The sequence below is a fragment of the Pristiophorus japonicus genome, chromosome 13 (genome assembly GCF_044704955.1).
Source record: "Pristiophorus japonicus isolate sPriJap1 chromosome 13, sPriJap1.hap1, whole genome shotgun sequence".
NCBI classification, from domain to species: domain Eukaryota; kingdom Metazoa; phylum Chordata; class Chondrichthyes; family Pristiophoridae; genus Pristiophorus; species Pristiophorus japonicus.
The window spans coordinates 169,355,761-169,644,118 of NC_091989.1; the positions used below are offsets into that span (position 1 = coordinate 169,355,761).

At 45.0% G+C, this 288,358-nt stretch overlaps 1 protein-coding gene across 3 annotated transcripts; it reads left to right on the forward strand.

The window, feature by feature from the left end:
* Window positions 1–603: 603 nt before the first annotated feature.
* Window positions 604–179,413, forward strand: LOC139278967 (rifampicin phosphotransferase-like). Of its 3 annotated transcripts, none has more exons than XM_070898258.1 (36): window positions 604–750; window positions 32,077–32,211; window positions 36,812–36,936; window positions 40,912–40,980; window positions 48,341–48,454; window positions 57,313–57,428; window positions 64,467–64,522; window positions 68,397–68,449; window positions 71,458–71,585; window positions 72,602–72,758; window positions 72,850–73,036; window positions 78,750–78,856; window positions 79,233–79,271; window positions 81,050–81,245; window positions 89,014–89,149; window positions 92,107–92,183; window positions 104,017–104,134; window positions 104,900–105,000; window positions 105,809–105,880; window positions 117,790–117,896; window positions 121,925–121,997; window positions 125,518–125,613; window positions 132,700–132,774; window positions 135,813–135,905; window positions 145,689–145,817; window positions 147,366–147,450; window positions 149,044–149,132; window positions 155,996–156,058; window positions 159,927–160,025; window positions 162,544–162,701; window positions 162,935–163,070; window positions 171,239–171,330; window positions 172,818–172,945; window positions 175,379–175,558; window positions 177,940–178,014; window positions 178,523–179,413. In XM_070898258.1, exons 2-36 carry the CDS (start codon window positions 32,098–32,100, stop codon window positions 178,579–178,581), a joined length of 3,702 nt encoding a protein of 1,233 aa, XP_070754359.1. In that variant the 5' UTR covers window positions 604–750; window positions 32,077–32,097; the 3' UTR covers window positions 178,582–179,413. The 3 variants fall into 3 exon arrangements, with proteins under 3 accessions (XP_070754359.1, XP_070754357.1, XP_070754358.1); XM_070898256.1 differs by lacking the exon at window positions 604–750 and adding an exon at window positions 2,761–3,351; XM_070898257.1 differs by lacking the exon at window positions 604–750 and adding an exon at window positions 2,762–3,351 and having other exon boundaries at window positions 159,930–160,025.
* Window positions 179,414–288,358: the final 108,945 nt, after the last annotated feature.

Genomic DNA, 288,358 nt, shown 5'->3' on the forward strand with positions numbered 1-288,358 from the left:
CAAGAATTAGCAAGCGGACAGCTACTCACCTGGCTCTGGATTCTTTCGCCCGCCCACCAGCTCGGCCTCCACGGACTTGCCCTTGTGAGTGGTGCGGGGTGGTGATGGTGGGGACGGGCAAAAGAGTCCACAGACAGCGAACAAGAACGTGAATAAGCTCTTACTTTTTAAAAATGGTAGATAGAGCAAAACAAAGATTGGGGTTCTCACATGGGGAAAAGGCATAACTGAAATAAAGATGGACAATCTTCAAAAAAAGTTAAACATTTAAAAAAAAAACATTTCTTAAAAAGTTAGTTTTTCATTAAAATGGACAAATTTCACGCTGCACAAAACTAAAATTAGTTTTTCAGGCCCGTAACATTTGCTTAGCAGTCACTACGCTGTTAAAACCCTAGTCACAACTAATCCCTTTGAGTCTAACTCTTAGTGGCGATTTTAGCAACGTAATTACTGCGGAAGAGCCAACGTTTTTGTCAGTTTCCTTGATTTGATAGATTACAGATGGCCGCCTCTGTGTGGGGGCGGGGGCAGTCCACGGTGGAGCCTGTTTTGGAGTTGTGAATGACAGACCGCAACTTCAGGATCTCAGCAGGCGCCAAATCCCAAAGCCGCGGTCTGTATTCCAAGACGGAAAGACAGTGAACGCTGCCAGTTCGCCGTCACCCCGACTGAAATTCCAGGCCATTATTGTGGGTTTAAACCAGGAAACGAGTAAGAACCGAGGCACAGGCATCAGCATATTTCAAGGTATGGTAGTTACATTCCTTTTTTTAAAAAAAAAGAACATGCACCAGCTATCTTGGGACTCAGGTATTGAAATCACACTGCCCATTGTCACTAGATCATTCAGAACAAGCGCACACATACATATGCATAATGTACATTGGCCCAGATTTTGCGGTGGGTATCACGGCATGCTCTCAGCGTGTGCCGTCATACCGCCTTTAAAATCCAAAGCAAGTCGGGATTTCTGCGTTAAATCCAGAACTTGCATCCTGTCAATGTACGCGTTGGCAGGCCATCCGTTCTACCATTGAAAACCTCATTGCTGCCGCAGAGTTAGGCTATTTGCCCACCAGCTGCCCAGCGATTATGTACGGAAATTTTACAGCTCGTGGAAACAGGCACAGGAATTGTTTGTACAGTGTATGGGGATAGCCAAATTGAAAAAAAAATGCTTTGTTTTTAATTAAATGACATCCTGAAAACTGATGAGAAGCAATCCTAGTGTATTTTTTGTAAATAATGTTTATATTTCATAACCTTTTGCACAGTATTTGTTTAGACGTGGTAATTATGAGTAACGAATTGGATTGCCATGATAAAAATTAAATCTGTATGTAGTTTAAAGGCTGTAGTATTTGAAGTAATATTGTAATTTAAATAAAAAATAGAATTTGTTTACTGATCGGAGGACCAGGCCCACGTGATCCCAGGTACGTTTCCGCACAGGCCCTGCCCCTGGGATCCGTGGGCCATTAGGCTTCCCTCCGCCTCGCAGCGTCAGAGAGCAAGTTTACACAGGAGGGCCACCGTCAGAGAGATGCGTATTCTTTTTGACAGTCGGCGGTGTACTCTAGAGGTATGCCGCCATCTGCAATTTTTGACCCATTATATACACACACATATATATATATATATAAAAATAAAATATACATGCATATATACTGTGCATTATATACGTGTATATAATATACATGTTTACTGTTAACTGTTAACGTTAAGCGTGGCGGCCCTGACCTGCGAGAGACCATCAGCGGCAGGTCGGGGCCAGAAAAGGAGCGGTGAGCGGCGGCCATGGGCAGCGTGGCAGCCAAGGTACAGCGCGAGCTGGTGCAGGAGGGCGACGGCAGCGAAGAGGGACGTCATCAAGGTCCAGGTCGGTGATTGGGGCGCGGGCAGGTACAGCAGGAGCGGCGAGGTCGGGGCGAAGGAGCGGCGAGAGACTGTAGAGGGACATGATCGGGGCCCAGGAGAGGCGCGAGTTCGGGGCCACAAGAGCGAAGGGCCCAGGAGCAGCACGGGCCAGCCCACACTGCAATATGTGTGCGCACTAGGCCCGCGCAGCAGGGCAGATCTCCAGTCGTCTTGGTTAATCCTTGCCACTGGACCAAGGCCTGGCTCTGTCAAGCCCGTGTGGTGGCTGGTGTGCAACACGTTAAAAAAATCCACGCACAGGCATCTTCCACCCTACACTATGTAGTTCAGGACTTGGAATATTAGGTCCTTCATTGAAACACCTGTGAACTCATCCTTTTTTGCCGTGGAAGTAAGTCATCCTCATTTTAAGCGACTGCCTATGATGATGATGATACATGTTTATTTATAACTTACATAACGCTGTGGCTGCACTCTTGCCTATGGATCAGAAGGTTATGGGTTCAAGTCGCTCTTCAGGAACTTAAGCACAAAACTCTAGACTGACCTTCTAATCGAGTACTGTGGGAGTGTTGCACCATCAGAGCTGGTGTCTTTTGGATGAGATGTTAAACCGTCAGGTGGACGTAAAAGATCCCATGGCACTATTTTGAAAAAGAGCAGCAGAGTTATCCCTGGTGTCCTGACCAATATTTATCCCTCAATCAGCATTAAAAAAAAGATTATCTGGTCATTATCACTTTGCTGTTTGTGGAAGCTTTCCTACATGACATTACAACAATCTAAAGGGTACTTCATTGGCTGTAAAGTGCTTTTTGAGACGTCCGGTGGTCGTGAAAGGCGCTATATAAATGCAAGTCTTTCTTACATATTTATACATATACACGCACGCACAAACTCAGATGATATTTTCCCCTTTGTGATTTCTGTTTAAAAGGGGCGGGCCTCTGTAGCGAAGATTCTGTAGTTGACTGAGACAGTCCAAGTGTCGAAAGGGAAACTCCTGCGCTGCACCTGGTGATCGCTGCCCAGTTGAGCGGCTGCGGTACGACGTGTCGTTGCTAAAGTTGCACTTCGTGCCGGACTTTCCTGCAGGGAAGCAGCAGCGAGCAACTCGCCGCTATGATCTATCTGGTGTCGATCGTTGGAGCTTTCCTTTGCATCTATATTGTGAAAAACCTGCTGCAAGCAGACCCCGAGCCACTGAATGGGAGGTACGCCGTTCCAGGTACATTTTACCTGCTGAAAAAGTTGCTGGTTACCTGCTTTCTCCGATATCGCCTCTTCAGGGCGAAGTATGATACGAGCACCAAGAATGATCCGGACAGACTGAAGATGGGACTGGGTCGCAGGAAAGAGGGCCTTCAGACTGAACACAGTGAAGTTACAGGTGGCGGGGGACTGGGTAAAAGTTCCAGGTCTTCTGTAGAGGAAATGGAACGTATACAAAAGTTAATAAACAACACTCATGTAAGTTGCCAATTTTTATTCTGGAATATGTAACACGTTGTTTAAGCGCAATTATCTACTCACACGCATGCATTTAAAACCTCTTTCGCTTCGTAATTCTCTCTAATTATCTCTCTCTGTCTGCCTATTCATGTCCCAATCTCTGATATGTGGTGTGTGTGTCTGGCTTATCCCTCTCCTAATCTCTGGTGTGCGTGTCTCTCTAAAGGTCTTGTTTAATCTTCTCTGTCTCATTCCTGTGTGCGCTTGTCCTTTCTGTCTGTCAGTCTTTGTTTTTTTAAATTAATATGCACAACATTAATATTTCAAATAAAAAAAATACCAATGTGGGATAGGAGGGAACAAGCAATCTAAACTTGGGGTCAAGGAAGATGTGTCTGTATCATATAACATAAACTGTATAGACGATTTCAAGCACCGATTTAACAGCAATGTTATGCTGGCAACGATAAAAAATGTAAACAATGTAAGTGAGATAAACAGCTCTCTAAACAATGCTGATCTCCAATCTTGTTCGTCTTTGAAGCAGTCGCTATTTAAAAAATGCAGAGCAGTAAACCACATGGGCAGAAGCGTCAGGGTATGCTGGCAAGCATTAACTTTCAGAGCAAGCTGGGGAGCTGGGGATTGCTCAGTGATCATTTTCAGGGTTCACTGCACCCCCCCAATCTGGGGTCTATCGCAGGTTGTCTGCCCTTTGAATTGTGTTGCCTATGGGTAATGGAGGAGCAGGAAGGTCGGGGCGGAGGAGTGATGAGAGATCGTGGCAGAAGTGTGGCAAGTGATTCTGGTGGAGGTTCGGTGAATGTTTGATACGGAGGTGCAGTGAGAGATCATGGCGGAGATGCGGCGAATGTTTGTGGTAGAGGAGCGGCGCGAGATCGTGGCAGGGGAGCAGTGAGATCGTGGCGGAGGTGTGGCGAATGTTTTTGTGGCGAAGGTGCGGCGAGAGATTGTGGCGGAGAAGCGGTGAGGGATCGTGACGGAGGTGCAGCGAATTAGGGTACAGGGCCCAGAAGAGCCGAGGGCCCAGGGGCAGCATGAGCCAACCCACACTGTAATATGTGTGCAGCAGAACAGGTCTCCAGTCATCCTGGTTAATCCTTGCCACTGGATAAAGGCCTAGCTCTCAGTCACCACATGTTAAAAAAAATCCACGCACAGACATCTTCCACCCTTCAATTAGAGTTTAGGACTGGAATATCAGGTCCTTCATTGAAACATCTGTGAACTCATGGAAGCAAGCTATCCTCATTCGAGAGACCGCCTATGATGTCCTCTGGTGGCCTTGAATTTGTTGCTTGCTGTCTCGCAGTTGCTTGGGGCCAGGGCTGTAAGACATGTTTCATTGTCAATTTGACAGATGCCATGTTGAAAGGGCTGGGTGGAAAGTGAGTAGGGAGGAGTAAGTGTCGAGGCAGCAGTACTTCTACATCCCTGTGCATAGGCATCGACCGGGAATGGTGGGGAGCACTAGGAATCAGCTACTTTGATTCCAAATTTGAAGCTCCTCCTTCACTGGTAGAGCCCTTGACACGAGTGCCAGGTGGAATGTCATCTCACCAGAAGCTTAGCTTATTAGACAGCAGAATGACTACATTCCTGTCACACCTAAAAGACCATAACATGGTCACAGATTGCAATAAGGGCACAAAAAAAAATCGAAACAAATTTCAATGCAGCAAGAGTTGACGTCATCGCCGGTTGTGCGCCAGCCCAGGACCCTAGTTGCGGGGCACGGTGCTGCCGGGACAGTGTCCCCCCAAACCTCTGGGGCAATTTCCCAGGAGGTGGTAGCGTCCCCCACCTCCGAGCAAAAATGCCATTATGCCCTGTTAGCGCCTCCGGAGATGCTAACGGGATATAAATTTCATCGAGTCTGTTTCTATCTACTCTGCCCAATCCCTTCATAATCTTAAACACTATCAAATCAATCGTTAATATCAGAAAATGCTGGAAACACTCAGCAGGTCAGACACCCTTAATCTGCTCTGTGCTAATTTAAACAGCATCATTTTTTCTTCATATTTCTATTTCCCCATAACAGTGTATCTGCCCTACACCCTCTCTGTTGACTCATTCCATAGCATGGAGTCAAAAATTGTAGACCGTACTCCAATTGCTGTTTTACTAAGGTTTAATATTGATTCAAAATGACATCGCAATTTTTATATTTTACATCCCTTGCCATAAAACCCAATATTCCTCTTGCTATAAAACCCAATATCTCATTAGGTTTTTTTAGGGCCTTATCTACTGTTAATGTCTGGTGAACCTGAACACCCAAATCCCTCTGCTCTTCCAAATTATCCAGCCTCCCCAAAAGCATAATTACTTTAAATAAAATGAACCACCTCACATTTATGGACATTGGATTCTCTCTGCCACCATCTTATCAAAATCCCCTTGCAGCTTAGAATTATTTACTATGCCTTCTATTTTAGTATTATCTGCAAATTTGGACAGCACTTCCTCTAGCCTTATATCCAAATCATCAATGTACACCGTGAACAGAGTGGTCCCAGAATAGAACCCTTTGGGACACCACTACCTACTCCCATCCACCCTGAGGAACTGCCTTACCTTCTACTGTTTCCACCCATCTCACCAGTTCTTAATCCAATTTGTTACCTTCCCCGTCTCCATTCCCCTTAATCTTCCACAATAGTCTCTTATGTGGTACTTTGCCAACGACTTTCTGAAAGTTTTCATCTCCAGCAGATTTGCCAAGAATGATCTTCCTTTCTGAATTCTGCAATACCTGCTTCTAATTCCCGAATTATAATTATAATTCTTTTCTCTTCATCTAAATAGTTCAAAGTTAAGTTTCCAAAAATGTCCTTACCTCAGATGTTAAACTAACTGACCTGTAATTATGCAGATTAGCTTTGTCTAAGAGTATTTCATTGGCCGCTCTCCAATCCTCCATTCGATAGAATCCTAAAATATAGGAGTAGAATTTCAGTAGAGGTTTCTCAATCTCCCACCGTAACTTTGGAAGAAACCTTGGAGAAACAGTGTAAATTATGGTTTGTGTGTTTCTCCATGTCTCTGCTGATCTCGTGCTGAAGTTGCTTTCCATATTTTATTGTATTCTCTCTTTATTTTAATTATACCTATGGGCCCCATGGGCCCTCTTCTTCAACAGTTTATAACCTATTTATCCACAGCATTCTGAAACTTGGTATGCAACTTTGCTATCTCTTTTTAAAATATGTATCCCATTGTTGATCTATGGTTTTGTGCGCCAATTTTTCATCCATACCATTCAAATAATCTCCTCATCTTTCTAAAATCGGCTCTATTCCAATCTGTTGCCCTTATTTTGTAACCTTTTCATTTTCTGTTTGGACCTTAAAAGTTATCACGTGATCCTACTCACAAGCTACTCACTTACATTTAACTCAACTACCTTATCTACTTCATTACGCATAGATCTAGCATTGCCTTTTCCTTTGTACGTATATGAACATACTGCATGAGATAGGAGTTCTCCACACATGTTAAGAATCCTATTCCTTTTTTTCTGTTTTGGTCATAATCAAGGAATTGGTAATTAAAATCCCCATGAATAATAATGTTGTTGTTCAGATTGGACGAAGGTAGAAAGCTGTGTTCAGTGCTGAGACCACTGTTATTCATAATTTATGATTCTGACTTAGGAACAAGTACCTCAATATCAAAATTTCCAGACGATACCAAACTGGGGGGTGTGACTAACACTGAGGAAGAATGCAACATAATACAAGAAGACATTAGAAAACTTGCAGACTGGGAAATTAAATGGCAAATGAACTTTAGCATTGATAAATGTGACATGACGTGTTTTGGTAGGAAAAATAGAAACATCACCTACACTTTAAAAAATAAGAAACTGAATGGTGTGGAAGATCAAAGGGATTTAGGGATACAGGTGAACAAATCATTAAAAGCAGCATCGCAGGTAAGAAAAGCAATTAAAAATGCTAACAAAGCATTGTGATTTATTTCTAGGGGTATAGAATTCAAAAGTAGTGAAACTATGTTAAACTACTATAGGACCCTGGTCAGGCTGCACTTCGAGTACTGTGCACAGTTCTGGTCTCCATACTATAAAAATGACATAGAAGCACTGGAGAAAGTGCAAAAAGATGTTAATGATTTGTTCACCTGTATCCCTAAATCCCTTTGATCTTCTACACCATTCAGTTTCTTATTTTTTACCAGAACTGAGAGATTACAGCTATCGTGAAAGATTGAACAGGTTGGGGCTTCTTTCTTTAGAAAAGAGACGACTTAGAAGAGACCTGAGAAGAATGTTTCCATTTGTTGGAGAATCCAAAACTAGGGGCTATAAATACAAGATAGTTACTAAGAAATAAAGAGACATTTCTTTACTCAGAGTGGTTAGAATGTGAAACTTGTTACCACAGGAAGTGTTTGAGGCAAATAGCTCAGACACTTTCAAAAGGAAACTAGATGAGCACTTGGGAGGAAAGGGAATCGCTGAATATGCTAAAAGGCTGAGATGAGGCAGAGGGAATGGGAGGAGACTCCTGTGGAGTATAAATGTCAGGATAGTCTAGTTGGGCCGAATGGCCTGTTTCTGTGCTGTATAGTCTACATTATTCCTACGGATGTCCCTGATCGGTCGACAGATTTCCCCTTCTATTTCCCTCTCACAACTAGTAAAATCCCACTAATGTAACAATATAATTTTTTAATCTTTGATCCGTAGAAGATCGGCCATGATCTTATTGAATGGTGGAACAGGCTTGAGGGGCCGTGTGGCCTGCTCATGCTCCTATTTCTTATATTCTAATCCTCAAGCACTTTTCTCTGACCAACAGCCCTCTCCACAGCATGCATTCCCTCCATTCTTAGCTCTTCTGTCCCTCCTAAAACTATTACTGCCTGATATGTCTACATTCCACTCCTGTTACACTCACATTCTGTTGGTGTTATTAAATCCATTTCTTTCTGTAACATAATTGTTTCTAATTTTCCCCAGTTTATCTCCCACACTGAGCCTTACAATACATATACTTGATTGTTTTTCATTTCTATTTAAATGCTACTCCTTTTTCCATTATCTCAGCCATTTCTTTGTGTATAACTGATCAGTTTGATTTTTCTCCCCTAATCCCTTTATTTCTACTTTAATAAATTCTTTATTATTTGTGTATTTATCTCATCTATTTCCATTTGCTCTTGCTTTGATTTCCTCTCCCGCTTCCTTCCTAGTTTAAATAACTCTTCCCTTCCCTGTTTATCTGTGTTGATAACTATTAGCTCATTTCCTGTCCAGCTGCAGCCCATTCTTAGAGAATAGATTTCACCTTCCCCATAAAACAATGCTTCTTCCTGATACCACCCCTTTAACCATCTAATCATCTCCCTCATTTTCTTATCCTTCCTATTCGAGCACACGGACAGGGACGTAATCTGAAGATAACCTCCCTTGAAGGTCTGCTCCTAAGCCTACTTCTTTTGCAAACCTTTAGTTCTTTTCTTATAGCATTGAGTCCCATGTGGACCATGACGACTAGCTGCTTGCCCTCCCTTACAATAAAATATCTTCCAGTCATTTCAAAATGGCCCTTACACCTGGGTGTCAACAAAATGTCTGTGACTGTCACTCTGGACTACAAAAGGTGATGTCCGCCCCTCTAATTATCAAGCCTCCTATTTTAATGCTTTCCTAACTGAATCGCTGATCCAACCTTCCCCTTGAGAGCCATCTCATGTTTTTTGGTACTATTGTAATCCAAATAATGGTCTTGCCTAGTGTTCTCATCCTCCTCATGGGAAGCCAGTGCTTCAAACTTGTTAACGAGAATAACTTGCTCTGGGCTTTCCTGCTCTAGCCTATCCCTCCATGCTGTTCTGACCTGTGGATAGTCATCACTCCTTCCAGTACAACTCCCAGAACCTTATCTCTCAGCAGGCTTACTACCCTTTAGTACTCCTGTGGCAGAATCTTCTCTCCCTCCCTAATGTGTTGGATTGCCTCCAACTCCAAGTCAGGTTTTGAGGTCTTGATCTCAAACTATTTCCTGCAGATGTTTATCCAAGTTAACATCTGCTACTCAGAACGCATACATGCTGTAGAAACCACACACCACTGCCCCTTCCTGTGCTGGCATTCTTGCTTTTGATCATAAAGTAACCATTAAAATTATTTATGTTATCTACTCAAATTTTAATTGAACTATACGGCTCATTCTTTCCCCACTGCTTCAAGTTCCAACGCTAGCTAAACTCCTGTTTTGAAAATCTTGCTCTTAGTCTGTTCCTACCTAACTTCATTACCAGATCAGCCCATGGCTTGCTTTCTGCTCAAACTGGCATCTTCTCATTAGTACCTCTCTTTATACTGTACTCCAGTTTCAGCTGCTCAGTCAGCACATTTACACAGTCAACTAATTAACACCTATTAACTGCCAATTCAAATTTAAAGCCAATGTTTAGTTAAAGAGCGGAAAAACACAAGCAGTTCTGAACTACTTAACTCCACTCAATACTGAATTCCCATTTTTTTCACATTTCTGTTTGGAAGTAGCAGCATCAGCGCGGAAAGAAAAAGAAAGGCTTGCATTTATCTAGCACCTTTCACAACCACTGGATGCCCCAAAGCACTTTACAGCCAATAAAGTACTATTTTTGAAGTGTAGTCACTGTTGTAATGTGGGAAACACAGAAACCAATTTGCATACAGTAAGCTCCCCAAAAAAGCAATGTGATAACAACCAGATAATCTGCTTTAGTAATGTTGGTTGAAGGATAACTCCGCTGCTCTTCTTCAGAATATGTCCATCTGAGAAAGCAGACAAGGCCTTGGATAACATCTCTTCTGAAAGACAGCACCTGTGACAGTACAGCATTCCCTTGGTACTGCACTGGAATGTCAGTCTAGATTTTTGCACTCATGTCCTTGCGTGGGACTTGAACCCACAACCTTTGGACCATAGGTGAGGGTGCTACCCATCATAGGCGGTCCCTCGAATGAGGATGACTTGCTTCCACACCAAAAGAGATGAGTTCACAGATGTTTCAATGAAGGGCCCGATATTCCAGTCCTGAACTCCAGGGGTGGAAGATGCCTGTGTGTGGATTTTTTTAACGTGTGGTGACGGTTGCACATCAGCCACCACACAGGCTTGACAGAGCTAAGCCTTTATCCAGTGGCAAGAGTTTACCAGGACAACTGGAGACCTGCTCTGCTGCACGGACCTAGTGCGCACACATATCGCAGTGTGGGCTGGCCTGTGCTGCCCCTGGGCCCTCGGCTCTTTCTGGGCCCTGTACCCTCATTTGCCGCACCTCCGCCACGATCTCCCGCCGCTCCTCCGCCACAAACATTCACCGCACCTCCACCATGATCTCTCATCACTCCTCCGCCACGATCTCTCACCGCTCCTCTACCACAAAACATTCGCCGCCCCTCCGCCACGATCTCTCACCGCACCTCCTCACCAAACATTCACTGAACCTCCGCCACAATCACTCGCCGAATCTCAGCCACGATCTCTCATCGCTCCTCCGCCTCAATTATTCGATACACCTCCGCCACGATCTCTTGCTGGTCTTCTGCCCCGACCTTCCCGCTCCTCCGCTGTATCTGGGCCCTGCCGATGTTCCTGCCCACGCTCCAAATGGCGACCTGGGTTTTGATGACATCATCCAGCTGCCCTCCTTGAAGCCATCGCACACTTGTAGCAGCTCGCGCTGGGAGCTGCAGTGGTATGCTCTTTTATCCTCCCGACCTGCAGTGGTGCTACCCACTGAGCCACTGACTGACTGACAGAGGAGAAGATAAGGTTAATGAACAGTCATCGACCTGAAACGTTAACCTTCCCTTCCTCTCTCCACAGATGTCTTTTTGTTCAAACAATCCACAAGTCTGAACAGTTTCATCAACAGAAAAAACACATTTACACCTGCCCTTTTTAAGGTGCATAACTAATAAAGGAACTCAAATATAAAATGTGCTTTCAACTTTTAAAACTAAGTTGTAATATTATTGTTAGTGTTGATAAGATACTCCATTCCTGTTTATAATTTCAGACTTCCAGTTTCTTCAGTATTTCACTCCTTATTTGAAAGTACTATTTTTACTCCACTAAACTCATTCTATTATGACCTCACTTCGTGGTATTCTCTCCGCTCGAACATTGATGCTGAAAGGAAAAGAAAATTTGCACAAATCAAGGAAAGAGTCAATTTGATTTGGGTAGGGGCCTTTCTCACAGGATGCAGCGAGACAAATCCAACCCAGTCAATCACTGCACTTTCAGCCTTCTCCCAACCATCAACAAAGTGATGTAAGAAGTTGTCAACAGCACTCTGAAGCAGCACTTATTCAACAATACCCTGATCGCCGATGCTCAGCTTGGGGGCTGCCAGGATTACTTGGTTCCAGACCACATCACAGCCTTGGTCCAAAAATTGACACAAGGGCCGCGATTTCACCACACGCGGCGGGATCAATGTGGCCGGGGTGGGTGGCGTGTGGTAAGCCTGCTCCCAACTTGAGGCTGCTCTCTGTCCCGAATTTTCCAATGATTGGGCAAGTTAAACGCGCTCTGCGGGCTTCCCAGCGATTTAAGAGGAAGCCGGTCTGATGACGTCATTTGATGACGCATCATCAGCTGGTTTCTTCAAAGGGATCATGTCCACAATGCTTCTGACAGTTCTTCTGTTGGTGTTCTGCAACATGGAGGTGCTGCACACATTGACAAGCACTGCACAGAGATGGACGGCTACACCCAGGCTCTCTCATGACTCCCTTCATATGTTTATGGAGGGAGTCACAGCACATAGGGAGATCATCTTCCCTTCCCATGAGCGGAAGGGACCTCCTCAGGACACCAACACATCCTGGTTGCACATTGCACAGGAGGGCACAAGCAGGGATGTCGTCAGGAGGAATAGGCTTGCAGTGGCACAAACCTTTCAATAATCTCAGTAGATCACGAAATGTTATTGTAAAGCCACACTCAACCTCATCATGCTGTGCCACTCATCACATCCCCATTATTCTGCCTTCCCTACTCTACTCCTGCACATCCTTACTCATACCAACTTACCTTGCATCTCCACCCATCCATCTCTCTATCTACAATATCAGTTTCCCATTTCTCCAGCCACCCCTCATACTCACTACTTGCTGTACCTGCATACTAACGTTTTGTGTTTCATGCACAAGGACCCCCAGGTCCCTCTGCAGCACTTCGTAATTTTTCTCCATTTAAATTATAATTTGCTTTTCTATTTTTTCTGCCAAAGTGGATAACCTCACATTTTCCCACATTATACTTCATCTGCCAAATTTTTTCCCACTCACTTAGTCTGTCTATATCCCTTTGCAGATTTTTTGTGTCCTCCTCACAATTTGCTTTCCCATTCATCTTTGCATCATCAGCAAACTTGGCTACATTACAATCAGTCCCTTCATCCAAGTCATTAATATAGATTGTAAATAGTTGAGGCCCCAGCACCGATCCCTGCAGCACCCCACTAGTGACTGTTTGCCAACTGGAAAATGACCATTTATCTCAACTCTCTGTTTTCTGTTAGTTAGCCAATCCTCTATCATAGAAGCATAGAAACATAAAAAATAGGTGCAGGATTAGGCCATTCGGCCCTTCGCGCCTGCACCATCATTCAATAAGATCATGGCTGATCATTCACCTCAGTACCCCTTTCCTGCTTTCTCTCCATACCCCTTGATCCCTTTACCCATAAGGGCCATATCTAACTCCCTCTTGAATATATCTAACGAACTGGCATCAACAACTCCCTGCGGTAGAGAATTCCACAGGTTAACAACTCTCTGAGTGAAGAAGTTTCTCCTCATCTTGGTCGTAAATGGCTTAATCCTTATCCTTAGACTGTGACCCCTGGTTCTAGACTTCCCCAACATCGGGAACATTCTTCCTGCATCTAACCTGTCCAATCCCGTCAGAATTTTATATGTTTCTATGAGATCCCCTCTCATTCTTCTAAACTCCAGTGAATACTAATGCTAATATATTACCCCTAACCCTATCAACTTTTATCTTGTGCAGTAATCTTTTATGTGGCACCTTATCGAATGCCTTCTGGAAATCCAAATACACCATATCCACTGGTTCCCTCTTATCCACCCTGCTCGTTAAATCCGCAAAGAACTCCAACAAATTTGTCAAACATGATTTCCCTTTCATAACACCATAGTTGACTCTGCTTGATTGAATTTTGCTTTTCCAAATGTCCTGCTACTACTTCCTTCATAATGGACTCCAACATTTTCCCAACGACAGATGTTAGGCTAACTGGTCTATAGTTTCCTGCTTTTTGTCTGCCTCCTTTTTTAAATAGGGGTGTTACATTTTGCGGATTTCCAATCCACTGGGCTCACCCCAGAATCCAGGGAATTTTGGTAGATTACAAACACTGCATTCACTATCTCTGCTGCCACTTCTTTTAAGACCCTAGGATGCAAGCCATCAGGTCCAGGGGACTTGTCCGCCTTTAGTCTCATTATTTTACCAAATACTACTTCTTTAGTGATTGTGATTGTATTAAGTTCCTCCCTCCCTATAGCCCCCTGATTATCCACTATTGGGATGTTTCTTGTGTCTTCTACCGTGAAGACCGATACAAAATATTTGTTCAAAATCTCTGCCATTTCCCATTATTAATTCCCCAGTCTCATCCTCTAAGGGACCAACATTTACTTTAGCCACTCTTTTCCTTTTTATGTACCTGTAGAAACCCTTACTATCTGTTTTTATATTTCATGGTAGTTTACTTTCATAATTTACCTTTTCTTTCTTTATTTTTTTTTAGTCGTTCTTTGCTGGCTTTTAAATGTTTCCCAATCCTCTGGCCTTCCACTAGTCTTGGCCATTTTGTATGCCCTTGTTTTCAATTTGACACCCTCCCTTATTTCCTTAGTTAGCCACGGATGGTTATCCCTTCTCTTACAGTGTTTCCCTCTCATTGGGATATATTTTTGTTGCGAGTTATGAAATATCTCCTTAAATTTACGCCACACAAGAGCCAGGCAATGACCAGCTTCAGCAAGATAGAGTTTAACCACCTCCCCATGACATTCAATGGCATTGCCATTGCTTCTTCCCCTACCATCAACATGCTGGGGATTGTCATTGACCAGAAACTCAACTGGACCAGCCACATAAATACTGTGCTACAAGAACAGGTCGGAGGCTGGGTATTCTGTAGTGAATGGCTCACCTCCTGACTCCCCAAACCATCTCCACCACCTACAAGGCACAAATCAGGAGTGTGATGGAATACTCTCAAGGCAAATACTCAAGAAACTCAACACCATGCAGGATAAAGAAATCTTCTTGATTGTCAAGTCATCCACTAGCCTAACCAATCACCCCTTCAGCCAATGGGTACGGTGGCTGCAGTGTGTATGATCTACAGGATGCACTGCAGCAAGTCATCAAGCCTATACTACTGCACCTCCTAAACCCACTACTTCCTCCTTCTAGAAGGAGAATGGCAACAGATGCGTGGGGAAACCATGGACCAAAGATTGCAAGATAATTAGACTCTGACAACAAATATGGTTACTGTTGTGCATCTGTAAAGCATGCACTCCCATGTTCTGCCACCAGGGAGTGCATCCCCTGAAGTCCCAAGGGAACCCAGCATCCCTTGGGAGAACTCTATATAAGCCGGCCCATAAGGCCTGTTCCTCACTTTGGAGTGTCTTAATAAAGATGGAGGTCACTGTTGCTTCAACCTCCCTGTGTGCAGTCTCATCTGTGTTAGGAACAGTATTAAATTTTATTGTGTTCGACCAAGTCTTTGACACTTGCAATGTCTGTAATAATAGCCATACAGAGAATTACCCCACCTTTCCTCTGGTTAGAGACGTAACCTTTGTGGAACCTTTCATTCCTGTCTCTCTACAAATTAAAGATAGCAGGGCAAGTTGATATCGTGGTTAAAAGAACATATGGATTTTTTGGGTTTATAAATGGACGTGCTTATTTGTACTGCAAAAATAGCCAACATGCTCCACCCTTTTTTCTGATTGGTCCCCTTGGAAGATAAGCCACACCCTGAAGTTCCACAGGAATGTGTAACTGGAACCGCCATCCCAAGGTCTCACTGACTTGATCCACTTTGTCTTCCTAAAGCGACAGAGGACAGAGCTCCCCAGAAGACAGTAAGAGCCAGCTGAAGTGCATACCCCAGTCCAAGTACATCCCTCCCCCAGCCAAAGTGCCTTACCCCAGTCCAAGTGCATCCCTCCCCAGCCGAAGTGCCTTACCCCTGTCCAAGTGCATGCCTCCCCCAGCTGAAGTGCCTTACCCCAGTCCAAGTGCATGGCTCCTCCAGCCGAAGTGCCTTATCCCAGCACTAGTATATCCTCCCCTCCCCCTCCGCACCCCCGCCCCCCCACACCACCACCATAGATGAGACAGGCATTGTGTATGGATTGTTAGCAGAATTATTGGGTATGAAGTAAATACTGACAGTGTCATGATTTCTGGATAGCATTCACTCCAACAATGTCCCTTGTAGGGAGTTGGAAGAACGTGATCCGTCTTTCCCCCACCCGTGTCTCTCTCCCCCCACCTCTACCACCGTGTGTCTCTCTTCCCCCCCCAGCCACTTTCTCTCCCCCAGCCTCTCTCTCTCCCCCCAGCCTCTCTCTCTCCCTCAGCCTCTCTCTCTCTCCCCCCTAGCCACTCGCTCCCCCCCAACCTCTCTCTCACCCCAGCCTCTCTCTCACCCCCAGCCTCTCTCTCTCCAGCCCCCCCCCCCCCAGCCATTCTCTTCTCCCCAACCTCTCTCTCTCACTCCAGCCTCTCTCTTCCCCCCAACCCCCCAGCCTCGCTTTCTCTCTCTCCCCCGCAGCCTCTCTCCCCTAGCCTCTTTCTCGCAATCGGGCCCTCGCCTGCTGCTATTGGGCCCAGGACCGTCGCTATCGGGCCCACATTGGTCGCTCTCAGCCCAAGGCTGACCGGAGGGGGAGTAGAGAGTTGGAGCCTCAGGTCCTGCCTCTCGGCACCATGCACATGAAATGATTCGGGCTGGGAGGAGGGCGGAGCTTGACAGGGGCAGGGCTTGTCGCCTGTCCATCAAAAAAAGTGCAGTCCAAATAGTTACATCGTTTTTAAATAGGGGCATAGAATATAAAAGCAAAGAGATCATGCTAGAATTTTAGAAATCACTGGTTAGGCCTCAGCTGGAGTATTGTGGACAATTCTGGGTACCACACTTCGGGGAAAATGTAAAGGCCTTAGAAAGGGCACAGAGGAGTTTTACCAGGATGTTACCAGGAATGAGGGACTTCAGTTATGTGGAGAGGTTGGAAAAGTTAGGACTGTTCACATTAGAACAGAGAAGGTTAAGAGGTGACGTATTAAATGTTTTCAAGAGAGTGAGGGGTTTTGATAGAATAGATAGAGAAAGGTTGTTCCCTCTGGTGACTGGGTCAATAACTCAAGGTCATGGATTTAAAATCATTGCCAAAAGATCTAGAGGGGAGATGAGGGGAATTTTTTTCACTTGGAGAGTTGTCAAGATCTGGAACGCTCTACCTGAAAATGTGGTGAAAGCGGATTCCTCGGATACTGAAGCAATCTGTGCCCACATGCCGCAAGACCTGGACAACATTCAGGTTTGGGCTGATAAGTGGCAAGTAACATTCATACCACACAAGTGCCAGGCAATGACCATTTACAACAAGAGAGAGTCTAGCTACCTCTCCTTGACATTCAATGGGATTACCATCTCCAAATTGCCCACCATCAACATCCTGGGGATCACCATTGACGAGAAACATAACTGGACCAGCCACATAAATACTGTGGTAACAAGAGCAGGTCAGAGGCTGGGTATTCTGTGGCAAGTGACTCACCTCCTGACTCCCCATAGCCTTTCCATCATCTACAAGGCACAAGTCAGGAGTGTGCTGGAATAGTCTCCACTTGCCTGGATGAGTGCAGCTCCAATAACACACGAGAAGCTCGACACCATCCAGGACAAAGCAGCCCGATTGGCGGGGGTGTTGGACTATGTCCTGATAAGACGTATTATGAAAAAGACCACCAGAAATGAGGTAGTTCCTACAAAACTTCTAGATGCCAATGTATTTACCATCTAGGCATGTAACTAATGATAGAGAATGCTGGAAATCTCAGCGGATCAGGCAGTATCTGTGGAGAGAAAAACAGAGTTAACGTTTCGGACCGACGACCCTTCGTCAGAACTGTCGAATGTTTGAAAAGACCACATACTTAAGCACTGAAAGGGGTCGGGAAAGAAAGAACAAAAGAGAAGGTCTGTGATAGCATGGAATGCAGGAGAGATTAGAGAGACAAAAGGGATGAATTGAAATGGTAATGACTGAAGTTAGAAAAAGGTTAATCTGGATAGGTTGTGAATGGCCATTTTAGACAAAGAGATAAAAAAAGGGAGAAAGAAAAAAAACATAAGATGGGGGTGGCGGAGGGGAGGTGGGGGGTGAAAGGGAGCCAAAGATTGGCAACAGTTACGCTCTGAAATGGTTGAACTCGATGTTGAGTCCAGAAGGCTGTAAAGTGCCTAAACGAAAGATGAGATGCTGTTCCTTGAGCTTGCGTTGAGCTTCATTGGAACAGTGGATGAGTCCAAGGATGGAGATATCAGAGTGGGAGTGGTGCGGAGAATTAAAGTGACAGGTGACCGGAAGCTCAGGGTCACACTTACGGACTGAATGGAGGTGTTCAGCAAAGTGGCCACCCAATCTACACTTGGCCTCCCTAAAGTAGAGGAGACCACATCGTGAGCAGCGAATACAGGATACTAAAATACTCCTTCCAGGTGAAACAGCGATTTACTTGTACTTCTTTCAATTTAATATTCAGGTACCCTGGTGTCCTCCTTAATCAAAACAGCAAGGAACATCCACACCATCCTTTCAATCTAAAAATAAACAACTCTTTATACAGGTTAGAATTTAGTCAGATATCAACCACATTTATGAACTGAAAAGTGGAGGCATTTCCCTTGGGGATATGATTAAGAAGTTTGCAGATGACACAAACATAGGATGTGATGTTGATAATGAAGAAGAAAGCTGCGGACTGCAGGTAGATATCAATGTACTGGTCAGGTGGGCAGGACAGTGGTAAATGAAATTCAATCCGGACAAGTGTGAGTTAATGCATTTGGGGAGGTCTAACAAGGCAAGAGAATACACTTTAAATGGTATGACACTGAAAAGTGTAGAGGAACAAAGGCACCTTGGTGTGCAGGTCCACAGATCCCTGAAGGTAGCAGGCCAGGTAGATCAGGTGGTTAAAAAGGCATATATTTTTTTTTTGTATTCGTTGCCAATCTTTCCAATTCTTTGTCAGATCATCTTGTCAGATTACAAATGCCAGAGGTCACCTTGCACACATCAAGGATCACTCTGCGCCAATGCTCTTAGCCAAAAGGCCTAGAGCCACTGCACCGTTCCTGGAAGTACTGCAATACCAGATTCCAGCCATGGAGGTGGGTGTGTGCCCCCCACCCACCTCCGTGGAGGTGGATGGGTCAAGCCACCTCACCCACATATGGAATACTTGCCTTTATTAGTTGAGGCATGGAATACAAGAGCAAGGACGTTATGCTTGAACTGTATAAAACACTGGTTGGGTCACTGCTGGATTACTGCGTGCAGTTCTGGTCACCACATTACAGGAACGATGTGATTGCACTGGAAAGGGTGCAGAGGAGATTTACAAGACTGTTACCTGGACTGGAGAATTTTGGCTATGAGGAAAAATTGGAGATGTGTCCATTTTCTTTGGAACAGAGGAGGCTGAGGGGAGACTTGATTGAGGTGTATAACATTATGAGGGGCCTGGATACATGGATAGGAAGGACTTGTTACCTTTGGCAGAGGGGTCAACAACCAGAGGGCAATAATTTAAAGTAATAGGGGGGAGGTTTAGAGGAGATAGCAGGGAAATTTCTTCACCCAGAGTGTGGTGGGTGTCTTGAACTCACTGTCTGAAAGGGTGGTGGAGGCAGAAACCCTCACCACATTTTAAAAATACTTGGGTGTGCACTTAAAGTGCCGTAACCTACAGGGCTATGAATCAAGAGCTGGAAAGTGGGATTCGACTGGGTAGCTCTTGATCGGCCGGCGCGAACATGATGGGCCGAAATGGCCTCCTTCTGTGCTGTAAATTTCTATGATTCTATGATTCAATGGCTGGCACCCCTGAAAATGTTCAGTCGCTTTGGTTTGTTTTAACAAATTAGTCACTGAGGCAACAGATGTTTCACAGACCCTCTTACGTGACCTTTTATGGCTTTAAAATTCAAAAAACCTTCAGTTCTTTTAAACACAGTTCCTCTGATTACCATCAAATTCCAAGGTATTTTAAGATCTTGGGCTCACCAACTGCTTCCTTCAACATAGTTTTAACTTTTTATTTGTTCTGAGTGCACATCTTTCATGAACTAGTCCATAAATCATGCTTTACATAGAAACATAGAAACATAGAAAATAGGTGCAGGAGTAGGCCATTCGAACCTTCGAGCCTGCACCACCATTCAATAAATTCATGGCTGATCATTCACCTCAGTAACCCTTTCCTGCTTTCTCTCCATACCCCTTGATCCTTTTTGCCATATGTTAGCGTTAGTGTTTTCTTAGAAGAATCACTCAACACTCAGGGTCGGTTCCAATGCTGAAGCAGCTTTTATTACGCTCAGCGGGAAGGAAAAACTCAGGACCGTATCCAGGTTTCTCTTCACAGAACAAAGAGTTACATGTACCTTTATATGTTTCACAACAGTTACAAAACAGTTTACTGCAGCTACACAGCCCATCACGGCTGGACACAAGCCAATCACAATGATTATAGATTACATATAGGTTATTTTAACCCAATAGAATTCCCCTTATGTCTCAGGAACCATGTGTTCGTCTTTTGTCAGCTTGGGCTGATTGATATAGGTTCTCTCACTAGTTCTTTCTTCTTGGAGAAATAATTGGTATATAGCCTTGTTTACAGCAAATGGTTTCCCTCTTATCTTTCTTCCTGAAATAATTGGTTTCATGGCCTTGTTCACAGGAGATGGTTTCCTTCTTATCTCTGTCTTCCCAGGCATTCCTACAGTGGGCCTCACAGGGTTATTGCTCGGTCAGTGAACGTTCAACAGTTCACAGCTTGACTACCTGGTTTCCCATCATGCCTGGGCAGCCATTTTATGTGTGTGTCCATTTAAGCTTATGTGAGTTTTAAATATCCAGCAGGTGCCTAATGCCTAAGTCTATATATATTTCTACTCTCTACAACAATTCCCCCCTTTCGGTAAAGGGACTAGTCCTAGTCCCCTTTTAACCGACCGTACTGCCTTTATCTGATATTTGTGCACTGCCCGGTACTCCTTGCCTCAACGTGCTGGCCAGTCACGCGGTTTCAGGAGTCCCGGTTGCTTAGATCAAATTAACAAAGGCTAGCTCCTCCCGTCCTCTTATCAAACAGGCTTGTTTAATATCCAGGGAACGGTGATTGGTCCGTTTCCGCCGTTTGTGGCGCCTGCATACCTGGCAGGCCATCACGCCCCATGTTATTGAATTCGAATCCATGGGTGGATGTTCACATTTATTCCCCAGTCCCAGACCTTTCTCCACCAACTCTGACTTTGTAAGTCTACCTCGGTATCTTCTTTGATTTTAGTTTGTAGCTGGTGATAGAGTTTTACAGATTGACCCACTCTGAGCCTCAACTCCCGTAATACTTCGGTTAGATGTGGGATAGGGACCTGCTCTGGCTCGTCATAATCCTGCAAATGATCATGGAGCTGATCAGTTACTTCAATAACTTTGGACTTCCGGCGCCTAACCTGGGTGATATGCGATTGCCCGATCGCGACAGGTCGTAGTGGTGTAAAGCAAAAGTTTGGCTGCGGTATAGGGCACTGCAGGTCATTATACTGGTATGAACGCTCAGTAGTAGAGACGCAGTATCTTCCCCTCCCTCCGTAGCCTGCCCTTGCGAAGTGCATGTGTGCGGGCACTATTTCTAGTACACACCCGTTGGTTCGGTTAAACCCGCACTCGTCTAGTTCCCCTCGGCCCACCGGGTGAGGGCATACTGTGATTTCCCCCCTTTGCTTGCAATCTGCTAGGGAAATCCCAGTAAGTATGTTGTTTCGACGAACGGCAGAGGTGGTGGTTAGGTAGTAGCGTATGGAGACATTTTCCCGTATTACTCCGATATTCTCTAGTTGGTATAAGGGGAACGGCCCTGAGTCCGGCGTTGCTATGGGGATCAACAGGACTATCCCTATCCCGGTAGTCCTACCCATCTGGCAATCTGGAATTGCGGGGTATACTCGGGTCAGTCCCTTCAGAGTACAATTATCCAGTGTCCCCCTTTGGTTCGCCAACTGAGCCAAATGTGAACTGTCTATCCAATCGGGTACTTCCCCGCGTTGGATCTGGTCGAGGTTGTGGCGGATCTGTCCCACCATCCACAGACCATAAGCATGACAGAGTTGCCCCTGTCTTTGCTTTATTGTATCTTCTTGTTCTCTATCAATGAGGTGATTGATGGTTTTAGCGTGAGCTTCCAGGACTGAGATGCCATCCAACTGGATTTCGGCACCCTCCTTTCCTAGGTTGGCCTGGTCTTCCTGGTTTTGCTCCACCCTCTCCAATAACCCCTTCATCACCCCTTTTAAGCTGTTCTACCCTCTCATTTAGCCCTTGTATGTCTATCGAGTTCACTACGGAGGTTCCTGTATTGAAAACGGTAGCAACATCATTTACTATTTCCCTCTTCACCCTGGGTGCTAACCCCTGTCCCCGGAACTTACTGGCACCCATGGCATCGGCAGCCTGCTGCATTACGACTTTACTTAATACATTGTACATCTTCCTTGACTGTTCGGTACAATATTCCGGCATCTGGATGCCTGAAATATTGATCAGAACAGGCACAATTTCATGTTTAACATTATCATACAATAATTCCCCTTCGTTGTACATTGCAATCCCATTTTCTGGTCCCTTAGTAGTTATGGGACAAGGCAGTTCTTCGGGCAATGTAGTGATTCTTATGGGGCGCGGTGTCGGAGGGGGTGAGAAACATACATACAATTATATTGCAGCCGCCCCCGCCTCCTCGTAATACCCACACAGCCCCATTCCCTTCTTGCGGATGACTGATTGCTGGGATTGTCCCGGAGGCGCGCAAATTATGCCGAAAGTACATTCATCAGGCCCTTTGACATCCCTCCGTTTAATGCATCTGCTCCTTATACCCGTGGAGCACTGTACACATACTCTTATTCTTATTAGGATTCTTATTAAAATAAGTCCTGTCCTTGCTCCAGTCCTTGGCTGCTGGGATGCACATTCCGTCCGTTAAATTAAACAAGACTCCATAGTTCATATAGTTGTTTATTTCCAGCGTGCTCTGCTGTCCGTCGGTGTTGCCCAGGGTACGTGCCTGTCGCAGGGCTATCCATATTACGAGTAGCGCCGTTCGTATTCCCATTCCGGTAAGTATTATCTGTAATTTTAAACAGACGGCCTGGTCGTCACCAGGGGTTAAGTTTTTTTGCTCTACGAGTGTCCCTGTCACCCTGCAAAATCAGAAGCACAAGGTTATAATCGAACCATTTCGAGCTGAATCTGTAGGGCGTGCGCCTGTGTCTTTACCCACTTAAATATTACCCAAACTCCTATTATGACCAAGGCCAAAGCTATTCCTCCAAACATCGCTGTCTGCTTTACCGTTAGGTTGGATTTGTGGACTACACCTACCCACCGTGGGGTACATTGGCTCTATTGCCAGAGGTGATGGTGCTATGGCTGCGCACTGCACTATCCGTCTAGTCCCGTTATCTCTTCCAGCCTGTTTATCTTAGCTTTTAACTCTTCAATTTGTTTTATTGAATATCTATTTCTTTATTGTATCAGGCAAGTATTATTACATAAGCTAGTTCTGTTTTTATTTTTGTTTCCTCTGTTAGGTGAGTCTTTTTTTTTCTATTAAGAAATCCAAATTAATAATGTTCAGTATAAAACGGCTGTCAATGGAAAGGGTTAACTCCTTTCCAGGTTTGTAAGAAGACCTGATGTCATTACGTGACTTCACGTAATCATCTGAAAAAAAAAGTCTTTGTGCCTTCAAAACTGGCTTCGAAATTAGGAATCCGTTAAACAGCATAAATCATTAGAGTAAACTCCAATGTTTTCTTAACTTCTAATTCAAGTACTTGCCAAAGAATTTTTTTTTTTAATTGTTTTAAAACAAGACCACACATACAATAGCAATTTTGTTTACTGAAATTCAATTCTGTTTTTTTTTTATTTCTCTCTTTCTCCTCGTTATCTTCAAAACCCTCCTGCTTGTTTAGACTGTTCGGGACATTTTGGAAATCTTTTCAAACTGCATTGAAACTTTTTCATAATTTAAAATTCGAATCCATGTAGAGTGTTTTTTTACTTATTCCAATTTTTTTTTCTCTTCTAATTAAACCAATATCTTTTTCACAGCAAACATCAACTAGTATTTAGTAAGTTATGTCTTTTTCCATTTAGTCCGTTACATCTTTTTTTTTCCTTTCTTCAAATTAGGTTTTGTATTTTACACGGAGGGTTCGTAACTCCATAAAGTTGTTAATTTAAAATCATTTGTTTACTTTCAAAGTGGCGTCTTTATCTTTTTCTTTTTCTCCATAACTGGAATGAAGTCCATCTTTGAGAGTTTGAGTGCTTTTTCGTTATCTCAAAATGCTCCAGTTTCAAAGTCGTTACTAAAGCTTGCTGTTTTTTTTTAACATTTTCCAAAAGTTCCTTTTACACCTTCGCAGATAGCTCGCCACTTGCCCAGGAGTTTGACCTGATCAGATTTAATTTAATCTTTCTCTTTTTTTTAAATCCACCTCAGTATTTCCTGTGCCTTCTCTGAATATCTCAAAATCCCAATTCAAACGTTGTAATTTCAATCTTTATTTAAAACTTTTTTTTTTTTTAGAAGCTCTTTTTTTTTTTAAAGCATTCTTTATCTCATTCCGAGACTAAATTTATGTCTTTCAACCCAATCAATCATTGCATGTTTTCTTTCGGCAAGTAAGTGAGCATGTCAAATAAATATTTTGCTCAACAAACCTATTCTTTATTTGTTTATTTTCCTAGCTCCGTAACTTATCATCCGAATAAATCCACACCTGCGTTTCTAACTTAAATGTCTTAAAACTTCCCACATACAGGACAACATTACAAAGGGTTTAAAAAAAGACTTTCACTCTGTTTCTAAAATAAACAGACACTTGCATTCCTCTTCCAACCAGGCTTTCGGAACATGAAAACATAATAAATTCATTCTGCAGTCAAAAATCACACAGACACTTCTCACTCAACGATCAGACATTTACAACAGTCTCTCTTCTTGTTTTGGCCGGCTCTATTTTTGGATCCATGACCTTTCAGGGAATTTGTAGTTTTATCTAAATAATTCCTCACATAACTAATTCCTGAGGATTCCACCGTGCTTTAATCATTTTTTCAATTAGCTTCTTTTGTTTTTCCGCCAGGTGGCGGGTAAGCGACCCTTCTGGTCCCCACTCGAGTTTACTTGTTTTCATGGCCATTCCTGGGTAGGACTACTACCGTTAGGAATCTACTCTCAGAGGTCCGCTTTCTTTCTAGCGCGACTTGTAGTAAACTGTCTCTTGGCTACTGTCAGGTCACAAGTTCTGCTGTTGCACAAACTTATACAATTCTTAAAAACGCGTTTAAGCAATTCCCGCAGTGCTCTACATATCCTTAACGACTACCTACCACCGCTCAGCCCGTTGGTCCGACCCTGTTCACAGGTTTGGATTCCGTTAGCCGCTGTACACTGCTTGGTTCTATCCCGGGGTATTTCAAATTACACTACTGGGTCCGGAAGATGTCTCTCGGTATCACGATCCCACGGTCTAAGTGTGTTCCCTACGCCTACTTGGTTCCTGGCCGTCACGTGGGACAAAAGTCCTCTTAATTCAGGCTCAGGCTAGGCGTTTGAGATATTAGACCGTCTCCTCATGTCGATCAACCAGCTTCCACCTTCCGCACCCTTTATACTTAAAAATAGTTTTTTTATACTCACCCGGGTTTTTTCCAAGGGCGTCCAGCGACTCCGGGAAATCCCGTCGACTACGCCATTGTTAGCGTTAGTGTTTTCTTAGAAGAATCACTCAACACTCAGGGTCGGTTCCAATGCTGAAGCAGCTTTTATTACGCTCAGCGGGAAGGAAAAACTCAGGACCGTATCCAGGTTTCTCTTCACAGAACAAAGAGTTACATGTACCTTTATATGTTTCACAACAGTTACAAAACAGTTTACTACAGTTACACAGCCCATCACGGCTGGACACAAGCCAATCACAATGATTATAGATTACATATAGGTTATTTTAACCCAATAGAATTCCCCTTATGTCTCAGGAACCATGTGTTCGTCTTTTGTCAGCTTGGGCTGATTGATATAGGTTCTCTCACTAGTTCTTTCTTCTTGGAGAAATAATTGGTATATAGCCTTGTTTACAGCAAATGGTTTCCCTCTTATCTTTCTTCCTGAAATAATTGGTTTCATGGCCTTGTTCACAGGAGATGGTTTCCTTCTTATCTCTGTCTTCCCAGGCATTCCTACAGTGGGCCTCACAGGGTTATTGCTCGGTCAGTGAACGTTCAACAGTTCACAGCTTGACTACCTGGTTTCCCATCATGCCTGGGCAGCCATTTTATGTGTGTGTCCATTTAAGCTTATGTGAGTTTTAAATATCCAGCAGGTGCCTAATGCCTAAGTCTATATATATTTCTACTCTCTACAACACCATATCTAACTCCCTCTTGAATATATCCAACAAAATGGCATCAACAACTCTCTGCAGTAGAGAATTCCACAGGTTAACAACTCTGAGTGAAGAAGTTTCTCCTCATCTCGGTCCTAAATGGCTTACCCCTCATCCTTAGATTGTGTCCCCTGGTTCTGGACTTCCCTAACATCGGGAACATTCTTCCTGCATCTAACCTGTCCAGTCCCGTCAGAATTTTATATGTTTCTATGAGATCCCCTCTCATCCTTCTAAACTCCAGTGAATACAGGCCCAGTCGATCCAGTCTCTCCTCATATGTCAGTCCTGCCATCCCGGGATTCAGTCTGGTGAACCTTCGCTGCACTCCTTCAATAGCAAGAATGTCCTTCCTCAGATTAGGAGACCAAAACTGAACACAATATTCCAGGTGAGGCCTTATCAAGGCCCTGTACAACTGCAGTAAGACCTCACTGCTCCTATACTCAAATCCCCTAGCTATGAAGGCCAACATACCACTTGCCTTCTTCACTGCCTGCTGTACCTGCATGCCAACTTTCAATGACTGATGAACCATGGCATCCAGGTCTCGTTGCACCTCCCCTTTTCCAAATCTGCCGCCATTCAGATAATATTCTGCCTTCGTGTTTTTGCCACCAAACTGGATAACCTCACATTTATCCACATTATACTGCATCTGCCATGCATTTGCCCACTCACCTAACCTGCCCAAGTCACCCTGCAGCCTCTTAGCATCCTCCTCACAGCTCACACTGCCACCCAGCTTAGAGTTATCTGCAAACTTGGAGATATTACACTCAATTCCTTATTATCACTAACGATCATCTTGATCCCCCCACCTTGAAAGAACAATTACTTTCTCAGTCGTATCACTTTAAGCTGAGGCTTAAACAAAGCAAATACAGCATGTCTTTAAATTCTTCAAATGTAATGTGACACATAGAAGTAAGGGGTTAATTACTCCTTCACTGAGGAAAAAATAACCCTTGAGGTAGGAGGTGGAGTCAGCCACCACAAGAGCAATTTCAGCTGTGCTTCGAAGTCAAAAAAATTGTTGTGAAAATGTTCAAACTGTAACTTTGTAATTCTCCAAAGCTGCTTTCAGCTTTTTCCAAATAAATTCTCTGTGCATTTGAACAGTGGTATAATGTAAATAACAGTCAAAATAAATCCATACCACACGTCTTTACATCTTTAATCCAACCTGTAATATTTGCTGAGGCTTTTCAAATTCTTTCTCTTCCTAAATCTGTTCTTGTTTAACATATCTAATAAAGAAATTTCTGCCACAATGCTCTGCAGCCTTTATTTGCTGCAGAATTTAAGGTCCCTTTTAACTCTCAGTTTTGAGACAGTCCATTATTATCGAAACTTTAAACATTCCTAAACGAGCCACGGTTGCTTGTTGGTCAACAATCTTGGGCCTGAATTTGCAGTCGGCGGCAAGGCTAAAGAATACACCGCTGATGTTGCAAACAAAACTGCACCTCCGTCAGTGTCGGCTGTGGCTCAGTGGGTAGCACACTCGCCTCTGAGTCAGAATGTTGTGGGTTTAAGTCCCACTCCAGAAACTTGAGCAAAAAAAAAATCTAAGCTGACACTCCAGTGCAGTACTGAAGGAGTGCTGCACTGTCGGAGGTGCCGTCTTTCGAATGAGATGTTAAACCGAGGTCCCGTCTCCTCTCTCAGGAGGACGAAAAGGATCCCATGACACATTTCAAAGATAAGCAATGGAATTATCCGCGGTGTCCTGGCCAATATTTATCCCTTGATCAACATAACAAAAAAAACAGATTGTCTGGTCACTATCACATCTTGTGGGAGCTTGCTTGTGCGCAAATTGGCTGCCGCATTTCCCACATTACAACAGTGACTACACTCTAAAAGTACTTCATTGGTTGTAAAGCGCTTTGAGATGTCCGGTGGTCGTGAAAGGCGCTATATAAATCCAAGTCTTTTTTAACCTCGTGCGATCCTCCCATCGAGAACGTCCTTTCAAACGCTACAGAGTTCCGTGCAGGGTTGTCCCCTATGGAGTCCAGGAGCGCACCATTGTGCGTATGGGAACCTGGGATCACATGAGGCGGCGCTCCTTTCACTTCCTGATGCCTAGCCTATAAACTAGAGCCGAGCCCTTAAATGCGAAGTGACAAGGGGAGGGATTCACTCATATAGGATAAGAATGGAAATGAAACCACGAGATAACTGGAAGATTATTAATATTGAAGGCGGGCTCCTTTGTTAAGTATGCATAATTGCTTTATGGCTAAAATTTGCAACCACTCAGAATACTTCAGTCTGGAGGGTAACCTTAGCTTTGAGCCCTAACAGGCATCAATATCTTTCTTGTTTTCTCGTCATTCTTGTTTTTGTTTCTGTTTGTATTGGCATAAGACAAAATGGTAACCACCAAACTATACAAATCGTGTGTAACACAATATCTTCTTCGCTCCGAACATTAATTCTCTTTACGTTCCATCGATCAACCTGTATAGTGCAGTTATGGAATTCATCATCCAGGGGGAAATCACATTCTGACGATGAACTCCACAGCACATCACAGCCACATAGGCAGGCACCACTTATCCTGCAACAGCAATAGTTCTATGGGCTTTCCAGACTCCCTCTTTCCCTCTAACTAGTACCTTCGGATAGTTCACAAATTCCTTATGTACATCATCCTCCAGCAAGTCTAATGAGCCCACTTTAAATACTCTAGCAGTGTAACACCAGCAGGTAGCAATAGTATTGTCTCTCTCATAGGAACTTTGACGTGGCACACGCTTGGCCTTGGACTTCATTAAAGGAACGACTTCAGTTCTGCATTACCAATTCAAAAATGCTCAAGTAATGCCTGCTGTTTGATTCCACTCTAATCATCTTCTTTCACCCCACTCTAAGACCATCCTAGGTGGCCTCACCTTCTGGGCGTGCCTGGCTGGCAATGTCTGATAAGCAACACCAATGGATGAAGCTCCCCTCTGGCTTCTTGTACTCGGAGCATTTAGCCCTCGCAGCAGAAGGATAGCAGTCCATGCTGTGCAAAATGTTAATGTTTTTTTATTTTTTTTAAATTATTGTACAGGCTACACTTCCCTTCCTCAATCTCCAAAAATAGAAGCCAATTAAAAGGCAAAACCTTCTGCAGTTCTGGTTATTGAATGAAATATCACATATGTATTTGAGGAATATGAATAATTAAAACATTTCCATATTTCAATTCTTGCTGTGGCTTTAGCTCTCCCCACCCCACGAGCTTTCTTTGTTGAACAACTGTCTTTATAGGCACCTGGCATTCCTCATTTTTGTCCCGCCCAACCCCTTTCTGAAGTAAAGCCCTATGGGATAGATTTTAGGCTTTTATGATTTCGGGGCGATAATGGCGGCGGGGCGGGAATAGTTTGCGTCTTAGTTGTTAAGTTTGGGCATCTGGGCCCTGCGTCAGGGGGCGCAGCGCTTGGGAAGTGTGGTACACCTCTCTCGGCACTAGGATGGGAAACTCCCGAGCTAAACAGCCAGCCAGGGAGTGCTCCTAGAGAAGCCTGTGGGGGGTGAACCTAAAAAAAACCCCACAAAACATTGCCCGCGCCACTGCAACACAAATCGCACAAAAAACAATCACACTTACTTTTGGAGTCCGTTACCTTCATTTCCGCCGCTGGGATTGTTGGACTGCTCTGATTTCCGAGGCAATCATTGTGGGCGCACTTCCGAGCAGACAGACCGGGCAAGACTCAAAGTTTGCGCCGGTGTCGCAACCAGGGGCGTTGCACACCTGGCGCAGTTCTTCCCGGTGGTGCTGCTCAGCGCCACCGCAAAACCCGACCGGAGGATCGTGGCGGGGCGCTGGAGACCTCACCACCGCCTTTCACCCAGCTCCGGGGCGAAACCCGGAGCACAAAGGACAGGAAAATCCAGCCCTTTGACTGTTGCACTGATCGAAACCTCATGCCTTGTTGATACATATAAAATGCTGTGCATATTTTTAATATACCTTTTCAAATCCATTTATTCAGTCTACAATGTAGCTCATGTGCATCCCCTTATTCAGGTATATTTGTATATTAACCATGTGGTTTAACCTTCTATTAGCTGCTTTTGGGACCGGGCTTTTGATAAATGCTATGGGCCAGCTCATACATGCTGAGCTACAGGAATCCAAGCTGAAAGGACAAAATAAAAGCAGCTACTGCCAAATGTTCCTACTATGCCTTCAAGCATGAGCATCACAGCTTGAACACTCCTTAGCATTCATTGTAGCACATTACATCATCATCCCACTGATGTCCCTTATGGCTTACATCATTTGGCAAACATGTACTTTACTATTTCATTGTTATGTAAATACAGTAAGAAATATTTTCAAACCGCGTGCTTGGGGTGCAAAGACTTGCGTGACGGTAGTGAGTATCTGAAAATGAGGCGGAAAATATACCACGTACCACTTAACAATTTGCCTGATTTAGACTTAGTTACACCTGACATGGCATTATTTCATAAACTGGTAAATGTTTTAATTGTACATGTTTACACTTAGTTTAGGATCGCACTCACCACATATTTTGGTTTGAAACTCAGAATGTGGACCTTATGAAATACTGTCAACAGCAATTGGGAGTTGCTGATTTTCTCTCAGGGAGTGTTGACAGAATCATCGAACAGTACAGCACGAAGGAGGCCAGTCGGCCCATCGAGTCTGCGTTGGCTGATAAGCTCCTCCCTATGTCTTGTAATCTCCTAAACACAATATTACGTGCCATTTATATTACAGTGCCGTCTTTGGAGAATTATTGTAATGCAATAGCTCGCCTTGGAGGTGCAGAACGCCTCCTCACAAGATGTTCTGACTCATTTGCCTTTTAGAGGTGGAGTGCCGCTAGCAGCAAATGTGAAGGGTGTACGTCATCAGGGGCAGCCTTTAGGTTCTACCTGCAACTTTACTTCAATGTTTTCTTTTTATTCGTTCCTGGGATGTGGGCGTTGCTGGCATGGCCAACATTATTGCCCATCCCTAATGGCCCTTGAGAAGGTCAGGGGAGGTCAGCGACCAGAAGCACAAAGTTTTGATTCAGTGTCTCCAAATCTGTGTGCAGTATAAACCAAAGGATTTCTGAATATAAGAAGATAAGAAATAGCAGCAGGAGTAGGCCATTTGGTCCCCTCGAGCTTGCTGTGCCATTCAATAAGATTATGGTTGATCTGATCTTGGCCTCAACTCCATTTTGAATGCTGGGCTGCTGCCCTGGTGGTCCAGTGGAGCCCATCAGAGGCCTTGCAGAGTGCACAGTGGCCCTCCTCTTTAAGTGAAGGGGAGGGGGCGTTGAAGTGCGTCGACGTTACATAAGAACATAAGAAATAGGAGCAGGAGTAGGCCATTTGGCCCCTCGAGCCTGCTCCGCCATTTAATAAGATCATGGCTGATCTGATCTTGGCCTCAACTCCCCCGCCCGCTCCCCATAACCCTTTACTCCCTTATCGTTCAAAAATCTGTCCATTTCCACCTTAAATATATTCAATGACCCAGCCTCCACAGCTCTCTGGGGCAGAGAATTCAATAGATTTAAAACCTTCTGAGAGAAGAAATTCCTCCGTATCTCCGTTTTAAATGGACGGCCCCCATTGGGCAGTCAGGTCATTTTGTAGAACCATTTCTATCAGAACAGGCCAATCTATATCAAGCATGTTATTGTCTTTTATCAGAGATCCCATTAGAACACCATTTAAAAAAATATTACATATCTTACAATACTAAAATTTACAACATTGTCTGTATCTAAGCTGTTACACATTAGCATCTGAGAGCATTTCACTGTACGCAGGCTTTATTGTGTTTTGATGAGGTTCTTATTTTGTAGTATTAACAGGATAACTGATTAAATCCTATCTGCTTCATTTTTGCAGGCTATCGACTCAGTTTATTTTATGGGATTCACCGAGGTGGATAAAACCTTCTTTGTTGTTCGTGTTTGCCGGAAGCCAAATGGCTTGTGTGAAATGTGGGTGTTGCTTCGCGTTGAAGGAGTTGGATGTTTCGAGGTAAGTCATGATGGTTCTAGGACATGCGCAACTGTTGAAAAATATAGCTTGATATTTTTTCTAGAATGTTGTTCTCTCCACAACAACAGTTAAAACTGCTGTTTTTCTTGAAAAAAAGTTGTAATGTATTTGCTTCATGGGTTCTTTGCTTAAGAATTCATAGCAACACATTGCTATTAAGAACTAGTTGGTTTACTAACAAAACTTTAACAATTACATTACGTATTAATGGTTCATCAACTAGGCTCACATCTGCATACCTCATTGTGGATAACCTAGACCCAACTGACTGGTTTTATTGAATCTTGTGAACATCACGCGACTGGCTAAGCCACTCACAAAGCAACAGCTCTACAAATCTGTGAGCATACTCACAGGTGCATACATTACAAGAGTTAAATAAATATCTCATGAAGAACAGGGCTGCAGAAACTACATTGATGGCTCAATTGCTAAAACCAGCATGCAGTGGAGCTGCATAGACCAGAAGGTTCTAAGATCAAATTCAATCTGTATTGGTTTAGCTGATCTCTGCCAGAGTAGGCATTGCAAAGGTGTCAGTACTTGTGAGTTAGGCAGGAGGGGAAACAAAATCATTGCTGTTGATTGCAATGTGAGAACATTGGATGAGGACAAATTCAGGGTCAGACAATTTTTGTAAAAAAAAACCATCTAATGCACACCTTGAAGAGTTTGCAAAACTGTATGGTTCGGCCTATCTAAACATAATGTGGCAAACAATAGGGAGGCAGAGGAAAAACAAAGGAGTTTGCAATTTGTACTGAACTCTGGTGCTGGATGGTATTTTGCTCGAGAAGTTGAAAAGAAACTGTTATTGGTCACAGTGACCTTTTCAGTTTGAGAAAGTTTAAAAGCTGGAGTTTATACATTTGATACTTCTGACCAACAACCCATTAGCAACTTTCTGGCACATTAGATCTGTCACTGATTCCAGTGCAAGTGAAAGTGGGGGAGGATGCTCATCCAGCCTTTAACTGAGCTCTAAATTACGAAAATTAAGCAAGGAATTTCCTATTGTTTTCCCACTGGATATGACTCATGTCAATGTTTAGGATTAATTCAAGGTTTTAAGCATGGTCGGATTATATCCAGGAATTGTTATGATTGGACCCCTCACAATATTTATACACCAATTAGTTTCAGGCCCATGACAGAAAGCAACTGCAAAATCCACAACAACATTGGGTCTTGCCCAAACTTGCTTTCCTTCGCTTACTGCTTATATTCTAAACGTTTGCACTGGGTTTTAAAATGCAATTTTCTTGGGGTATTTGCAAACAGAAAGCATTTAATCTGATTTTTGTTGCTATTGTGATGTGACAGGAAAGGCCAGGTCAATGAAACAGGAGAAACTTGCTGGAAATGAAGAAACTCTGATAAGTTCTGGGGACATCAATCACAATACTGCATGGATGGTCGAGAATGCTCGGGCTCAGATCCAAATTAATGTTACTTTGCTGCCCTCCTTTTCTCACTACTTGCTGTCCCTCAACCTCACGCCTTACCAGAGTGCGTTGCCTCACAGTTTGACAACTAGTGGGAGGACAGAAGATTGGGAAGCTTTTAAAAGCCAGCAAAGAATGACTAAATAAATGATTAAGAAAGGGAAGACAGAATGTGAAAGTAAACTAGCACAAAATATAAAAACAGATAGCAAGAGTTTCTATTGGTATATAAAAAGAAAAAGAGTGATTAAAGTAAATGTTGGTCCCTTAGCGGACGAGACCGGGAAATTAATAATGGGGAACATGGAGATGGCAGAAACTCTGAACAAGTATTTTGTAACAGTCTTTATGGTAGAGGACACTAACAGTATTCCAACAGTGGATAGTCAAGGGGCTATAGTGTGGGAGGAACTTAACACAATCACAATCACCAAGGAGGTGGTACTCAGTAAGATAACGAGCAGATAAATCCCCTGGACATGATGGTTTGCATCCTAGGGTCTTAAGAGAAGTAGCGGCAGGGATTGTGGATGCATTGGTTGTAATTTACCAAAATTCCCTGGATTCTGGGGAGGTTCCAGCAGATTGGAAAACTGCAAATGTAATGTCCCTATTCAAAAAAGGAGGCAGACAAAAAGCAGGAAACTATCGACCAATTAACCTAACATCTGTGGTTGAGAAAATGTTGGAGTCCATTATTAAAGAAGCAGTAACAGGACATTTGGAAAAGCAAAATTTGGTCAGGCAGAGTCTGCATGGATTTGTGAAGGAGAAGTCATGTTTGACAAATTTTCTTGAATTCTTTGAGGATGTAACGAACAGGGTGGATAAAGGAGAACCAGCGGATGTAGTGTATTTGGACTTCCAGAAGGCATTTGACAAGGTGCCACACAAAAGGTTACTGCACAAGATAAAAGTTCACGGGGTTGGGGGAATATATTAGCATGGATAGAAGATTGGCTAACAAACAGAAAACAGAGAGTTGGGATAAATGGTTCATTCTCGTTGGCAATCAGCAACAAGTGGGGTGCCGCAGGGATCTGTACTGGGACTCCAACTATTTACAATCTGTATTAACGAATTAGAAAAGGGACTAAGTGTAACATAGCCAAGTTTGCTGACAATACAAATATGGGAGGAAAAGCAATGTGTGAGGAGGACATAAAAAAGTTGCAAAATGACATAGACAGATTAAGTGAGTGGGCAAAAATTTGGCAGATGGAGTATAATGTTGAAAAGTGTGAGGTCATGCACTTTGGCAGGAAAAAAATCAATGAGCAAGTTATTATTTAAATGGAGAAAGATTGCAAAGTGCTACAGTGCAGCGGAACCTTTTGCATGAAACACAGAAGGATAGTATGCAGGTACAGCAAGTGATCAGGAAGGCCAATGGAATCTTGGCTTTTATTGCAAAGGGGATGAGTATAAAAGCAGGGAAGTCTTGTTACAGCTGTACAGGGTATTGGTGAGGCCTGTGTGCACTTTTGGTTTCCATATTTACGAAGGGGTGTGCTTGCTTTGGAGGCAGTTCAGAGAAGGTTCACTAGGTTGACTTATGAGGAAAGATTGACTAGGTTAGGCCTCTACTCATTGAAATTCAGAAGAATGAGAGGTGATCTTATCGAAACGTATAAGATTATGAGGGGGCTTGACAAGGTGGATGCAGAGAGGATGTTTCCATTGGTGGGGGAGACTAGAACTAGAGGGCATGATCTTAGAATAAGGGGCTGCCCATTTAGAACCGAGATGAGGAGAAATTTCTTCTCTCAGAGGGTTGTGAATCTGAGGAATTCGCTGCGTCAGAGAGCTGTGGAAGCTGGGACATTGAATACATTTAAGACAGAATAGACAGTTTCTTAAATGCTAAGGGGTTATGGGGAGCGGGCAGGGAAGTGGAGCTGAGTCCATGATCAGATCAGCCATGATCTTATTGAAAGGCGGAGCAGATTCGAGGAGCTGTATGGCCTACTCCTGTTCCAATACTTATGTTCTTATGTTCTTATGTTAACCACCAGGCTAGACTGCTCCAATCTGCTTGTTTGCAGAAAATGAGGAGATTCTCAAAATTTTTTTTTAAAGTGTAGTCCATCTGAAGAAAGAAAGGTGAAGGGTGTCAGGAAGACATTGCACGTTCCTGTGTGTTTTCCATATGCGTTCAGAAATCCAGCTAAATAGACAACAGGGAGAAAAAAAATACAAACGTTTTGGAGTTTTCAAGGAGACATCAGATTAGTATGTGAAATTTGCTACCACAAAGAATAGTTGAGGCTACTAGCGTAGTTACATTTAAGGGAAAGCTAGTTAAACACTTGAGGGAGAAAAGAATAAAAAGCATATGCTGATGGGGTTAGATGAAGAGGTGTGGGAGGAGGCTCGTGTGGAGCATAAACATGAGCACAGACCTGTTGGGCCTGTTTCTGTGCTGTAAGTTTTACACAACATAAAGGTATATTGTGCAAAGATTTTGTCCTTGAAACACCTGTTTTCTAATTCACTCATGTAGTCATTTCTGGGTCATTCTTGTCAACTCTAGTAAGTGTGTTCATTGTTTACACTCCATAACTAAGGGTCAACTATCCAAGTGGAAGTGGAGGAATTGTTATAGGTAGCGGACAGAGGAAAGGCATCCCTCTTCCCCCAGGGGACAGGAAACTCTGAAGGCATCTTATGAGGAGGCAGTGGCAGGAGACTGCTCATGCCAACGATGCCCAGAGCGGTGCTACAAAGATTTGGATGCAATGCAGGAAAATATTCAATCGTTTGATTAGAGTTGTCAAGATATGAACACAGTTAAAATACTTTCTCAACACCGCTGCACCATGCACAGCCTCACTAATTGCAACACTCACAGCACTCCTCTCCCCCACTACTGTACGCTGTGCAGGGTCCACTATCTAAGGATCGTGGAGTTAATGGAAGGGTCGTTACTCACTCACCTAGCACCCCAGGAGTATGTCTTCTATATAAATGATGTCTAAATAACATAATGCACCTATACGTTTTATGTTTCATGGTATCCACTTTTATAAAGTGTGGACTACAACCATTTTGGAATGTAAGTGAACCACTTTCCTATGTACCAGCAGTTAGCTTAAGTATTCTCGTCAATATTCTGGCAAAACTGCTTCTTTCAGCATCCCATCCATCCTGATACAATCACGTCTGTGGACAATAAGAACTCCTGGAGTGGAGGTGGTCTAAAACTGGAATGTCTCGAACCACATCAGCGATGGCGGATTTTCTTTAGTGGACTTTTGAGGTCAGTAATAAAAATGTAACTGATGAAGACTTGGCATTTCATATCAGGGTGTGATATTACTTATATCATTAACGCAATTGCTCCTTCCTTCAACAGCAGTAAACAACGCCCCCTAACATCTAGTTCATTGCAATTGTGTATGGTGAAACATAGTTATCATGCTTGAGAAAGATACATACCCTATATTCTCAAATGATTACATTATTACAAAGTAGTGCTCCTGTTACAGAGCTTTGCGTGAGGAGAGTGCATGTCAAGAATTTAGGCACAGATAATCTAACCACAGGAGTTTTTATAGTGTCAGACCAAACACATCTTTTTCTGATTTCAATGGCAGGTACGCATTTAATAGCCTTTCAAATCCAACTTTTCCTGGCTTAGTTCACAAGTCTATTTTAATTTGTGTAAAATATTCCACCTGACTTGTCTTCTGACCCTTAATTCAACAACAACAACAACAATTTGTATTTATATAGTGCCTTTAACATAGTAAAACATCCCAGCAGTGTTATAAGATAAAAACAAAATTTCATACCAAGTCACGTAAGAAGAAATTACAGCAGATGACTAAAAGCTTGGTCAAAGAGGTAGGTTTTAAGGAGCGTCTTAAAGGAGGAAAGAGAGGTAGAGAGGCGGAACAGATTAGGGAGGGAGTTCTGCCTCTCTACCTCTCTTTAGGGAGGGAGATCCAAAACTTAGGGCCCAGGCAGCTGAAGGCATGACCACCGATGGTTGAGCCGTTATAATCAGGGATACTCAATTCCCTCATTTTTAATATTGAAACCATTCACTGTAGTGAGCAATTAATCTGGTTGAGCTTTCTGTCATTCTGTTTCACAAACAAATAGCTCAATTTAAAGTCTCCTCTCTTTCTTTTCAAAGTAAACAACCTCAACTCCTTAGTTCTTCCTACATATTAAAATTGCTCACACCCAGAATCATCTGGATTATTTGACATACTATCCTTTCAAATGATGTGATGTGGTATGATTAACACTACATATGGTATTCATGATTGCGCTGTATTATATAATGCAGTCATTGGAATAAATAAATGTGCTTCCAAAAGAAATGTTTGATTTCATTTGGGTGTGCCTATAAGACTCTTGGGGCTAGAAATTGACCAGACTTGCACCCATTTTTGCAGCGATATTTCACCTTTTTTGACGGTAAAAGGTACTCACCTAAATTGGCCAAAGATGCACGCTGGCGGTTTTGAAATACAGCTGAAAAGCGGACCGCCATTGTGCAACACCAAAAAAAATGCAACCACTTAAAATTGGCCATTCGGCGCACCCGTAGTTAAGAAGAAAAAAAACGCCTGAGCAAACCCTGCATTGCAGCACCTGAAACAGCAGTAAGTATGAAGACCTGCAAAAAAAGAAAGTTAACGTTTTAATTTTTTAATTCCTTTTCAGTGATTCGCTAGATAAAGGTCTTGCGAATGTTTTGTGAATTTTTATTTTTTGTTTTTTTGCAATTTTTTTTGCGTGTTTTCCCTCCTCCCAGGGTCTGTCTTTGTCGGGGCAATCGGCCTCCGGCTAAAGTTGGTGACGACTGCGATTTCCACCGCGAATCCTCGTGCAATGCTGATTTTTACTGTCGGGCACATTTTGTTGCCAATTTTACCCCTTTAAAAAATAGCAGGTTTTTAATGGTATTTTTGCCGAAAAATGCCGGGAAAAAAAATGCTGTCACCAAAAGACCAATTTCTAACCCATAGTGAGTTAAATTGGTTAACCCACAAAAACGGACGTGCGGATGGCGGTATGTGATTAACCCACACCCGTTCATTGCGTTACAGGCACCAGTAGGGGACCCAATATCGCGGGTGACTAGCGCTACTTAAAGGCAGCCTGCACCTCTTAAAGGGGAGGTACATTGAGGTTGCATACAGTGGTGCAGGTCCTTTGTGAACCGAATCCGCACTGTAATATAATGAAGAATGGTTGACCTGCGAGAGAATCAAGCATAGGAGCCTCCAAAAATGCATGCAATTGAACCAGCAGCCATAAGAAATAACCCAGCAACTAACCTGCAAGTTCTTTGTGATTTCTTTAAATAGTGCTGGTGAGGTGGCAGGGTTGGGGGTTGGGGGGCGAGGGGGGGTGGTGGTGGTCCTTCATTCAGTTTAACGTTGTGTTCACTTGTGCAAGGTTAAGACAGGGCATTGGCTGCAGTGTGTAGTTGGGAAATGGCATCGGTGGCTTCAAATCAGTGTTACCACACTGATTGGCGTCATCTCGCTGCTCCGCATGCTGCCAGAAGTCGATAGGTAAGCGCGCGCAAGCCCCTGTACCAAGATGGCGCTCTGTGCACTTCTGTCGGAATCTTGGACTCCATTCTCGAGCCTTAGTTGGCCACATATCGCCTATTAAAATGGCCCAATTTAGCTCCCATAATCTAAATCAGAAAATATGATTTCTTCAGAATGGGAATTGCAGTGTTTTTAAGATTAAACTCAAAAAGAATCCTGTCGGGTTAAAATGCTTGAGATTGGTATTCTTAAAGATTGTAAAGACTTCCAAAAAGAGTGCAGCCACATAGCTAACATACCAAGCTAATCTCACAGTCTGATAACCAATGTCATCGCCCCTCCCTATCTCTGTAACATAGAAACATAGAAACATAGAAAATAGGTGCAGGAGTAGGCCATTCGGCCCTTTGAGCCTGCACCGCCATTCAATGAGTTCATGGCTGAACATGCAACTTCAGTACCCCATTCCTGCTTTCTCGCCATACCCCTTGATCCCCCTAGTAGTAAGGACTACATCTAACTCCTTTTTGAATATATTTAGTGAATTGGCCTCAACAACTTTCTGTGGTAGAGAATTCCACAGGTTCACCACTCTCTGGGTGAAGAAGTTTCTCCTCATCTCGGTCCTAAATGGCTTACCCCTTATCCTTAGACTGTGACCCCTGGTTCTGGACTTCCCCAACATTGGGAACATTCGTCCTGCATCTAACCTGTCTAAACCCGTCAGAATTTTAAACGTTTCTATGAGGTCCCCTCTCATTCTTCTGAACTCCAGTGAATACAAGCCCAGTTGATCCACTCTTTCTTGATATGTCAGTCCCACCATCCTGGGAATCAGTCTGGTGAACCTTCGCTGAACTCCCTCAATAGCAAGAATGTCCTTCCTCAAGTTAGGAGACCAAAACTGTACACAATACTCCAGGTGTGGCCTCACCAAGGCCCTGTACAACTGTAGTAACACCTTACTGCCACTGTACTCAAATCCCCTCGCTATGAAGGCCAACATGCCATTTGCTTTCTTAACCGCCTGCTGTACCTGCATGCCAACCTTCAATGACTGATGTACCATGCCACCCAGGTCTCGTTTCACCTCCCCTTTTCCTAATCTGTCGCCATTCAGATAATAGTCTGTCTCTCTGTTTTTACCACCAAAGTGGATAACCTCACATTTATCCACGTTATACTTCATCTGCCATGCATTTGCCCACTCACCTAACCTATCCAAGTCACTCTGCAGCCTCATAGCATCCTCCTTGCAGCTTACACTGCCACCCAACTTAGTGTCATCCGCAAATTTTTTCTATTTCCAGTTTCTATTTCCAGAATTATGGTGTCTGAACAAGTAAGGTATTTACATAGAACATGAACAAACCCGGTATTTTAATATGTGGCACAAAGTGCATGCACTTTCATTGTGTAAATGGTGTACCTTTTTCTATATAAAAACCTGCACTGTTTTCTCAATTCGTAGCCAATGTACACCCATAGCAGATTAATTTTGTGTGTGTATGTATTAGAGTATGAGAGAGCAAACTTGAATGGTTTGCAATGAAGTGTCTCTGACATTGCAACTTTTTTCCTTCTTTTTAATCTTCATTTGTCCCTCACCAATTGTAGTCTCTCCACCAGAGATACTTGTGAAACAATTATAAATTGCAAGAACTCTGAAATTTGATTGCTATAATTCTACTTGCCTCATTTTATATTTTGTTCTATAGAAAGGGACCATACAGAGATAAATGGACTGAAGAGGAAGGGGAGCTTCTGCATGTCAAGCTTACTTTTATGTAAGTTGAGTAATTTTATGTAAGTTGAGTAATTTAAAAGAAAAGTAGGTTTCAAGAACCTGTTTGACATTTGTGAAATGACTTACAGATCATATAAAGCAGTCGATCATATAAGGAGCATAAAAGCAGGGAAGTCTTGCAACAGGATATTGGTGAGAATACTGCGTGCAGTTTTGGTTTCCATTTTTTCGAAAGGCTATACTTGCTTTGGAGGCAGTTCAGAGAAGGTTCACGAGGTTGATTCCAGAGATGAGGGGATTGACTTATGAGGAAAGGTTGAATAGGGTGGGCCTCTACTCATTGGAATTCAGAAGAATGAGAAGTGATCTTATCAAAACCTATAAGATTATGAAGGGGCTTGACAAGGTGAATGCAAAGAGGATGTTTCCACTGATGGGGGAGACTAGACTAGAGTGCATCATCTTAGAATAAGGGGTCGCCCATTTAAAACTGGGATGAGGAGAAATTTATTCTCTCAGAGGGTTGTAAATCTGTGGAATTCGCTGCCTCAGAGAGCTGTGGAAGCTGGGACATTGAATAAATTTAAGACAGAAATAGACAGTTTCTTAACCGATAAGGGGATAAAGGGTTATGGGGAGCGGGCAGGGAAGTAGAGCTGAGTCCATGATCCGATCAGCCATGATCTTATTGAATGGCGGAGCAGGCTCGAGGGGCTGTATGGCCTACTCCTGTTCCTATTTCTTATGTTCTTATTGTGATATCTTCACAGAGCACAAGCACACACAGCTTCCTCCATGGCAGGCAGCTCTCTCGGAAGCCTCCGGAATCTGCCTGGTTCTGTTTAATTATTAACTCTGCAGTTGCAGTACACAATACGTCCACATCCACAGTGTGGAGCTACAAACATTACAAGCGTACAGACGTTACACTTCTCCCTCCTTAATGAAGAAATTATTCTAACAAATATCATACATAACTTTCATGTTTATACATAACACAGGATATAAACTTTTTTTTCCATATTTACAAATTTAACTTTACCACTTGTTTTCTGTTTCGAAGAGGATACCTTCGCTCTCGAACAGAATCTTCCAAATACAGTGTCGAATCTAAACTCATTCGAGGCTCATCCTGAGGAATGTTTTCCTCCAAGGAATTTCCTTGATTTTCATTTGAACTCACTCTAACTTCAAGCTCTTTGTTTTCCTGACTCGGACTCAGACTTTCATTCTGATTCTCTCCTGGATTTGTTTCCAGTACATTGGATTTAGGATTTGGTACTTGTGTATCAAAACTATCTGATGAGTCAGAAATAATTGAATCATTCCCACCTTCAACTCCTTCCTTGTCTGCAGGTAAAATATGATCAATATGAACATACCTAACCTGTCCATTATCAAACATTTTTACCAAATATGTGCGAGGACCACATATCTTCACCACTCTTCCTGGTAACCACTTTAACCATTTATGGTGATGGTTCTTCACTCTCCTGATTTAATTTCATACTTCTCTCTTTTACTCTACCTCTATCACGATTCTCTTTCTGTCTTAATTGTGTCTCTTCTACAGACTGTGCCAAATTCGGGTTTAACAATGAGAATCTGGTTCATGGCTGTCGTTTGAGAAACAACTCTGCTGGTGTTCTACCAGTAGTTGTATGAGGAGTATTTCGACATGAAATCAAAAAATTGGCCAATTTGTGATCCAATGACAACTGTCATTTCCTTGGATTTGGATCTAACATTTGTTTTATGAGGGCACATTTTACAATTTGTACAGTGTGCTCTGCTGCACCATTCGAAGCAGGATGGTATGGTGGAACCTTGGTATGTTTCACACCATTTTTGCTCGTGAATTGTGCAAATTCTTCCGAACAAAATTGTGGTCCATTATCTGAAACAATTTCTTCAGGGAGGCCAAATGAAGAAAATAATTTTCGTAAAATGTCCAATGTTTTACTTGTTGTTATTTTCCACTTTGGAAACACCTCAACCCACTTCGAATGGCTATCAATCACAATGAACAATTGTTGTTCTTCTAACTCGGCAAAATCAATATGTAGCCTTTGCTACACCCTGGGAGGCCATTTCCATGGCTGCAATGGTACTGGTGGTGGTTGCTTGCTTACCGATTGACATGTCGTACACTGACTCATGATGTACTCTCTATCTTTATCAAGACCTGGCCACCATAAATAACTGCGTGCAAAACTCTTGGTCAAGCACATTCTCAGGTGCTGGTCATGAAGGTCTCCTAATAATTTTGACCTGAATTTATTTGGTATAACCATTCTTGCACCCCACATGATACAATCTTTATCGACTGATAATTCATTCCTACAAATGAAGAATGGATGACTATCTTTGTCTGTTACCTGGTTTGGCTATCCACTTGCAATATACTCATACACCTTTGACATCACTGGGTCATGTTTGGTTGCTCTACCAATCTCTTCAGCTGTGACTGGCAGTTCATCAATGTATGAAAAATAAAACACTTCTTCCCTATCGGGTGTAACTTGTGATGGGGAAGGCAATCTAGACATTGCATCAGCATTACTGTGATCAGCTGATCGTCTGTATTCAATATCATATGTATATGCTGACAAAATCAAAGCCCATCTCTGCATTCGGGCTGCAGCTAATGTTGGAACTGGGGACTTTGGATGGAGGATTGCTGTTCGGGGCTTATGGTCCGTAACGATGTTAAACTTACGACCATACAAATATTTGTGAAACTTCTTGACCCCTTCTTGACTTTCTACTCATAGCTTTGAATGCTGGACTCATAGCTTTGGAAGCTGGTTTACCCTTCAGTCGGCATGCCTTCGCAAGATGCCCAGTCTTCCTGCAGAAGAAACATTCTGCCTTCACGTATGGACAACTTTGATCAATGTGTTGTCCCAGGCACCTATAGCACGACTTTGATGCTCTGTTAGAATTTCCAGTTTCTGAGATTTTGGGCCCCCACCATCTTTTACTTTGAACCTGCAGGTGATTTACCTCGGTTGACTGACGACCGTAATCATTATTTAATTCTCGGGAATATTGTTTGGCAATGCCCATCGACCTCGCTGTCTGACAAGCAATCTCAAAAGTCAAGTCATCTGTCGTCAATAACTTCCTTCTGATCGCATAATTTTTCACCCCACAAAAAAAACGATCCAGTAATGCTCGGTTTTGAAAGTTTCCGAATTTACAGTGCATCGATAGCTTTTTTAATGCTATGATGTAATCACTGATACCTTCATCAGTCTTTTGATTCCAAATCCCAAAATGAAAGCTTTCAGCAATTTCTAACGGTTTGGGGTTATAGTGCTGCTCCAGCTTCATTAAATTCTCTTTCAGCGTTGTGCCCTTTGGCTCGTCAGGCGCAAGCAGATTTACAAGAGTTTCGTACAATGCCGGACCCGCCTCCGATAAGAAGATCGCTTTCTTACATTTCAATACAGTCTGGTTCTGGACTGCATTGCCTGGAACTTCGATGATGTTATTTGCAGTGAAATACATTTTTTGCCGATCCACATATGCTTTAAAACGTTCCTGGTCGTGCCTATATTCCCCCAAATATCCGATTACACCTGCCATTTTAATCTCTAGCTGTTCACACTGTGTGTTGTATTTTACATTGGATTTTGTAGCTTTTTTCAAAGACAGAAACTTCCAAAGTCTCTCTGTCGGCTGGCTGAATCCTTCCCCAACAAAATTTAAGCTTTAAATCATCTGAAAAATCCCATCTCATCACCAAGTTATGATATATTCACAGAGCACAGCACACACAGCTCCTAACATGGCAGGCAGCTCTCTCGGAAGCTTCCGGAATTTGCCTGGTTCTATTTAATTATTAACTCTGCAGTTGCAGTACACAATACATCCACATCCACAGTGTGGAGCTACAAACATTACAAGCTTACAGACATTACACTTATGTTCTTATGTTACATGCAGCACCTTCAATTCACAGGGCCTGAATATGATGAAAATACAAAGGGTCCCCTCCAATCTCAATGAGTTTATGCAGTGAGTAGCTGAGAAATCTTGATCCAGAAGGACCCAGATTTGATTCTTGACGTGTGCCGAGTGAATTAATCACAACCAGACCAGTAGTGTAAATGCTGCATCTGCCTTGGATTAGGGAGGGAAAGGCCAGCGTTCCTTCTTCTAATGGCTAACCAATAATTCTGAATGGAAATGCTTGCATGAGAAAGTTTGAGTAAGAGCAGTTGTGATGCCCCACCACCCTGCACAAAGACTGCCGACATTCACCAGCAACATACGACGATCTGTCTCTGGGAAGGAGGGTAGCTGCCCATGCAACCAATCCCCAGAAATGAACCAAGACTTCTTAGAGAGGCGAAAAGTTGACAAGAGAAAAACAAAGGGACAGACTTTGCTGTCGGAGACATACCTATGGAATACGCTGCCGCCAGCATCCAAATAAAATCCGAATTTACCTGATGGGGACTCTCCTTCACGGAATTGCTCTTTGATGCTGCATGCTTGACGGCAGCGTAATGGGCCTCGATCCTGGGGCGCAGTGTGTGCGGACGTGTACCTGGGATCACGTGCCCCAATCAGTGGAAGTGCCGAGTTTCCTCTTGACAGATATGTGGGGACCAGCAATAGGCTTATAGGAGAAAGAAAACTGGCACCTGACCTGCTAAGTATACTGACAGAACAGGCATGGTCAATGACAACAGCACAATACAGTGACTTTAAAAGCTTCAGGAGGCAAAATTGCCCCTTTTTTCAAGGCCCGTTAGCGGCTCCGGGGGGCGCTAACGGGGAAGCCCCAGATTTTTCGTCTGGCGGGGGAGGGGCACTACCGGCTCCTGGAAAATTGCCCGGGGGTTTGCAGAAGCGCTGCCATGGCAGCACACCAGTCCACCGCGTGACCAGTGGTGATGTAATTGCCATGTACGGGGAACACTCACTGCCCCATGGGGAAAAGTGCCTCGCCGGCTGCGAGGCTGGCTGACATCCGCTCTAGAGGCACTAGTTAAAGGGGAAGGCGCCAGCGCCCTGCGCCGCCATCTTTACTGATTTGCTGACTCTCAGGTCGGCACCAGTATGGCGGCTCTGGCGTGGTTCGGGCTGCCATTGTGCAGCCCGGCACTCGGTTTGGGTGCCAGACTGCAGGCCCAGTCCCACGCTGCCCTGGTCGTCCAGGGGAGACCATCAGAGACCTTGCAGAGTGCGCAGTGACCCTCCCCTTTAAACAAAGGCGAGGGGCGTTGAAGCGTGTCTGTGTTAGTGCTGCAGTCCTTGCCCCAGTTGTGCCCCGGGAACTGCCCCTAAAGCAAGTGGAGCGCGCGAGATTGCACTCCACTTCCTTTGAGGGGCGGTAAGCCCAATTTTTCTGCGGGACTTCAGCACCAGATGCAGAAATTCCCAGCTGGTTATCTCCCCCAATCAGAGTGTAAGAAATAAAATATAAATATATAGATCGGTTTAACACTTCGTTCTTTATTTGGGATTTGGTATCGGTTGAATTCACATTGCTCCACATGAAAACAACTGACTAAATGACAGCACCAAGCTTCAACATCAGGATTTCAATGAAACAAACTAATACAAAAAGGTCTTTGCAATTCTACGAAGCTCATGGCTAAATTATTTAAACAGAGCCCAGGTGCTTCTATCTCATGTAATATTCCAATTTCACTTTTATGTGTGCTAAATAAGCTAAATACATGCCGAATAATGCTTTGGATCTTTTGAGGTATTCAGCACCAACATTAGCGTCCTCGACCAGGCCAACATCCCCAGCATTGAAGCACTGACCACACTCGATGAGCTCTGCTGGGCAGGCCACATTGTTCGCATGCCAGACACGAGACTCCCAAAGCAAGCGCTCTACTCGGAACTCCTTCATGGCAAACGAGCCAAAGGTGGGCAGAGGAAAAGTTACAGGGACACCCTCAAAGCTTCCATGAAAAAGTGCAACATCTCACTGACACCTGGGAGTCCTTGGCCAAAAACCGCCCTAAGTGGAGGAAGTGCATCCGGGAGGGCGCTGAGCACCTCGAGTTTCATCGCCGAGAGCATGCAGAAATCAAGCGCAGGCAGCGGAAAGAGTGTGCGGCAAACCTGTCCCACCCAACCCTTTCCCTCAATAACTATCTGTCCCACCTGTGACAGGGACTGTGGTTCTTGCACTGGACTGTTCAGCCACCTAAGGACTCATTTTAAGAGTGGAAGCAAGTCTTCCTCGATTCCGAGGGACTGCCTATGATGATATCAGCCGTAAAATTTCCGTCCGTAATTGCTAGGCAGTTGGTGGGCAGTTAGCCCAACTCTGTGGCAGCAATTAGGATTTCCAAGGCTGAGTGGATGATCTGTTGAGTCGCAAGTTTGGGATTTAGCGCATACGCACGCACTTTTTGCATGGTTCATACCAAATAATGAAAACAGCTGTTGCAGACAAGCTGCCAATTCTTACGGCACATAAGGGGTTCTGGAACAATGCAAATCCATTCTAGCAGCCAAGAAAGGGAATGGCACTGATGTAAGGGTTCCTCCCCATCTGAATTGGGAATTGGTTTCATAAGGCAAGGAAAAAAAAACAAGCATTTAAAATCTGATACTCATAAATTATTTTGAAATATTGGCCCCAGGTTTCACAATAATCTTGATCCCAACCATTGCCTTTGAGGGCTACCCCTGAAGTCCCTCTGGAATTTTGCATGTGAAAAAGTCGGCAATTGAAATGTTCATATAGTGTTGGCTCGTGGTACTTGACCCTTCCTGAACACAACAAAACAATAAAGCTAAAGCTCAGTGTTATTTGTGTGAAGTGCCCTATAATGTTCTCATAATGTCCTACAAAAACCTCTGATTGGAATTAAAGCGCATTATCAAATATTTTATGTCTAATTTCCTCTCCCTGTTAAATTTAAGAAAGACTTGCATTTATCCCATATTTTAGAAATGCCAGCCATTTGGCATGTAGCAAGATCCCACAAACCCCCATAGCGGAATATCTAGTTTTTGGGTTGTTGACTGAGGAAGGAATGCTGGCCAGAACCAAGAGGACCTTCTGCTCTTCTCTGAGTAATGGCAGGGGATCTTTAGTGTCCATGTGAACTACTGGAACAGGCAGGTGGGACCTTGGTTTAAGGCCTGATCTGAATGATGGACATCCCCAAAAACACATCGTTCCCTCAGTACCAGACTGGAGTATCAGCATAGACTATGTGCTCAAGTCCTGGAGGGGGGCTTGAGCCCATAGCATCTCACTTAGAGGCAAGAGTGCTACAACTGAAACAAGCTATCGAAAGATGTGTGTACATTTACTTGTAGAACCTACAGAAGCCCATGAATCGTTGAAAGCAAACATTTAGTTCACCCTTATGTAATTGACCAAATTATTCTTTCCTTGTTTTTTCCCCCATTAGCTGGACAGCCTTTTCCACTGTGTTTGACTTTGACACCGATATTCACCCCAGTGCTATTGCTCAGGGCATTGCCAAGGAGAAGTGGAGTAAAAAATTATTTCAAGACCTTAAAAAGTGAGTAGAGCTGGTTTCACATTTAGGAACAAGTTTACATGCATAAATGAGCCCAGCTCCTTGTAAATTATACAAGAACCTGCGGCGATACGATAAAAGGCAAAGTACTAACCAGAATTTTTACCACTACTCCAGAGTGTACAATTAGATCTCGGAAAACGTTCAACTATCCAGCGGATGATTGAGAAAGGGAGCTTCACAAACGATATCTGTGGCCCATCACCCAGTGCTGTATAATATATAATCAGTGTTTGGAGACTGATTGAATGCTATCATTTTAAAACAATCACTGTCAGGCATCTTGAAACCTAGGGTTCTTGAAATGAATACTCATGCACAAAGTGTCCATACTAATAGTCTGGCTGGTCAAATGAAAAGAAAGATTTGTGCATTATTTGTGTCCTGTCACAAGATGTTGCTAATATGTTTCCTAATTTCTATATTCTCACTTTACAGGATGTGACTTCAAAGGGACTTTTTTCTCACCATTTGGAACCCTATTTGGTGTGGATGTCTAAATGAACCACTAGTTACAAGAGCCCTAGATCGAAAAACGCTTGGCAGTAATTGTTTGCAGTAAAGAACACTCAGTCTCTAAATACTTAGGGGCCGAAATTGTCCCCTTTTTTAAGGGCCGTCTTTGAGGCGGTAGCGGTCGGTAAGGTGTTTCCGGTTGGGGGCAGGTGGAGGGTGCGACACACCCACAATTGCCCCAGGGCCGTGGGCTGTGGAAATGGGTTTCCACGGCACCCCGACTTTCCACCCCGCCCGGCTACTAATAGCTTTGCGAGGCAGGAGGCTGCTAGTAGCCGGGCGGTGCAGCTGCCCTTAAAGGGTAGGGCGCATTGCCACGGCCGCCATTTTCTTTAATTGTTGGCCGATTCTGCAGTCGGCCGACAATGGCGACCGCGTGTTTGCCCAGGCCACCCCTCTTGGGTGCTGGGCTGTTGGCCTGGTCGAACCACTCCCTGGTGGCACAATGGAGGCCTCACTCGGTCTCGCAGCGTCCCTCCCTTAAGTGAAGGGGAGGGATGTTGTGACGTGTCAGCGCGACGCCGCATTGTGCTGATGTGATCAGCATCGCACTGACATTGTCAGCGCGGCGCTGAATGACACCACCAGCCTTCCACCCCGCTCCCGACTCTCTTCCGCCCCTCTGCTGCCCCCAACATTGCCCCATTCATTTTGTTGACATACGGGCCGAAGTTTCCTCCAATCTCTGCCCCATCCATACTGACGGTAATTCAAAACAGAAAATGGTGGAAATGCACAGCCTTTGTAACGAGAAAGGACGTGTTATTATTCCGGTTGTATATCCTTCATCAGATGCTGGCTGACCTGCTATATTTTTCTAGCATTTGCATTTTTTTTATGTATGTAACACTGATTGATAGCAGATGTAGTTTGTGAGGACCTCATTGCCAGACATAAAGTGCAGCAAAATATCAGCTTACTGAAATCTGTGAAGGAGCACTTCAACTAATAACCATCCCTCAAAAGTAGAAGTTTAAGAAAATAAATGCTGGAAGATGTAACACAGGATAAAATACCTCAGATCGTACTTTCCCCCCCAATACTGTAATAGTAAAACCAAAAGGTTCATTGACAGTGAAATAATACAAAAGCTTTGCAGTTAGTATGGATGACCATTTAAGTGGAGTTATTAGTTGACATGTCTAAACATTGCAGGAGATAAAGTTGATAGTTTGGCTTTATCTGAGTAGATTTCCTTCCTCACACGTGTAGTATTACTCTATTTTATTTACAATTTATATGAATTGTAGCTACTGAAAAGGATTTTAAATGGTTCAATAATATTTTCTGATTTTTATTACAGTAATTGTCAAACAATCCATCCCACAGTAAGCTGCTAATTAAATTACTACAGAAACATTCATATGCACTTAGCTGAAAAGGCTAGGTGAAATACTGAGGTGCAGGAAAAGCACATAGTTGTAAGGAGGAAAAGACGAGACAAACCAGGAAATAGCAGTGATTGAATGATACCAAACTTGAGTTTTAATGATAACTTATAGAAGGAAGGGAAGTCTGTGGGTCGTAAGTCTTTCCAGAGCCTTGAGGTGCTGGGAATGAATGAGCTAAGAGTAGAAGACAATACAAGGAGACTTGATTTCAATACCGTGAGTATAGCGGGAGGAGGAAGAGAGTGCAGGATGGTGTATTTGGGAGGAACAAGAGAGGAAAATTACAACAATTTGCATTTATATAGCGTCTTTAACGTAGTAAAATGTTCCAAGGTTAATCACAGGAGCGCTATCACCAAAATTTGACACCGAGCCTCATAAGGAGATATTAGATGATGGTCAAAGAGATAGGTTTTAAGGAGAGTCTAAAAGGAGGAGAGAGAGAGAGGTAGAGAGGCGGAGATTTAGGGAGGGAATTACAAAGCTTAGGGCCTAGGCAGCAGGAGGAGCATAGATATCTTGGAGGGTTGTAGGATTGGAGGAGTTTGCCGAGATAGGGAGCGGCGAGGTCATGGAGGGATTTGAAAATAAGGATGAGAATTTTAAAATCGAGGCATTGCCTGACCGGGAGCCGAAGTTGGTCAGCGAGCACAGGGGTGATGGAGGAACGGGACTTGGTGTGAGTTAGGAGAAGGGCAGCAGAGTTTTGGATGACCTTACATTTATGGAGGGTGGTAGATGGGAGGCCGGCCAGGAGAGCATTGAAATAGTCAAGTCTAGAGGTAACACAGGCTCGGATGAAGGTTTAGAGCAGCACTGATCATAGTGATGTCAACACGATGGAGAGACATGAGAAAGAATGTGATGGAGAGAGAAGCAGTTGCCTGTCAAACAATTAACTATTTCTTGTATGTTATCTTGGAGTGTGACACAAGTACGAGGGGCGCCTTCCCAGATATGGGAGCAGTATTTAAGTCCTGGACAGACATTAGTTTTATATGAGAGCATGCAGGAAAAGAATGTACTCAGTTTCAGTTTAAGATTTTCTATTGAGCTTTTTTCTTTTGTTTTCTCAGCATTGGGTATGAAAGAAATGTAACACCTTGTTGTGGACAACTGCTGACTGCAATTGTGCTAACTGTGCTTAAATTGATACTTTATATTTAAGCACAGTTCATGCTTTCACTCTGGCCGAGTGCCAGCACAGCTTATGTTGGCTGGAACAATGTTATTTAATCAGTTACTAGCAGTATCACAGGGATGCTATTATTCTGCAGTTAATTCTCCAAGTTGCTTCATTTCGAAGAAAGTTAACTGCCTTGCAGATGGTGTTGACCGCCTGATGATTTCTGTTCAACAACGACTTAGATTTATATATCGTCTTCTATATAATGAAACATCTCAAGGTGCTTTACATTGGTGGTCAGACTAGACTAGAAGAGGTGGCCAAAGCATGTGTGAAGAAGTAGGTCCTATTTGCATCATAGGATCCCGTCTTTTCCATTTTTGAGGCTCACGCCTGCCTGCGTTGAGTGTTGCACGGGCCTCCTAGAAGCCGGCACTTAAATTGGCAGCGGGCGTGAGCACAGTGCGAATTAGTGAGGTAACTAGTCTGCCACAACTTTAACCCCTCACACGCACCATTCTCATCGGGTGTGGGGGCGGGATTAAAATTGGAGCTATAGTCCTTTGTCAGTTGGTCATTTCTCATTCTATGTGCATATGTATCTAAGTATTCTTTCAGTGATTCGGTCCACCAGCATTCATCCCCGCTCCAAACTTCTTTCAAACGGAATCATTTTGAAGCTTCTGGATCCTGGACAGATGTTGGTTGTCTAATCTAGGCCATTTCTGCCACTAATCATCTTTGGTCATCTTCTGGCCGAAAGCACTTTGTTTGGCTTGCACACACATTGCAGTAGGTAGTACCATCGTTTCTTCTTACTTTTGTCACAGATTCGGACGTGACTCCAAATGATAATGAATATCTCATTTTTTAATATTCAAATCAAACAAGCGAAAGTATCAAAAATTAGAAGACAATTATAACAATGCAGAGATCAAAACACCATTCCGCTCCCGCAGCAACATTAGAAATGAAAACAACATGACCCCATCTGGGCAGTGGTTGGAATTAAGGTGGTGCTGTAGTCCTTCCTGACCGCTAGGCAGTCTTCTGATTGTTGGGCGTTCTTCTGACAGCTGATTCATCTTCACTGATACCTCTGCCCCGAGCTCAAAGGTGCTAGGTTTTTATGCCCCCCGCCCCCCTTCCCCTGGGCAGGAACCTCACATCATATGTGGGGTTGTAAAACAACCCCACCTGTGCGAGAACACCAGCGACAAGTTGGGGCCATAAAAGGAGCGGAAGTACGACGGCCAGGGAGCAGCGCAAGGTGGGGCAGGAGGGCGACGGCAGTGAAGAGTGACGTCATCAAGGTCCAGGTTGGTGATTGGAGCATGGGCAGATACAGCAGGAGCGGCGAGAGACGGTGGAGGGATGTGATTGGAGCCCAGGAGAGGCGTGAGTTCAGGGCCAGGGACCCAGGGGCAGCACGGGCCAGCCCACACTGCGATATGTGTACGCGCTAGGTCTGTGCAGCAGAGCTGGTCTCCAGTCGTCTTGGTTAATCCTTGCCACTGGACCAAGACCTCGTTCTGTCAAGCCCGTGTGGTGGCTGGTGTGCAACGGCCACCACACATTAAAAAAATCCATGCACAGGCATCTTCCACCCTTCAAGATGTAGTTCGGGACCTGGAATATTAGGTCCTTCATTGAAACACCTGTGAACTTTTTGGCGTGGAAGCATGTCATCCTCCATTCAAGGGACTGCCTGTGATGATGATGATGATAGGTTAATAACTTGCTTTTGAAAGAACTCAAGATGGTCAGCTTGTTTTAACATTACTCATCTACCCACATGACTATCAGTTTGTTTCTTCAAGGTGGCCCGTCTGACTGCACTTGTTTAGCTTCCTCGTCATTGGCCTGGTTTTATCGCTATCGTTGGATTATCGTTTGGCTTTTTGAGTGTCTTATTCGTCTTTTATACCTATAAGTGTTCTGCCTGACGGTGAGGGCAGGAAGCGCCAGTCGCGAGCAATGCTCCCTTTAAGCTGTGCGGCTGTGCCACGTTCTGGAGCTCCCGCGCAGCCGGCTCTCCGGCTTTTAAATGGGAAAAACCCCGGATGCTTGAAATTTGGAATGGGCCGCGCAGCCCCGCTGCACATCCAGAACAAAATCAAAGGGAACATTGGTCACGAGTCAAAGCTTAACAGTTTGAAATTCGGAAAAAGGAAGCCACACACTCATCACAAAACGCAGCACAGCCCGCAGAGCATGATGGTTAGCAGCATTAAGGAAATTATGTCAATTTACTCCTATTTCCAATATACACTTCCATTTGTTCTTCTGGTAATGATCCTGAATCTATACCCCCTTATTAAACAAGCCTTTCAATGTTTACCATATCAAAACCCTTCATCATTTTGAAAGCCTCTAAACTTGCCCCCTTCACTTTCTCTGCTGCTTGGGGGGGGGGCAAAATATTTTTTTTGAACTTTACTTCATAACTATAATCTTTCACTCTTGGTATACTTCTAGTACATTTTCATACTACCCTTTCCATGGCTCCAGTATCCTTCCTTTAATGGTTTAAGCAATGTCTTGTACAACAGTGACCACACTCCAAAAGTACTTCATTGGCTGTAAAGCGCTTTGAGACGTCCAGTGGTTGTGAAAGACGCGATATTAATGCAAGTCTTTCTTTCTTTACAAATCCAGCATCACTTCCCTACTTTTAAATTCACTGTTTCTATACAATAACTCTATCTTCATTAGACCTTTCTATGGTCTTTTTGACTACTTCTAAAGATCTTTGTATCTCCGTCCCTAGATTCTAGATGGTTAAAATAGCAGTTGGGCCCTGATGATGTCATTGGAGGCCAATCTACATATTTAAAGAAGAACCCAGATGGTTTCAGGCAGGTGTCTTTATCGCCTGCTCAGAAAAGCAGCTTAAAATCAAAGTCCGCAGGAGGAGAGCGAGACATTGGTGGGCGATTTGAACTGTCCAACTGCCCAGTTTCCGCTCAACGGGCAGGGTTAAATTTGCCCCTCCTGTCTTTTGTTTGAGACGTTAAACTGAGGCCTTGCCCACCTGTTGAGATGGACATAAAACATTCCATGGCACTATTGAAAGAAGCAAGCGGTCCTGGCCAACAAGCCCCTAAACCAATAAAAAGACGTGGCTCTGAAATTCTGTGGGGTTCCCACCGGTCACCAAATACCAAGCAGTACTCCCTATTTTCAATAGCAATGCGATTAGCTAAACATATTTTGCCAATTTATTTTTCATGCTGTCACCTGGAAGTACATTTTTGATTATGCAATGGAAAGGCATCAACACTAGCATACTAATTCAATTAGCTTTTTTTCTCTTTGGAGCCAAATCAATACAAGCTTTAGTCTTTCTATATTTATCCCCCTTCCTCCTCTAACCATACATAAACAAGCACACACATATACCTATAATATTTTCTTCACACATACACACATATTCTCTTCACACACACACACTTCCTCTGCATGCACCTACACATATATACTCTTTCTGCACACACACATGCGCACATACAGATATGTACTCTGATGCACACAAACACCCATATATACTCTCTGTATGCACACGCATGCATATACACATATGTACTTACTGGATGCACACAAACGCATACACATATATAGGGCCCAAGTTTCCACACGCGCCTAGAACGACGCAGTCCCGACCTGGACGCCCGTTTTTCGCGCCATAAAGTGCGCCTAAAAAAATCCTCGGTATTCTCCACCTCCCTGCAGGCCCTCTGGCCCTCGGCGCAGCCAGCACGGGCTGTGGGGGGGCGGAGCCAGGTCCCTGCGCTGAAAACAGTGCCGGGACCTCTGCACATGCACGCTATAGTGGGCACGCAAGTGCAGTAGCTCCAGGCGCCGAACTGTGTGGGAGGGGCCCGAAGCACGCAGCCCCTAGCCCTGGCCCAATGGCCTTACTGGGGCTGCGTGAATAAGGCTCCTCCCACAGCTAGCTCCTGCTCCCCGCCCCCCCCCCGACCAGACCCGACACCCGCTCCCCCCCCCCCGCCTCCGGACCAGACCCGACACCCACTCCCCGCGCCCCCCCTGCCTCCGGACCAGACCCGACACCCATTCCCCGCGCCCCCCCTGCCTCCGGACCAGACCCGACACCCGCGACCCCCCTCCCCCCCCGACTGGACCCGACCCGACCCGCGCTCCTGTTCCCGCTCCCTGCCCCCCCGACTGGACCCGACCCGACCCGCGCTCCTGTTCCCGCTCCCCGCCCCCCCGACTGGACCCGACCCGACCCGCGCTCCTGTTCCCGCTCCCCGCCCCCCCGACTGGACCCGACCCGACCCGACCCGCGCTCCTGTTCCCGCTCCCCGCCTCCTCGACCCGACCCGACACGCGCTCCTGTTCCCGCTCCCCGCCCCCTCCCGACTGGACCCAACCCGACCCGCGCTCCCGCCCCCCGACCCGACCCCCCACCCCCCCCACTGGACCCGACCCGACTCCCGCTCCCGGACTAGATACGACCTGACCTCCCCCCCTCCCTCCCTCTCTCTCCCTCTCTCTCTCTCTCTCTCTCTCTCTCCCTCCCCCCCTCTCCCCCCCTCCCTCCCTCTTCCTCCCTCTCTCTCCCCCCCATATCCCTCCCTCTCTCTCCCCCCCTCTTCTCCCCCCTCTCCCCCCCCTTCTCCCCCTCTCCCTCCCTCTCCCCCTCTCTCTCCCTCTCTCTCTCTCTCTCTCCCCCCCTCTCTCTCTCCCCCCCTCTCTCTCTCCCCCCCTCTCTCTCTCCCCCCTCTCTCTCCCTCTCTCTCCCTCCCCCCCTCTCTCTCCCCCACTCTCTCTCCCTCCCCCCGCCCCCCCCCCACCCCCCGACCCGAACCGAACCGAACCTCCCCGAACCGACCCAACCCAACGCCACCTACCTGTAAATCTGGTGCTGGGGATGGGCCCTGCCCGAAGTCTCGGGCCGGCCCGTTCAGCCTTCGGTCCCGAAAGGCCTGCCTGAAGCACTTTCACACAGGTAGGAAGATGGTTTATTTAACCTTTTCTTTGCTTATAAATGTTTATTCAGGTTGGATTTATTTGTATAATATTTGTATAAGTATAAATAAGGATTTATTATAGAATTTAATGACTTCCCTTCCCCCCCCCACCTCGTTCTGGACACCTAGTTTGTAACCTGCGCCTGATTTTTTAATGTGTAGAACAGGTTTTTTCAGTTCTACAAAAATCTTCACTTGCTCCATTCTACTTTAGTTTGGAGTACGTTTTCACTGTGAAAACTTTCAAATCAGGCGTCAGTGGCCGGACAAGCCCCCTTTTGAAGAAAAAACTCTGTTCCAAAGTAGAACTGTTCTACCTGACTAGAACTGCAGAAAAAAAAATGTGGAGAATTGCGATTTCTAAGATAGTCCGTTCTCCACCAGTTGCTTCTAAAAATCAGGCGCAAATCATGTGGAAACTTGGGCCCATAGTCTCTGTGCGCACACACGCATATGCACATATATACTCTCTGCACAGACACACACATACATGCACATACAGATATATCGTCTTTGCACGCACACATATATGCTTGCTATTCACGCACACAAATCGTAGATTTCTAGCAGTGTTTTTATTTTAGATTTCCAATATTCATGGTTTTCCTTTCTACTTCTACCATAACATGTTGCCTTGGAAACAGTACTGCAGAAGTTCACATGGAGCTTATAATAGTGCTTTAATCCAAATAAAACTGAGGGTGAAGCCCTGCTAATGAGATCAAGATCCTTCTAAACACTGAGATTAAGAATGGTACTTTTATTGTTGTTTATTTTACAATCCTCAGTTTCTTTTTCTATGTTTCTTAGGTACAATCAACATCAGACACATTATGAGCAGTGGGGTCAGTATGTTGGAGAAATTCAAATTGAGGGATATGAAAGAAGGGAGCTTCTTCTCCGTGGAGTAAGGGACCATTCTTATGGTAACAAAAGATTGTGTTTATTTTAACACTGTTGATGAACATGTACATTTTGGCCATCTTTGTATAATTCCCCACTTTTGTGTGTTATAGTCTCATTTTCAACCATCTTCACTGACAGGGTTTGTTATCAGCATAACAAGCATGTATCTCAATTTTAAAGCCATGTATTCTGGCATGGCTCTGTCTACATAGCACCACAAGTTTGATTTCCATTGAGCTGGCAGACTATTGCCAGTAAGTGGATTCAACATGTGTGTGTGGTTGAATGAAATGGTTTGAATACATTGGCAGCTCCGATTGTCTCTGAGATCACATGTCTACTTTGCCTGTGGGGGCCATTACATACGATACAAGATCAGCAGACACACACACCTGTGCATGTCGACTGATGCTTTGTGTTTTGGAGGAGACTGAAACACCATTCTTTGCAGGAAATTCTTTGCAGGGAGTGTCTCACACTGACTCAACATATAATAAAGGCATGCTTTCCAGATTAAAAATGCGCTTACAAATTCAGTTACCTGTAATGTCCCCCAGTGCTGCACACAGTTTACAGTGATGATGGGGGTGGGTGGTGGGGGTGGAGCGGGTTGAATGTTTCTTAAAGAAAACATATAAATATGATTTTTTCTGAAATTTACTGGTAAAGTTATAGTAAACTTAAATGCGCGTTAAATGTTTCAAGCAACATCATGCATGTTCATCTTCTGCTGTGTTTAATGCGAGTGTCATCCACTTTTCTACAGTGACTTCTAGATTGTTAAAGACCGAAATCTAATGAAGCAGTTATACTGCGCTCTGTGTGCCACTGTGAAGTGATCCTAGCTTCCGAGTGATGCAAAGTGTGCAGCGTAACTGTGGCCAAACTCGTGTGATCTGCACTTTTTCAGATGTGAAACCATCTCTCGGTGGTACAACACACTCCTGTCGGTTTAACTTGTATTTTGCGTGAAAAAACCCCCAAATTATCCTGCAGTATGAATCAAGCAAATTTATTAGTAGAAGAGGGGGCTTTTTCCACAATTTAAATTCCAAATAAAGGATAATTCAAAATTGCTTAATTTGAATTAAGACTGTAGTCTGAATTGCATGCTGCAAGTGGAACCAGTCTAAAGCAACCTTTATAATCAAAATCAAAAACAAAATACTGCAGATGCTAGAATCTGAAATAAAAACAGAAAATGCTGAGAATACTCAGGAGGTCTGGCAGCATCTGTGGAGAGAAACACAGAGCTAATGTTTCAGGTCGGTGACCCTTCATCAGAACTGCTGAGTATTTCCAGAATTTTCTGTTTTTAATCTAAAGTTGTGAAAGCTCCTCATGGGTATATGTAGGAGCAATGGTATGCCTTTGATGTTATTAAATAACCAACAGGATAATTACTCACTTCCAATATTCTGATAAAAGTATGTATGTACAGAGCTGTGTTTTTCCCTGATTAAGACTAATAGAAGAGTGGCTTTATAATTCAGTGCTGCCCACTCACCCTGTTCTCCAATGTTATCTGCGGCATATATAATTAAACAAAGTTGGATCTGGCCCTTTTTTCATTCTAGTAACTTATCTGATTAAAAGTCTGACATGTTTTGCTTCACATTTTGATGAGTCAAAGTCTGGCCTTTGATATAATCATCTGGGTTGTGAATCTGTGGAATTCTCTGCCCAAGGAAGCAGTTGAGGCTAGCTCATTGAATGTATTCAAGTTACAGATAGATAGATTTTTAACCAATAAGGGAATTAAGGGTTACGGAGAGCGGGCGGGTAAGTGGAGCTGAGTCCACGGCCAGATCAGCCATGATCTTGTTGAATGGCGGAGCAGGCTCGAGGGGCTAGATGGCCGACTCCTGTTCCTAATTCTTATGTTCTTATGTTCTAACAGCGCTTTTGTCATGTATCTCACACTACTGTATACAACTGCATCTTACCATGCTACACATGACTGTAACTAGATATGACCTGTAACCACAAGCATACTTTACCACCAGGGGTGCACTTGCAGGAGACACTGCATACCTGTTCCACTCAGGTATATAAAGGCAGGTCTCAGGCAAGTGTGGCACTCGAGAGCTGTGAAATAAAGGTGCAGGTCCAGAATGACCTTGACTTCAGCATGTGCCTCGTGTGAGTCTGTATTGCAGGGTCAGGACTTTACAGTGACAACGAGTTACGGGATCACAGAATCCACAGAATGGCTACCAACGGCTCAGATGAGAAATGCAATGCTGGAGACAATTGGGAGGACTTTATAGAAAGGCTCCAGCAAAGCTTTGTAACCAAAGACTGGTTGGGCGATGATAAGGCAGACAAGAGAAGAGCCCATCTCTTGACCAGCTGTGGCTCGAAAACATACGCCTTAATGAAGGACCTGCTGGCACCCGAGAAACCAGCAAGCCAGTCATTTGAGGAGTTGAGCACACTGGTGAGAGATGACCTGAAGCCAGCGAGCAGTCTACACATGGCCAGACATAGGTTCTACAACTACAGACGCTGTGTGGGCCAGAGCATACCCGATTTTGTGGCGGAACTTCGGAGGCTGGCTAGTTTATGTGAGTTCTCCGATGAACTAAGGAGAGAAGTACTGAGAGACTTTTCATTGAAGGAATAGGCCACGCAGGCATGTTCCGAAAGCTTATAGAGACCAAGAACTTGACCCTAGAGGCAGCAGCACTGGTCGCACAGACATTCTTGGCAGGAGAAGAAGAAACGAGGTTGATCTACACTGCGGGTACGACAACTAACAAAACATCGGAACAAGGGGTTCACAGCGTGAAACAAGCCGCTACCCCCACACACAGACAAAGGCAGGAGAGCAGGCCTTCAACAGCAGGCAGTGGCACCAGAAGCCATCAAGGGCCACATGAACGGCCGTTCACACCTCATCAACCCACAATGCGATCAATCAACGACAGACTGAGAGAAGCTCAAGAGAGATCAGCCAGACGCAGCTCATCCTTCGGAAACAATGGAAGCGGTCTGTGCTGGAGATGTAGGGGAAGGCATTCAACAAGGGGGTGTCAATTTCAGCATGCTGTTTGCAGAAACTGCAACTATACAGGGCATCTGGCTTGCATGTGCAGAAAAACAGCAGCTCTGCTGGTATACGAATCGGAAGGGTCGGAAAGTGGACCAGAAGACGGTGGGGACAGTGCCCGGGACACCGAGGTACAGCGGGTCAACATGATCAATGTCCACTGTTCTTACAACAAGACGCTTCCAATAATGATGAGGGTCCTACTCAACGGGATACCCGTCAACATGGAACTGGACACGGGAGCTAGTCAATCTCTCATGAGCGTCCAACAATTTGAACAGCTGTGGCCGCACAAAAGCAACAGATTAAAACTCACAAGGATCGACACCAAACTAAGGACCTATACCAAAGATGTCGTCCCAGTCCTTGGCAGCCCCACACACAAAGGGACGGTGAACCGACTCTCCCTGTGGATTGTCCCTGGAGATCTCCCAGCACTGTTGGGGAGAAGCTGGCTGGCACAACTAAATTGGAAATGGGATGATATTCACGCCATGTCATCAGAGGAATGGACCTCCTGCTCAACAGCTCTAAGTCGTTTTGAACATCTCTTTCAGCCAGGTGTGGGCACCTTCAAAGGGGCTAAAGTTAAAATCTACATCATACAGGATGCTAGACCGGTCCATCACTAAGCTAGAGCTGTGCCTTATGTGATGAGGGAAAAGATTGAACACGAACTGGACCGGCTTCTGCGGGAAGGCATTATCTCACCCGTGGAATTTAGCGACTGGGCAAGTCCCATCGTCCCAGTCATGAAGCCTGATGGATCCGTACGAATCTGTGGGGATTACAAGTCTACAATAAACAGAGTCTCCCTACAGGACCAAAACCCACTGCCCAGAGCAGAGGACCTATTTGCCACATTGGCTGGAGGAAAACTTTTCTCGAAACTAGATCTCACATCTGTGTATATGATGCAAGAACTGACTGAAGAATCTAAGCTACTCACCACCATCAACACACATCGAGGCCTTTTTATATACAAGCGATGCCCATTCGGCATCAGGTCGGCAGCTGCTATATTCCAGCGCAACATGGAGAGTCTGCTCAAGTCCGTCCGGGAGACGGTTGTGTTTCAAGATGACATACTCATCACGGGCAGGGACATCGACTCCCACCTCCGCAATTTGGAGGAAGTACAAAGTCAATTGGATCGGGTAGGTCTAAGAGTTAAGAAATCCAAGTGTCTGTTTCTCACGCCCGAGGTTGAATTTTTGGGCAGAAGGATTGCCGCTGATGGAATCCGCCCAACAGAATCCAAAACTGAAGCAATTCGTCTGGTACCCAGGCCCCGAAATGTCTCGGAACTGCGCGCCTTTCTCGGGCTACTCAATTACTTTGGGAACTTTATACAGAACTTGAGCACGCTGCTGGAGCCTCTCCACGTGCTACTCATAAAGGGGTGCGATTGGTTTTGGGGGACGCCCAAGAACACGCCTTCAATAAGGCACGCAACCTTCTATGTTCTAACAGTGTTTTCGCCTTTTTTGACCCAGGTAAAAAGCTAGTTCTTACATGTGATGCGTCAGCGTACGGGGTCGGGTGCATTTTACAGCATGTCAATGATGCGGGTAAATTACAACCCATTGCTTATGCCTCCAGGTCACTTTCGCGGGCAGAGCGCGGGTACGGCATGGTGGAGAAGGAGGCGCGTGTACGGTGTCAAAAAGATGTACCAATAACTTTTTGGGGCCAAGTTCGCATTAGAAACTGACCACAAACCCCTCACTTCCCTGCTATCTGAGTGCAAGGCAATAAACGCCAACGCCTCGGTGCGCATTCAGCGGTGGGCACTCATGCTGGCGTCTTACGACTACACAATAAGGCACAGACCAGGCACAGACAACTGTGCCAACGCGCTTAGCAGGCTACCCCTGGCGACCACTGAAGGGTCCGATGAACAGAACTGTGAGATGGTCATGGCAATCAATGCCTTGGAGTCCACAGGTTCACCCATGATGGCTCGCCAAATCAGAGCCTGGACGACCAGCGACCCCATGTTATCCTTCGTCAAAAGATGTATTTTAACTGGTGACTGGGCAGAGGCTCGCGATGCCTGCCCCGAGGAGATCAAACCTTTCCATAGGCGCATGCATGAACTATCACTACAGGCAAACTGCCTGATGTGGGACAGCCGAGTAGTTATGCCCTTGCGAGGCAGAGAGGCGTTTGTCCGGGAGCTCCACCGCGAGCACCCGGGGATCGTCCTTTTGAAGGCCATAGCCAGATCCCACGTCTGGTGGCCTGGCATTGATGTGGACTTGGAGCTCTGCGTCCGGCGGTGCACCATTTGTGCCCAACTCAGCAATGCCCCCAGTGAGGACCCCCTAAGCCCCTGGCCCACCAAACCATGGTCGCGGGTGCATGTAGACTATGTGGGCCCATTCATGGGCAAAATGTTCCTTGTAGTCGTCGATGCATTTTCAAAGTGGATCGAGTGCACCATTTTAAACTCGAGCACTACCTCCACCACTGTGGAGAGCCTTAGAACCATGTTTGCAAAGCACGGAATCCCTGACATATTGGTCCGCGATAATGGTCCGTGCTTCACCAGCGCAGAATTTCAAGATTTTATAGTTGACCACGGCATAAATCACGTTAAGACTGCACCGTTCAAGCCGGCCTCCAATGGCCAGGTGGAGCGAGCAGTGCAAATCGTTAAACAAGGCGTGCTAAAAATCCAAGGTCCCACGCTGCAGAATGAAATAGGGGACAAAGTGTTTGTGCTAAACTATGGCAGGGGTCCCAAATGACTTGCAGGGACAGTAACAGGCAAGGAAAGAAACAGGCTACTGGTTGTACAAATGGACAATGGCCAAACCTGCCGGAGGCATGTAGACCAAGTAAAAGTAGATTCACCAACAATACTGCAGAACTAGAGGCAGACTACAATATGGAACTCACACCACACCTGGTGGCAGACAGAGGGAACAACCTGAGGAAAGGGCAGCCCAGGCGAGATACTAGCAATCATACTGAACGAAACAGACAGCCCAGGCGAGATACCAGCAATCACACCAAAAGAAAAACAGGCACCAAGGCAAACAACTGAACCACAACTAAGACGTTCAACACGAGAGCGTAGACCACCTGAGAGACTGAATCTATAAAGACAATAAGACCTTGGGGGAGGGTGATGTCATGTATCTCACACTACTGTATATAACTGTATCTTACCATGCTATACATGACTGTAACTAGATATGACCTCTAACCACAAGCATACTTTACCACCGGGGGTGCACTTGCAGGAGACACTGCATACCTGTTCCACACAGGTATGCAAAGGCAGGTCTCAGGCAAGTGTGGCACTCGAGAGCTGTGAAATAAAGGTGCAGGTCCTGAGTGACCTTGACTTCAGCATGTGCCTCGTGTAAGTCTGTACTGCAGGGTCAGGACTTTACAGCTTTAAAAATGCAGAAGCTCGCAGAATGACTGCTCCAGTACTAGAAGGATTGAATTAACGAACCAGCCTAAGATTGAGCATTTTTGAATTTCAGGTGTGCAAGAAATATTCTTTCTCATGTAACTAAGGAGAAAGCTTTGCTTGAGGTATCACAGACTTTTGCAAACTCACAATTATCGGATTTTCTGCACTTGCGATATAAATGCACTACAATTTATGGACAGTAAAAGACCCTTTGATTCATCCAGCCTGTCCCATAGAATTGTGATGACTTATGCATCAACTCTCCACCAATGTTCCCTGTAATGTTTGGGGGCCGCCCGGGCTCTTTAACTGGCTGCATTCAGTTTTTCGCACATGCGCTGCGAAGGTTATTTCTATTGAAAAGGCAGGGAGCTTAGCGAGAATGTTGCTCCCCACCCTCCTATGTAATTTGCTGCGAGAGCCATAAAAACAGATTAAAAACCCAGATGCTACGGATACGCTCAGTAGAATATTCATGGGATTATTGCAGTGGAACCATAGTGCTTAAACATGATATGTAAATTGCAAGATTCTAAAATGAATTCTAATCCTGATAATGTTATTATCTATCCGTAGGTATCAGGAATTGGGCTCATATGCACCGCTATGTTCTGATTCTTGCACACTTTGAGGTAATGCGTCACAACTTTCTAATGGATCCTGATACAATTGGTTTAAAGTGTCAGTACTCATGTACTCTACTGTGGCACCTCAGATGCCATAAGATCTTCATGTTGGTTTTCATTGCCATAATTTACTTAACTAGGAGACATTTCTTCCATATAGTTTACCAATGTAATACTTAATTTCCATAGACAATCAGTTGAGCCTCATAGTCCAAAGAAATGTTCCATATTTATTACCAATGTGATTGGGATGTTCAATGTCAATCTGATAGAAAGACTTGTATTTATAAAGCGCCTTTCACGGGTGCAGTCACTGTTATAATGTAGAAAAAGCAGTAGCCAATTTTTGCAATTTTCGCACAGCAAGCTCCCACAAACAGCAAGGTGATAATGACCAGATAATCTGTTTTAGAGATGTCGATTGAGGGATAAGTATTGGCCTGCTCTTCGAAATACTGCCATGGGAACTTTTACGTCCACCTGTGTGATTTAATGTCTCATCTGAAAAACGATAGCTCCGATAGTTCAGAACTCCCACAGTACTGCACTGGAGTGTCGGTCAAGATATTTGTGCTCAGATCCCGAGAATGGGATTTGAATCCACAACCTTCTGACTCAGAGGTGAGAATGCTACCAAATGAGCCACAGCTGACACCGTTGATGGGTTATACATGTTAAATTAATTGATATTGTTTGATATTCTAAATTAATTTTAAGTGTACAAGATTCATTACTAGTAAAGAGGCCCCCAAAATGTCAAATTATTATCTTTAATGTTTGCCATTGTGATACTAAGATTGGTTCAGAAAGGAGGTACTAAACAGTCCATGTGAAACACGGGCTAGAAGTTCATCTACTTACTGTCACTCCATATGGCATGAAATAGTGAAAAAAATGGCGCCAACTGGCGGCAGATCCCACGGCAGCCGTCATTTTCCTCCCTCACTTTGCGCTGCCGGTAACTGGCAGTGCCCTAGAAATACAAATGGTGGCATGGTGACATTAATCCCTCTCCTCCTCTCTCCTCCCTCTCCTCCTCTCTCCTCCCTCTCCTCCCCTCTCCTCCCCTCTCCTCATTCTCCTCCTCTCTCCTCCCTCCTCTTCTTGGTTGGGCATGATGCATTTCTTGTGTGTGTGAAATGAGGAAGGCACAAGGGTGGAGTTGTGCTGACGGGAGGGCGGGAAAGCATGTGGTGCATGCCAGAAGGAGGATAACATATGAGGATATCAGCATCTTGTATCCTTTCAGCCTTGCCACTGGCCAGGGGCTCAGCCATGCCCCTGCCAAGAATGGCTTGCACCATCTCCTCCAAGGGGGTGAACTGAGGCTAGGAGTGTGAGAAGTGCCTTGTGATTGGTGCAGACTGTTAGTAGGTGAGTGATTGGGGGTGGGAGGAATGCGTTGAGCAATGTGCGAAGCTAGTGGTGCAGCTGATAGGAGACGGAATTTGAAGATGCACTCACTGACCTTGACCACTGGTCTGAGGTTATGAAGCTTCTTTGAGCACTGGGACCAGACGATGAGGGCAACACTGCAGGCAGTGACAGCATCGGTGATGTGGTTCCACATCATTCTTTCTGGAGAGCCCCCTGGCCTCTGTGGGTAGAGCACCTGTGTTGCAGTGTTGACCCCCGGCATAAAGCTGGAGTGCTGTGTGCAAGACTCTGGGTGCCCCTTCCCTGGCTTGCTGAGCCATTTGTGTTTGTGCTGAGACACTTTTCCCATTTTATGAGATTTGGAAGGGAATTCAGCTTTAAGAGCTGAATAGTCACATTTGGGACTTATTTTTAAAGTTACTAAAGGCAATAAGGGCCGAAAACTGCATTTTCTTCACTGCATTTTAATTTGTATTAGTACTGAGTGCAAAGCCCCTTTAATTCATAGCCCTTTTAGTTGCCCACAATTCATGCGAGCTCCACAGCCTCACTCCCAGAGGCTGTACGAAGCTCAAAAGTAACTTCAGGACAGGAACTTCGTCTCGGAGGTCTCCACTAACGCCACCAGGAGGGCGTTGCATGGAAGCTTAGAGCTGCGTCACCAATCTCCTGCCATCCCCAGACAAATTTATTGTCCTTAGCCTTTCGGCCATTTTCAGTGACCATTAACTCCAGCTGCCAATGACATTGGCAACCTTCGTGGTGAACACGAATTTCTAGTATGAAAATATTGACTGAAAGAGTATGTTGCTCACTTATTTTTAAAAAAGAAAATCAACAAGACACCAAAATACCTAGTTAATGTTACATCCCATATAATTCATGCTTTACAATTTTGCTTGGCAGCTGGGGCTCAGTGGGTAGCACACTTGCCTCTGAGTCAAAAGGTTGTGGGTTCAAGTCCCACTCCAGGGATTTGAGCACAAAAATCTAGGCTGACACTCCAGTGCAGTACTGAGGGAGGTGCTGTCTTTTGGATGAGACGTTAAACTGAGGCCCATCTGATCCCTCAGGTGGATGTAAAAGATCCCATGGCACTATTTCGAAGAAGAGCACGGGCGTTAACCCTGGTGTCCTGGCCAATATTTAGCCCTCAATCAACATAACAAAAACAGATTATCTGGTCATTATCACATTGCTATTTGTGGGAACTTGCTGTGCACAAATTGGCTGCCGCGTTTCCTACATTACAACAGTTACAAAGTAGTTCGTTGGCTGTAAAGCGCGTTGAGACTTCCGGTGGTCGTGAAAGGCGCTATATAAATGCAAGTCTTTCTTAGCTTGATTTGACAATTCCAAAATTGCAACAGTTTGAGAGCTTTGTTATCCAAATGGAATTTCATCATCGCTATGTGGGTGCACCCTTATAATTATCAGTCCCAGGCCTAATCAAATTGTCATTAATTTACGCTTCATGAAGTGCTTCTGCTGGAAGTATTTTTCCACAGGCTCCCAAAAGAATCCTTTTAATTTCAAGTCTTACTTGAGGCTTATTAATTTTGAACTTGTGGACAGTCTTAGTGAAATAGTTTCTCTCACTTTCTGCAAATCACTCATTACAGTTTAATTCTTGGAAGCATCTTTGTTGTTCTCTGTACCTTTTGCAATGGGTTGATTATCCTTTAGAAGGGAGGAATCCCAAAACTGCGTATGGTGGGAATAGATTTTCATCTTTATAATTCCCGGCACAGAATGTAATGTGTCATGAGTGCATATCAAGAATTCAGGTCAGAACTTGATTTGCAGGAATTACTATTCATTAAAATGAATCGATGGAAAGTAATAGATTCAAGAATTGGGTATATGCCCAAATTCTGAATATGCTCTCCTAACAGGAATACCGAAGAGGATAATTTACCACAGCATTTCAGATGTGTCTTATCCTTGTACCAGATTAGGATACTTGTAGTCAAATGACCTTGAGATCCGGACCCTTACATTAGTAATCTTCTTGATAACAACTGCACTTTGATTGGGATCTCTCAGTCAATGGTTGGTAATTACTCACACATTCACCTCACCATGGACACATTCTATGCTGCATCTTCCAAAGCCCCTCCTTTATTAATTAGAATCCATCTTCTTGTCCTTTTAATTAAAAAAAATAATCATTCTGGGGATATGGGCACCGCTGGCAATCCAGCATTTATTGCCCATCCCTAGTTACCATTGCCTTCTCAAATTCTGAGGCAATGTTGATAATTTCTTGGTCATATTGTAAGTTAGAATTCAGTATTAATGAATAAAACCAAATGATACATTCAGCATGTGTCCTGAAAGGTTTGGAAGTGTATTTTTTTTTAAGTTCGTGTTAATAACTATTACTGAAATAATGGGCTTAATTGAGTGGGTGGCATCTAGCCTAATGCATCTCGATTCTTGGGATTAATTAATGCTGCTTAGATAATAGGTCAATGCTTTACTGTCTTTTCATTTCCTGTAGAATGGATTGTCAGTGAATTTAATAGCGCTATCCATTTCTGCAACCACCACTAAGTAAGTAATGCGTCTAGTGCGGCTTGTATTGAAAACTTGTTTGCGAGATTTCAAACTTTTAGCCAGTTATCTGGAGGCGAGAGACTGTATCTATTTGATCCAAAGTGGATTTTAAAGTATTCACCATGCTCCTAATAATTTCATAAAACCATTTTGGCCCGGATTTTGCGGTCAGTGGCGAAGGAACGGCGTTCGTCGCTTATCTCGATTACAGCTGCCCACAGACTTTTTATGGGCTTTTGCATGGTAACTTAAGGTTACTAGAGATCCTTTCCAGTGTGGTGCCCTCAAAAGGGGATCTGTGGCATGTGAGCAGGACAACAGCATGGCTCTTCAACCAATTAGACTGAAGAACATTGAGCCACGCAGAGTCTAAACCAAGAAGTATAAATTAGAATATTTAATTCAATGCAAAATCATGTATAAAAAGCTAAACAAAGAAATTAAAAGAAATAGGAGATTAAGAAAGGGAGAGAGATAAAACATATAGAAAGAAAAAAGTTAAAACAATGTTTATTTTAATTTAAAAAAATCTCCAACAATAATTAATTTCTGAAGGAATGAGACTCCGCACTTGTAAAATGTTCAGTGCCGGAGAGGTTGTCTGGCAGTAATTAAAACATAGCACACCATTAAAAATTCATTTGCACCTGAATGCACCTACCCTAACTTTTTCTTCAGGGGATACTTCAGGAATATTTTAACCATTTTCATCTCGGAAATCAGATTGTTTAATTGTATCAAATGAGTATTTCTTGTTTCTGTAAAGATTGGAGTTTTAATGACATCGATACAGGCACAGCGTCGAAAATTTGGAGTTCCGGAATCCGTACTGTTCCAAAATCCAGAAACCCGGACGATCCATGATGGGGTCGTCTAGAATCCGGAAAATGTTCCGGAATCCGGACCCATGCCTCGGGCTGCTGGTGACCTCTCCCCCGCTGACCTCTCCCCTGCCTTGGCTGCCGCTGCCCTCGCCCCCACCCCCCGCCGCTGCCGCTTGTCCACCTGATCCCCCCTCCCCTCCGTTACCTACCTACTTGGCCCAGGCATTTCCGGACTCGGGTTGTCGGAAAGACGTTCTGAAGTCCGGAAATACACAAACCTGGACTCGGGCTTTTCCAGATTCGGTACGTAAGAAAGATATTCCGAAGTCCGAAAATACACAGAATCCGGAGTGGCCTCGGTCCCGAGGCTTCCGGATTTTCGACGCTGTACCTGTAATTATTATCAGCAAAATTTAATTTTTACTAACAGAACTAAGATGTAGTGAAATTGGTGGAATGAAGCTAATTAGGAATTCAATTCCAATCCTGTAATTTTAGTTGCAGGATCCCCTTTTGAAATTATGTAAAATCTAATTCTATTTCCTGATTGGAGGACTAGGCCCACGTGAACCCAGGTACGCTTCCGCACAGGCTGCGCCTCTGGGATCCATGGGCCATTATGCTGCTCTCCATCATGCAGCACCAGAGAGCAAGGTTGCGAAGGAGGGTCCCATCAGGCAGGTGCATAGTCTTTTTGCAGGTCCGCGACGTACTGCGGAGCTATGCTGCGAAACCGCAATTATTGGGCCATTGAAGATTTTGATAACTCAAACATGTTATGTCAATCCTGTGTGAGCTATTTTATTCACTCATAAAACAAACTGGTAATTCTACTGCAGGTTGAACCTCTCTTATCCAGAATTCCCTTATCTAGAACCACCCCTCGTCCAGAGCCATTCCGCGTCACCGGGTGGCGCATGCGCAGAACTCCGACATGAAAAAATTGAACAAATTGAAATCCTTCCTTGCTCCTGCAATCGCTGGCCTGACCCCGCGATCCACTGCTCCCCCCCCCCTCCACCCCATGATCTCTCTGTCGCACTCCCAGCCCCAAACCAGCTAGCCCCGATATCCCCTTGCTCAGTTCCTGTACCATCCAATTTAACGTGACCATCCCTCGTCCGGAGAAATCCCTTATTTAGAACTGGCCAGGTCCCAAGGGTTCCGGATAAGGGAGGTTCAACCTGTATTCTCATTGTAACTGCTTACAGTAAAGAGCTGCTGAACCCAGCCTTGCAGCATACTGAAAGGATTAAGCCACAGCAAGAAAAATATTTAAAAAATAATCAGCCTACAAGCTGAAACAGCATATTTTAATCTTTTTGAGATGTGTAAAGGCATAGAATATAAAATCAGAGAAGTCCTGCTACAACTGTATAGGGTATTGGCGAGGCCACACCTAGAGTTCTGCGTACAGTTTTGCTCTCCATATTTAAGGAAGGATATACTTGCATTAGAGGCTGTTCAGAGAAGGTTCACTAGGTTGATTCTGGAGATGAGGGGATTGACTTATGAAGATCGGTTGAGTAGGTTGGGCCTATACTCATTGGAGTTCAGAAGAATGAGAGGTGATCTTAGCAAAATATATAAGATAATGAGGGGGCTCGACAAGGTGGATGCAGGGAGGCTATTGCCACTCAGAGGAAACTAAAACTAGGGGAATTTCTTCTCTCAGAGGGTTGTAAATCGATGGAATTCTCTGCCCCAGAGAGCTGGGAAGGCTGGGTCATTGAATATATTTAAGGTGGAGATAGACAGATTTTTGAGAGAAAAGGGAATAAAGGATTATGGGGAGTGGGCAGGGAAGTGGAGCTGAGTCCATGATCAGATCAGCCATGATCTTATTAAATGGCGGAGCAGGCTCGAGGGGCCTAATGACCTACTCCTGCTCCTATTTCTTATGTTCTTATAGTTCAGAATTTTCAAACAAGTTATTCCAAGACCCCCATTCTCTTCCACCTGTTATCTGGAAGATACAGGGCACTTGTTTCAGAAAGCAAATACGTCAAAATTGAGTAATCAATGTGTTAATACAGTCATGAAATCCCCGTGTTTGTTCTTTAACAATACAGAAATATGTGTAAAAAATGTCTTCCGTTTGTATATTGCCTTTAATGTAGTAAAACATCAAAAGGGGCTTAAACCGGCTCAATTTACAAATATCTAACCATGTTCTTCCAGTATGACTGTAGGCTATGTGATGTTTCCAAATGGTTGGAAGGCTGGGATTGACTGGTCAGATGCCTCTTTAGCAGACATTGCTGATGACGGGGTCATTGCTGACCTGTACAGAGTCAGTTTTACAGCAGGTGAGATGAGAGAACATACCAGCTGATGAATTCACTTGTGCTTTTAAATAGTGGAAAAATACAACCCTTGAATGAAGTAACTGAATTTTGAAAAAAACAGTTAACAGAATATCATTTTTATGTTGTCCAAACAGCAAGCTATTAAGCATTTTTCAACTCATACGTCAATTTGATGGATTTTTATCGAACTTACCATTACCTTACTTTAAGCTTAAGTTCAATTTTATAAACTGCTGTGATAGGACTCACAACCTCGGGATTCCTAGTCCAAAGCCATAAACACGAGACGACCATGCTTATACACTACACAGCTATCACAGTTGTACTAGGTTAATACTAAATTTGTACTGGTAAAAATTAATTCTGTGAGAAGACTCTTCATGGATCAAGGAATTACATATCAGACTGACGCATTGTCTTAGTCAGGCGAGAGAAAACTTGAATGAACACGCATCATTTCATCATTTGGGAGGAGGTCGCAAAAAGCAAACACACGTTTGTGAAACAATGACAGTTAGATCCGAATCGCATCTACATATTGCAGATTTGGGCAGACACATAACTTTCTTGTAAAACCATTGCAGTGTCAATTTTGTTGACCTAAAGAAATACAAACAACAACAACAACTTGTATTTATATAGAGCCTTTAATGTTGTGAAACGTCTCCAGGCGTTTCACAGGAGTGTTACGAGATAAAAATTTGAAACCGAGCCGCATGAGTAGAAATTAGCGCAGTGACCAAAGGCACGGATGAGGGCTTCAGCAGCAGATGAGCTGAGGCAAGGGCGGAGACGGGCGATGTTATGGAGGTGGAAATAGACGGTTTTGTTATGCTGGGGATATGTGAGCTCATTGCAGGGTCAAATTATGACACCAAGGTTACAAACCACAGATTATGATTTTTATGGAATCCATTTGATACTACAATATATAAATATATATATATACTATTGGGTATTAGCGAATTATAACATTTTACAGTTTTTGTATAACACACCTTTTTTTCCTGCTATAGGAGGCCAGATGTTTCACCTACAAGTGTCAATTGATAAAAGTGCTTCCCCAGTGATGTATGGGGGACTAATTTGGGAAAGTAGAATCCACGAGTGTGTGGCCAACTATCGTTTGAATTTAACTGTTCGTGGCTGGGGCATAACTGAATTTCATTACAGGTAAGTTATTTGTGATAAGGTAATCAGTATAGTCACCAGATGTTTTTTAAAGCTGAGAAAATCATGGATTATTTTTTCTCCCTTTGGTTAGAAATGATGGCGGCCGACAGGACCAAGACTTCATACTAGCTGGAAAGTTCCAGGAACCTGTGGTGGCAGCGAGCTCCAAGTTGGTGTTGGCCTTCTCCGATGAGGCGTGCCAGTGTGCTGCAGCGGTGGGTGGTAAAGGAGCTCAACTGGCACAGCTAACGGAAATGCAGAAACGCTTCGGGAATCAGGTGGGTCAAAATAAAAATGTTTTGATGTACCTGGAATATTGCGAGGAGTTTTTTGTTGGTCGAGCAGAAACAATCGTTGGGAGCAAATACAAGAACAGCTGAAGCAGGGCTAAAAGGTCAGCGGCTGAGAAATTACCACACCCCCTACCACCTCATCTAAATAAGGCATCTGGTTAAACATGTTCATCACAGTGTTAGCTGTGACTTAGTGGGTAGCATACTCGCCTCTGAGTTAGAAAGTTGTGGATTCAAGTCACACTCCAACGACTTGAGCACATGAGTACTGAGGGAGTGCTGCATTGTCGGAGGTCCCGTCTTTCAGACGAGTTGTTAAACCGAGGTTCCCATCTGCTCTCTCCTATGGCACTATTTCAAAGAAGAGCAGGGGAGTTAGACCGGTGTCCTGGCCAACATTTATCCCTCAATCAACATAACAAAAAAAGATTATTTGGTCATCATACTGCTGTTTGTGGGAGCTTGCTGTGCGCAAATTGGCTGTTGCGTTTCCCACTTTATAACAGTAACGATGTTCAAAAATTACTTCATTGGCTCTAAAGCGCTTTGGGATGTCCGGTGGTTGTGAAAGGCACAATATAAATGCAAGTGTTCTTTTAAGGATTGGCTCAAATATTTCAAAAATCGTGGGAGATTAAACAGGCTCTAATTGCACTGCTATTTTGAATGATCCGCTTATGGGCAGGGATTTTGATTCTGTCTAGCAGACAATGCTAATAATGACGCACCTTTTAAGCACAATTTTTAAATGGAGATTAAAAGTGGAAGTTCTGCAAAATAATAATTGATGCGGAGGGTGTGGCCATGAGTCAGTGAACAATTGTATTATTTGTTGCAGACATCTTGTCAGAATAATGCAATCGGCTTTTTTCTGAGTCTGACTGTTCCGATCAGGAATTCACGGCACACTGCCTATGGGTTTCTGCCCATTACTTTAAAGTAAATGAAAGAAACTGGTCAGCGTACCTGCGCTTGCTCGATATGTTGAGCCACCACATTGCTGGCAAAGGTTCTCTTTTATATAGGTAGTGAGCAACTCGTATTGAGAATGCAACAAATATGATTTTCTTGATTTCATTTTGATTTGTGCTGTGCACTCTGGCCATCTGGAAACTGAATACAGATTGCTGCAATTCATTTTATTTTCTGAACTTCAACAGTCATCAGCTGATAATTTAATCAGAGCAGCCTATTTTGGAATTAAACTAGCAATCAGAAATGAAAGGATAATGTTCTAGCACATAGCTATTTATTTCTGTTATTTTATTACTTAACTCCTGCAGAGCGTTCCTTATACTGTTACTGTTAGCATGATGGTTCGCGCACGAGTAGAGAGGGTTTGATTTTGACTTGTGAGTTTGACTGCAAAAAGCTGGTTCTGTTGTGGCATCGAGTATTTGTGCAAACATGGACTTTCAGCCATTTACAGGGAAACTTGATTAATCACCAAAATGGAGGGACCCACCTGGTGGATAATGAAAACTGGTGGATAACTGAGAGGCTCCAAATTGCACTCTTGATTTGAATCTTGAATGCGCTGCCTCTCCACATGTGCCTGCTTCAGTCCTCTCCAGTAGAACTGCTCTGCTCCTTTTGGCCGCATTAGCTAATCTTCCAGCTCAATGCTTTGCCACTCATTTGTTTTGGGACTCCAAATCTCAGATGGACTACACATCTAGAGAATTAGATACATATGGGAAGTGCTATGCCGCCAGCTTTTCTCCCTGAAATCTTAATGTTTTATCCAAGATCTACAGATTGTGCCTATTGATACAATCTGTAGATGGAGTGGGGAGAGGGCCATGGTTAACATCGGCACAGTCACAAAATGTCCCGATGTTAACCATGGCCCTCTCCCCACTGACAGAAATGAGCACTAAAACCAGCATGCATTCACCTCCAGCTCTTTCATTGGCTATCGCTATTGTGCAGATCTCACTGTAGATATCGTAGCCCCTTCCCAACCCTTGCTCCAATGTCAGAGAGAGATAATGGGGGGGGGGGGGATCTGACTGTAGATACCGTAGCCCCTTGCTCCAATGTAGAAGGGAGATATGGAGGGATATCACTGTCGATATCCTCACCTGCCCCGCCACCCTCACTCTGATTTAGGAGATGACTAGTTGATATCAAAGATTGATTTGCCTATAAACTAAGCCCTACTTGAAATTGGTCATATTTTTGTACATTTTTCATGTTACTTTTTTTTCCATGCACATTTAAAAAAGAGAATCAAATAAATGTCTATTGGATAGCAGTACCAATAGGCACAATCTGTAGATCTTGGAAAAACATTAAGATTTCAGGGGGAAAGCTGGTGGCATAGCACTTCCCATATGTATCCATCTCGCTGCTATGTTACTTGGATATATTCCTCGTGCGTTTTTCCCCTGATAAAATTCAAGACTGCTTGACTCTCTAACAAACAGAGTCATCTTCAATTACGAAGGCCCATCATGATCACCAGATTGTAGCTTTATTATATCATTATTTTCACATTTGCATGTAATGTTTCAGAATCGATTAACTAGTATAAAAACTGGACCATATTATTCCACATAGTGCTGAGCCATTTCCACCCTCTCCTCCCTCAGTTTGTGCCCCAAAGGCAAACTGAGGCAAGTTGGTCAACTTTGGAATGCAGTGGAAAATCACCAAGCATTATTCACTTTATGGTACAGGACACTGCCGTAGTTAGGGCCCTTGGAATTGCTACTCCCATCATACTAAATTAGAATCCCCTATGTGTGATAGGCAGACTTGGATCTTTTTAAAAAATTTGTTTCTGGGATGTAGGCATCATTGGCAAGGTCAGCATTTATTGCCCACCACTAACTGCCCTCGAGAAGGTGGTGGTGAGCCGCCTTCTTAAACCGCTGCAGTCCGTGTGCTGAAGGTGCTCCCACAGTACTGTCAGGGATGGAGTTCCAGGAATTTGACTCAGCGATGATGAAGGAACTTGATATATTTCCAAATCAGGATGGTGTGTAACTTGGAGGGGAATGTTGTTCCCATGCTCCTGTTGTCCTTGTCCTTCGAGGTGGTAGAGGTCGTGGGTTTGAGAACTGCTGACAAAGAAGCCTTGGCTGTAGTGCACCTTGTGGGTGGTGCACACTGCAGCCACGGTGCGTTGGTGGTGGAGGAAGTGAATGTTGAAGGTCGTGGATGGGGTGCCAATCAAGCGGACTTCTGTGTCCTGGATGGTGTCAAGCTTCTTGAATGTTGTTGGAGCTGCACTCATCCAAGTATGTGGAGAGTATTCCATCACACTCCTAACTTGTGCCTTGTAGATGGTGGAAAGGCTTTGGGGAGTCAGGAGGTGAGACACTTGCTGCAGAATACCCAGCCTCTGACCTGCTCTTGTAGCCACAGTATTTATGTGGCTGCTCCAGATACGTTTCTGGTCAATGGTGACCCCCAGGATGTTGATGGTGGGGGATTTGGCGATAGTATTGATGTTGACTCAAGGGGCGGTGGTTAGACTCTTGCTTGTTGGAGATAGTCAATGCCTGGCACTTGTGCAGCGTGTATGTTAAATGCCACTTATCAGCCCAAGCCTGAAAGTCATCCAGGTCTTGCTGCATTTGGTCATGGACTGCTTCATTATCTGAGGAGTTGCGAATGGAACTATTTACAATCTATGTTAACGACTTGGAAGAGGGGACTGAGTGTAACGTAGCCAAGTTTGCTGATGATACAAAGTTGGGAGGAAGGGCAATGTGTGAGGAGGACATAAGAGGCTGCAGGAGGACATAGACACGCTAAGTGAGTGGGCAAGAATTTGGCAGATGGAGTATAATATTGGAAACTGTGAGGTCATGCACTTTGGCAGAAAAAAAATCAAAGAGCAAGTTATCATTTAAATGGAGAAAGATTGCAAAGTGCTGCAGTACAGCAGGACCTGGGGGTACTTGTGCATGAAACACAAAAGGATAGTATGCAGGTACAGCAAGTGATCAGGAAGGCCAATGGAATCTTGGCCTATATTGCAAAGGGGATGGAGTATAAAAGCAGCAAAGTCTTGTTACAGCTGTACAGGGTATTGGTGAGGCCACACCTGGAATACTGCGTGCAGTTTTGGTTTCCATATTTACGAAAGGATATACTTGCTGTGGAGGCAATTCAGAGAAGGTTCACTAGGTTGACCCCGGGGATGAGTGGGTTGACTTATGAGGAAAGGTTGAGTAGGTTGGGCCTCTATTCATTGGAATTCAGAAGAATGAGAGGTGTGTTATAGAAACGTATAAGATTATGAGGGGGCTTGACAAGGTGGATGCAAAGACGATGTTTCCACAGATGGGGGACACTAGAACTAGAGGGCATGATCTTAGAACCGAGATGAGGAGAAATTTCTTCTCTCAGAGGGTTGTAAATCTGTGGAATTCACTGCCTCAGAGAGCGGTGGAAGCTGGGACATTAAATAAATTTAAGACAGAAATAGACTGTTTCTTAAACGATAAGGGGATAAGGGGTTATGGGGAGCGAGCAGGGAAGTGGAGCTGAGTCCATGATCAGATCAGCCATGATTTTATTGAATGGTGGAGCAGGCTCGAGGGGCCTCATGGCCTACTCCTGCTTCTATTTCTTATGTTCTTATGAACTGAACATTGTGCACTCATCAGCGAATATCCCTACTTGTGATCTTTTAATGGAGGGAAGGTCATTGATGAAGCAGCTTAAGATGTTGGGCCTTGGGCACTGCTCTGAGGAACTCCTGCAGTAATGTTCTGGGGCTGAGATGGTTGACCTCTAACAAATACAACCATCTTACTTTGTGCTAGGTATGACTCCAGCCAATGGAGAGATTTCCCCCTGATTCCCATTGATTTCAATTTTACTATGGCTCCTTGATGCCACACTTGGTCAAATACTGCCTTGAAGTCAAGGGTAGTCACTTTCACCTCACTTCTGGCATTCAACTCTTTTGTCCATGTTTGGACCAAGGCTGTAATGAGATCTGGAGCCGAGTGGCCCTGCGGAACCCAAACTGAGTATCGGTGAGCAGGTTATTTGTGAGTAAGTGCCACTTGATAGCACTGTCGACGACACCTTCCATCACTTTGCTGATGATTAAGAGTAGACTGATGGGGCGGTAATTGGCCAGATTGGATTTGTCCTGCTTTTTGTGGATAGGACATACCTGGGCAATTTTCCAGAGTTGTAGCTGTTTTGGAACAGCTTGGCTAGAGACGCGGCTAGTTCTGGAGCACGAGTCTTCAGCACGACAGCCGGGATGTTTTCAGAGCCCATAGCCTTTGCTGTATCCAGTGCACTTTAACCGATTCTTGATATCACTTGGAGTGAATCGAATTGGCTGTAGACTGACTTCTGTGATGGTGGGGACCTCAGGAGGAGGCCAAGTTGAATCATCCACTCGGCAATTCTGGCTGAAGATAGTTGCAAACACTTCAGCCTTGTTTCTCCAAACATTCCTGCTGTTTTGGCCCCTGCCCTTTTGATATATCTGGCATGGCTAGATCTAGCTGAAAGACAGCCTGTATAACTATTCAGGTCTCAGAGGCATTCCAGCTCCTTCACCGTGCTTAGGCAAGAAAGAAAAAAGCAAATATATTCTTATATCTTCGAGTAATAGTGGCAAGTCATTTATCAGAATCAATTAATGCTGTAAGTGAGTTAAAGTGATAAATAATACAAGCTCATCAAGAATAAAATAATATCCTGTTTGCTTGTCTGCTAGTTTTCTGTACCTACAGGCCTCTGTGTCACTATCGCAGCCCTGGGACGCCAAATGAAAATGAACAACAGTCTCCAGCAAGCTGTGGCAGAGCTGAACGATGTGGCCTGGTATTGTCATTCTCTTCATTTAGACAATATAAACTGATTAAAACATTCCAACTTCAGTTTTAGTGTTAGATTGATGCGATTTCAGTTGCACTTTAAAAGTGACACTGCACTGAATTGAAGTTTACTCAACATGTTTGAACATAAGAACATTAGAATTAGGAGCAGGAGTAGGCCATTTGGCCCCTCGAGCCTGCGCCGCCATTTAATAAGATCATGGCTGATCTTCTACCTCAACTCCATTTGCCTGCACTATTCCCATATCCCTTGATTCCCTTAATATCCAAAAATCTATCGATCTCTGTCTTGAATTCTGGATACGTGCCAACTTCAATCGTTTTCTCCCTTTTTTAATTATGGAATTTCTGTATTTCAACAGCACACGGAAAATTGGAAACCTTCAGGAACTGTGCACGAGGTAAAATCAATCAAAAATACTTTCCTTTGACAGAATTTATTATATGCCAGAACATTTCCTGTGATATTGCTTTGGTGAGTTGGGGATTTTATAAGAACAGGGCTGCTATGTCAAATAGTACTAAAGGTGACACTGATTTATCAACATTGGGAGCAGTCCGAAGACTGCAAAAGACCGGCAAGGAGCCCAAGGCTTTGAGAGTACTGTGAAGGTCTCAGGCTCAGAGGTTTGTAAGCGACAGACATCAGAAGAGGCCATGGCGGTATTTAAAACACAAGGATGAGCATTTTAAAATCGAGGAGTTGCTGAACCGGGAAGGTAGGTCAGTGAGCACAGACATGTTGGGTGAGCGGGACTTGATGCGGGTAAGGAGACGAGCAGCAGAGTTTTAGATGAGCTGAAGTGTGATGAGGGTAGAGGATGGGAGCCTAGCCAGAAGCATATGGGAAGAGTGGAATCTCGAGGTGACAAAGGTACAGATGAGGGTGTCAGCAGCAGATGGGCTGAGGCGCGGATGGAAGCGGGTAATGTTACGGAGGTGGAAGTAGGCGGTCTTAGTGATGGAGAGTGTGGAGTTAGAAGCTCTGCCCAGGGTCAAACAGGAATTGGAGGTTGCACACAGTCTGGTTCAATCTGAGACAATGGCTGGTGAAGGGGATGGAATCCGTATATTCGATCCCTATTTTTAGATGTCCACTATAAATTCCTATGTCCACATTTAGAATATAAACTACCTCTGTAAACTTTTCACACTGTAATTACTCCCACCTGACAGAGGGGGCACTGTAGTGCCTCTACTGGCTGGAGGGTGTAATTACAGCTTGACACGTTTGCAGAAGCAGTTTCCATTATAAATAAAGACATTTGTATTGACAATGGAAAAAGTTGACAGAAAGTGATTGTACATGTACGATTTTTAATGTATTACCCTTTGTTCTTCCATCATGTTACACAAAGGGATAATGACCAAATGTCGTCTTCAGATTAAGTACGGTTAGAGGCTGGGAGATATTTTGCTCAGTGCACAATTAAAGTCCTACATTCTGCACTTATTTTTGTAAACTTCCATAATCAATTCCTATGTAAACTAGTCCTGTTGCAATGATACCCTTCTACCATAATGATTCTGCAATGGCTTGATGTGGCAAGAGGCTATGTGAACCCAATCCAATGGTTTCTTTTTAGTAAATCACTTACAAATTACCTACCCACTGCAGCGCTTACACAAAGTGTAAAAATAGGTCGAGAATTTGTATTGACTCATTCACAGGATGTGGGCATCGCTAGCGAGGCTGACATTAATTGCTCATGAAAATAATCCCACAGTGCTGTTTGGTAAGGAGTTCCAGGAATTTAACCCAGTGACAATGAAGGAACGATGATATATTTCCAAGTCAGAAAGGCGTGTGAATTGGAAGGGTACTTTCCTCCTTTAAGACACTCCTTAAAACTTACTTCTTTGACCAAGCATTTGGTCATCTGCTCTGATATCTCCTTATGTGGCTCAATGTCAAATTCTGTTTGATAACGCTGCTGTGAAGCACCTTGGGATGTTTCACTACGTTAAAGGCACTATATAAATAGTTCTTGTTTTTGTTGTTGCTGTTGAAATACAAACAAGAAAACAAACGTTCAAAGTTCTGCAAGGGAAAATGATTAACCACAGAGGCCATTTTTCTTAAACAAAGAAGTCTGCTAGCCATTCCTTTGAATGTCTTACCACACGCTGGAAATTGCTGTGGGATTTGACATATGAATTGGCTTTTAATGTTCCTCAGATGTGTTGAATTGTTCAGAAGAACCAAACTGGCTCCAGAGATAGAAAGTGCCATTCGTGATCAGCTTGGTGAGCTGAGGCTGCTGGGAGTGGAGGAACGATTAGCCGTCAGGTCCAGCGCAGTCGGGGAGGACACAGAGGACACATCTGCTGCTGGGCAACTCGGCACTAAACTGGGATTGAAAGGCTTTGAACAGGTAAGAGGAAAAAGAACATGATGAGTCAGTCAATGACAAAGTAATAGTGAGGGTGAAACAGAAATTAAGGTGGAAAATTCCGCAGCTTACCAATAATTCAAAGTTGCTTCCATTCAAATATTCTGAATTAGGCAATAACATGAATTAAGTGAAGTAAATAATGCAGCAAGGTGGGAATTTGGAATTTTACCAAAAATTGTATTATCAGATCGTCTGAATTCTTTGGGCCGGATTTTCGGCAGGTTTGCGACCGGGTTTTCGTCGTGATTTGACCCTCGGGTACATGTTTGCAATGGCGCTTCCAAGTACTGCCAGGGAGATAACGTGCAACAATGCAGATTACTTTTGTGTGTATTTTGGGCACTCTCCCGACCCGTATGCTGCGCCCAGAATACCGACAGGGTCAAACCTGTCGGTGCAGCCCTGCCAGCAGCGGTAACTATAAAGACCTGCAACAAAGGTAAGTTAAAGTTTTTAGTTTTACATTTTTTTTTCAGCGATTTGATAGATAATGTTCGTGTAAATGTTTTTTGAGTGTTTTTGGAATGTTTTGTGGAATTTTTTTTTCTCCCCCTCCCGAGGCCTCTCTCGCATCGCTCCTGTTGCCGAAACTCGCGGTTTGCGGTGCGAATCATTGTGCAACGCCTTCTTTACCAATCATAAAGGCCGAAAGTTTGGCCTAAAAATGGTAGTGTAGCGAAAACGGTAATTTTGACGTAAAACTAGCGTTTTCGACAAAAACGAAAATCTAGCCCGTAACAACTTTGAACTAAGGATTAGACTGTACAACTTGTTCTACACAGGAATATGCTCTGATTCGATTCATTCTTATGGGGTATTCTTAATTAGAAACATTGGAACAGCAATAGGCCATTCATCCCCTCGAGCCTGTTCCACCATTCAACTAGATCATGACTGATCTGTAACTTAACCCCATCTTCCCGCCTTGGTTCCGTAACCCATAATACTTTTGTTCCTGTGTCTTTAGTAATCTCAAGCATATGTGTCCTAGGCCATCAGCTTCCCCATAACTGATCCATCACTGATTAACAGGCAGTAGCAGGACATTTGGAAAAGCATAATTCAGTCAGGCAGAGTCAGCATGGATTTAGGAAGGGGAAGTCATGTTTAACAAATTTGCTGGAATTCTTTGAGGCTGAAATGAACAAGGTGGATAAAAGGGAACCAGTGGATTTGGACTTCCAGAAGACATTTGACAAGGTGCCACATAAAAGGGTACTGCACAAGATAAAAGTTCACGGGGTTGGAGGTAATATATTACAATAGATAAAGGATTGACTAACTAACAGAAAACAGAGAGTCAGGATAAATGGGTTATTCTCGGGTTGGCAATTAGTAACTCGTGGGGTGCCACAGGAATCAGTGCTGGGACCCCAACTATTTACGATCTATATTAATGACTTGGAAGAAGGGACTGAGTGTAACATAGCCAAGTTTGCTGATGATACAAAGATGGGAGGAAAATCAATGTGTGAGGAGGACACAAAAAATCTGCAAAAGGACATAGACAGGCTAAGTGAGTGGGCAACACTTTGGCAGATGGAGTATAATGTTAGAAAGTGTGAGCTTATGCACTTTGGCAGAAAAAATCAAAGACAAGTTATTATTTAAATGAAGAAAAATAGCAAAGTGCTACAGTACAGTGGGACCTGGGGGTCCTGGTGCATGAAACACAAAAGGTTAGTATGTAGGTACAGCAAATGATCAGGAAGGACAATGGAATATTGGCCTTTATTGCAAAGGGAATGGATTATAAAAGCAGGGAAGTCTTGCTACAGCTATACAGGGTATTGGTGAGGCCACATCTGGAATACTGTGTACAGTTTTGGTTTCCATATTTAAGGAAGGATATACTTGCTTTGGAGGCAGTTCAGAGAAGGTTAACTAGGTTGATTCCGGAGATGAGTGGGTTGACTTATGAGGAAAGGTTAAGTAGGTTTGGCCTCTACTCATTGGAATTCAGAAGACTGAGAGATAATCTTATCGAAACATATAAGATTATAAGGGGGCTTGACGAGGTGGATGCAGAGAGAATGTTTCCACTGATAGGGGAGACTAGAACTAGAGGGCATAATCTTATACTGAGGGGCCGCCCATTTAAAACTGAGATGAGAAGGAATTTCTTCTCAGAGGGTTGAAACCAGAGAACCAGTTGATGTGGTGTATTTGGGCTTTCAGAAGACTTTCGACAAGGTCCCACACAAGAGATTAATGTGCAAAGTTAAAGCACTTGGGATTGGGGGTAGTGTGCTGACGTGGATTGAGAACTGGTGGGCAGACAGGAAGCAAAGAGTAGGAGTAAATGGGTACTTTTCAGAATGGCAGGCAGTGACTAGTGGGGTACCGCAAGGTTCTGTGCTGGGGCCCCAGCTGTTTACATTGTACATTAATGATTTAGACGAGGGGATTAAATATAGTATCTCCAAATTTGAGGATGATACTAAGTTAGGTGGCAGTGTGAGCTGCGAGGAGGATGCTATGAGGCTGCAGAGTGACTTGGATAGGTTAGGTGAGTGGGAAAATGCATGGCAGATGACGTATAATGTGGATGAATGTGAGGTTATCCACTTTGGTGGTTAAAACAGAGAGACAGACTATTATCTGAATGGTGACAGATTAGGAAAAGGGGAGATGCAACGAGACCTGGGTGTCATGGTACGTCAGTCATTGAAGGTTGGCATGCAGGTACAGCAAGCGGTTAAGAAAGCAATGGCATGTTGGCCTTCATAGCGAGGGGATTTGAGTACAGGGGTGGGGAGGTGTTACTACAGTTGTACAGGGCCTTGGTGAGGCCACACCTGGAGTATTGTGTACAGTTGTGGTCTCCTAACTTGAGGAAGGACATTCTTGCTATTGAGGGAGTGCAGCGAAGGTTCACCAGACTGATTCCCGGGATGGCGGGACTGACATATCAAGAAAGACTGGATCAACTGGGCTTGTATTCACTGGACTTCAGAAGAATGAGAGGAGTTTAAAATTCTGACGGGTTTAGACAGGTTAGATGCAGGAAAAATGTTCCCAATGTTGGGGAAGTCCAGAACCAGGGGTCACAGTCTAAGGATAAGGGGTAAGCCATTTAGGACCGAGATGAGGAGAAACTTCTTCACCCAGAGAGTGGTGAACCTGTGGAATTCTCTACCACAGGAAGTTGTTGTGGTCAATTCACTAAATATATTCAAAAAGGAGTTAGATGTAGTCCTTCCTACTAGGGGGATCGAGGGGTATGGTGAGAAAGCAGGAATGGGGTACTGAAGTTGCATGTTCAGCCATGAACTCATTGAATGGCGGTGCAGGCTCGAAGGGCCGAATGGCCTACTCCTGTACCTATTTTCTATGTTTCTATGTTTCTATGTAAATCTGTGGAATTTGCTGCCTCAGGGAGCTGTGGAAGCTGAGTCATTAAATAAATTTAAGACAGAAATAGACAGTTTCTTAACCAGTAAGGGAATAAGGGGTTATGAAGAGCGGGCAGGGAAGTGGACCTGAGTCCATGATCGGATCAGCCATGATCGTATTAAATGGCAGTGCAGGCTCGAGGGGCCATATGGCCTACTCCTGTTCCTGTTTCTTATGTTCTTATGTTCTAAAAGTGAAATTCAAATACTTAACATGCCAGTGTTAATTTCCTCTCCCAGAGGTAAGATGAACGCAGCAGGGAAGACTCTATATAGCGTGTTGAATATGAATGAGGAATGTAAACTGAGCTGTGTCTTCTCAGCTTAATTTGAAGGAAAATAATTGAGACCAACTTGGAGACAGGTGTGCTCTTTGAGATAAAATGGCAGTGGATATGCCAGTTGGTAATGCTGATTTTTCTCAGCCAGTAAAGCTAGCAAAGACTACTTCTGATTTGTTTTTCCCTGGTTTGAACCCTGATTTTCGTTATGTGATGAGGATATGCCATCTAAGACTCAGTAACCAGGCTCTGTAATGTAGATAGCATTTCTCAGTGAAATTGGTTGGCCTTATTCAAAAGCACACCGAATGCATGCCCAGGCAGCAGAACTTGTTAACCGCAATCCCGAGTACAAACAAAACAGTTTTACCACAATTTCAGCTTGAATGAAGTTGCATTTCTGTAAACACAGTTTGAACGTTAGTCTGTGGTGGGCTAGCTAAAGCTGGTTTCCATGTTGTAATTTATTTGCTTCATGGGTTCTTTGCTCAAGAATTCATAGCAACATAGTGCTATTGAGAACTAGTTGGTTTATTAACAAAGGTTTAACAATCATATTACACATTACCAGATTATCCAATAGGCTCACAACTCACATGGATGACCTAGACCCAACTGACTGGGGTTTTATTGACTCTTGTGAATGTCACATGACTGACTAACCCATTCACAATGCAACAGCTCTACAAACCTGTGAGTATGCTCACAGGGGTGCATACATTACATGTGTCCACAATATCCTAAATGTGACATCTAGTCTGATTAGTGTGCAAAATAAAGGCACATGGGATTGTGGGTAATGTATTGATGTGGCTAGAGAACTGGTTGGCAGACAGGAAGAATGGGAATAAATGGGCCCTTTTCAGAATGGCAGGCAGTGACTAGTGGGGTACCGCAAGGTTCAGTGCTGGGACCGCAGCTATTTACAATATATATTAATGATTTAGACAAAGGAATTGAATGTAATATCTCCAAGTTTGCAGGTGACATTAAGCTGGGTGGCAGTGTGAGCAGTGAGGAGGATGCTAAGAGGCTGCAGAGTGACTTGGACAGGTTAGGTGAGTGGGCAAATGCATGGCAGATGCAGTATAATGTGGATAAGTGTGAGGTTATCCACTTTGTTTGCAAAAACAGGAAGGCAGATTATCATCTGAATGGTGAGGTGCAACGAGTCCTGGGTGTTATGGTACATCCGTCATTGAAAGTAGACATGCAGGTACAGTAGGTAGTTGAGAAAACAAATGGCATGTTGGCCTTCATAGCGAGAGGATTTGAGTATAGGAGCAGGGAGGTCTTGCTGCAGTTGTACAGGGCCTTGGTGAGACTACACATTGAGTATTGTGTGCAGTTTTGGTCTCCTAATCTGAGGAAGGCCATTCTTGCTATTAAGGGAGTGCAGTGAAGGTTCACCAGACTGATTCCCGGGATGGCAGGACTGACATATGAAGAAAGACTGGATCGACTAGGCTTATATTCACTGGAATTTAGAAGAATGAGAAGGGATCTCATAGAAACATATAAAATTCTGATGGGATTGGACAGGTTAGATGCAGGAAGAATATTCCCGATGTTGGGGAAGTCCAGAACCAGGGGTTACATCTAAGGATAAGGGGTAAGCCATATAGGACTGAGATGAGGAGAAACTTTTTCACCCAGAGAATTGTGAATCTATGGAATTCTCTACAACAGAAAGTTGTTGAGTCCTGTTCGTTGGATATATTCAAAAGGAGTTAGATGTGGCCCTTACGGCTAAGGGGATCAGGGGATATGGAGAGAAGACAGGAGTGGGATACTGAAGTTGCATGGTCGGCCATGATCATATTGAATGGTGGTGCAGGCTCGAAGGGCCAAATGGCCTGCTCCTGCACCTATTTTCTATGTTTCTATGTAATACTACATTTATACTGCAGCTACCCGTCTCAGATTGAAAGCTGCATTATGGGTTGCAGCCGGCATGGACACGATGGGCCGAAATGGCCTCCTTCCGTGCTGTAAACCTCTATGATTCTATGATACCCTTTTTACATTGCTTGGCTGGACTTCCAATTCGCCAGCCCAGGAGATAACTCTTTGCCTGTGTGATTAAATGCAAGATGAGTTCTTCTCTCAACACTTAAAGCTTAAATGCTTATAGAGGTGCACTCTATAAACATTCAAGTTAACTGCAGGTGGGTTTATAAACCATTTAGCACCACACTCAAGTTATATTCTGTGTGATATCAAACCAAAGGTGAAAACAAGACTGTCCCCTCTAGAGAGCCTCACACTGCTTCTCTCGGGATTTACATCATGTTTATGATATTTAAACTCATCCTTGTTTTCAAATCCCTCTATGGCCTCGCCCCTCCCTATCTCTGTAACCTTTTTCAGCCTCATAACCCCACAAGATGTCTGCGCTCCACAAATTTTGCCCTCTTGAGCATCCCTGATAATCATCATAGGCAGTCCCTTGGAATCGAGGAAGACTTGCTTCCACTCCTGAAGTGAGTTCTTTGGTGGCTGAACAGTCCAATACGAGAGCCACAGATTCTGTCACAGGTGGGACAGATGGTTGTTGAGTGAAGGGGTGGGTGTGACTGGTATTACCCCTGATAATAATTGTTCAACCATTGGTGGCCATGCCTTCAGCTGCCTGGGCCCTAACTCTGGAATTTCCTCTGTAAACCTCTCTGCTTCTCTACCTTTCTTTTCTCCTTTAAGACATACCTCAAATCCTACCTCTTTGACCAAGCTTTTGGTCATCTGCCGTAATTTCTTGTTATGTGACTTGGCGTCAAATTTATTTGTTTTGTCTTATAACTCTGCCGTGAAGCGCCTTGGAATGTTTTACTACATTAAAGGCGCTATATAAATGAAAGTTGTTGTTGTTTATATTGCAGCTTTCACTTACTGCAAAATAATAACTATTACACACCAATAGATCTAAATACACTAACATAAGCAAATACACCTAAATGTATCTGAATGTTCCATTTAGGGGCCTGGTTGACTACTGACTCATCCAACTTTGGAAGGCAGACAAGTGAGCTGGTCTAAGTCCTTAAACTTTTATATCAAAGGTGAAAGCCAATCCTTTTCTGCATCATTTCATGCAATTTTTAGCGTGACCCAGTTGGTAGCATGCTTACTTCAGGTTCCACTGCAGGCTTGAGGACATAATCTTGGCTGACACTGTAGTGCAGTATTGCAGTGATGCATTGTCAGAGGTGTAGTCATTCAGCTCGGACAAAAACTGGGGCTCTGTTTGCCAACATTTCTTCCTCTACCATCATCACCAAAAAAATAGTTTATTCAATCATCTGTTTGTGAGAATCGCTAGATTCAGTTTGTGAAACCCTGCTAAATTAGTCACAGTGTTTGCCAACATAACAGTGACTGCACTTGAAAGCCTTCTTCTTTCATTGGCGATAGCAAAGCAAATCAAATGTCAATATCCAAGTCAGATATCCAAGCCAAATCTTACGGTATAACAGCGTGGATATCTTTTAGGCTGCCTGCGAGTTTCCTCTGAGGGCTGTGCTCAATGATGTGCTCCAGGGTCTGATTAGGAGCTCCACAGTCGCATTTTGGGGAATGCTTTAAACTTCCACCTATGGAGAAGGTGGCAGCATCTACCATGACTGGTTCTGAGGCGGTTGATGGTTGTCTACTGTTTGCGAGGAAGGTTTGATCCTTCAGGTTGTACTGTGGTATCCTCTTTCAGGAATCCATTTCGTATGTCGCAGTTCTTTCAAGCATTTTGCCATCGGTCATTAAGACTGAGGGAAGATGTTTGAAGGACTTCAAAGTAATCCATTGGTTTTAAAGCACAGACCATTTGAGGAAGTGTAAAGTGCAATATAAACCAAGTTTGTTCTGTCCATAGGATTTTAAAACACTTCTCACCTCCTCTTTCCTACATTAATTGTGACCCACAGTATGGGACCTTGGCTCTTCACTTCAATGTCTCTATTTAAAAAGATGTAAACCAAGACCCAGCTTTATACCTTATATTTGAAAGCAGTGACAACATTGCGTATACATTTGTACTATTTTTTTAATGATTTACGCAATGAATCTTTGCTTCCCCAGGTGTGTGATGCTGTGCAGGAATGCTGGGCCTCTCTCTACTCATTCCAAGCAGTACAATATCGCAACCAAAGGGGGCAACAAGTGGCATCAAGCATGGGTGTGGTCATCCAGCAGATGGTATCAGCCCAGGCAGCAGGTAAGGTGTGCTGTTTCTCTTCAGGAAAATAAACTTCACACCTCGTTCACGCAAGGGCTAAGGGTGTCTTATATTGTATCCTGCATTCATTAGATACAATATAGCTAGGAAGAGAAAAAAACTTGCATTTATTGAGCATCTTTTATGACCTCAGTGCATCCCAAACCATGTTACAGCCTCAAAAGTACTTTTGAGATACAGTCACTGTTGTAATGTTAGGAAACAGAAGCCAACTTGTGCACCACAAGATTCCACAAACAGTAATAAGATAGATAAGCAGATAATGTTTTTTTTCCAAAACGTTAGGTTGGTTCAGGGCCAATAGTTGGGTAGGACACTGGTAAAAAAAATCCTTATTCATCTTCAAATAGTGCCATATGCTCTTTTACGCACACGGGAGACGGGACCTTAGTTTAATAGCAAATCCAAAAGATGGTCCCTGTTACAATGCAGCACCAGAGTTGTCAACCCTCCCATCTTGTCCAGGAAGTGTCCCAGAATAAAAGATTAATCTCCTGCACACTTCTGTGAGCAATCCGGGAGAAAAATTATACAGAAATGTTCTTCTCATTGCCGGAAACAGCAGGGCCGCAAAACACCCAGATTGCAATGCGGTCCTGACACATCCATGCTCTCGTAAAACCACACAATGGGCTCAATTTTCCCCAAAGCATTTTTTTGGCATAATTGAAGCGTTACAACCGATTTTTGGGGGCCTAAGTATGGCAAAAAAAATATATTCTAAGTTTCCCTGTTGGATTTCTTCATTTTGGCATGGCGTAAGCTGACCTTTAGTTTTGGGGGTGGAAAACACATCATCAGTGAGAATGTGCCAAAAAGATCATGGTAACCAGGGACACAATCTCTCTCTCTGTGAACCAGGGACTGAGAATGGGAGCGGACAGCCTTCGGGTGGGGTTGGAGGTAAGTTGCTGCTATGTGTTTTTCAATTCTTTTAGTGTTACCGGGCATCTGCTGCATCGATTTCCTTAACTCTCCGGAAGATTTTTCTGCAGAGGCCACATACGCTGGCCTAAGCACAACTGGAGTAACTTTCAGCTGGCCAAACTTCTCTAAATGGCCAGAATTGGCGTAGGTGGCTGGTTACACCCACTTTGGCTGAAATAAAAAATGACCTAAAAAAAAATCGTAACTAACTGAGTTACACTGATGCAAATTGATTGGGGAAACTGGTTTTTCAACTTAGGCCAAAAAGAGCAGCCTGCTCCAAAAAAACGGCGCAAATCATTGGGGAAAATTGAGCTCAATTGGATTGAGTGGTTTCTGGAGTGCAGAGCATAGTGGGTACTGCAGCCACCGTTATTGAATGACTGACATAACATGCAGCCAATGGCAGGAGTGTGGGGGAAGACCAGTTGGAAGCAGGAGGTCACATGATGAACTCTCCCAGAACACAGTCGAACCAGAGTTGGCAGCCATACTCAGCGCTGCACCCAAGTGTCAGCCTCGATGAGGTGCTCCAGTTTCTGAAGTGTAGCTAGACGCCTACACCTTCTGATAGAGGAGAGAGTGCTCTCTCGCTCTCTACTAAGGCTGACATCTCACTGTAAATACATGCAATAATTCTGAAATAATTTAATACGAAATTCAAGCATAATTCTAATCCAAGTCTAGAATTTATCCAAGTCCTGTTACGTGAAGATCTAAACATGGACTGTTTCCCCAGGTACTATATTGCTGATTCACTGCTTTGAACAGTGATTCTCAGTCTAATACAGCTCATTTGCAGATTACAAAGTAACATGTTAGAAAATATACTGTTCTCTGTAATTAAGTAACTTACCTTAGATACACAATAATTAAATGGGTTGAACACTAAAGTAGTATTTGTATAAGATGTCAGGTTGTCTGTGTCAAACTCTACGCTCTGTGACTCAAACAAACTAACATCATATAAAATACGACATCGTGTTCAGCCCAATTACTTACTGAATCAAGACTGGAAGACATAATCTAGAATGACACGCTAGTAAAGCATTGAGGGAATCCTGCAATGTCGAAGGTGCTGTCTTTTGGATGAGATGTTAAACAGAGATCTCATCTGCCTATTTAGAGGGATGTAAATTCTCCTATGGCCCCATTTGAAGAAGAGCAGAAATCTTCTGGGGTCCTGGCCAACATTAACCAAAAAATATGAACTGGTCATTTAACCTACAAGCTGTTTGGAGAACTTGGCGCACAGATTGGATTTCACAAACAGAGACTACATTTTAAAAGCAACTAATAGGATGTCCTAAAGCATATTATAATCAGACAACATGAAAGGCACTATAACAATGTTATAGTTTTTGTTTAAGTAAGTATGGACATCCTGATCCAAGCATAACATTTACCAGTGGGAAACTGTTGAAGAAATCAATATCATCAGAAGTAAAATGAAAACAGTTGAAATGCAGGTCCTTGTAAGTGAGTTGAAAGCAATAGTTTACTCACCTGAAAAAGAAAATGTTTACATAAAGTATATTTTGATCCATTCTTCTTGATGTAAAATTGCACAGCAAAGTTTCAGTTATACAAATTAATGATAGCCATGGAAGGAGAAGGTTCTCAGGTCACTGTGCATTACTCATATCATACACTTAATGGGAAGATTTCATCAACTCACAATTAAAGCAGTGTTCTTTTAGAATGCTTTTTATAATTTCACTAGGAATAGCAAACAGGAAATCTTCTCACTGTTTACAATGACACAATCCACCAACCAGTGAAAATCTTCCCCTGTTGAGTATTCCATGTATTAATTATAAAAATGAGCAAGTTTTGCTTTAGCTACAGAGGAGACTAATTTGCACATACTTGGTTTTGTGGTTTATACTTCATGGAACGCAGCGGGGTGAAGCTCTAAAATTGGCGAGGAGAGAATCTGAGAAAAACAGAAGAGAACTGAACAAGAGTAACATTTGGGTCTAATATTATATCTATTAACAATGTTACAGGTGTGTTGTTTACATGTGATCCTGTCACAGGACATTCGGGCAGAATGATTATCAACGCAAACTATGGTCTAGGAGAGGTGAGATCCTACAACTTCGTTCCTGAAATCTGCATCTGGTTCTCATTATCTGCTGGACTGTCTTGTGCTCTGCCACTCTAGCTTGTTTTCCACAAACATGCTCAGGCATAAAGTATATATAAATACACACTCAGTTGCAGGCAATTTTGCACAAACATACATGCACAAACTCATGTATATTCATGCACACATGCACAGACACAAAAATTTACACATGGAGCCATAATTTGCTGTAGCAGGGCAAAGTAGTACTTACTGAATATTTCTGCCAATTTCTGCTTCTCCTCTCCCAAGTATTTTCTCTTGGGGTCCAATCTTACATTTGACGATTATCTAAACTGATTTGCTGAATATTTAGTGTTGTTTAATATTTTGAGATTGTCTCTTCATATTCACTCCTTGTTTTCTTTATCACTTTCTTAACCTCTATTTTCTTGTAATCATACCGAAAGGACCATTATACATCATCAATTTTAATTTGTTTCTAACCTCTATATGATGCATGGCATTCTGCAACTTGAATTACTCTCCTTGTAAAAGGCATGGTATATATTTTGCAACTTTGCAATCTCCTTTTTATAAATATCTCATTGTTGATTTATAGTCTTGTCTGTTCCACCTCACCTCGCTAACACATCTTTCTAAAATCTGCCCGATTCCAGTCTGCTTTTGTATTACCTTTTACCCTTTCCAATTGGGTCTCAAAGCCTTAACATAGTATGATCATTACACCCAAAATAATCACTCACATTTAAATCATTTACCTGATCCTTTTTGTCACTCGTAACACCTCGGGGCCTGCTTCAGTCAGGAAAATAGCCCCTTTTCTTTCTAAAACCAACTGGTTATGTTTTTCATCATCGGGGACTTTGATGATACTATTTGCGGTGAAAAACATTTCTAGCTGCTTCACATATGCTCCGAAAGTCTCTTGGTCATGATGGAACTCACCCACGCACCATATTATTCCCATCGGCGCAGCCATCTGGACTCTGGCAGTTCAGCCAAGTGTGCTTGTAATTTACCTTGGATTTTTAGCTGTTCTGCAAAACAAAGAACCTCTCAAAGTTGGCTGGATTATCCAACAACAAAAATGTCAGCTACTGAATCCGATTATCCTATCCTATGTCGCCAATGTGATATATTCTTTACAACATCACTAAGCGCACTACACACAAGATGGCTCTACAGGAACTTGTCATGATTCTTTATTGTATTTACATCAGCAGTTGCATTACTACAATAGTAGTCCACTAGGGAGAGCTCTATATTAAAACTAGATCTAGCAACACCTCTCCCTCTTGTAGAGATAGTAACATACTACTTGATGAGGAAATCCTCCACACATAAGAAATTCTATTCCCTTTTCTCGATTAACTCCCTCTCTGTCCCAAATCAATGAATTGATAGCTAAAATATCCTAGAGTAAAAGTTGTTATTCCTACTCATCACCCTGATCTGTCTGCAGATTCACTCTTCCATTTCCCTCCCACATTAGGAGGTTTGTAGTGCTAGTGTAACAATTAAAAAAAAATCTTTGATCTCAAAGCATATTGATTGTGTGAACCTCTAACTGCATTTATCCCCCTCCTTCACCAATATTACCATTCCTCCTCCTTTCTGGTTTATTGGCCTTCCGAAACCTATTATAAACCAATACATTTACTTTCCACTCTTGCCCAGTCTGAAGCCAAATTTCCATGAGGAAGATGAGTATTACAATACAGTCCATTAACTTATTTTTCCTGCTTACAACTCAAGTTGATTTTCCTCCTCTACTATTTTTCTTCCTTCTGCAGCTACCTTTTTAAAATAATTTATTTATTTATCTCATTTTGACCTCTCATCAATTTTTTTCAGGAGTTTAACTTTTCCTTTTCTGTACCATTGACTCCCAAATGGAAATCAGGCTGCTCCCTCCCATCATTTTGTTTCCAGTAATTTTGAAATGTTCCTTTTCATAGAAACATAGAAACATAGAAAATGGCAATTGGGGGGGGGGGGGGGCAACAAGTCATCTGTGACTCTCAGTCTAGACTGAAAAAGATTAGGCACAACCTTCTAACTAAGAATTCTCCTCATTTTACTGCATTCCTAACTGAATTGTTAATCCAGCAGTTAGCTCAAGTTTTTTTTTTTATGCAATTGTCATCCCATTTAATGGTCCTGACAAGAGCCCATAGGAAGCAAGTACTTCAAACTTGGAGTGGGCCAGCTGCGGCTCAGTGGGTAGCCCATTCACCTCTGAGTTAGAAGGTTGTGGGTTCAAGACTCCAGCGACTTCAGCACATAAATCTAGATTGACACTCGAGTGCTGCACTGTTAGAGGTGCCGTTTTTCGGATGAGATGTTAAACTGAGACATAAAAACATAGAAATTAGGTACAGGAGTAGGCCATTCGACCCCTTGAGCCTGCACCACCATTTAATAAGAACATGGCTGATCATTCAACCTCAGTACCCCTTTCCTGCTTTCTCTCCATATCCCTTGATCCCTTTGGCTGTAAGGGCCATATCTAACTCCCTTTTGAATATATCTAACGAACTGGCCTCAACAACTTTCTGTGGTAGAGAATTCCACAGGTTAACCACTCTGAATGAAGATGTTTCTCCTCACCTCGGTCCTAAATGGCTTACCCCTTATTCTTAGCCTGTGACTCCTGGTTCTGGAACTCCCCAGCAATGGGAACATTCTTCCTGCCTCTAACCTGTCCAATCCCGTCAGAATTTTATATGTTTCTAAGAGATCCCCTCTCGTTCTTCTAAACTCCAGTGGATACAAGCCCAGTTGACCAGTCTCTCCTCATATGTCAGTCCTGCCATCCCGGGAATCAGTCTGGTGAACCTTCGCTGTACTCTCTCAATAGCAAGAATGTCCTTCCTCAGATTAGGAGAACAAAACTGAACGCAATATTACTGGTGTGGCCTCACCAAGGCTCTGTGCAACTGCAGTAAAACCTCCCTGCTCCGATACTCGAATCCCCTAGCTATGAAGGCCAACATGCCATTTGCCTTCTTCACCGCCTGCTGTACCTACATGCCAATCTTCAATGACTGATGTACCATGACACCCAGGTCTCGTTGCACCTCCTCTTTTCCTAATCTGTCACCATTCAGATAATATTCTGTCTTCCTGTTTTTGCCACCAAAGTGGATAACCTCACATTTATCCACATTATACTGCATCTGCCATGCATTTGCCCCCTCACCCTGCAGCCGCTTAGCATCCTCCTCACAGCTCATACTGCCACCCAGCTTAGTGTCATCTGCAAACTTTGAGATATTATATTCAATTCCTTCGTCTAAATCATTGATGTATATTGTAAATAGCTGGGGTCCCAGCATTGAAGCCTGTGGCACCCCACTGGTTACTGCCTGCCATTCTGAAAAGGACCCATTTATTCTGACTCTCTGCTTCGTGTCTGCCAACCAGTTCTCTATCCACGTCAATACATTACCCTCAATACCATGTGCTTTAATTTTGCACACTAATCTCTTGTGTGGGACCTTGTCAAAAACCTTTTGGAAGTCCAAATACACCACATCCACGGGTTCTCCCTTGTCCACTCTACTAGTTACATCCTCAAAAAATTCTAGAAGATTTGTCAAGCATGATTTTCCTTCCTTTAATCCATGCTGACTTGGGCCGATCCTATCACTGCTTTCCAATGTGCTGCTATTTCATCTTTAATAATTGATTCCAACATTTTCCCCACTACTGATGTCAGGCTAACCGGGCTATAATTCCCTGTTTTATCTCTCCCTCCTTTTACAAAAAGTGGTGTTACATTAGCTACCCTCCAGTCCATAGGAACTGATCCGAGTCAATAGAATGTTAGAAAATGATCACCAATGCATCCACTATTTCTAGGACCACTTCCTTAAGTACTCTGGGATGCAGCCTATCAGGCACTGGGGATTTATTGGCCTTCAATCCCATCAATTTCCCTAACATAATTTTCTAACTAATAAGGATTTCCTTCAGTTCCTCCTTTTCGCTAGATCCTCGGTCCCCTAGTATTTCCTTAATGAAAACAGATTCAAAGTATTTGTTCAACTGGTCTGCCATTTCTTTGTTCCCCATTATAAATTCACCTGATTCTGACTGCAAAGGACCTATGTTGGTCTTCACTAATCTTTTTCTCTTCACATATCTATTGAAGCTTTTGCAGTCAGTTTTTATATTCCCTGCAAGCTTCCTCTCATAGTCTATTTCCCCCTTCTAATTAAACCCTTTGTCCTCCTCTGCTGAATTCTAAATTTATCCCAGTCTTCAGGTTTGCTGCTTTTTCTGGCCAATTTATATGCCTCTTCCTTGGATTTAACATTATCCCTAATTTCCCTTGTTAGCCACGGTTGAACTACCTTCCTCGTTTTATTTTTACTCCAGACAGAGTACAATTGTTGAAGTACATCCATGTGATCTATAAATGTCTGCCATTGCCTATCCACTATCAATCCTTTAAGTATCATTTGCCAGTCTATCCTAGCCAATTCACGTAACATACCATCGAAGTTACTTTTCCTTAAGTTCAGGACCCTAGTCTCTGAATTAACACTGTCACTCTCCATCTTAATAAAGAATTCTACCATATTATGGTCACTCTTCCCCAGGGGGTGTTGCACAACAAGATTGCTAATTAGTCCTCTCTCATTACAGAACACCCAATCTAGGATGGCCAGCTCTTTAGTTGGTTCCTCAACATATTGGTCTAGAAAGCCATCCCTAATACACTCCAGGAAATCCTCCTCCATTGCACTGCTACCAGTTTGGTTAGCCCAATCTATATGTATATTAAAGCCGCCCATGACAACTGCTGTACCTTTATTGCACGCATCCCTAATTTCTTGCTTGATTCCATTCCCAACCTCACTACTACTGTTTGGTCGTCTGTACACAACTCCCACTAGCGTTTTTGCCCTTTGGTATTCCGCAGCTCTATCCTTACAGATTCCACATCATCCAAGCTAATGTCCTTTCTTACTATTGTGTTAATTTCCTCTTTAACCAGCAACGCTACCCCACCTACTTTTCCTTTCTGTTTATCTTTCCTGAATGTTGAATAATCCTGGATGTTGAGTTCCCAGCCTTGGTCACCCTGGAGCCATGTCTCCATAATCCCAATTATATCATAATCGTTAATAGCTGCCTACGCAGTTAATTCATCCACCTTATTACAAATACTCCTTGCATTGAGGCACAGAGCCTTCAAGCTTGTCTTTTTAACACTCTTTGTCCCTTTAGAATTTTGCTGTAATTTGGCCCGGTCTGCTCTCTCAGGTGGATGTAAAAGGTCCCAGGGCACTATTTTGAAGAAGAGCAGGGGAGTTATCCCCGGTATCCTGGCCAATATTTATCTCTCAATCAACATAACAAAAACAGATTATCTGGTCATTATCACATTGCTGTTTATGGGAGCTTGCTTGTGCGCAAATTGGCTGCCACGTTTCCCACATTACAACAATGACTACCCTCCAAAAGAACTTAATTGGCTGTAAGGCGCTTTGAGATGTCCGGTGGTCGTAAAATGCAAGTCTTTCTTTCAAATGTGGCTAATACTCAGCATTTCTCTTGCTTTCTTTTGCTGGAGCCCTCTACTGAAACTATATGGACCTAAAATTTGATTGCATGCTGTCACTGCTGCTATGAATAATGGGACAACCCAACTCTATGTCAGCTGGGGCTCAGTGGGTAGCACACATGCCTCTAAGTTAAAAGGTTATGGGTTCAAGTCCTCCTTCCTGGGATTTGACCACATAAATCTAGGCTGACACTCCAGTGCAGTACTGATGGAGCTGCTCTGTCGGAGGTGCTGTCTTTTGGATGAGACATTAAACCAAGGCCCATTTGATCCCTCGGGTGGATGTAAAAGATCCCATGGCACTATTTTGAGAAAGAGCAGGGAATGCAAGTCCTTCTTTCTTAGCTTGATTTGACGATTCTAAAATTGCAGCAGTTTGAGAGCTTTGTTATCCAAATAGCATTTCATCATCTTTTTCATTTCCTCTGGATATTCCTGCTCTCGCCTGTCCCTCCATGTTGTTCTAACTTTTTGGACCAGTTACTGCTCCTTCCTTCACCACTGCCTGTTCACTCTTTCTCAACAGGGTGACTATCCTCCAAATCCTGGGACCAGAACTCTTACTCACTCTCTAATGTGTCAGATTGTCCCCAACTCAAGCTCAAGTTCTGAGATTGTGAGCTCAAGTAAACTCAGTTGGAGACATTTTCTGCATATGTGTTTGTCCAAGTTAATGTCTGCCATTTAAAACTCTCATGCTGCAGGAAGCACACATCAATTGTGCATGTTTGAGTGTGTGTGTGTATTTGAGAGTCTGAATTTCAGCCACACACTCTCAAACATACAGACTCTCAAACACACACACAAACTCTTTCTCAAACACACACACTCTCAAACACACACATACTCTCGAAAACACTCTCAAACACACACACAAACTCTTTCTCAAATACACACACTCTCAAACACAGACACACAAACACTCTCAAACATAAACTCTCAAATGCAAACACACACACTCTCAAGCACAAACACACACTCTCAAACACAAACACACACTCTCAAGCACACACACACACACTCTCAAACACACACACACACACTCTCAAACACACACACACACACACACACTCTCAAACACACACACACACTCTCAAACACACACACACACACACTCTCAAACACACACACACACTCTCAAACACACACACACTCTCAAACACACACACACACTCTCAAACACACACGGGGGCTGAAATTCAGGTTCTGGATAAGGCCCGTTACTGCCGTTTTGTGGCGAGCATGCGGCGGAATCGAGTGGCTGCCGCTTTGCAATCCATTGGCTGTCCCGACCCAAATTCACCTTGGGGATTTTTCTGGCGGTCCCCACTTCTGCCCCACTGCTGCCGACCGCCCCAAGAGTGTCATCAAAGCGCGCTCTGCTGCTCTCCCGCACCTCCATCTCATTCCGCGTGAAATTTACCTAAGAAAATCCACGAGCCGTCACGTGGTGCCCCCGACAGCTTTTTCTGTCGGTGCACCTTATTTTTTGTGTGTGAGCCACGGCAGTGCAGCCGCCCTTCAAGGGGAGGGCGCACTACTGCGGCCGCCATGGTTTTCTTTACCGGCCGACTTCCCGATCGGCCAGAAAATTATGGCCCTGGGTTCGGTCAGGCCACCAACAGGCAGCCTGGCACCCCCTCTTGGGTGCCTGACCACTGGCCCGGCCAAAACCCTCCTTGGTAGCCCAGTGGCCGAACCTAAAAAAATCACTCTTTCTCTCCCCTTTAAATGAGGGAAGAGACGTGGTGACGCACACACGTACTGACGTCACCACCGCTCTGCCGTTGAGTGACAGCGACGGAGCTCCGTCCCGCCCCCCACTTCCGCCCCTCACCAGCACTTACCACCCCACTTCCGCACCCATTATGACTGGCTTCCGGTCCACTCTAAATAAATTGCCAAAGAGGTGAAAATGGATCAAGAGTCCACCTCAACGGGCCCGACGGTAAAAACATCTAAAAAAAGGTAGGTGCGCCAACTTCCTGGCAGGCCTGAATTTCAGCCCCGCACTCTCAAACACACACACACACACTCTGAAACACACACACACACACTCTCAAACACACACACACACACTCTCAAACATACACACACACACACTCTCAAACACACACACACACACTCTCAAACACACACACTCTAACACACACACACACTCTCAAACACACACACACACACTCTCAAACACACACACACACACTCTCAAACATACACACTCTAACACACACACACACTCTCAAACACACACACACACACACACACTCTCAAACATACACACTCTAACACACACACACACTCTCAAACACACACACTCTAACACACACACCACTCTCAAACATACACACTCTAACACACACACACACTCTCAAACACACACACTCTAACACACACTCTCAAACACACACACACACACACTCTCAAACACACACACTCTCAAACACACACACACACACTCTCAAACACACACACACACACACTCTCAAACACACACACACTCTCAAACACACACACACACACTCTCAAACACACACACACCGCTCTCAAACACACACACACAGCTCTCAAACACACACACACACCACTCTCAAACACACACACACACCACTCTCAAACACACACACACACCACTCTCAAACACACACACACACCACTCTCAAACACACACACACACCACTCTCAAACACACACACACTCTCAAACACACACACACCACTCTCAAACACACACACACACACTCTCAAACATACACACACGCATACACACACACACTCTCAAACACACAAACACACCACTCTCAAACACGCACACTCTCTCAAACACGTACACTCTCAAACATGCGCACACTCTCAAACACACATTCTCTCAAACACATACACATGCACACACACTCAAACACACACACACACTCTCAAACACACACACACACTCTCAAACACACACACACACTCTCTCAAACACACACACACAGTCAAACACACATTCTCTCAAGCACACACGCACACAATCTCAAACACAAACACACACAATCTCAAACACAAACACACACACTCTCAAACACATACACACATACTCTCAAACACACATACACACACTCTCAAATACTCTCAAACACACACACACATACACACACACACACACCAGCCTGCTTGTTCCATGTGCTGAAAGTCTTTAAAGACATGTATGCACTCAAATTCATCAAAAAGAGAGTTGATACCTACATCCGTACCGAGAGAAAGAGGGACGAACTCAGCAATACGTTGGCAGCAAAGGAAAAACAGCTGCAGGGTAGGATTAAACTGTACAAAGATGCAACCATTAAAGGTTCTTTCAAAGTTTATCCAGGAAATAAACAGGAGGTCCATCAGCATATTAAAAACATGAGTCAATGCTTAGGTTTAGACCTGTTGTCAGAACTAATATCATGACTATACTGTTGCTACTTGCCTGAGTCCAATAATTGCAGCAACAGATACCAGTCGACTAGTACTAGGTTTATACTGCCTGGCTCTGATTTACATTCTCAAAGCCATGAAGGAATTCTTTACATGGGTACCTGATTAAGTAACTGATACCTGAAGCTCATCACCCTCAAGGCTATCTCATGTTTTGCAAATGTGTGAGGAATGGAAAGCTTTGGTAAATGGTATTTACTAGAGAAGGGATGATTAAAGTGATGAATTGGTATAATGCAGCATCATGATACCTATACTGCAAGGGAGCGATGGGAAAGAGGGAGAGTAGAGGGGATGGATAGCAGGCAGAACTGAAGAGAAATGGCATTAAAACAGAACTGTGCACAATATGAGGGAACAGCTGAAATGGAACACAATGCACACAGTCAGAAGGACATTGCTAATTCACAAGTCCAAATGATTAAAAATAAAAGAAAGAGCACAATAGGATGAATGGGATAACATCTGGAAAAGGAGCAAAGTTAGAAAGGCCTCTAAGGAGAGGAGTAAGGTAGGGTGAAGATTGATGGGGCTAAATACAAACGATTAGTAGAATGGTGATGAATCCTTATCATAGACGAATGAAGCAATAATTATGAGTGACTCAAAAAACTGTAAAGTGAATCAAAGCATTAGTTCATTAAGGAACCCAGAGAGAGAAGTTCATGGTAAAAGGGAAAAAGAGGACAAAGTGAAGAACTGTTCATAGCTGTCTTAGATAATGAAAGCAGTAACTTGGAGTCAATTAGCAAAGTAAACTGGAAATGAGGGCAATCAGAACGCACTTTTTCACACAAAGGATAGCGGAACTCTGAAACTTTCTCCCCCGAAATGGCAATTTTCAAGACTCAGATTGGTAGATTTTTATTGGGTAAAGATATCAAGGTGGATAAATGGAGCTGAGGTACAGATCAGCCATGATGTAATAGAATGGTGGAGCAGCCTCGAGGGGCTGAATGGGCTGCTTCTGCTCCGATGAGATGGGCCAAAAGGGAAATGAGGCCATTAGTTTGTAAATGAGAAATGGATTACTACCTGCCGTGAAGGAACTAATTTACTATGTATTAATTGGTTCTCCAGGGAATATATTTGTGGTAATACTGTCCTTGCAGGAATCAATTAGCAAAATCAAATTTCTTTATTGAATCCTCATTAGTGATAAGAATTTGTTTAACAAATTGATGATGTTAATTTATTGACTTGGGGAGGGAAATTATCTTTGTACCTATCTATTCAATCCAGTGATTAAACTGAATAGGTCACATTTACTGCACTGAACTGTGGAAAATAACTGAGGTAACTGATTGTGGTAGTGGTCATGTTTGTCTGACCATCTTCTAAGCTAGAGTCCAATTTACAACATGGGATTATGAATCATGGAATCATAGAAATTTGTGGCACACAAGGAGTCCATTCGGCCCATCGTGTCCGTGCCAGCCGAAAAAGAGCTATCTAGCCTAATCCCACTTTTCAGCTCTTGGTCCGTAGCCTTGCAGGTTACAGCATTTCAAGTGCATATGCAAGTACTTTTTAAATGCAATAAGGGTTTCTGCCTCTATCACCCTTTCAGGCAGTGAGCTCCAGACCCCCACCACCCTTTGTGTGACGAAAGATCTCCTTAACACCCCTCTAATACTTTTACTAATTACTTTAAATCTATGGCCCCTGGTTATTGACCTCTCTGCTAGGGGAAATAGGTCCTTCCTATCCACTCTATGGGCCCAAGTTTCCACACGATAAAAAACGGGCGCCCCTCCGAGCTGGGCGCCCGTTTTTCTCGCCTAAAATGGCGCCTAAAAAAAACCGCGCTATTCTCGAGCGCCCTGCAGCTCCTTGTCTGCTTGGCACGGCGCCCGGGGGGGCGGAGCCTACACTCGCGCCGATTTTGTAAGTGGGAGGGGGCGGGTACCATTTAAATTCATTTTTTTCCTGCCGGCAACGCTGCGCGTGCGCGTTGGAGCGTTCGCGCACGCGCAGTGTGAAGGAAACATTGGCACTCGGCCATTTTTGTAGTTCTTTGTAGCTGTTTAATTTTTGAACATTTTTTAATAAAAGCACATTGCCATCAGCACATCAGCACTGAGGCTTCTTGCAGCCTTCTCACTGTCTCCTTCCCCCGGGAACGAATGGCTGTCTCCTCCTCCCCCCCCCCCTCCCGCTCTGCGGGAACGAACGGCTGCAGAATTCTCCCTGGCTGAAGCACTTTCACACAGGTAGGAAGATGGTTTATTTAATCTTTTCTTTGCTTATAAATGTTTATTCAGGTTGGATTTATTTGTATAATATTTGTAGAAGTATAAATAAGGATTTATTATAGAATTTAATGACTTCCCTTCCCCCCCCCTCCCCCCCCACCTCGTTCTGGACGCCTAATTTGTAACCTGCGCCTGATTTTTTAATGTGCAGAACAGGTTTTTTCAGTTCTACAAAAATCTTCACTTGCTCCATTCTAAGTTAGTTTGGAGTACGTTTTCACTGTGGAAACTTTCAAATCAGGCGTCAGTGGCCGGACATGCCCCCTTTTGAAGAAAAAATTCTGTTCCAAACTAGAACTGCAGAAAAAAAAATGTGGAAAATTGTGATTTCTAAGATAGTCCGTTCTCCACCAGTTGCTCCTAAAAATCAGGTGCAAATCATGTGGAAACTTGGGCCCTATGAAGCAGAAGATCATGAAGGATTGCTGTCTTAAAGCAATCACCTCTCTTAAATAGCCCGTCCATGTCACATCTCTTGAACAGGCAGCCTATGCAGATTTGTGCAGACAAATTTTTACTGTATTTTCCTTATTTTGTTCCAGTCTGTGGTGAGTGGCCATTCAGACCCTGACACCATCACCCTCTCGTGCAGTTTGAAAGGAAAATGTCAGATCATCAAGAAGGAAGTTGGCTCAAAGCAGCAGCAGGTACTACAGGCAGGTGGGTACTGGAGACAGACTGGCACCTATTGACTTTCACCAGCTGTGGGGGTCATTTTAAACACCCCCCCCCCCACAAAAAAAATTGGTGGGTTTGGGTCAGGCGTGATATTAAAATGAAAAAAATGTCAAACCCGCCTCAAATCCCCACACTTCCAGTTTTAGTGAACAAGGGGAGGGCAACCAAGTTGCTCGCATGAGACGGGTCAGTCATTGAAATATTTTACGGAGGCTGTTTTTCTTCATTTTAGCAAGGTTTAGATTTTTTACCGCTGTCATTAGGGTTTCCCAAGCCTCGAGAAACTCGACAGATAAAAGGTGAAAAAGGTTGGATCCATAAGGTAAGTGCATTTACAACACTGCTTGTGGGCCAAGAGGAGCAGAAGTGTTTCCTCGCAGCCAAAACTGTAAACCCGCAACCTCACATCCTATCCCTATTATCTCCCTCAGAAACCCCCACATTACAGACCCCCCCCCCCCGCCTCCCCATCGATCACTCGCAATCATCCCTGACCTCCCCCTCACCCCCCAACTCCCGGATCACCCCCGATCCCCCGCGGTCACCCCCCGCAGTCACCCCTGACTCCCCCTCCCCCCGATCACCCCCGACCCAGTAAATATTGGGGCCCGTGAGTCTTAACCCAATTTGAATGCGGAAACTCTACAATGGCTCTGTCAGTTTGCTTTAGCTGTGGAAAGGTAAAATTAGTGCCAATGAAATTTTGCTCAGACAATTTGCCAGAATCCTTCATTTGTTTAATTGCAGTTGGAGGTGGGGTCGTGTTTGAAGAGACTTTAATTTCAGAAGCTGCAAAATGCTGCATCTCTGAGGACATCATTCTGAGATTAGGACAAGTGGCCTTTCAGGTTTGGGTTATTTCATTCTGAACGTTTAGAACTGGTTAGTTTGAGTGAATTTGATTTATCCATACGCAGTAAAAGTAAACATGCTCTATAAATATTTTTATATTGTGTGTGCTTGGAAAGGAATTTAACAATAATGGAGAGAAAGCAGATGTCAAGGTATTATCGTCGGCACTTGGCTTTACTTAACGTAGTAAAACATCAGAAGGTGTTCACGGATGCGATTATCAAACAAAATTTGAGACATAAGGAGATATTAGGACAGATGACCAAAAGCTTGATCAAAGAGGTAGGATTTAAGTAGTGTCTTAAAAGAGAAGAGAGATTTTAATAAAAGAGACAGAGAGGTTTAGTGAGGAGAATTCTAGAGCTTAGGGCCTAGGGGGATGAAGACACAGCCGCCAATGGCAGAGCAATATAAATCGGGGATGCACAACAGGCCAGAATTGGAGGAGCGAAGAAATGTCAGACAGTTGTGGGGCTGGAGGAGATTACAGAGATAGGGAGGGGCAAGGCCATGGAGGGACTTGAAAACAAGGACGAGAATTTTAAAAATCGAGATGTTGCCGGACTGAGAACCAATGTAGGTCAGCAAGCACAGGGGTGATGGGTGAACGCGACTTGCTGCTAGTTAGGCTCAGGACAGCAGAGTTTTGGATGGACTCAAGTTTATGGAGGGTGGTAGGTGGGAGGCAGTCAAGTTAGCATTGGAATAGACAAATCTAGAGGTAACAAATGCATGTTTAAGAGTGATCAAACTGTTGAGAAATGCATGAATTCATTAATATTTTATATGTTTCTTGTACACCAGGTGGAAAAAGCATATGGAAATGCAAGAGATATTGAGTGGGCAGTACAAGGCGTAAACATTTATTTACTGCAGGTGAGACGGTTCATTCTAAAATCAAACAACTGCACTAAGTGCTCTATCTCTAGCTCAAGCTGAAAGGGATAAACCTCTTCTGCTCTCAGTGCAGAGCTTCATACACCAAGAGCGCAGATCAGGAATTAGGGTGAGCCCCTAATTTGTGGGCCCATCACTTTCTCCCATGTGTTTTGCAGATCGACACTGAGCAACTTATTTTTCTGCTACGTAATTGAATGAATGTCACCCAACCTTGAAATTATAGCGTTGTTCAGTGACGGTGAACTCTGCAATCACCTCATGGAAAATGATAATTAAATGTTGGTTATTTTTACATAGGATTATGTAGGATATACGGCACAGAAACGGATCATTTGGCCCAACCAGTCCATGCCGGCATTTATGCTCCACTCGAGCCTTCTCCCGTCTTTCCTCATCTAACACTATCAGCATAACCCTCTATTCCCTTCTCCCTCATATGCTTATCTAACCAACCCTTAAATGCATCTATACTATTTGCTTCAACTACTCCCTGTGATTGCGAGTTCCACATTCTCACCACTCTCTGGATAAAGAATTTTCTTCTGAATTCGCCATTGGATTTCTTGGTGACTATCTTATATTGATGGCCTCTAATTATGTTCTTCCCCACAAGTTGAAACATTCTCTCTGTATCCATGCTATCAAAACCTTTTATAATTTTAAAGAATACCTAGCAATATAATATAGTAACCAATTTTTTGATGGTATTCACGAAGAAAAATGATTTTGATCACTAGGTTCCTGACTATTCAGTCAGCGAAAGAGATACAGGAATTCATGGCCTGACTGAGTGTTACGCCAGACTTGCCTTCATTGAGCTGCTTCTCAGTAGCAGCTCAGTGTTGATCTAGAAATGGAACGGATGAGGAGAATATATTTTTGAACAAGTGTGACACAAAAAAGCTAATAGTATCTGGAGAAGGTGTAGATCAACCAGTCTTAAGCCTAGATAGTCCATTCAGCAGTAGACTAATACCAAATTTTGCAATTGCTTTATCTGACCTTTGCCAAACTGAAGCTATTTTGCATTATGGGTTTAACATTGGTCGCTCTGAGCAGAACTAATTGGATGGGATGCGGAAATCCTACCACTTTTCCCCATTTCAAATTTCACAGGGCAAGCTAATGGTTCCGTGGGATTCACACAAACATAGTAAGAGAGGAAGTAGTGAGGGGTTTAGCAGCTTTGAAAATGGATAAATCCCCAGGCCCAGATGAAATGTATCCCAGGCTGTTAAGAGAAGCAAAAGAGGAAATAGCAACGGTTCTGACAATCATTTTCAATCTCCTCTGACTGCAGGTGTGGTGCCAGAGGACTGGAGGACTGCTAATGTTGCACCTTTGTTTAAAAAGGGAGAAAGAGATAGACCAAGTAATTACAGGCCAGTCAGCCGAACCTCAATGGTGGGAAAATTATTGGAAAAAGTTCTGAGGGATAGGATAAATCTTCATTTCGAAAGACACAGATTAATCAAGGACAGTCGACAAGGGAAGTTCGTGTCTGACTGACTTGATTGAATTTTTTGAGGAGGTAACAAGGAGGGTCGACGGGCATAGTGCATTTGATGGAGTGTATATGGATTTTAGTAAGGTTTTTGATAAGGTCCCACATGGCAGACTGATCACAAAAGTAAAGATGGGAGGAAAAGCAATGTGTGAGGAGGACACAAAAAATCTGCTAAAGGACAGACAGGCTAAGTGAGTGGACAAAAAATTGTCAGATGGAGTATAATGTTGGGAAGTGTGAGGTCATGCACTTTTGCAGAAAAAAATCAAAGAACAAGTTATTATTTAAATGGAGAAAGATTGCAAAGTGCCGCAGTACAGCGGGACCTGGGTACTTGTGCATGAAACACAAAAGGATAGTATGCAGGTACAGCAAGTGATCAGGAAGGCCAATAGTATCTTGGCCTTTATTGCAAAAGGGATGGAGTATAAAAGCAGGGAAGTCTTGCTACAGCTATACAAGGTATTGGTGAGGCCACACCTGGAATACTGCGTGCAGTTTTGGTTTCCATATTTACGAAAGGATATACTTGCTTTGGAGGCAGTTCAGAGAAGGTTCACTAGATTGATTCCGGGGATGAGGGGGTTGACTTATGAGGAAAGGTTGAGTAGGTTGAGCCTCTACTCATTGGCGTTCAGAAGAATGAGAGGTGATCTTATCAAAACGTATAAGATTATGAGGGGGCTTGACAAGGTGGATGCAGAGAGAATGTTTCCACTGATGGGGGAGACTAGAACTAGGGGGCACGATCTTAGAATAAGGGGCCGCTCATTTAAAACAGAGATGAGGAGAAATTTCTTCTCTAAGATGGTTGTAATTCAGGGGAATTCGCTGCCTCAAAGAGCTGTGGGACATTGAATAAATTTAAGACAGAAATAGACAGTTTCTTAAATGATAAGTGGTTATGGGGAGCGGGCGGGGAAGTTGAGCTGAGTCCATGATCAGATCAGCCATCGTGGGGCCATATGGCCTACTCTTGTTCTTATTTCTTATGTTCTAAAAGCCCATGGGATCCAGGGCAAAGGGGTAAGTTGGATCCAAAATTTGCTCAGAGGCAGGAAACAAAGGGTAATGTTTGATGTGTATTTTTGTGACTGGAAGGCTGTTTCCAGTGGGGTTCTGCAAGGCTCAGTACTACGTCCCTTGCTTTTTGTGATATATTTCAATGATTTAGACTTGAATGTTGGGGGTATGTTAAGAAGTTTGCAGATGATACTGAAAAGAAGAAAGCTGTAGACTGCAGGAAGATATCAATGAACTGATCAGGTGGGCAGAACAGTGGCAAATGGAATTCAATCCGGAGAAGTGTGAGGTAATGAATGCATTTGGGGAGAGCTAACAAGGCAGATGTACAAAATTATGAGGGGCCTCGATAAAGTGGATAAGAAGTGGATATTTCCCATAGCAGAGGGGTCAACAACCAGGGGGCATAGATTTAAAGTAATTGGTGGATGGTTTAGAGGAGATTTGAGGAGAAATGCCTGATGGCGGTCTGGAACTCACTGCCTGAAAGGGTGGTAGAGGCAGAAACCCTCCCCACATGTAAAAAGTACTTGGATGTTCACTTGAAGTGTCATAACCTACAGGGCTACGGACCAAGCGCTGGAAAGTGGGATTAGGCTGGATAGCTCTTTGTTGGCTAGCGCAGACAGGATGGGCCGAAATGGCCTCCTTCTGTGTTGTAAATTTCTATGATTTCTATGAATATGTGGCATAGTCCAAAAAGACGCCTGGTGCGATTCCTGGACCGGGCTGATGAAACTGATCACAGCCATAACGGCAGGAATGGTGGTAGAAGTAGCCTCGGTACCCACGGGTTACGGAGTGGATAATCAGCCTGGACTCCTGCTCACGAGCACTATCTAGTAACTCCTGCTGGAAATGCAGATGTGTGGGTGTCAGGACACAATGTCTCTTTTAACTAATCTGCCACCTGCTGATACTCACTGTCAAGGCTCATACATGAATAACAGTCACTTGGCTGAGGCACCAGAAAAATGACTACTTGGGCAAGATCCCAGAGCTGCATGGAACTGTATCTAAGCCGAAGTCAATGTTTTTAGAAGAAGAAAGGGAAGAAAAATGATTGTTGAAAAATAAGCAAGAATACTAAATGTCACTCAGAGATTGAGGAGCGAGGTTAGCAGAAATGTCTTTGTCTATAATTGTTAGAGAATGCGATGCTTTGCCCCAGGGAGTAATGGAGCAAAGACTATTGCATCTTTTCAGGGAACAGTAAATAAACATTTGAAGCCAAGGAATTTACTGGGTCATAGGAAGAAGGTAGGGCAGTGAGAATAGTTAGTGATTGCTTGAGCAAAGAGGTGACGCAAACACAGTGAACTGGCCTCTTTCTGTGTCACAAACCTCTATGGTTCTACGGTTAAACGCAATTGTGGGATGGGAGGCACATGAACTTAATACTGCACAGGTATTTGGGAAAGGAAAGTCATTATTGACATGGCCGCAGTTGTTTCCTCAGCAAGGTGGAATCTAGCAAGATGTGGTTGCAAAGCAGTCAGGGACATAGGGGGCGAAATTCCGCTGCTTAGCGCCTCCCATTAGTGCCTGGGGGGGGACGCTAACGGGGCGCGAAGGGGTTAGCGACCGGGCTCGACGAATGCAGCGACGCCTGAAAATGTCAGTACCGGTTTAGCGCTGGCACTGAACCATAGCGTCAGGGCCTTGAGTGCCTCGCAGATCACGACATCATAAAGTCCACAATGCCGCGTGACTGCCACGGATGTAAAATTGACTCTCACCCCCTGCCTTAGCACCGGGCAGGAACAACGACAGGAAGAGCACGCAGTATGCATTCGGATGGTCACTGTAGTATTTTAAAGGGATCAACATCTGGTTTATTTTTAGTCGCTAATCAATGCTGCCTTATCGACTTCATATAGCAAAACCGCCGTTTTCAGTGAGTTCAGCATTTCTTACTTTCAGCAGTGTTCTGCCTGCGAAACAATTGTCAATTTCATTCTGCTGAGGTTTCGAAGTCCTACACTTGCATATGTTAATGGGGGCTGTACTGGCACTGGACCTCGCACTCCAGAGTCTATGTCAGAGGCAGCAGGGGCACAGAGAATGAACGCAAAATGTGGCCAGAGGGAGGAAGGCCAACAGAGCTCTCAACAGAAGGCCTTTTACCCTCACAATGTAACATAGAAACATAGAAAATAGGTGCAGGAGTAGGCCATTCGGCCTTTCAAGCCTACACCACCATTCAATAAGATCATGGCTGATCATTCCCTCAGTACCCCTTTCCTGCTTTCTCTCCATACCCCTTGATCCCCTTATTCCGGGAGCACTTCTCTCGCATAAATTTAACTGAGGAGCAGTGTCTTAGAAGGCTCCACTTCACCAAGGAGGTGGTCACAGAGCTGCAACATTCCATAATAAATTGATCAAAATTCAGTAAAGACATATATTCAACAACAATATTAACTAATCACCCTTGTGCAAACCCTTACTTCCCCTCTTTACTGTGCCTTTTCCTAATCTACTGCTCCTGCCAAGTATGTCCCCGGTGGCTGCAGCACAGCTGGTGGAAGGCTGCTGAGTGTCGGTGCCAGAGACTACAGATGGCCCTGCAGGACGCCCTCGACCAACTCTGGGCCTGGAAGGCCCGTCTGTATACTACACCACCTCAGGTTGGGCGGCGGCAAACTGGGCTGGCTGGATGACAGGCAGCGACAAGGGCAATGGCAGAGTGGCAGTGGTGGGATCAGGAATGCTGTCACCCTGAGAGAGGACAGTGGCTTCCTGCATGACTGACACATTGACAGACAATCAGTACCTCCACCAATCTGCTGGAGCTCAGATCGCTGGCCTGCTGTGACACAGCAAGATCCTCGGTGGGCTGTGGAGGACGCAGCAGTGATGGCAGCAGTCAGAGCTCACGTGGCATCCAGCTGAGACTGCATGAGAGCAGTCTGAGACTCAATGCCACCAACCATCGACTGCATTGCAGCACTAAGACGTAGCCTGACTTCTGCCTGTGCTGCAATGGAAGCTGCCACATTGCCTATGACACATGTCATGAGGTCTGGGTCCCCTAGGTCTCTCTGGGAGTCCACCATCCTCTGCAGAGTGGAAATGATGGGCTCCACGGTGTGCGCAGAGCTCTGTGTAATGTTGGAGGCGGACTCCTCCACGCTCCTTACCATTGCCGAGAGGTTCTCGGGCACCCTTGCCATTGCTCTTATGATCTCCGTGTGCATGCTCATCACCATTCTTGTGAACGCCTCCCTATCGGGATCCTTGTCTGAGTCCTGTGCAGCAGAACTCATGTGCGAACTTGCCTTCTGGGGTGCTGGCTCCTGAGCTACCCTTTCCCCCTGGCCTTGCTGCAGACCGCCAGACCCCGGTGCATCACCCAGTGCAGAGCCCGCAACTAAACTTGCCTCTAAAGATCGTGTTGTGCCAGTAGCTGAGGTGGTGCCTGTGGGTCAGACATGCAGTGACGAGGTGCTTTGCTCCTCTTCTCCCACCTCACTCTCACTGGGAGGCTCAGGGACAGGCTGGTTATCTGGTTGCTGACTACCTGAAAGCCTAAAGGCACGACTCGCATTAAGGTGAGGGCAGGGGGGCAAGAATGGAGCAAGGAATGCAGACAGTTTCAGGAGTTGGAAAGTGGGAAAGGCTTTTGATGTGAGGGGGAAGTGGGAGAGAGAATGAACATATCGTTGTTGCCCCCAAGGGGGTCGATATTTCCACCGGCCACGGCGCTCACTACCTCCCCTCAATGACTCTCAGCACCTACCCCTCCAGGTCTGTAAGGTGTTGGATGTCCGCATCAGCCCCGCTTGTTCTTTGCTGTTCCCTATTATTGTGGGCCATCTTGGCCTGCAAGAGAAATGAAAGTGTGAGTGAGAGTGCAGCTATGTGTTTGGGAGATGTGCCTGCTGTAGTTGAATAGCTATGATTGTAAGCAAGGCTTGAGATGTGGATGTGAGTTTTAGTAGGTGGAGATGCTTGGTGGGTGAGTGGTGAGGATGTAGTGGTTTGTGCAGTGTGTACAGACTGAGGTTCAGATGCTGGTATATCGGACCTGTTGAAGCATCTACTCACCCAGACCACTCGAGTCAGGTTGTTGAATTTTTTACGGCACTGTGAGAGGCTCCTGCTGACCACACTGCTGACCGAGACCATCTGGGCCACTTCCCTCCATATTGCCCTGAAGACCTAGGGCAATTGCCTCCTGCCAGTGGCCAGGAACAGCACTGCCCTCCTTCTTTCCACTGCCAAGACCAATGCTTCCAATGCCTGGTCGCTGACATGATGAGCTCTCTCCCTGGGACTGGGATCAGCCATGAGAATAAGTGGTTGAGTTGTTTGGAGGTCACGTTCAGAGCCAGCAATGTTGAGAATGAGGTTGTGCAGAATAATGTAACCTCCCCTTTAAGAGCTGGAAGGAGCCAGTGTGAATGATGATTCCTGAATGCATTGCACCTGAAATCCATTATCGCTCTGCAGGTAGCGCCCCTGTAGCACCCTAGTGAGGTCAATAGTGCTTGATTTAGTGCTCCAGTTCTTTCTTGGAGCGCTAACAGGCAAGTTACTGGGAGGTCAGAATGATTAGTGCCTGGCGCTACTTGTTCAACTTTTCAAAATTTAGCACACCAAATGAGATGTCACTTTCGACCCTACATACCAGCCCAAGCCAACAATTCCATGTATTAAAATACCAGAATACGGATCACAAGAAATCTTGTATTTTGGGTTTACCTATCTGAAGGCCAGAATAACTGCTGTGGGTTGTAAATGTTTTCGATTAGACAGTCCGTACTGCCTGAAGACAGCACAATCATAAAGTTACACATTTCAATTCTAACGAATGCAGTATTATTTGGTCAAGCAATTTCATTGCATTATTCAGCATTCAGCACCATTGGTTTATTTATCGGGATTTCTAGTGTCAGAATTTTAAATTTTGTTTAAAACAATATAGGCTAAAGATTTGTGGCCAGCACGCGAATTGCCGGTGTCACCGCGGCCCTGGGTTAACGGCCATTGAAAATAGACGAAGCGCTACAAGAGAAAGATTCGCGCTGGGGCTAAAGATTTTTAGCCAGCACGAACTTACTGTGTAACGTCCTCCTGGTGGCGTTAGTGCAGGCATGGGAGTCGAAATTCCCGTCCAGAAGTGGCGTTCTAGCTTCTCACAGCCTCTGGAAATGAGGCAATGAGTTTGCTATGCATTGTGGGAAATTAAAAGGGCAATGCATTGAAAGGGCAATGCCTTCTGAACTGATAAAAATAAAAATGAAGTGAAAAAACAGTTTTCAGCCCATATTGCCTTTTAACAAATATTAACATTAAAAAGATATCCTTTAAAGCTGAATTCTCTTCCGAATATCAAAAAATGTAAAAGTGATTCAGCACTAACACAAATGCCTCAGCAAGCCAGGGAAGGGGCACCCAGGGTTTCGCACGCAGCACTACAGCTTTGTGCAGGGTGTCAACACTGCAAAGAGAGGTCCAGTACTCGCATGGGTCAGGAGGCCCTGCCGAAAGTATGATGTGGGACCACATCATCGAGGGCGTCACTGCCAGCATTGTTACCCCCACTACCTTGCTCCAGTGTCCAAAGAAGCTTCATGTCCTCAGACCAGTGGTCACGATCAGTGAATGCATCTTCAAAAGCCGTCTCCTACCAACTGCACCACTAGCCTCACACACTGCTCAATGCATGACACCCTCCCCCCACAAACACTCACAACCTGTACCAATCTCGAGGCACACCTTCCATTCCTAGCCTCACCTCACACCCTTGGTGGAGACGGTGCAGGCCATTCTTGGCAGGGGCATGGCTGAGCCCTTGGCCACCTTCACTGGAGTTTAGAAGGATGAGATGGGATCTCATAGAAACATATAAAATTCTGATGGGACTGGACAGGTTAGATGCAGGAAGAATGTTCCCAATGTTGGGGAAGTCCAGAACCAGGGGATATAGTCTAAGGATAAGGGGTAAGCCATTTAGGACTGAGATGAGGCGAAACTTCTTCACTCAGAGAGTTGTTAACCTGTGGAATTCCTTACCACAGAGAGTTGTTGATCCCAGTTCATTGGATATATTCAAGAGGGAGTTAGATATGTCCCTTATGGCTAAAGGGATCAAGGGGTATGGAGAGAAAGCAGGAAAAGGGTACTGAGGTGAATGATCAGGCATGATCTTATTGAATGGTGGTGCAGGTTCGAAAGGCCGAATGGCCTACTCCTGCACCTATTTTTATGTTTTTATGTGACGAGAACTCTTTTCTCTCCACGGATGTTGCCTGACCTGCTGAATTTTGTGTCTTCCCAGTGGCCTTTACCCTCCGAGGTCTTGCAAGTGTCAAGCAGCACTCCCTACACACTTGAAAAAACTTTTAACATGTATTGCAGCAAGCCACTACTTCAATAAAATAAAAAAAAGTTCAAAAGCATAAATGCAAACTTACCTGAAAGATGTATGTGTGTCCTTTTAAGAAGTGCTGACAGAGTCTCTGTCAATTTGCTGCATGCTAGGTTTACATGGCGAGCTTAGGACCCAGCGTTGAACTCAGCGCGAAGGTCCAAGTTCACCGTTGAGAGGCTAAGTCGTCGCTACACGCCAACTGACGTCACCTCTCCCTCATTTCAGTTTGCAGTATGATGGATCTTACCAGCACCAGCTGTGGCGAAAGAATGGCAGCCGCTGTCTTTACGCAGCTTTTTGCTGGTAACGGTTGGCGCGAAGCCTCCGAATTTTTAGTCCTATGTGCGTTGCTATGAATAGACTAATGGAATAAACAGCACCTAGAACGGGGCACAAAAGTTCCCTATTAAGAGCTGCAACAGACAGATTTGTTTAACATGTGTGTACATTTCAACCTCATAAAGGAGATTTCCACTATGGTAGCTGGCTCTGTGGGATTAAGTGGTTTTGTCATGCAATTGATTAGTAATCATAAAATGGAACATGTTTACATAGTTACACAGAACTGAAAATGGGAAGGTTGAGTAACACATTCATCATCATAGGCAGTCCCTCAGAATCGAGGAAGACTTGCTTCCATTCTTAACATGAGTCCTTAGGTGGCTGTACAGTCCAATACGAGAACGACAGTCTTTGTCATAGGTGAGACTCGAGGAGCTCAGCGCTCTCCCAGATGCAATTCCTCCACTTAGGGCAGTCTTTGGCCAGGGACTCCCAGGTGTCAGTGGAGATGTTGCACTTTATCAGGGAGGCTTTGAGAGTGTCCTTGTAACGTTTCCGCTGCCAACCTTTGGCTCGTTTGCCGTGTAGGAGTTCCGAGTAGAGCGCTTGCTCTGGGAGTCTCGTGTGTGGCATGCGAACGACGTGGCCTGCCCAGCAGAGCTGATCAAGTGTGGTCAGTGCTTCAATGCTGGGAATATTGGCCTGGACAAGGACGCTAATGTTGGTACGTCTGTCCTCCCAGGGGATTTGTAGGATCTTACAGAGACATCGTTGGTGGTATTTCTCCAGTTTCTCCAGGTTTAAGGGGTTCAGAGATAGAAACATAGAAACATAGAAAATAGGTGCAGGAGCAGGCCATTCGGCCCTTCGAGCCTGCACCACCATTCAATATGATCATGGCTGATCATACAACTTCAGTACCCCATTCCTGCTCTTTCTCCATACCCTTTCATCCCCTTAGCCGTAAAGGCAACATCTAACTCCTTCTTGAATATATCCAATGAACTGGACTCAACAACTTTCTGTGGTGGAGAATTCCACAAGTTCTCCACTCTCTAGATGAAAAAGGTTCTCCTCATCTCGGTCCTATATGGCTTACCCCTTATCCTTAGACTTTTACCCCTGGTTCTGGACTTCCCCAACATCGGGAACATTCTTCCTGCATCTAGCCTGTCCAGTCCTGTCATAATTTTATATGTTTCTATGAGATCCCCTCTCTTCTAAATTCAAGTGAGTATAAGCCTAGCCGATCCAATCTTTCTTCATATGTCAGTGCTGCCATCCCGGGAATTATTCTGATGAAGCTTCGCTACATTCTCTCAATAGCAAGCACGTCCTTCCTCAGTTTAGGAGACCAAAACTGTGCACAATACTCAAGGTGCGGTCTCACCAATGCCCTGTTCAACTGCAGTAAGACCTCCTTGCTCCTTTACTCAAATCCTCTCGCTATGAAGGTCAACATGCCATTTGCTTTCTTTACTGCCTGCTGTACCTGCATGCCTACCTTCAGTGACTGATGTACCATGACATCAGGTCTCATTGCACCTCCTTTTTTACTAATCTGTCACCATTCAGATAATAATCTGCCTTCCTGTTTTTGCCACCAAAGTGGATAACCTCACATTTATCCATATTATACTGCATCTGCCATGCATTTGCCCATTCACCTAACCTGCCCAAGTCACCCTCCAGCCTCTTAGCATCCTCCTCACAGCTCACACTGCCACCCAGCTTAGTGTCATCTGCAAACTTGTAGATATTACATTCAATTCCTTTGTCTAAATCATTAATGTATATTGTAAATAGCTGGGGTCCCAGCACTGAACTTTGCGGCACCCCACTAGTCATTGCCTGCCATTCTGAAAAGGACCCGTTTATTCCCACCCTTTGCTTCCTGTCTGCCAACCAGTTCTCTATCCATGTCAATACATTACCCCCAATACCATATGCCTTAATTTTGCACACTAATCTCTTGTATGGGACCTTGTCAAAAGCCTTTTGAAAGTCCAAATACACCACATCCACTGGTTCTCCCTTATCCACTCTATTAGTTCTTTTTATTCATTCTTGGGATGTGGGCATCACTGGTAAGGCCGACATGTATTGCGCATCCCTAGTTGTCCTGAGTTTGATACAACTGAGTGGTTTTCCAGCCTCTTTAGGGGACATCGTCAACAAAGTTGGTGTGGAACTGGAGTCACATATAGGTCAGACCGTTTCCTTCCCTAAAGGACATTCGGGAAGCAGTTGCATTTACAACAATGCGACAGCTTCATGGTCACTTTTACAGACACCGGATTCAAATTCTCAAACCCACAGTTTAACCACTACACTACTGTACCCACATATACTGCAAGAGTGAAACTTGAGCAATTAATCTCCATCTCTGAAATGCAAAAAAAAATACAGTTCATCCTTTATTATTCTTTAAAAACTAACTTACGGTGCAATTTTATTCAATTTATGATGGGAAGCTCCCACAATTGAACAGGCGAACTGTTGTGCCACTAAACTGCAGGGTTTTGGAAGGGAACGTATAATGTTCAGTTCATTCTCAGTAAGTACATTACAGTCTCGGAGTAGAGTTACATTACACACAGGCTGAGATAACAGAGAAATAAATAATTTTTACACAATTCAAATAGCCAATTCCTTTAAGTAATGTATTTCTGGTTATGATCTTTAATCTTTCAGGCCAGGCCAATAACGACATTTAACACTGAGTCCGAGTTTGAGCTGATGCACGAGTTTGACTCCGCCTTGTCCACAAACTACGAATGGATGACAACCTCAAACATTGGGTATGTAACCTATTTCCAGTTTGCTTCATCGTAAAGTAGCAAATGTGTTTATAAAGAACAATTGTGAATTGCTTTACTTAACAAGATTTGGCTGAAAGGTACTCATTCCTGGATTTGCAGAAGAGATACCACAAAGCGCACAATTACGTTTAAATATTTAACATTCAAACCATTCAGCCTTCTCTTTTTAATTGTCTTGCAAACCATGTTACAGGGTTTCTACGCTTGTGTACAAGCAATGGCACTGGTACACAGAGACCCACCTGACTTCAGCATACCTGAGCCCGGCTGAATTTATGGGTTCAGGTAATTTGCATGTGGTGGTCTTGACGTGGATGGGAATATTGATTGTAAATGGGTGGGCATCCCAGATTGGAAGAAAGGAATTGTGCACGGCTACAAGTCCCAGAAGCCTGTGCAATGGGAAATTCTTGTCAGGTTCTGGGACTCTGATTGGTGTCAAAAACTGCAGTCACATGGCCTCCAGCCCTGGGAATCCTTCCTGTTTGCCCATGAAAATTGAGAGTGTACCTGTCTGGAGATTTGAAGAGGTCACTAGACATCCCTTTCCACATCCGGCAACCTCCAACACCTGTTTTCTCTTCTCGGGTGGCGACCCAGCGCAACCCTAGGAAAACGCTGCGGGAAGGAGTTTTTACATCACTTTCGTGCCACTGACATTAAAATTGAAATATCCTCCTGTTTCAGGAGGGAGCTTCCCACTAACATCGGAACTGCCTCACGAAATGTGTGCCAAGTGCAAAGGGGGGGTGAGAAGCCTACCAAAAATGGTCTCCGCTCCAATTTCATCTGCTTAATGCACCAGTACCAGACACACACAGGGCATCAAATGGAGGGAAACCAGCCCCGTTGTGTAACCAGTACAGTACCGTAGAATTTCTAAAGATTTTTAAAGAGAGCAATTCGTATCGTTTGCGCCTCCGGGGTACAACCGCCTCCCACAACATTGCGCGGGAATTAGCGGAAGCGCAAACTGACAGCACCCCACTCCTACTGTCGCGCCCCTGTTCCTCTTGGTGCCGGTAACCCCAATTTCACGGCAGAACTTCCGCACTGGCCGCAGGAAGTCCGGCTTCACCTCGGTTACCGCCCCCAAACGGGGCTTTACCGAATTTTGCCCCCTTAGTTTTTAAAAAGGTTTGACAAAATAGATTCATTATTAAAGGAGTGTTGTTGCGGTGATAATGTGTCTGACACAACACTATATTGTCATTGTTTACAGAGTTGTACATCATGATAGGATTATTAATGTATTACTGCCATTCTATTGCTGAATGCATCTAGCAGTTGAAATTTTAGATATTATATCGTTTGAATAAAAAACTACGATTAAACATCCAAAAAAATAGCTTTACAAAACGTTTCACTGCAGCAAGTATTGTGCCAGCTGTAGTTGCAGTGTTCTCTAGCTACCAGCTTGACAGCATATCGAAGGGGTTTTCAGAGTACGATACCTAGTCCTAGTTCAGTGGCTGGCCATATGCTCCTTCACTGTGGCAGTTCAGTAATACCTATTAAAAAGAAAAACATTGAATAGTTTGAACTGAAGTAGATATTCTGTTTTGAGCCCAACTGTGTTCCAGCTACAGGAAACTAATATCTCATTCTTGGATTCCGTTCAATCCAAAACCCCGTGTATTACTGAATGTGATGAGAATCACTCACATCAAAACATATTTACCCCGGCTGTCATTTCTCTTTAGTATTGTAATAGCAGCAGTAGAGTTCCTAATATTTTTAATTTGACCATAATATTTTTGGCACAAACAGGAAATCTGCTGCAGCTGTACCTCAGCTTTCTGCATCCATCCAAAAATCTACGGGCATCATTGTATTTCCATGTGTGCATAATTCCTTCTGAACAGTTTTGTTGTTTGGAATTCTGTGCTCACTTGGCAGTATAAATGCATATCATCATTATGATTGATACGGTTATGAACCAAATATATTAACTTATAACAAAAGCAAAATACAGCGGATGTTGGAAAGCTGAAAATGCTGGAAATACTCAGCAGGTCAGGCAGCATCTGTGGGGAGAGAGACAGAGTTAACAGTTCAGGTCAATGATCCTTTGTCAGAACTGATAACCTGAAACACTGGCCCAGAAATCCCGGTCGGGGTCTTCCCACAGGCAAGCGATTGAAAAAAAGGAAAAAAAAATGTGCACTTACCTGTTCCTGCTTCGCCCGCTCAAGATCCCAACCCTGGGGCCTTCACTCCCTGCGCATCACAGCGCGTGCTCGTTGGGACGTCCGTAAGCTGCAGCTGGAGTCACATGGCTCTGGGCAGCCAATCAAGGTACAGTATTTTCTCATTCATAATAATGGGAACTCCGTAAGTTGTAGTTCCCATTATTATGAATGAGAAACCCCCCAAACACCCAAAACACGAATAAAAAATAGAAAATATACACTACATATTTAAGATTAATTTAAATTAAAGTTATTAATGTCTTATTTAAAAAAAAACATATCCAATTTTTTTAAAGTTTTTTTAATTATGGTTTTAAATAAACTTGTCTTGGTGGGCAGAGTATTTAATACTAAAATGTATTTAATTAATTTAATTTTATCGTGTTTATGTATGTTTTAAAAGTAGGCTATGCGTCTGCTTTTATCAGGCGCAAGAATTTTGAGGACATTTGCTGGGCAAGGTATGTGTAAATCCCGCAATCTTGCCCAAGCAAATGTCCTCACTCCCGATCTGCGAATGATCTGTCAAGCTCCAGCTCGACAGATCGGAAAAGCCGGTTTTCAGCGCATGCGCATTGCGTGCTGAAAACCGGCTTTTCCAATGCCTTTCCGGGTCCATAGAAACTTCGTACGGGCCTGGGGAGGCGAGGAGTTCTGCCCCATTAACTTGGTTTCTCTCTCCACTGATGCTGCCTGACCTGCTGAGTATACCCAGCATTGTCTGTTTTTATATGCTAACTTATACATATCTGCAAGTCTTTCTGTGTGAGGGTGGCGGCCACCATGTTCATACTTGTGAGATAATGGGCTCAATTTTCCCCAAGCCCATTTTCTATCGTATTGCCAGAGTTGCGCCGCTTATTTAGGTCAAGAAATGCGTCAGAAAAACATGTCCGAACTTTCCCTGATGTTTGTGCTGTAATTTGGAGCCATGCAGCATGGCCAATCGCCTCAGGGGGGTGGAGCCTGTGGTCAGTGCCGGAAAAAGCAGCCGGGCCTTCTGCGCATGACGTTCTTGACGTCGCTGAAATGGCCGCGCATGCGCAGTAGAGCTCCCAAAGGTTTGTATTCTCTCCTCTCTCACCCCCCCCCACCTCCTTGAGTCTTGTGACCTCACTTTCCCACCCCCCTCCCCCTCCCCGGGCACCAAGCCTTCGGATCAGCTGTCTGCGACCCTCTCCGGTCCCCGAGTGAGGTACCTTCCTGCTCCGCTGTGATGAGTACCTTCCTGGTCTGTGACCCCCGAGTGAGTGCTGGTCAGGTTGCTCCCTCCCCCGCCGAGCCTCTCTGGTCCCGAGTGAGTGGCTGTCCCGGTCCGCTCAGCTTCCTGCCCCTAGCCCAGGCCGAATGACCTCCGATTTACTTACCTGTGCAGATTTCTTTAACTCTCTGCTAGAATTTTCTCGCGAGGCCACATACGCTGGCTTAAGCAGAAATGGAGTAACTATCAGCTGGCCAAAGTTGCCTAAATGGCCAGAATTGGTGTAGGTGGCTGGTTACGCACCCTTTTGAGGAAAAAAAATGTACCTAAAAAAAACTTAACTAAATGAGTTACGCTGGTGCAAATTGATTGGGGAAACTGGGGATTTTTAAGTTAGGCCAGAAAAAGCAGCCTGCTCCAAAAAAAATGGCGCAAATACTGGGAAAAATTGAGCCCATTGTTCCTACGTTTACACTGTCTCCAGTTGGTCCCTTTTACTATGCTGTCTTATTCAGGAAAACATCTCTTCTGTTGTCAAACTCGTAACTCTAGTGAAGCCATTATAGACTGTTGCTTTTAAAGCAACGTATTGAGTTATATTTTGGATGTTGCAGTGAAATGATGCCTGGAGCTATTACACCTCTAACATCAAGCACCTCTGTGAGAGCCATTGAATACGCATTACAGGTGAGTTAGAATGATATGGTTGTAATTGTTGAGGGATTGCATTTCATTGTTATAATACACTCCCATCACTGTGTTCCACAAGGTATTCGTACTGACTCAAGAACTGACTTAATCATCGCTTTTATAAACATAGCATCATTAGACCATAGGAAATAGGAGCAGGAGTCGGCCATACGGTCCCTTGAGCCTGCTCTGCTTGAGGAGTGGGTGAGCTTCTTAATAACATACAGTGCTTATTGCCCTGGAGTCAACCCACAACAAAACATTTTAGGTATCCCCTCTAGAACCTTTTGAAATCGTAACGTTTGAGATTAATTTTGATCACATCTCAGTCATCCCCGTGGATAGAGAACTGGTTGGCAGACAGGAAGCAAAGAGTAGGAATAAACGGGTCCTTTTCAGAATGGCAGGCAGTGACTAGTGGGGTACCGCAAGGTTCAGTGCTAGGTCCCCAGCTATTTACAATATACATTAATGATTTAGACAAAGGAATTGAATGTAATATCTCCAAGTTTGCAGATGACACTAAGCTGGGTGGCAGTGTGAGCTATAAGGAGGATGCTAAGAGGCTGCAGGGCGACCTGGACAGGTCATGGCAGATGCAGTATAATGTAGATAACTGTGAGGTTATCCACTTTGGTGGCAAAAACAGGAAGGCAGAATATTATCTGAATGGTGACATATTAGGAAAAGGGGAGGTGCAACGAGACCTGGGTGTCATGGTACATCAGTCATTGAAAGTTGGCATGCAGGTACAGCAGGCGGTGAAGAAGGCAAATGGCATGTTGGCCTTCATGGTAAGAGGAATTGAGTATAGGAGCAGGGAGGTTTTACTACAGTTGTACAGGGCCTTGTTGAGGTCATACCTTGACTATTGTGTGCAGTTTTGCTCTCCTAATCTGAGGAAGGACATTCTTGCTATTGAGGGAGTGCAGCGAAGGTTCACCAGACTGATTCCCGGGATAGCAGGACTGACATATGAAGAAAGACTGGGCTTATATTCACTGGAATTTAGAAGAATGAGAAGGGATCTCATAGAAACATAAAATTCTGATGGGATTGAACAGGTTAGATGCAGGAAGAATGTTCCAGATGTTGGGGAAGTCCAGAACCATGGCTTAGATAGGGGGTAAGCCATTCAGGACCGAGATGAGGAGAAACTTCTTCACTCATCGAGAATTGTGAACCTATGGAATTCTCTACCACAGAAAGTTGTTGAGGCCAGTTCGTTAAATATATTCAAAAAGGATTTAGATGTAGCCCTTATGGCTAAAGGGATCAAGGGGTATGGAAAGAAAGCAGGAATCGGGTACTGAAGTTGCATGATCAGCCATGATCATATTGAATGGTGGTGCAGGCTTGAAGGGCCGAATGGCCTACTCCTGCAACTATTTTCTATGTTTCTATGTTTCTTCAAAGATCTTGAATTCTTTATTGATCAGCAGGGATATGACTCCGCAGGGACATGATTTCTGTCTTACAGGACTCTGTGGTTCAGGAGTATCTCTTTTCTTTGTTTACAATTCCTCCTTAGTTGAAGAACAACAACAATTTATATTTATATAGTGCCTTTAACGTACTGAAACATCCCAAGAAGCTTCACAGGAGTATTATGAGACAAAACATTTGATACCGAGCCACATAAGGAGAAATTAGGGCAGATGACCAAAAACTTGGCCAAAGAGGTATGTTATAAGGAGCATCTTGAAAGAGGAAAGAGAGGTAGAGAGGTGGAGAGTTTTAGGCAGGGAATTCCCGAGCTTAGGGTCTAGGCAACAGAAGACACCGCCACCAATGGTTGAGCAATTATAATCAGTGATGCTCAAGAGGGCAGAATTAGAGGAGTGCAGATCTCAGTGGGGTTGTGGGGCTGGAGGAGATTATAGAGATAGGGAAGGGCGGGATTTGAAAACAGTGATGAGAATTTTGAAATCGAGACGTTGCTAACTGGGAGCCAATGTAGGTCAGCGAGCACAGGGGTGATGGGTGTGCGGAACTTGGTGCAAGTTAGGACACAGGCAGCCGAGTTTTGGATCACCGCTACTTTATGTAGGGTAGAATGTGGGAGGATAGCCAGGAAGGTGTTGGACGAGTCAAGTCTAGAGATAACAAAGGCATGGATGAGGGCTTCAGCAGCGGATGAGCTGAGGCAAAGGTGATGTTACGGAATCGGAAATAGGCGGTCTTAGTTATGCTGCGGATATGTGGTTGAAAGCTCATTTCAGGGTCTAATATGACACCAAGGTTGCAAACAGTCTGGTTCAGCCTCAGACAGGAGTTGGGGAGAGAGATGGAGTGAGTGGCTATGGAACGGAATCAAAGAAGAAATGTGGTAAAGGTGCCTTTAGATGTAAAGTCAACTGGGGACAGGTACGAATTGGTAAATTGTATATGCACTACATTTTGGAGCACAGAATGAAAATATAGAGCTTTGGGAATTGTTTATGTTCATGCAGATATTGAAAGGCAGTGGCCCGGAATGTTCAGTCAGCGGCAAAGCAAAGGCGTTCACCACTGACCCCGAAGTAAACTTTGCACAAGGATCTCACGATCTCTGTGTCGAGAACTTTGGGTTTTCTGACATTCAATTCAAATCAACGGAGTATAGTTGGGATCCCCTTGTGCGAGCTGCTGTGACGTCATCATCATCATCATAGGCAGTCCCTCGAATCGAGGATGACTTCTTCCACGCCAAAAGATTCAGAGGTGTTTCAATGAAGGACCTAATATTCCAGATCCCAAGCTAAATCTCGAAGGGTGGAAGATGTCTGTGCGTGGATCTTTTTGTTGCACACCAGCCACCACACGGGCTTGGCAGAGCTAGGTCTTGGTCCAGTGGCAAGGATTAACCAAGACGACTGGAGTCCAGCTCTGCCATCAACACGCTGTCTAAGTAGCCAATCAAAAGGCAGAATTCTCACAGACAGCGAACGAGGAAGTCAGTAAGCTCTTAAAATTCTAACTTTAAAAAAATGTTCGTGAGAGAAAAACAAAGATTGGGGTTCTCACACAGGGAAAAGGCACACCTGAAATATATTTTTTTAAGTTTTAATATTTATTAAAATGGATAAATTTGACACTGCACAAAATTAAAATTAGCTTTTCAGGCCCACTTAGCCCATTTAGCAGTCAATACGCTGTTAAAACCCCAGTTACACCTAATCCCTTTGGATTTAACGTTTAGTGGAGAATTTAACAGCCTAATTACTGCGGAAGAGCAGAAGATTTTGTCAGTTTACCTGATTTGAGAGATGTCACAGATTGCCGGCTCTGTGGGTGGTGGGGTGCGGGGGGGAGGGGGTCGGCGGGAGGGGTAGGGGCTCAGTGTAACCTGTGTCGTAACAGTGAATGACAGGCCGCAACTTCAGGATTTTGACAAGCACCTGCACATGCATCAAATCCCAAAGTTGCGGTCAGTTTCAAAGATGGAATGGCATCATACGGACCACAATTTCTGGGCCAATATATTTTGTTTGTAATTGAATGATGTTTACATATGTCATCAATGTCATTTAACTAGGAAATGTCCAATAAAGCTGGAGGAAATCCCTGCTTTTTACCCTATAACTACAAGTACCTGGGCATCTGCTGTTCTCATTTATTCATGAATCTAATGGTAAGTTTTATTTTTTTACGGTAAAAGCCTTTGTTATATATTTCTACTGTACATAAGTTTGCTGTGACAGAGTCAGCAATCCTGTGGAGCATGAATGCATGTATTTAGACTATAACGGGAATTTCGCGATGCAGAGCACAACTTTACAGCACACTGACAGTGAAGAATGTTGCTTTAAAACAAACTTCTTTTTTTGACTGATGTAGTAATGAATTCAGTCTTACGGTTATAACCATTTTATTATTTTGCTTCTGCATAAAAGACAATGTACAAGCTGAGTATAGTCACAGATAGAGCGCGCAAACTTAGCATGAATTTCTTCTCGTGCTGCTTTAACAAATGAAAATGCTTATATTTATTCACTGTTTTCTTATCAAACTGGAACTGCCATTGCCAAATATGGCAGTCTCTGGCTATTGCATAGTCCAGAGACACAAGCCTACATTTTCTTCAACATACATCAACAACGTTAGATGCACATAAAGTGCCGTGGCCTTGCTGTGGTACGCATAACCCTTCTAGTCGCTAGACATTCTTATCATAAGCATAAAGGAGTCGAAATTCCCCTATTGTGTGCTTGCCATTAGCGCCTCTGGGGGGTGCTAATGGGGCACAAAAATGTTTTCACCTGGGGAGTCGGAGGGGGGGGGGGGGGCGGGGGAGGGTGCTACGGTTCCCATGAAATTGCTCGGGTGTTAGGGGAGACGCAAATTCATTAGCGCCATGCCCCACTGGTAGCATCCCGGACTGCTGCGCCAACGATGATTACTGTCTCTCATTTCAGTTTTGGGGCTGAGATATGGAATAAGAAATTAATGTAATGATGGGGAAATGCAGAGCAACTGGATGTGGCCTGGAATTCATTGGAACCAAAGTCTGATGAGGCGGTCGTGGACCACCCTTCCAGAAGACTAACTGAGTCCCTGCCTCCTGCGTTGGTGCTATTCCTGCTCCTGTTCCTCCTTCTCGTCCTCATCCTCCTCCTCCAGCTCCTTCTCCTGAGGTGCTGCGGCTATGCCTGGTGGCAGTGGCTGCACCCTCATGATGGCCAAGTTGTGCAGCATGCAACAGACAACGACGAAAAGGGACAGCTGCTCAGCCGAGCACTGGAGGACTCCTCCCGAGCGGTGAAGGTAGCAGAATCGCTGCTTGAGCACTCCGATGGTCTGCTCGATGATGTTCCTGGTGGCAGCATGGCTCTCATTATATGTGTGCTGGGCACGAAGGTCGGGGTTGCAGAGTGGAGTCATGACCCAGGTGGAGAGCAGGTAGTCCTTGCCTCCCAGCAGCCAGCTGCGAGCTTCATGTGGTGGCTGGAAGAGAGCTACTACAGTGGTCTGGCGCTGGATGAATGCATAATGGCTGCTGCCAGGATAGCGGGCATTGACGGTGATGACTCGGCGTGTGTGGTCTCACACCACCTGCACATTCAGTGAGTAGTAGCCTTTGCGGTTATGGAATACCTCAGGATTGTGATGTGGTGCCCACAAAGCGACGTGGGTTTAGTCAATGGCGCCCTACACCATGGGGAATCCCACTCTCCTGGCAAAGCCACATGCATGCTCGTGCTGCTTCTGTCTGATCATGGAGAAGGAAATAAAGTCCCTCCTCCTTCTGTAGAGAGCATCTGTGACCTCACGGATGCAGCGATGGACGGCGAACAGGGAGATGTTGGAGATGTCTCCTGTTGCACACTGGAAGGATCCACTGGGGAAAATATTGAGCTCAATGGTGACGACTGCCACTGAGAGAGCTGTCCTCACCCTGGTCTGAGGCTCGAAGGCTGGTTCGAGAAGGTGGCAGAGCTCGGTGACCATGTCCTTGCAAAAGCACAGCCTTCGAACACACTGTTCCTCAGTGAAATTGATGTCGGAGAACTGCTGCTGGAATTCTTTGGGAGGTTAAGGCCTCCTGTTGAAAGCCCTGTTGGCCCTCCTACCTCTGGCCACATTTTGTACTCCTTCTCTGTGTCTCAGTTGGCTCTGACGGTGGCGCTGGAGGGCGAGGTCCATTGCAGAAACCCCATGAAAGGATCTAAATGTTGGACTTTCAAATTTGCCCTCAATGAAACTCATGAATCTTTATCAGCCAGAACACTCCTTCAACTGTAACTCACTCAAATCGTTCACAACGCCTGTCTGCCTATGTGAAACTAACAAGAAACCATTATTGGCCGATTAATAGTAAACCGGATGTTGGCGCCTTTAAATAGCGCTCCTCCAGCCTACATCCGACTGAAACTCAACGACTCAACCGATCGTTGTTAATGGCAGATGTACAACCAGGGGGCGAGAGCCAGTTTTTATTGGCGATGTCATCAGCAACACCAGGCGCAACATCTTTCCGCCCCCGCAAAACTCCCGACGAATTTAGCGAGGGTCGCTGTTCTCGCCGCACCTGGTCATTTGTGTCCTGTTAGCGCCCCAATGGGAGGCACAAAGTAGTCCAATTTTTCCCCCTTAGCATTTTATTTTTAACCGTGCTATCAAAACAAGAAGAGCACCAGTTATAGTTTCCACCCTTGTGTCCCAGATACTGTGCTTCATCTGACACGTCTGTTAGGAATATTAGGAAAGAAGAGAAAAGCCCCTTCATAGTTTGATGGAATATTAAAACAGCTGGAAAAGTTTTGCAAACAAAATCTAAAACAGATTGGCCTGGATTTCATGGAATTGATGGCAGCCATTCAAATGGTGTGACCTGATCTGATTGCATTAACTGCAGTTCAAGCTCTTTTACTGCAGAAAGATTTTTTTTTATTTGTTCCTGGGATGTGGGCATTGCTGATAAAGCCAGCATTTATTGCACATCCCTAATTGCTCCATAGAAGCTGGTGGTGAGCCGCCTTCTTGAACCGCTGCAGTCCGTGTGGTGAAGGTGCTCCCAAATTGCTGTTAGGGAGGGAGTTCCATAATTTTGACCCAGCGACGATGAACGAACGGCGATACATTTCCAAGTCAGGATGGTGTGTGACTTGGAGGGGAACTTGCAGGTGATGGTGTTCCCGTGCGCTTGCTGCCTGGTCCTTCAAGATGATAGAGGTCGCGGGTTTGCGAGGTGCTGTTGAGGAAGCCTTGGAGAGTTGCTGCAGTGCATCTTGTAGATGGTACACACTGCAGCCACGGTATGCTGGTGGTGGAGGAAATGAATGTTTAAGGTGGCAGATGAGGAGCCAATCAAACAGTCTGCTTTGTCCCAGATGGTGTCAAGCTTTTTGAGTGTTGTTGGAGCTGCACTCATCCAGGCAAGTGGAGAGTATTCCATCATACTCCTGACTTGTGTCTTGTAGATGGTGGAAAGGCTTTGGGGAGTCAGGATGTGAGACACTCGCTGCTGAATACCCAGTCTCTGACTTGCTCTTATAGCCACAGTATTTTGTGGCTGGTCCAGTTAAGTTTCTGGTCAATGGTGACCCCCAGGATATTGATGGTGGGGGATTCGGCGAGGATAATGCCATTGAATGCCAAGGGGCGGTGGTTAGACTCTCTCTTGTTGAAGATGGTCATTGCCTGGCACTTGTGTGGCACGAATGTTGCTCGCCACTTATCAGCCTAAGCTTGAATGTCATCCAGGTCTTGCTGCATGCGGGCAAGGACTGCTTCATTATCTGAGGAGTTGCGAATGCAACTGAACACTGTGCAAACAGATAAGTATGAGACGAGGATTTATTACTCAGGCATATCTCACACAACCATACCACCATACCAAGTTTGATTGGTTCTGGAATAACCATTCACTAAGCATTCCCCAACTATTTTTGTCAACCTGGGCAGAGTGTCACATGGGGATAGATTTTTAACTTTCCCCCTGGGCATTTAACTGGCGTCACTGATTGGCTGCCCATTATAGAAACTGCCCGATTTTTGTATTTATTGATTTCTATAGAAATGAAAATCTGGCGGTTTCTTTAAAGGGGACGTATCTACAATGCCAGATCATCTGGGTCCAATGTCTCCGATGAGGAGGAGAGGTGGCAAGTTGAAAATCGACCCCATGATCTCTTACATCAGCGTGATATGAAACCCCAATATCTATGGAATAGCACCAGTTGAGTTTTTTCACTAGGGATTCCATGCTCTGAGCATCACTGTTTCCCTATTTCTAAAGCAAAACCCTGCAGCTCCCAATGTATTTTAGGGAGGATAAATATGCCTTTATTGTATTTTATTTCTTTTCATTTCAGCCATTGGGCTCTTCACCTGGAATTTGGTATAGGCTGAACTGAATTATCCATAAGCTAGACAAGACCTAACAACCCTTATTAAGCAAAAAGCAGCACATAACGGTAAACATTTTGTCCCAATTGGCTCAATTCTCTAGCAAGCAAATAAAACATTTTGGAATGCAAAAAAAAAAATTAGGAAATACTCAGGCAACCAGTGGGGGATCTCGTAAATAAAAATGTTGGTGGATACCCTCCAAAATGTAACTGAGCCTGGCCCCTCAGCAGGGATCTTGGACCCGGACGGACTCAAAGCTGGATTATGTCCATTAAAGACAGAAAATGCTTAACTAGGATGCAATCACTAATTGGGTGTGATCTCTGGTATATCCATGCAGGGGCAGGCCAAACAGATAGAATAGTAAGCATAGCCTACATATTTCAGTCACCGAGGTTGCAGGTGGGTGTCAAAAGACATTTCCTGAGACTGATCACCGTAATTAACTAAGTGGCTTATGTGGAAAAAAATACCAGTACAATCTTGATGTACTGTTTACATTCTGTCATCTCCTGTATACCCATGCTGATCCAGGCCCAATCAATGCATAGGTCTTTAACTCAGGAACTTAAGGTAGGATGTTTTGTCTATCTGCTATCAAAGCCTTTAAACATATAGTAAAATATCAGTGTCCATCTTCTATTGCAAATGTGCAAGAAAATCGTTCAAATTATGTTACTCCAATGCAGCTATTAGCCAAATTTGCCTTGGGTTTCCAACTCAAAGATGGCAGCTTAGGTTTAGCCTTAACAAAACATCCGACATAATATAAAGCATAACCTTCAAAAAGCAGCCGACAGATCTAAGAAAACCAGAGTTTTACTAACCATGATGCATTTAACCATTTCAAAAGGAGATGAGCTAAGGACATAGTCATAGCTATTAATTCAGAGCATGCAGAGTGGCACAGACCAATACCAATGACTAACTACAAGATTTGTAGGAGCCAGGTTATCAGTCTGGGCCTTGCAGAAAACAGAAATGGGACTCTGCAATGCCTCAGAGATTAGCAATTCATCAGGAAAGCCCTGCTCAATTTACACAGGCACAGGGATCAAATTATAGACCACACACACACACACTCACACACATACTCTTTCCCAATCAGTCTCACCGACTTTAGCAACAGGCTACTTCTGAGCTACCACGTAGTTCCTGAGGCGTTCATTGATATTGAAATAGAAGGCCATCCATGTACGAAGGCCTAGCTTGATGCCATGAAAGTTTATGGGCTAAATATTTGGGGGTTAGCACCTCCCAGGGGTTTACCGCCAAATTCGGAGACAAAATGGCGGCGGCTACTCTTCTGCCTGTTGCCGGTGGATACCGCATCGTTTGCCATTTTCGGGTGGCTGGCAGCACTGCCAATGTCGGCGCTCGCCAAAATTATGTAGATGAGCTGATCATGACGTCAGTGAGTGTGCAGTGCTCACTTGACACCGGATCAGAAGTTTGGACTTCGCCGCTCTACTTACCGGCATGCCTTAAGTGCGACCAGCTGAGCAAGCTTTGACAAGCTCAATGATGTCCAGCACTCGCTCATCCTATTGGCTGAGGTTCTGGATGGCAGCTTGCCCCCCCTCCCCTGTCTGCTGCTGCTCCCTCCTGTTATGCGAGGCCTTGACTTGCAAGAGAAAGGGAAGTGTGCGAGTGAGTGTGGTGCAATGTGTTTTGGGTGATGTGACTGCCTTGGCTGAATAGCTGTCAGTGTGTGCAAGGTGTAAGATGTGGGTGTGAGTGTTGCAGCAAGTGGTAAGGTTGTGAGGGTGAAGTGAAGCTATGATTGTGAGGTTTGAGTGGTGATGGGTGGAGATTGTTGGTCGGTGAGTGCTGGGGGTGTGGTGCATTGAGCAGTGTGTGAAGCTTGGGTACAGATGGTGGGATATAGCCTTTGCTAATGCCTTGACCTGCCATGTGAGGTTATTAAACTCTTGCGGCCCTGGACTGTCAAGCTGGGGACCACAGTGCTGGCTGTCACATTTCTCCTGCCTGAGCCTTTGCGATGTAAGGGGGCAAGGGCTTCCTGCCAGTTTGCAGGTAGAGGACAGCCCGCCTCCTCTCCGTGGCCACCACTAGTGCCTCGAAAGCCATGCCTGAGAATCTGCGGGCTCTCTCCCTGTGCTGAGGCTCAGCCATCTGCTTCCACTACCGTCTGCTTCCAGGTGAAGTTGGAACTAGATTGACAATGATTTGCTATCGCATCAAGTACTAAATAAAGCCTGTGCCAAACATGACTGAGAATTAGACTGGAGCCGATATTGGCCCACCTGTTGAGCGGTAAACCGCGGTAAGCAGCGGTTTTAGCACTGAGATCAAGACTATAATCATGTTAATGAGGACCAAGCATGAATTTTGCGTGCTACCAAGACCATTTAACCTGGCAGAGCTTAACATCGTTGGTTCTTAACACTGCCTGTTTTGTGGCCATATACAATTTTTAGCCCCATATATTTTGAGCATACTTGGCTTGCGATTTCTTCACAATCAATCAAACTCGGTATAGGTCCTACAGCATGTGAATGATGCCAAATCTTTCAAAGAATGGTAATGAAATGACTCAACAAGTTAAGTAGTCTTTCTTAATCCTTATCTCGCAACACAACTGCAATGAAGATTGAGAAATGATGCTTGGCGGTGGTGGAATGCTTTTTGGAACTGGAGTTGTATATATGGATTGTGTACCTTTGAGGATCAGTTAAATAATGGCTAGAACTTCTACTGTTCAACGAATGAACTTTTTTTTTTTTACAAGCACTCCCATCTGATGTACCAGTGTTTATTTCATTAGTAGGACTTAAAATGGACTTTATTATAACAGACTAGAGATATTTCAAAATTAAACATTTGATTTTTTTTTATCTTCCAGAGCATGAATGCTAACATGGAACAGAATAACATCATTACCCGGAAAAAGATGAATGACTTTGAACTGCTAGGGAGGGTACTTTTTAAACATTTATTTACGCAGTGCAAAAACCTTCCTCTGTACAATACATTATTTCCTTTGAGTCTGAATGTTACGGGTTCCAGTCCCACTCCAAAACTTGTGCACATATTTAATGCAGTACTGAGGGAGTGCTACATTGTCAGATTGGCTTCTTTCAGACCAGATGTTAATGCAAGGCCAAGTCTGCCTGTGTATATATAAACCTAAAAGATTCATGGCACTATGTGAAGAACAGCAGGAGTTCTGCTGTCTTGGCTAACATTCTTTCCTCAACCAGCACCACCAAAATAAATGTAATGGTCATTTATCTCAGTTACTCTTTGTGGGACCTTGCTATTTGCAATTGTGAGTGCTGTGAAAGATGAAAAGCCCAAGATTCTCCAGATTTTACTCATACCTCAGACCTGTAACCCCATGGATCAACCTTGTGGCGTGACTAGAATTGGACATAGTATGCAAGTTTGAACATAACTTCCTCTGACTTTTATTCCGCTGATTCGGCTGTGCAGTCATTGATGCAAATTAGAAACAATACTGGTTGGGAACCCCATTACTTACTCTTTCCCCCTCTCCCCCAATCTAGGTGGAAATCCTGTAACAAATATCAATTGCTTGCTACTCTTCAGCCAATTTCTTACTCTTACTGAAGATTTACTCAAAGTCCCCACAGCTTTCCGCTTAACCAATAGACAAACGTGTAGAACTATGTCAGGTGTCTTCTAGAAGACTAAGCACAACTTGTCATAGCGCTTACTCAAGAAAGTAACATGTTAACTGGACTGTGGTAAGCCCTACAACCTTCGGGGGAACAAAAGCACCAAATTGTTGCGACTGCTCTCAGCGCTAAAGAAAGAAAGAATTTGCACTTATATAGCGGCTTTCACGGCCACAGGATGTCCCAAAGTGCTCTACAGCCAATGAAGTACTTTTGAAATGTAGTCACTTTTGTAATATACAGCAACCAATTTGTGCACAGCAAGGTCCCACAAACAGCAAGTCACAAACTGCCAATCATCAGAATTGATATGAAGTGAACAAGACGGTTAATATCCATATACATAGCTGACATAAATATGAAATTAATGATTAACATTATAATCCATTGTAACTTATTTAAATACCATCATTTTTATCCTTTAGCTCTAGAGTAGTGGATGCAGCAGCACATTATAACCCCATTTTTATGCTTATTTATGTGCCCCGAATTTATATCACCCCTTTCGAGGTGGGTGATGTGAAAGTGGGTGCCTGAATCACAATGGGCACGGTTGCAACCTGAAGCATGTGATAAGCACAAAGATGGCTAGTAACCACATTACAGTTTGTAGAATCTTAGAATCAGAGAAATTTACAGCACAGAAGGAGGTCATTCGGCCCATCATGTCTGCGCCGGCCAACAAAGAGCTATCCAGCCTAATCCCACATTCCAGCTCTTGGTCCGTAGCCCTGTAGCTTACAGCACTTCAAATGCATATCCAAGTACTTTTTAAATGCGATGAGGGTTTCTGCCTCTACCACCCTTTCAGGAAGTGAGTTCCAGACCCCCACCATCCTCTGGGTGAAGAAATTTCCCCTCAAATCACCTCTAAACCTTCTACCAACTACTTTAAACCTATGTCCCCTGGTTACTGACCTCTCAAGGGAAATGGGTCCATCCTATCCACTCTATCAAGACCCCTCATAATTTTATGCACCACAATAAGGTCTCCCCCCCAGCCTCCTCTGTTCCAAAGAATACAACCCCAGTCTATCCAATCTTTCCTCATAGCTAAAATGTTCTAGTCCAGGCAACATCCTGGTAAATCTCCTCTGTACCCTCTCTAGTGCAATCACATCTTCCCTGTAATGCGGTGACCATACGCCACACTCATTCGTTCCCTGAGTTCTTTTAAAACGAATGCAGCCAACCCGTTATGTGGCATGCAACCAAAGCATCACTGCAGCTTTTGGAACTGGTGCCCAAGAGAAGGTTGGAGCTCTATTTACAAAAACGATGGGAGCCTTTGCCCTTTGCTCCCCTGGTATCCCTGGTCCGCCTGCTTCCTTTCTTAATGCCTCCTCCCCCCGCCTCACCATGCCCATCCTGCCCCACGTACTGTCACTAGAAAAGGCCATTCTAGCACGCCAGCATATTGCAAATGTGCCCAGTGCAGCAGTAAATTTATGTAAAATGTGCTGGCCCCCATGACTTGCGAAGTTTCATGTAGTGGCTGAGCCGATATGTTGTGTGTGTTTGCCTTGTTGAAAACAAACCATTTCAACAAATAAAACCACTGCAATCATTTATACATGTGCCTGTAATTATTAATTGATGTTGAACATAATGTATCTAATTGAAACATAGAAGAGTCAGAGGGGGATTGACAGGGTAGATGCTGAGAGGTTGTTTCCCCTGGCTGGAGAGTCTAGAACTAGGGGGCACAATCTCAAGATAAGGAGTAGGCCATTTAAGACTGAGATGAGGAGGAATTTCTTCACTCAGAGTATTATGTCTATAATGAACTTGTGAATGACTCCACGAGGCAATGTGTTGTACTCAAACTGTAGTGACCTTGGTCCTTTATTTGTAACTCCAGAGTGAGGCAGCCACATGATGGCTCCCCTTTTATACAGCCCCTGCCACCAAGGCAGGAAACCCCAGTCTCCACCAGTTACACCCTCTAGTGGTGCCAGCATAGTATATACACAGTGTAAACCTTATTGATCATACATCAGATAAACAAGTCCCCATCTTATGCAACTATACAGTGACTACACAGAGAGTAAATCTATAGTCTGCATATATAACACAGAAGGTAGTGAATCTTTGGGATTCTCTACTCCAAAGGGCTGTGGATGTTGATGTTGAGTATATTCAAGGCTGAGATCGATACATTTTTTTGGACTGTAGGAGAATCAAGGGATATGGAGATTGGACGGGAAAGTTGAGGACAAAGATCAGGCACGATTTTATTGAATGGTGGAACAGGCTGGAAGGGCCGTATGGTCTACTCCTGCTCCTAATTCTTATGTTCTTATGTTTTATTGACTAGGTGTTGAATGAATTATCATTACACGATGTTGTATTAATTCATGGAAAATCACCATTGTGGAAGAGAATTAGCAATGCAATTGTATACCTACAGGTAAGGTTTATTATATATTGCTGTCTTTATCATGTTTACAATATAACCAGAAATAGTTCCTATACTGGCTTTGAATTCAGAATGGTGCTGTTGCTAAAAATCAAGTAGACTCGGAAGTTTATCTTCTGAATTATACTGTTCCGTAAAAATACCTAACCTGATTCTACTAAAATCCATCATATGCCACTTTAACTCAGGCTTTAACCCCCTTATTTTACTTTATTTTAAATGGATTAATGTCTCTGTTTAAAAACATTAATACAAGTTAATGAAGTGTTTGTACAGCAACAATGCTGGTTGGAAAATAGGCTTTGACCTACATCTCTGCACTCCTCAATGGTAACTCGTTAAATTCTTGCAAAACATCAAATTCTCTGTTATTTATGATCAAGGACATTTGGAAACATTCATGACATAATAATTCCAAATAATGCAACAGGAAAGAAGACAAGACACAGTAAATCAAATCGCAGAACAGAGAGATGAGCAACAAGGAACATACACAAGGAGAGATAGAAAAGAACATAATTCCAGACCTTTTACAAATAATCAATCTAGATTAAAGATCAAACCTGCTTTGGATTAGTAGTGCTAAACTGGAACCTCGGATGGCTTAGAAGCTATGCATTCCGGTAAGACCGTGATGCCTTCCAAGTCCTCATGCATTCATGTAGGAAATATAACAAAACAAGATTAGCCAAAAAAAACATTTAGAGTGTATTGCTGAGGCCACACCTGGAATACTGCGTGCAGTTTTGGTTTCCATATTTACGAAAGGATATGCTTGCTTTGGAAGCAGTTCAGAGAAGGTTCACTCGGTTGATTCCCGAGATGAGGGGGTTGACTTATGAGGAAAGGTTGAGTAGGTTAAGCCTCTACTAATTGGAATTCAGAAGAATGAGAGGTAATCTTATCAAAACATATAAGATTATGAGGGGGCTTGACAAGGTGGATGCAGAGAGGATGTTTCCACTGATAGAGGAGACTAGAACTAGGGGGCATCATCTTAGAATAAGGGGCCACCCATTTAAAACTGTGATGAGGAGAAATTTCTTCCCTCAGAGGGTTGTAAATCTGTGGAATTCATTGCCTCAGAGAGCTGTGGAAGCTGGGAAATTGAATAAATTTAAGACAGGAGTAGACAGTTTCTTAAATGATAAGTGACTAAGGGGTTATGGATAGCGGGCGGGGAAGTGGACCTGAGTCCATGATTGGATCAGCCATGATATTAAATGGCAGAGCAGGCTCGAGGGGCTGTATGGCCTACTCCTGCTTCTATTTCTTATGTTCTTATGTTCTTATAAATGTAACATGCTTGGGAGGAAAAAGGTGACTGTGGACCTATGGGTGTTCTTCATGTCATTTTGGGTTGTGTTGTAGACTATTTGATAGAGATCAATTGCTGTGTGTCAGCCTCCTTCCTACTATGATTCACAACAACATGCCATGAGTAAGCACGAGACAGTTGAGTGTACGAAACAGACTGTTGGTATAGCACAGATGATCAGTCCTTACAATACAAAGGGTAATAATTTGAGTTTCTCTCAATCCTGCTTCCTGACTTAGCCCTGCTACTTCACCCTTTTTTATACACTGGTTGTTTACCACAAACTGGTATTTTATGCATAGATACATGCATAGATTTCATGAACTGTCAACTCTTTCTAACTGCCCTGTGAAATACTTCCCAACTTATGATAAAACAGATTATTTATTTCAAAACATTTAAACCATGGACTATAGTTCATTAATCACCCATGGTCAATGTATTATTCGAGCCAGCAAGCCCTGCATTCCAATTGATAAGCAGATGTCTGGATTGGAACAGGATGTTTCATTAACTCTCAACTCGCTAGCATATCCAACACTATGATTAGTTAACAACACCCATTATCATTGTATCATGTGATTACCAGGATGGTAGAAGGTGAATTAAGTGGACATTTTGTCTGGCAATTCCTAAGTTCCACTATTGGATCTCCTGTGTCACTGCTTATGAAAGTCAGAGGTAACATCTGACTTGTCTCTGCTCTTCTAACTCTCTCTCTTCCTTTGATCTCCTGTTCTTTTCCCCTTTGCTCTTTTCCTTCTGGTTCTTTCTCTTGCTTTGCATAGCTCCTTCTTCTTATTTATGCCAGTTGTGGCTCAGGGGGTAACACTCTTGCCTCGGAGTCAGAAGGTTGTGGGTTCAAGTCCCACTACAGGGACTAGAGCACAAAAATTGAGGCTGACACTCCAGTGCAGTGCTGAGGGAGTGCTGCACTGTTGGAGGTGCCATCTTTCCGATGAGATGTTAAACTGAGGCCTCATCTGCCCACGCCACTATTTTTAAGAAGAGTAAGGGAGTTATCCCCAGTGTCCTGGCCAATGTTTATCCCTCAATCAACATCACTATCTGGTCAATATCACATTGCTGATTGTAGAAGCTTGCTTGTTGCAAATTGGCTGCTGCGTTTCTTACACTGATTACACTTCACTTCAAAAAGTACTTCATTGGCTGTAAAGCGCTTTGGGATGACCTATAGTCGTGAAAGGCGCTATGTAAAGGCAAGCCTTTCTTTCAACCTCCGTATCCCATCCTCTTTCAGCTGGCCGGTGGTGAATGGTATGTCAGGTATCACTCATAGGCAGTCCCTTGAAACGAGGATGACTTGCTTCCACGCCAAAAAAGGATGCATTCACAGGTGCTTCTATGAAGGACCTGAACTACATCCTGAAGGGTGGAAGGTGCCTGTGTGCGGATTTTTTTAATGTGTGGTGACCGTTGCACACCAGCCACCACATGGGCTTGACAGAGCTTGGTCTTGGTCCAGTGGCAAGGATTACCCAAGATGACTGGAGACCAGCTCTGCTGCACGGACCTAGTGCGCACACATATCGCAGTGTGGGCTGGCCCGTGCTGCCCCTGGGCTCCTGGCTCCGAACTCACACCTCCCTGTGCCTTGATCATGTCCCTCTACAGACTCTTGCTGCTCCTTTGCCACAACCTCGCCGCTCCTGCTGTATCTGTACACACTCCAATCACCGACCTGGACCTTGATGATGTCACTCTTCAATGCCAGATATGGTCTGGTGGTGGCTGCAGGATGTTGAGCAGGGGAGGCATCCAGCCACGGGTGAGAGGTGATAGGAGAGAAAAGGGAAGAGGAAAAGGCAGGAAGGCTGGGATGCTTAGGGTGGAAGGACAAAGAAAGAAGACACAAAGGCTCAGTGCAGGAAGTAATGGGCGCACAGGATTGGGAAGGGTGCAGAGGGGCGGTTCAGTACAGGCACTACTTTAGGCCAGCAGGTACAGGACACTTTGGATTACAGGTCGTATTTCCTGCTGGCGGATGCAGGATGGTGGCTCAGGATCTATGTAATCAGGGGCAGTATCACTCTCGGATGGAGATAGGTATATGCAAACAGCTTGAGTGCCCATCTTTGGATGCGAGCAGAGGCATTGATATTAATACCTTTGCTTTCTGAGAATAGCGATATGAGCAGGTAATGATCAGTTTCTAACTCGAACTTAAGCCCAAACAGATACTGGTGCATTTTTTTCATTCCGTAAACGCATGCCAGAGCTTCTTTTTCAATCATGCTGTAGGCCCTTTCGTTCGTGGACAAACTCCTGGACGTATAAGCGACCGGTTGCAATGTTTTCGATTCATTTGCTTGTTGTAACACACATCCGACCCCGTACGACGACGCATCGCAAGCTAGCACTAAACGTTTACATGGGTCATACAGAACCAGCAGTTTGTTGAAACGTAACAGATTTCTGGCTTTCTCAAAAGCAGTCTCTTATGATTTCCCCCATACCCAGTCATCTCTCTTGCGTAGCAACACATGTAGAGGTTCTAGCAAGGTGCTTAACCTGGGATGGAAATTACCAAAATAATTGAAGAGTTCCAGGAACGACCACAGCTCCGTCACGTTCTGTGGTCTTGACGCATTCTTGATTGTCTCCGTCTTGGCGTTGGTGGGTCTGATGCCGTCTGCCGCGATTCTTCTCCCTAAGAACTCGACCTCTGGCACCAGGAAATCACACTTCGAGCGTTTCAACCTGAGTCCCACACGATCTAGCTGACTTGAAACTTCTTCCAGGTTCTGCACGTGTTCGCTGGTGTCCTGACCTGTGATCAATATGTCGTCCTGGAAAATCACGATGCACGGAACTGAATTTAGCAGACTCTCCATGTTCCTTTGAAAAATAGCCGCGGCCAATCGAATCCCAAACGGGCATCTATTGTAGATGAACAGACCTTTGTGCGTGTTGATGCAGGTGAGGCCTTTCGAAGATTCCGCCAGCTCCTGCATCATGTAGGCCGAGGTCAGGTCCAACTTGGTGAATGCCTTCCCTCCTGCCAGCGTCACAAATAGGTCGTCTGCCTTGGGTAGCAGGTACTGGTCCTGCAGCGAAAAACAGTTAATCGTTACTTTATAGTCCCCACAAATTCTGACTGTGCCATCACCCTTGAGAACCGGATCAGACTGGCCCACTCGTTGAACTCAACTGGCGCAGTGATGCTCTCTCGTTGCAGCTTGTCCAACTCGATCTTCACTTTCTCTCGCATCGTGTAATACACTGCACGTGCCTTGTGGTAGATGGGTCGTGTACCGAGAACCAAGTGGATCTGCACCTTCGCCCCAGAGAAATTTCCGATGCCTTTCTCAAACGACGGGAACTTGCTCAAAACCTGGGCACATGAGATGTCGTTGACAGACAAAAGCGCTTGGATGTCATCGCAGTTCCAGCAGATTTTTCCCAGCCAGCTTCTGCCGAACAGTGTGGGGCCATCTCCTGGTACAATCCATATTGGTAGTTCGTGCACCGCTTTTACTACTGTACTGCCAATTACAGGGATCAGCTCATTAGTGTAAGTTCTCAGCTTGATATGAATAGGGCTCAGCTTGGGCCTTTGTGCCTTGTTGCACCACAGCCTCTCGAAGGCCTTTTTGCTCATGATAGACTGACTCGCACCCATGTCCAATTCCATGGATACTGGAATTCCGTTCAGTTCAACTTTTAACATGATCGGTGGACATTTCGTAGTGAAGGTGTGTACCCCGTACACTTCTGCCTCCTCAGTTTGAGTCTCTAGTTCAGCTTGATCTGCCATCGATCGGTCTTCCTCTGCAATGTGGTGGTTTGCAGAGTTTGCAGCTCATCTGCACATTTGCTGCAGGTGTCCCATTGTTCCACAGCCTTTGCACACATAGTGTTTGAAGCGGCATTGATGGGCTCAATGATCACCTTCACAATGCCAACAAGGTGTTAATTGCCTCGCATTCACACTTGATGGTGGACTCTTGAGTCATCTGAGGTCGGGCAGCTGCAGGCATGTATGTTCTGCCATATGCATTCCTGCCTGAAAATGACATTACTTTGTGTACAGTACTTGCCGATGCATCTTTATGCTGCAAAATTTGTTTGGTGTTATCACTGGTGGACATAAATGCCTGGGCTATCGTTATGGCTTTGCTCAGGTTCGGTGTTTCAACAGTCAATAGTTTGCGAAGGATAACCTCATGGCCAATGCCAAGCACAAAAAAATCTCTTAGCATTTGCTCCAGGAATCCACCGAATTCGTAATGTCCTGCAAGGCGCCTATGTTCGGCGACATAGCTTGCCACTTCCTGGCCTTCAGACCGTTGACATGTATAAAATCGATACTTTGCCATCAGAACGCTCTCCTTTGGATTTAGGTGCTCCGGAACCAGCGGACACAGTTCTTCATACGATTTGGTTGTTGGTTTCACTGGAGCAAGAAGATTCTTCATGAGGCCATAGGTTGTTGCCCGCAGACGGTGAGGAGGATCGCCCTTCGTTTGGCAGTGTTCTCATTCCCTTCCAGCTCATTGGCCACGAAGTATTGGTCACGTCGCTCCATGAAGGCTTCCCAATTGTCACCTTCTGAGAATTTCTCCAGGATATCAACAGTTCTCTGCATTTTCGCGTGATGGTTTGTTATCCATTACTCGTCGCCAGTTGTTATGGTCTCAAATAAAGCAATGTGACTGAGTACTGTAAACTTGAGTACGTGTGACCTTAGTCTCTTTATTCTGACTCCAGAGTGCCGGCACATCATGGGAAGCCTGCTTATATGCAGTGCTCCTAAGGGATGCTGGGATCCCTTGGGACTTCAACAGATGCACCCTCTGGTAGCGGTAGAATGCTGGTTACAAGGTGTTGCATACTTAACAACAACCTTTGTAAAAACTAATATATTACGAATGGTTTTCTCATCATGTTGCTGATAAAAATTCAGAGGAACTGTACCATGTTCAAAAAATCTATTAACAATCAAATAAGAGCAGTGGTTATATAATGGAGTGGATTTTTCTCAAATGCAACAAAATGAAACATTTTCATGAAATGTAAACAGTGGTCATATGATAGCAAAAGGATCAGGCATTAAATCCAACATGCAAGTGTAACAACTCCATCCTCCTCACTGGCTACTCTGAGGCTGAGCCAGACCGTTCCCAACCCTGGTGTCATATTTGACCCAAAGGTGAGCTTCTGACTACATCTCATCATCATAGGCAGTCCCTCGAAATCGAGGAAGACTTGCTTCCACTCTAAAAGTGAGTTCTTAAGTGACTGAACAATCCAATATGGGAATAGCAGTTTCTGTCACAGGTGGGACAGACAGTCAGTGAAGGAAAGGGTGGGTGGGGAGTTTGGTTTGCCGCACGCTTCTTCCGCTGCCTGCGCTTGCTTTCTGCCTGCGCTTGCTTTCTGCATGCTCGAGGTGCTCAGCACCCTCTCAGATGTTCTTCCTCCACTTAGGGTGGCCTTTGGCCAGGGACTCCCAGATGTCGGTGGGGATGTTGCATTTTATCAAAGAGGCTTTGAGGGTATCCTTGAAATGTTTCCTCTGCCCATCCGTGGCTCGCTTGCTGTGTAGGATTTCTGAGAAGAGCGTTTGCTTTGCGAGTTTTGTGTCAGGCATGCGAACAATGTGGCCCACCCAACTAAGCTGGTCGAGTGTGGTCAGTGCTTCGATGCTGGGGATGTTGGCCTGATCGAGGACACTAACGTTGGTGCATCTGTTCTCCCAGTGGATTTGCAGGATCTTGTGGAGACATCGTTGGTGGTATTTCTCCAGCGATTTGAGATGTCTACTGTATATGGTCCACGTCTCTCAGCCATACAGTAGGGCGGGTATCACTACAGCTGTCTAGACCATGAGCTTGGTGCCAGATTTGAGGGCCTGATCTTCGAACACTCTCATCCTCAGGCAGCCGAAGGCTACGCTAGTGCACTGGAGGCAGTGTTGGGTCTCATCATCGATGTCTGCCCTTGCTGATAGTGGGCTCCCGAGGTATGGAAAGTGGTCTACGTTGTCCAGGGCCGCGTTGTGGCTGGGGGCAGTGCTGTGTTGGGGGGCAGGTTGGTGGAGGACCTTTGTCTTACAGATGTTTAGTGTAAGGCCCATGCTTTCGTACACCTCAGTGAAGATGTTGACTATGACTTGGAGTTCAGCCTCTGAATGTGCACAACGCAAGCGCTGTCGGCATACTGTAGCTCGATGGTAGACAGTCTTGGATCTGGCCTGCAGATGATGACGGTTGAACAGGTTCCCACTGGTTCTGTAGTTTAGTTCCACTCCAGCAGGGAGCTTGTTGACTGTGAGGTGGAGCATTGCAGCGAAGAAGATCGAGAAGAGGGTTGGCGATGACGCAACCCTGCTTAGCCCGGTCCAGATGTGTATTGGGTCTGTGATGGATCCGTTGTTCAGGATCATGGCTTGCATGTTTTCGCGGAGCAGGCGGAGGATGGCGACAAACTTTTAGGGGCAGCTGAAACGGAGGAGGATGCTCCATAGTCCCTCACGGATAACAGTGTCAAAGGCCTTTGTAAGGTCAAAGAAGGCCATGTACAAGGGTTGGAGCTGCTCTCTGCATTTCTCTTGCAGTTGTCGTGCCATAAAGATCATGTCCATTGTACCCCGTAGTGGATGGAATCTGCACTGTAACTCCGGGAGGAGCTCCTCAGCCACAGGGAGAAGATGGATGAGGAGGAGTCTAGCGATGACCTTCCCACTGGCTGATAACAGGGAGATTCCTCTGTAGTTGCCGCTGTCAGACTTGTCCCCTTTTTTAAAGATGGTCACGATTACTGTATCTCTGAGATCTCCCGGCATGCTCTCCTCCTTCCAGATGAGAGAGATGAAGTCATGCATTCATGCCAGTAGTGCCTCTCTGCCATACATTAGTGCCTCAGCGGGGATTCCATCCACTCCCGTTGCCTTGTTGTTCTTGAGCTGACCTTGAATGACCTGGATGGCCTTTTCTACCTCGTGCAGGGCTGGAGTTTTGCTGACATGGTGGCGGGTAGTATGCTGCGGGATGGAGTCGAGGACACTCGTGTCAAAGGCAGAGGCTCGGTTAACAAGATCTTTGAAATGCTCCTTCCAGCAGGTCCTGACTGCCTCAGTGTCCTTGATGAGTATTTTTCCATTCTTGGCCAGCAGTGGGGTGGGGCCTTGGGTGCTTGAGCCATAGGTGGACTTTACTGCGGTGAAGAATCCTCGCACATCATGGCCATGGCTGTTGGCCAGCTGCTGAATCTCCTGTGCTTTCTCCACTCACCATTTGTTCTTTAGGTTGCGGGTTTTTTAATGGACCTCGGCCTTAAGCCGTCAAGCTGCTTTGCTGCTCCAGAGTTGGATTGTTTTTTTAGGTTCAGAAGTGCCCTGTGCTTGTGATTAATTAGCTTTTGGATCTCCTGGTCATTCTCATCAAACCTGTACATATCTGTGCCATCACTAAGACTGCCTATTTCCACCTCTGGAACATCGCCACACTCTTCCCTTCCTAAGCTCATCTGCTGGCCTCTGGACTTGACTATCCAAGGTACACCTGGACAGCCTCCCATGTTCTACCCTCCATCATAAACTTGAGTTCATCCAAAACTCTGCTGCCCATGTCCTAACTCGCTCCAAGTCCAGTTCACCCATCATCCCTGTGCTCACTGATCTACAATTCTGGCCTCTTGAGCATCCCAATTTCAATTGCTCCAACATTGGTGCCTGTGCCTTCAGCTACCAAGGAGCTAAGCTCTAGAATTTTCTCCTTAAACCTTTCTACCTCTCTTTCCTCCTTTAAGATGCTCCTTAAAATCTATTTCTCATTTGCCCTAATATATCCTTATGTGGCTTGGTGTCACATTTTGTTTTGGAATACTCCTGTGAAGCGCCTTTGAATTGAAATATAATTTCCAGTACTAACAAATATGAGGGTAAGGTCGTCCTTAATTTGATTTATAATGACCATATGACGAGTGGAAGGTGTACAATTTGGAAGGATAGAATGGAAGACTTGGTTTATTGTCTGCTGTGTTATAAGAGTTTTCACGGTGTCAGCTTGTGTTTGTAAAAAGTGGCAAGATTGCCCTGAAAAACTGCACAGACTTTGTAATTTAGCCCAGTAAACTTACCCTTTTGTCCCTAATCAAGATAAAGTCGCAGAACCAATTACTGTTTTTTTTAGAAAGCATTATTTTTATTGCAGTGTTTTTGAGAGTGCTTCAACTTCTAACCAGGGATACACGAACGCATATTTGCGATGCTCCCTGGTTAGACCGTGCTAATAGCTGTTCAATTAGGACCGACTAAACACTCAGCAGCTTGTATCTGAGAACATGAAACAAAACACAACAGGGCAGGTTGGAACCTTTTTAATATATTAGAACTAAAAGATCATTGTGTTGTAAGGTTTAGCCTATCACCTGTATCCGTTGTTACTGAGTGTTTAAGTACCATGTAGTGACTGTGTTTGAATCACTTCCAGTATCTGCTAACAGCTGAGTCAAGAGTAAATAGATTAATGAAGAAAATGAAGAACTTTCAGATTCAACCTGCAAAGGAAGCACAAGAATATTACTTCAACATAGACCGGCAGTTACCCGAGTGCTTTGAGGTGGGTGACCATTTTATACATGCTTGGTTGATATGGAAGTCAGTGATGTGATGTGACATTCGGAAACGACCTCCTGTTATCTGATGCTAAAGATTTAACTACGTCATATTAAGAAAGATGGACCTTGTAATTAGCATGGTTGAAACACAAGAGGCTGGAAATTCAGTTGGAGAGCTTTTAAGGCGCTAATGTCGGGCGGTCGCTAAATTTAGCACCGGAAAACAGTTTGTGACGGCAGCCACGGAATTCAGTTGTTGCGCCCTGACAGTGGAGTGGAGCACTAAGGAAAGCATTCCACACTTCTCTTAGGGCACGAGGCCAGGAGAGCAACTGAATATCCCAAGCTAAAGAGCTGACTTTGTAGCACCCTAACAGAGGCCTCCCTGTAAAAAAAAGAATCAGCACAAAAAACAGTGCCGATACATTACTCACCCCAAATAAAGTTAAATCGCAAAAAAATATATATCACTCACACCTCATGCTGTCATTCCTTCCCTTAGTGCCCCGGGACAGCTCTGCATGCCAGCTTTCTTAGGCGTTGTCACAGGGGGCACTACAGGCGGCACACAAACCAAATTTGATATCCGTGTCGATATCGGGGATGGTGCACACCGCCACGACGCTCCCGGGTGATACTCCTCAGCGCCACCGGTACCGGCACACTGAATTTGCCGAGCGGCGCTAATGCTGGCGCTGGCGTTTGCAAACCCTTTAATGCCCCTGTTCTGAAACTCATGAGGGGCGCTATCTAACCGAACCTCTCCCCAAGGACCTTTACCTGCAATGAGAATCTTTTTCAAGTGCTTACGGTGTGTATATCTGTGAAGGTTGGCATGCAGGTACAGCAGGCGGTTAAGAAAGCAAATGGCATGTTGGCCTTCATAGCGAGGGGATTTGAGTACAAGGGCAGGGAGGTGTTGCTACAATTGTACAGGGCCTTGGTGAGGCCACACCTGGAGTATTGTGTACAGTTTTGGTCTCCTAACCTGAGGAAGGACATTCTTGCTATTGAGGGAGTGCAGCGAAGGTTCACCAGACTGATTCCCGGGATGGCGGGACTGACCTATCAAGAAAGACTGGATCAACTGGGCTTGTATTCACTGGAGTTCAGAAGAATGAGAGGGGACCTCATAGAAACGTTTAAAATTCTGACGGGGTTAGACAGGTTAGATGCAGGAAGAATGTTCCCAATGTTGGGGAAGTCGAGAACCAGGGGACACTGTCTAAGGATAAGGGGGAAGCCATTTTAGGACCGAGATGAGGAGGAATTTCTTCACCCAGAGAGTGGTGAACCTGTGGAATTCTCTACCACAGAAAGTTGTTGAGGCCAATTCACTAAATACATTCAAAAAGGAGTTAGATGAAGTCCTTACTACTAGGGGAATCAAGGGGTATGGTGAGAAAGCAGGAATGGGGTACTGAGGTTGCATGTTCAGCCATGAACTCATTGAATGGCGGTGCAGGCTAGAAGGGCCGAATGGCCTACTCCTGCACCTATTTTCTATGTTTCTATGTTTCTATATAAACTTTTAAAAAAATTATTTTTAGGCTTGGTGCACATCACTGTCAAAATCAAGTAGCTCTGGAATGTGGAACGCAGTTCTCGTGTCCGTTTTGTCAGGAGGAAAAACAAGTACGTCTCAAGTGTTTGCCAGTATCACTTTTGCATTTAGTTGAGTTTCAGCTCACAAAATACTCAGCTACGTCCAACATCCAATCCCACGGTTCGATAATTGTTAGGTGATATATGAAAATGTTATTAATTGAGTAGCGAACTCTATGCTAAATTTAGATAGTAATAACTGTTGTGGAGTCTTACCCAAATCCAGCTACAGCAGTTGAGATGTGCCTTGTTGTAAGTTTGGAGATTAGTTGTTACGATGCATCTTGTAATGATAGACTCTTTGGGGGAGAAATTGGATGCATTTGCACCTCCCGGGAGCGCTAACGGGGCGCAAATGACTTTGTGACCGGGCGCTCGCCACTAATGACTGCCACTAAATTCGGTGGGAATTTAGTGATGGCACCACGGCATTGCGCCCCAATCTCCTGCGCTCGGAGATCGTGACATCACCCCATTAGCACTCCAGCCCCAAAATTGGCTTTTGCCCCCTGCAGCAGCACGGGGCGATAACAGCGACAGCTTCAGGGAACGTGTGGCCGGCCTCCACTGACGCGGAAATTAAAGGGGAGGTGGCCGGCTGCTGCTGGAAGAAAATCTGCCATTTCCGTTGCTGCTCCGGTCGCAGTTTCTTCGCAGGGTCGGTCCCGCGATCGCTCCGCCCGGCACTCGGCTCGAGTCTCCAGGCTGATCGTCGGGTACTCCCGCTCCCCGGTGACCCAGGTAGGTGGGTTCTTCTTATGCAGAGTATGCAGCTTGGGCCCTTTCCTTTAAATGAGGGAAGAGCCCCTCGTGCACAGCATCGCTACGCGGCCCAGTGCGAAGCGTTGCTGAGGCATACGCTCCGTTACCGCCTCTGAATTTAGCGAGCCGGACTTCTGCGCCTGGCACAAAATGCCCCACCTTTCGAAGGTTACTGTCCCCAAATGGGGTGATACCCAATTTCTAGGCCCTTCACTTTCCAGGTGGGAAAGGATTGACATTGTCCTTCTGTCCCCTGCACGTTAGCAGGGAAGACTCTAGCTCAGATTACTACCCTCCAGTGATTCTAGCAAGCTTTGTAGAAGTAAGAGGATTTGTAGGCTATAAAATTGAGAAGAGTTGCTTAAAAAAAGTCAGATGATAAACAAAATGGAAAACTTGCATTTATATAGCGCCATTCATGACCACCGTATGTCTCAAAGTGCTTTACAGCCAATGAAGTTGTTTTATGAAATGCTGTCACTGTTGTAATGTAGGAAACGCAGCAGCCAATTTACACACAGCAAACTCCCACAAACAGCAATGTGATAATGACCTGGTAATCTGTATTTTACTGATGTTAATTGAGGGATAAATATTGTCCAGGAACCGGAGAGAACTCCCCTGCACTTCTTTGAAATTGTGCCACGGGATCTTTTACGCCCAGCTGAGAGGGCAGATGGGGCCTCGGTTTAACATCTCATTCAAAAGACCATACATCCGACAGTGAAGCACTCCCTTGGCACTGCACTGGAGTGTCAGCCGAGATTTTTATGCTCTAGTGTCTGGAGTGGGATGCTAAAACTTTAGCAGAACTTTGCTTCGATAAGATTCCCTAAATCATTCATAAAATGTATTTTACAGGGTGGACCTCTGAGCTGTTGGCTGATGTTGCGATGTTGTACAGCACATGTCAAGATGTTGTGTCTGCTGACATTCCAATATATGTGGAGGTAAGTAGAATCTCAAATTTTTTCTTGTTATTAAAAAGTAACTATAAAAATAAATTCAAAGACCAAAGAATGTGTATGTGGGTGGAAGGAGGGAGATGTGGGAGATTGTTTTTGCAGCTGATTAAAATAAGACACCATTGATAAATAACAAATGCTCATCTTGCTTTTGGTGCTATTGGAGGGGGGGAGGGTGGATTAGACCTATTCGCAGGAGAAAGTCCATGGGGCTAGAACCACTTTTGTGATTATCGCCCAAAAATGGGCATTATTTCCAGCGTGAGTGGCAAAAAAGGGTTTTCAGATCGCCGGTTTCTCGCCCATTCTCAAAACACCTTGAGATATCAAATGGACGATAGCGTTAATTTTTTTTTGACCTCCTGCCGTAAAGTGTGGCCGTCCTTAGCAACGGCATGGCACTGTTCGGTTCCCGCGATTCAGGAGGTCAAGGGTCATCATGACATGCGCAGAATAAGGGACAGATAAAGAAGGAGCTCAGAGGCACTGAAAGCGTGTGTTACTGTGGAGTGTGCTTGTCTGGCTGTTGTGGGAGGCACGACAGAGATTCACCAATGGGAAAAGGCCTACTAGGCACCAAGAACATAGTCAGTGAGTTTTTGTCCAACAAATAAGATATAACATGGAAGGGATGGAGGAGGCCCTGGAGCTGGTAGCCAGGAACAGTGGTGGCAGAGGGCTCCCAGTGGTCCCCGAGCACAGCACTCCACCCCTAGGTTCCGCACCACCATTGCGAATGACAGATGAGAGCAAGGACCAAGATCCTGCTTCTGCATCAGAGAATGTTGCCCCTCGGCACCTCCTGTTCCCGTACCCATGCATCCACCGCATCTGCTTTCATTCGCCCCCCCAATGAGGCACCGCCTGAGGAGTTCCTCAGCCAGGCGCCGTGGAACGAGAAGGGGAAGGGGTAGAGGTGGGCAAAAGAAGGAGAGTGGGTAAGGAAAGGGAGGTGCATGTGCACAGGTGATGGCTGTGTTATATCTCCATCTGGTGTATGCAATTTGTTGCAATGTACGGGGCTGGGAACCATGCTCCTGCTTTGCCTTTGTGTTCTGTGTTGGTGGACATGGTGAACACGTGATTTATGTCAATAGTGGAAAAGGTGGGGTGTGGACGGGGGTTGGATGTTATTGGCTGTGTTACTTATGATTTCAGACCAATGTTGGTATTAAACTTTTGTTATTATACATAACCTTGTTGAGCATTGTCTCAGATATCTGCACCGTTACACACTGGTGATTCCTTACCATGAAAGGGTTAAATACAACTTAACATCATTCAACGTAAACTTTAACTGGCACCAAGGTGATGGGCACCGTTGATGTCTGAACTGCACACACACAGCAGTGTGTCAGTGTTGTCACTCATATCAGCGCTCTTTCGGGCAAATCTTTCCGATATCAGCTCCTCACGTAAGAATGTGATTTAACAAATGCCAGCCACACCGCTGGCGTTCGTTCCGGTTAGTTTCACTTTTTGTGGGCGGTTTTTTGAGCGAGCGATATTGTGGCCGATATTTGTACGAGGTGGTGAAATTGACGATGGGCGATCTCCATGGATCTCCATGGTCGCTAGTTTGGTTAAATATTCTCTTTATGACAAAAAACAGTGGGCGGGTGTTCATATTAAATCTCGGCGTTAATTCCGTGCGGAAAGTAACGGTGGGCGATAATATAAGCGTTGATTTTGCCCATTCTGCTGATTCTGCCCAAAAAAAGTGGGTGGGCAGTAATATTTTTTCCCGCCGTTAAGTCCATTGGGAAAATAACACTCGCCAATAAGTCTCCTAAAAAAGCCCGTCAGTTTCCATTTTGTGCCCAAATGGCCGATATATGGGCGTTATATGTCATTTCAGCGGTAAAATGGGCTTTCACTGGGCGTTAAGCATGCAAAAAAAGTCGAGGTTCTAGCCCATGGTTTTTTACAAAGTAAGGAATTCAAATGAATTTAGCAAGGCCCAGTGTAATAATTCCAAACTACATGACTTTATAAAGGGCAGATAATAGCTAACAGATTCATTGGAATTCTTTGAGGTTGATTATCTGATAGGTACCATGGAGATGAAATTGGATATTACTGTTTTGGGGCTAAAATTAAGGAAATGCTCCAACTGGCAAACTGGAAGCATGCAACTTCCTACTTGAAACAGGCATTAGATGCCTTGAATATGCAAATTAGGGTCTTAACACCAGTTTTGGGACTCCGCCCAGTTGTTTCGGATCTTCGGTGACTAAGAAAATAAGGGAGGGTAACAAATTGAAAACAAGGGCATACAATGTGGCCAAGACTAGTGGGAGGCCGGAGAATTGGGAAATTTTTAAAAGCCAACAAAGAACGACTAAAAAAATGATAACGAGAGGGAAAATAGATTATGAAAGTAAACTAGCACAAAATATAAAAACAGATAGTAAGAGTTTCTACAGATACATAAAAAGGAAAAGAGTGGCTAAAGTAAATGTTGGTCCACTGGAGGGTGAAACTGGGGAATTAATAATGGAGAACAGGGAAATGACAGAGAAGTTGAACAAATATTTTGTATCGGTCTTCATGGTAGAAGACACTAAAAACATCCCAATAGTGAATAATCAAGGGACTATAAGGAGAGAGGAACTTAATACAATCATTATCACTAATTAAGTAGTACTCGGTAAAATAATGGGACTAAAGGTGGACAAGTCCCCTGGACCTGATGGCTTGCATCCTAGGGTGTTAAAAGAAGTGGCTGCAGAGATAGTGGATGCATTGGTTGTAATCTACCAAAATTCCATGGATTCTGGGGCAGTCCCAGCGGATTGGAAAACTGAAAATGTAACTCCCCAATTTAAAAAAGGAGGTAGACATAAAGCAGAAAACTATAGACCGGTTAGCCTAACATTTGTCGTTGGGAAAATGCTGGAGTCCATTATTAAAGAAGCAGTAGCATGGATTGAGGATTGGCTAACTAACAACAGAGAGTCAGGATAAATGGGTCATTTTCTGGTTAGCAAACAGTGACTAGTGGGGTGCCGCAGAGATCAGTGTTGGGTCCTCAACTATTTACAATTTATATTAATGACTTGGATGAAGGGATCGTGTGTAATGTAGACAAGTTTGCTGATGATACAAAGATGGGTGGGAAAGCAAATTGTGAGGAGGACATAAAAAATCTGCAAAGGGATATAGACAGGCTAAGTGAGTGGGCAAAAATTTGGCAGGTGGAGTATAATGTGGGGAAATGTGAGGTTATCCACTTTGGCAGAAATAATAGAAAAGCAAATTATAATTTAAATGGAGAAAAATTTCAAAGTGCTGCAGTACAGATGGACCTGGAGGTCCTTATGCATGGAACACAAAAAGTTAGTATGCAAGTACAGCAAGTAATCAGGAAGGCAAATGGAATGTTGGCCTTTATTGCAAGGGGGATAGAGTATAAAAGCAGAGAAGTCCTGGTACAACTGTCCAGGCTATTGGTGAGGCCACACCTGGAGCACTGTGTACAGTTTTGGTCCCCGCATTTAAGGAAGGTCATACTTGCATTGGAGGCTGGTCAGAGAAGGTTCACTAGGTTGATTCCGGAGATGAGGGGAGTTGACTTATGAGGATAGGATGAGTAGGTTGGGCCGAGACACATTGGAGTTCAGAAGAATGAGAGGTGATCTTATTGAAACTTATAAGATAATGAGGGGGCTCGACAAGGTGAATGCAGAGAGGATATTTCCACTCCTAGGGGAAACTAAAACTAGGGGACATAGTCTTCAAATAAGTGGCCGCCAATTTAAAACGGAGATGATGAGAAATTTCTTCTCTCAGAGGGTTGTAAATTTATGAAAATCTCTGCCCCAGAGAGTTGTGGAGGCTGGGTCATTGAATATATTTAAGGCGGCGATAGACAGATTTTTGAGCAATAAGGGAATAAAGGGTTATGGGGAGCAGGCAGGGAAGTGGAGCTGAGTCCATGATCAGATCAGCCATGATCTTATTGAGCAGGTTCGAGGGGCCAAATGGCTTACTCCTGCTCCTATTTCTCATGTTCTTATGTTCAGCCCCCTGCCCCCCACCATCAATGGGCGCGACTCACAGTGCCGCGCTGAATTGCCGCGTCATGCTGATCCGTCACAATGTCCTTTCCCTTTTAAAGGGGAATGCCGCTGCTAACTCTAGCCATTTTAGTGGTGCCCACTGGGCCACCAGGGAGGCTTTTGGCCCGACCAACGGCCCAACATCCAAGAGGGTGTGCCGAGCTGCATGTTGGAGGCCCAGCCGCACCAGCGGCCTCCATTGTCGGACCGACTAAAAAGCTGTCCGACAGAAAAAAGATGGTGGTCGCCATGCTAGAACTTCCCCTTTAAGGACGGCCGGAGTGCCCCAGTCACCGCAGCTTCTCGCCCCGAGAAGCTGTCGGTGGCATCGCTCCCACTCTGACCTCATGTCCTGCGGGGCAATTTCCCCCGCGGGCCGCAAAGGGGTTGGCGTGGGGCGTGCGCCGCGCCAGTGCGCTAATCGTGGGGCACGGTGCAACGCACTTTTTGTGCTCCGAGCCCCAGGGGCAATTCCAGGGTTGAGCGCTCTGGCTGCTGTGCCCAGGCATTAGTTAGCGCCTCCTGAACAGTAAATTCCCTCAAGGATTAGTCATGGGGCCTCAGCTTTTGGCAATATTTACAAGTATTTTTCATGAAATGTTAAAAATTTGTAGATGTTACCAAATTGTTTTGGCAAAGTAGATGTTTGGAGGTGAAGGATCATATGTAATGAGATCATTTGTAAAATATTTGTTCTTTGGGTGTGGACAATGTGAGCAAGGTTACATTCTTTGTCCAGGAATGTATTCGTATGACAGTTCTTCACCTGCTATTTTAACTTAGGCATTAACCTGTTTATTTTAAGTCAGTTAACTTTGCCATGAAACTAGCAGATGAAGGAGTGTTTTGCTGTTAAGCTCTCTAATTGTAATTTCTGGGCTGTAAACCTTAGCAAATGGACAGATGAGTTGCAAATTATGTTTATGTTGAGAAATACATATTAATGAAAAAGCAGCAAGTATGTTTGTAAAATTAATCTGTAACATTTAAATAATGAAGCAACGGGTAATTATAGAAACAGGAGTAGGCCATTCAGCCCCTCGAGCCCATTCCGCCATTCAGTTAGATCATGGGTGCTTTGTTCCTCAACTCCATTTACCCATCATAGTTCCATATCCTTTGATATTCTTACCTAACAAAAAAATATCGATCTCAGTCCTGAAAATGTCGATAGGCCTTGCATCCATAGCCTATGGATGCCAAGAGTTCTAGATGTCTACTATCTTTTGTTGTGAAAAAATGCTTTGTGATTTCATTTCTAAATGGCTTAGCTTCAATTTTTAAATTATGCCCTCTTGTTCTGGATTCCACCCCCCACCAGAGGGAATAGTTTCCCTGTATCTATTCTATACAATCCCTTAATGATTTTAAATACTCCAATTAGAGCACCCCTCAACTTCAAGGGAATACAAGCCTGGTTTATTCAATCTGTCTTCATAATGTAACCCTTTACGCCCTGCTTTCATTCTGCTGTATGTCAGCTGTGGCTCAGTGGGTAGTATGCTCATCTGTGAGTCTGAAGGTTGTGGGTTCAAATCTCACTCCAGGGATTTGAGTACATAAATCTAGTGCAGTGCTGAGGGAGTGCTGCACTGTTAGAGGTGCTGTCTTTCAGGTAAGATTTTAAATCAAGCCCCTGTTTGTTCTCTCAGGTGGACGTAAAAGATCCCATGGCACTACTTCTGGTGTCTTGGCCAATATTTATCCCTCAATCAACATATCAAAAAGAGATTATCCGGTCATTATCACGTTGCTGTTTATGGGAGCTTGCTGTGCACAAATTGGTTGCCACATTTCTCACATTACAACAGTGATTACACTCCAAAAGTACTTCATTGGCTGTAAAATGCTTTGAGACGTCCGGTGGTCATGAAAGGTGCTATATAAATGCAAGTCTTTCTTTTTTTATTCTTTATGTTGTACCCCTTCCAAGGCCAACATCTGTCTTGTGGTCCAGAGCCCTAAATTGTACACGGCTAACAGGATTTAAATAAGGTTCGAGAGTTCAAATAACTCCGGCGTCATGTCTGGAGTAGTGGGTGAGTTTCCAACTCCCCACCCATCCAAAACCTGACCAGAGTTCAAATCGGGCCAATTAGTTGACTGTTCACAAAGTAGAGGGTAGTTTAAAACTAATGCCAGGAATAAGAGAACTCACAAAAAGGACAAATTTTCCAAATTTCTTCAGTCAGACAACCCCTACGGTATGTTCTTATGGTAGCTTAATAACAAATGCACATATTTTATTTATGCTGTGAATTTTTTTGAAGAGTTATATATCCCAGGCCTGCCCCAGTTTACAGGAAACAAAAAGATCAGCCTTATTTTTGTCAGCTAAATTTCCTGACATCCAGTCATCCCCGTTTATACTGGCAATGGCGATATTTGAAACTATTCCGTCTTTTCATTGAAGTATGACTGCCAAGGTATTGAGATTCCAGAATTATGCTGAAAATGTCGAATGCAACACAAGTGTGATCTGCGTTCCATATTTCCTTTCATGTTTTGAACATTGTCTACCAGGTTTCTAACACTTTACATAACAGAGACAGAGAGGGGTATGTTTCCTCATCATTGCTGGGTGGTAAGCTGACAGAGCGGATAGCCTGCACTTTAGAGAACCTGTCTGATTTTCATTTCCGTTGGACGGGCGATCTACCCTGCCAGTTTATCACCTAAAGGACGAAGGTGAGAATTACCCCCAGACAGTGTGCCGTTTGACCGGTTTGATTAATTCTTTCTTGTGATTTTATTTATTTCAATACACGCCTTCTACTTTTATTTTAGGCAATCACTGAAGCAATCCGAACCCAGGGAAAGAGTGCTGAATTTCTACGGTTGGATGCTGAGGTAAAGAACAATTCTGGATACCAGATAACTTGCTGCTTGGGGATTTGTTGTGTTAACAGTAGTAACTGAACCTTGGTGGCATCAGTTTAAAGCCAGTCACACGCGCTAGTTTGTAACAAAAAAGAAAGATTTGCATTTAGATAGCGCCTTTCACAACCATTGAACTTCCCAAAGTGCTTTACAGCCAATGAAGTACTTTTTGAAGTGCAGTCACTGTTGTAATGTAAGAAACGCAGCAGCCAATTTGCACACAGCAAGCTCCCACAAACAGCAATGAGAAAATGACTACAATCTGATAATCTGTTTCTTAGTGATAAATATTGCCAGGACACCATGGATAACACCCCTTCTCTTCTTTGAAATAACGCTATGGGATCTTTTACGTCCACATGAGAGAGCAGATGGGGCCTCGGTTTAATGTCTCATCCAAAAGGCAGTACCTCCGACAGCAGTGCTTAAGTCCCTAGAGTGGGATTTGAACCTACAATCTTCTGACTCAGAGTTGAGGGTGCTACCAACTGAGCCACTGCTGACAATTTTGGCCAGGTGTTGCTCTGTTTTTTTTGGAGTAGGCTGTTTTTTCTGGCGTAACTTAAAAATCCCCAGTTTCCCCAATTAGTTTGCACCAGCATAACTCACTTAGTTACGTTTTTTTTAGTTTAGTTTTTTTTCTCAAAAGGGGGCGTTACTAACCACCTACGCCAGTTCTGGCCATTTAGGCAACTTTGGTCAGCTAATATGTGGCCACTCGAGAAAACCCTTGCGGAGAGATAAAGAAATCAGCGCAGGTAGGTACATCGGAGGCCATTTGACCTGGGCTAGGGGTAGAAGTGGAGAGGACCTGGACCTAAACCAACCAAGCCTTACTCTTAGCAATGTTTGCAAACAAAAACTACTAACAATTCTATAAGAAATAAAAAATTAAAGTCCTACCTTCATTTTCACCTTTCTGCACTCTGCCCGGGAAGGCAGCGGGCCGGTGCGGGAGGCCACTCGGCCTGGGCTAGGGGGCGGGACAACACACCGGGAGGCCACTTGGCCAGAGCTCGGGGTGGGCAGGAGAACTGATAGTGCTCCTGTCTGCCTGATTTCTAAGAGATTGATCGTACCGAGAGGCCACTTGGCCAGGGCTAGAGGCGGGCAGGAGAACTGATAGAAATCACCGGCAGGCAGGAAAACGCAAGAGATCACACCAGCAGGCAGGAGAAGTCACAGAACGCATGGTCCAATGCACATCACTCAATTATTTTACCAATGAGAATTATTTAGTTTAGTTTAAAAATACTGGCAGTTCTATAAAGTTGTATAGATTCATCACTTTGTGATTAAGCATGAAATACTCCGTAAGAACAGTAATAGAGAACTGACAGAACTCACCACCAGGAGAACTCACAGGTTACCATGGCAGCCGGATTTTTTTGGCTAAGATCAAGGCTCCACCCCCCTCAGGTTTACGTCAAATGAAGAGATCCTAAGGGGAAACTGACAACACATTTTTTTTGGCGTACTCGGGCCACAAAAAATCGGGCGTAACTCTTCAAGTACGCCAACAAAATGCATTGGGAGAAAATTGAGCCCACAGTTTTGACCATGGCTAGCTTGCTATGCTAATTGCTGTTCAGACAGAGAATTCATGAGGTTTATCGAAAGGTGGGGCTTTTAATGTGTTGCTGATCCACTACTGCCCGTGTTATACCTGCCTAAGTTGAATTTTACTCCCCATGATGTCTGAAAGGTGTAAAACCTCATTTTCTAGGTGACAGGGATGATTGTCAAACAAACACGATTGCTACAGCTATTACTGATTCATTTACCTGCTCTCTCAAATGGACATAAAAGATCCCATGGCACAATTTTGAAGAATCAGATCAGCCATGATCTCATTGAATGGCGGAGCAGGCTTGAGGGGCCTACTCCTGTTCCTATTTCTTATGTTCTTATGTTCTTATGTAAGAGCAGGGGAGTTATCCCTGGTGTCCTGGCCAATATTTATCCTGCAATCAACATAACAAAAAAACATATTATCTGGTCATTATCACATTGCTGTTTGTGGGAGTTTGCTTGTGCGCAAATTGGCTGCTGCATTTCCAACATTACAACAGTGACTACACTCCATCGTACTTCATTGGCTGTAAAGGGCTTTGAAACATCCGGTGGTTGTGAAAGGTACTATATAGATCCATCTTTCTTTTACCTCATCACAATATGAAGTCATATTCTACATAAATTGAAATGAGTGAGACACGTAAGGAAAACCAAAAAGGGCTCAAAAGTGGCAGTTTTAGATGCACCGTGTACGCTATCGCCATTGGTACAAAGTGTTGAGCAGCCGAGCTCGCAGTCCTTAAAGGGACCACTGCAGGCCATTCATACAACAGGAGAGTGATAGCTTTTCCCAGATTATTGTGGGACCAGGAGGAACATGAATGCTCCTCCTAACCCCACATAAATGTTGCCACCCGCTGCCAACCAATCCACTCCCCTCCTCGCTCCCCGCCCCCTATAATTGACTAACTCCCGTAAACCATTACTTCTGGCTTGACTCCATGGAGGAGCTATCAGATTTCCCTCCTTTGTAAACAAATAAAGCCTGGCCCTTTAAATGACTCCATCCTCCCGCCAAGAATATCAGGTGAGCGGCACGATTTCACCAGCTGCCACTCACCTGATCTAAGCACAGTGAAAATTGCGCCTCATCTCTGTATGTTTTGAGTTCAATTGACCTTGTCCCTTTTTAAAAAAAAAAATCTGATATTGAACATACGCAGGACGATGAAATGTCTCTTCCTGCTTAAAAGTCTCCATTTCCGTCTCTGGTCATAAGTTTCTCTCCATGACGAGAGTTGGCACACAGCATCTGGTGTCCATGCGTAGAGTCCCAGCATTAGACTGAGTGCCGGCCTATGCTCCTTCTCACGGGAAGAGGGAGGAGGCCAGGAGAGGAAGGAAGAGCCTTAACAATTTACTCAAGCACATCTCATGTCAGATGATCGCACTTGTTATTGATAGTGGTTTGGTCAAGCGTCAAGCCCATGTGGTGGCTGGTGTGCAACGGCCACCCCACATTAAAAGAATTCATGCACAGGCATCTTCCACCGTTTAAAATGAGTTCATCAGTCACCTGAGTACTCATTTTTAGTGTGGAAACAAGTCATCCTCGACCCTCAGGGACTGCCGATGATTGATTGATTGATTGAGTCAAGCACACAAAGGAGATCCTGACCATTATGCACATACCACTTACAGGAACTATGTGGTTAGGTCAATGAGAACAAGGAGGTTACAATAAAAAGCCAACATGCAGCGAGAAGGAATTGCTTCAAGCTTCATTTTTTTACGATTCAGTTGTTGTGAAGAGAACTCCTGTACAGTTCTGTACAGTCTATCTATAATATTTTCTATTAACTTGTCAAGTCATGAGTGCATGTCAAAGCAATCAAACATTAGTCTGCACTTGATTTATATAAAACCACACCTGTAAAGATTATTATTTTCTCATTTACAATATCATAAAGTAGAAACAGAATGCACAGAACATTTTATTGCTTACAACTTTTTTAAAACATTTGTTTAAGTGTGAAAATGATACTGTAGTGGTGAAAGTATTAAATTGTTCAATTGTTGTGCAATGCTGAGAATTCGGTCTGCTTTTCTACAAAGCTTCTTTATCCAAAGTATAATCTTGGCATTAATTTCCTCAGATCCTTTCAAAGTGCCACACCACTGCAGTTAGAGAGTGAGCGCATTTGGGTTGCTTGTCAAGAAACTTACTCGAATGCGCTGTTGCTCTTTATAACAATTAAGCATTTAAAACCATTAATACCGTTTGAAAGAAAAATTATGTCAAATAGTTTTACCTCTCTTTAAGCAGACTGCAATATCTTGGTTGCTGTCTCAGGAGAGTGGAGAGGCTGGTCAGAAATTTCAAAACTTCCTGCAGAAACATGGCTATCGCTGCCTCAGAGAAGTAAGTGTACGGTTATCAAATAGACAGTGTAAATGTTGTGAGTATGGAGTGTTGCAAATACAGCACCTTACAACAAGTGCAGGAACGTTAATGTTTTACCTTCTTTTAGAACCTAAGAAATAGGAGCAGGAGTAGGCCACATGGCCCCTCAAGCCTGCTCCGCCATTCAATAAGATCATGGCTGATTTTCTTGTATTCAAATTTGTTATTTTGGGAAATTAAAAAAAGCACACGGGTAGTTTAGCACAAAATGTAGACGGACCAAAATGTAAATCTTTTCGGGGTGGGAGGAGGCTCGAGTGGAGCATAAACACCTGCAGAGACCAGTTGGGCCAAAAGGCCTCTTTCTCTGCTGTAAATTCGATGTAATTCTATGTAAATCATCACAGTGTGTATCCTGCTGGATGAAAGGTTGCGTTTCGTAGAGAGGGCAACTTAGAATTTAAGAATGCTCACTTTTTCTTTTATTAGTTCGTGGGATGTGGGTGTCGCTGGCAAGGTCAGCATTTATTGCCCATCCCTAATTGCCCTTGAGAAGGTGGTGGTGAGCTGGCTTCTTGAACCTCTGCAGTCCGTGTGTTGAAGGTACTCCCACATTGCTGTTAGGGAGGGAGCTTCAATGATGATGAAGGAACGATGATATACTTCCAATTGAATTGGTCAAGATTGGAAATTGTCAGAGTCAAATTCCAGAACTTCTGGTGCATGTTAAATGTATAAAACTGTCTGCCTTCCATTTGTTATAATATATTGGCGCACTCTTATCAACATTTGTACATTTGCAAAACGTCGTGAAAATGTGGCATTGGGGCCTAAATATGGAATTGGCCAAAATCGGGGGCAAAATGTTGCACCTGTTCACATCCACTTGGGGGTCTGCTCTAAATTGGTCCCCATGCCTGCTTAGCATGGAATAAATGAGCTGCCAGCACAATTCGTGCTCTTCATTGGCAGCATGCCTAACGAGGGAGGTGGGGCGGGGGGGGGGGGGGCTTGCTTTGAGGGATATTGGATATCACTGACTGCCAGTACCACCTAGAAAAATCTCACAACTCACTTAAGGCAAGTCTAACAGAATAATTGCCTCATATTAGACGTGAATACCTCTACTATTTTAAATAGAAAAGACATTGGCCGGAATTTTAACAGCAAAAAAAAGGGTGGGCTGGAGGTGTGGGGGGAAGTGAAAGTTGTAAAAAATGTAAAACCCGACGCCAACGCGCTTCCAACCCGCCCACTTTCATCTTTTACTCAGGCGGGATGGGGGACGGGCAGTCAACCCGCTGTCAGGAAGCGGGTTGGTAATTTACATATTATAATGAGGCTGGAAGTTTCTGCTTTAACCTTCTGTGCAGGTTTAATTGCAGGGGATCCCAGGACTCAGGATTCCCCGTAGCTGCAACGAGGTGATCACGGCCTCGGGGAGCAAGCCCCGTGGGCCAGGAGGAGCAGGAGTACTTGCTCACGGCCCCCTAAGCTCCCTAACAAGCAGCCTGCAACCCCTGGGGTCGTTGGATCGGACACACTCCCACCCCCCCCCCCCCCCACCCCCCCCCGCTCCCGGGATCGTGACTTAGCCTCGGGGTTGAGGATCAGGATCCCGTACCTCCCCTCTCCGGGAAGCGTGACTCAGCCTTGGGGTAAGGGATCGGGATTGGAAACCCCCTGGGGGATGGGAACCCCCCCCCCCCCCCGTGGGCTTGGATCCCCACCCCACCCATGACTTGGATACCCCCTCCCCTCCCCCACCCCCCCACCACCACCATCCTGGGCCAAGCACCTACTGGGTTCTGCAGCTTCCTGGTCCGGGTTTCCCATCCAACTGGAAGCCAGCCTATCAATCAGGCCCTTTACGTAACTCCACAGCATGGTGGGAAACCCAAACTTCCGGGTTTCCCGCCATCTCCTGGGTCGGCAAGTGGGCTGTGCAGGTGGGATACGGGAAAATCCTGGCCATTGAGTCGCTACATCTTCAAAAATTGGTCAGTACATGAATCAGAACCATTTGACCACATGCGGCTATCTGAGCTGTCTTAACTGAGATTAGAGTTGGCTTATTATTATCAGCAGCTTCCTTACTGATCCAAGTTTAAGTGAGGAGTCTCAAATCACAGATTGGATTAAGTAAAAACCCATTTCAGTGTTGAATTGTAATAGTTTACAGGATAGCCACTGTCTCATCTGTCGCTTCTTGATTTAACTGTGGAATCCCAGTGCTAAAATAATTATTACATAGAATTGTACAGTACAGAAAAAGAAAATGAACATTCGGCCCAACAGAACTATGCCGATGTTTCTGCTCCGCACCTTATAAAATCTCGTCCTATCTCCATTCCTTTCTCTCTCATGTACTTATTTAGCTTCCCCATAAATGCATCTATGTGAATCATCTCAATCACTCCGTGTGGTAGCGAGTTCCACATTCTGAACACTTTCTGTTGATTATACATCAACAGATCATGACACACACCCTAAAATGTGTGTATCAATAAATATGCTGATGACTTTTTTTTTACAGGCTGAATTGCGTGAAAAGTCGTGGGCAAGTGATCCAAAAAAGCTACTCCCAGCCATCCAGAGAGCTTTGCAGAGCAGCAAATCTGTTGTTAAAAAAGTCGCATTGTCTCCAGAGGAAGCTATTGATTCCATAAAGTCATCAGTCACTTGGATTAGAAAGTAGGTGAAATTGTTACGGAGATCTCACTGCAACATAACACGGTTGGAACATAATGACAGACTTACTAATGGAGCGCACCTTAAAACCTATCTCTGTGACCAAGCTCCTGTCCCAATATCTCCTTATGCGGCTCGGTGTCAAACTTTGTCTGATAATGCTCCTGTGAAGCGCCTTAAAATGTTTTACTATGTTAAAGGTGCTATATAAACGCAACTCATTGTTGTTGTTGCAGGTTCATCCTGCGCTTGGTGTTACCAGAGGCAAGAAAGGCGGTTGCCAACAGAGAATTGTTAAAAGCTGAGGCAATCAGGGTGAATGATGTTTTTAAGGTTGCCTATTGGAAACTGGCCAAACTTATGGTGCAGGAGGTGAGTATTATTTCTCATTTATATTGTACAGCAGAACTGTGCACTATGCAAAGCAAAAATTATTTTCATTCCATAGCCATGTTGATTATGAGCACTGGATAAGCAAATACTGCCATATTTGCATGCCTCGAACCCTGCTCTGATCAATAACTAGCAATTGAACCACTGAGTAACATGACGCGGATTCATGCAATGAATAAATTTGCTTGAAGTATTAAAGGTTATCCTGATTGATGCGCTGGCAGAGTGAATTAGTGCACAGGAAATCATTCTCTCACCGAATGATAGCAATGGGTTCACCCTGTGACACATGACTTGTCTCAGCCATACTGCTGGGGTTGGTATATATGAAAGCCAGACATGGGAATAGCAATCAGAGGGTAAATTAATATAACGGTGATGACGTTGTCATCGCCGGCGCAGCGGCCTGGGGCGCTATGGGCAGGAAGGGGTCGCTAGTGGTTAGCGTCATCGCTAATCTCCCCCGGAATTTTACGGGAATTGGTAGCGGCACTGTGCCTGGGTGAAAAGTCATTTCTGCCCCATTAGTGCCTCTTTAACAGGAGGCGCAAACCACCCGAATTTTTCCCCCTTTATGTTGGTATCGAACCTAAATTACCAGTAAAATATTTTTTGGGTAGATTTTCCTTTCGGGTGTGAGGTGGGAGGATGGCTCGAGCTGTCCTTGCTGTGAGGCTTGAGCCTGTTTGAGGGCTGGGCCTCATTTGGTTATTGCCAATGGTGGCCGTGGAGGGGGCGGGAAATCCAATGGCTCCCCTGCAGAGTTAAGCTGGAAGTTGTATCTTAAAGGGGTTGTGGGGGAATGGGGAGGGTGAGGGGCCATAAGGATGGGCCAGAAATGAGCCAGATGATTTTCAGGGGCCAGACGAAGTATTCTTGCTGCTCTGGGCCCTGCAAAAATTGCTAAACTAAATTCCCTGGATTGTTTTCTGCAGGGATCCCTTTAAAGACTGCTGGTTTGGACAGTCAATACCTGGTACCAATGTGCAGAGTGTGTACAGTAGATGATCTGCCCATTGGCACTCCAAAATTGTACATCAAAGGACCCTGAGTAACATTACTGAAATAGGCAGGTGCCATGGCCGCCCATGCAAAGGCTCTAATGAAAATGGCGGGTGCCCTATCGGAAATGGGGTATTAAGTGGTGCACTGTCATTTTTGGCCTGCTGCCGCTCCATGCCCACTGCGCAGAGGCTTTGTTAATCGGCCTCTTTATCTAACTTGGTTGCTTTCAACAGCAATATAAGTGTGAACGATTAAGTAACACATACAAGCAAGGAAGTAGAGCACAGTTCAACATACCATCGGTGATTGCTGTTCAATGATAACTCTCGACTGCACTTCAAACATCATTCATTGGTTGTGAAACCCTATGGGACATCTATGATACACATAGGACCCCGACGCAATTTTGGGGTACCAATGGGCAAACCGCCTGCCACACGCACTCTGCCTATTGGTACCAGGCACTGAGCAACCTAACCAGCAACTTTTAAAGGGACCTCTGCAGGTTGCTCAGAAAACAACCTAGGGAATTATTTTTAAAGATTTTTGCGGGGCCGAGAGGAGTTGCTTGATAAATACTAGCTCTTTTCCTTTTCTAGTGGAGGCTTCTTTATTTGTCCTTAAACAAAAAGAGGCAAAGAAACTCATGGCATATTCATTCACACTCCTCCTACATTGAGAAAACCAGTCATAGCTGTAATATCTTTGCTTCATGGGTTCTTTGCTTAAGAATGCATAGCAACACATTGCTATTAAGAACTAGTTGGTTTATTAGCAAAGGTTTAACAATCACACTACACATTACCAGTTCATCCACCAGGCTCACAACCACCTGCCTCATCATGGATTCCATGAACCCAACTAGTTTATTGAGTCTTCTGAACATCACATGACTGCCTAAGCCACTCCCAACTCAACAGCTCCACAAACCGGTGAGCATACTCACAGGTGCATACATTACAATAGCAAAGTGTAGAAGATATTACAAAGTTATCTTGTTGAGAGAGCAGGAACACTAACTATGGTGGTATTATGGAGTGAGAATCGCTCATTTTAATAAATGTAAGGCAACACCGCCAGCACCAGCAATATCCAGTGCAGCTAAGAATAGACAAAATGAATGACAGCAAGATTAATGGGCAAGTGTAAGACTGAATGAATATAGGCCTTTTGACCGCTCAGCCAGGAAAGATTGTTCAACAATATTGATCAATTTGTTCGTGCTAAAGCCGTTATTTCAAACCGAGCATGCAAGACAAGAAACTTGTGAAAGAAAAAAAACAATTAACCAACGATGGTTGCTGAATAGTTTTATTGTTTACTGGAAAGATATCCTTCATGGAAAAAGCTTGATCAGCTTGCTGTACATAAATAAAGTCAGTGGGAGCTAACGGGCAGGCTAATTTTCCCGGGTTGCCCATTACGAATGATGACGGCCATCAGATTTGCTCATCTGAGCTGCTGCATGTGGAGATTGGTTGTCAAATGACATTGCTTGTTGCAATAAGGACAACTTCCTCCATCACATGGCATCATCCTTCGCTTTATTGGTTTCGAAATCAGCAATGCGGCTGTGACTGTGTTCTGCATTCTTGCACGATTTGCTTCTGACAGCAGTTCGGAGATTTTTTGGGTTGTCTTCAGAACATATCTGCAGTGCTTTTGTTGGTTAGCACGATCACTCAGACAATCACACTGTGGAGAACAGAAACACTGTTGGATAACCTTGTGTTGTCCATCTGATTGAAGTGCAATGACCCACAAAACTGTACTTCATTGCCCGTAGGCTTGTCATGCTAGGTATGGATACAGGGGCTTGAGCACAAAAATCTAGGCTGACACTCCAGTGCAGCACAGAGGGAGTGCTGCACTGTCGGAGATGCTGTCTTTTGAATGAGACTGTTACATATGTGGACTTGTATTTACTCTGTACAGCCACCAGAGGGCTCATCCCCTGGAGTCCCAAGGGATCCCATAATCCCTTGGGAGCACAGGTAATTAAGGTGGTTTCACAGGTTGGAGAGGCACTCTGGAGACTTGCAATAAAAGACTACGGTCACACTTTACTTTGAGCTCACAGTGTTCAGTCTGTCTCTTTCTCCATACACAACAACTGGCAACAAGATACAAATAGCGAACCCAAAGATGCAGAGAACAGTGGGCATCCTGGAGAAATTTTCGGAGGGAGATGATTGGGAAACTTTTGTGGAGTGACTAGACCAATACTTTGTGGCCAATAAGCTAGATGAGGAAGAAAGCACTGCCAAACGAAGGCTGGTCCTCCTCACTGTCTGTGGGGTACCAACGTATGGCCTCATGAAGAATCTGCTCACTCCAGCGAAACCCATGCAGAACGTACGACGATTTATGCACACTGATCCGAGAGCATTTGAACCCGAAGGAAAGCGTTCTGATGGTGAGGTACCGGTTCTACACCTACAAACGGTCTGAAGGCCAGGAAGTGCCGAGTTATGTCGCCGAGCTAAGACGCCTTGCAAGACATTGCGAATTTGAAGGACATTTGGAGCACATGCTCAGAGACATTTTTGTACTTGGCATTGGCCACGAAACCATATTTCGCAAACTTTTGACTGTAGAGGCCCCAACCTTGAGTAAGGCCATAGCGATAGCCCAGGCATTCATTGCCAATCAGTGACAATACTAAGCAAATCTCTCAGCACACAAGTGCTGCTACAAGTACTGTGAACAAAGTGATGTTGTTTTCGAATCGTAATGTACAGGGCAGGTCACACATACCTGCAGCTACACGTCCACAGATGTCTCAGAGTCCACCATCAAGGGTGATGAAAGCAAGGCCATTAACACCTTGTTGGCACTGCGGGGGTGATCATCGTTTCCATTCATGCCGATTCAAAGAGTATGTTTGCAAGGGCTGTGGAACAATGGGACACCTCCAATGAGTGTGCAGGTGAGCTGCTAAGTCTGTTAAACCTGCAAACCATCATGTTGCAGAGGAGGACAGATTCACGGAGGATCACGATGAACCAGAGTCTCAGATCGAGGAAGCAGAGGTACATAGGGTGCATACATTCACCACGAATTGTCCCTCGATAATGCTCAATGTTGAACTAAATGGACTCCCGGTGTCAATGGAGCTGGACACGGTCGCAAGCCAGTCCATCATGGGCAAAAAGACTTTCGAAAGGTTGTGGTGCAACAAGGCCTCAAGGCCAATCTTAACTCCACGAAACTAAGAACTTACATGAAAGAACTGATTCCTGTAATCGGCAGTGCTACGGTAAAGGTCTCCTATGAAGGAGTGGTGCACAAGCTTCCACTCTGGGTGGTACCGGGTGATGCTCCCACACTGCTCAGCAGGAGCTGGCTGGGAAAGATACGCTGGAATTGGGACGACGTCCGAGCGCTATCACCCGCTGACGACATTTTGTGTGCCCAAGTCTTAAACAAATTTCCTTTGCTGATCGAACCAGGCATCAGGAAATTGCAAGGAGCAAAAGTGCAAATGCACCTAATTCTGGGGGCGTGACCCATCCATCACAAGGCAAGAGCAGTACCGTACATGATGAGAGAAAGGTTGGAGATCAAGCTAGACCGGCTACAATGAGAGGGTATCATTTCACCGATCGAGTTCAGCGAATGGGCCAATCCTATTGTCCCAGTCCTCAAGGGTGATGGCACCGTCAGGTCAGAATCTGTGGCGATTGCAAAGTAACTATCAATCGTTGCAAGACCAATACCCACTACCAAAGGCCGACGACCTCTTTGCAATGCTGGCAGGAGGAAAGACGTTCAGGAAGCTGGATCTGACTTCAGCATACATGACGCAGGAACTGGAAGAATCAACGGACGCCCTCACCTGCATCAACACGCACGAGAGTCTTTTTGTTTATAACAGATGCCCGTTTGGAATCCAATCAGTGGCGGCGATATTCCAGAGAAGCATGGAAAGTTTACTGAAGTCAGTCCTGCACACCGTGGTCTTCCAGGACGACATCTTGGTCATAGGTCGGAACACAGTCGAGCACCTGCAGAACCTGGAGGAGGTTCTTAGTCGACTCAACTGCGTGGGGCTCAGGTTAAAATGCTCGAACTGCATTTTCCTGGTGCCTGAAGTGGAGTTCTTGGGAAGGAGGATTGCGGCGGACGGCATCAGGACCACCAACGTGAAGACGGAGGCAATCAAGAACGCATCGAGGCCACAGAACGTGACGGAGCTACGGTCGTTTCTGGGACGCTTGAACTACTTTGGTAACTTCTTACCAGGTCTCAGCACACTGCTAGAACCACTACATATCTTATTACGAAAAGGGGGCAAATGGGTTTGAGGCAAAAGCCAAGAAAATGCCTTTGTAAAAGCGAGAAAATTGTTATGCTCAAACAAATTGCTTGTGTTGTATGATCCATGTAAGCATTTGGTACTAGCATGTGATGCATCGTCATATGGCATCGGGTGTGTATTGCAACAACCTAATGATTTTAGGAAACTGCAACTGGTTCCTATGCATCCAAGAGTCTGTCTAAGGCTGAGAGAGCCTATAGCATGATTGAAAAAGAAGCATTAGTGTATGTCTATGGGGTAAAGAAAATGCATCAATACTTGTTTGGGCTAAAATTCGAATTGGAAACTGACCATAAGCCATTTATATCCCTGTTTTCCGAGAGTAAAGGGGTAAATACCAACACACCGGCCTGCATCCAGAGATGGGTGCTCACGTTGTCCGCATACAAGTACACCATTCACCACAAGCCAGGACCCCTTATTATCTCTACTCAAAAGCTGTGTGCTTCACGGGAGCTGGTCCAGTGCCCCAGTGGAAATGCAGGAAGACATAAAGCCGTTCCAGCGGCACAAAGATGAAATGTCTATACAGGCAGACTGCCTTCTGTGGGGCAGTCGAGTAGTGGTCCCCAAGAAGGGCAGAGACACCTTCATCAATGACCTGCACAGTACCCACCCAGGCATCGTAATGATGAAAGCGTTAACCAGATCCCACGTGTGGTGGCCCAGTATTGATGCAGACTTAGAATCCTGCGTCACAGATGTAATACATGCTCGCAGTTAATCTATGTACCCAGGGAGGCGCCGCTAAGTTTATGGTATTGGCCCTCCACACCATGCTCTAGGGTACAGGTCGACTATGCAGGCCCGTTCTTGGATAAAATGTTCCTTGTGGTTGTTGACGCGTACTCTAGGCGGATTGAATGTGAGATAATGTCGGCTAGCACGTCCGTTGCCACTACTGAAAGCCTGCGGGCCATGTTTGCCACATACGGCTTACCCGATGTCCTGGTGAGCGACAAAGGGCCATGTTTTACCAGTGCTGAATTCAAAGAATTCATGACCCATAATGGGATCAAACATGTCACATCTGCCCCATTTAAACCAGCGTCCAATAATCAGGCAGAGAGAGCAGTGCAAACCATCAAGCAAGGCTTGAAGAGGGTAACTGAAGACTCACTGCAGACTCGCCTATCCCGATTCCTGCTTAGCTACCGCACGAGACCCCACTCACTCACTGGGATCCCACTTGCTGAACTGCTCATGAAAAGAGCACTTAAGACCAGACTCTCGTTAGTTCACCTGATCTACATGAACAGGTAGAGAGCAGGCGGCTTCAACAAAGTGCATACCATGATAGCGCAAATGTGTCATGCGAGATTGAAATCAATGATCCTGTATTTGTTTTAAATTCTGGACAATGTCCCAAGTGGCTTCCCGGCACTGTTGTGGCCAAAGAGGGGAGCAGGGTGTTTCAGGTCAAACTTTCAAATGGACTCATTCACCGGAAACACTTGGACCAAATCAAATTCAGATTCACGGACTTATCCTGAGCCACCCACCTTGGACCCTACCTTTTTTGAGCCCCCAACGTGCACACCAGTGGCAACCAGCATCACGGTTGACCACGAAGCAGAACCCATCATCCACAGCAGCCCTGCAGGGCCCAACACACCAGACAAACCAGTAAGGCCAGCTGCACAGCAGCCCAGCAAGGGCCCAACAAATGATTCAACAACACCAGCTTTTACACTGAGATGATCAACCAGGGCAAGAAGGGCCCCAGACAGACTCACATTGTAAATAGTTACACTATTGACTTTGGGAGGGGGAGTCTTGTTATATATGTGGACTTGTATTTACTCTGTACAGCCACCAGAGGGCTCATCCCCTGGAGTCCCAGGTATTTAAGGAGGTTTCACAGGTTGGAGAGGCACTCTGGAGACCTGCAATAAAAGACTACGGTGACACTTTGATTTGAGCTCACAGTGTTCAGTCTGACTCTTTCTCCATACACAACAGAGACGTTAACCCGAGGCCCCGTCTGCTCGCTCAGGTGGACGTAAAAGATCCCATGGCACTATTTCGAAGAAGAGCAGGGGAGTTAACCCCGGTGTCCTGGCCAATATTTATCTCTCAATCAACATAACAAAAAGAGCTTATCTGGCCATTATCACATTGCTGTTTGTGGGAGTTGCTGTTTGCAAATTGGCTGCTGCGTTTCCCACATTACAACAGTGACCACACTCCAAAAGTTCTAAATTGTCTTTAAAGCTCTTTGAGATGTCCGGTGGTCATGAAAGACGCTATATAAATATAAGTCTTTCTTTTAGCTATTTCAATTACATTGCAGCTCTACTTTCATTACTGAAGATGAAGAGAGCGGCCTGATTACTCAGGAGTTGTCACCACTTTGGAAACCATATCGAGAAAGATTTTATTGTGAATACTTGCTGTAGCGTGTTAAAATTGTTAATTTGTATGCACAATATTACAGGAATGAAGGTTTGGCAAAAAGTCTGTAGATGTGCTGTAGGCACTATTCTCCAAGGGAACACTTAGCAAAAACTGTGCTGATACATAAAGTAAACAATGCCTGGAGTGCAAGTTTTTAATTCATAAGCAGTTTGCAGGTGAAGGCAGAATGTTCATGATTGCGTTAGGAAGTACATCGAAACAGGACGAGGCCATTCATCCACTCAGGCCCGCTCCACCATTCAGTTAGATAATGGATAATCCATACCTCAACCTCGCCTTAGCTCCATATCCCTTGAGACCCTGACCTAACAAAAACCTCGCGATTTCAGTCTGGAAAGCTCTGATTGTTCCGGCAGCCACAGCCTTTTGGTTGGGGGAATTAACCGTTTCCTTCATATTTCAGGGTTATTTACCTGATGAGGACTTGCTATTCTTCCTCACCCATTCAGAAATTGGACAGGTTCTTCTGCAGAGATCAGCAACCATGATCAGCAAGTAAGACGTATATTGATTACTACTGTCTTATTTAGGAAATTAGCTAAAATGTTGTTATGCATATTTAGCTGATCTGGCTTTTTGGGTAGCTCTTTAAACACAGTTCTAGCTCTGAGAAAGAAAGCCTGCAAATGCCTTTTCTTAACATAAGAACATAAGAAATAGCAGCAGGAGTAGGCCACCTGGCCCCTCAAGCCATTCAATAAGATCATGGCTGATCTGATCTTGGCCTCAACTCCACTTTCCTGCCTGTTTCCCATAAACCTTAACCCCCCTATAGTTCAAAAATCTGTCTTTCTCTGCCTTGAATATATTCAATGACCCAGCCTGCACAGCTCTCTGGGGCAGAGAATTCCATAGATTCACGACTCTCTGAGAGAAGAAATTACTCCTCATCTCCGTCTTAAATGGGCGATCCCTTATTCTGAAACGATGCCCCCTAGTTCTAGATTCCCCCACGATGGGAAACATCCTCTCTGCGTCTACCCTGTCAAGCCCCCTCAGAATCTTATGGAGCCGAAATTCATCAGCCCACCGCCCGCTGCTGCAGACTGCTGCCCACTCCCACCGACATTCCTCCTGAAGATCCGCCCAGAGCCACTTTCGGCGTGTCCTGGAGCTGGCGGGAGGGGAGAGCCGCCGGGAACCACCCGCTGATGCCAGCGGACGGCCGAGTGGCGCAACTGAGTTCCCACCTGCCGAGCTCCCAGATTCCTGCGGGCGGGAGTAGGCTGGAGTCGGCGGCAGAACCGCTGGCTGCAGGCTGGTCTGTTCGCGACGGTAAGTCCGAAGAACCTGAAAAAAAGGTAAGTGAACATTAAAAAAAAAATTTCAACAGCGACTAAAAAAAAAAAATTTCAACAGCGACTTACCTGCATGGGTTCCCCTGGAGGTCTTTCAATAGCCTTTTTATTTTTTATTGATGATTTATTTTTTTCAGGTCTTCGAGCCTCCTTGGGCTCGACTCCATCCTCAGCGGCACTTGCGCGGCAAGCGCCTCTGCTGCCGAGAATGAGAGCTCCCTCCCGCTGCCCCAGTTTGGCGGCGCAAGTCGTCCATTTGCCGCCCGCCAATCTTCGAGGGACTTCGTCCGTGAATATCCCGCCCAAAGTACCGTCGGTACCTCGGTGGCCACCGGCGGCACTTTGGGCGGCACTTGGGCGGGCGGAGACCTTGATGAAAATCGGCCCCTATATGTTTCAATAACATCACCAATCATTTTTCTAAACTCCAATGAGTATAGGTCCAACCTGCTCACCCTTTCCTCATAAGACAACCCGTTCATCCCAGGCATCAACCTAGAGAACCTTCTCTGAACTGCCTCCAATGCAAGAATATCCCTCCTTAAAATAAAGAGATCCAAATTGTACACAGTACTCTAGGTGTGGTCTCATCAACACACTGTACAGCTGTAGCAAGACTTACCTACTTTTATACACCACTTTTATAGTCATCGTAACACAGATGTTATCATCTCATTAATGCAGAGCCCATCGACGGAGGAGATTATTGGGAAAGCAAATGGGTCTACAGTTTCACGAAATGAACATCAGTAAACCTGTACCAATTGACCCCTATCAGAGTGAGGCAAATGGATCAAAGATAACTCTGAGAGGTAAGCAGGTTAGCCTTGATGTGGTGCAGTGTTATTTTGGGAAGAAGGTGAATTTGGACACTAAGGCTGACCACATGCTTTTTCATCCATTAATTTGGGCAATAGATGGAAATTTGAGAAGGCCATAGCTGGGTGTGCTTGTCTTGGCAGCTGAATTTCTGACATGTGCTCTTGTTATGTGAATCTGGGGCAGTTAATCATGAAATTAATGTCTTGTTTTTTTTCCGGTTACGTTTTATTAACTAAAGCAGCAGTATTTTTTCTACAGGAAGGCTGTTTCACTTATTTTGAGCTCATTTTTCACCACTTTCATTATGCTGCCGATTTCACTGTGATTGTTATCGATGCTGTCGCATAACACACAATGCACGCACGTGATGAGGTTTCTCAATTTATTATCTGTAATGGGGCAGTGTCATATTTTCCATTGTGCTGCTGCCCCAGTCATTTCAAAGCTAAGATTTGGCACCCTGCTAGCTGAGACGCAACTCTTCCAAGTATGCTACTTGGGTTTGAGTCTACGACCAATCTCCCAGCGCACCCTTCGTTGCTTATATTTAGCAATGTTTTTATATGGATATTTATGACTGCCTTCTCCTCTGAATTACCGCCTGATTTGGAGTGAATTTAGTCCGTAAAATGTAGGGGATTGAAATTGGCTATCACCCCGGTTGGGGGCGGTAACCTCTCCGGGGCCGGACATTCTGCGCCCGGCACAGAAGTCCTGCCCCAGAATTGAATTTGGGGTTGCTGTCCCTCACAGGAAGGGGAGCACAATGTCACTTCCTGTTGGGCCGGTATCCGGGGCACTGCTCGGGCGGGATCGGCAGTGCTACGCGGCTTCTCCGTGTAGTGATGATGCGTTTCAACGACCTCCCCTTGCGTTAAAGAGGTGGGCCACTGCACCCTCTGCAGGGCCTCCACTGGGCTACCAGGGTGGCGTGAGACCATGGCTGCAACCCAGCACCCAAACGGAGTACCGGACTGCATGATGGCGGCCTATACCACACCACGGATCAGCAAGTGTCGGCCAAAACCACAAAATGATGGCGTGCGGGGCAGCGCACCTCCACTTTAACTTCTGCCCCGGGAGCAGAGATTGGCCCAGTTCGCGACCCGCGAGGCTGGCACTGACACCACTCGTTGACCAATTTCCGCCGCGGGGTGAAAAGTGGTCGCCGTATGGTGCTAAGGGGTTACCGTGCATGGTGATGATGTCATCACCGATTGCGCGGCGGCCGGGACACAGCGCTACTGCATTAGCACCTTGGCTAACTCATGCACAATATCATGGGAGTCAGTAACGCACAACAGGGGAATTTCGCCCTCTAGTTACTGCACCAATCCACCACTAAAAAACTGAATGTGAATTATCACCCAATAGCACCCCCCTAAAGAAATCGCCAATCCCCTTTAAGGTTCGCAGAAGCCCGAACCCCTTCATAAATAGGGTCGGTATGCAGCTGGTTCCTTCAACCCAATTCCTCCAACCTCTGTCCTACATAATTACAGCCACTATATAAATGGTGATATGAGCTGCAGAAATATATCTCTGAGTTGGATAGTACATTGAGGAGGTCATTTTGTGCCATGTTACAGAAGCATGGTGTTACTTTTCCTGCACATCGATTTTTATGGTACTTTGGAGGTTCATTCAGAACTTTGGTTGCTAATTTTACTCAGCTTTATTCAAAGTACTGTTTTGCATCAGAGGCAGAGATTGCCCAGTGGGATATCCCTCTATTCTTATTCTATAAAGGAGGAAGATAAGGGCGAAGAGGCTAGATTGAAGGCTCTTAGAGTGAATATCCTATAAGTCATCCCTTCCCTACATGCACATAGCCACTCACTAGGATCTGTAGACTAAGAAGGGCTTAGACTTTTCAGACCAACCGTGCCTCAGAAAGCTGTGCTTCTCACCTCCATTGAAGATTTTGGAGAAATGTGTCAACTGCTGAATACCTGCAGCCCATTTCCACCAGGCTAACAGCATAGTCTGTACCAGTCAAAGTCATCACTGTCCTGACAACCGCATCCTTCCCAGCAGCATCCGGTGACCCTTGACACATTAGTCCCACAGCTGCTCACCATTGCATCACGAAGATCAATTTAAGAGTACTGCACAATTTATAACCTTCCCAATGGGAACGAGAGAGAGCTATCCAGCTCTATAGACTGTCGGGGTCAAATGGTACAGGCAACCATCTCCATTATACAAATGACACTGTCTCTGGGCTTTGATATGGGATCAGGGATGTGGCAGACTGGTGGCCAGAAGTCCCATTCCACCACACTTCCAGCAGTGAAATGGGTCTCCGGGTCTTTCTGGCCCAAAGAGTCAATTTCAGGGAAGGATCCTGTGTTCTTCTCATTGTTTCTGTCTAAATTGGGAAGATCAGGAGATATGAAAGTCTGACATGTGCTTTATTACAGGTATGACCGTGAGTCAGGGGATTGTGAAAGGAACAGCGCGTGTTGTGAAAATGGTTCTGGAAGCTGACTGCATTCAGCAGGGGGATATTTTAATTGTGACAAGCACAGACATTGGCTGGAGCCCATACTTCCCCCTGCTGGGAGGACTGGTCACCGAGATTGGAGGATTGCTTTCACACGGTAAGAAGTGCAAACAAAACTTTAAAAAAAAAATTAAAGTCCCAAATAATGACCCAGAAATTCTGATCGAGGTCTTCCCGTGGGCAAACTACTGAAAAAAGGAAAAGAAATGCGCACTTACCTGTTTCTGCTGCACCCACTCGAGATCCCGATCCTCAGGCCTTCACTGCCTATGCATCGGAGCGCGTGCATTTTGGGACATCCATATGCTGGAGATAGAGTCATATGGCTCTGGGCAGCCAATCAAGGTACAGTATTTTCTCATTCATAATAATGGGAACTCCGTAAGTTGGAGTTCCCATTATTATGAATGAGAACCCCCCCCCCCCCAAAAACACAAAACACTAATAAAAAATAGAAAAATACACTACATATTTAACATTCATTTAAATTAAAGTTCTTACAAAAAAAATATTTACCCCGACTTTTTAAAAAGTTTTTTTAATTATGCCTTAAAATAAACTTACCATAATGGGGAGGGTTTTTAACAATAAAATATGTTTTCATATGAGTTTATTTAATTTAATTTTAATGTTTATGTATGTTTTTAAACATGTAAAAGTAGGCTATACGCCTGCTTTATCAGGCGCTAGATTTTTGAGGACATTTGCTGGGCAAGATATGCTTAAATATCGCAAATCTTGCCCTGTAAGTGTCCTCGCTCCCAATATGCGTGAGATCTGTCAAGCCAGAAACTTGACAGATCGGAAAAGCCAGTTTTCAGCGCATGCGCATTGTGCGCTGAAAACCGGCTTTTCCGATGCTTTCCCGGGTCCGTAGACACTCCGTACGGACCCAGGACATTGGAATTTCAGGCTCAATAAATATTTATGAAGAAGAGTTGCCATTGTAATGTATTGTTGCTGAAGCCTCTCTTTCATTCGAGTGAACTATCAGTTTATTCTCAGAAACCAGCAGCATTGGAAGCAAGGCTATCTAATATAAGTGTGGGGTCTTTCAGTCAGCACTATTAGGTTGTATCAATGGTCACTGATGTTGCCCAAAACTTTTAGAAACTCACGAATACAAAACCTTAGTGACACGGCCGCTGGAAGCACATAGCGCTGTGCCATAGACTAGTACCTTCTGCTTCTCGCTCTGTGTCCCTGGTCTCAACTATCATGTGAGTCGGTGCAGGAGGGAATGTCGGAAGCTTGGAGGATCAATCACTTTCCCATCTTTCCTAGCAGATAGCTAGAAAGCAACATAAGGAACTTTGGGAGTAGGTATCTACCACTGTCCTTAAGCTAGGCAGGACATTTGGCCCAGGGACACCGTCGGAGCTAAAATATGAGATTTATAAAAGAAAAGTTAAAAGCATTTAATGTTGAGATAAATAAAGCAGCGTAATACAGTACTAGCATGGTAGCCTAGAGATTATAGCATTGAGCTCAGGTTGGGAGTTCCAATCCCATCATGAGAATTGTAAAAATGAATTCAATAAAGAAAACTGAACATGAAAGTTGCCAAATTGCTATAAAATTCTAACTGGTTACCAATGCCCTTTCCTATCTGGTCTACCTGTGACTACTGTCCCACAACACATGGTTGACTATGGGCTTGAAATTGAACTTTTGGCGATAGCCGTATTTTTTCGGCATTTTTGCACAAAAATACTGTTACAAATACCACTATTTTTTAAAAGGGTAAAAATGGCAACAAAATGTGCCTGACGTTAAAAATCGGCGTTGCACGAGGATTCGCGGTGGAAACCGCAGTCCTCGCCAACTTTAGCCCAAGGCCGATTACCGCGAAAAAGACAGGCCCTGGGAGGGGAGGAAACACACACAAAAAAATTGCAAAAAACAAAGAAATCAAGAATCACAAAACATTTACAAGACCCTTAACTAAGTAATCGCTGCAAAAGAATTAAAAATAACAACTTTAGCTTACCTTTTTTGCAAGTCTTCGTTCTTACCGCTGTAAATTGGCCCAATTTACTTGGAAGTCTTAGGAAGCAAGGTTATACTAGCAGCCTTTAGAAGACAATGGTCTTTTGAAGCTGTGCTCACAGTGCATTCTCAGGGTACCTTTGGGCTTTCTTTTTAGCACCGGAATGAAAGTGTACTGCATTTAATGCGGGAATTTCTAAATTTTCAGTACTGAACATTTAACTGACGAGGACGCATAAGAACATAAGAAATAGGAGCAGGAGTAGACCATACGGCCCCTCGAGCCTGCTCCGCCATTCAATAAGATCATGGTTGATCCTCAAACTCAACTCCACTTTCTCACCCGATCCCCATATCCCTTGATTCCCTTAGACACAGAAAAAGATCATAAAAATTAGGCGCAGTTATTTTGCAATGATGATTTGGAGCTAAAGGATGTGTTAAACTATTCCTATTTCTAACTACTTATTTGCCTTCTGTTGTCAACAGGAGCTGTAGTTGCACGAGAATATGGGCTACCCTGCATTGTGGGTTGCAGAAGTGCAACAAGCCTACTCAGATCAGGTATGCACTGTGTAAGAGGCCGTTTTCATTTTCATGGATAGAAATAAAATAATTTATGTAAAATGCACTGATGTCTGTACAAGATGCACTGTAGCAACTCACCAAGGGCTTCTTCGGTAGCACAATCCAAACCCACAACTTCTGTCTAGAAGGACAGGGACAGCAGGCGCATGGGAACACCATCACCTCCAAGATCCCCTCCAAGTCACCCACCATCTTGATTTGGAAGTATTGTATATCGCCGTTCCTTCATCGTTTCTAGGTCAAAACCCTGGAATCCCTCCCTAACAGTGCTGTGGGAATACCTTCACCGTACGAACTGCAAAGGTTCAAGAAGGCGGCTCACCACCACCTTCTTAAGGGCAATAAATGCTGGCCTTGCCAGCGACGCTCACATCCCATGAACAAATAAAAAAACGTCTGTTACAGTGTAAAGATAACCTCACATCTATAACTGGTGTAAGCATATATTGTTCCAGTAAACAATCATTTTTTGTACTGTTCACAGGTGATACAGTGATTCTCAATGGGACAAATGGATCTGTGCAGAAAATTGAAGAAAATTGAACATATAACATATAAGGCAAAGCTCCTAATGTTTCAAGTTTAAGTTAATAACAGCACAGCTTTGCTTCAACATTGTGAAAGCTATTGTAGCTATTTGTATTTAATGTATCAATGTATTTTTATATTAAATATATAATATATACTATATATTTATTTAAAGGAAACTCATAATGACACTAGTTGATCAGATATTTATAGCTTTTGTAAACTATATAGGGCTAAAAATTCAGTAGGTCAGCGCCTCCCATTAGCGCCTGGGTTCGCGACCGGGTGCAGTGAATGCAGCAATGCCTGCAGATATTAGTACCGGTTTAGCGCTGGCATCAACTCATAGCGCAGGGGCTTCTAGCGCCTCACGGATCGTGACGTCATAGAGTGCTCTCCGCACTCCATTATCGTCCCAGATGTAAAATTGACCTGTTATATCGTCGGGCGTGAACAATGGCAGAAAGAGGAGGCGTTGGGAACTTGGCTGGCCGCTTGGGGAGCGCTAGTTAAAGGGAATGGGTTTCAGTATTGAATTGTTCAAGCAGCGGCCGATAGATGAAAAACCTTTAAGGGTTAATTCCTAAAGATCCCCCAATTACCATGCCATTGCATCCCAGTTCTATTGCTGTATTTAATTGTAACAGATTATTGTATTCTTATCTATTCATCCAATGAAATTACACATAAGCCACGTGCAATTTATGATTTATCAGCTATGACATATCAATACTGCTACTGACCTGAACTTGACAAACTACCAACATCACTTATTGTATACAATGGGTAAAATCAAGATAGATGATTATTTTGATGATCATGTGACTGTACAGAATAGTGTATGAAATAAAACTGTATACAATATGCGTGCATTCTTTGAGATTATGTGGAGGTGGAGTTCTATGTGCAGAACCAGTTTGGATCCAAGAAAGACAAATCAGACTATTTTCTTAATGGCGTGACACTGGGAATTGTGGACAAGCAAAGGAAATTGGGTGTCCATGTACACAAATCACTAAAAGCTAGTGCATAGGCACAAAAAGTAATCAAAAAAGCTAATGGAAAGATGGCCTTCATCTCAAGGGGGCTGAAATACAAAGGTGAGGAAGTTATGCTTTAGTTGTGCAAAGCTTTGGTCGGACTTTTGACAAGGTCCCACACAAGAGATTGGTACGCAAAATTAAAGCACATAGTATTGGGGTAATGTATTGATGTGGATAGAGAACTCGTTGGTAGACAGGAAGCAGAGAGTCGGGATAAACAGGTCTTTTTCAGTGACTAGTGGGATTCCACAGAGCTCAGTGCTGGGATCTCAGCTTTTTACAGTATACATCAATGATTTAGATGAAGGAATTGAGTGTAATATCTCCAAGTTTGCAGATGACACTAAGCTAGGTGGCGGAGTGAGCTATGAGGAGGATGCTAAGAGGCTGCAGGGTGACTTGGACAGGTTAGGTGAGTGGGCAAATGTGGATAAATGTGAGGTTATCCACTTGGGAGCAAAAACATGAAGCCAGAATATTATTTGAATGGCGGCAGATTAGGAAAAGGGGAGGTGCAACGAGACCTGGGTGTCATGGTACATCAGTCATTGAAAGCTGGCATGCAGATACAGCAGGCGGTGAAGAAGGCAAATGGCATGTTGGCCTTCATAGTTAGGGGATTTGAGTAGAGGAGCAGGGAGGTCTTACTGCAGTTGTATAGGGCCTTGGTGAGGCCTCACCTGGAATATTGTGTTCAGTTTTGGTCTCCTAATCTGAGGAAGGATGTCCTTGCTATTGAGGGATTGGAGCGAAGGTTCACCAGACATGTTCCTGGGATGGCTGGACTGACATATGAGGAGAAACTGGATCGACTGGGCCTGTATTCACTGGAGTTTAGAAGGATGAGAGGGGATCTCATAGAAACATATAAAATTCTGACGGGACTGGATAAGTTAGATGCAGGAAGAATGTTCCTGATGATGGGGAAGTCCAGAACCAGGGGTCACAGCCTAAGAATAAGGGGTAAGCCATTAGGACCGAGATGAGGAGAAACTTCTTCACTCAGAGAGTGAACCTGTGGAATTCTCTACCCCAGAGAGTTGTTGATGCCAGTTTGTTATATTGAAGAGGGAGTTAGATATGGCCCTTACGGCTAAAGGGATCAAGGGCTATGGAGAGAAAGCAGGAAAAGGGTGCTGAGGTGAATGATCAGCCTTGATATTGAATGGTGGTGTAGGCTCGAAGGGCCGAATGGCCTACTCCTGCTCTTATTTCTTATCTTCTTATGTTCTTAACCTGAGAGTAGTATAGAAGCCGCATGCAAAACATGACATCATTCATATATTATAATGAAATGCAATTAAATTACCACTGGTTTATCACTGCTTTACATAATTACTCACATGGAGCAACAACAGGATCTGCACCTCCACAGATGGCAGAACGATTGTGGCTGCCCACTAGTGCTGCAGCATGTTCCTCCAAGTCGATGAGCGGCTGCAGTTGAGCAGGGCCTCCTCCGGTGCCCCTCTGCTCCGCCTGATTCTTAGATAGCTTCCTCTGCAAACGTGACAAGAGCATAGCATAAGCTAACTGACTTTGTACTATTACGGAAAGACAACAGATTCTAACGTTATATACTAATACGGTTTGTATCCACAATGGATGTATGGTTATAACATCTACGTTCAGAGAAAATATTTAATAAGATCGTGTTTAGGAACTAATGCTTGACACCAAACATCTCGTGTACAATCTCTCAGGTGGCGAATGGCACGGCCATCCACGGGCCGTGCCATTCGCCACCTGAGGGGAGGTAGGTGGTTTATTTCACTCGATGGAGGTCCTCGGGGGGTGGGGGGCGAATCAGGACCACTGGTGAGCTGGTGAGCTCGGCAATGACAGGAGTATAATGGCAGGGGGCATCGTGTCCATGGGCTGTGCTCGGAGACCTCTGTGTGGCCGGAGCTAATCTTCCAAAGTGTCCCAGGGCAGACAGTGAGCCAGGGCAGCTCTCCCCCAGTCCAGGTTGAGTCAGTGTGTGAGTGACAGCAGCCGGAGAGACTCACACAGTCTGGGTAAAGGTGACCAGATCCCTCAGTGCTCAGTCGTGCCCCATCCACCAATGTAACCAAGAAGGAGACGGTGCCCAAATTAGACTTAAAGGGCACAGGTTCCGACCCCAGTCCAAATCATAGCAGGGAAGCTACGCAAGATTACCCAGCTTAATTACAATCCAGCAGATTTACATTCTAATTAATTCAGTGGATCATTACAATTTTAAATCTCATAATTTAATACTTATTCTTGCCGAAACAACCAGGCTGTTCCAACTCTTGCGGCACTGGTCTAACTCACGCCTATCATGGGACACTGAGGAAACAATATCAGCGATCTTGCCCCATTTATTTTGATAGGTGCAGGGGAGAGATTTCCCATACCCACCCCGGGTTAATTGTCTCCACCGACTTTCCACCTCGTTAATTAAGACCTCGTTAGCCTCATCTGAAAAGGCTTTCACCCTCCTTCTCCCTGCAACCTCCTGCAGACTCTCTCCCGAATCTTCCTGGGACACCGCCATCATGTTACTTTCAGCACTCCTTCAAAATCCACCCTCGTTGAAAAGTTTCCTTCTCTCTCCCTCCCTTTTCCTTCTGAGCATACGCAGATGATCCCTGACTTCCCAAGTCGCGGGAAAATTTATTTGCCTGAAAAAAAAACACGCATGCGCAGAATGACTGTTGCTATGGACACCAGCCTTGCATGACTGAATACATCGCTAAGGCCCATTTCACATCGCTAAGGCTATTGCCCAAAATAAAAAGCTGAAACTAGCGGGCGATATTCCAGCGATCCTGAAAAATAAAAAATCACTAAAGCCGGAAATATCACCCATTTTTGGTCAATAGCGATCATAGTGGAAAGTCTAGCCCATAGGCACTGGAGCGCAGATTCACCAGAATTACACCAGGCTTAAAGAGTTAAATTATGAGGACAGGTTTCATAAAGTTGGCTTGTATTCCCTTACATTCAGAAGGTTGAGGTATAATCTAATAGATGTGTTTAAAATGATAAAGTGATTTGATAGGGTAGATACAGAGAAACTATTTACTCTCCATGGAGCGGCAAAGAAAGCAGAGAAGAGCGGAGGTTGGAAGCAGCAAGGAGTGGAGGTCGGAAGCGGGAAAGGGCGGAGGTCGGAAGCAGTGTGGAGCGGAGGTCGGGATGGGCAAGGTCCGGAGGTCGGGACCGGTGAAGTCCGGAGGTTGGGAAGGGTGAGGTTCGGAGGTGGAGACAGGCGAGGTCCGGAGATCGGAAGCAGAGAGGAGAGGACGGACGAGGCATGGAGGAGCAGAGAGGTCGGAGCCCAGAGATGGAGCAGAGTGGACAAGACCAAGGGAAGGTGTAGAGAGAAATCCTGTGGGAAGGAGAAAGGATGGAGAACAGTAGGAATATGTTTGAGTTTGTGTGTATATATTGGCACATGCGGTGGAGCCTGGTCTCCAGTCGTCTTGGATCCCCTATCCACTGGACCAAGACCTTGCTCCGTCAAGCCCGTGTGGTGGCTGGTGTGCAACGGCCACCCCACGTTAAAAGAATTCACGCCATTTAAAATAAGTTCATCAGTCACCTGAGAACTCATTTTTCGTGTCGAAGCAAGTCATCCTTGCCCCCGAGGGATTGCCTATGATATGATGATTTACTCTGGTGGGGAATTCAGAACAAGGGTGCACATACATAAAATTAGAGCTTGGTAATTCAGGACTGAAATTAGGAAGCACCTTTTCACAGAAAGGATTGTGAAAATCTGGACCTCTCTCCTCCAAATGGACGCTGGGGGGTCAATTGAAATTTTCAAGACATGAGTTTGATCGTTTTATGTTGGGGAAGGGTATTAAGGGATATTCAGAAAAGGCAGGTAAATGGAGTTGAGATGCAATTCAGCCATGATCTGATTAAATGCTAGAACAGGCTCAAGGATCTGAATGGCCTATTCCTGTTTCTATGTTTCCCATGCCAGTGCATTATCACTGTCACGATATCGACTCCTTGCAGGCCAGTACTTCTGGGCACGGGCTCAGCTGGGCGAATGCAGGCTCAATAATCTCAATGATTCCCTGAGCTAGGGTGCTCTTCAGGCCCTCCATAAAAGTAGTCATTGCTACCACTCCAGAAGAGAAAACTTCCCTTAAATTCTGCATTGATATCCTGGTCTGCCACAGTCACCAGAGTGTTCTTAATGTTATGTCTTATCTCCTGCATTATAATGTCGATGCTGTTTGTGGACGCTTCCAAATTTTCCACCATCCGCACCATACAAGAGACGACTCCACTGCCTGCACATGACATCTATGCTCTTGAATGATATCCTGGGATCCTCAACTAAGAGCAACAACTTCTTCCCCTGAAGAGAGATGGTGGTTTCATCCTCAATCCCTCCCAACTCTGGGAATCACTCTGTGATACACCTACTGTCCCCATCTTGAGTCGGGTATATCCGAGTTGATGCTTGGACATGTCAGGCACAATGACAAGAGTGGGTGAATCAGATGGAGGGAGGGTCCACCTGGAGGTGCCAGTCTGCTGGTCAGATGCTTCTTTCTGCAGGCGTTCTGCGCCTGTGAGGTACACAAAGGAAATTCATTTTAGGAAGATGCTCTCTGCCTTACAAATCAGAACATGTGACCGAATAAGGAAAGGGGGCCTTTCAAGTTGCCAGAATGTCTACAGACAATAATAATGATGTTGGGCTCCATCTCATTATCAACCGAAACATGAACCAGAGTTTCTCCAGAGCTTCCTCCCCCTACCTACTGAGAGGCCTGATGCTAGCCATTTCTTTGCCTTTGACAGTCCTTTGCCTCTGGTTGTGTGCAGGCCTCTTCTTTGAGAAAGACGAGAGACATGCTACAGACTTAAATAACAATGGCCAAGAGTTTTCACTTTGGGCGCAATCGGCGGTCCGCGCTAGTTTTCAGAAGTGATTTTTTTTGGGGGGTCAAATTTCTGCTCAAACTCATTTGTTTATCACTAAAAATGGGCAGCGTTTTAAGAACATAATTAAAAATGAATGTTTGCATTAAAAAATATTCCTTGATATATTTAAGTGTGGTAACTTGGTGTACTTTTGTTAATGTAGCTGAAAATGGGTTTATCAAAAAAAGTAAACATTTTTATTCAGAGTGTCTAGTTCACCTGATTTAGAGTCATCATCATAGGCAGTCCCTTGGAATTGAGGAAGACCTGCTTCCATTCCTGAAGTGAGTTCTTTGATGGCTGAACAGTCCAATATGAGAGCCACAGACTCTGTCACAGGTGGAACAGACATTTGTCGAGGGAAGGGGTGGGTGGGGCTGGTTTGCTGCATGCTCCTTCCGCTGCCTGCGCTTGACCTCTTCACGCTCTCGGCGTTGAGATTCGAAGAGCTTAGCGCCCTCCCGGATGCACTTTCTCTACCTAGGGCGGTCTTCGGCCAGGGACTCCCAGGTGTCAGTTGTGATGTCTCACTTTACCAGGAGGCTTTGAGGGTATCTTTGTAACATTTATGCTGCCCACCTTTGGCTCGTTTGCTGTGAAGGAGCTCCGCATAAAGCATTTGCTTTGGGAGTCTCGTGTCTGGTATGCGAACCATGTGGCCTGCCCAGCGAAGCTGATCAAGTGTGATCAGTGCTTCAATGCTGGGGACGTTAGCCTGGATGAGGACACTAATGTTGGTGTGCCTGTCCTCCCAAGGGATTTGCAGGATCTTTCGGAGACTGAACTGAAAATGACTTTTAAAAAACTATACAGAACCATTTACTGGTTAGATTGGTGTACAGTCATCCGTTTCCTAGTAAATTAAAAAAAATATTACTTAAAAGCTTGTAAAACATGCCGAAAAGTGTCCTTGCATCTAAAAAGAAACAGCTTAACTTTAAAAGCTTCCTCGAACATCTGCAAACAGAATGAGCATAAAATCACAATCGTGATTAATTCCATTTGATAGCAAGGCCAACTTCTAGCGTTAATATTTTTGAAACTAGCGGAAACGGAATCTCAATTTACGTTGGACATCATTTGCACTTAGAATTCCTTGATCTTTTGCACTGGTTTGGAGGATTACAGGCAAATTAAAAACCGCTGTAACCCAACTAAGCAGTGTGAACACTGCCATCTGTGTCCTGTTCTTTTGTACTGCATTTCCAAAATCACATTTTCATTTATCGTGTGAGGATTATCATTTGAGGTTGCGACCAGTTTGAACTGGCCTCGGGAGCGAAGGTCAATCGCAGCAAAAGCGAGGCCATGTTCTTTGGCAACTGGGCCGACCGATCCTTTATTCCCTTCACCGTTAAGCCAGATTACCTGAAGGTGTTGGGAATATGGTTTGGAGCGGACGGGGCATGCGCCAAAAACTGGGAAGAGCGTACTGCCAAAGTGAAACAAAAACTGGGATGGTGGAAGCTGCGCTCCTTCTCCATCGCAGGAAAGAACCTGGCCATCAGGAGTGAGGTGCTCTCGGTGTTGAGGTTGGGCTTGAGGTCTGGCCCATCTCATGCTCCTGTGCTGCGGCAGTCATCTGGGCCGTCTTCCACTTTGGAGGTCCAAAATAGACTGTGTCCGCAGAGACATGATGTACACATCTCTGGACAGTGGAGGAAAGGACGTTCCAAACGTGGCCCTCAACCTGATGGCCACCTTTGTGTGCGGCTGTATCAAGCTGTGCACCGATTCCCGGTACGCAAACACTAAGTGTCACTACGTGCTGAGGTTCTACCTGTCCCCGGTGTTGCGAAGGATGGGTCTGGCCACGCTGCCGTGAAACGCCCCCACCAGTTGCACCATGCCTGTCCACCTGTCCTTTATGGAAAAGTTTTTCAGAAAAAAAACCTTTGACCACAAGGCCATAAAGCAGTGGTCAGCACGTAAGGTCCTGGACACTCTACGAAAGAAGGAGAGGCTGGACCCTGCCGGGTGGTTCCCCGAGCAGACTGTCAAATTCGTCTGGCAGAACATCTCATCGCCAGAGCTTTCACACAAGCACCAAGACATAGCTTGGTTGGCGGTGAGGAGGGCCCTACCCGTCAGATCCTTCATGCACAGCCGGGGTTTCAGAGACACGGCACTCTGCCCTCGAGTTGGCTGTGGTGCGGACGAGACAGTCATCCATCTCCTTTGGGATTGTCCCTTTGCAAGGCAGGTCTGGATGGAGATGCAGTGGTTGCTGTCGAGGTTCATCCCAAGCAACTCCGTAACACAGGACTCTGTACTCTACGGGCTGTTCCCAGGGACACACACTGAAACAGATATCATCTGCTGCTGGAGGGCCATCAACCCGGTGAAAGACGCACTTTGGTCTTGCCGAAACTTGCTGGTCTTCCAGAGCAAGGAGATGTCCACAAGGAGTGTTGCAGACTGGCGCGATCCAAGATCCAGGACTACGTGCTGAGGGATGCACTAAAAATTTGTGCGGTCGCCGCAAAGGCACAGTGGGGAAGAGCCACAGTTTAAAGCCCTTCCGTCACGGTAAACCCAGGGGCTGGTATCAGTATAAAACTCCCCTCGGGCTGTACTTGTAAACTTTTTGTATACATAGAGCACCGTGATCTGAAAAAAAACCTATGTAGTGCCATGTATAATGCAAGTTCTGTTTAGTAATGTATGTTGCAAAGAAATGTAACTGTACCCTCACTGTGTACTGTATGGTGACACATGTAATGTAACTTGATGAACATACCACAATGTATCCTGGATTATATGAATTGTACCTTGAAATGTAAAGTAAAGAAATGTATTGAACGGAATTGCAGTCAGCATCCAAATGTAATGTATGGAATTGCTGACCGCATCCAAATGTACTGAACTACTTTCGAATGTATTGTGCAAATTTTTATATGAATAAAGTATATTTTGAAATAAAAAATTTTTTTTTTAAATCATTTGAGGTTGCAAGAGCCTTCAATTTCAGAATTGTTTTACGGTAAGTTCGTGTGAAGAAAGTATGACTAATTATCACAAGCTTACGTCAGCAGCCAGAGATGTTTCAAAGCAAGAATAAAAGCATCTTTGTTGCATTACACTCCTACATCTGAGACACATTAATCAAATGAAGCTTTAATCACTAAAATGAAGAAGGACTGTGTTGTGTATGTAAACCTGTAAATACCTTGCTTAACCACCAGAGGGCTCATTCCCTGGAGTCCCAAGGGATCCCACAATCCCTTGGGAGCACCTGTACTTAAGGAGGCCTCACAGGCTGGAGAGGCACTCTGGAGACCTGCAATAAAAGACTACGGTCACACTTTACTTTGAGCTCAGAATATCTGGTCAGACTCTTTATTCATACACTACAGACTGTATTGACTTTCAATACAGCAACTAAATGCAGAAGTTCAACTATACAATTCGAAACTGGTGATTTAGAAGGCAATGCTTGTAGAAGGAGGTTTCCTTTCCGAAGGAGCCAGTTGTACCTGTAGCAACCATTCATTTTCTAAATGCTCAAAACATGACACACAAGGTAAGAAATATCTTCATAAAGTCCATCAGCTCAAATGATTTTACACTCATAAAAACACTTCAGGAGGTGACACATACACATGCACCAAAACTTGCTTTCATATACTTTCTAGTTTATACTAGAGGGAGGAAATGCAGTTTAAAATTAGGTTTCAATGTTGAACTGAGTTTTTTTTAAAGTACAACATTTCTCACTTTTGATTTTACTTGGGGGGGGGGAGAAACTGAGGCCAGTTGTGCCTCCCGTTAACGGGGCACAAATGACTTTGCGACCGGGCGTGGCACCGCGAGTGACTCCCGCTAAATTCGGCGGTAGTTTTGTGATGGCGCTACAGCTTTGCACCCCAATCTCCTGAACCTGGAGATCGTGACATTGTCATCGTGCTCATTGCCCTGTTAGCAGCCAGGACCCTAAATTGGGCATCATCCCCTGAAGCTGCGCTGGGCGATGACACGACAGCTTCAGGATGGCTGCTCCTCAAATAAATGTCCGCTTTTCTTGTCCACACCGTTGCCGCTCTGGACGTGGGGTCCGTGCCTCGATCGCTCAGCACAGCATTCTGCCGGGCTGATCGCGAGGCACACCTGCTCCCTGGTGGTCCAGGTAGGTTTGTTCACCATCTGCAGAGTATCAGAACATAAGGACATAAGAAATAGGAGCAGGAGTAGGTCATTTGGCCCCTTGAGCCTGCTCCACCATTCAATAAGATCAAGGCTGATCTTCTACCTCAGCTCCACTCCCCTGCCCGCTCACCATTACCCTTTACTCCCTTATCGTTGTCTATCTCCACCTTAAATATATTCAATGACCCAGCCTCCACAGCTTTCTGGGGCAGAGAATCCCATAGATTTACAATCCTCTGAGAGAAGAAATTTCTCCTCATCTCAGTTTTAAATGGGTAGCCCCTTATTCTAAGACTATGTCCCCTAGTTCTAGTCTCCCCCATCAGTGGAAATATCCTCTCTGCATCCACCTTGTCGAGCCCCCTCATTATCTTATAAGTTTCAATAAGATCACCTCTCATTTGTATGCAGCTTGGGCCCTTCCCTTTAATTCAGGGTAGAGCCCCTCCTATGCGGCAGCGCTATGTGGCCCAGTGCGTAGCGCTGCTGAGTCGTGTACCCTGCTCCCGAGCCGTGCGCCCCACAACCGCCTCAGAAAAGAAGTGGAGCACTTGACTTAGTGCTCCATTTCCTTTTGGGGGCGGTAACCCCAATTTATCGCGAGAGGCGAGACCTCTGTGTCTGGCGTAAAGTCTCGCACTTCACAAGTGTTACCGCCTCCAAACAGGGCGCACCCAAATTTCTAGACCTAAATCTCTATTTAGAAACTAACAGTGTGGAACTTGTGTATATCTGTGACAACATTTACAGTGACAACTGTGGCAAGAATCAAAACACTAGTTTTGTTATTTTGCTAGATTATCCATCTACAATCTGGGGAGGGGCTAGAGATGGAGGTTGTGTATCTGGTAATTGAGTTAGGTGTATATGTCTGATTAATATTAATATTAGCCCGGATTTTGTGATGGTAAGGACGGTAAAACTGTCAGCATTCAATGACATTATTCCTCTGAAAGTGACAGCCCTTTGGAGGCAGTGTGTGTGCAGATAAATGCAGAAATCCAGACGTGTGGTCAATCATCCCTTGCTCTGCCATGAGTTGCACTGTGGAATTCCCCGGAGATGGCAATCAATTGAAATCACAGTTCCTGACAAAAACTTCCCCTATTATACTGGAATATTGCTGTTATACTACCCGAACAAGTTAAACTTGTTGAAAGAGGTGTTACTGGGTTTTAACATTGTATTGACTGAAGAACAACCATCCTGGCTCTGAAAAACGAATTTTGTATCTGTGGAATGTCACCACAACATCCGGGCTTATATTAATATTTTAAGAATTACATGGCTTTTAATATAATTTTTAAAGTTTATTTATAATATTTCAGCTTCGACCTTAATCCTATGTCTATGTCCCACATTTTATTTAACTCTCTGTCAAATTTATAAACAGTAAATTATAATCTGTGCATTTTACTTCCTGGTTTGCTGCCTATGAGAATTCTTCAATGTGATTGGACGTTTAGGTTGTTTGATGCCATCACTGTTGCTGGATGCTGGAGATGCACTTGATTTGGGTGCCAGATTCAAACTAAGGTTGTGAGAGCTGAAATTCACTCCACAGAAGTCAGTAGATCTCTGTGGGCAGCTTTCTTCGAGGTCAGCAGTGAGCGCCATTGCTTCACGGCTGACTGCAAATTCCGGGCCATTATAGTGGGTATAGATCTGTTCGCTGTTGATCTCTTGTTAAGTATATAACTGGTTCTGATCCCTGCCAATTGAAATGGAAAGAAATGGATCTAGTTCCTGGAGAATATCGGGTAAAAATTTGTTTGGGCAGAATCACAAGATGGGTGGTGCCGCGTTGCCCTCCTGTTATAGGAGGCCCTATCCAATATTCAGTTCCATTGAGTGCAACTTTACTGGGTAAACCCTTCTGAAATGGGTACAGCTGCCAAAACTAATTGTGAAATATTGTAATAAATAAAACCTGCATCAGCACATGACCAACCAATAAATGAATTTTACTCATTTTCCCCTCGTCTGGTCAGCTTTTACCTGTTTGATTTTGATACCGATATCTGTCCCTGTTCAAGTGCTCAGAATATTGCAAAGGCGAAGTGGAACAGAAGGTTTACTGTAAATATGGATAGGTGAGTGCAGCTTATTTCCAATTGGAGGCATTTTTGTATCAATGAATCAGCCCTGTTACACATGATATATTAAAGGTCTATAACACCTTAACGACTACAACATCTTTAATGTCACACTAATGTTCTGCAAAAGTTAGACATAACCCAGGAGTATGAATTGAGTTGTTATACAAAAAGTCATGAATTTGGAAAAATAACAACTGACAATGTTTGAGGCTCCTTAAAATACCTTGAACTAGTGCAACAATGAGCAAATGAATGATTAACATTTTATTTAATTGCAAATTAGATGCTTCATGGATACTGTCTATGGAAAATCCAGACAAGGTGAATTTCCCTTTGATTACATGTCACTATTTATAAAGATATGGCTGGTGTCATGTATGTATGCTTGGGGTTACTAGCCACCAGGTGGAGCGACTGTCGGAGGTCATTGGGCTGTACGCACGTGTGTGCAGCCCAGGTATAAAAGGCAAGCCATCATGTAATGTAATCACTTTGGGCCCTAATAAAGCAGAGCCAGGTTTGTACCTGTGTTTGTGTACAGTATTCAGTCTATCGAGTTATTATATACATAACATTTGGTGACGAAGTAACTTAAGAACCTTCGCATGCAAAAATGAGCACAATTGGAATTCTGGAGATATTCGTGGTGGGAGAGGACTGAACAGATTTTGTAGCTTGCCTGGACCAGTACTTCGTGGCAAACAAAATGGAGAAACCCACTAATGCAGTTAGGCGCAGGGCGGTCTTCCTCACGGTTTGCAGTCTGAAAATCTATGGACTCATAAAGAATCTTCTCTCGCCTGCAAGTCCAACAGACAATGACTATGAGGAATTGTGTGCTCTGGTACGTGACCATCTCAAACCAGAAGAAGGCATCATCACCTCACGATATTGATTCTACAAGCCCGTTCGTTCTGAGGGCCAGGATGTGTCGGAATTCATTGCCGATCTAAGACATCTAGCTGGACCGTGTAAGTTCAAGGACGCGTTGGGAGACATGCTGTGGGACTTCTTTATAATCGGCATCAACCATGAGGTGATCCTGCGTAAGCTACTGGTAGCGGAAACGCTGGACTTGAGCAAGGCCATCACGATCGCCCAGGAATACATGACGGCGGACAAACATTTAAAGCAGATATCATCGGAAAATCGGAACTTGGCAATTACTGTAAACAAGATTGTATCGTCGTTTGGCACAGCTGCATATGGCAGGGCCTACCTGACTGCGTATGTGAAACCTGTGGCCGCTCAAAGTCCGCCAATGGGAATGAATCCGATTTCACCATGTTGGCGTTGTGGGGGCAATCATCGACCTCATCAGTGTCGGTTTAAACAGTACATGTGTAAAGGCTGTTTGAGATGGGGGCATCTCCAGCGCATGTGTCCGCAACTGAGCAAGCGTGCTGCGACACACCCCGTGGAGGATGATGACCAATATAGCACGGCTCCGGATATGCAATCCAAGATACAAGAGCAGCAAGTGTATGGACTGTATTTGTTCCTAACAAAGAGCCAACCAATAATGATTAGTATGAAACTTAACAGTGTGCCGGTACTGATGGAATTGGACAAGGGTGCGAGTCAATCAATAATGAGCCAGAGAACATTTGACAAGCTGTGAGATACTAAGGCTGTGAGGCCTAAGCTGAGTCCAGTCATTGCCAAGTTGCGTATGTGCACTAAAGAACTCATAACGGTGATTGGCAGTGCATTAGTCAAGGTATCGTATGAATGTACGGTTCATGATTTACCGTTATGGTTGTTCCAGGCAATGGTCCTATGCTGTTCAGGAGGAATTGGCCAGAAGAAATCAAATTGAATTGGAACGATATCAAAGCATTGTCGTCGGAGGATGATACTCCATGTGCTCAAGTGCTGAGCAAGTTCCCCTCGCTGTTTGAACCAGGCATCGGCAGAGCCACGTGGACTCGAATGCAAGACCCGTCCATCATAAAGCTCAGGCCGTTCCGTACATGATGAGGGAGAAGGTCGAAATCGAACTGGACATACTCCAGCATGAAGGGGTCATATCACCGGTCGAATTTAACGAATGAGCCAGCCCCATTATTCCTGTGTTGAAGAAAGATGGCACTGTCAGGATTTGTGGAGACTACAAAGTTACGATCAACCGAGTTTTGAAACAGGATCAATACCTGTTGCCGAAAGCGGATGACCTGCCGGGGGAAAGTCGTTCATTAAGCTGGATCTGACGTCGGCCTACATGACACAGCTGGTCGAGACGTTGAAGAAACTTATGTGCGTCAACATTCATAAAGGACTGTTTATCTACAACAGGTGTCCTTTCGGAATTCGCTCGGCTGCAGCCATATTTCAGAGGAACATGGAGAGTCTACTGAAGTCCATCCCTAGAACCGTCGTGTTCCAAGATGACATCCTGGTCACAGGTCGTGACTCTGCCGAACATCTGAACAACGTGGAAGAGGTTCTACATCATCTGAACAAAGTGGGACTCAGACTGAAACGTTCGAAGTGCATCTTCATGGCACCGGAAGTCGAATTCCTGGGGAGGAAAATTGCTGCTGATGGCATCAGGCCTAATGACTCGAAAACCAAGGCCATCAAAAATGCACCCAAGCCTCAGAATGTGACGGAGCTGCGGTGTTCCTTGGTCTACTCAACTACTTCGGTAATTTCCTACCTAGATTGAGCACTTTATTAGGGCCACTGCACATGCTGCTAAGAAAAGGCGACAACTGGGTTTGGGGTGCGTCTCAAGACAGAGCTTTTGTGAAAGCTACTAATCTGCTTTGCTCTAACAAGTTGCTGGTACATTATGATCCATGTAAGCATCTAGTATTGGCTTGTGATGCTTCATCATATGGAGTTGGTTGCATGCTCCAACAAGCTAATGAATCGAGTAAACTACAACCTGTTGCATATGGTTTTAAAAGTTTGTCAAAGGTGGAAAGAGCCTACAGCATGGTAGAAAAAGAAGCATTAGCCTGTGTGTATGAGGTTAAAAATGTGCATCTGTACCTGTTTGGTCTTCGGTTTGAACTGGAAAAAGATCACAAGCCACTCATTTCATTGTTTTCGGAAATCAAAGGTATCAATACTAATGCATCGTCCCGCATCCAGAGGTGGGCGCTGACATTATCTGTCTATGATTATGTCATTCGCCATATACCTGGTAACAAGAATTGTGTCGATGCACTGAGCCGTCTGGAGGTGGAGATGCCACAGCCTGCAGACCTACTGTTCGTCATGGATGCTTTTGAAATTGAAGGAACCCCTGTCACGGCTCAACAAGTTAAGACCTAGACCAGTCAGGACCCGATATTATTGGTTGTGAAACATTGTGTCCTTAGTGGTGATTGGTCTGACATACCCAAGCTAATGGATGATGAGACCAAACCTTACAACCGTCGCAAAGATGAACTATCCATTCAGTCAGATTGTTTACTGTGGGGTCATCGTGTTGTTCTGCCTAAGAAAGGCAGAGAGAAATATGTACATGACCTACATAGCACTCATCCCGATATGATCATGATGAAAGCCATTGCCAGGTCTCATGTATGGTGGCCTGGAATTGACTCTGATCTGGAATCATGTGTGCATCAGTGCAACATTTGCATGCAGCTAAGTAAAGCACCAGCGGAATCGCCACTGAGTCCATGGTCATGGCCGTCTAAACCCTGGTCCAGGATCCACATTGAATTTGAAGGTCCCTTCGTGGGAAAAATGTTTTTACTTATAGTGGATGCATATTCCAAGTGGATCGAGTGTATAATCATGTCATCCAGTACATCCACAGCTACCATTGAGAGCCTTTGTGTCATGTTTGCCACTCATGGTCTGACTGACATCATTGTAAGCGACAATGGACCTTGCTTCACTAGTCTGGAGTTTCAAGAGTTCATGAAATTCAATGGTATCAAACATGTGAGGTCAGCACCATTCAAACCCGCATCTAATGGTCAAGCAGAGCGTACTGTCCAAACCATCAAGCTGAGTATGAAACGTGTAACTCAAGGTTCACTGCAGACTCGCTTGTCACGCATATTGCTTAGTTACAGGACAAGACCCCACATGCTTACCTGGGTCCTCCCCTGCTGAACTGTTGATGAAGACCAGGCTCTCTCTTGTCCATCCTGACTTGAATGATCATGTTGAATACAGACGTCAAAGTCAGCAGTGGTATCATGATCGCGCTGCTGTGTCATGCGACATTTCTGTTAACGGTCTTGTGTATGTACTAAATTATGGTCAAGGTCCCAAGTGGATCGCCGGTACTGTTACAGCCAAGGAGGGTAACAGAGTGTTTATTGTCAAGTTCAAGAATGGGCAAACATGCAGGAAACATGTTGATCAGATAAAACTGCGGCACACGGATGAACCGGAACAGTCTGAGGAAGACACAATCAGAGACCAACCAACCAACCCTCAGTCATCGGAGGACTCCGCTGTCATTAATGAATCTGGACTTTCAATCCCTGACATGGTCCATTGCCACTTCCATCAGATCGGCTACCCAGCCCACTGTCATAACAGACTCAGAATGCTCGCCCAAGGCTGGAGTTGAACTGAGACGATCAACTCAGGAGCGGGAAGCCTCGGAGCATTTCAATTTGTAAAAAGACTGTTCCTAATATCTTAAAGGGGGATATTGTCATGTATGTATGCTTGGGGTTACTAGCCACCAGGTGGCGCCACTGTCGGCGGTCATTGGACTGTACGCACGTGTGTGCAGCCCAGGTATAAAAGGCAAGCCATCATGTAATGTAATCACTTTGGGCCCTAATAAAGCAGAGCCAGGTTTGTAGCTGTGTTAGTTTACAGTATTCAGTCTATTGAGTTATTACATACATAACAGCTGGTATTTTCCTCGGAGGTGTCATTGCTCCGGCATCGTAACTCTGCTGGAAGTGCGGTGGAAACCCTGTTTATTGACAAGTGGAAATGGAGTTTTTGCCGCACTTCGCTAAAGTTATGGTGGTGGTGCAGCAGGAGTAGCTCTGAGGGAATTGTCACATCTCACAGCAGAAGAACCATTTTTGGAGGCGCTCAGAGCCTGGAGTGGATCCTCGAGGCGCAGCTTGAGGAGGGGCAGGAGACTGAGGCTGGTAACAAGGCTGATTCCACAGCAGAAGAACCGTTTTCGGAGACAATCAGATTTTGGAGACTTCTTGCAAAACGAAAACAAACTGAGGAGAGGCCTAACAGAGAGTATGGAGCCTGGAAAAATTACCTGGCAAAGTCTCAGGAAAAAAATAATTGTTTTCAACATCGAAAGGAGGAAAACTAAAAGAAGGGAAGCAGAAATTGGTGAATAATTGTTCCAATCTAACTTTTGTCCAGGAGAGAGAAATTAGGAACTTTGATTGACTCCTCAACCTGTGGAGGCAGTGAACCTGTCTGGATAAAGGTGCTGCAGTATGGGGGTCTGCAGCGCCATCTAACGGTCGAAGTCTGCAGGTGTCCACTTACTGATGGAAATCCAAAGTAGATGCCACCGAGAAGTGTGACAGAATTAGTGACACCCAAATAAAGAATAACAAATGTAACATATTACTAATAGATTTCCTGTGGCATTGTACACGGGGGAGTGAAGACCAAGTGTAATCTTTAGGGAAAATGGGATTAGAGGGTGGGTGTAATTGGATCTGGTGTGAAGATATCATTGAGTTCCTATTTTAATGTTATACATCTGTCCTTATTTCTAAATATTATTTTGATTTGATATTATTACCAGTTTCTCTCATGTGGTTTTACACACAGGAGTCAAGGCCAAGTGTCTGAGATTTAATTGGACCAGAGCACACAGATATAATTCAGTCCCAATTTTAATAGCACATATTCTGACCTTATTTTTAAATTTCCATGATAAATCCTGAGGTCCATATTTACAATGTAAAATGCTTGTGTAAACTTGGCACTGTGTAATTATACCATTACCATCAGTCGTGGTTCTGGGTGCAGGGGGAAGAGAGCATTGGCATCTGAAAGGGGGATAGACTGGTGATGGGTCTGATGAAACATAGAAACATAGAAACATAGAAACATAGAAACATAGAAACATAGAAAATAGGTGCAGGAGCAGGCCATTCGGCCCTTCGAGCCTGCACCACCATTCAATAAGATCATGTCTGATCCTTCACCTCAGTACCCCTTTCCCGCTTTCTCTCCAAGCCCCTTGATCCCTTTAGCTGCAAGGGCCATGTCTAACTCCCTCTCGAATACATCCAATGAACTGGCATCAACAACACTCTGCGGCAGGGAATTTCACAGGTTAACAATTCCCTGAGTGAAGAAGATTCTCCTCATCTCGGTCCTCAATGGCCTACCCCTTATCCTAAGACTGTCCCCTGGTTCTGGACGTCCCCAACATCGGGAACATTCTTCCCGAATCCAACCTGTCTCGTCCCGTCAGAATCTTATATGTTTCATAGAAACATAGATAGAAACATAGAAAATAGGTGCAGGAGTCGGCCATTCGGCCCTTCTAGCCTGCACTGCCATTCAATGAGTTCATGGCTGAACATGCAACTTCAATACCCCATTCCTGCTTTCTCACCATACCCCTTGATCCCCCTAGTAGTAAGGACTTCATCTAACTCCTTTTTGAATATATTTAGTGAATTGGCCTCAACAATTTTCTGTGGTAGAGAATTCCACAGGTTCACCACTCTCTGGGTGAAGAAATTCCTCCTCATCTCGGTCCTAAATGGCTTACCCCTTATCCTTAGACTGTGTCCCCTGGTTCTCGACTTCTCCAACATTGAGAACATTCTTCCTGCATCTAACCTGTCTAACCCCGTCAGAATTTTAAACGTTTCTATGAGGTCCCCTCTCATTCTTCTGAACTCCAGTGAATACAAGCCCAGTTGATCCAGTCTTTCTTGATAGGTCAGTCCCGCCATCCCGGGAATCAGTCTGGTGAACCTTCGCTGCACTCCCTCAATAACAAGAATGTCCTTCCTCAGGTTAGGAGACCAAAACTGTACACAATACTCCAGGTGTGGCCTCACCAAGGCCCTGTACAACTGTAGCAACACCTCCCTGCCCCTGTACTCAAATCCCCTCGCTATGAAGGCCAACATGCCATTTGCTTTCTTAACCGCCTGCTGTACCTGCATGCCAACCTTCAATGACTGATGTATCATGACACCCAGGTCTCTTCGCACCTCCCCTTTTCCTAATCTGTCACCATTCAGATAATAGTCTGTCTCTCTGTTTTTACCACCAAAGTGGATAACCTCACATTTATCCACATTATATTTCATCTGCCACGCATTTGCCCACTCACCTAATCTATCCAAGTCGCTCTGCAGCCTCATAGCATCCTCCTCGCAGCTCACACTGCTACCCAACTTAGTATCATCCGCAAATTTGGAGATACTACATTTAATCCCCTCGTCTAAATCATTAATATACAGTGTAAACAGCTGGGGCCCCAGCACAGAACCTTGCGGTACCCCACTAGTCACTGCCTGCCATTCTGAAAAGTCCCCATTTACTCCTACTCTTTGCTTCCTGTCTGACAACCAGTTCTCAATCCATGTCAGCACACTACCCCCAATCCCATGTGCTTTAACTTTGCACATTAATCTCTTGTGTGGGACCTTGTCGAAAGCCTTCTGAAAGTCCAAATATACCACATCAACTGGTTCTCCCTTGTCCACTCTACTGGAAACATCCTCAAAAAATTCCAGAAGATTTGTCAAGCATGATTTCCCTTTCACAAATCCATGCTGACTTGGACCTATCATATCACCTCTTTCCAAATGCACTGCTATGACATCCTTAATAATTGATTCCATCATTTTACCCACTACCGATGTCAGTGTTCTCATGGTGTACAACTTAGGTCAGATTATACAAGGGTTACAATGCTGGTTGAATACATGACATCACCTCCCCCCCCAAAATCTTATTGGGATCACAGGTTGAGTCTCTCTGGTGGTTTACGCTCCCTTGTCGAGCGCCTGAGTTGGGGCTCCGGTTGTTGGGCGCTGGCCTGAGTGTCTGCTGTTTGCGGTGCCTCAGGCCTGTCCGGACTGCCCACAGTGACTGGGGTCTCCTCCCTTTGGTTCCGGTGTTCGGTCACCTGTGGTGGAGTGAACTCTATATCATGTTCTTCCTCTGCTTCTTCTATGGGGTTGCTGAACCTCCTTTTTGTTTGATCCACATGTTTGCGGCAGATTTGTCCATTGGTAAGTTTAACTACCAGAATCCTATTTCCCTCTTTGGCAACCACAGTGCCTGCGAGCCATTTGGGTCCTGCAGCGTAGCTGAGGACAAAAACAGGATCATTTACATCAATACATCGCGCCCTCGCATTCCTGTCATGGTAGTCATATTGTGACTGGCGCCTGCTCTTAACAATTTCTTTCATGGTGGGGTGTATAAGGGATAACCGGGTTTTGAGCATCCTTTTCATTAGTAGCTCTGCGGGTGGAACCCCTGTGAGCGAGTGTGGTCGGGATCTATAGGCCAACAGGAGGCGTGATAAGTGGGTTTGTAGGGAACCCCCTTGGATTCTGAGCATCCCCTGTTTGATTATCTGCACTGCTCATTCTGCCTGGCCGTTTGAGGCCGGCTTGAACGGTGCCGTTCTAACATGGTTAATTCCATTGCCTGCCATGAAGTCCTGGAATTCAGTGCTTGTGAAGCACGGGCCATTGTCGCTGACCAAGATGTCCGGTAGACCGTGGGTGGCGAACATTGCCCGTAGACTTTCTACCGTGGCAGAGGATATGCTTGAATTTAAAATGTCACACTCGATCCATTTGGAGTAGGCGTCTACTACAACCAAAAACATTTTCCCCATGAAAGGACCTGCGTAGTCCACATGGATGCGTGACCAAGGCTTGGCGGGCCATGGCCAGGGACTAAGGGGGGTTTCCCTGGGCACATTGCCCAGCTGGGCACACGTGTTGCACCTGCGAACACAAAGTTCCAGATCTGCGTCTATCCCTGGCCACCAAACGTGTGACCTGGCAATTGCCTTCATCGTGACAATGCCCGGGTGCCCATTGTGGAGTTCTCTGATGAACACCTCTCTGCCCATCTGGAGCATGATTACGTGGTTTCCCCACAGTAGGCAATCGGCCTGAATCGAGAGTTCACCCTTGCGCCTGTGAAATGGTTTAAATTTCTCAGGGCATGCCCTGTACGTGGCTGCCCAGTCCCCATTCAGGACACATTTCTTGACTAGAGACAATAGCGGGTCTCTATTTGTCCAGACATTAAGCTGACGGGCTGTCACGGGTGAGCCTTCGCTTCCGAAAGCTTCAACAGCCATGACCATCTCAGCAGCATGCTCGGTAGCCCCCTCAGTGGTGGCTAGTGGGAGCCTGCTGAGTGCATTGGCGCAGTTTTCGGTGCCCGGTCTGTGCCGAATTGTGTCGTCATACACCTCTGTATGCGGGCCGATGCGTTTGCATTTATGGCCTTGTTGTCGGTCAAAAGGGACGTTAAGGGTGATCTGTCTCCAGCTCAAATTTCCTGCCAAACAGGTACTGGTGCATTTTCTTTACCACATATACACATGCGAGCGCCTCCTTTTCTACCATCCCGTAGCCCCTTTCTGCCTGGCACAGACTTCTGGAGGCATAAGCTACCGGCTGTAACTAACCCTTGGCATTGATATGCTGCAACACACACCCGACACCATAGGACGACGCATCGCATGTTAACACAAGTTTCTTACATGGGTCATATAGCGTTAACAGATTGTTGGGACATAACAATTTGTGTGCTCTATTAAAAGCCCTTTCCTGGCTGTCTCCCCAGACCCATTCGTGACCTTTGCGTAGGAGCACGTGTAGCGGCTCTAGCAGCGTGCTCAATTTGGGAAGAAAGTTACCAAAATAGTTCAGGAGCCGCAGGAACGAACACAGCTCCGTCGTGTTACGGGGTCTGGGTGCTCTCTGGATCGCTTCCGTCTTGGACGCAGTAGGGCTGATCCCGTCTGCTGCTACCCTCATCCCCAGGAATTCTACCTCTGGAGCTAGCAAGATGCACTTCGTCTTTTTCAGTCGCAGCCCTACCCGGTCCAGTCTGCATAGCACCTCCTCCAGGTTGTGGAGGTGTTCTTCAGTATCGCAACTCGTAATGAGGATGTCGTCCTGAAAAACCACCGTCCCTGGAATCGACTTGAGGAGGCTTTCCATATTTCGTTGGAAGATCGCGGCGGCCGAGCGAATCCCGAACGGACATCTGTTGTACTCAAACAGCCCCTTGTGTGTCGTGATGGTGGTCAGCTTCTTCGACTCACTCGCCAGCTCCTGGGTCATGTAAGCTGAGGTCAGGTCCATTTTGAAAAAAGTTTGCCACCGGATAGCGTCGCAAAGAGGTCCTCCGCCCTTGGTAGCGGGTACTGGTCTTGGAGTGACACCCGATTGATGGTGGTCTTGAAATCACCACATATCCTGACCGACCCATCCGCCTTGAGCACTGGCACAATCGGGCTCGCCCAGTCACTGAATTCGACTGGCGAGATGATGCTTTCCCTCAGCAGGCGGTCCAATTCGCCTTCTATCTTTTCCCGCATCACGTACGGCACCGCTCTGGCCTTGTGGTGTACTGGCCTGGCGTCTGAGTTTATGTGAACTGTATACGTGCTCCACATGAACTTGCTGAACTTCAGCTTCCAGCGATTTCCCCCAGTGTCCATTTCTGCAATTTCTGCAGGTATTTTGCTCATCTCTGCAAACTCCGGCTGAGTGTGTGCCTCCACGCCTCCAGCATGAGTTGCGGTTTGAAACAAAAGGTCCCTTGCCAGTCGATCGTCCCTGACTGCCCCTGTTATTGTCCTTGAGTGCACCATTAACAGGTATTGATGGCCCCATTACTGGCCACATTGTCCCTTGCAATGGCGTGAATCGCTGTTCAGCTTGCCATTGTCTCTGTCGAACTCCCCCTCTGGGTTCGACTACATATTGGGGCATGCCCGACTGCCCTTATCTGCCTGGAAAATTGTGTGCTGCTTTAACAATGTTGAATCTCTGTCCCAACCATTCCTTAACACAGTACCTCTCGTCTGTTCTGCTAGTGGCCATGCTCGCGTGGTTTAAATCCCAGTTTCTTGTCGCCTTTGATACGTCCTTACTATACAGTATAAATGCACACGAGGCCCATGCTTGAGAGAAGGTCAGTCTGTGACCTGTCCTTTATTCCTTTGCACTCAAGTGATGAAGATGGGTGGAGCTTCCCCTTTTATACCTGAAGGTCCAGGTTAGGAGTGTCTCCTACCTAGTGGTCAGTGTTCTCACGGTGTACAACTTAGGTCAGATTATACATGGGTTACAATGCTGGTTGAATACATGACAGTGTTTTTGCCACCAAAGTGGATAACCTCACATTTATCACATTATACTGCATCTGCCATGCATTTGCCCACTTACCTAACCTGTCCAAATCACCCTGTAGCCTCTTAGCATCCTCCTCATAGCTCACACCGCCACCCAGTTTAGTGTCATCTGCAAACTTGGAGATATTACACTCAATTCCTTCATCCAAATCATTGATATATATTGTAAATAGCTGGGGCCCCAGCACTGCGGCACTCCACTAGTCACTGCCTCCCATTCCGAAAAGGACCCATTTATCCTGACTCTCTGTTTCCTGTCTGCCAACCAATTCTCTATCCACGCCAGTAGATTACCACCAATACCATGTGCTTTGATTTTGCACATCAATCTCTTGTGTGGGACCTTGTCAAAGGCCTTTTGAAAGTCCAAACACACCACATCCACTGGTTCTCTTTTGTCCACTCTATTAGTTACATCCTCAAAAAATTCCAGAAGATTTGTCAAGCATGATTTTCCTTTCATAAATCCATGCTGACTTGGACCGATCTGTCACTGCTTTCCAAATGCGCTGCTATTTCATCCTTAATAATTGATTCCAACATTTTCCCCACTACTGATGTCAGGCTAACCGATCTATAATTATCCATTTTCTCTCTCCCTCCTCTTTTAAAAAGTGGTGTTACATTAGCTACCCTCCAGTCCATAGGAACTGATCCAGGGTCGAAAGACTGTTGGAAAATGATCACGAATGCATCCACCATTTCTAGGACCACTTCCTTAAGTACACTGGGATGCAGACAATCAGGTCCCGGGGATTTATCAGCCTTCAATCCCATCAATTTCCCTAACACAATTTCCCGCTTAATTAGGATATCCTTCAATTCCTCGTTCTCACTAGACCCTTGGTCCCCTAGTACATCCGGAAGGCTATTTGTGTCTTCCTTCATGAAGACAGAACCAAAGTATTTGTTCAATTGGTCTGCCATTTCTTTGTTCCCCATTATAAATTCACCCGAGTCCGACTGCAAGGGACCTACCTTTGTCTTCACTACTCTTTTTCTCTTCACATATCTATAGAAGCTTTTGCAGTCAGTTTTTATGTTCCTGGCAAGCTTCCTCCGTACTCTATTTTCCTCCTCCTAATTAAACCCTTTGTCCTCCTCTGCTGAATTATAAATTTCTCCCAGTCCTCAGGTTTGTTGTTTTTTCTGGCCAATTTATATGCCTCTTCCTTGAATCTAACACTATCCTTAATTTCGCTTGTTAGCCACGGTTGAGCCACCTTCCCCATTTTATTTTTACTCCAGGCAGGGATGTACAATTGTTGAAGTTCATTCATCTGATCTATAAATGTTTGCCATTGCCTATCCACCGTCAATCTTTTAAGTATCACTCCCCAGTCTATTCTAGCCAATTCACGCCTCATGCCATCGAAGTTAGCTTTCCTTAAGTTCAGGACCCTAGTTTCTGATTTAACTGTGTCACTCTCCATCTTAATAAAGAATTCTACCATATTATGGTCACTCTTCCCCAAGGAGCCTCACACAACAAGATTGCTCATTAGTCCCTTCTCATTACACATCACCCAGTCTAGATGGCCAGCTCTCTAGTTGGTTCCTCAACATATTGGTCAAGAAAATCATCCCTAATACACTCCAGGAAATCCTCCTCCACTGCATTGCTACCAGTTTGGTTAGCCCAATCTATATGTAAATTGAAGTGCCAATGATAAATGCTGTACCTTTATTACACACATTCCTTATTTCTTTGTTTGATGCTATCCCCAACCTCATTACTACTGTTTGGTGGCCTAAACACAACTCCCACCATCGTTTTCTGCCCTTTGGTATTCCGTAGCTCCACCCATACCGATTCCATCTCATCCAAACCAATGTCCTTCCTTATTATTGCATTTATTTCCTCTTTAACCAGCAACGCCAACCCACCTCCTTTTCCTTTCTGTCTATCCTTCCTAAATGTTGAATACTCCTGGATGTTGAGTTCCCAACCTTGGTCACCCTGGAGCTAAGGGTGAGAGAGAAGGGGGTCTGGGAAGGGGAAAGATGGGGAGAGGTGATATGTGGAAGGGGTGAGTTAAATTGGGGAGGGGAAAAGGAGTAGAGGTGGGGAGACGGGGATAAGTAGGTGAGGGAAGGTGAGAAATGAGAGGGCAGAGAGTTGGAGATAGTGTGATGGAGATGGGGAGAGAGGTGGAGGGGAGATGGGGAGGAAAAGGGGAAATGTGATGAGGAAGATGTTGGGGCAAGGAGGTGATGTGGAGGTGTTAGACTTGGGCGAGGGGCATCAGTGGGACAAGAGGGCAGAGCAAAGTGAGTAAGCAGTGGGTGAATGGAGCGAGAGGGTGGAGGATTATGGTTGAAGAGGCAGAGAGGGGTCCTCAATTTTATTGATTAGCAAGTTTGCTTTTAATACGTACTAGATTCTCTTTCCATCAATCTGTTCCTTTTTATGTTCGACTTATTTTATTTCTCTTTCCTTACATTTTTTAAATATTGGCCCAGAAATTGCGGTCGGAGGCTTCCCGCCAGCGGATGCCACCGATCAAAGAAGTTTCTATGAAGGTACCTGGTGGTCCCAGAGGTTCGGAGACTGCGGTCCTGACCCTCTACGCGAAGGCCTGCATAGAGGCATACGTATCCAAGGAGTGTATGGGTTTCGTACGCATCAATTGGATCATGTGGGCCGGCCCACCCGATCAGAGCAGGGGATCCCCATTCATACCAATGGTAATTCCGTATGTACAGAGCACCATAAATGTGAATGGAAATACCCCCAAAAACACAAAAACACTGAAAATAACAACAACAAAAAAAATAAGAGTTTGAAGGACACTTGCTGGGCAAGTTTTGGGCAAATAGCCCTATCTCTGCCCCAAGGATGTCCTTCCTATGGATCTGTCTAAAGAAATTTTGATAGATCGGAAAAGCCGGTTATTGGCGCATGTGCATCGTGCGGCGAGAATCGGATTTGCGAGGCCTTGCCGGGTGTTTGCGCACATCGAATGCACCCGGTGAGACCGATTTTACATCAAAGAGAAATGGTTTCAGTTTCACATCAATGCAAACTATCCAGTGGTGCTAGTTTGAGACTGGTCCCACACTATCACTAGTCTATCACTACTAGTTGGGGCATCATAGCCCTAACCCTCTTCTCAATCTTCCTCGCTGCCATACACCACCTCACAGTCAACAAGCTCCCCGCCGGAGTGGAACTAAACTACAGAACCAGTGGGAAGCTGTTCAACCTTCGTCGTTATTATGTCTGCAATTACCATCGAATAACTCCACAAGGCCTTGTACTGTGAGTAAGAGCTGTGTGACTTCAATCCATTTAATGCAAAGTGAGGGGTAGCATGGCTGGCTGCCTTTTATATGACCCTGCACACCAGGGCAGGAAACCCCTCAGGTGGTACATTGTACATAATTAAATAGTGAATACAAAGTGTTTGCATACATGACGGTCGTCTCCAGGCCAAGTCCAAGACCACCCCAACCTCTGTCATCTGCGCACAAACAGAGGCTGAACTCCAAGTCATAGTCAACGTATTTACTGAGGCGTACGAAAGCATGGGCCTTACACTAAACATCCGTAAGACAAAGGTCCTCCACCAAACTGTCCCTGCTGCACAGCACTGCCCCCCAGTCATCAAGATCCACGGCGCGGCCCTAGACAATGTGGACTATTTCCCATACCGCGGGTGCCTCTTATCAATAAGAGCAGACATTGACGCCGAGATTCAACACCACCTCCAGTGCGCCAGTGCAGCCTTCGGCCGCCTGAGGAAAAGAGTGTTTGAAGACCAGTCCCTCAAATCTGCCACCAAGCTCATGGTCTACAGGGCTGTAGTAATATCTGCCCTCCTGTATGGTTCAGAGACATGGACCATGTACAGTAGACATCTCAAGTCGCTGGAGAAATACCACCAACGATGTCTCCGCAAGATCTTGCAAATCCCCTGGGAAGACAGACGCACTAACATTAGCGTCCTTGACCAGGACAACCTCCCCAGCATTGTAGCACTGACCACACTTGATCAGTTCCACTGGGCAGGCCACATTGTTCGCATGCCAGACACGAGACTCCCAAAGCAAGCGCTTTACTCGGAACTCCTTCACGGCAAACGAGCCAAAGGTGGGCAGAGGAAGTGTTACAAGAACACCCTCAAAGCCTCCCTGATAAAGTGTAATATCCCCACCTGGGAGTCCCTGGCCAAAGACTGCCGTAAGTGGAGGAAGTGCATCTGGGAGGGCGCTGAGCACCTCGAGTCTCGTCGCCGAGAGCATGCAGAAATCAAGCGTAGGCAGCGGAAAGAGCGTGCGGCAAACCTGTCCCACCCACCCTTTCCCTCAACACCTGTGACAGGGACTGTGGTTCTCGTATTGGACTGTTCAGCCACTAGAGGACTCATTTTTAGATTGGAAGCAAGTCTTCCTCGATTCTGAGGGACTGCCTATAATGATGACGATAAATTATTCAGCTTTATGCTCAGGTTACACTGTGGAATAGAACATTTGTCCCTACCCTCTACCTCTTTCTCCATAGGCTAGAAACTACTGTTTGCAATAATGGCTTGCACATCTTTAATGTGTGTGTCTGCTGCTCAGTATTTTAAGGCATAGAAACATAGAAACAGAAATTTACAGTGCAGAAGGAGACCATTTCGGCCCATCGTGTCCGCGCTGACCGACAAGAGCCACACGGCCCTTGGTCAGCAGTCCTAAAGGTTACATATAAACCTATGAACAATGACGGAAAGGCAAAGAGCACCCAGCCCAACCAGTCCGCCTCACACAACTGCGACACTCCTTATACTGAAACATTCTACACTCCACCCCAACCCGAGTCATGTGATATCCTGGGAGAGTCAAAAACCAGATAGAACCCAGGCTAATTTAAGGAGAAAAAAATCTCGGGAAATTCCTCCCCGACCCATCCAGGTGATTGAAACTAGTCCAGAAGATCACCTTGGCCGTATTCTATTCCCTGTACTACTTACTATTATATCTGCGATGTCTAACCAAAGATCATCCAGTCTAATCCCAATTACCAGCTCTAGTTCCGTAACCCTGCAGGCTACTGCACTTTAAGTGCCCATCCCACCATCTCTTAAAAGTGGTGAGGGTTTCTGCATCCACCACTCTTCCAGGCAGTGAGTTCCAGATCCCCACAACCCTCTGCATAAAGAAGACCCCCCCCCTCAAATCCCATCTAATCCTTTCACCAACCACCTGTTTGAACCCCTTTAAAATACATTCATTAGAGCCATCCTTAACATAGTGGAAAGAGGAAAATAAAGATTTGCATTTAAAAAGCACTTTTCACGACTACCAGATGCCTCAAAGCATTTTAACAGCCAGTGAAGTACTTTTGGAGTGTAGTCACTGTTATAATGTAGGAAATGTAGCAGCCAATTTGCACACCGCAAGCGCCCACAAACAATAACATGATAATGACCAGATAATCTGTTTTTTGTTATGTTGATTGAGGGATAAATATTGGCCAGGACACCAGGCATAACTCCTTTGCTCTTCTTCAAAATAGTGCCATGGAATCTTTTATGTCCACCTGAGAGAGCAGACAGGGTTTGTTTCATCCGAATGACAGAAACCTCCAACAGTGCAGCACTCAGCACTGCACTGTCAGCTTAGATTTATGTGCTCAAGTCCATGGAGTGGAACTCAAACCCACAGTCTGCTGACTCAGAGATGAGTATGCTACCCATTGAGCCACAGCTGACACAATTGGAAGTTCCGTGTTATTGCTCATGGTGAGTCGGATAATTCAGTGCTTTATAACAGTAAAGATGTAATACCATGTAGAGGAAGTGATAACATAAGGGCCACTGGTTCCCAGTGACTGATTAAGTCATGTTCCATTTTTACTGGTTCTTTAAGGATTGAATTTCATAACTTAACCATTGCTTGATTTATCTTGCCGTCTCTTCTACTCTTCATAACCTTCAACATAAAAATCTTGCCTTTTGCACTCCTGCAGGATGAAACATCAGTAAATTTTCTGTGCCCCTCATTTCAAACCTCTATCACACAGTAAATATTAAACATAATCGGCAAAGTGACTTGTATTTCTCCTTTAAGATCAGCCTTTGCCGTGAAATGGGAACAGCTAGTGGCATTATAATGTTCTGTTAATACTGCATTCCCATTGCATTATTAGACATGAGAATTATCTTAATGAAAATGAGATGTGTTATGACTGGGATAGAATGTTAACATTGCGCAACAAGGTGCCAGATTAAATTTAATGTGAAGTAATGCGAGGTGATATTTTTAGGAGGAAAATAAGCAGATGTACACTGTATGGTAAAAGTTTAAAAGGAGTAGAAAAGCAGAGACTTGGGCATTCTAATAGACAAATCTTTAAAAGTGGAAGGGCAAGTTGTAAAAAATGTATTTGGAATCCTAGGTCTTAGAAAAAGGTATACGGGAGCGCATGTCAAGCTGGGCATGTCCCATCAGAACAAAATGAGCAAAAGTAGAATCTATAATAGTTTATCAGTGCAACATTCTTGGGCCAACCATCGTCAGCAGGTTCATCAATGATCTTTCTAATGTCATGAAGTCAAGAGTGGGGTTGTCTGATTGACAAATCCACAGCGTTCAACTCCATTCACAACGCCTCCAATAATGAAGCAGCCCATGCCAGACTTTGGCCAGAATTTTTCTGGCGCTGAGAGGGTGGGTTCGGAGGTGGGTCCGCTGTCAAAATGGAAAAGATTGACAGTGGGCCAACAATTGCCTCCACGCTAGTCTCCCAAGTATCAGGTCTCAACCCGACCCGACACCAAGTGACGGGGAGGCTATTGACATTATTAACAGCTTGATAAAAGATACTTAAACAGTATTTTGCCATGTACTTACCATTATTCCAGGTTTTTGATGAGGTTCACAATGCTCAGGGATCATGTCATCTAAGTAGGTGGGGTTTTCAATGAGTATCCATTCTTCTGAATAGTTGACAGTTGCAAAAGTGGTATAAAAGCTACCATTTCACAGCTGTTCACTTTCCAATCTTAGAAGCTAGAGCCTTCAGGATTTGAAACACACTTTTGAGCTTTATGCAGGTTGGAAGTGTTTAAAGTAAACTCTCTATCACCTCCTTGGAGTAATCTCTCTCACCATTGACAGATCGCTTCTGTCATCTCAACTTCAGTAGCATCGATGCACTTGAAAAAATCTCACCTTGGTCCTCAGAATCCCACCACGATCAGCCCCAACACCAACATCACCAGACACACCAGCAGCACCAACAACAACGCCAACCTTCTCCGCAATCACCTAATGCGGCACAGGACACAGGGCATCAGCACCCGACCGCATTACTGCCCGGGTGGCTAGGGATGGCCTCACCATGCCCACATTTACTTCATTTGACACCGTCCATGATACACCAATTTGGCACCACTCCACACCAGCATCACAAATCTTCCCTACAATACCCAAGCCATTCCTTTCACACTCATCACCATTGTGAAGGGTACCGTTATGTCTCACCAGTTACTGCAACTCACTAAGCCACTTCCAAAGGTGCCCACAAATCTGTCCAAGAAGACAAAGCATTGAAAATAAAGATTTCAATGTTTGACAACACATCAACAGAAACTTTACATGAATATTGGCTAAAAGACCCAAGTCCTACCCTTGTGTGTTGTTAGTTGGCATGATTGCACTAGGATGAGGGTGAGTGTGAGGGGTGGCTCGTGAGATGGGGATGTGATAATGTAGATAGAGAGAGAGGGATGGGTGGAGGTGCAAGGTAAGTTGATGTGAGTAAGGATGTGCAGGAGTAGGGTAGGGAAGGCAGGATGATGGGGAGTGACACAGCAGGATGAGGTTGAGTGTGGCTTTGCAGCAACATTTTGTGATCCACTGAGATCATGGAAAGGTTTGCTCCACTGCAGCCAAGTCCTCCCGATGACATCCCTGTGCAATGTGCAACCAGGCTGCGTTGGTCACCTGGGGAGGTCTCTTCCACCCATTGGAAGGGAAGAGAACCTCCCTGCATGCTGTGACTCCCTTCATAAGCATATGGAGTGAGTCATGGGAGAGCCTTGCACCTTTGTGCAGTGCTTGTCTGTGTTTGCAGCACCTCAATGCTGTAGAACACTGACAGCACAACTGTCAAAATTAATATGGACATGAGCCCTTTAAGGAAACTGGCTGATGACTTGATAGCAAATGACGTCATCAGACCTGCTTCCTTTTAATTGGCTGGGAACCTCGCAGGGCGGGCTTAACAATCCCAATCGGGGAAAGTCGTGGGGGAAGCCAGTGTGGAGACAGGAGTGGGGTCGTAGCCCACCAACGACCTTGGCCGCACTGAGCCCACCTCGGTAGATGAAATCGTGGCCGACAACAGGATCTGAACAACAACCAAACTTGGGCTGACAAATAGCAAGAAGCAATTTGTGCAACTTAAGTACCAGGCAATAACTATCTCCAACACAAAAAAGGCCCAAGTATCTCCCCTTGACCGACCATAGCATCACTATCATCAAGTGCACCATAATCAATATCCTGGGTGTCACCTCTGACTAGAATATTAACTGGACCAGCCATATCGTCACTGTGGCTACAAGAGTAGGGCAGAGGCTGGGTACTGTGTAGCAAGAAACTCACCTCCTGATCCTGAATTCCTCTTCACCATCTATAAGAACATAAGAACATAAGAAATAGGAGCAGGAGTAGACCATACTGCCCCTCGAACCTGCTCCACCATTTAATACGATCATGGCTGATCCGATCATGGACTCAGGTCAACTTCCCTGCCCACTCCCCATAACCCCCTAATCCCTTATCAGTTAAGAAGCTGTCTATCTCTGTCTTAAATTTATTCAATGTCCCGGCTTCCACAGCCTGTGAGGCAGCAAATTCCACAGATTTACAACCCTCTGAGAGAAGAATTTCTCGTCATCTCAGTTTTAAATGGGCGGCCCCTTATTCTAAGATTATGCCCCCTAGTTCTAGTCTCCCCTATCAGTGGAAACATCCTCTTTGCATCCACCTTTTATACTCCGTCCCCTTTGCAATAATGGCCTTCCTGATCATTTGCTGTACCTGCATACTAACCTTTTGTATTTCATGCACAAGTAGCCCCAGGTCCCGTGTTCTGTAGCACTTTGCAATTTTTCTCCACTTAAATAATAACTTGCTCTTTGTTTTTTTTTCTGCCAAAGTGCATGACCTCACACTTTCCAACATTATACTCCATCTGCCAAATTTTTGCCCACTCACTTAGCCTGTCTATGCCCTTTTGCAGATTATATGTGCCCTCCTCACACATTGCTTTTCCTCTCTTCTTTGTATTGTCAACAAACTTGGCTACGTTACACTCAGTCCCTTCTTCGAAGTCATTTATATAGATTGTAAATAGTTGGGGCCCCAGCACTGATTCCTGTGGAAACCCACTAGTTACTGATTGCCAACCAGAGAATGAACCTTTTATCCCAACTCTCTGTTTTCTGTTAGTTAACTAATCCTCTATCCATGCTAATATATTACCCTCAACCCCGTGAACTTTTATCTTGTGCAGTAACCTTTTCTGTGGCACCTTGTCAAATGCCTTTCTGGAAATACAAATACACCACATCCACTGGTTCCCCTTTATCCACCCTGTTCGTTACATTCTCAAAGAGTAAAAGCAAATCTGTCAAACATGACTTCCCCTTCATAAATCCATGCTGACTCTGCCTGACCGAATTATGCGTTTCCAAATGTCCAGCTACTGCTTCTTTAATAATGGACTCCAACATTTTCCCAACTACAGTTGTTAGGCTAACTGGTCGATAGTTTCCTGCTTTTTGTCTGCCTCCTTTTTTAAATAGGGGTGTTACATTTCCAATTTTCCAATCTGCTGGGACTTTCCCAGAATCCAGAAAATTTTGGTAAATTACAACCAATGCATCCACTATCCCTGCCGCTACTTCTCTGAAGACCCTAGGATGCAAGCCATCAGGTCCAGGGGATTTATCCACCTTTAGTCCCATTATCTTACTGAGTACCACCTCCTTAGTGATTGTGATTGTGTTAAGTTCCTCCCCCCTATAGCCCCTTGACTATCCACTGATGGGATATTTTTTGTGTCCTCTACCATAAAGACTGATACAAAATATTTATTCAGAGTTTTTGCCATCTCCATGTTCTCCATTACTAATTCCCCGGTCTCGTCCTCTAAGAGACCAACATTTACTTTAGCCACTCTTTTCCTTTTACATATCTATAGAAACTCTTGCTCTCTATTTTTCTATTTCATGCTAGTTTACTTTCATAGGGCTCAAATTTCCCCAGGAGTTGCCCTGTTCTTTTTGGAGTAAGTAGCTTTTTTTGGAGTAACTTAAAAATTGCAAATTTCCCCATTTAACTTGCTCAGTTTAAGTCAGTTAGTTAGGTTTTTTTCTAGTTTAGTTTGTTCTCTCCAAAAGCGGGTGTGACAAGCCACTTATGCCTCTTCTGCCCATAGAAGCAAATTTGGCCAGCTAAAAGTTACTCCAAACTAACTTAGGCCAGTGTATGTGGCCACTTTTTTAGACACAGAAAAACCTTACCTACATTTAAGAAATCAGCACAGGTAGCCAGAGATAGGGCAGGGGGGTCGGGGCGGGGGGGGGGGGAGGGGAGTGGGGGGTGGGATGCGGGGGGAGAAGGTGAATTAGAGGATTCTAAAGCACTAAAGACCTTCACAACATCAGCACAACATCATAACATCTTCAGCACAACAGCTGCACAATATCATCAAAAATAAATGAAAGATAATTCAGTCACTGAAAATAGAGCAGTCCTACCTTGCCAACTGCAGAACGCTCCAGCTAGTCCTCCCACCAGGGCTAGGGGCGGCAGGCACGCATGACTGTAGGGGTGAGGGATTTTTACTTTTTACAGTTGTCCCTAAATGTTGTGTGGTCCTAAAGGAACATGATTCAGTTTTAATGCAAAATATCTTTTATTGGATATTTTACAGTGCACTTCAACGACAACAACAACAACAGCAGCAACAACAGCAACAACAGCAAAGAAAGGCTCCACCCATCCCTCACCCACATCTCGACAAAAGTGCACTTCCTCATAGGGTCGGTGATTGTGGTGGGAGTGGTTGGGGGCCCGGCTTGGGTCTCACCGGTGGCTGGTGCATAGATTGAAGTGGGAGTGGCATTTGAGTATCTGGTCTTTGTGCCCTTATTGCAGAAGCTAGCTCTCTCATGGCATCTGCCATCATTTGCACACCCTCTGAAATGCCTGCCCTCACTTTCCAACTCATTGCTGAGATTTCACCCGACAGTGTCGCTACCTCATCATGCACCCCACTGACGGCCGCCACGAGTGATCCTGTGAGGGCGTTGGTCTCCTCACCCAATGACAGAACCTGATTAACCTCTGCTGAGGGTTGAATCTCAGGAGAGACTGGTCGGCGTCGCCTTCCCCTCGCCGTGGGTCTGCCTAGTGTGGGCACCCCTCCAGTGCGAGGCACGGGCTGGGACAGTGCGGCACTGGGTGTCCCAACATGCATTTCACGACTGCTACTGGGACCCGCGACCTCGGAAGGTGTGAAACCATAGAATATCGCCGAGGAGCTCATGGAGGTTTCTGGCAGTGTGATGCCCTGTACTATGGACTGATCCATATCGCAGTCAGCATTCTCCCGTGAACATATTTCCATGGACCCCTCCTCCCACCCGCCTCGGTCTGGAGCGCACGCATCTGAATCTTCTAGTGGATCTTCGGGATGTTGAGGAGTGTCTTCTTCTTCTGCAAAATACAACAGAACAGTCAAATGGTTAGCAGCACAGGAGGGGGCAGGATGGGTGGCATGAGTCGTCTGACGCGTAGCAGGCCAGTCAGCAGGTTGATTTGAAGGGTGACTATGCATTTTAATGACTCACCCTCACCCTCGTGTATGAGTTCAGCTTGTGCAGAGCTGATTCTTTTTCTGCCGGTGCAACTCAGCAAGGCAGCAACCCTCTGTTCCAGGCGTGACAGTTGGTGCAGATTTGGCGGACCTCCTCCTGTTCTAAGTCTTTCCCTTTTGTTGTGGGCCGATTTCTTCTGCAAAGATGAAAATATTAATTTTCACACATGGTGCGTTTCTGATGGGTGGGACACATACAGATGGTCACATTTACAATTGCAATTCAATTTAAAGATGAAGATATTACTTACACTCACTACTTGACCAACGTCCTGCCATTTATTCTTACACTGCCTTCCAGATCTTGCGGTATTGACCCCTGCGGAGCATTCTTCTGCAACGAGGTTCCATCTTCTTCTCATTTCCTTGGGTGAAACTTTTGACGGACCACTCTTGCTGATATCCAGCTCCAGTCATTTCTCCTCAATGACAGTCACTAGTTTCTCCACTTCCTCATGGAGGAAATTCTTTGTTCTTGTTGCACGCTCTTGTGTCATTGGTGTATTGGACTTACACTCAGGTAATGTTCAAAAATCACACTTCTCACCTTTCTTCCACCTATCCAGCACTCCTTTCCCTCCCTCAGCCACACAAAAATCAATATTTAAACCGTGCCTTTATATATGGTCCTTTACCAATGATACTGAGGACACTTTCCCTTTAATTGGCCGATTGCCAAGCTTCCTGCTGCACTGCTGAAACACGTAGCGCGCACGCTCGAACAGACATGCGTTCCCCTGCCGGCACTCCTCAAGACGCTAGGCCCAAGCTCTGCAACCCCCACCCCCGCAGGCTCTACAGCGTCACGCCGATGGATCCGGACAACGAGGGAGCGGCCAAAGTGGAAGGTAAGTTTTCGGCGCTTTTCTTGGCTTAGAAAGTCGGTGTGCCACCCCTAGCTGCGCTGCTCTAGGTGGCTGGGGAAATTTGGGCCCATTGTCTATCTTCCTTTTCTTAATCATTTTTTTACTCATTCTTTGCTGGCTTTTAAAAGCTTCCCAATCTTCTGTCCTCCCACTAGTTTTGGCCACTTTGCATGCCCTAGTTTTTAATTGGATACCGTCCTTTATTTCTTTAGTTAGCCACGGATGGCTATCTTTTCTTTTATACCCTTTTCTTCTCACTGGAATATATTTTTCTTGAGAGTTGTGAAATATCTCCTTAAATAGCTCAAGTCAAGAGATTGACGACATACTCATCAGTTGCCTGGAAGTGTGCAGCTGCAACAGTATTCAAGAGACTCAACACCGTCCAGGAAGAACAGTTTGCTTGATCAGCGACCCCACTTCTCAACTCTATCCAGCCACTCCACCATTGGAGCATTGTGGGTGCAGTATGTACTATGTAAACCCTGCAGTACAGCAGCTCACTAATATTACTTTGACTGCAACGCCCAACCTTGCAACCTCTACTAAGAAGAACAGAAGCAGTAACAACATGAGAAGATCATCACTTCCAAAGATCCCCCCAAGGCTTGACTTGGAAATGTACTGCCATTCCTTCATTGTCCCTCGGTTAAAATCCTGAAATTCCCCAACACCATCACCACATCATCATTATCATGACTTGCTTCCACTCTTGAAGTGAGTTCTTTGGTGGCTGAACAGTCCAATACGAGAGCCACAGACTCTGTCACAGGTGGGACTCATAGGCATTGAGGGAAGGGGTGGGTGGGATTGGTTTGCCGCACGCTCTTTCCGCTGCCTGCATTTGATTTCTGCACGCTCTTGGCATTGAGATTCGGATGCACTTTTTCCACTTTGGGCGTTTTTTCGCCAGGGACTCCCAGGTGTCAGTGGGGATGTCGCACTTTATCAGAGAGGCTTTGAGAGTGCCGGGAACTTAGACGCTTTGATATCGACATCGCCGCCCTAAGCGAGACCTGGCAGGCAGGGGAAAGCCAGCTCAAGGAACTGGGTGGAGGTCACACCTTCTTCTGGAAAGGGAAACCAGAGGAAGAATGCCGCCTCCACGGAGTCGGCTTCGCCATCAAAAATGAGCTGGTTGACCGCTTCAAAGACTCCCCCTGCGGGGCTAATGAATGCCTCATGACTCTTCGACTCACCATCATCACAAGGACTGCAGCAGTTCACAGAGAAGGTCCCCAATCATCTTCTCAAAGCAACAAGGGGTGGGCCAGTGTCGCCCATATCTAAGAACAAATTTAAACAAACTTTGGAAAGGAAGTTGACAAATATTCATAAAGGAAGATTTTAAACGATATGGGGAAAGGACAGGGAAATGGGACTAAGTGGGTAGCAGTTTAACAGAACCAGCACAGACACAATGGGCCGAACGCCCTCCTTCTCTTCTGTAAAATTCTATGATGAGCAGTTAAACAGAAGTGTATAGGTTATCGTACTTCACGAGCAATCCAGGGGTGGACTAATAATCCAGAGAAGGTGAGTTCAAATCCCACCATGGTAGTTTGAGAATTTGAATTTGAATTCATAGAAACATAGAAATTTATAGCGCAGAAGGAGGCTATTTTGGCCCATCGTGTCCGCGTCGGCCGACAAAGAGCCACACAGCCCTCGGTCAGCAGCCGTGAAGGTTATATATAAATCTATGAACAATGAACAGTGGCTGACAAGTAAAGAGCATCTGGCCCAACCAGTCCGCCCCCCACACACTCAGCTTAAAAAATGTGGAAACGTAAAGCTGGTATCAGTAAAAATGATCACGAAGCTGTTGGATGATCGCAAAAATCCAGCTGGTTCACTAAAGTCCTTTGGGAAAGCAATCCTACCATCCTTACTCCGTCCCACACCAAAATGGTCGATACTTAACTGCCCTCTAAATGGCAACTAGAGATGAGCAATAAATGCTGGCCTTGCAAGTGAATGATTATATATATATAAACCTCACTTAGAGTTTCACAGTGTATTCAAATTGGCAATCAGAACATCAGAATAAAGGACCACTGGTCTCTCCTTTGAGAATCTTTCATCTGTTATCAGAATAGATTCATAATCAGAATAAAGTTCAATGTGTAGTTCGTGTTCGATTTCTATTAAATGACGTACCTCTGCCATTGGTGAACTTTTGGTGGACTTGAACTTCCAAAACTAAGGTGAAATTATTTTTAAGTTTTCTAGGAATACAACTGGTAGTCTAGGTGATTTCTGGCTAAATGCTGCCAGCGACAAACTGTCTGTGTAACAGTTTGTGTCACCTGGATGAAATAGCTGATTTGAAAAAGAAACTGTAGACTATTGGGCTCAATTCTCCCAAGTGATTTGTACTGTTTTTTTGGCGCGCGCCGCTTTTTTTGGCCTAAGTTTAAAAATCCAAGGGCTAAACTTTCCACTAGGTGGCTAAGGCCCCAAAAAATGGGCTTTATTCCAGCGATTTGTGATGTATCGTCCATGCTGATTGCCGGCATAAGGCCCATTTTTTTTTGCGATTTTCTACTCGGCCTTACCCCAGCGATTGTCAAATGGGCGATCTGACTTCTCAGCGATCTCACGATCGCCCAAAAAAAGAGGAAGTGAAACAGAAGTCCAAAAAAAAAGCTTCCCTAGCAACAATATTGTGCGTATGTGTGGATGTTTTTTTTTGGATCGATTTTTTTTGCCGTGTTTGGAGAGTTCATGGGTCATCACACATGCTCAGAAGGAAAGGGAGAGTTGGTGAGAGCGGGAGAGAGAGGAGAGAGGACTTCATCGGTAGATTGTTATCAGTTATCATTACAGACATTTCAGCAATGGCCATGTCGAATCAAAATCCAAATGAATGTGAAAGTGAAAGAAGAAGGGCCAAAGCCTTCAGTGAGGAGGCTAATGAGGCACTAGTCCATGTTGTATCAACAAGGTGGGAGGATTTGACCTTGGGAAATCTCCACCGCGTGCTTACAGGTGGATCTGGCAGGAGATTGCCGATGTGGTGACATCGGCATCCCATGAGGGGTGGACGCCTGACCAGTGCCGCAAGAGGTGGAACAGCCTCCTGGCAGCTGCCAGAGTAAGTTTGATTCTACTATGTATTTAAAACATATATAAAACTCATGTTTATAAATTATTATTATGTATTATTTACTTGATGTTTATTAATTGCAAACAAATTCCTCAATTTTAATTATTTATAATGTGAAATTTAAAAACTACATTAAATGAAAAAAAAATTACATTACCAATTACATTTATTCACCCTAATACTAAGTTGCATGTTATAGTATTAAAAATTATTCATATGCAGCCACCATAGTAAGCTGCATTGTAATATTTAAAAATATTAATATTTAAAAAAAATTGTAATATTTAAAAATATTTAAAAGATATTTAAATGATATTTAAAAGTCATATTTAAAATCATACGTACATATGTATTGTATACTTACTGTGTATAATTAGAATAATATTTAAAATTATTCATCTGCAATATGAGGTTACGTAAGAATGGAACATTTAAATCAGTCTTCAATGTTTATTGTCAGGAAAGGTAGCTTAAGCCATGCAATGTTAAATTATCATTTACAGAAAAAGATAAGTTTAAACCGTGCGGAGCAAAGGAGGACGGTGGCGACCCAGTGGCAGTGCACATTTTCAATCGATGTGAGGAGTTTGCGGTGGCCTTGGTGGGTCCTGAAAGCAGTACGGTCACGACTCGTGGCGTGGCCGAGCCCACCCTCGAGCCTGGTGAGTAATGCGGAATGTGCAAAGTATCAAACATTACTCATAACATATGCAAAATATCGTAGTTACGCATTTGTTATGCAATTATAATTCATTAGTTCAGATGTAGTCTGATTTACGAGTGAGGTCATGTTAATGCTGATGAACCCTTGTGCATTTGTGGTTTTGCAAAGTTTTGCATTACATTGAAATTATTGATATTGAAATATTGAAATATATTGATATGTATTGTTATGAGTTGTTTAGAAATTTCATTCATCTTTCGAAGGTGAAGTGTCCGTTGAGCACTGCTCGGTGCCACGCCCAGAGTCCGGTTCTAACAACTCACAGGAGGGTGAGACGGCAGAGGAGGAGCAGGAGGAGGAGGAGCAGGAGGAGGAGGAGGATGATGATTTTTTTTGTGGGGTTGGGGGGGAACAACCTGCGGCCATCTCAGTTGAGATGGAAGAAGCACCGGGACCAAGCAGTGTGCAGGTGGCGATGCCAAGGCGTGTCATATTGCAAACGCCGACCCCAGGGAGGTCTGGTCAGCGTGGCGAGCAATCGCCTACCTTGGAGGGCCAAACAGAGAGCTTGATTTCCCTGTGCAGGGAGACGGTTACAATTGGTCGCGACCTTATCCAGGGTTCACGGGATTCTCTGCGAACTGGAGCCAGTTCTCTGCAAACTGGAGCCAGTTTCCAGCATCCTGGAGCGAGTTCCGCACGAACTTCTCAAAATGGTCTTCTGAGCAGCCACAGACTGCAAGGGAGACCTTGGAGGCGATTCGGCAGCAGGCAGCCGCAACCAATGCCCTATGGCATGCGTTGTTGGCTGGACACGGCGTTGCACCCCAAGGCGTCGTGTCTGCTCGCAGCGAGACCCCTAGCACGCAAGCGAGTACGGAGGACACAGTTCCTCTGGACTCGGAAGTGGAGCCTCAGGCTTCCACTTCCGCTCCGTCACCTCCACCACGGCAGGAAGTCTTGACATCCCACTCTGCACGACGTCTTGGTGTCGGTCTGCGTAGACCAAAACGGGCGGGTGGGGTGTGAACATGGGGTGGGGCTGGACCTGGAGGGAAACGTGGCCGCAGGAAGGGAGGGGGTCGTTTTTCACGGTTTGTAACTTGTTCAATTATTCTTGTTCCTGTTTTGTTAGTTTTGTTTGTTGTTATTGGTTAATTGTTAATTGTTAATTATAAGATTTTGTATTTTGTATTTGAGGGAAGGGTGGGTTGGTGCGGGGGGCAGGGGGCGGGGGGTTGGAGGGATAGTTTATCCATTTTTATTTGTGTTTTTGTTAATAAAAAAAACATTTCTTTAATTCAATAAATTGTGTGTGTCTTCTCTCTTAGTTGGTTATCAACTATACAGATGTTATTCCATATCTGAACATTCTATTAATATACGAGTACCTTAGTAACACCTTCTAATAAATTCTATTATATAAAACCTATTCTCTAAAAACAAGGTAGTAATACCTATATGAAAAATTACAGCTCTCATCCTCATTAAATTCTATTATATAAAACCAAACGTAATGATAACTATATGAAACTTACAGCTCTCAGTAAATTATACTATATAAAACCTATTTAATAAAAATAACATAATAATACCTATTTATATTCTCTGTTTCAATATTCTGAGTACGACTAGCTCTCTAATTAAATCACAACTAATCCTCTACCCTTCCATTGAAGTCAAAATAGCGTCCGTAGTGCCCATTTTCCTTCTCTTCGGTCCAGAAAAAGCAACTATTTCTCAGCACTGTTTTGGGCCTTCCATCGACCCAGCGAAGTGCATGTTAGGTGCTGAAACTTGAGATGGGCCTTGTGTGGGTTATAATTTCGGCGATCTTCTCGGCGATCAAAGTGGAAACTTAGGCACCTATTTTTTGGGCGATATTTTGGGCCTAGTTTCCACTTTTTGCTCAAAATGGGTGATAGAGGTCCGTTTTGGGCCATATATGAGCCATAGCTGGGCGATGTGGAAAATCTAGCCCCAAGTTTCCCCAATCTTTGTGTGCCAGCATAACTCAGTTAGTTACGATTTTTTTAGGTTAGTTTTTTTTTTGCGTCACAGACATTGCGTAACCTGATGTCTGTGCCGGTTTTTCACAATTATGCAAGTTTGGCCAATTTAAATTTCTCCTAGGATGCCGTATGTGACCACTCCCGAAAAAACTTCTGGACTCTTAAGGAAAACCAGTGCACATTAAAAAATCGGTGCAGAAAGACGCCATTGTTCTGATGTGAAGTATTGGAGGGAGTCAAGAACACATAAATATGCATAATCAAACTTACATTTTTAAAACTTAAAATGCAGGAAATGGAAGATTAATGGAATTTTTTAAGATTGAAAAAAACTGATGCGCCATCACCGAACATCTCCAAATTGGGCTCGAGGATCGGAGCGTCGGCCAGCAGATTTGGTGCCTCGCCCGGACACAGGGGCTCGGAACTTGGCTTGAAAAGAAGCCCGGGGGAGTGAGGGGGCTGTGGAAGGTGAATGGAAGGCATGAGAAGCCTTACACTATGCATCAAATGAAGCCCGGCGGGGGGGGGGGGGGGGGGGGGTGTCCCGATCATTGCACCTGCTCAGACCTGGGTGTGGTCCATACTAGGGCATCGACCTTGGGGAGAGAAAGAACAAAGAACCTTGTCCTGCCTGCCATTTTGAGCTTCTTGCAAAGGTACAATTTAATCATGGGTACAATACTGACAATGCCAGACCTTGTGCAAGCCTGCTGCATGATGGTGCTGCGGAGGAGACAATTGATTTGACGTCATCGTATGACGAACCTCAGCGCACCTAGGGTGATGGGCAGGAGGCCTTACCACATTGGGTATATCGAGACACGCGTTCGTACCTGCACCTGAGTGATGCAAACTATGTCAGAAGGCTGCGTTTCTGCAAAGAAGTTGTAACTAAAATCTGTGAGTTAGTAAAAGCAGATCTGCAACCTAGAAGCGTCAGGAGGACTGCTTTGTCAGTTGAAGTGAAGGTTACAGCTGCACTTTCATTCTATGCTTCTGGATCGTTCCAGTCCACAACTGGGGATATGTACGCCATTTCTCAACATGCAACATATATCTGAATTCAGCAGGTGACTGCTGCACTATATGCCCGGAGGAATGATTACATAAAGTTCCCTATGACCGCCCAGGCAATGCGTGAAAGGGCTGTGGGCTTATCCAGCATTGCTGGCTTCCCAAAGGTACAGGGCTGCATTGATTGTATCTACATTGCCTTGCGAGCACCTTTGGAGGATTCCGAGATGTACCGGAACAGAAAAGACTTCCACTCCATTAATGTGCAGCTCGTGTGTGACGACATTCATCGCATCATGTCAGTTGATACGAGATACCCTGGGAGCACCCATGATCCTTTGCGAGAGTGTTATATCTGCCATGTTTCAGCAGCAGCCAGAAGGGCAGAGCTGGCAACTGGGAGACAAAGGATATGACCTCGCCACCTGGCTCATGACGCCTCTACGCGTAACCCGGACAGAAGCTGACCGGGAATGCAACATGTCTCATATTGCGATGTGCAGCATAATTGGCATTTTGAAACGGCATTTCCAATGCCTGGACCATTCCAGAGGCTACTTGCAATACTCCCCTGAGATTTTGGTCAGTTCACTGTTGTGTGCTGCATGCTGCATAACTTGGCCATCATGAGGCAGTAGCAGCTGGTAGTAGAAGACCAACCTGAGGTGAAAGTGGCTGATGATGATGAGGAAGATGAGGATGACGAGGAGGAGGACGAGGACGAGGAAGCCATGCAACTACTTGAACCCGGAGCACGACGGCGGAGGAGGGCGGGCCATTGTGCCGCTTTAATAATTGCTCAAGCCTTGCGCCAGCAGCTCATCCGTGAACGCTTTGCTGCCTAAAGCCTCAGTGGCAACTATTCTGCTTGGATCATATTTACTGTTTGGAGCTGTTCCATAATGTTGTGCTGTGTTAATGGAACAAATGACAGAAATGATTCTTGTTTACTTCAAAAATTGTTTTAACAATGGAACAAATAATGTAAATGATTCAGTTATAATGTAAAACATATTTTATTCAAAAGTTTAACAAACATTTATTTGTATTTAACTTAAATTTAATAAAAATATTCTTGTAACAAACTTTAAAGTTTTTAATTAGGATCACTTATAAACTTTAACATCACTTAGAAACTCATAAGGGGCAGGGTGGGTGGCATGAGTAGGCTCACACAGCGCAGGCAGCAGGCTAATTTGAAGGACCATGATGAATGTTAGCTTATTGCATCAACCGAAGTGTAGCTGACGGAGACATCCCCATGAACTGAGCATGGCTAGTCTGCGCAGTACTTAGCAAAGCCAGACTGTGGAATTTGCAGGACTTACCCTCTCCCTCGAGTATGGGCCCAGTTTGTGCAGGTAGGACCCATCAAAGCAGCGAGCCTCTATTCCAAGGGTGCCAGTTGGGTGCAGATTTGCCGGGCCTCCTCCTGTTCGAGTTCTTTCCCATTTGTTGTGTGCCACCTTCCTCTGCAAAGATGAAAACATAACTTTTTAGGGAGGATGTCTTTCTGCTGAGTGGGACATATATAGCTGGTCACATTTACAATTGCAATTCCATTGAATAAATTAAAATATTTCTTACACTAACTACTTGACCAAGGTCCTGCCAATTCTTTTTGCACTGGCCTCCAGACCTTGGGGTGGTCACCATTGCACAGTAATCTTCCACAAGTTGGTTCCAGTGTTTCTTCATTTCTTTTGGTGAAACTTTTATGTGACCTCTGCTGGTGTCCAGCTCATGACATCTGCCCTCAATCACAGTAATTAGTGCCTCCACTTCGTTCTGTAAGAAATTCTTGGTTCTTGGGCTGCATTGCATCTTGTATTGCAGCTCCGATTTTTCCAATGAGAATTATAGTTCTCACACACAACTGGCTCTTTAAAAATGGCTGAATGCAGACCTGGAACTGTACTGGGCATGCACGCCCATAGCAGTCATGACAAAAATGTCCTTTTTTTTCATGAATGCGCAGAAGTGGGGGAACATCGTTTTTTCGGCGCAGGCATTAGGCTCCACCCCCCGAAGCTAAAGGACATGCTGCGCAGCGCCAATTTCAAAAAATAGAACAGGGAAACTTGCTACTTTTATTTTGGAGTAGTTGGGGCCAAGAAAAACGGGTGTAACTCTGGCAATATGCCAAAAAACAGGGAAAATTGATCGCAATTGTGGCCTCCTTTTATTTTGCTTTCACAGGCATTGTAGGTCCAGTGAATTCCTGATGGGGGTGCTGCTGATCTATTTAAAAACGGCATGTTCAACATTGCAAGGATTTGCCAGTACTGTAGCCCTGAATATTCGCACAGATGCAAAACCATGGCCCTGAATTTCAGTGTGTGGTTTTCTTCATCCCCCTCCAAAACTCCGGCCGGAGATCGGCAGACCCCTCCGGAGAAATCCGTGAATTCGCCATTTGTATCCATTCACATTGTTTCTCTAATGGTTCCTCCTATCTCCCCATAACCAAAGTTATGCAGCGACATCAGGCCACCTCTCGTGAAAATTCACGAGCCATTTCATTTGCATTCCCCCGGCTTGCATTGTACCCACACACTTCAGACAAACTGGCGTAGAGTATATCACTATATCAAAATCATAATGTAACAACCCAGACAAAGAAAAAAAACTTCCACTTGTCTTGTGCCTTCTCACGTCTTTGGGATATTCCAAATTGCCTTATAGTCAATGATTTACTTTTGAATATAGTCACTGTTGTCCTGAAGATAAATGCAACAGCCAAATTGCGCACAGCACATCCCCACAAACAGCAAAGGAATGAATGACTAGATAATCTGTTTTTAGTGGTGTTGGTTGTTGAAGGAATGTTGCACAAAACGCCTGGGATCATCTTTGCTTTTCTTCGAATAGCGCCATGAAATCTTTTGCACCTACTTAAGCAGGCCCCTCGGTTTAATGCATTGTCGAAATGATGGCACCCCCAATAATTTCTCCTTTTTATTCTTTTCTATTTCTTAGGCGGTCCCTCGAATCAAGGATGAATTGCTTCCATGCCAAAAAGGAGCTCACAGGTGTTTCAATGAAGGACCTATTATTCCAGGTCCCGAACTACATGTTGAAGGTTGGAAGATGCCTATGCGTAGATTTTTTTAACGTGTGGTGGCCATTGCACACCAGCCACCACACAGACTTGACGGAGCGAGGTCTTGGTCCAGTGGCAAGGATTAACCAAGACCACCGGAGACCAAGCTCTGCTGCACGGACCTAGTGCACACACATATCGCAATGTGGGCTGGCCCATGCTACCCCTAGGCCCTCGCCTCTCCTGGGTCCCGATCACATCACTCTGCAATCTCTCGCCACTCCTGCTGTACCTGCCCACGCTCCAATCACCGACCTGGGTTGTGGTGGCATCCAATCCAGTCGCCCTCTTCACAGCTGTCGCCCTCCCAGACTGGCTCGCATTGTACCTTGTAGTGGATTGCTCCTTTTATGGCCCCGACCTGCCGCTAATGGTCTCTCGCAGATCGATGCCGCCTGGACGCCACTAGTAGCACCCCACTTGTGTCAGCCTAGAATACCTGTTGAAGTCATTAGTGAGGCTTGAATCCACAACCTTTGACTCTAAGGTGAGAGTTCTTGTTGTGTCATATGACGGGAAAAAATTATAATGAGATGTCTAGTTTGGTTCTCCATTGGATGGCCTCCTGAAATGCCGAGTGGAGAAATGAGGTACCTCCCGGAACAGATCCTAATGGGCAGGTTGATGTGATGTGTTCCATGATCTGGGTCTCATGGCCACAGTCGCATTTCGGGTCCTCCCTCATCTTCCATTTATGGAGAAGGTAGCCGCATCGGCCATGCCCTGTGCGGACTGGGTTGAGCGCTGTCCACTGTCTTCGAGGGAAGTTGAAGCCAGGGACCTCTGCTGATAGGTCAGTGAATAGGTGAGAGTATGAACAACTTTGCCAAGCTGATGTGGCTCAACAGCAACTAAGTGCGTTTATGTAGCACTTTAACAACCCAAGCAGCTTCACAGGAAATAAATTAAAGTAGAAAAGTAAAAGAGTTAGGAGAGGTGACAGAATTCATAGTTGAAAAGATGTTTTGAGGAAGATTCTGAAGGTGAAGAAAAAAATAGCAAGGCAGTCAGGTTGAACGAGGGGCTTCCACAGAGTATGTCATTTTTCAGCTTCATACTCCTGCCATTATACTTAACGTCAGCTGATTATGTGAAAATTTAGATTAAATGTAATTTTTTAAATGTGAGAGAAATCAATGGCCCCAAATTCCCAGCCCTTGCCAGGTCCGTACGGAATACTGACCTGGTGAGGCCTCGCAAAAGCTGCTTTCGGTGCGCAATGTACCCGGGCCAAAAACCGGCTTTACCGATCTGTCAAGATATATCGAGACAGATCCTCCACATCCTCAAGGGAAAGACATTCAAGTGGGTGAGATTGGGCTATTTGACCAACTCATGCCCAGCGACTGTCCTTCAAACACTTGCGCCTGGTAAAAGCAGGCGCATAGCCTACTTTTACCAGCGTAAGAGTTTTAAAACACATAAAAATAACGTTTTAAAACACATTTTTATGTTTAAAAACTCTGTCCACTAAGGTAAGTTTATTTTAAGCCCGATTAAAATACTTTTAAAAAAATCCAAAAAATATATATTTTTTCTAAAACATTTAATTAACTTTAATTTCAATTAATGTTAAACATGTGAGGTGTTTTTTTATTTTTTATGTCGTGTTTGGGTGTTTTAGGGGGTTATTCTCATTGATAGTAATAGGAACTCAGAGATACGGAGTCCCACTATTATAATGAGAATACAGTACTGTGATTGGTTGTCCAGGCCCACGTGACTCCAGCATGTTGTCTGTATCTCCAGGATGTGGACGCGCTGCGAAGCGCGGGAAGAGAAGGCCTCCAACTGGAATCTAAGGAGTCTCTGGGACCACCAAGTACTTTCACAGAGACGTTTCGGGTTGAAGTCTGAAGGAAGCCTCTGACCGGAGTTTTAGCCCCACTAAAAGAACGACTTGGATTTATATAGTGCCTTTCACAACCACTGGATGTCTCAAAGCACTTTACAGCCAATGAAGTACTTTTTGAGTGTAGTCACTGTTGTAATGTAGGAAACATGGCAGCCAATTTGCACACAAGCAAGCTCCCACAAACAGCAATGTGATAATGACCAGATAATTTGTTTTAGTGATTGAGGGATAAATATTGGCCAGGACACCGGGGATAACTCCCCTACTCTTCTTCGAAATAATGCCATCAGATCCTTTATGTCCACTTGAGAGAGCAGACAGGGTCTCAGTTTAATGTCTCATCCAAAAAGCGGCACCTCCGACACTACAGCTCCCCGGGCCTCAGCACTGCACTGGAGTGTCAGCCTAGATATTTTGTGCTCCAGTCCCTGGAGTGGGACCCCACAACCTTCTGACTCAGAGGCGAGAGAGTGTTAACCACTGAGCCACAGCTGACACTCAATAACTGAGATCAGAAAAAACCCATAAAAGGTGAACCAGTTAAATCATTCCGAAACATTTTTAATCACACGATTTACAACTCAGCACTGATAATAACTGTGGAAAATCCACCATTATAAGAAAGAGAAACAAAACCAGATTGCTCAAGATCTTTTGTCTGCCATTCCTTCCAACAAATTGAAATGTCAAGGGTTGAAAATGAGGAGGTAGGACAAGATGGCATCATCTGCCCATCAAACATTAGAGAAACTGCTCGAACTCAAACCACTCGGGCTCCTGAAGGCCATCGCAAAGAACAGTTCTTTACATAGTAAGAATCGTATAATTCACGGGTCCAAAAGAACAGCTCCTCCAGCCCTGAAGCCCTCCAATTCTGGCCTCTTATATATCCCCGATTTCCATTACTCCACCATTGGCGGCCATGCATTCAGCTGCCAAGCCTTAAGCTTTGGAATTCACTCCCTAAACCTCTCCACCTCTCCACCTCTCACTCCTCCTTTTAAGATGTTCCTTAAAAGCTATCTATTTGACCTCTTCTTATGTGGCTTGGTGTCAAATTTTGTTTGATAGTGCTCCTGTGAAGCACCTTGGGACGTTTTACTGCATTAAAGGTGTTATATAAATGCAAGTTGCTGTTGTTTGAGAACAATGTTCTGCTGCATTGGCGTGTCTTTCCCCAAAAATTGTGTTGTTAAGAAAATCAAGGTAGAGTTGGGGCGAACCATTCTCCTGGAGACAGGAAGAGAGTTGTTCCCTTATGACCTCCATACTTTTAATCCATAATTCCTTTTGGCTCAATTCTTCTCAAGCTTACACTGATCTCCTTCAGCTTCATTATACCAAACATCAACATTCAAATCCAACTGCTGCATTGAGTACTTGGGTATTCAGTACTCATTTTCTTTTCCATTGAAGTTGAGGCTATGAGTCTAATTCGTGCTACTGGAGATGTCCACATTTCACACCCATGAATGATTAAGACTGAAAAAACCCCACTGTGGTCCATTTGGCTGCTCATACCCTCTACCAATTTTTTTCTCCAAATACATCTCCAACTCTCTCTTGAATTTGCTGATGCAGTGAGCCCATTTGCCTCCCTAGGCTTTCCATTCCATACGTTTACTGCCCTCTCTGTGAAGTAATTCAATCAAAGCAGATTTGTGTTGATCAATACTTCCACAGTCGATTCACCCTGCTATTTCCCCCACTATACAACCACTGGAGAAGGCTTCTTCTGAAATCTTCACTAATCATTTTGAAATAGCAGTTCAAATGTATTTTATGTATCATCCTCTACACCTATTATTGAAGACTTTTTAATATAATTTATAATTATACTGCCCACCTCAATAGGTTCTAACCATTTACATACAACATTCTTTACTCAAGTTCCACAACACTGTACATTGTGAATTCTTTATTTGTTCATTCTTCTCCACAACACTCCCTCTCCAAGAGAAAAGGGTGATTGAAATGTGGTAGGCAATGGGGGAAGGGGTTCATCATTGAATGAAGCAAGCCAGTACTTATTTCATCAACTAAACTTAAACAGAAACATACAAAAGACCACACACTGAATATATTCAGGCTCACCCATGTCAGACTAAAACATGTGTCTTTGAAACTCCATGAAACTTCGAGTGCGTTCCCTCCAGAAATCACACAGGAGTGCAGCAGAAGACCCGTGAATTGGTCAGAATGTCGACTCACGGCCTCTGCTGCTAATTTCCACAGGGCCTTGTTCGGAGCAGAACCTCCATGTGCCCCACAGGTCAGAGGGGTGTAGCCAGTGGCTCCATCATGGGACCTGTTGGGCAGCCAGTCTGCCGGGTGAAAAGAGGAGTACTGGTTTCTGTCTGGGGTCCACCTAAAGGTACAGACCTGGATCCCCTCCTGGTCCCAGAAGAAAAAGTAGCACATTAGTTGGAGACCTGGCCACCTTGCTCATGAGCCAAAGGTGCATCAAGTTTTTTTGCATTCCGGTGTCACCGATACAAATCTGCCAGCCATATTTAAGTAAGGCAACCTCCTTTGACCTTGGATACTCTGGATGGTTCAATAGTTGATATTTCCAACAGTCCTTACAGCAGAATCAATGGCTTGTGGATTTTCAGGAATCTATAATGTTTATTAATAGAACAAAATTGGCGCAATAAGGCCAGTGGTACCCCTAGGTTCTGGTAGCTAATAATGTCTGAAATCCCTTCTGTCGTTTCTTATTGCTCTGATTCAAAGTTCGCAATTAACTGAGGTCAAGCTGGGGGTAATTCATCAACAGCTTCTGATGAAACTTGCCAAATATCTTTCAACCGCATGACCTTCCCGTGCTGAATATTTTCTCTGGCATTGTTCCAGCTGCTTTTCTTAGTGGCTTCCACAATCCTCAACATCAGCTGCTACTCGTAGAGATCGCAAGAGTTATCAAAGCTCAAAATGTAGAACTCTAAAAGCCTGATCTTGCTTGGGATTTCAAAACCAGCCTAAAATCATGTTTTTATTATATAAGAACACGAGAAAAACCGCTTGGTCCACTGAAAGTCAACCCACCAGTACTCCAGATCACTTAGCCAAGCATCCAGCTACATGTTGAACTCCCCGAATGTCTTTGGTTCCATTTGGTGGATTAATCCAAATGTTTAATTCCAGCCCCACAAACCCCACCCCCCACCCCCCCCCCCCCCCCCGCCGAGATGTCGGCTCCTCTAATTCTGCCCTCCTGAGCACCCTGATTGTAATCGTTCAACCATTCATTGGTGGCAGTGCCTTGCTTTGCCTAGGCCCCAAGCTCGGGAACTCCGTGTCTAAACTTCTCCACCTCTCTACCTCTCTTTCCTCCTTCAAGATGCTTCTTAAAACCTACCTCTTTGACCAGTCACCTGCGCTAATTTCTACTTATGTGGCTCGGTGTCAAATTTTTATCGCATAATACTTCTGTGAAGCGCCTTGGGGCGTTAAAGACGCTATATAAATACACATTGTTGTTGTTAACACCTTTTGAGTAAAGACATTGTGTCAGATTTTCCTCTTCAGCGCTTGGACATAAAAGCTTTTCATGGTGGACATGCTTATTGCAAATCTGGATGTAAGCTATTGATTATTCTCCATCATTAATTTTAATGGACGGCAAATTGTGAATATCTTTTCCTTCAATTTGCAATGGAGATTTTCGCCCACCAAGCTCTTATATCTGGCTTTTTTAAAGATCTGTTTTCAATTTAGATTTCATTCATTTTAATTTATGCCCTCTTATCTCACTACCCTGACTCACCTGAAGTCATATTCGAGGTTCACCTTATCTATATAATTTAATATTTTATAGTCGATTCCATGAGCCCTTTGAAACCAGCAAAACATCTTCACAGCGAGTGCAATGCTCAGCAATTCCTAGCAGGTTCTATGTTCTGGGAGTTCCTGGGGTCACATAAACCCCCAGAGATTTTGTGACACTTTTAAAGTATGTCTTCAAATGGAGCTACCAACGATGGGGGCAGAGCATTGGTACGAGACAGCAAAGAAGAGCACATTATAATACTGATATTGATCTACAGACAATCGTTTGCCTATTGCCATAATGTTCAAGAAAGAAAAGGAAAAATGGGTGGTCTGTTACCTTGCAAACCATTGTTAGGTCATTGAACTTTTTTTGGCATTGTTCTGCAGTCTAAGGGGTGAGAGAGGGGACACTCGGGGCTTTCAGGATCGATTAGACCAGCCAATCAGCAGATCACTTGAGACACAGATCATGGCCACAGTGAAATGACAACAGCTGGCGTCAACCTATATGAGGCTATCATCCTCAGGATAACTGCATATGCCAGCCAGCCAATCTCACCTCTTACCATGCAAGTGCTGCATAGGAGGTGACACCAGGCTGCCCAGGCAAAAGTGCCAGAGATGCAACCAGCAGCTGCTGTTCTTGAGAAGTAACGCTGGCGGAACATGAGCAGCTCCAAGGAATGACCCAATGTCTTTTTCTTCCGGTAATTGCCTCTCTGCTTGTGTCCTTTCTAAAACATTATGTCTCCCTCTCTGTCTATGGCCTCACCCCTCCCTATCTCTGGAATCTCCTCCAGCCCCACAACCCCAAGAGATGTCTGCACTCCTCTAATTCTGCCCTCTTGAGCATCCCTGATTATAATCGCTCAACCATTGGTGGCCGTGCCTTCTGAGGCCTAGGCCTCAAGCCCTGGAACTTCCTACCTAAACCTCTCCACTTCTCTACCTCTTTCCTGCTTCAAGACGCTCCGTAAATCCTATCTCTTTGACCAAGCTTTTGGTCACCTGCGCTAATTTCTACTTATGTGGCTCGGTGTCAAATTTTTAAAATCTCGTTAAAGGTGCTATATAAATACAAGTTGTTGTTGTTGTCTATGTTTGCCTTCCACTCTTTCTCTCCAAATAGCTGTTACCTGATTCTTTCATTGTTATTTCTGTATCTTTGTCTCTGACACTTCTTTTTCGCATTCTTTCTCTAAATTGCTTTCACACACTTCTCTCAGTGTCGTCTCTGTATCTCTCTCTTGGTGACTTTTAAAATTATTTTTGTTTTCTCGCTGTGGTTGTCACATACTTTTGTTGTTACTTCTGTTACTCTATCTCTGACTCTTTCTCACTTTTTCTCTTTTTCTTCCCATAAGAACAAGAAGAGGTAACCGGTTAAATAAATCTTTATGACCTTGCTGTGACCTGATTAAAGTTGCTATGGCAATGGTTGTAAGGATTGCCGTGAAGGTTTTTTTTCTGTAAACATGTACACATATCCACAAATATTACTTTACCTGATCTCACTCCTGGATATATTCCCTACAAAGCATGTTGGAGGATTTATTTTGCAATCAAACAAATTAAATTAATAGATGTTTACTGTTGCTGACCTTGAGTATTCATTCTCCAATATATCAAAGTATAGCGAGCTGAGTAAAGTAGAGGCAGATATGAATCAATTCACCATTATTCAATCACAATACAGAAATGGTATCATATTTTACAAATGAATTCTTAGGATACGTGCATCCCAGACAAGGTCAGCATTTATTGCCCATCCCCAGTTGGTGACACAGCTGAGGGCAGTTAAGAGTCAACCATGTTGTTGCGGGACTGGAGTATAGGCCAGACCGAGTAAGGACGGCAGATTTCCTGCCCTGAAGGACATTAGTGAACCGGTTAGGTTTTTACGACAATCCAAAAGCTTCATGGTCACTTATACAGATACCAGCTTTTTATTTCCAGATTTTATTTCTAATGGAATTAAAATTCTCAAACTGCCATAGTGGGAGATTCACATTCTCTGGATTACTAGTCCAGGCATCCGGATTACTAATTCAGGCCTTTGGATCATTAGACCCGGCCTCTGAATTACTAGTCCAAGCCTCTGGATTACTAGTTCGGGACTCTAGATCATTAGTCCAGGCCTCTGGATTAATAGTTCAGGCCTCTGAATTACTAGTCCAGGCCTCTGGATTACTAGTCCAGGCATCTAGATTACTAGCCCAGGAATCTGGGTTACTAGTCCAGGTGTCTGGATTACTAGTCCAGGCCTCAGGATTACTAGTCCAGGCATCTAGATTACTAGTCAAGGCCTCTGGGTTACCTGTCCAGGCCTCTGGGTTACTAGTCCAGGCATCTAGATTACTAGTCAAGGCCTCTGGGTTACCTGTCCAGGCCTCTGGGTTACTAGTCCAGGCATCTAGATTATTAGTCAAGGCCTCTGGGTTACCTGTCCAGGCTTCTGGGTTACTAGTCCAGGCATCTAGATTACTAGTCAAGGCCTCTGGGTTACCTGTCCAGGCCTCTGGGTTACTAGTCCAGGCATCTAGATTACTAGTCAAAGCCTCTGGGTTACTAGTCCAGACGTCTGGCATACTAGTCCAGGCATCTGGATTACAAGTCCAGGCTTCTGGGTTACTAGTCCAGGCATCTGGATTACTAGTCCAGGCATCTGGGTTACAAGTCCAGGCCTCTGGATTACTAGCCCAGGCGTCTGGGTTACTAGTCCGGATGTCTGGATTATTAGTCCAGGTCTCTGGGTTACTTGTCCAGGCCACTGGGTTACTAGTCCGGGCATCTAGATTACTAGTTCAGGCATCTGGATTACTAGTCCAGGCCTCTGGGTTACTAGTTCAGGCATCTGGATTACTAGTCCAGGCCTCTGGGTTACTAGTCCAGGCCTCTGCGTCACTAGTCCAGGCGTCAGGATTACTAATCCAGGCCTCTGGGTTACTAGTCCAGGCCACTGGGTTACTAGTCCAGGTGTCTGGATTACTAGTCCAGGCCACTGGATTACTAGTCCAGGCCTCTGGGTTATTCGTCCAGGCCTCTGGATTACTAGTCCAGGCCTCTGGATTACTAGTCCAGGCGTCTGGGTTACATGTCCAGGCCTCTGGGTTACTAGTCCGGATGTCTGGATTTTTAGTCCAGGTCTCTGGGTTACTTGTCCAGGCCACTGCGTTACTAGTCCAGGCCTCTGGATTACTAGTTCAGGCCACTGAGCTACGAGTCCAGGCCTCTGGATCACTAGTCCAGGCCTCTGGATTACTCGTCCAGGCCTCTGGACTACTAGTTCAGGCCTCTGGGTTACTAGTCCAGGCCTCTGGATTACTAGTCCAGGCCTCTGGATTACTAATCCAGGCCTCAGGGTTACTAATTCATGCCTCTGGGTTACTAGTCCAGGCGTCTGGATTACTAGTCCAGGCGTCTGGATTATTGTTCAGGCCACTGGATTACTAGTCCAGGCCGCTGTCTTACTAGTACAGATGTCTGGATTACTAGTCCAGGCGTGTGGATTACTAGTTCAGGCCACTGGGTTACAAATCCAGGCATCTGGGTTATTAGTTCAGGCCACTGGGTTACTAGTCTAGGCGTGTGGATTACTAGTCCAGATGTCTGGATTACTAGTCCAGGCCTCTGGGTTACTAGTCCAGGTGTCTGGATTACTAGTCCAGGCCTATGGGTTACTAGTTCAAGCCACTGGGTTATTAGTCCAGGCCTCTGGGTTACTTGTCCAGGCCTCTGGGTTCCTAGTCCAGGCCTCAGGGTTACTAGTCCAGTTGTCTGGATTACTTGTCCAGGCCTCTGGGTTACTAGTCCAGTTGTCTGGATTACTAGTCCAGGCCTCTGGGTTACTAGTCCAGTTGTCTGGATTACTAGTCCAGGCCTCTGGGTTACTAGTCCAGTAGTCTAAATTACTAGTTCAGGCCTCTGGGTTACTAGTCCAGTTGTCTGGATTACTAGTCCAGGCCTGAGGGTTACTAGTCCAGGCCTGAGGGTTACTAGTCCAGGCCTCAGGGTTACTAGTCCAGGCCTCAGGGTTACTAGTCCAGTTGTCTGGATTACTAGTTCAGGCCACTGGGTTACCAGTTGTCTGGATTACTAGTCCAGGCCTCAGGGTTACTAGTCCAGGCCTCAGGGTTACTAGTCCAGTTGTCTGGATTACTAGTTCAGGCCACTGGGTTACTAGTTCAGGCCACTGGGTTACTAGTCCAGGTGTCTGGATTACCAGTCCAGGCATCTGGATTACTAGTCGACGCGTTTGGATTACTAGTCCAGGCCTCTGGGTTACTAGTCCAGGCTTAAGGGTTACTAGTCCAGGCATATGGATTACTAGTCCAGGCGCCTGGTTACTAGTCCAGGCCACTGCGTTACTGGTCCAGGTGTCTGAATTACTTGTCCAGGCCTCTGGCTTACTAGTCCAGGCATCTGGATTACTAGTCCAGGCCTCTGGGTAACTAGTTCTGGCCACTGGGTTACTAGTCCTGGTTCTGGGTTACCAGTCCAGGTGTCTAGATTACTAGTCCAGGCCTCTTGATTATTAGTCCAGGGTTCTGGATTACTAGTCCAGGCCACTTAGTTACTAGTCCAGGCCTCTGGATTACTAGTTCAGGCCACTGGGTTACTAGTCCAGGCGTCTGGGTTACTAGTCCAGGCATCTGGGTTACTAGTCCAGGCCTCTGGATTATTAGTCCAGGCGTCTGAGTTAGTAGTCTAGGCATCTGGGTTACTAGTCAAGGGCCTCTAGATTATTAGTCCAAGCCTCTGGGTTACTGGTCCAGGCATCTGGATTATTAGTCCTGCCCTCTGGGTACTAGTCCAGGCCTCTAGATTACTTGTCCAGGCCTCTGGATTACTAGTCCAGGCATCTGGTTTCCTAGTTCAGGCATCTGGATTACTAGTACAGGCCTCTGGGTTACTAGTCAAGGCCTCTGGGTTACAAGTCCAGGCATCTGAATTACTTGTCCATGCCTCTGGGTTGCTAGTTCAGGCCTCTGGGTTACAAGTCCAGGCATCTGAATTATTTGTCCACGCCTCTGGGTTACAAGTCCAGGCATCTGAATTACTTGTCCATGCCTCTGCGTTACTAGCCCAGTAGTCTAAATTACTAGTTCAGGCCTCTGGGTTACTAGTCCAGGCCTCTGGATTACTAGTTCAGGCGTCTGGGTTACTAGTCCAGGCCTCTGGATTATAAGTCCAGTAACATAGCCAGTAGACTACTGTAGCCTATTCAGAAATCCGTATTTCATGGTGGCATTGTCACCTCCAACGATGTTTGATTAAAAATATTCTCGCCACAAACTACAGGCAACTCCAGGTTTCCTGTGATTTCTAAGCCTGCACTTCATTGTTTTATAGTGACTTTCATTGCATTGTGATGATGAAAGAAAAACAATGGGGTTGATTTAACAGTTCCCAATGGGCTGGAAATGTTCTACACCCGACCCGATTTTCCTTCACTGGAAAGAAAAAACAAGTGGGATCTAGTATAGGTGGTCGCCTGTTTCATTCCTGGACGGAACAGTTTTAATCAACCTCAATATTACAGACTACTGACTCCAGTGTCAGGGTTAGTTATATTACCATGTGTTACTAAAATAAACACTTCAAAAAATAAAAATAGAAGCTTTTAAAATTAGGCTCTGAATTTCTTTTCCAGTTTTGGTGTGAGAATGCTGTAATCCAGGCAGGCGGGAGTGGAATTTGATACAAAACCCGATTACACCAATCCTTATTCCTTTCACTCACTAAAATCTCTTCTGCATTTGGTTTATAAATAGAGTACCCTATTTAACTCTTTCTGTTCCCTTAGTTTCTGATTTATTGAGTTTATCCCTTATCTTTTTTTCCTGGAGCCAACAGTGGCAATCTGAAAGTAAGAGCCACATTGTCCAGAAAAATGGGCCTCCAGTTGAAAACAATTTCCTGGTTTATTAGCCAAATGAGGCTGAAGGTTCAGATATTTAATGCAGTCACATCTGAGGTATGAACCGGTCAACATTTGACAAATGTTTGAAGGGCTGAAGTGAAAGTACTCCTGCTCAATGAGTTATCTCATCGGCAGGTCCAACAGCTTGATTGCACCCTGACAACGTAATTTGTGGTTGGCCCCTCCGGGTCACTCCCTCAGAATTACCAACAGACTTAATTTTTAAAGTTGTTGAACCATTCAGACATTATAATTTAAACCTTTAATTTACCAAATGTAACATAATATCAATAGTTGCTGCTTTGAGTCCAGGATTTAATCAGCATGGCAGTGATTTATTAACTTGCATTTTCACAGAAACAGAAAATATTACCTGAATAACTGAAGTGTTTAGAAATATTAACTTTCAATTACAGGATTGGACAACATGTTTCAACAACTCCATAAGATTAATGTTTCAATCTAATTTTTTACACTACTATCTAAACTAAAGCTTCATGTAATTACTAGTACTTGCTTGATTTGCTACTATCAATTTAACAACAAGTTCGGTGTCCTTTGAGATGAGATTAGTTCTGATCTAAGAGCTAAGATCATGTACCAGGGTGGGCCGCAAGGAGGCTGTCATCATCCACTCCGCAGTGTTCTGTCCTGACACCCATGTTATTCAATGTTTACACCAGTGACCTGCCCGAAACAGAATCCCGCAAGTTCGTTTATGCTGATGACATTGCCTTGGCCACGTAAAACATGAATCTGCCCATCACCGAAAAGACCCTGACCAGTGATTTACAGGGGATGGAGGCCTACTTCCGCCAAAGGCGACTCAGACCAAACCCGCAAAAGACCGTCATCGTGATATTCCATCTCAACACCCATCAAGCAAACCAACTTTGAAAGTCTCCTTCTGCGGCATAGAGGTAAACCATGCCAAAAAAAAACTATTTAGAAGTCACGCTTGATTGCACCCTGTCACATAGACAACATCTCCAGAACTTTGGGAAGAAACTAAAGAATAGGGTCAACTTGATCCAGAAACTCGCCAGATCCAACATGGGGAGCAGACGCTCAAACCCTCATTACGGCAGTATTCGTCCTGGCGTACTCTCCGGCATGGCTATCAAGTCTGCATGTCAAATCCGTTGATACCTAACTGAATTCTACAATGAGAATTATAACCGGTACGCTTTTATCCACACCAACACCTTGGCTGTCCATGCTTGCAAACATCGCACCACTACACCTACGCCGCGAACAAGCAGGCTCCAGAGAATACAACCGTTACTTTCAAAGGGCTAGCACAGGCCAAAGGGCTGAATGGCCCCCTTCTGTGTTGTAATTTCTAAGATTCTATGAAGTTCAGGGGAAGGGTTAATTTTTTATCCCAGCGAATGTTTGTCTCAATTATCAGTGATGTAGTCTGGAAATCTGTGAGTTGGAAGTTTGCTGAGAAATGATGGTACACAATGTGGCTGGAATTTTAGGTTGTTGACACGCCAGGAGCGAGGGTGCCAGCTGGAGTGCAGGAAACCCAGAAATCCGGGTTTCTCCGTACGCTGTGGAGATTTAACGCCACAGAGTGAGTGCGTGCGACGTCACAGACAGGTTCCCCGCCCGGAAGTCAACCTGATTGATAACGCTGGAGAGGAGGTCACAACCGCAGGTAGGTGTGAGCCCTGACCATGGGTGTGTCCGATCCCGGGGAGATGTCCGATCCATGATCCCAGGTGGTCCGACCCCGGGGAGTGGGGTGGTTGGGGGGGGGGGAAGGGTGTTGCGATCCCGGGAGGGGGGTATCCAATGCCAGGGTGAGGGTGCTGATGGTGAGGGAGCATGGCGGGCCGGGTGGAAGCTCTCCTAGCCCACCCACACTTACAAGGAATGCTCCCTGAGGTTGTCCTGGCCTTGCTGCAGCCGCCGGGAATCCCGAGGTCCGGGATCCCTGACTGGCCACAGTTAATCCTGCATGGCAGGTGAAAACTGAGGATTCCAGCCTCATTATAAAGTGCCAACACGCTTCCTGGGGGGGTGTTGGCTGCCCTCCCCCATCATGCCTCTGCTAAACCCAGATGTGGATGGTCTGGAGACAGGTTGAGGTCGGGATTCACATTTTTAACACTTTAACCTTCAACCTCCGACCCCAACCCACCCATTCTATGGGGATAAAATTCCCCCCATGCTTCGAACACACATTGGGGTAGATATTCAACTCGCTGCCCAGCTGTAAATCTGGCCTGGTGGATCAGCCGGCAATTTTAGAAATGTCTCAATTTTCTTTTCCATTAATTTCAAAGGTGGTTTTGATAATGGGCTGCCAATCCACAATATCAGTTTTACATTGGATCAGTTTTACACTGGATCAGCAAGATGACCAGCTACCTCAAAGCCTTTTAAACATATAGGGCCCGAACTTGGTCAAAGCCTAGGCCAGCCCAAGTGCTGCCCAAAGGACCGCTGAGGGCCGCCGAGAGACCGGGCGGTACTTTGCCAGGAAGATTCCTCTAAAAGAGGTGGCAGTACCACCCGGCGGCAAAATAACAACTTACACTGGCAATCTGGGTGGCAGCGGGCGGAAAATCCTAATCTCGGCAGCAAATGCGATCCTCGCCAAAGTGCCGTCGAGGATTGAGTCGGGCCCAGGGGGGTGTGGGAAGACCTAAAAATAAAAATCTTCACGCAAAAAAAACCCACTGGAACACCTTCAGGGGACCCCATACAGATAAATCGCTGGGAAAACAATTTTTCCAAAAGTTCACTAACCTTTTTTTTACCGTCGGGGTTAGACCTGCCTTCACGCAACGGTCCTTCTCCCCGCTGTTGCCGACTCCTGGCCGGAGGAATCTGCCAGCTCGGCGGGCGGGAGGACACTTATGCACCTTGCGCGCTAGCGGCCGTCAGTGGGCGGTTCCCAGCGGTCCTCTTCTCCCGCCGACGGCAGACCTAGAGGATTCTGTAACTGAGGGGAGAGCGGCAAACCAACTCAGTGGCAGCTGGCGGCAATGGGCGGTAAGGCCACCGATTTCAGCCCCATAACCTTCCTCCTGTAATATCTTTTGATTTGGCTCTTGCATTTGATTCCGTACAGAACACAGAGTTGTGCTTTGAGTGGCATGCACACATTTGTGGTAAATAGGTGATTCATGAAATGCAGTTAATCTTGCAGCTTTGTAACCTGATAGCTTTATTTCCATTCATATGGTTTCAGATTGGAGATTCAGGCTGTCATACCACTTGTTACGATGGAAATCATAGACTTCAACATCCACCCTCTCCACCATTGGCGTACCGTGGCAGCAGTGTATACTATCTACAGGAATCACTGCAGAAACTCATCGAGGCTTCTTTGGCAGCATCTCCCAAACCTGCGACCTCCACCACCTCAGTATCATCATAGGCAGTTCCTTGGAATCGAGGAAGACTTGCTTCTACTCTTAGCATGAGTTCTCAGGTGACTGTACAGTCCAGTACGAGAACCACAGTCTCTGTCACAGGTGGGACAGACAGTGGTTGAAGGAAAGGGTGGGCGGTGAGTCTGGTTTGCCGCATGCTCCTTCTGCTGCCTGCACTTGGTTTCTGCATGCTCTCGGCAACGAGACACGAGGAACTCAGCACCCTCATGGATGCACTTCCTCCACTTAGGTCGATCTTTGGCCAAGGACTACCAGGTGTCAGTGGGGATGTTGCACTTTATCAGGGAGGCTTTGAGAGTGTCCTTGTAACGTTTCACTGCCCATCTTTGGCTCATTTGCGGTGGACAAGTTCTGAGTAGAGCGTTTGCTTTGGGAGTCTCATGTCTGGCATGTGAACTATGTGGCCTGCCCAGCGGAGCTGATCAAGTGTGGTCAGTGCTTCAATGCTGGGGATGTTGGCCCGGACAAGGACGCTAAGTTGGTGCTTAGGGGATTTGTAAGATCTTGCGGAGGCATCGTTGGTAGTATTTCTCCAGCGACTTGAGCTGTCTACTGTACATGGTCCACGTCTCTGAGCCATACAGGAGGGCGGGTATTACTATGGCCTTGTAGACCATGAGCTTGGTGACAGTTTTGAGGGCCTGGTCTTCAAACACTTTTTTCCTCAGGCGGCCAAAGGCTGCACTGGTGCATTGGAGGCGGTGTTGGATCTCATTGTTAATGCCTGCTCTTGTTGATAGGAGGCTCCCTAGATAAGGGAAGTGATCCACGTTGTCCAGGGCCGCGCCATGGAACTTGATGACTGGGGGGCAGTGCTGTGCGGCGAGGACAGGTTGGTGGAGGATCTTTGTCTTACTGATGTTTAACATGAGGCTCATGCTTTTGTATACCTCAGTAAATACGTGGACTATGTCCTGGAGTTCAGCCTCTGTGTGTGCACAGACGCAGGTGTCGTCCACTTACTGTAGCTTGACAACAGAGGCTGGGTGGTCTTGGACCTGGCCTGGAGATGACGAAGGTTGAACAGGTTCCCACTGGTTCTGTAGTTTAGTTCCGCTCCAGCGGGGAGCTTGTTGACTGTGAGGTGGAGCATGGCAGCGAGGAAGATTGAGAACAGGGTTGGAGTGATGATGTGGATTGGGTCTGTAGTGGATCCGTTGGTAACAATCACGGCCTGCAGGTCGTCATGCAGCAGGTGGAGGATGGGTGGCGTACTTTTGGGGGCATCCGAAATGGAGGAGGACCCTCCATAGACCCTTGCGGTTGACAGTGCCAAAGGCCTTTGTAAGGTCGAAGAAGGCCATGTATAAGCGGTGTTCCCTGCATTTTTTCTGCAGCTGTCGCGCTGCAAAAATCATGTTTGTTGTGCCCCTACGACTACGGGAGGAGCTCCTTGGCCACAGGGAGAAGGCAGTTGAGGAGGACTCTAGCAATGACTTTCCCAGTGGCTGATAGCAGGGAGATTCCTCTGTAGTTGCCGCACTCGGACCTGTCCTCTTTTTTAAAGATGGTCACGACACTGCATTTCTAAGATCTCCCAGCATGCTCTCCTCCCTCCAGATGAGAGAGATGAGGTCATGTATCCGTGCCAGCAGTGCCTCTCCACCATACTTCAGTGCCTCAGCAGGGATTCCATCCGCTCCTGTAGCCTTGTTGTTTTTAAGCTGTCATATGACTTTTTCTACCTCGTGCAGCGTTGGGGTCTCACTGAGGTGGTGACGGGTTGTATGCTGCGGGATGGAGTCGAGAACACTCGAGTCAAAGGCAAAGTCTCGATTGAGGAGATCTTCAAAGTGCTCCTATCAGCGGGCCCTGACTGTCTCGGTGTCCTTCATGAGTGTTTCCCCGTTCTTGGCCAGCAGCGGGTTGGGGCCTTGGGTGTTTGGACCATAGGTGGCCTTGACTGTGATGAAGAACCCTCGCACATCATGGCTGTCGGCCAGCTGCTGTATCTCCTGTGCTTTCTCCATCCACCACTTGTTCTTTAGGTCCCGGGTTTTTTGTTGGACCTCAGCCTTGAGCCGTCTGTAATGTTGCTTTGCTGCTCCCGAGTTGGGTTGTTGCTTAAGGCTCAGAAATGTCCTGCGCTTGCGGTCTATTAGCTCTTGAATCTCCTGATCATTCTCATCAAACCAGTCCTGGTGTTTCCTGGTTGAGTGACCAAGTGTGTCTTTGTAGGCACTGGTTATGGAGGCCTGGAGGGCAGACCAAGCGCTGTGGGCATTCTGCATCTCGCACCATCTAGATGAGGCCAGCAGGTAAATGGGAACACCGTATCCTCCAAGTTCCATCCAAGTCACACAGCATCCTGAGTTGGACATATATCACCATTCCTTCATTGTCGCTGGGTTAAACTCCAGGAGCCTAGGATAATTTTAACTGCCGATATGTTTCCAGTGGGAAATTGCTGCTTTCAGTTAGATTCCTGCCTGCCCATGGTAGAATATGGTCATGATGATTTTAATCACTGAGCCTCATTAACGTGCTGCTGGCCAACTTCTTGTCGAGGAAGTGGGAAGTAGTTGCCTGGCCGTGGAGATTCAGGAGTTCCTTGAAGGTTCATGGACACTCAGGTAAGTGTACTAACTTGGGTTCCAGGAGGATCTTACAGTATGGAAAGGGTAGGGGAGTTCTGGGCAGGACTGATCCTCCCTTGCGGAATCTGGAGATGCACTCCTGCTCCTTCTGGCTCCACAAAGAAAAGGAAGAAAAGAAACCTTAAATTTATCTCTTCAGCTTCATGAATTGAATTCACCTGGAGGGAAAGTTATAGCGATGTCATTGGGCTTCGATCCACCTATTTACAGATGGACCCCACTGGCTTCAGGTAGGTGCCTTTGCTGTAGCTCAGAGGGCAGGTTGAAATTGAAGATGGTGGAATCCAGACAGGACATCAACGGATAAGTTACCTTGTTGATTTTAATTGCCTGCCAGGTTTCTGCTGGGGTTCAAATTGGTCCTGCTGTTTCCTTTAAAAGTTCAGAACAACAATTAAAATATTGCAGTGGGGACCGTGTGTTGCTATCACGGAAATTAATTCAGGATTGTGCGCACTGGCGACCCCTGACCTGACCCAACTGGAGTACATACATCAGAGGCAATGTTGCCTCTACTTTGTGGTCGAAATGCATGGCCACACATGCGCAGCAACTTCCTGTGGCTGGGAGAGACCTGAGCGGGACCTCCCGGTTGGCCGCGCATCTTATCAGGAACATTGAAAGAAAGAAAGAAAGACTTGCATTTATATAGTGCCTTTCACAACCACCGGTCATCCATTGCACTTTACAGCCAACAAAGTACTTTTTGAAGTGTCGTCACTGTTGTAATGTAGTAAAAGCATCAGCTAATTTACGTACAGCAAGCTCTCACAAAGAGCAATGTGATAATGACCAGATATTCTGTTTTAGTGATGTTGGTTGAGGGATAAATATTGGCCAGGACACCAGGTCAGAGGTCATCTCATTTGAATGGCCATGGTGTATGTCCATGCCACGCGGGCCATATCTTGGGTCTATGCCTGTCCCGCACCGGATGGTGCAGTGTGACAGTTCTAGATGGTTGTTAGTCTCCCACCCTGAGAGATGCCCACATTTGCTCCACTGTCCCCCTTTATGAAGAGGGCTGAACAATTCTTGTAAAATGTTTACATCTTCAAGGGTCTCGCTATGATCCAGGTCTTATCTCCACCTCCGATAATGGCCCAACTTTCTGCAAGGCCAAGATCACGAGGACTCCAAACTTGACCTCTACGTCATTGGTCTGGTATTAGGCAGGTGGTGACTCCATACTTAAAAGGCATCATGGGAACTTGCAGCACATGCCAGGACCCAGCGTATCCAAGGCCTAGCTACTTTCCTCCCTTCTGCTATAGTTATGATGGGAGTGTGCCAGAAGGGCAGTGCATTTTATGTCCCATCTCAAGTTTCCCTTATCTAACATAGAGCTCCCTCCAGTGGACTACTGCTCCACCTAGTGTTCTACTGTGGTAATGCAACTCCTGATGTATAACAATAAAAAGGTCACATGATATATTGGAGCCATCTTGTAGACCGTGTTTGTGATGTCTAATGAATATATCACATAGGCGCTGAAGATAGAATAATCAGATTCCCTAGCTGAAATGTTTGTAGGTGGATAATCCTGCCAACCAACATAGAGACTTTGAAAGATTCTTTCTTTTTGCAGCACAGCTAAAAATCCAAGGTAAATTTCAAGCACACTATTGACATTGCCAGAATTCAGGTGTCCACGTCTATGGGAATAATAGCAGCTTGGGTGAATTCCATTGTGACCGAGAGACTTTCAGAGCCTATGTGGAGTGGCTAGAAATGTTTTTTTTACCACAAATAGTGTCATCGAAGTTCCTAATGATGAAAACCGTAACCGGGTGGTGTTTGAAAGAAATCAGGCTATTTTCCTGACTGAAGTAGGCCCCGAGGTGTATGAAACCCTGAAAAATGTGCTTGTTCCTGTCAAGCCGAAGGACATGCTACTGACGGAGATTCTAGCACTACAGTCCTGAGCCCTTGGAAATTGCTGAAAGTTAGCATTTTGGAATACGAAATCTATTAACTGATGAGAGTATCAGTGGGTACATTGTAGCTTTAAAAAAGCTATCCATTCACTGTCATTTCTGAAACTTTCAGGACCGAGCATTGTGTGACCACTTTGTTTGTAGGATGAAAAATGAAGCAATCAGAAGTTGTTGACCACCCCTAACTTGACTTTTGATTTATCTTCTCAAGCTGCTATGTCAATGGATATGGCCAACCAATACTTCCGAGAATTTCGCGCCATTTCCAGTTTTCAGACAACCGAAGTGAATCGCCTGCGGGTTACAAGTAAAAGGCAGTTGGGTTCCAAAGCCTCAGCAACTGACCAAGGTAACAGTGCATTGAAGTCATGCTATCAGTGCCTGTGACAACACATTGCTCAAAGCTGTCCATATGTGAAGCCACAGTATTTCTTCCACAAGAAAACTGGGCATCTTGCTAAGGCGTGCCGACTGAAGAGTAAACCAACTTTCACTGCTATAAGTAGAAATCGCCAGACAGTACATAGCATTGAGGAGAAGCAACATGATCAGGAGATTCTGAAGACACACATCATCAGGTGCATGAGGGTATCTATCAACGATTCGCGATGTATCGTCATCCAAGTAGACGGTGCAGGAACCTGGATACCCATGGAATTCATCACTGGTGCATCCGTGAGCGTAGTATTGGAATCGCTATATCTCGATAAGTTGAGTGATTTTCCACTGGAGAAGTTGAAGATAGAGCTGCGAGGCAAATCAGGAGAGCAAAGCCCTGTTGCAGGACATATCACCGTACTGGTGAAATATAAGGATCAGTTTCAGAGCTTGCCTCTCATTGCAGGAGACAAGCCTGACTTAATAGGTAGAAATTGGTTGGGATCACTGAAGCTGGATTGGAATGAGATTTTTCGTGTTGAAATGAGATTTGCATCAAAGGATGATGTCATCAAGCAATATCCGAAGGTGTTCCATGAAACAAGCAGTCCGATCCAAGGTTTCAAGATGAGTGTCAGGATATAGAAGGGTGCTAGACCAGTTTACTGCAAGCCACGTCACGTACCATACGCACTCAAGGAGTAGGTTGAGCGAGAACTCAAAAGGCTAGAAACTGAGATTATTATCTCTAAGGTAGATGTAAGTAATTGGGAAACACCCATTGTTGTTGTTCCTAAGTCAGATGGTAATGCTGATGCTATGTCCAAGTTGCCATCCCCATCAAAAGTTACACCCAAGAGGGAAGAAGTGTTCTATTTTTCATACATTGATGAACTGCCAGTCACAGCTGAAGAGATTGGTAGAGCAACCAAATGTGACCCAGTTATGTCAGAGGTGTATGATTACATAGAAAATGGCTGGCCAAACCAGGTATCAGCGGAAGATATTCATCCATACTTTATTCGTAGGAATGAATTGTCCGTGGATAAAGATTGTATCATTTGGGATGCAAGAGTAGTTATCCCAAATAAGTTTAGGTCCAAATTGTTCAGAAATCTTCATGACCAGGACCTGGGAATATGCTTGACCAAGAGTTTTTATGGTGGAGAGGTTTAGATAAAGATATAGAGTATTTCATTAGTCAGTGTGCAACATGACAATCGGTAAGCAAGAAACCCCCATCAGTACCATATCCATGGAAATGGCCTCCCAGGATGTGGCAAAGGTTACATATAGATTTTGCTGAGCTAGAAGGACAGCAATTGTTCATTGTGGTTGATAGCCATTCAAAGTGGGTAGAGGTGATTCCGATGTGGAAAATAACAAGTAAAACACTAGACAATGTGCAAAGATTGTTTTCTTCATTTGACCTCCCAGAAGAAATTGTGTCTAATAATAGGCCCCAATTTTGTTCAGAAGAATTTGCACGATTCATGAGCAGAAATGGTATGAAACATACCAAAGTTCCACCATGCCACCCTGTTCCAAATGGTGCAGCAGAGCGCACAGTAACAATTGTAAAATGTGCCCTCATCAAGCAAATGTTGGATCCAAATCTAAAGAAACGGCAGTTGTTGTTGGATCACAGACTCGCAAATTTTCTGATTACTTTTTGTAATATTCCTCATACAACTACTGGTAGAACACGAGCAGAGTTGTTTCTCAAAAGACAGCTACAAACCAGGTTCTTATTGTTAAAGCCAAACTTGGCACAGTAAGTAGAAGAGAAACAATTAAGACAGAAAGACAGTTATGATAGAGGTAAAGAGAGAGAAGTGTGAAATTAAATAAGAAGGTGAGAGTGAAGAACCATCACCATAAATGGTTAAAGTGGTTACCAGGAAAAGTAGAAACGATATGTGGCCCTCGCACATATTTGGTCAAGATGTTTGATCATGGAAAGGTTAGATTTGTTCACATTGATCATATTTTACCTACAGATGTAGAAGGAGTTAAAAGTTGGAATGATTCAATTATTTCTGATGAGTCGGATAGTCTTGTTACAAGTAGTCTTGTTCCAGTAGCAAATGCTACAACAGGTGTATTAGAAACTAGTCCAAGAGAAAGTCAGAATTTAAGTCTGAATCCGAGTCAGGCAGACAAACTTTCTGAAGTTGAAGAGTTCAAATGTCGATCGAGGTTATCCCTTGGAGAAAAACTCTCCTCAGGCTCAGCCTAGAATGAGAATAGTTCAACACCATGTTGGAAATTTCTTTTCAAGAGTGTAGGAATCCTTTTCAAAACAGAAAACCAGTGGTTAAGTTTGGTTTGTAAATGTGGCAAAATAAGTTCATAGCTTTCATTATGTATAATCATGCAAGTTATGTACAATGATTGTTTTGTTATGATTACTTTTTCATTAAGGAGGGAGAAGTGTAATATAGAGCTCGTTTTAATGGACTACTGCTTCACCTAGTGGACTACTGTGGCAATGCAACTACTTTTTAAAAAAATTTCAAAATATACTTTATTCATATAAAAATTTGCACAATACATTCGAAAGCAGTTCAGTACATTTGGATGCGGTCAGCAATTCCATAAATTACATTTGGATGCTGACTGCAATTCCGTTCAATACATTTCTTTACTTTACATTTCAAGATACGATTCATACAATCCAGGATACAACTCCTGATGTATAACTATAAAAGGGTCACATTGTATTGGAATATCTTGTAGACTGTGTTTGTTAGTGATGTAACAAGAGGGGTGCCAGGCTGCCTGTTGGCGGCCCGGCCGAACCCGTGACCATTATTGTCGGACTGACCTGGCAGTTGGCCGACAAAAAAAAATAACATGGCAGCCGCGGCAGTGCACCCTCCCCTTTAAGGGGGGCCATGCCGCCAAGCCACAGAGAGAGTAAAGACAGCAAAAAGATGATGGGGGCACCGCTCAGTGGCAGTGCTGCTCCCATGGGGCAAGTCTGGGTAAGGGGCAATTTCCTCAGAGACAATTTCGGGAAGGGGTCCCCGCCAGTCGGTAAGGGGTCATCGCGTGCACGCCGTGGTGAGAAAATGGGCGGAGCGGTCCCGGACAACTCTCCAAAACTGAGGAAGGGCAATTTTCAAAATGTCGGCCCCTCCGCGGAGATTCAGCGGCCATTCCGCTTTCAGGCAGCCAGAGGCTTTATAGAAAGGGACAATTTCAGCACCAACAGACTTCATAGATTGGAAGGAAAAAAAGCTGTGACATGTTCGGTAAAACCATTGCATGCAATGAAAACTTTGCATAGAAAATGCATTAATATTAATTCCTGAGTAATGTACTTTCACAGTGTACACCCCTGAAACATTGCCTGAAGTTGCTGTGCTGTACAGCACGTGCCCAGATGCTTTGTCCACTGATGCACTGACACCTCTGGAAGTAAGAAGAATCGCTTATAATAAAGAGCAACTACATTAACAGAAGGTATCCATCTGGAAATAACTATGGGAGTGAATTTTCTCAGCTTTTCTCACACAAAACGGGGTTTCTGTTGAAGTTAGGATGGCAGAGCAGGAGAAACTCCAAGGAAATTCCATCTACTTAACATACAATGCTGAAACTCAGCTATAACGGTGGGTTGATTCTTGTATTATTATGAGATAAACACAAACAAGTTTTAAAGCTGTACATCTTAAATGAAGACAGAAATCCAAGAAATGCACAGCAGATGTGCCAGCATCTGAAGGAAAAAACTAAATTAATTTTTGGGGCTGTGTGCGTGTTCATACATTCTTCACATTATATGATAAATAATACTGTCAGACGATATTCAGAATCTCACTTCACCAGCAGATCTCTTCCAATCAACTTGACATTGATCTGCCTTTGATCTTCTGCCTGTTTTTGCTGCCTTGCATTTTAGTTTTGGGAGTGCCAATATTTCTGGACCCCAGACCAGTACCTCATGTGCAATCAAACTTTGTTCTGCATCAGTAACCATATCTTTCTTACAGCTTTCCCAGACATACGCTGAAACTTCTATTCAACTCATCTGTACTGGGAAAGAATTTGGGTAAAAGTTAGTGCTCTCGTCACAGAGCTGTGCTTGACAGGATTGCACATCACATTTGTGGCCTGCACAATTTTCCATCCATTAATTTTAATGGTCGCTAAAGTAAAATAGCCACAGATCTGCTGGAAGTTCACTGAACTTCACAGTTGGACAACTTCTACATTCCTCACGTAGAAGGACACCATTATATGCGCTAATGGGTGACAACTAGAATCTCACTTGACCTGCTGACCCCATCAGTCACCCTAGCTGTTATAGGCAAGTGCCCACAATTGTGAAACTCATATTATTAGAATTAGTCAGGAGAGAAGTTCCAGATTTTCCATCACAAAGATTTCCTACTTCCACCTCCATTCCAGCACCCACTGCCACTCCTGTTTCAGCCCATCCACTGTCGAAACCCTTTTACTTGCTTTTTACATCCCCAAACTTGTTCCCCTGGTTGGCCTCTCATCCTTCAACCTCCATCGGTTTAAGCTCATCCAAAACTCTTCTGCTCATATCCTCGCCATAAGTCAGGCTCACCTTCACACTTGTGCTTACATCAACAATATCATCAAACTCCCCAATAGCCTGCTCGCTAACAATCAATTCAGATTCCACTAGAATTTATCACAGCCTTGATCCAGACAGAGAAACATATAGAAACATAGAAAATAGGTGCAGGAGTAGGCCATTCGTCCCTTCGAGCCTGCACCACCATTCAATAAGATCATGGTTGACCATTCCCTCTGTACCCCTTTCCTGCTTTCGCTCCATACCCCTTGATCCCCTCACCCTCTTGAATATCTCCAATGAACTGGCATCAACAACTCTCTGCGACAGGGAATTCCACAGGTTAACAACTCTCTGAGTGAAGAAGTTTCTCCTCATCTCAGTCCTAAATGGCCTGCCCCTTATCCTAAGACTGTGTCCCCTGGTTCTGGACTTCCCCAACATCGGGAACATTCTACCCGCATCTAACCTGTCCTGTCATCTTATATGTTTCTATATAAGATCCCCTCTCGTCCTTCTAAATTCCAATGTATAAAGGCCCAGTTGATCCAGCCTCTCCTCATATGTCAGTCCAGCAATCCTGGGAATCAGTCTGATGAACCTTCGCTGCGCTCTGTAGCATTTACCAATATTTCGCAAAGATTCCTTGTACCTTTCCTCTGCAGAGGAGAAGAATCCGTTTTTGGACTTTTAAAATGGAAGGAAAAACTTCGGGACAAAAATGAGTTTAAAGGGCAGACAAGGCCTGCAGGGAATAAAAGGGGATGCATTCATGGAGACACCACCCACCCGCTTCCCCCCCAGTGTTTGGACTCATAGGAAAGGGAATTTAATTTGGAACTCGATGAACATTTTGGTATCCGAGGAAAAACTCTGAGGAAGATACCCAAGTGCTTTACAAGTTTAAGATCTAAAGGAACAAGTTGGAATAGACTGCGAGAACAGAGGGTGGGACTTCACTCAGGAATTGGGTATTGGAGCTAATTCAATTTGTCTGGGAGATTGAGCCAATCGATAACTAACAAGAACTGTGAGGCATAAAAATTCGCTCCCTGGGACATAAACGCATCATAGAAACATAGAAACATAGAAAATAGTTGCAGGAGCAGGCCATTCAGCCCTTCTAGCCTGCACCGCCATTCAATGAGTTCATGGCTGAACATGAAACTTCAGTACCCCCTTCCTGCTTTCACGCCATACCCCTTGATCCCCGGAGTAGTAAGGACTTCATCTAACTCCTTTTTGAATATATTTAGTGAATTGGCCTCAACTACTTTCTGTGGTAGAGAATTCCACAGGTTCACCACTCTCTGGGTGAAGAAATTTCTCCTTATCTCGGTCCTAAATGACTTACCCCTTATCCTTAGACTGTGACCCCTGGTTCTGGACTTCCCCAACATTGGGAACATTCTTCCTGCATCCAACCTGTCCAAACCCGTCAGAATTTTAAATGTTTCTATGAGGTCCCCTCTCACTCTTCTGAACTCCAGTGAATACAAGCCCAGTTGATCCAGTCTTTCTTGATAGGTCAGTCCCACCATCCTGGGAATCAGTCTAGTGAATCTTCGCTGCACTCCCTCAATAGCAAGAATGTCCTTCCTCAAGTTAGGAGACCAAAACTGTACACAATACTCCAGGTGTGGCCTCACCAAGGCCCTGTACAACTGTAGCAACACTTCCCTGCCCCTGTACTCAAATCCCCTCGCTATGAAGGCCAACATGCCATTTGCTTTCTTAACCGCCTGCTGTACCTGCATGCCAACCTTCAATGACTGATGTACCATGACACCCAGGTCTCGTTGCACCTTCCCTTTTCCTAATCTGTCACCATTCAGATAATAGTCTGTCTCTCTGTTTTTACCACCAAAGTGGATAACTTCACATTTATCCACATTATACTTCATCTGCCACGCATTTGCCCACTCACCTAACCTATCCAAGTCACTCTGCAGCCTCATAGCATCCTCCTCGCAGCTCACACTGCCACCCAACTTAGTGTCATCCGCACATTTGGAGATATACATTTAATCCCCTCGTCTAAATCATTAATGTACAATGTAAACAACTGGGGCCCCAGCACAGAACCCTGCGGTACCCCACTAGTTACTGCCTGCCATTCCGAAAAGTACCCATTTACTCCTACTCTTTGCTTCCTGTCTGACAACCAGTTCTCAATCCACGTCAGCACACTACCCCCAATCCCATGTGCTTTAACTTTGCACATTAATCTCCTGTGTGGGACCTTGTCGAAAGCCTTCTGAAAGTCCAAATATACCACATCAACTGGTACTCCTTTGTCCACTTTATTGGAAACATCCTCAAAAAATTCCAGAAGATTTGTCAAGCATGATCTCCCTTTCACAAATCCATGCTGACTTGGACCTATCATGTCACCATTTTCCAAATGCGCTGCTATGGCATCCTTAATAATTGATTCCATCATTTTACCCACTACTGAGGTCAGGCTGACCGGTCTATAATTCCCTGCTTTCTCTCTCCCTCCTTTTTTAAAAAGTGGGGTTACATTGACTACCCTCCACTCGATAGGAACTGATCCAGAGTCAATGGAATGTTGGAAAATGACTGTCAATGCATCCGCTATTTCCAAGGCCACCTCCTTAAGTACTCTGGGATGCAGTCCATCAGGCCCTGGGGATTTATCGGCCTTCAATCCCATCAATTTCCCCAACACAATTTCCCGACTAATAAAGATTACCCTCAGTTCCTCCTCCTTACTAGACCCTCTGACCCCTTTTATATCCGGAAGGTTGTTTGTGTCCTCCTTAGTGAATACTGAACCAAAGTACTTGTTCAATTGGTCTGCCATTTCTTTGTTCCCCGTTATGACTTCCCCTGATTCTGACTGCAGGGGACCTACGTTTGTCTTTACTAACCTTTTTCTCTTTACATACCTATAGAAACTTTTGCAATCCGCCTTAATGTTCCCTGCAAGCTTCTTCTCGTACTTCATTTTCCCTGCCCTAATCAAACCCTTTGTCCTCCTCTGTTGAGTTCTAAATTTCTCCCAGTCCCCAGGTTCGCTGCTATTTCTGGCCAATTTGTATGCCATTTCCTTGGCTTTAATACTATCCCTGATTTCCCTCGATAGCCACGGTTGAGCCACCTTCCCTTTTTTATTTTTATGCCAGACAGGAATGTACAATTGTTGTAATTCATCCATGCGGTCTCTAAATGTCTGCCATTGCCCATGCACAGTCAACCCCTTCAGTATCATTAGCCAATCTATCTTAGCCAATTCATGCCTCATACCTTCAAAGTTACCCTTCTTTAAGTTCTGGACCATGGTCTCTGAATTAACTGTTTCATTCTCCATCCTAATGCAGAATTCCACCATATTATGGTCACTCTTCCCCAAGGGGCCTCGCACAATGAGATTGCTAATTAATCCTCTCTCATTACACAACACCCAGTCTAAGATGGCCTCCCCCCTAGTTGGTTCCTCGACATATTGGTCTAGAAAACCATCCCTTATGCACTCCAGGAAATCCTCCTCCACCGTATTGCTTCCAGTTTGGCTGGCCCAATCTATGTGCATATTAAAGTCACCCATTATAACTGCTGCACCTTTATTGCATGCACTCCTAATTTCCTGTTTGATGCCCTCCCCAACATCACTACTACTGTTTGGAGGTCTGTACACAACTCCCACTAACGATTTTTGCCTTTTAGTGTTCTGCAGCTCTACCCATATAGATTCCACATCATCCAAGCTAATGTCTTTCCTAACTATTGCATTAATCTCCTCTTTAACCAGCAATGCTACCCCACCTCCTTTTCCTTTTATTCTATCCTTCCTGAATGTTGAATACCCCTGGATGTTGAGTTCCCAGCCCTGATCATCCTGGAGCCACGTCTCCGTAATCCCAATCACATCATATTTGTTAACATCTATTTGCACAGTTAATTCATCCACTTTATTGCGGATACTCCTTGCATTAAGACACAAAGCCTTCAGGCTTGCTTTTTTAACACCCTTTGTCCTTTTAGAATTTTGCTGTACAGTGGCCCTTTTTGTTCTTTGCCTTGGGTTTCTCTGCCCTCCACTTTTCCTCATCTCCTTTCTGTCTTTTGCTTTTGCCTCATTTTTGTCTCCCTCTGTCTCCCTGCATAGGTTCCCATCCCCCTGCAATATTAGTTTAACTCCTCCCCAACAGCACTAGCAAACACTCCCCCTAGGACATTGGTTCCGGTCCTTCCCAGGTGCAGACCGTCCGGTTTGTACTGGTCCCACCTCCCCCAGAACCGGTTCCAATGCCCCAAGAATTTGAATCCCTCCCTGTTGCACCACTGCTCAAGCCATGTATTCATCTGCGCTATCCTGCGATTCCTACTCTGACTAGCATGTGGCACTGGTAGCAATCCCGAGATTACTACTTTTGAGGTCCTTCTTTTTAATTTAGCTCCTAGCTCCTTAAATTCGTTTCGTAGGACCTCATCCCTTTTTTTACCTATGTCGTTGGTACCAATGTGCACCACGACAACTGGCTGTTCTCCCTCCCATTTCAGAATGTCCTGCACCCGCTCCGAGACATCCTTGACCCTTGCACCAGGGAGGCAACATACCATCCTGGAGTCTCGGTTGCGTCCGCAGAAACGCCTATCTATTCCCCTCACCATCGAATCCCCTATCACTATCGCGCTCCCAATCTTTTTCCTGCCCTCCTTTGCAGCAGAGCCACCTACGGTGCCATGAACTTGGCTGCTGCTGCCCTCCCCTGATGAGTCATCCCCCCCAACAGTACTCAAAGCAGTGTATCTGTTTTGCAGGGGGATGACCACAGGGGACCCCTGCACTATCTTTCTTGCACTGCTCTTCCTGCTGGTCTTCCATTCCCTATCTGGCTGTGGACCCTTCTCCTGCGGTAAGACCAACTCACTACACGTGATACTCACGTCATTCTCAGCATCGTGGATGCTCCAGAGTGAATCCACCCTCAGCTCCAATTCCGCAACGCGGACCGTCAAGAGCTCGAGGCGGATACACTTCCCACACACGTAGCGCCCAGGGACACCGGAAGTGTCCCCGAGTTCCCACATGGTACAGGAGGAGCATATCACATGGCCGAGCTCTCCTGCCATGTCTTAACCTTAGATACCCTTAAATTGGTAATAACAATGTTACAGTTCACTTACTGATATAAAAAATAAACGAAAAGCTACTCACCAATCACCAGCCAATCACTTACCCCATTGGCTGTGACGTCACTTTTTGATTACTTTCTACTTCTATTTTGCTTTCTCTCCCGCTGTAGCTGCACCGGTCGCCTTTTATAGGCTGCTCCGACACTGCTCCCGCCTCTCACCCACTGCCGCTGGCTCTCGATCTCCCGCTGGGCCTTTTATAGGCCGCTCCCAACTCTCACCCACTGCTGCTGGCTCTCGATCTCCCGCTGGGCCTTTTATAGGCCGCTTCCGCCTCTCACCAACTGCCGCTGGCTCTCGATCTCCCGCTGGGCCTTTTATAGGTCGCTCCCGCGTCTCACCAACTGCTGCATCAAGAGCTATCAGGCTAATCACCAGAGACCATTATTGGCATGCATGTGCAAATAGGCCTATAGAAATCACGGGCCCAGCCAAAAGGCCCAAGAGTTTAAACACTGCTTCAACAATGCCAACCGGCGATTTTCCACATTACCACATCATAATCAAATTACTGCTGAACGAGCCCGCCAAATTCTGACAAAGAAGAGAGCTCAAAACTAATGAGCAGCTCCCTTGAAACAAAGAGCTGGGCCAGATTTGGTGGGACTTAAGGAAGCCTTTTTGGGGTATATCTATTCCCAGTTTTACAAGGGGGAAAAAAAGCAGCAGGAGGTGGGGAGTGAAGAAATGGAGTAGTGGAGAAAACTACAAGAAATCATCAAAGATCGACCAAGCACATTGACAGCAAGAGGCCCATGAAATGGAAGGCTGTCAGCAACAAAATTGACAACCCAGGCCACCACAACCAGCAAAACGACCAACCGAAACCAACTCAGCAAAAACCGAAGAATGAACATTTATTTCCACTCTACAATCTACTTCTGAATGACCAACGGGTGAGAAATTACCTAAAAGGACTAACTAAAACTATTCCTAACCAAAGAAAGTGGGTACTTACCCCATACATCCAAAAAGCAACTTACCGCATCAGCGGATTCACCCCAACTGAAGACTACGCAGTCCGAAGTCCTCTCCTCCGTCCGGGGGTACGGCTTGCCTAGAAGGCAAAGTGCAGCGAACCCCAAAACCACGATTCACCGGCAACTGTCAAAAGGGATTGGTGAGCATAGCCCCTGAACCCCCAGAGCTATAACTTAGTTAGCTAGGGGAATTGGGAGGGGGAGGCTGGGATAACTTGTGTAAATGTATCGCATTCTCCTCTTTACCCCATTTAGAGTTTAAGCTGTATTCTTTTCCCCACAGGCTATATTTTGACAATTTATTCAATGTGTTGTACCCCTCAGTGTGTATTGGTATCACTATTCTGTGTGTGTTATTAAAGGTGTGCTTTTTACTTCTTTTTAAACACAATAAAGCCATACCTCCTTCCTACCTTGAAACCGATTGTCTGTCCAAGTCTGTCACAGTCCTTTCATAATTCCAGAGTCTAGAACCAAGGGTGTGGGAGCAATTTGAAACCGCTCATATAAGGTCAGAAGGGAAAGCTGACCCCCTGAAAACCACCCTTACAGATAATGGCGACCACGAAGGGACTCTGGGGCAAGGGACATGATAAGAGAGAGACTGGTTTCAGGAAAAAAAGCAAAATGGAAGAGGGGATTTCCTCGTAAGTGTTTAAGAGAGTAAATGTGGCTAAGGAGTGGGTACTCGATCTATTGTATGCTGAGCATCCAGAAGACGTTGCAGCTCAATGGACTGAAAGCAAGGACCATAAAAGGTCAATAGAGAAGGCCATTTGGCTAGTTTGCCTTCAGTGACAGATCTGGCTTCGAGATGAGGAGAATGAGAAATTAAAGGGAGTATTGAGGCAGGCAGAAGAGAGGTCCTGCGCAAGGGCCACAGTCGGGGAAAGGCTGTGGACAGAGGTGGGACAGTTAAAGGAAAGTAGAGAGCTCACTAAAGAAAGACACAAACCCAACTGGACCTTTTACAGTGTTAGATTATTGAAGCCAAGAATAGCGAACTGGCGTAGCGGGAAGAGAATTCTTGCCTCGCCAAACAAGTTAAAGAGTACGGGGAGAGGGTGAGACACATTCAGGAAACCTATAAGGTAGCCAGTACCAGGGAATTTGAGGCAGGAGACCATGGCCCCTGCCAGCAGCAGATCCAAAGCTTGAACCTTGCTCTATCCCGGGTTAAAGGCTTGGTGTGCCTGGTAAACCCGGGTTTAGCCCAGGAACACCTGGTAGAGCAAGGAAAAACACCTCAGTCACCGCCTGCAGCTCCCGGGAATGGCCCGGAGCAGCAGCGGTGTCAGCCAGAGTGCGGGGCAGGCAAGGATTGCGAACTACCAATCAGTTTTAACTCGGCTTGGCAGCAGGGGGAAGCGGATGAGCCAATACAAGAAGGGCCGAAATCAGGACCAATGCACCCGGTCTGGCAGCAAAAGTTTGACCCGTCTGGTGCTGATGGGGCAGCAGGACCCCTAGAAAGCAACTTCGTAGTCCCCCATGACCCCCAAAAACTGAGGGCTATGATAGGCCACCTAAGTAAGCTCACCCAACAGGGGGATCTCTCGGTAGACTTCCTGGAAGTGGAACACACAGGGGATATTAATGGGTGCGATGATTCAGAGCAGGCTAAGATGTTGCTCTTCTCGCTAGACACCAAGCTGTGCCATTCCCTCTCTGCAGACAGCAGAAAGGGACGAAACACGTACGCTGCGATTAAGGAGGAGGTTCTAGAGGCCATGGGTATGAACGATGGGAGTCCTTTCTACCGAGTGGAGAAGACAGTGCAGCTCTATGGGGAGACACCACAGTCTTTCGCCGACAGGTTGTGGCCGGTCGACGAAAGGGCCTGTAGTGGGGTTCTTGACTGGGCCCACCTGAACCCTAACGAGCTGGCTCACTGGCTCCGCAGCCTGGTGGCAAACAGCTTACCTGGAGTAAAGGCAAAAGCCGAGGTCTGGTTCGATCCAAGAGATCCCAGAACCACCGAGGAGACAGTGGTCAGACAGCTGACCCTGGCTTACCAGAACGGTAGAGGGACAGAGGAGCCCTCCTCTAAAGGGAGGGTCAATGAGATTAAACCCAGCCAAGGCAAGAGAGAGTGTCATCAGGAAGGTGGGAACCCTCCTCACAAAGGGGGCGAGTGTTTTGGGTGTGGAAAAAGTGGGCACTGGAGGAAGGACTGTAGGAACCCCTGGAAAGAGACTAAGGGAAAGGCCACTTCAGCCCCAGCCCATAAGGTCGGAGCAGGAACACCCGACTCATATGAGACACTCATAGCCGCCCTACAGACACTTATAAACGGACAGAGAGCAGTAGCCGGTACGGTAAAACCCTCTGCTCCAACCCACCCAGATGCATGACTAAAGCCAGCTCAGCCTGTGTACCTGTGTTCCCTAGAGTACGATGCCTGGAAGAGACCGTGCGTTACGATGGAGGCGGAGAAAGTGAAAGAGACCTACCTGCTAGATACTGATGCTTCCAGCACCCTTGTATATGCAGATAACCCAGCTACCTCACCTCTATCGAACGGGGTCCCGTACAGTCTAGTGGGGTTCACAGGCAATGAGCAAATTGGTTCGTTTTCCATCCCGCTCACCATTCAGTTAGGGACACTCAAAACCAAATGGAAGTGTGTCCTGATGAAATTGGAGCAGAAGGGAAAAGGGATCTTGGAGGCTGATTTTATCATTGGCCACCAGATCCTAGTGGATCTCAGGAACCACTGTCTATGGAGAGCCACAGGGACAGACAGGGAAAGTGAAGTGGCAGTGATCCCAGAAAAAGGGGCCAAGGGAATGTTGTGTACCGTGAAGCCAAAGGAGGGTTTTGACTTGGAATTACTGGTCAGTAACACCCCAGTGGAGTACCAGGCATATGTACGGGCACACCTTGCAGCATTCGCCACCCACAAACATGACTGTGGTAGGGTAACAGGAGTGGAAGTTAGTATAGAAGGGGACCTCATGACCCGACCACAATAGCAGTATATATAACTTCCCTAGGAAGACAGAGGCAGACCTGATAATGGCGCTGGGATCACTGGTAGAGCAAGGGGTGTTTCGACCGATAGCTACCCATGTGAACTCTCCACTGTGGCCGGTTAAGAAACCGGACAACTCATGGATGGCCACCGTGGACTATTGAGTACTAAATAAGAATATCCCTGCCTGTGCACCCACTGTAGCAGCCGTAGCGGACCTCATAGGGAGTATTCCAGCATCTGCGACCACTTTCACGGTGCTGGACATTTCAAATGGGTTCTGGTCCATTCCTTTAAAACGGGAGGACCAATACAAGTTCGCCTTTACCTTTAAGAGCCAACAGTATACGTGGAACTGTCTTCCCCAAGGCTTCCACAACAGCCCCAGCATTTTTCACCAATGCATGGCGAACTGTTTAAAGGGCTTTAGCAGACCCCAGCAGCAGTTGGTGTAGTATGTGGATGACCTGCTCCTGTTTACCGATCAGGGGGAGGAACACGGCCCATTGCTGGCTGAGCTGCTGGAGCTGTTAAAAGAAGAAGGGTTTAAAGTAAATCCCAAGAAGGCACAGATCGGCCAGAAGGAAGTCAAATTCCTGGGGCTGACTGTGCGCGCTGGAGAAAGGGCAATAGACAGGCTAGAAGGGAGGCAGTACAGGATTTACCGGCCCCCAACACAGTGACAGGGGTAAGATCCTTTCTAGGACTCACCGGGTACTGCAGAGATTTTATTGAGGATTATGCAGCTACTGCAGCCCCTCTGCTCAGGCTCCTACACAAGGGTGTAGAGTGGGACTGGGATGAGGATTGCGAGACAGCATTTAATCAGCTCAAGAAGGACTTGCAGACCGCACCAGCCTTAGGAGCGATAGATGACGGAAAGGAGTTTTTTCTGGGGGTGGCAGCCAGCAGGGACAGCCTGAGCTCAGTGCTGCTTCAAGAGCGGCACGGCCAGCTGAGACCGATGGTTTACTCCTCCAGGATCCTCATAGATGTGGAGAAGGGGTACTCCAACTGTGAGAGACACTTCCTTGCCACACATTGGGCAGTGAAAAGATCCTTGATCTTCATGGGAGGGTCTCCTGTAACACTCCTAACCCACCACACACCTACTCAGATGCTCTTAGATGGGAGGATTAAGGACGGGATGGTGAGCAGTGCCCGCATTGCTCGCTGGATCCTGCTCCTCTCCCAGATGGACCTCAGAGTAGAAGGCCTCTGCGAGCCAATGCTCGCAGCCAACCTAGTCTACCCAGGGAAAGCCCACAGGTGCTCCATAGAAGGGGTATGGGAGGTGAACATTGGCCTTCGGGCTGGGTTACCCCCTACAGGCCGGGACAGCTACGTGGACGGGTCCAGCACGGTATCTGCTGGCGAGTGACTCACTGGGTGCGGAGTCCATGACCCAAGGGCAGGTATTGCCCTGGCAATCAAGCTCCCCAGCACCATGAGCGTCCAGCATGCTGAACTGTTCGCCGTAATGTACGTGGTGACCCACCCCGAGGAATTCCCAACCCCGTACACGATTTGCTCGGACAGTATGTTCACCTGCAATTCATGTACGGAGTACCTGGCTATCCGGTCCCATGGCGGATACACGTCCGCTGACGGGAGACCCCTGGCAATCAAGCCCCTGCTGGAGAAAATCATTACAGCGGTGGGGGAAGAGGGAAAGGTCTACAGACATAAGTTGAAGGCCCATTCAAAAACCGAACCCCGTGCAGAGGGAAACCAACAGACTGACAAACTGGCCAAAGAAGGTGCCCGCACGGGAAAGTTCTGGGACCCCTATGACACCGGCCGCATAGCAGCGGTCAAGAATAAGAAAGGGCAGCAGAGAGTATAGGGATAGCTTTGGTCCCAGACTTAAAACAGTTCCGGCACAGGACCCAGTCCTGAAAACTGTCCTGAGCGCACTTGCTAGAGGAGAGAGAGTAGAAGGTCCGTACGGCATAGCAGCCATTACCGTTAAGGAAGGCATGCTGTTTAAAGAGCTCGTGCCACAGCAGCAGTAGAGGGAATTCCTAAAACTGGCCCGTGAGGGTCCAAGAGAGGGACAACCCAGGCCTGAGACCACCTGGCAACGGGTGGAACAGGCAGGATGGTGGCCGGGACTCAGGGAGCAAGTCCGCAAGTTCTGTGTGAACTGCCTGGTGTGTGCTACGAACAACCCTGACCCCCAGAAAAGGAAGGTATCCCTAGGACACATCAGGAGGGTAGAGGGACCATGGCAGTCAATCCAAATTGACTACATCGGGCCCCTACCCACTGCCCAGGGAGGCTACAAATACTGCCTAGTCCTGGTGGACGTGTTCTCAAAATGGGTTGAAGCCTTCCCCTGCCGAACAGTCACCGCACTAGTGACAGCTAAGCTTCTAGTGAGGGAAGTGTTCTCCCAGTGGGGACTCCCACAGTATGTGGAGTCGGACCAGGGGAGCCATTTCACCGTGCATGTAATGTAGGCAATTTTTAAGGTGCTCGGCATTGAGGGGAAATGGCACGTTGCCCACAATCCACAGTCATCGGGCATTGTGGAGCGTTTAAACCGCACCATTAAAGAAAGGCTGTGGAAGGAGATGGGAGACTCACCCCAAAAGTGGGTGGAGGTCTTATTGTTGGCCCTAATGGGGATCCGAGCCAGCCAGTCAAAGAGCACGGAGTATTCCCCATACGAGCTCATGACTGGCCGGATCATGCGGACCCCCACCCATGTCCTAGCCCCGGTGCTCACAGAAAGTCAGCTCAGAGAGAGGTGAACTGGGATTGGTTTGTCAGGAACCTGTTTGAACACCTCAAACAGATTCACTGGCAGGCTGCTGGTAACATGGGCAGACAGCATTAGAGTAATCGATTGCTGCTAGAGCCCAGCAAACACCACGAATGGGAGATAGGGGACCAGGTCATGGTGAAGAACTATGCTCGGGTAGGGGTTTTTGAAGCATTATATATGGGGCCATACAGCATTGTCGACAAGGCAAGCCCGATGGTCTATGCCATAAAGCTGCCCCGCCGTACTAAGTGGTTCCACATCAACCAGTGCAAGCTGTACAACCCAGGGTCAGCCAAGCACAGAAGGCAGCCGGGAGGGGTGAACCGTCCTCAGGACGGGGACCCTCCGTTGGCTGCCCCCGACAGTAGAGGGCCCACAGGGAATGTGGCAGGCTAAGAAACCGTGCCTATAGGGCAGGTGAATTGCACTACTGGAGGGGCTATCCCACCCATCGTTTGGGATTCGGATGCACCCCCAGTAACCCAAGCCATGAGAAGGACCCTCCGTACACCACAGCCAAAGATACTGTGGTCACCGGCATCTGAGCCTCAGTGATTCTACCCTAGGAGAAGGGCAGTCCGACAGGAAAGGCCAAAGGTTAGAAGTACAGAGGTCGCTCAGAGTAGGGACCCCCAGCCAGCCGCCTCCAACGGTGAGGGACTCACAGGAGCAGTAGCAAAGAGCTGTCCCAGAGACAAGGGTCTCCAGTTCTCCGGCTGCGGGGAAACCCCAGCATCCAGGCAGCTATCAGGCCGCACAAGGTATGGGCCTGACAGGGATTAACCAGGCCACCCAGAGACAAGTGACGGTTGTACATAGCTCTAATTTTTAGTTTAAGGCAGCTGACTGCACCGTTTTACATTTTAAGTTTAGTTTAGAATTAAGGTTAATGTTGCAGTAATGTTTCGGTGATTGTTTTGAGTTTGTCTTGTGTGTCAGCCAGCCTGAGAGCAGTTCTCAAGGGCAGGGCGGTGCGTTCTGTGTGTTTTACAGGAGTGGAAAGGAGGGAAGGAACCAAGATGAGAAGGGTCCTGTGTCTGCTCGCCCTGGCAGGGGTAAGCACCGAGGACCGAGGTGACGTGGAAGAATCCCGCAATTATGGGTGCTCGAGAGGGAGAGCACCAATGGTGACTACCGGAGGTGGCCCACAGGGGGTGGAGGAGATTGCTGTTTATTCCCACGAGGGACGGTGGCCTGGGTGGCTGGGGTCTAACTCCACCCGATACTCCAGCCAGGATGGGTTCACCTACGGGGAGGCTTCCATCCCATGCCCCAGGGTACAGGTCGTTGCGGCGTGGGTTAGTGTGACCGAGGGAAAACGGGTATGCCTTACCTGTAAAGGGCAGTTTCCTCTGGATAGGTGGTGGTGGCTCAGAAAACTGAGCAGTGACATGGGAGACTTCACAGCCGATTGGGAACGGCTGGGGAACGATACCTACCGGACTATCACGGGGACGCAGGGGGGAGTGAGCATGTGTTGGGATAAGTGGTGGGAATCGGAACAAGGGATCTATGTCTGCATGTGGGGGTCAGAAAGGGTCTGTCCCACAGGCATGTCGATCGCCTTTGCCAGAAGATGGCAAGATAATGGGGAAGGGATGGGATGGGACGCAAGTCTGCTTGCATGTGAGGTCCCATACGCCCCGGTTCCAGTTAACGCTACTGAACTGCTAGCACGCCCCCAAAAAAACCCTGCCTACAATCCCGACTGGACGTACAGTAACTGATAGGTGTCCTACCACCACTGAGGGACCAGGGAATGGGCTAGTTCTCATACCAACCGACAAGGTACTCTACCAGGGGTACACTACTCCGTAGCTTCAGTCAGCCTAAACCTAACTGAGGTGCACTTACCTGGATGGTGCCCCAAAGAAACAGAACTATTATACCAAGCATTGCTACGAGACATGTTGAAAACATTTTACGAGTTAGCCTTTGGTAACGTAGACAAAGCAGACTTATATACATTCTACGCCAAAACTGACAAGAGTACCGGGAAACACAGGAGGGGAACCTGGAATTACATTTTCACAGCATATAATACGGGATCCTCTGTGGTGAATAGTCTAGATGACATGGAACTACAACTACAAATAAATACTCTAAAGAACCAGCTACGTAAAATCCTAAAAGAGGAAAACACAGTGGTGGACTCGGAATTACATGAGGATCAGGCCATGACAGTTCATTTAAAAGAAATCATAGAAGAATTAGAAAGACACGCTAAAACAGTAAATGCACTCATACGGGAGGACAGGAATGCTTCAGATCAGGCTGCACAGAACGAGGTGTGCGTGCTGTACGGGGCATGGTTGCTGGGCGAGGGTCGCAGCAACCTGGAGGATTTAAAACAAGGTTTAGTCCCCTCCTGGATCAGCAACAAGCACCTCGCAGCCCTCCACCTGTTTAGTAATTCGCTGAGCTCGTGTCAACTCCATCTAGCTTCGGAAGCCTACCCTTTCCCAGTGGACTGTGGGCGTTCCAATCACACTATCATGGGGATAGTAGTGAGGATACCGGTCATGGGTGGGACAGCCCGACCCGCACCGGTATACAGGGTGGAGAACATTGGGGTCATTCAAGGGAGTGCTCATGTCCGTTACTCAGTGGGCCCACCTTATGTCATAAAGTGGGAGCACGCTATGACAGGTACTGACCTCTCTGGGTGCCGGAGCCGGGCCACACACATAGTGCTGTGTCCCCAGCACTTGAACGCCTACTTGAGACCACAGTGCGGGTTTAAAGCTGCTGGTGCACAACCTGTACCATGGAAGTAATGACACAAGACCATGTTCCCCCACAGGTAGTATACACAGGGGGTGGGATATATTGTGTAACCACCAGTGCACCCCACTACCAATATGGACAACACATATGGTGTCCAATGAGTGAAAGCAGTTTTTGCTTTAAACCTGAGGCAGAAGTTCGAGTGGCCCAAGAACGGATTGTCCCCATTCCCGAACCCTCCACTATTAAACTCACTGTAACAGAAAACTTTACCAACTTACAAAACTAGGTCACACATTTCGGTTATACAATTCCTCCTCTACCCGAACATCTTACCTCTTTGTTGAAACCTGTGGAAGTACCCCAAAACATTTCTACACACTAGAGCAAAAGACAACCGTAATAGAGAGCGAGATTTCAGACATCACAGTTCCACCCAGGTGGGACATTCTCAACAATATAGAATCCCTCCTTGGATTAGGATAGTCTCCCATCTTTTAGTGATTTGCCAGCTTAGAATAAATCTGTATTTATGGTGTTCTAAGTATAAGGGGAGAAAACAAAAGTGCCGATCCAGGTGGTGGACAAATCTCAGGAGACCAATTGATGTTGTTTAATTTTATCCATGTTCTTCCTTCTGTAATGTGGTTGTACATGCTGGTGAATATAATGTAATTAAAATGAAATGTAATTGTGTTGAAATGCAATTGTAGTGATTGAACCCCCTTCAAGCTGGAAGGGTGTAAACGTAAAAAGTTTGTACCTGTAAAGGGAAAAGTGTGTATCTATGGTGATGTTGCATAAGTGTAATGCATATTTTGGGTATTAGTTTAGTTAATTTATGGGGAAGGTTATCTCTTGGGAGTCAGGAATTTTGCTCGCCTGGAAGATGATATCATAAGTGGTATGGTATCACAGGGGGGACTGTAGAATTTACCAATATTTCGCAAAGATTCCTTGTACCTTTCCCCTGCAGAGGAGAAGAATCCCTTTTTGGACTTTTAAAATGGAAGGAAAAACTTCGGGACACAAATGGGTTTAAAGGGCAGAAGAGGCCTGCAGGGGACAAAAGGGGATGCATTCATGGAGACTGCCCCCCCGCCCCCCAGTGTTTGGACTCATAGGAAAGGGAATTTAATTTGGAACTCGATGAACATTTTGGTATCCTAGGAAAAACTTTGAGGAAGATATCTAATAACTTTACAAGTTTAAGATCTCTAAAGGTACATGTTGGAACAGACTGCCAGAACAGAGGGTGGGACTTCATTCAAGAATTGGGTATTGGAGCTAATTCAATTTGTCTGGGAGAATGAGCCAATCGATAACTAACAAGAACTGTGAGGCATAAAAATTCGATCCCTAGGACATAAACGCATCAAGAGCTATCAGGCTAATCACCGGAGACCATTATTGGCATGCATGTGCAAATAGGCCTATAGAAATCACGGGCCCAGCCAAACGGCCCAAGAGCTTAAACACTGCTTCAACAATGCCAACCGGTGATTTTCCACATTACCACATCATAATCAAATTACTGCTGAACGAACCCGCCAAATTCTGACAAAGAAGAGAGCTCAAAACTAATGAGCAGCTCCCTTGAAACAAAGAGCTGGGCCAGATTTGGTGGGACTTAAGGAAGCCTTTTTGGGGTATATCTATTCCCAGTTTTACAAGGGGGAAAAAAAGCAGCAGGAGGTGGGGAGTGAAGAAATGGAGTAGTGGAGAAAACTACAAGAAATCATCAAAGATCGACCGAGCACACTGACAGCAAGAGGCCCATGAAACGGAATGTTGTCAGCAACCAAATTGACAACCCGGGCCACCACAACCAGCGAAACGACCAACCGAAACCAACTCATCAAAAACTGAAGAATTGTCATTTATTTCCACTCTACAATCTACTTCTGAATGACCAACGGGTGAGAAATTACCTAAAAGGACTAACTAAAACTATTCCTAACCAAAGAAAGTGGGTACTTACCCCATACATCCAAAAAGCAACTTACCGCATCAGCGGACTCACCCCAACTGAAGACTATGCAGTCCGAAATCCTCTCCTCCATCCGGGGAATGGCTCGCCTAGAAGGCAAAGTGCAGCAAACCCTAAAACCGCGATTCACCGGCAACTGTCAAAAGGGATTGGTGAGCATAGCCCCTGAACCCCCAGAGCTATAACAGTTAGTTAGGGGAATTGGGAGGGGGAGGCTGGGATAACTTATGTAAATGTATCTGCATTCTCCTCTTTACCCCATTTAGAGTTTAAGCTGTATTATTTTCCCTACAGGCTGTATTTTGACAATTTATTCAATGTGTTGTACCCCTCAGTGTGTATTGGTATCACAATTCTGTGTGTATTATTAAAGGTGTGCCTTTTACTTCTTTTTAAACACAATAAAGCCATACCTGCTTCCTAACTTGAAACCGATTGTCTGTCCAAGTCTGTCACAGTCCCTTCATAATTCCAGAGTCTAGAACCATGAGTGTGGGAGCGATTCGAAACCGCTCATATAAGGCCAGAAAGGAAAGCTGATCCCCTGAAAACCACCCTTTACAGCTCCCTCAATAGCAAGAACGTCCTTCCTCAGATTAGGAGACCAAAACTGAACACAATATTCCAGGTGAGGCCTCACCAAGGCCCTGTACAACTGCAGTAAGACCTCCCTAGCTATGAAGGCCAACATACCATTTGCCTCCTTCACCGCCTGCTGTACGTGTATGACAACTTTCAATGACTGATGAACCATGACACCCAGGTCTCGTTGCACCTCCCCTTTTCAGATAATCAGCCACCATTCAGATAATATTCTTTCTTCGCGTTTTTGCCCCCAAACCTCACATTTATCCACATTATACTGCATCTGCCATGCATTTGCCCACTCACCTAACCTGCCCAAGTCACCCTGCAGCCTCTGAGCATCCCCCTCACAGCTCACACCATGGATGCAAGAGCTGAATGCCAGAGGAGAGGGTGAGGGTAATTTCTATTGACATCAAGGCAACATTCAAATGAATATGGCATCAAAGAGCCCGAGCAAAACTGAGGTCACGGGGTTGAAGGATAAAAACCTTCCTGTGGCTGGAGTCATACCTGACACAAAGGAAGATGGTCATTGGTGTTGGAGATCATTTATTGCAGCCCCAGGGCATCACTGCAGGGGTTTCTCAGGAGATTGTAATCTGCTTCCAGCAATGTCAATTCTCCATCATAGAACATTTCTCCACCATAAGGTCAGAAATCGATATGTTCACTGACAATTCTACCATGTTTAGCTCCATTCACAACTTCTTTGATAATAATGCAGCTCATGCCAGCCTGCAACAGGACCTGGACAACACCAAGTCCTGGGCTGACATGGTGCAACTGTTAACTGGCACTTATGTGCCAGATAATGACCTTCTCTAACTAGAAAAGATCCAATCACAAACTCTAGACCTTCAATGCAGCACCGTAATCAAGTCACAAGGTGTCAGCATTGACCAGAACAACAACAAATTGTATTTATATAGTGTCTTTAACATAGTAAAACATCGCAAGGCACTTCACAGGAGCATTATCAGACAACATTTGACACCAAGCCACACGGGTTTTAAGAAGCATCTTAAAGGAGGAGACAGGTAGAGAGGCGCAGAGGTTTAGGGAGGGAATTCGAGAGCTTAGACCCTAAGCAGCTGAAGGCACGCCAGCCAATGGTGGAGCAATGTAAATCAGGGATACACAAGAGGCCAAAATTGGAGGAGCGCAAATATCTCGTAGGGTTGTGGGGCTTGAGGAGGTTACAGAAATAGGAAGGAGTGAGGCCATGGAGGGATTTGAATACAACGATGAGAACCTTAACTTGCTTTTTTATTGCCACAGGGACATGTTGTACAGCTTTCTTGCTCTTTTCGCTTCTTTGTTTTAAACGTCAAATCATACACACACACAGTTGTAGTAAATGGCAGGATCAGGTCTTTTATTTAGACATTCATACTATACAAACCAGTGGAGTCCCCGACCTGCGAGAGGCCATCAGCAGCAGGTCGGGGCCATAAAAGGAGCGGTAAGCGACGGCCTGGGAACAGCGTGGAGGCCCCGACCTGTGAGAGACCATCAGTGGCAGGTCGGGGCCATAAAAGGAGAGGCGAGTGGCGGCCAGGGAGCAGCGTGGAGGCTACTGCAAGGTACAGTGTGAGCTGGTGCAGGAGGGCAACGGCAGCAAACAGTGACATCAGCAAGACCCAGGTCGGTGATTGGCACGTGAGCAGGTGCAGCAGCAGCGACGAGATCCACGGGGAAGATGGCTCAACCGTGGCTAACAAGGGAAATTAAGGATAGTGTTAAATCCAAGGAAAAGGCATATAAATTAGCCAGAAAAAGCAGCAAACCTGAGGACTGGGAGAAACTTAGAATTCAGCAGAGGAGAACCAAGAGTTTAATTAAGAAGGGGAAAATAGAGTACGAGAGGAAGCTTGTCGGGAACATAAAAACTGACTCCAAAAGCTTCTATAGATACGTGAAGAGAAAAACATTGGTGAAGACAAATGTAGGTCCCTTGCAGTCGGTTTCGGGTGAATTTATAATGGGGAACAAAGAAATGGCAGACCAATTGAACAAATACTTTGGTTCTGTCTTCACGAAGGAAGACACAAGTAACCTTCCGGATTTACTAGGGGACCGAGGGTCTAGTGAGAAGGAGAAATTGAAGGATATCCTTATTAGGCGGGAAATTGTGTTAGGGAAATTGATGGGATTGAAGGCCAATAAATCCCCAGGGCCTGATAGTCTACATCCCAGAGTACTTAAGGAAGTGGCCATAGAAATAGTGGATGCATTGGTGATCATTTTCCAACAGTCTATCGACTCTGAATCAGTTCATATGGACTGGAGGGTAGCTAATGTAACACCACTTTTTAAAACAGGAGGGAAGAGAGAAAACGGGTAATTATAGACCGGTTAGCCTGATATCAGTAGTGGGGAAAATTTTGGAATCAATCATTTAGAATGAAATAGCAGCGCATTTGGAAAGCAGTGATGGATTGGCCCAAGTCAGCATGGATTTATGATAGGGAAATCATGCTCGACAAATCTTCTGGAATTTTTTGATGATGTAACTAGTAGAGTGGACAATGGAGAACCAGTAGATGTGGTGTATTTGGACTTTCAAAAGGCTTTTGACAAGGTCCCACACAAGAGAATGGTGTGCAAAATCAAAGCACATGGTATTGGGGGTAATGTACTGACGTGGATAGAGAACTGGTTGGCAGACAGGAAGCAGAGAATCAGGATAAACAGGTCCTTTTCAGAATGGCAGGCAGTGACTAGTGGAGTGCTGCAAGGCTCAGTGCTGGGACCACAGCTCTTTACAATATACATTAATGATTTAAATGATGGAATTGAGTGTAATATCTCCAAGTTTGCAGATGACATGAAACTGGATGGCGGTGTGAGCTGTGAGGAGGATGCTAAGAGGCTGCAGGGTGACTTGGACAGGTTAGGCGAGTGGGAAAATGCATGGCAGATGCAGTATAATGTGGATAAATGCGAAGTTATCCACTTTGGGGGCAAAACCACGAAGGCAGAATATTATCTGAATGGCGGCAGATTAGGAAAAGATGAGTTGCAGCGAGACCTGGGTGTCATGGTTCATCAGTCATTGAAAGTTGGCATGCAGATACAGCAGGCGGTGAAGAAGGCAAATGGTATGTTGGCCTTCAAAGCAAGGGGATTTGAGTGTAGGAGCAGGGAAGTCTTACTGCAGTTGTACTGGGCCTTGGTGAGGCCTCACCTGGAATATTGTGTTCAGTTTTGGTCTCCTAATCTGAGGAAGGATGTTCTTGCTATTGAGGAAGTGCAGCCAAGGTTCACCAGACTGATTCCAGAGATGGCTGGACTGACATATGAGGAGAGACTGGATCAACTGGGCCTTTATACACTGGAGTTTAGAAGGATGAGAGGGGATCTCATAGAAACATATAAGATTCTGACGGGACTGGACAGGTTAGATCTGGGAAGAATGTTCCCGATGTTGGGGAAGTCCAGAACCAGGGGACACAGTGTTAGGATAAGGGGCTGGCCATTTAGGACTGAGATGAGGAGAAACTTCTTTACTCAGAGAGTTGTTAATCTGTGGAATTCCATGCCGCAGAGAGTTGTTGATGCCAGTTCATTGGATATACTCAAGAGGGAGTTAGATATGGCCGTTATGGCTAAGGGGATCAAGGGATATGGAGAGAAAGCAGGAAAGGGGTACTGAGGGAAGGATCAGCCATGATCTTATAGAATAGCGGTGCAGGCTCGAAGGGCCGAATGGCCTTCTCCTGCACCTATTTTCTATGTTTCCATGTTTCTGTCGGGACGAAGGAGCAGCAAGAGACTGTGGAGGGATGTGATTAGGGCCCAGGAGAGGCGTGAGCTCGGGGCCAGTGGCCCAGGGGCAGCACGGGCCAGCCCACACTGTGATATGTGTGCGCACTAGGTCTGTGCAGCAGAGCAGGTCTCCAGTTGTCTTGGGTAATCCTTGCCACTGGACTAAGACCTGCCAAGCCCGTGTGGTAGTTGGTGTGCAACGGCCACCACATGTTAAAAAAATCCACTCACAGGCATCTTCCACCCTTGAGCATGTAGTTCGGGTTCTTCTTTCGAAACACCTGAGAACTCATCCTTTTTTTTGGCATGGAAGCAAGTCATCCTCGTTTTGAGGGACCGCCTATGATGATGACAAACCAAGTATGAAAGCTATTGAGATACAAACACATCACAAGCCAACTTTCTGCTTGTTGCGATTTCCGTGGCTGCTTGTGAAACACACACCTTCCGAGTTTCCAGTGTCTAATGTGTGTGTGTGTGTCTAACAAAAACCAGTTCCATCTCTTATACCTAAAAAGCCTTTGAACTCTGTTTCCTTGCATAGTACATACAGACAATTAACATGCAGATGATGTAGACTCAAATGCCATTGTCCTGAAATCACGACTAACTGTTTTCTGAACTAATATACACAAACCAGATCATTTCCTCGCATAGTAACAAAGGTACATTCAAATACTTAACATACAGATAAATGACCAGCTACTCATTATCCTGAAGTCAAGTCTCACTGCCATAAATCAACTCCCACCATGAAGTACTGTAATCATCATAGACAGTCCCTCGGAATCGAGGAAGACTTGCTTTCACTCTAAAAATGAGTCCTTAGGTGGTTGAACAGTCCAATACGAGAAACACAGTCCCTGTCACAGGTGGGACAGATAGTTGTTGAGGGAAAGGGTGGGTGGGACAGGTTTGCCACACGCTCTTTCCGCTGCCTGCACTTGGTTTCTGCTTGCTCTCGGCTATGGGACTCGAGGTGCTCAGTGCCCTCCCCGATGCACTTCCTCCATTTAGGGCGGTCTTTGGCCAGGGACTCCCAGGTGTCAGTGGGGATGTTGCACTTTATCAGGGAGGCTTTGAGGGTGTCCTTGAAACATTTCCTCGGCCCACCTCTGGCTCATTTACCATGAAGGAGTCCCGAGTAGAGCACTTGCTTTGGGAGTCTTGTGTCTGGCATGCGAACAATGTGGCCTGCCCAGCGGAGCTGATCAAGTGTGGTCAGTGCTTCAATGCTGGGGTTGTTGGCATGGTCGAGGACGCTAACGTTGGTGCGTCTGTCCTCCCAGAAGCAACAAGAGTCCAACAAGAACAGACATTGACGACGAGATTAAACACCACCTCCAGTGCGCCAGCGCAGCCAGCGGCTGCCTGAGGAAAAGAGTGTTTGAAGACCAGGCCCTCAAACTCATGGGCTACAGGCTGTACTAATACCTGCCCTCCTGTATGGCTCAGAGACATGGACCATGTACAGTAGACACCTCAACACGCTGGAGAAATACCACCAGCGATGTCTCCACCAGATCCTACTGTAAACACACAGATGATCAGATAGACACAATTCAATGGCTAAATGGCTCCATATCGTCTAGCAGTCAAACTTCAATCTTCAACTTGTAACCCTTTCGATATCTCCAGACTGCGCCGAAGCAAAGCGTTTCAGAAATGTGGGCTTGCGTTCCCACAGGACACATTGGATCCTCAGGGCTGGAGGCCGTCTAGCTGCTGTGACCACCAGAAGGCTTTGCAGCCAACGTTGGTTACCACCGCTGCAGGGGCGATGGCTTTCTGTCCATGATTCTGGGCAGACCTGCGCCAGGGCACGATAGAGTCATGCTATTGACCTGAACCTTCAAATGCAAGTGAGTAGAGATGCATTGTCCTGAGCTGACTAGTGCTCTGGTGCATGGGGGAAAGAAGTACTCAGGCCAATCTGTGCATGTGTGTGCGTGGTGAATGAGAGAATGCATATTCAGAAATAGTGACAGAAACCTTGAGTGATAATTAGGGCTGTTTTGTTATCTATGGAAACTGTTATGATTTATATCTATGACCAAGTTCACAATATGTGATATTTACATTCGAACATAAGAACATAAGAAATAAGAGCAGGAGTAGGCCATTTGGCCCCTCGAGCCTGCTCTGCCATTCAATAAGATCGTGGCTGATTTGATCATGGACTCAGTTCCACTTCCCTGCCCTCTCCCCATAACCCTTCACTCCCTTATCTCTCAAAAATCTGTCTATCTCCAGCTTAAATATATTGAATGACCCAGCCTCCACAGCTCTATTGGGCAGAAAATTCCACAGATTTATGACCCTCTCAGAGAAGAAATTCCTTCTCATCTCAGTTCTAAATTGGTGACCCCTTATTCTTAAACTATGCCCCCTAGTACCTCGATTATGCAACTTCATCTTTAATGCCGTTGTTGTTTCCACACTCCTAGGGAGGAATAGCACAGTTTGAATTTTAAAATATGTATTTAACACTCAATTCAAATCATAGTTCAATAATTTTGAAATCATTATTGCCTTCTTAACTAGTGGATATAATGGGGTTTTGAGCTATGCTAATAGTCTATGTTGTTGGTAGGTCAATATAATGTCCCTTGATAATGTTTTTTCTGAAAATAAACAGAGGCCATTAATCTTTTACAACAGTTTAGTTGATACGTTATTTCACTCTCAGCCCAATACCCTAATCTTACCAATTAATTTTTTTTTTTAGGCGTCTAGGTTTTGATTTATTCGACATTACATGGAATTACTGCCAAACATAATTTGGCCGTAACTCAAATCACTCTGGGTAATCTAATTGGGCATTTTTTATTTTGCTTCTGATTTTATGGGACAGAAAACCATAGTCCGACCAGCAGGACACCTTCCTGTTGTGAACGGCAATCTCAGGGAAACAGTCTCCCATCAAGCGTTTAAAGTGGATAAGGTTTGTAATGCTTATTAATCAGGAGTCGGCCTTTTAGAATGATTGTTATCAGATACATACATCACCAAGTCCAGTTGCCCAATCTAATGCTGCAATTAGCTGTTTATTTTTGAATATACACCAGCTAAACTCCCACGTTATTAAGAAGCCATACGTTTTTTTATAGGTTCATTAAACTATGCAGTTTTCATTGATGCAAAGTGATTTCACCTTTAATATAGCTCAGGTTCGCCAGCTCTTGCCAGTTACAGCAGGTAGTGGTCTCATACTGATACGTTTAGTGTATGAAGAAATCCTTCAAATGCAGTTTTTCTAAGTACATAACAACAATTAAATACTTGAAAGCCAATAGTCTTCCATTTTTATTTAATAGATGCCCTCATTAATTATTTTATGGCAATTGCAGCTATGTTGAGATGGTGAACAGATAGGGTTGCAGTGGATTGTAGAAAATGGCTTCATGGGCCTCCAAAAGGTGAAGAGCAAGGGTGAAGGCATCCCATAATACTTGGTCTGTGAACCAAGTACAAAGGTTGGGCTGCAGCGCCAGGAAAATGATATGCTTCCACACATGATGATATGTAGCTCCAATTTTCTCCTGTTTCCCTCCTCATTGTTTAAAGGCCGTGAGCAGAGTGAGCAGAGCACAGACTGATTGGGAGTAGGGCGCGGACAGGCGGGAGAGTGGTGAGCAAGTTGACTGCGTGACGTGTTTTTCTGTAGTTGTTTCCCTACCTGTGATTCATCTGCACTGATCAACATGACTATGTGGCACTATTATCAGTCAGAAACACAGTTAGCAATCTACAGCCCTGCGTCAACTACAATCATGTGCCACTTACAGCCATACATTGTTAAAAACACAAGACTTTTGTAAACTAAGGGGGAGAATTCATGCAGCGCCCCATTTGGGGCGATACCCTTTGCAGTAGCCCAAAAGTTGCAGCAGGCGTTGCGCGTAAGACTCCGACGAGAACTTCCTGTTTAGCGCTAAAGCTGGCAAGAGGGGCAGTAGCGATGCAGCGCTGCCCAATGTTGAGTCTTTCTTTAATAGCCTGGCTGAAGGGAATGCATTTCATCCACTTAACAGCAAAGAGTTTGAGTGAAAAGCAGCGTGCGACCTGGAGCTTCTGACCTGGTTAGAAATGGAACGCTCCATCAACTAACTGCCACCTTTTTCTACCATTACAACATCAGCCTGTAGAGAAGTTACAATAATATAAAATAAAAACAGTAAAGACTTGAAACACTCAGCAGGTCAGGCAGCATCTGAGAGTTTACAATATTTGGTTTAATGAAAGAAAGACTTGCATTTATACAGCGCCTTTCACGACCACCGGACATCTCAAAGCACTTTACAGCCAATGAAGTACTTTTGAAGTGTAGTCACTGTTGTAATGTGGGAAACACGGCAGCCAACTTGCGCACAGCAAGCTCCCACATACAACAGTGTGATAAAGTATGGTTATTATAATCCGCTGGTAGAAGATTTGTGATTTCAACAATGCAAGCACATATACACCGAGGCAAATGAATCCGGTTTATTTTGCAAGAGCTTATCTGGAAAGCCTTCAACATAGACACACAAAGGTGGGACATGGCTTTATTTCCTGTCCTCTTGTTTTGCTGAAGAGGAGGGTTCCTTTCTCTAGTAGACAAAAATAATAAAAGTCGTGCATAACACTTTTATTGTGTTGATTGAAGTGGTTGCGTTGCAGGCAGATAGCAGATACTCTGTTATGATTGTAGCAAATGTTATTTTTCAAAATATATTCAAACAACCCACTGCGCTGATTTATGCAGTTCCACAAACACCCATTTTGGAACAGGTGCCATTTGGACATTTCCCCCTCACTCGATACTCATGCCGACTGTGTTGCCAACATTGCGGAATGGAAGAAAATATACCCCATGGGGTCGGTTCAATCAAGTTGTGTTCGCATGGAATGCCATGCGCCAGGAATCTGTATTGGGAATTTGGGGCAGGTTGTCAGTGAGCTTCAGAGGAAACATTTAATGGATGGAAATGCTGCAGGGCGCCACTGACCTCCGTACCCAAGTTCCAATTTGCGTTCCCACCAAACAAAGCTCAACGGGAGTGGGAATTTTTACGTCCTGTACAATTCTAGTTCTTTATCTTATAGATCTCGACCTGGAGTTTCCACTCGATGGCGCTGTTTTTTTTCGGTGCAACTAGCCCAAAATCGGTGAAGCCAATGCCAGTAATTGCGGAATTTTCAGCGCAAATTCTGTCCCGCGCACATCGGGTTTCCGCCATTTTTTGCGCTAGTTTAAAAACATCGCACAGGAAGCCGGCCCCGCCCACAAAACAGGCCGCGCCCCCGAGGCCAAATTAATCAACGCTGATAGTTTCCGCGAATTGCACTCGTTAGCGGGCCTTCGAGGAGGCTCCAAAATTTAAGCTGGATCTTTTGGGCACATGGACACTAATAGGCTTTGAATACATTTTATTTTAACTTACAAAGAAGCTGACTACTGTAGTTCAATATAACAAGCAAATGATTCTGTATATTTTTCAAAATTCATTTTCAGTCACTTAAAATCAGGTTGCTCACGTTGTAAGAACATAGAACATAAGAATTAGGAACAGGAGTAGGCCATCTAGCCTCTCGAGCCTGCTCCGCCAATCAACACGATCATGGCTGATCTGGCCGTGGACTCAGCTCCATTACCCGCCCGCTCCCCGTAACCCTTAATTCCCTTATTGGTTAAAAATCTATCTATCTGTGATTTGAATACATTCAATGAGCTAGCCTCAACTGCTTCCTTGGGCAGAGAATTCCACAGATTCACAACCCTCTGGGAGAAGAAATTCCTTCTCAACTCGGTTTTAAATGGGCTCCCCCATATTTTGAGGCTGTGCCCCCTAGTTCTAGTCTCCCCGACCAGTGGAAACAACCTCTCTGCCTCTATCTTGTTTATCCCTTTCATTATTTTAAATGTTTCTATAAGATTACCCCTCATCCTTCTGAACTCCAACGAGTAAAGACCCAGTCTACTCAATCGATCATCATAAGGTAACCCCCTCATCTCTGGAATCAGCATAGTGAATCGTCTCTGTAACCCCTCCAAAGCTAGTATATCTTTCCTTAAGTAAGGTGACCAAAACTGCACGCAGTACTCCAGGTGCAGCCTCACCAATATGCTGTACAGTTGCAGCAGGACCTCCCTGCTTTTGTACTCCATCCCTCTCGCAATGAAGGCCAACATTCCATTCACCTTCCTGATTACCTGCTGCACCTGCAAACTAACTTTTTGGGATTCATGCACTAGGACCCCCAGGTCTCTCTGCACCGCAGCATGTTGTAATTTCTCCCCATTCAAATAATATTCCCTTTTACTGTTTTTTTCCCCAAGGTGGATGACCTCACATTTTCCGACATTGTATTCCATCTGCCAAACCTTAGCCCATTCGCTTAACCTATTTAAATCTCTTTGCAGCCTCTCTGTGTCCTCTACACAACCCGCTTTCCCACTAATCTTTGTGTCATCTGCAAATTTTGTTACACTACACTCTGTCCCCTCTTCCAGGTCATCTATGTATATTGTAAATAGTTGTGGTCCCAGCACCGATTCTTGTGGCACACCACTAACCACCGATTTCTAACCCGAAAAGGACCCATTTATCCCGACTCTCTGCTTTCTGTTAGCCAGTCAATTCTCGATCCATGCTAATACATTTCCTCTGACTCCGCGTACCTTTATCTTCTGCAGTAACCTTTTGTGTGGCACCTTATCGAATACCTTTTGGAAATCTAAATACACCACATCCATCGGTACACCTCTATCCACCATGCTCGTTATATCCTCAAAGAATTCCAGTAAATTAGTTAAACATGATTTCCCCTTCATGAATCCATGTTGCGTCTGTTTAATTGCACTATTCCTATCTAGATGTCCCGCTATTTCTTCCTTAATGATAGCTTCAAGCATTTTCCCCACTACAGATGTTAAACTAACCAGCCTATAGTTACCTGCCTTTTGTCTGCCCCCTTTTTTAAACAGAGGCATTACATTAGCTGCTTTCCAATCCGCTGGTACTTCCCCAGAGTCCAGAAAATTTTGGTAGATTATAACGAATGCATCTGCTATAACTTCCGCCATCTCTTTTAATACCCTGGGATGCATTTCATCAGGACCAGGGGACTTGTCTACCTCGAGTCCCATTAGCCTGTCCAGCACTACTCCCCTAGTGATAGTGATTATCTTAAGGTCCTCCCTTCCCACATTCCCGTGACCAGCAATTTTTGGCATGGTTTTTGTGTCTTCCACTGTGAAGACCGAAGCAAAATAATTGTTTAACGTCTCAGCCATTTCCACATTTCCCATTATTAAATCCCCCTTCTCATCTTCTAAGGACCAACATTTACTTTAGGCACTCTTTTCCATTTTATATATCGGTAAAAGCTTTTACTATCTGTTTTTATGTTTTGCGCAAGTTTACTTTCGTAATCTATCTTTCCTTTCTGTATCTGTAAAGCCACCAGTGAGCGCACCCCTGAAGTCTCAAGGTTTCCCAGCATCCGTTGGGAGCACTGTCTTTATGCCGGCCCATAAGACCTGTTCCTCACTCTGGAGTGTCTCAATAAAGACTGAGGTCACTGTAACTTTAACCTCCCTGTGTGCAGTCTCACCTGTGTTAGGAACACAACAACTGGCGATGAGTATACGAATCCAACACAAAGATGCAGCAAACTGTGGGCATCCTGGAGAAGTTCTCGGAGGGTGAGGACTGGGAAACCTATGTCGAATGGCTAGACTAGTAATTTGTAGCCAACGAGCTGGATGGAGAAGGAAGAGCTGCAAAAAGGAGAGCGGTCCTCCTCACGGTCTGCGGGGCATGGACCTACAGCCTCATGAAGAATCTTCTGGCTCCGGTGAAACCCACAGATAAGTCGTATGAGAAGCTGTGTACACTGGTTCGGGAGTATCTTAACCCGAGGGAGAGCGTGCTGATGGCGAGGTATCGGTTCTACACGTGCCAGCGATCTGAAGGTCAGGAAGTGGTGAGCTATGTCACCGAACTAAGGTGACTTACAGGACAATGTGAGTTTGATGGCTATCTGGAGCAGATGCTCAGAGACATTTTTGTACTGGTCACTGGCCACGAGACCGTCCTACGAAAACTTTTGACTGTGGAGACACCAACCCTCAGTAAGACCATTGCGATATCACTGGTGGACATAAACGCCTGTGCTAACACCAAACAAATCTCTCAGCTCACAAATACAAGCAATGCTCATGAATTAACTGGAACTGTGTTTGCGAGCAGAAATGTACAGGCAGAAACCACGAGTCTGCAACTGCCAGCAGGCCTCAGGTGACCCAGATGACTCAGAGTCCGCAACAAAGGATGAATGCAAAGCAATTCACACCTTGTTGGTGTTGTGGAGGCTTCCATTCAGCCTATTCATGCCGCTTCAAAGGGCATGTTTGCAAGAGCTGAAGAAGAATGGGGCACCTTCAACGAGCTTGCAGATGAACTGCAAGCTCTGCAAAACCTGCTAACCACCACGTGGCAGAGGAAGATCGGTCCATGGTAGATCAAAGCAATTTCCAGCCTCAGAGAGGAGGCGGCAGATGTTGAAGCACACGGGGTACAGACATTTGAGACGAAATGTCCACCTATAATGCTAAACGTAAAATTGAATGGCTTACCCCTAGCCATGGAACTGGACACTGGCGCTAGCCAATCCATCGTGAGTAAAAAGATGCTTGAGAGACTGTGGTGCAACAAGGCACTCAGACCAGCCCTGAGCCCCATCCACACGAAACTGAGAACGTACACCAAAGAGCTTATCACTGTCCTGGCCAACGCCATGGTCAAGGTCACCTACGAGGGCACAGTGCCACTCTGAATTGTCCCGGGCAATGGCCCCACACTGCTAGGAATGAGCTGGATGGCCAAAATCCGCTGGAACTGGGATGACATCCGAGTGCTATCACATGTCGATGAGGCCTCGTGTACCTAGGTTCTTAACAAATTTCCTTCCCTTTTTGAGCCAGGCATTGGAAACTTTTCCGGGGCGAAGGTGAAGATCCACTTGATCCCAGAAGTACGACCCATTCACCACAAGGCGTGAGCGGTACCTCACATAATGAGGGAGAGAGTGGAAATCGAGCTGGACAGGCTGCAACGCGAGGGCATCATCTCCCCAGTGGAATTCAGCGAGTGGGCCAGCCCGATTGTTCCAGTACTCAAAAGTGATGGCACGGTCAGGATTTGTGACGATTATAAAGTAACTATTAATCATTTCTCGCTACAGGACCAATACCCGCTACTTAAGGCAGACGACCTATTTGCGACGCTCGCAGGAGGCAAGACGTTCACCAAGCTCGACCTGACTTCGGCCTACATGACGCAGGAGCTGAAGGAGTCTTTGAAGGGCCTCACCTGCATCAACACGCACAAGGAACTGTTCATCTACAACAGATGCCCGTTTAGAATTTGGTCGGCTGCAGCGATCTTCCAGAGAAACATGGAGAGCCTACTCAAGTCAGTATCACGCACAGTGGTTTTTCAGGACGACATATTGGTCACGGGTTGGTACAGCGTTGAGCACCTACAAAACCTGGAGGAGGTCCTCCAGTGACTGGATCGCGTAGGGCTGCGGCTGAAGAGGTCGAAATGCGTCTTCATGGCAACAGAAGTGGAGTTTTTGGGGAGAAACATCGTGGTGGATGGCATTCGGCCCACAGATGCCAAGACAGAGGCTATCAGGAACGGGCCCAGACCACAGAACGTCACGGAGCTGCAGTCGTTCCTGGGACTCCTCAACTATTTTGGTAACTTCCTACCGGGGTTAAGCACCCTCTTAGAGCCCCTACATGTGTTATTGCGAAAAGGTGAGAACTGGGTATGGGGAAAAAAAACAAGTCATTGCTTTTGAGAAAGCCAGAAACATTTTATGCTCCAACAAGCTGCTTGTATTGTATAACCCGCGTAAAAGACTTGTGCTAGCATGTGATGCATCGTCGTACGGAGTCGGGTGTGTATTACAACAAGCTATTGTTGCGGGGAAGTTGCAACCTGTCGCCTATGCCTCCAGGAGCTTGTCTAAGGCCGAGAGGGCCGACAGCATGATTGAGAAAGAGGCATTAGCATGTGTGTTCAATGTAAAGAAAATGCATCAGTACCTGTTTGGCCTCAAATTTGAGCTGGAAACCGATCACAAGCCCCTCATATCCCTGTTCGCTGAAAAAAAGGGGATAAATACTAATGCCTCAGCCCGCATACAAAGGTGGGCACTTGCACTATCAGCGTATAACTATACCATCCGCCACAGGCCAGGCACAGAGAACTGTGTGGATGCTCTCAGTCAGCTACCATTACCCACCACGGGTTGAAAATGGCGCAGCCTGCAAACCTGTTGATGGTGGCGCAGCCCGCAGACTTGTTGATGGTCATGGAAGCGTTTGAAAATGATAAATCACCTGTCATGGCCCACCAGAATTAGGACTTGGACCAGCCAAGATCCTCTGCTGTCCCTAGTAAAAAACTGTGTACTGCATGGGAGCTGGGCCAGTATCCCCATTGAAATGCAAGAGCTGATCAAGCCGTTCCAGCGGCGAAAGGACGAGCTGTCCATTCAGGCAGACTGCCTATTGTGGGGTAACCACGTAGTGCTACCCAAAAAGGGCAGGGAGACATTCATCTCGGATCTCCACAGCACACACCAGGGTATAGTAATGATGAAAGCGATAGCCAGATTCCACGTGTGGTGGCCCGGTATCGACTCTGACTTCGAGTCCCGTGTACGGCAATGCAGCGTATGTGCTCAGTTGAGCAATGTGCCCAGAGAGGCACCACTAAGTTTGTGGTCCTGGCCCTCCAGACCATGGTCGAGGATCCATGTTGACTATGTCGGCCCGTTTCTCGATAAAATGTTCCTGGTGGTGGTGGATGCTTTTTCAAAATGGATTTAAGGTGAAATAATGTCGGGAAGCACCGCCACCACCACCATTGAAAGCCTGAGGGCCATGTTTGCCACCCACGGCCTGCCTGACATACTGGTCAGTGACAACGGGCCATGTTTCACCAGTTCCGAATTTAAAGAATTCATGATCCGCAATGGGATCAAACATGTCACCTCGACCCCGTTTAAACCAGCCTCCAATGGGCAGGCAGAGCAGGCAGTACAAACAATCAAACAGAGCCTTAAATGAGTCACAGAAGGCTCACTCCAAACCCGCCTGTCCCGAGTACTGCTCAGCTACCGCACGAGACCCCACTCGCTCACAGTGGTGTCCCCGGCTGAGTTACTCATGAAAAAGACAATTAAAACCAGACTCTCGCTGTTTCACTCCAACCTGCATGATCAGGTAGAGAGCAGGCGGCAGCAACAAAATGTAAACGATGGTCGCGCCACTGTGTCACAGGAAATTGATCTGAATGATCCTGTGTAAGTGCTAAACTATGGACATGGTCCCAAGTGTATCACGGCCATGGTGATAGCTAAAGAAGGGAGTAGGGTGTTTGTAGTCAAACTAGACAATGGACAAATTTGCAGAAAGCACCTGGACCAAACGAGGCTGCGGTTCACAGACTGCCCTGAACAACCCACAGCAGACACCAACTTTTGAGAGCCCACAACATACACCTAAAGGATCAACGACACCAGCCCGGATCAGGAAATCAAACCCATCATGCCCAACAGCCCAGCAAGGCCAGGCTCACCCAGCAGCCCTGCAGGGCCAACAACACACCAGCCCAGCAAGGGCACAGCCAACACACCAGAACAGACATTTGTACCGAGGCGGTCCACCAGGGAAAGAAAGGCTCCCGACCGCCTCACCTTGTAAATAGTTTTCACTTTGACTTTCGGGGGGAGTGATGTGGTGTATCTGTAAAGCATGCACTTCCATGTTCCGCCACCGAGGAGCGCATCCTCTGAAGTCCCAAGGGATCCCAGCATCCCTTGGGAGCACTGTATATAAGCCGGTCCCTAAGGCCTGTTCCTCACTCTGGAGTGTCTTAATAAAGGCTGAGGTCACTGTTACTTTAACCTCCCTGTGTGCAGTCTCATCTGTGTTTGGAACACAACAGCTCACAGGTGTAGTGAGACACTCGGATTAAAAATGCTTATTTTTTTGTGCTGCACTAATTTTCAGCTCTATTAATCAAACTGTACCAAGTTACCTCTCTTAAATCTAGCAAGGAATATTTTTAAAGCAAAACTTTAAAAAAAAAAAATGTTTTTAAACGCTGCCCAATTGCACTGGTTCTTGACAGATTTTGCATTCGGCCATATGCAAATAGGTTTGAGCGGAAACTCAAAGCAAAAAAACACTTCTCAAAACTAGTGACAATTTGCGCTCAGATCACCAATTGTGCCCAAAGTGGAAACTGTACTGCCATATGTATAATTGTTTATATATGTTTTATTATTTGCAGGTTTATTTTTGGCATAACAATAATAACAAATCTGAATATCTATCTGACTTAGATACCAAAGCAGCATATTAAGTATATGCAGACTTCACATATCTCAATATCACACTTTGTTACAAATGAAAAACAGTCTTAAAATACTGGTGCTTCTGAGCTGCAGCCTGAAAATTAAACTTCCCCATTAACAGAAAATATCTTTGGGGTGACACTTGAAATGTGTTTACAAAAAGTAATCCCCTTTGATCTCTAATTGATCAAAGATTTGCCTTCGAACAATTAGCTCAGAATTTTCCCAGTAAGACATAACAACTGGTCAAATAGGGGCACATTAAACTGCACTTTAACTGCAGAATAATATAGTGATCATTGCAAGGTCAAATGTTCCTGTCCTTACAACACAGTATAATCTCCAACCTATCATGAGCATTGCCACGGGATATCAGTCATTATGTAATAAATAAAATATTACTCTGGCGGTAGTGCATTACTGAGTGCAAAATTGGGTTCAGTAGCATTGTTTTTTGGGTGCTACGGGTTCCGTTCAGCGGCCAAAATGGCGTCCGCTGTGAGTGCAGGCTTCCGCCATGAATTGCGGCGGACATCATATTGATGAAAGCGTTAGCACGCGCACAGCTAATGTCCGCCAGAATATGCAATGCAAGCAGATCATGGCGTCAAATTGAAGCCAGAGCTCCCATTTTGGTGCTCCACACTCCAGCCGATGCCCTCTCTTAACCTTGCACAATTGAACACGAGTTAAGTAGCATGAAGGACCCTCCACCAGCGCTGTTTAAAAGGGATCAATCAATTACTTACAGGTTAATTGTTGGTTGATTTCTTCTGGTTGTTGCTACAATTCTATAAGGGTTTGGTGCTTTCCATAGTTGTTTCAAATTGCAAAAGTCGACAGGGAATGGTGTGCAGGTGCTGAAGACTTTTTGCTGACTTACAGGCTTCTGCACATACCAGTTGCTCCTCTTGGCATTGAGCCTGATTGGGAGAGTACGTAGAGGACACGCAGAGCAGGACAAGCTGCTAGAAGAGTGAGGAGGAGGGGGAGAAGGGCTCTCAGCAGGAGGTTATATTTGCAATGGGTCTTTAAGGTTGGGTTGGGTTGAAGAGAAGTTTGTAGGAGTGCTGTGACACCTAGAAGCCCTTTTGAACACTGGTATCCAGAGCCATGACAGCGGCAGTCTGAGCTTCCACTGCAGCACTCAGACGTTGCGTGAATGATGCTTGTATTGCAATGGAAGCTGAGACATCAGACATCAGACGCTGCATCATGGTTGGATCCACAAGTGTGTTCATAGAGTTAGACACCACTTCCATGCTGGAAGAGAGAGGGAAGTGTGTCAGTGAGTGAGTTAAGTTAGCGGTTAAGAGAAGCAAAAGGGGAAATAGCAGAGGTTCTGACCATCATTTTCCAATTCACTCTGGCTACAGGTGTGGTGCCGGAAGACTGGAGGACTACTAATATTGTACCTTTGTTTAAAAAGGGAGAAAGGGATAGACCGAGTAATTACAGGCCAGTCAGCCAAACCTTGGTGGTAGGAAAATGATTGGAAAAAATTCTGAGGGACAGCATGAATCCTCATTTAGAAAGACACACATTAATCAAGGACAGTCAGCATGGATTTGTTAAGGAAAGATCGTGTCTGGCTAACTTGACTCAATTTTTGAGGAGGTAACAAGGAGGGTTGATGAGGGTAGTGCGTTTTATGTAGTGTATATGGATTTTAGCAAGGTTTTTGATAAGGTCTCACATGGCAGACTGATCATGAAAGTAAAAGCCAGGGATCCATGGCAAGTGGAAAGTTGGATTCAAAATTGGTTCAGAGGCAGGAAGCAAAGGGTAATGGGTGATGTGTGTTTTTGTGACTGGAAGGATGTTTCCAGTGGGGTTCCGCAGGGCTCAGTACCAGGTCCCTTGCTTTTTGTTGTATATATCAATGAGTTAGACTTGAATAAGAACATAAGAAATAGGAGAAGGAGTAGGCCATATGGACCCTCGAACCTGCTCCTCCATTTAATAGGATCATGGCTGATCCGATCATGGACTTGGGTCCACTTCCCTGCCCGTTCTCCATAACTCCGTATCCCTTATCGTTTAAGAAATTGTCTATTTCTGTTTTAAATTTATTCAATGTCGCAGCTTCCACAGCTCTCTGAGGCAGCGAATTCCACAAATTTACAACCCACTGGGAGAAGAAATTTCTCCTCATCTCAGTTTTAAATGGCCGGCCGCTTATTCTAAGATTATGATCTCTAGTTTTAGTCTCTCCTATCAGTGGAAACATCCTATCTGCATCCACCCTGTCAAGCCCCCTCATAATCTTATACATTTCGATAAGATCACCGCTCATTCTTCTGAATTCCAATGAGTAGAGGCCCAACCTACTCAACCTTTCCTCATCTCCCCCTCATCTCCGGAATCAACCTAGTGAACCTTCTCTGAACTACCTCCAAAGCAAGTATATCCTTTTTTTAAATATGGAAATCAAAATTGCATGCAGTATTCCAGGTGTGGCCTCACCAATACCCTGTACAACTGTAGCAAGACTTCCCTGCTTTTATATTCCATCCCCTTTGCAATAAAGGCCAAGATTCCATTGGCCTTCCTGATCACTTACTGTACCTGCATACTATCCTTTTGTGTTTCATGCACAAGTACCCCCAGATCCTGCTGTACGCACTTTGCAATCTTTCTCCATTTAAATAATAACTTGCTCTTTGATTTTTTTCTGCCAAAGTGCATGACCTCACACTTTCCAACATTACACTCCATCTACCAAATTTTTGCCCACTCACTTAGCCTGTCTATATCCTTTTGCAGACTTTTTGTGTCTTCCTCACACATTGCTTTTCCTCCCATCTTTGTATCGTCTGCAAACTTGGCTACGTTACACTCGGTCCCTTCCTCCAAGTCGTTAATATAGATTGTAAATAGTTGGGGTCCCAGCACTGATCCCTGCGGCATCCCACTTGTTACTGATTGCCAACCCGAGAATGAACCATTTACCCCACTCTCTGTTTTCTGTTCGTTAGCCAATCTTCTATCCATGCTAATATATTACCCCCAACCCCGTGAACTTTTATCTTGTGCAGTAACCTTTTATGTGGCACCTTGTCCAAATACATCACATCCACTGGTTTCCCTTTATCTACCCTGTTAGTTATATCCTCAAAGAATTCTAGCAAATTTGCCAAACATGACTTCCCCTTCATAAATCTATGCTGACTCTGCCTGACTGAATTTTACTTTTCCAAATATCCTGCTACTGATCCTTTAATAATGCACTCCAACATCTTCCCAACCACAGATGTTAGGCTAACTGGTCTAACTAGTGTTTTATACAGTTGAAACATAACCTCCCTGCTCTTGCATTCTATGCCTCAGCTAATGAAGGTAAGTAGGGGGTATGATTAAGAAGTTTGCAGATGATACTAAAATTGGCTGTGTGGTTGACAATGAAGAAGAAAGCTGTAGACTGCAGGAAGATATCAATGAACTGGTCAAGTGGGCAGAACAGTGGCAAATGGAATTCAATCTGGAGAAGTGTGAGATAATGCATTTGGGGAGGACTAACAAGGCAAGGGTAGACACATTAAATGGTCGGACACTGAGAAGTATAGTGGAACAAATGGACCTTAGAGTGCATGTCCACACATCTTGAAGGTAGCAGGCCAGGTGGATATGGTGGCTAAGAAAGCATACGGAATACTTGCCTTCATTAGCCAAGGCAAGAGCAGGGAGGTTTTGTTTCAACTGTACCAAACACTAGTTAGGCCACAGCTAGAGTACTGCATGCAGTTGAGTCACCACATTAAGAAAAGATGTGATTGCACGAGAGAGGGTACAGAGGAGATTTACGACGATGTTGCCTGGACTGGAGAATTTTAGCTATGAGGGAAGATTGGATAGACTGGGTTTGTTTTCTTTGGAACATAAGAGGCTGAGGGGAGACCTTATTGAGATGTATAAAATTATGAGGGGCCTAGATAGAGTGAATAGGAAGGTATCAAAGGGTATGGAGAGAAAGCAGGAAAGAGGTACTGAGGGAATGATCTTATTGAATGGAGGTGCAGGTTCCAGAGGCCGAATGGCCTACTCCTGCACCTATTTTCTATGTTTCTATGAAACCCCCCAAACACCAAAACACTAATAAAAAATAGAAAAATACACTACATATTTAGGATTCATTTAAATTAAAGTTCTTATAAAAAAAAGATTTTCTCGACTTTGTAAAAAGTTTTTTTAATTATGCCTTAAAATAAACTTACCTTACTGGGGAGAGTTTTTAACAATAAAATGTGTTTTTATAACTTTATTTTAAACTGTTTTTGTGTATTTTTAAACACTTGTGCCTGTAAAAGTAGGTTATACGCCTGCTTTTTCAGGCGCAAGACTTTTGAGGACATTTGCTGGGCAAGATATGCGTAAATATCGCAAATCTTGCCCTGCAATTGTCCTCGCTCATGATATGCGCAAGATCAGTCAAGCCAGAAACTTGACAAATCGGAAAAGTCAGTTTTCAGTGCATGCGCATTACGTGCTGAAAACCGGCTTTTCCGATGCCTTCCCGGGTCCGTAGAAACTTCGTACGGACCCAGGACATCGGAATTTCAGTACCAATGAGTCAGTATATGATTAAAGTTATTAATCAGCACCGCCATTCAATAAGATCATTCTCTCAGTACCTCTTTACTCCTTTCTCTCCATACCCCTTGATCCCCTTAGCTGTAAGGGCCATATCTAACTCCCTCTTGAATGTTAACAACTCTCTGTGTGAAGAAGTTACTGTCATGGCAGAAACAAGGTCATTCCAGCGCTTACGGCACTGGACTGGCCCCCGACGGACCTGGGCAACCGAGAACACCGCCTCGCCAATCTCTGCCCATATTTGCTGGTATACGGGCGGGCTGGGTTTCTCACGACCACCCCGGGTCAATTGGTCCTACTGTGCCTCCACTTTGTGGACCAAGGCAGCCTGGGCATCCATCATGAAACATTTTGCCCGCTTCCTCCCTCCTACCTTGACCTCCATCATCAACTGATCTTCACTACTATCCATTGTATATTATGTGTAATAATGTATATTATGTATAATATTATGTATAATAAACTCCTTCGATGAATCAAAAAAAAAGCCCCACAAAAACTGGAAACAGTGATGATTTCCAAACAGGCAAGCAGTCAATTTTTTCTTCCTCTCTCTCTGCCCCCCCCTCCCTTCCTCATCTGCGCATGCATGGGCTGACCCCTGACCCCCGAATCATGGACAAAAGCAGGAAAAAAACACGCATGTGCAGTAAGGCCGTTGCCAAGGATGCCGGCCTTACACAAGGAAAAAATACCGCTCCCGCCCGACCACTACCACTACCTCTACCGCCGGGGAAAAAAAACTGAAACTAACAGCTTTGGATCTTAGCGGTATTCAGCGGTATTGAAAAGCCGAGGAATGTATACCGCCGGAATACCGTCAAGATATACCGGGCGATAGCGGTAAAAGTGGAAAGTCTAGCCAATTTGATTCCATGAGTGTCATGGAATCTGTTTGGGTGATGTGGTTGTTCTGGTTGAATAGCTGTCAGTGTGTACAAGCTGTGAAATGTGGGTTTCAGGCTTGCAGCAGTGCCAAGTGTATGAGGGTGTGGTGGAGCATATGATTGTGAGGTATGAGTCCTGATTGATAGAGATTATTAGTAGGTGAGTGATGGGGGTGTGGTGAATTGAAGAATGGCTGGGGCTGGTGGTGCAGTTGGCAGCTATAGCAGTTGAAGATACATTCACTGACCTTGGCCATTTGTGTGAGGTCATTGATCGTCTTGCACCATTGCATTCAGGTACTCGTGGCTAG

Bases quoted from the DNA above. Each gene is read 5' to 3' on its own strand.
- LOC139278967 (XM_070898256.1), top strand. From the start codon at position 3,004: ATGATCTATCTGGTGTCGATCGTTGGAGCTTTCCTTTGCATCTATATT. The intron at 105,881-117,789 runs GTGAGACGGTTC...TTAATCTTTCAG, and splicing joins TAAACATTTATTTACTGCAG to GCCAGGCCAATAACGACATT. The intron at 121,998-125,517 runs GTGAGTTAGAAT...TCATTTAACTAG, and splicing joins CCATTGAATACGCATTACAG to GAAATGTCCAATAAAGCTGG.